This window comes from Astatotilapia calliptera, chromosome 7 (genome assembly GCF_900246225.1).
Source record: "Astatotilapia calliptera chromosome 7, fAstCal1.2, whole genome shotgun sequence".
Lineage (NCBI taxonomy): Eukaryota > Metazoa > Chordata > Actinopteri > Cichliformes > Cichlidae > Astatotilapia > Astatotilapia calliptera.
Window position 1 is genome coordinate 21,087,665 of NC_039308.1, and position 284,590 is coordinate 21,372,254.

Consider the following 284,590-nt stretch of genomic DNA (forward strand, 5'->3'; position numbering starts at 1 on the left):
TACACTTATTCAGAAATCCAGAAACACTGAAACATTGTGAACACTGTGAATCAGTTTCTAGGAATTATACATGACTATCCAATCTACTATGATCAGAGACATTCCCATGGAGATTAAAAGCTCATCAGGCAAAAAAAAAAAAGAAATGATAGAGTTTCTATTTTTCAGCAAAGCACAATGATGGATCAAATACCAAATTTGGTGTGCCAGACTACACACAGTACTGTGTTTTCTGCCACTCCTTTCTTAATGTTTTGTAAGGAAAATGAGATCTTGACTTAAAAGTCAACAACCTTCAGTATGAACACCTTTATTTTTTCACACAGTGCGAACTCTCACTTTTATGCAATGTCTTTAAGTAGTCTTCAGGAACAGTTCTCCAGGCTTCTTGAAGGACATTCAAAGCTCTTCTTTGGATGTCAGCTGCCTTTAGATCAGCAGTCCCCAACCCCCGGGCCTCGGACCAGTACCGGTCCGTGAGTCGTTTGGTACCGGGCCGCGAGAGTTGAGGCTCAGGTGTGAAATGTATGGTTTTCAGGGTTTTTATCGGTTTTCAGCGTTATTTTGTTAACGTTTTTAACGTTAACTCGGTTTTCCTGGGTCTTTTCATGTGTGTTATGAATAAATCTTCTTTTTTTCGGTACCGGTACTAGTTTTATTTTGTTGCATTTATCCGCGACACCTTAAAGGCCGGTCCGTGAAAATATTGTCGGGCATAAACTGGTCCGTGGCGCAAAAAAGGTTGGGGACCGCTGCTTTAGATGATCCCATTCTACTTTAATAATGTTGAGGTCCAGGCTCTGAGGGGGCTAATCCATGACTGATAGTATTATACTTAGTGCTTTTCTATACAGTTATGCTTTTATTGCACTGGCCATGAGATCATTATGATCACTTTTACATGTTCATAATTCATCAATCTTTACAAAATCCAATAAAAGCAAAAATGCACCCAAAAATGAAACAAAACTTTGGATTCACCACTCCATCAGACCTGTTGCCACTGATTTTCAGTCCAGTTCTTGTGTAATTTGGCACACCTCTGCTTTTTCTGTTTCTCTTCCTTAAGTACTGACTTCTTGACTTCCCTTCCACTGAGACCCTTTCTGATGTGGCTTCAACAAACAGTACATGGATCAGCTGAACAGCCAGGTCCTGTGTCAGGTCTTTGCTGTATTCTCTTCTGTTTCTTAAGGACAACACTTTCAAATGCTGTTCATATGCTACAGATCGTTGTTTAGGCCTGCCGTTTGTTCCTTTGAAATGAGGGCTTGCTCAAGACCTTTGCTCAGCACTGTAAATTCAGTGAACTTCAATTGAATATATTGCTGTGATACCTTTAAAGATCCGAAGAAATGCACTCTACCTTTTTCTTCATCACTGCTTTGGCTTTTTAGATATGCAATGAATGTACCCTTGGGTGGCAAAGATGCTCTGCTGTCCTGCGTATTGAAGGATTCAGAGCAGGAATTTAAAATGCCAGGCTTATTCAGGTGAAGGTTAGGGGAAAACAAGCTCTCTTTGTTATAGAGATGCCAACCTGACAAGCTTTACAGAAAGGGAAAAAATTCTTTAATTAAAATAATACAGCACAATAAAAGGTCTAGAATGAGGCTTTTTGTAGCGACAGTAAAAACTAATGAGTCTCCTTAACAATAAAAGTATTCAGCAGGTTGCAGCAGCAGAGACGGTTACACTAAAAGAAATTAGACAGGAAAGAATAAAACACAAAACCCTGAAAATATTTATTAAATTGACTACACAGAAGAAGACGTGTGCGCTAGTGCGTGTGCGTGCGTGCGTGCGTGCGTGCGTGCGTGTGTGTGTGTGTGTGTGTGTGTGTGTGTGCATGTACATCTGTGTATGTGTGATGTGTGTGAGACACAGCCACAGTGTTGTAAAAATCCAAACCATTACCAACTACTAGACTCTGTTCATTTAAATGGAAATTAACACATAACTTCACTTCAACCCTTATTTAACTTCAATTTTTGCTCCATTCGTTTTTACACTAGAGATGTACCAACACACTCATGTATTATCAATTCACAAACTGGCATCAACTTTGGGGAAAGGCAAACTTACAGCAAGTAAAAAAACCTACCTAAGGTTTTACACAGTGAGCAAAGATATGTTATGTAAACTATGGCAATACTCCATATTAAATATTAAGTAGTGTTCTGTTTTATTTGCATCAAGCTATTTCCCTGAATGTGTTTTGTATCTATTTCTTCAAGCTGCACAACAAGTTACATAAATAGTGAAATCAGCTTGTCAGTGTTTTCTGATGTCATTCATTTGAATATCATAACTCATACAGCAGTGGTAAAATACTACAAGACAAATGCAATTCGAGCAAAGACATTTAAGGAGAGAGGCAGAGAGTGACAGCTTTAAAAAAAGAGACAAGATGAGAGAAACTTATACTGATGTGCTAGCTGTAGAATATGAGTACAGCAAAGTCAGAATACAGATTTACTGAATTTAAATCCACCAAAACACTTTCTAAGCTACACTATCTGCAGTACATTTAGGATGTCTTACATGTGCTGCATAAATGGCCCTAACCATAAAGACTTGCTTCATGTTCAAATGAGGGGACAGAGACAGCATACGTTTGAGTGACATCTGCATAAAGAATTGGCTGTTAGTCAGCGCAGTCCATTCTTCTCCCTCTCTCTTTAGTTTCTGCACAACCTCAAAGTAATTTCTTTCTATTTTCCATCACTATGCTGAAAAGCTGGCAAGGTAATCTTTTCATGAAATTCTGCTCTTTTTGTCCTTTAGTCTTACTCGTGGTGATTGTGACCAGTAAACTGAATTTTAACTTTATCTTTTCTCAGAAGGGCAGCGGGCTTATCCGCGTGCTGCTTTGATAAGGTCACATGTATGGGCTCCTTCTGGCGACGCATCGTATTTGAGCATCAACACCACCACTTCTGTGTCAGGGAGACCACACTACTGTTGTGTACTGATACTTTTTTTTGCTTTTCTCTCCTGCAAACAAGCATTTTTATCTTGGTCCTCCAGATCTTTGCTTGACTTCCACAGTCACGCTTAAATGCCATTTCCTGATGAAACTTTGGACATGGGATTTTTCAAGGTTCTTTATATTTTTACGGACTGCTGCTGCTTTGAAGGAATCGATTAGCCTCATTTAAAGTTGCCTGCACGGCTTACGTAACTCCATGGCTGTTAAGTGCTGCTACATTCACATTTAATGAATATAAAAAGCAACAATATTTGATAAAGGCCATATTTTGATGCATGTTTGTTGTCCAATTTCAATTGAGTTCACTTAAAAATTTGAAAAATGTGAAATATGCTACTAACACTTTCTTTTTTATTATTTTTCTTAAAATGCCCTTGCTATTTTCCACTCACTCAATTTAGGAATGAGCAGAGAAAAGGCCTCATGGAAGGGTTATGCCTTGTATTTGTATGTGTGTGTGTTTGTGTATGTGTAGGTCCTTGTTACTTTTTAGCTCGCCCTTATTCCTGTTGCCTTAATAGGCTTTGCTGCTTATTTGTTACATTTACATATGAAAACCTGCACCCCGAGATCATCCGGTCAGGCCATGCCAAGAGACACTGACAGTTAAAGCTGCCATTATCAGCATTAAGGAGCAAGAGAACAGAACAGCGGTAATCCCTGTTCGGTAACATCTTCTGTGAGAAAAGGAACCATTTTGAAAAGTTTGGAAACTGCTGTGTATGGGATTTAAAGTTTTCATCTGGGGAGAGTGCCAAATCATCCCATTTGATCCAAGGGAGGAACAAAGAGCAGATTTGATGAGAGGTGTCCTCTCGTTTCTTCACTGAATTTCTTTTAACAGGCTTGTTATATAACATCCAAAAAGCTCTTCTTCTGGGTTAGTTGCCAAAATCTCTGAAATGGAGCTCCTGCTGCATTATCTAATCAGGGCTTTAGATCAATTTTATTGTGTCCATTGACTCTACGGAGAGAGGCACCATATAATGTGAATATCTCCTGAAAGACAGAACTGCATTCTTCACTAGGTCAACAGGTCTCCAGAAATTTAGCAACTGGAAGACAGAACATATCATATTTCTAACAGATCTTGTCACATATTTGACGCTCTGTGCACTTCATAACAAAGAAACTTCAATTTACTGGCTGTTCTGAGGAAGGGATAAGAGATAAACGCTGCACGGGGTGAGACCATTAAGGAACACCCAAGTGTGTGTGCAGGGGGAAAAGCTGCCAAATGGAAAGCTGTTGTAATTTAGGGAATAATCTTTGTTCAAGTGCATGAACACATAAGTATTTTCCAAGTATTCAGCTTAGTGCATCCTCAATTGTTGCACTTACGTTATTCTAGGTTTCTTGCTTTTTTTTGCTTAGCTAAAAACAGTAGAGATATGATAGACAGCTCCCAGAAATAACAGTTCCTACAAAAACATGGAAGTCAGAGTTAGAGTATCCACAGAGAGCATTTAATCACAACTAGCAAGCACCTGTAGGTGATACAACTTTAAGAAAAAGTTTGAAAAAAATTAGTGGTTGCCCAGTGACTGCAGAGAATTTTTCGCATTGCGCAACTGACTAGGTAGTTGCAGTGACTAACTCTCAAGCGATTGCAAGGTGATGGTCTGGATCGCTTGGTGGGAGGCAACCTGTCTCCAAACTGTCACAGGCTGACTCAAACTGACTGCAATCACACTCAAACATACTGGTAAAGTTTTGCAAATAAATGTCACCTAAATAAGTGCCTAAATAATAAATGCAGACAGACTGCCAGCACCTTGCTATCCATCTGAGTCATGACTATGACTGTGTCATTTTGTAGTTACTGCAGCATCTATTTGGGAATTTTTGAATTTCTGTTTCAAGTCTATGAGATTCTGAATGTAGTTAGTTAATGAGAATTTCCACTGTATCCAGACAGTAACAGATTTACAACAGATCTGAACAGATTTGTCCTTTATGCTGATTTATGACAGTTAATTCCTGTTTTTTCACTTACAGATTTCATATAATTTGCAAATTCAAATTACAAGCCCAGCTGGCAACTGACTGCCAGTCTGTACAGACCTGGTCTGTGTCTCTGAAGCAGGCATTTTAAAAGACATCAAGATTGCAGGTTCATTGCACATGATCGCATAAGTTCATGGCAAAGCCTGAAAATGGACATGGACACGAGTTGCCTAGTCTCTTTTGATAGACCTCACAGGAAGTGAAACTTCAACTTGAGTGTAAAAATGACCAAATAAAGTATAAATAGCTGGTCCAGTGTGAGATTCAAACTCTAGTCTCTAGTGAGAAAGAAGTGACTCATGGCTTTGCCACCACCCCCTGCCTCCTAAGATCCACTTCAATGCACTTTCAAAGTGATAGCACTACAATTTGTGTTACAAATAAATACTACCTTTAACTCAACCCTTAAAATGTTACCTCAAAATGGCCAGATTTGCCATGAAGCCTTTGTTATTTTCTGTCGGACCAGCACCTATACACGACGTTGCAAATCTGAGATGGTCTTTAAATAAAATTTATTTTAAAACACAGTTTATTTTAAATCCACATAAAACACTTCATTTGGATTTCTTCTATGCTTCGTTTGCTGTTCCTCTATTCTCTCCCTTTCCAAGTCAGTTACACATCAAAATCTTTAAAATTTCAGATTAGGCACCAAAAAACCCCTGAAAAAAACATTTGCATTGCAGCTGGCAATAGGTTGTGTAAAGTTGTTTCACTGGTTTGTTTTGTGTTCACGATCCCCCTGAACAGTCCTAAGGGGCAAGAATAATTGGCAAGGGAGTGGAAGTGGCCTCAGTCTGTTGCTGCAAAATGTCCAGCATTATCAGAGAAGGATATCATCGACTTCAATTTGGAAAGGAGAAAACTATACTGCAGATAGCAAACGCCCAAGGGGAAGAGAAAGCATTAGGTCCTCACATTGTCCGCAGATGAAGTTCAGTGGTTGGCAGCGAAAAATCTTTCTCTAAGGGGTCCACAGGCACACTCAAACAAACAATAGAAGCTTTCTGAAAGAACTCAAGCTCGTGGCCAAATTTGACCCACTTTTGAAAGGGCACATTGTCAGGATGAACTCAGTGAGAGCCCACATGAAAAGATCATGCATTCCATAACGCCAAACCACAAAAATCATAGTAATAATACTTTCTTTTAGTTAAAGTGTCTGATGTCGGGTGCACCAAGCATTTGGTTCATTTTTTGAAATCCTTCCAAGAACTAAATATCCCCTCTGAAGACTACACAGGTCAGGCATATGAGAGAGGGGGTATCCAACATAACTTGTACAGCAACAGACAGAAATAATGTAAAGTGTTAGTTCAAGGCATAATCAATTATAATATGTTACTGCAAGTGTAAGATATTAGATGGCTTATTCAGGTTATTCAGGCCTGAGAGGGAGAATTTTGATTGTTTTATATGTTCGAGACGGTCAAAATGTTTAATCGTGCAACAAGGTGGGATGATTTATGCATTTTCTTAAAAAGTAACTGAAGACAATTTTTAAGGACACGTGTCTCAAAGTACAAACAAAAGCCCAACTATGAACAAATGTCAGCAAAATGTTTACACTAGTATGACTATAAATGCTCATCACACCCTGATACAATTAAAAGTTGTATACAGACCATGCTTCTCTCCATCTAGAATACACAAATTATTTAAAGGCACTTCACCTATATATGTGATATGTTCAACAGATCAAGGAACCCTTACTCATCAGTTTATTCAGACTAACAGATTACTGACTTTTTGGGGTCCTCTATTTGACTTTTTCACTGCTGCTTTTAATAGGTAGCTCCCTTTTCCCTCTTTCACAGTGTTATTTTTGATGGTTGATTTGAGCAGATCATTATGAGGCTCAGTCCATTTCCTTATCAATGCTATTAGCAAGAAAAATTCTGCTGGAAGTCCAGACCGATTCAGCTTTATTTATACAACACTTTAAAACAACAGTAGGTGGCTGAGGACATTAGGAAGTGTGTTACACCTACAGAAAATTAGATACACTAAGTCAAACAAAGCAGATCTCTTTCAGGAAAAAAATGCTTTATAGTCCCAGGTCTGATTGAATAGTTTAATGAATCTTCATTGGGCTCATGGACAAACAATGCAGTATTGTACTATGAAAATTCAAAACATGTTTTGTTTGTTGTTCATTTTGTTTTGTATACCTGCAACTTCTAAGTCTTAAAAACTAATAATCAGAAAAAGTTACTTAAAAAAGTAATCCTGACTAAAAATAGAACTACAGCTTCTTATATTAATACTAACATCAGCAATATAAATTGGATATTTAAAAAAAAAAAAAAAGCACTGTAAGTGCCTATTTTTTAAAACTTGAGGGAATAAAAATCACTTTTAAGTTACCACTGTTGCAACGTTTTCAGCTATTTCATCTTGAGTTGGGCAAAACTGTTGGTGTCTGTTAGGCAGTTGTGCCTAAAGGGAGGGTGTTTGTTATAAAGAGACTCACTTTCTGTGATCAGCTGTTGGAGATAAGTGGGTGGATCAGTTTTATGTTTTATGATAAAACAGCATCCGATGACACTAATTTGTGAGATTAGCGTCCACCCAGATAATCCAGTCCTCCTCTACATTTTTTATCCAACTCAAATTCATGTTCAAACATGTAAACATGGCCCATAATTACCGGCTCACACACATCCTGCTAGGGTGTATTTGAGTGGCTGTCACTGTTTTAATTGGAGAACACTTAACACATATGAATTGATGAGCTGTCTGAGCTGTCAGACTGTCAGGTTCCTCTGGGTCAAGGCTGTTTGTTTGCTTTCAGAGTGGATGGATGACTGCTGAGAAGGAGAGCATCTAATAATTTATGTCTTATATTAATAAAACAGTTTTCACTTGTATTTTGGGGCATTTTTCAGCATTTTGTGTGAGAAAGTTGTAGCTATAGTGTCTAGTTTTAGAGACTGCTTATAATAAAGTTCATTTGTGAACTCTTTTTAGTCAAATACATTGGGAGGAAAGTAGAAAGAGTATAATCTTGGGTCTTTTTTTTCTTTGTCCACAAGTATTTCACTTTCTCTTTCTTATCAACAGGAAAACAGTTGTCACTGATTGGATTTTTTTAAAGCAGTGCAGTGTGTCCATTTTTTCATGCTTTCATAGTCCTGTTCATTAGGAATACCCTGCCTGCAATTATAAGTCCAAAGTACAGTCAACTAATTTTCACAAAGTGAAATGTTGAAAGGATCATATAATATACACTATATTGCCAAAAGTATTCACTCATCCATCAAAATCATTGAATTCAGATGTTTCAGTTATGGCCACAGGTAGAGTCAATTGATACAGGCCTACAAACCTCATGTGGCCTTCAGATCAGCTCAAGAACAGTAAGTAGAGAGCTTCGTGGAATGGATCTCCCTGGCTGAGCAGCTGCATCTAAGCCTTACATCACCAAATGCAAAGCGTCAGGTGCAGTGGAGTAAAGCGCACTGCCACTGGACTCCAGAGCAGAGCAGACGTGCTCTCTCAAATCACGCTTCTCTGTCTGGCAATCGGATGGACGAGTCTGTGTTTGGCAGTTGCCAGGAGAACTGTATTTTTCGGCCAAGTGTAAAGGTGGTGGTGGTGGTAGTTGGGGGGTGGGGTTGACATCTTAGACAATTTCGTGCTCCCAGCTTTGTGGGAACAGTTTTGGGATGATCTCTTTCTGTTTCTGTTTCAACATGGCTGCACACCAGTGCATAAAGCTAGGTCCATAAAGACATGGATGAGTGAGTTTGGTTAGAACTTGACCTAAACCCAGCAGTACACCTTTGGGATGAATTAGAGCAGAGACTGGGAGCTTTCTCGCTTAACATCAGTGTGTGAACTCACAAATTCACTTCTGGAAAAATTGGTAGAAAATTCCCATAAACACTCCTAAACCTGTAGAAAGCCTTCACAGAAGAGTTCAAGCTCTTATAGCTGCAAAGGCTGAGCTGACATCATATAAAGCCTCTGGATTAAGAATGGGGTGTTACTCAAGTTCATATGCATGTGAAGACAGATGAATTAATACTTTATATTATCTAACAGAGACACAATATAGTGTATCTCTGTTGTTAATTTCCACAAAGTTAATTTCCACAAAGTGAATGTTGAAATATGTTGTAAAAATATAGGTATAAAAGTTAAAAGTTATGAGCAGAAACTGGAGGGATTGTGGGATAAAATTAATTCATTAATGGTCCACATTAAACACTGAAGTCAATAATTGGCTTGCGTAATGATCCCTTCTCCAGAGTTAGCCTGGAACTCTCTCTTAAAAAGAAAATTGACAGACAGGCATAACCTGTTTTCCTCCTTTTATCTGAAATATCAGCAGTTCTCTGGTACAGTAAAGCAATTTTTATTTGTGCTGTAACTACATGGGAATTTCACAATAAAATATAAAATGCTTTGATGTTTCACTACAAAGATAGGTGCTAATCTTCTGCTTAGGTCTTTAAAGTCAGCCACAGTTGGAACTTGCCTCTGGCTTCCTGCTTGCACACCCACACATGCATCACAGGCATAAAATACAAAAGTCCCCCCCACAACTTTAACCACACCCCTGTAATACCTTATCCATATTAATTTACTCTATACTGACTGATAAATACTGGATAATGGATGAGGCTTTCGTCTCGGTAAACAGTGCAGGTCGACCTCCTCCAGTTTGGATAATACCCTCCATAAATGATTCAATGTGTCATCGGATAAAGAGGAGAAGCCTCATTACCAGACTAAAGGACATGTTACTACATCTGAGCCCACTTGTTGCTGGGAGTAATATGCTTGTCAACTTAGATGCACTGCTGGATTGAATGCCTCTGGTGTCACAAACAGTGACACACGTTTTTATAAAATTAACACAATCCTTTACCAATGTGCCAATGTGGTCAGTAAATAACAAATCCGGATAAGTGCCATTGCTAGCTCTTCTATACTCTCATAGTCATTGGTATTGGTGGGTTTATGCCAACCATATTTTACCAAAAATAGCACAGTGTCAGTCTAGCCCTACAGTATTCAGATGGTATTTCAAATAAAAGAAATTTACCTCACCATAGGTACTGACTAGGAAGGATGATGTCTCTGAGGGATTGGCAGGGGGTTTCCGCAAGAAAACTCTGAGACACGTCATCTTGGAGAGAGCATGCTAGCTGCTACTGCAGACAGGGTGGTTTCAGTAGCTAAAAAGAAGACAGAGAAACCTGATCCTGCTTTGTTCATGAGCGTGTGTGTGTGTGTGTGTGTGTGTGTGTGTGTGTGTGTGTGTGTGTGTGTGTGTGTGTGTGTGTGTGTGTGTGTGTGTGTGTGTGTGTGTGTGTGTGTGCAGGCAGTCAGACAGAATAACAAACATATCTGACCCAGACCCTTTTTTATATATTTTGCTCCCAAGGAGCCGGAAATTTTTGTAAGTTTTTACAATGGACTTGCTCTACAGCCCTCCGTGGTTTTTGAAGGTCTTTCACAGTTGTCTTTCAGACATTGGCTGCTTTTTCAGTCGTGACAGAGGAAGGTTTTTCTTTTTTGTTAAACCACGTAACACTGACTTATTTATCATTCACTAACAACTCAAACAACTGAAAAAGAGAAGCAATTTTAAATTTAGGCTCTTTCCAGGCTGTCACAAAAGCAGATAATTTGTTCCTAATCCTTTAGCTCAATCTGTGAAAAATGCCAGCAAGGTGATTCTCAAAGTGCTATTAGCTGAAAACCTGGCATATCTCAGCATGCCTTGCAGTGTATTCTTAAAAAATTAAGGAAACTGGCAAAAAGGGAGGGCAAAAGACGAGGTGGCAAACGTGAAAAACTGTCCATAGAAGAGCTTCAAGAGTCCTGGAGCTGTGTGTGAAAGCTGTGTAAGAGAGTTCCGGCTGTATTAAAGAATAAAGCAATGAGAAGAGAAGAAAATATTGACTTTCAAGCTCATTAGAGTTGTTCGTGCTCTGTTTCTGCCTTTTTTGCTGCATTTCCATTTACTTGAATTACATGCATTTCAATATATCTGTGCCCCTATTTCCAATTTTTATGGCAAAATTATACATTTTACATGCTCAATGTATTATGATTTGCCTTGTATGCCTTTAACAGCACATTTTTACTGATTAACCTGAATTTTATGATTGTGTACTTTACCTATTTCTTACTATTCCTAATGAGCTACCAAGTAGCAGCGACAGCTTTCCATATGAAGTTAAACAATACGACTGCTGCCTGATAGTGAAAAAGCATCCATTGGATGTATGAGCTGGTTGGTTTAGCACCATTTGCAGATTTGGAGACATATGGGTGACATTCACTGTATTAGACAGCTGTCAGATGGATTTGGCAAATGTTGACATACAAGAGTGTTATTGAAAAGTGAGAGCCAAGGTTAAGATATGAAAAGACTGCCCAGATTCGATCTCTTCATTCCCCGAGGTTAAAGTATTTTGCTTATATAGTTTTTAAAAGGTCAGAACTTATTTTTTTGACGTAAAATATATCTTTTCTTAAATATATTTTTCACACTAAGGTTAAAATTAACTACATGGCAGATTTATTTTGTTTCTTTGAGAAATGTGGTGATCAATTTGAGCTAACAGGAAACAGAACAGAAACGACAGCCGCCTCTAGAGCAAACAACAGAAAGACAAAAAACATGTTTTAATACCCTGATTGAATAATCACCAGGGGAGCACTGTCAAACAGATAAAACTAATCCAGTGTTGTGTTTGCATGTCAAAAATCCAGATTACTTTTGCAGCATGACTTAACACACCTTTGGGTGAAATGTGACACAAGAGCAATGGCTCTAGCACATTGTTTTGACGTCTTTCCCAGTGGCAGTGTACCAGTAACCGAGAGATGAACTTTCCAAATTAATCCCGATTACCAAGCAGACCACCCACCAAGAAGGCACCCAAATCGAGCTCTATTTAAAGCCGACGAAAAAACGGAATCTGGTTAATGGATTTCCCCTCGCCTAGAGCACAAATCAGCAAGTATTGTGCACACAGCATGCTCAGAAAGATAGCGTGCACTCAGAAGCTAATGTAGGCTGACAAAAATGATATCAGTTATCTCTTTCTCCTGCCTCTTGTCCCTTCCCCGGGACTTTAAAAAGTCACGATCATTTTCCCTTTCCTCTTATTCTGTCCACCCAGAAAAAGCCCCCTTTTTCCCTTTTTTTGGGTCCTTATCAGTTACAGTGAAAGGAAAACAAAGGACTTCTCTGAAACCCATACTGCGTTTCCCTGAAAGGAAAGATGGTCAGATAATGCTACTGTGGAATGGCCTGTTTAGGGGTGGGGGGAATGGGTATCCATATGTCAGTCTCTCACACCGAAAATATACACACTGTGTTTGCAGCTTTCAACAGAAATAATAGACTATTCAAACTCCCAAAAGTCCACTCTACCCTGCCTATGTTTAAACAGACAAGTTATACAAGTCCTCTCCGGTATATCCTGCTTTATTCCACAATATGTGCTCCAAAATAGCACACTGGAGAACAGTTGTACCAACGTGTCATATTTTATTGTCTCATAATTTTACTGCTTTTTCTCGCCCATTGCTGGGTTTGTTTGTTTTTTTTAGGATTTTACTTCCATCTAATACAGTCTAATTTGCACATTTTCACTGATGCACTTTGGTTTTGCACAAACTTTTGGATTTTAACTAGTTTTAAAGTTAAATATTAGTACTTTCCATGGGGTTTCAACTAGAGTAACCGAGAAATAATTTATATTTTTTACAGTCTGTCAAGCTAACATTGTGTGGCAAGCCCTAACGTACCATGACCTGAGTGCAGCAGTAGTTTTAGTCCCTAGATGGCCAATATCACATGCCTCAAGTTGTGTTCCAAAGCCACAGTGACCCAATGATTAGATCTAGCAAATAATCCTATGTCCCCATAGGGCTGACACTCAGGAAGTGCAGGAAGTGCAACAGAAAGCTACAAAGCAGAGAAATGTGAAGAAGAGGCAATATTAGGTACTAGTGGAAGAAGAAGGTAAAGGCGAGAGAGACTTAATTAAGATCGGAGTGATAAGCAGGCAAGAATGGGACAAGTTCCCTGAAGAGAAGAATTTTCAATTTGCCCTGGAAGACAGCAGATGACTGTGCAGTTTTTTGACTGCAGGTGAATTCTATCATTGTTGAATCATAAAGGGAGAAGACTACATCCTCAGATGGCCACAGGGACTGCTAAGCACCTGTTGGAGGCGGACTGAAGAGCATGTCTTCTAACTTGTTTCACTGAGTAACAGTCTATTAAGCCTATCAAAAAAACAAAAGCAATAATGACACAAAAGATCATCATGTGAAGCGAAAAAAGCCTTAATTACAGAAACATTAAAAAAAGAGTACAGACACAAACTTACCATTTATGTTAAAATGCACCCAGTGCAACCAATGCAATGTGTTAGTTAGCAAGGTGCATCCATAGCACACAGACACCAGCTAATTACAGCTTAGTAGGTACTTTCAATTGTTCCCTTATTTTCCATGGGGTCACCACAGCATATGGATCCATATGTCTGATTTGGTAAAGATTTTAAGCTGGATGCCTTTCCTGATCTAAGATTTTTGCTGGGTTTGGGACTGGCACAAGGTGTGTGTGTGTGTGTGTGTGTGTGTGTGTGTGTGTGTGTGTGTGTGTGTGTGTGTGTGTGTGTGTGTGTGTGTGTGTGTGTGTGTGTGTGTGTGTGTGTGTGTGTGTGTGTGCCATCCAAGACTGAGAGGACACACAGACACGCGCGCACACACACAAGTCCCTCCCACACCATGGACCACACTAGAGCACAGGTTAAACTCTTGAAAAAGCTACACCACACAGCGATCCATATTGTTATTCGGCACATAACTCCATTAAAGAAAAAGGCAATAATATGACGAACATGTTCAATAGGATCGGTTCAGTGATTTCACTGCAAAGGCTAAGCAGTGTCAATTCAAATATCAAGTTTGAAACCATTTGTAGTATAATCTAAATATTATTATGATGGAAATACTTTACTCATTCACTTATTTATGATTGAACAGGTATTCTGAAGATCAACACTGATCAAGACTGCTTGAAAAAACAAACTGTAGATAAGCATCAGCCAGCAGCAGTATCTGAACTGTGTTTGGATGATAGGTCTCACAGTACTACACACAGACTATACTCTGTTAACTGTAGTCTAGGTTCCTGTCTTGCATCTGGTCTTGTTTTTCCTAGAAACCCTGGGAACCCTTTTTTTCATTTCAGGTGCTTTTATGAGCTTGGTACTTATGGTATCTTGTGGTATGTTATGATTTTGTAGGTAGTTACCATTTTCTTGTACTTCTTCTGTCAAACTCTGCAGATTTCCACGTAACTTTTTACATTTCACTTTGCTACTTTACATGTTTTTACGCTGTCCGTCTCACAGACACATTACTGAACTGTATGGTGGACTAACATTAAACACGCAACACAGCAGTCTAACCTTGTGCCTGAATGGCTTTTTTTCCTACTTAATTATTAATAGGAAAGGCCAACAACAGAGACATGGCCTACACTCTTTTTAACTAGAGGCTCTTTGAGATTATGATTAATAACCAATAAAGTGGGCTTCAAAGAGTACACATAGTTCTGGGCTACAAACAAACCCAGAAGGACATATAATCAATCTCCCATTATGTCCCTAAACTTGAAAGAAGCAGTCCTTTTAAAAGATTTTCCTTCCTTTTTCAGTGAATTAAAAAAAGGCTACGCTGAATGACAATATCTGCTGTACCCTTTCTAAGTGTGGGATAAATGTTCAGAAAGGTTCGACTAATGTGTCTTTGTATAGGGCACACATATGTTTGAGGAGTTTTAGATGCCAAAGCTTTCAAGCGTTTGAGTCTCTACTTTTAGATTTTTGAATGTTCTTGCGTTCATACTTCTGCTCATTCATTCATTCATTCAGTTATTAAGGTAATAAGAAAGTATCAAGAGTGGACCTATTATCTTAACTTTTTCTCATGGCTTCTATTGTAACCGTAACACTACAAACTAAGTCAGGGCAAGTACAATAAAATTCACTCACATTGATTTTAACTGAAAGAAACCTCAATATAGGCATATGAAAATGATTTTAATACTTTTACTATATTTATCTTAATCTATTCTAAACTATTTAGAAATGTTGTCCAAAAGTATGTGTGTGGAATAACATGAATCTTTGTTGCTTTTTATGCTGTTCCCACTGAATTCATGGAACATTAGAGCAAACAAAATGCAATAGCACAACCTACTGAGCAAAATATGAAATGCACTGTGGATGTTTTGCTCTATATGAACATACTAGAAGAAACATCACTGATGGAAAAACAAGAAAAGAAAAAAAGAATAAGTTAAATATTACCATGCTGAAAATACACCCATTTTATCTTAATTGTTTGCTTAATTCAGATATGGTAATATAAATTCACTGGCCAGTTCATAAGGTACACCTTGCTAGTGTTGGGCTCAATTTGCCTTCAGAGCTACCTTAATTTTTTGTATCTCTTTCTGGATTGGTGACTGTGGAGGCCATTTGAGTACATCATTGTCATGATCAAGGAACCAATTAAATGATCTAAGCTCTGTGACACAGCATGTTAACCTCCTAGAAGCAGCCTTTGGTCATGAAGGGATGAACCTGGATGACAGCAATGGTATTTAAATAATGCTTGGTATATCCCCCAACACAATTGCAGCAGCCGGAACTGTTGATATAAGGCAGGATGGATCCATGCTTTCATGTTCTTTATGCCAAATTCTGACCTTAACATCTGAATGTTACAGTAGAAATCAAGACTCAGTGGATCATGCAATATTTATCTTCTATTGGTGGCCAAACATCCTGCATCCTGCAGCTTAAATTTAGGTTAAAATTGTGTGAAAGAGGTCAAATCAAATTCATTGCTGAAATTTCAAATTGTAGTTAAAACTGGTGCTCAAAATGAGAACCATAAAAAATAAACACTGGGACTTGTTACACATACACATCCACATTCACTCACATGCACACAGTCGTACCAAACTTGAGCATCGCCCATCTTTACCTTTTGATACTTTCTGATAAGTATGCCCAATAATAAGGCTCCAGGTCCAGACGGCTTCCCTGCAGAATTCTACAAAGAATTCTGGACAATTTTGGCACCAGTATTCCACAGCATGTTGCAGGAAATCGAGGAAAAGGGCAGACTACCACCAAATATGAATTCTGCCAACATTAGTCTCCTGCTAAAACCAGGCAAAGACCCTTTATTTCCCTCAAGCTATCGTCCAATTTCTCTTTTAAATGTAGACCTTAAAATAATCTGCAAAGCTCTCTCAAAGAGGTTAGAGAAAATGACCCCCCTCTTAATTCATCCTGACCAAACTGGTTTCATAAAAGGTCGGCACTCCTCAACAAACACTCGTAGATTACTTAATTTAATAGACTACTCATACGATAAAAACATCGAAACCATAATATTATCTCTAGATGCAGAAAAAGCCTTTGACAGAGTTAATTGGAAATTTTTATTCGCAACTTTACACAAATTTGGTTTTGGAAACTCTTTCATAAACTGGATAAGAATATTATACAATTCCCCAACGGCTCGTATCAGAACAAATGACCAGACATCCTCCAGCTTCTGTCTCCTGAGGGGCACCAGACAGGGATGCCCACTCTCCCCTTCACTTTTTGCAATTTTTATCGAACCTCTAGCAGCAGCATTTAGACAGGCTACAACAATTAAGGGCATAACATGTAAGAACATAGAACATAAAATCAGTCTCTATGCGGATGATGTGTTGCTTTTTCTGCAAAACACACAAACCAACCTCTCTGAGGTAATTACTTTAATAAACTGGTTTTCAAGAGTTTCAGATTATTCAATTAACTGGCCAAAATCTACAGTTCTCCCCATTAACTGCTCCTTCCATAATTCTTCCTCTGCCCCACTGCAATCCGGAAATATTAAATATTTAGGTATTAATGTCTCTCCTAAGCTTTCAGACTTAACTAAACTAAACCACATCCCACTTCTAAAGAAAGTAGAAGGCGATCTGACTAGATGGAAATCTTTACCCATATCACTCATGGGAAGGGTCGCCACTATAAAAATGATGATCTTGCCAAAAATAAATTACTTATTTTTGATGATCCCTAACAAACCATCACAAGATTGGTTCAGATCTCTGGATTCATATATTTCCAAATTCCTTTGGAAAGATAAACCCCCGCGTATTAGCTTAAAAACGCTACAAAGAACCAAGGATAGAGGAGGATTAGATCTGCCTAATTTTCACCAATACTTCTTAGCCAACAGGCTTCAGTTCATCTCAGAATGGTTAAAACATACCTTCTTAGTTGAGCCCTGGCTAGATGTTGAACAGGAACTATGCAAGGATCTAGAGATTTCAGACCTACCATTTATTAGCTCAAACATCAAAAGACATGAATGCTTTAAAAGTATCAACATCAGCTCTTCTCTGACAGCATGGTGGGAGTTTCTAAAAATAACGGAGTCTTCATTAATCCCATGCAAACGTACACCTATCTGGAATAACCCTGACATATTACAAAACAATAATATGATTAATTTCCCAGAATGGAGTTGTAAAGGAATTAAATACTTAGAACATATATTAGAGGGAACAGAATTTATTCCATTTGACAGACTAGTTGAACAATATGGGATCAACAAGACAAGGTTTTTAGAATATCAACAAATTAAATCCATAGTAAAAAAGAAATTTAACCTCAGTCAAGTTGAATTACAAACACCACTAAGTGTGGCACATTTTTTTACTCTTAAATCCCCCAAATTATTATCTAAAATATATAGAACACTTTCTAAATTAGATGAATCAATATCCCTTCCTACTGCAAAGTGGGAAGCAGATTTATCAGTCAACCTAGACCAAAACTTCTGGTCTCAGATTTGCTTAAAAACTTTCAAATTAATTAAAAATCCCAGTCTGCAATTAATACAATACAAAATACTTCATAGAGTGCACTATACAGGTCATCGGATGTTCAAGATGGGCTTTACATCTTCCAACAACTGCTCACACTGTCAAGGCAATACACCAGACAATTACATCCACGCTCTTTGGTTCTGTCCACCAGTGCAAAAGTTTTGGCGCGAGATATGTGAAGACTTATCAAAGTGTCTGAAATGTAACATTCCAACTTCCCCCTTAGTGTGTCTACTGGGCAGCTTAGATAATGTCACTTCAGAAAAGAATATAGCCCATATGATCTTCACTGCCCTATGCATAGCCAAGAAAACTGTCCTCATGAACTGGAAAAATAAAAATAATCTTAATTCTAACCAATATAGAAATTATCTATTAGATTACATTAGTCTTGACACAGCCTCTGCCACCACATTAGATCAATTGCTCTGGGCCCCTTTTATCAGCTCCATCACCTAGTGGGGGTGGGGGGGTCATAGTTTGGTCCCGCCTTCACTGTTGTGATTGGTGAGGGGGTAGGGACAGGCTTAGGGCGTCAGGGGGTTCCCCGGAGGCATCTTCCTTGGGGGGCTCAACCCGGGGTAGCGGTCACGTCCGGTTGGGGGCTCTGTTGGCTCTCAGGTGACTGTTTCCTCGCGGCTGCGTGCAGCGGGGCTAGGGGAGGGTCTGTGCTGACGGACGTGGGTTACTGACCTGGCAACCTGGCTGCCCCTGGGTGGGTCCGGGATGGGCGTGAGGTTCTGGGGGCGCTCCGTCTCTGGGCTGGGGCCCGGGCCGGACCTCGGGGGCTTGGGTCCTGGTTGGTGTGTTGCCGGGGTTGTGGGCGGGTGGGTGCATGGGGGCCCGGCCCTGGAGCAGGGTGCCGCCGGTGCGTCGAACCGCCTGGGGGGCTCTTCATCTGGTGGGGGGGATGGTCACATCTTGCAGGAGCTTTCTTCTCTTCAGGAACTCTCTGCGGGAGGGGGAGATACAGGAGAGGTGGAGGAAGATCTCAGCCTGGGCGTTTACCGTCTTATGTAGTCTGGAAGATGTGTGGATGGTGGGGTGGGTGCAGTTTTCTCTGTGGTGGGGTTGGGTGGACTGTCCAGGGCTCTGTGGAGCCGGAGGGCGCTACTGCACTGGGCCCCGGTCTGATGGGCCTGGGCCCCCCTTCCCTGGCGGGTCGCGGAGGGTGGGAGTGCCTACTGGGGTCAGCGGGGGAGCTGGCCCCAGGGAGGGGTTACCTGCCCCTCCCTTCCTTCCCTCCCCATCTCCAGCTGCCTCCCTCTTCCCGCTCCTCCACAACCACCCACACATGCAGGGCCTTGGAGTGGGGGTATGTCACCAGGGTGCAGAGGAGGCTACCCCCCCCTGTCCCCTTCTGGCTGCCTCTGCCTCAATTTTATCCCACAACTTAGACATTCACATTATTCACACTCTCATTACACATACATATAGGATCTTGGGGGTGGGCACAATCACGGAGTCCAATTTACCATCAGGGTGTATACCTCACCCCTGACGTCGTTGCCCACCTCTCAATTTTAAATACACTTAGTCATTGAGGGCTAGCAGGAGGGACTATGCGCTTACCTGCTGCTCCATGGCAGGTAGCTCCATGCCCTCCTGGGTTTTAATTGCACCTTAGAACACATATGCATCAACACTACAATGAGCATCGCCCATCTTTACCTTTTGATACTTTCTTTCAAACTCTTAAAAAAGCACATATGTCAGCTCATTAAAATTAAGAGAAAATTAATTATAGTGAAGACTTCAGACTGGTTTGTGAACTGCAGCATCATGCAGGAGAGCCAGAGTTATAATTTTAAGGTACCATCCCAACAAGAATTCTTTATTGAGGTTTTAAAATACCTGGTTGCTAAAACATAATTGCATTTTCTGTCTAGGTCCCATCAGGTGAACTGAAACAATTGAGAAGTGATCTTTGAACTGGCCTCAAAAGTCACTATCACATGCCTGTATGATTTGTCAAAAGAGTCATTTATTTTGAAGGACAGTGAAATCCTTTGCAAAACGTCAAACAGCTCTGACCGCTTCACCTCCTCCGTAACAATTTAAATACTGGAGATTTTCAGTGGAGTTGACACCGCAAGATAACACAATTCTCATTGTTTCCTGGTACACTTGTGGCTCTAACTGCTGAAATGTAACATCTCCAATATTGAATACAGACTTTAATTGGGTAGTTGTGCATGTGGGAGAGGTGATTGCAGGAGAATTGTGTTTCACTCCCCCAAAACCTCTTATATCTCAAGTTTCAAACACAGTAAAATCGGCAAATAAAAAAAAAGATCAATACCCCCAGGTATGAAGAAAAAACAGGCAGTGGCATCAGGAATCAAGAAGAGGTTTTCCTTCACGACTATTGCTTTGACTGACAGCATTTGTCAATTAATGCCAGTAAACAGAGTTGATCTTCTGATCCTTGTTCATACTCATGTCCAAATAACACTCAGCATTTCTGAAACAAGGTTGTGAGACAGGCACTACAGTGGTACAGTCTGGTCTCACTGGAGGAAGGGTGAGGGGCTGCTTTGCATCCTCAGGACTTCCTGTTTGGGGTGTGCTCCAGTTTGCACATTTCTGACTTATTGACTTTATTCTAAAGATCCATTCAACAGAACCACAATTCTGTCTTTCAGCAGCACATTTAGCAAGTGCTTTGCAGTAGATATAATCGCCCACCAGATGGCGACAAAATGTGACACACAGTGAGCTGAGGCGCGCGTGCACACACACAAGCACATACATGAACCCAGAGCACTCATTTTGTAACTTAAGATTATCCTTAATAATTAATGATTTACTGGATACCCGACACTCAGCAACATTGGACCTTTTAAACAGCGTAGTTTTGAGTGAAAAAATCGGATGATGTAGCAATTCCGTGTTCGTGAAGTTGATGTAAAACTAAACGTATAGGAGGAAATTATTTAATAATAATTAATAATAATTGTTAAAAAACGCTACTATGACTCCCAGTAACTCTATGCCTAGACTTTATAGAAAGTGAGATGGACCTTTTATGTTCCAGCCAGATAAGACATATTGGTATCCTGAGAATATTTGCACAGCCACATTACTATGTCAAATATACCATTAAACATTTTATGCTTTTACTTGTATTTAAGTTTGAAAATGCTCTTAGCCTGCCTACCTTATTTGCTTGAAGTGAGAAGTAGAACTCTTTGGGTTAAATAAATAAATAAATAAATAAATAAATAAATAAACAATTTGCAGTTTGTATTTAAAATCATTTTTCTACGTTAACCATGCCAGGAATTAACATTAATGTTTTAGGTATGATAAAATATGCACTTAGGAGTAGCTAATTGAGATTGGTAAACTGAGCATGCGCCTCGGCAATCCCATGGCAACCACGTTTGGAACGAAGGCATGACATAACGTAACCTACGTAAAACAAATGCGTACAGACTTCAACGTAGAGCCCCATTCTGGCTAGTAGTTAAGTATTTACGTTAACTAATTACGAGTTTTTTATTTAACTTTATTAACATAATTCACGTATGTGCACTACAAAGTGGGACCAAGGGGAAATTACTTCACGTAATATATACGGAAAGCCACGGTAGTCTCCTCTTTTCACCCGGAAGGACAGGTTAGCGGAGAGGAAGCTCTTCTCGTGCTCAAAATGCGGACTGGGGACGCTGATTGTGTTTCCAACTCAGTCGCTTACAAGAAGTTCTTCTCTAAGTGTTTAGAACAATAAAAAGGGACCTGTTTGGATTGCTTACATTGTGGATACATTTCGTAAGAAAATGTAGGTATGTATGCTTTTTCAGAGGCTCTCAAGTACAGTCAGTCAGTGTTAGTCATTATTTTAATCCCAGCTCGTAGTGTATTATTCGTATCTTATAACTTTGATTGTAGCATCATCACTGAGGATACAAAACACGAGGAAACAATCTTTATATTAATGTATCTCTGACAGACATGGAGTTTCTCCCAGTCCTTGATCCTCAACATAAACCCGAAGAAGGAATATGGTTAGTGAGTTGAAGTACTTTCAGTGCACTTGTGATTTTAAAAAGAGTATAACATTGGATGTAGCCTGTGGTTAAAATTTTTCTGTTGCTAATAGGTATTCTTTGAGACCCAGGGGAAGTGCTCCAGGTGTTAGTGTTGGTCACACCTGTATATTCACTCCATCTGAAGATGGAGGAAAAGGGAGACTCCTTATTATTGGAGGAGCCAATCCCAGTGGCAGTTTCTCAGATTCGCACATCATAAATCTAGGTAAAAATTATATATATATATATATATATATATATATATATATATATATATATATATATATATATATATATATATACACACACACTGTAAAAGCTGGCTCTGGATATATATATATATATATATTCAGAGCCAGCTTTTACAGTATTATGACCTCAGTATACCTCTGTATTTTATAATATAGTTATCAGGCTTGTGTTTTACAGGCTTTAATGGGACGTCTTTTTTAATTATGACAAGAAGCTAAAGTTATCATCAGCCATCAGACTGATATTATATAACTTTCTTTGCATTTTTGTTTTTGTATGGACCAGACAATCATGGCTGGGACATTGCTGAGTGGGAGGGTTTGGAGGCAAGGTATGAACACTGCACATTTGTAACAAAGAGCTGCCTCCAGAGCCTGTGGGTGTTTGGGGGTGCACAGCACACTGGAGATCGCACCTGTATCCAAAATGTACAGGTGGCAGGTAAATCCTATTTTAACCTAACCTAGTAATCTGATGGGTTTTCACAAATGAGCAAAGTTTCACTTAGATTTCTTGTTGCCCTGTGAAACCATGGCTGTGAAAACCTTGAAAACTTGTAGTCTGTAACCATACATGATCATATAAATAGATCACACGATATAATGAATATCCACAAATCTTTTCCATTATGTGTGTGTCTAGACAGTAACCCTCGCTGGAATACTGTAGTGACAAATGGGACACCCCCCAGTCCCAGGACATACCACACCACCTCAGCCTGCCTTGGGGACGGGCTTTTTGTGTTTTCTGGTGGGGAAATAGGATCTGCGCCTGTCTCAGACTCCAAACTTCATGACTTTGGTAAAGGTTTGTGTCAAATAAACCTGCTTCTTATTGCAGTGCTTTACATTAACATCACCTGACAGTATTTCAGAAGTTATCTGCTTCAGAGATGAAATTTTGTTATTTCTTCCGGGTTTTGATGTGAAAACTGAAATAGCTGATTGGGTGCCGTGTCTAAGATATTGATTGATCTATTTGTATTGGACATCTATGTAAATTGCTGAGTTGAATTTTCATCATAAATAGTAATCTTATGCTTTCTCAATCGTCAATGGTTGCTTTATATAATAATGTTTTAAAAATAAGGACAAAAAATCTATAAAGAGAGGATATTAGAAAACATATCAATTCACTGGGCTACATATCTATCTGTGGATGTCTCCACAATCAAACCTGTTAAATTATTTAACAGAGTAGGGCACCAATAAATGAAATGCAAAGGTTGTATTCATTTCACTGACAGCAGTTTAAAATAATGTGTAAAATAATTGATAGTGTAAAAGACAATGAAAAAATAAAGTGGGATTTTTTTTATCATATGCTTCAAAAATATGTACGTTTAATTTACAGCATTACAAAGTATTTGCTACTCTAGGAAGATCAGATGTGAAATCAGAGTAAAAGTCACGAGATCAAATAGAGATAATGTCATTAAATTTGAACTTTCATAGTTCATAGTTGAATTTCATATATTTTACATTTCTCATTCATGCGAGCGCAGTTTCGCCAGAATGGATTAAGAACGGTGGCCGTCTGAAAATAATTCCAGGGGTCAAAATGTATTTTAGTTATTTTCAGTAAAGACATTTTGATGCAGTAGAGGTTCATTAACACTAGAGCCAAGCAACAATTTTAAGCGTCAGCTTTTTAGATTCAGTGATTTGAAGTTTAGTAAATTTTGTTTCTTTATTTCTTTTGGGAGCATTTTGGCTGTAGACCTTTTTAATTAGCTGAAACTTAGCCTTGACTCCATATGGTCAAATAGCATTTCTATTCCACAGCTTAGAATGGCTTTTAGGTCAAATTTCATTTTTACTGAATCATGTGAGAAAATTATGGAAAACCTGGTACTGAATTGTTTTAAAAATGTCTTATTATTATAATTCTTTGGTTTTCATCACTTTTGGTGTCTTAGATGCTCTCATGACTAAACCTCTATATCAGGGGTCCCCAATCCCAGTCCACGAGGGCCGGTGTCCCTGCAGGTTTTAGATCTCACCCTGGGTCAACACACCTGAATCACATGATCAGTTCATTACCAGGCCTCTGGAGAACTTCAAGACATGTTGAGAAGGTCATTTATCCATTTAAATCAGCTGTGTTGGATCAAGGAAACATCTAAAACCTGCAGGGACACCGGCCCTCGTGGACTGGGATTGGGGACCCCCTGCTCTATATGTATATTATAAACAGTGTTGGGGAGTAACGGAATACATGTACCGGCGTTATGCATGTAAAATACAAAATATGAGTAATTGTATTCCATTACAGTTACCCTTTAAAAGGGTGGTATTCAGAATACAGTTACTTTGTTGAAACAAATGGATTACACGGTGGTCTTTTCCTGTTTCATATGTTAGGCTATGCCCTCTCTATTTTTGGTAATTCCACGCCAGTGGAAACCCAAACAAAACACGCATTAAGAGGCTCTAATGCCTGTGTGTCAATCTCGCGGACTATGTAACCCCTACTTGCGACCCGCATAATGACATGAAGAAATATTTTTAAAAATTGGTCAAGAAATTATTTAATATGAAGGCAATAGGCAGTGATAGAGGCATCGCCCTAAAGAATGTAGCCTCATGGGCAGTGTAGTCCGTGCTGCAGGGAGAATGGACTGCCATACCCGTTATGTGTCTGTGAGCGAGGGAGGGAGAAAAAGGAGAGTGGAAAAGTACGAGTTGTCCCTGAGCAGAAACTGGAGATGGAAGCATGTAAATATAGTATAGCTAGATTTCAGGCTACGAGCCCGACACAGAACCCGACGTATTAGCCAGAGTTCCCTTTACTATGGTTCGGAGCCGGGGACCTATTTTATATACACATGAAATAGTTTTCTATACGAGATCGCTGCAAAAACTGCAGCCTTACCTAATGTCCACCCTACTGTTACTCATTTTATATTAAGATTCTAAAATGTAGTTGGTATTGGTATGGCGAGTAGCCTTCAGTAATAAATCACACAGCAAGAGTACATTCATGTAGTTGTAAAAACCATAATAATATATTAAGTAATCCAAAGTATTCAAAAATATGTTACTCTCATTGAGTAACGTAATGGAATATGTTACAAAAATACATTTTGGGGCATGTACTCTGTAATCTGTAGTGGAATACATTTTAGAAGTAACCTTCCCAATGCTGATTATAAAAACAGAAAAAAAAAAAAAACACACATAACAGACATAATTGATATATGATGCAAACAATTAAGTGAATGTATGCACTCATTATTCATTCACTGGTAGGTACAGAAAGATCTAGTGCTGAGGAAATAACATATGTCACTGTTCGACATATTTCTCGTCTGTGATTGAGATTTTCAAAATGAAAATCCATATTCTTATGTTTCTTTCATGTTTCACTATTGACAATTGCTATGAAAAGCGTATATGCTTATATAAAAATAATCTTTTTTCCGTCCATCTCTTCTGTGTAAATCTGTTGCAGTTTCTTCTACTTGGTCCCAACCTGAAACACAAGGCAGGCACCCTCCAGCCAGACATGGTCACATCATTGTAGCGGTGGATTCAAAGATCTACATTCATGGGGGCATGGCTGGAGACAAATTCCACAACGATATGTATTCTCTTGATTCAAGTAAGACTGTCCACATCTGTGATTCACAAAGGAAGCACTTTGTATTTCAACACACATGCATCATACATATTCAGAGTATCACTGCATTGCACTGGGATGATATAAAAATATCTGTTAAATTATCTTTAAAGGGAACGTGAAGTGGGAGAAAGTGCAGGCCAAAGGAGATATTCCACCAGGAGTAGCTGCCCACTCAGCTGTTGTGCTGGGCAAAAATATCTACATCTTTGGAGGGATGACAGCAGATGGAGCAAGCAACTCCATGTACAGATTTAACACTGGTACACTGTCTTTAAGCCAATTTTTTTTTAACCCTATATAAATACGGTATTTTAGTTGTTTACAAACATCCAAGTATGATTGTTTTTATATTTTCTGCTTGCAGACAAATGTAGATGGCTCCTAATGAAATTCAAAGGAGCTCTGCCACCAAAACGTCTTGACCACTCCATGTGTATATTTCCCTGGACGGTGTGTGATGATGGGAATCCAGAGGAGGAAGCCAACGGACCAGCACCCCCTGAGCCAATAAACCTGTTATTTGTATTTGGAGGCATGAATACTCTGGGTACCATATATAATGACTGTATTGTGACTGTTGTCAAATAAAAAAAATAAAAAATAAAAAAAAACTAAAAAAAAAAAAAAGCTTGAAAGGAAAAAAAATGATATTGCAATAAAATATTTCGACATGAAATTAGTTTTGGAATTTGCAGTTTTACATCTGAACAAGTTTCAAATTAAAATTATATATATATATATGAGAAAACTATAAACTTTTGCACTACCTGTGAATTTAAAGAGCCCTTCATCCCACAGACACTATATTCAGTGTACCCTCAAAAACCCACCCAACTACATCCCTCCCCATCAGGACTGCCTGAGAACAGCAGCAACAAGCCTCATATCCAGGCTGACAAATATCTCCGCCTTCCAGCGAAGAGAACACGTCTCACACACTGAAACTTGTTTTAAAGTCTTTCAGGAAATTCAGTATGGTCACTTGTTATTGTCAGCCCCTTCCCGACCACTCCTCTCACAATTTGAGTCCCATCAGTCCAATATGTACACCAACATGCCAGAGGGCCAAGGAGCGACAAGACTTCAGACCTGCCTACAACTCATCCTTCTCATCTTGCTCACTGCCCTCTGGTGGTGGACCACCTGCACTACCGTAGAGCTTGGTGATAATGGGCTGAACCACCTCCTCAAGCTCCTTCTTCTTGGCCTGGAACTCATCCAGGTCAGCATCTTGGTGGGATTCCAACCATTCAATCTTCTCCTCCACTGCTTTCTCAATGGACTCCTTATCGTCATCTGACAGCTTGCCACCAAGCTTCTCCTTGTCACCGATCTGGTTCTTCAGGGAGTATGCGTAGCTCTCCAGCTCATTGCGAGCGTCGATCCTCTCCTTCAGCTTCTTATCTTCGTCAGCAAAGCGTTCTGCGTCGTTCACCATGCGCTCGATGTCCTCGGGCGTTAGCCGGTTCTGGTCATTTGTGATTGTGATCTTGTTCTTGTTGCCTGTGCCCTTGTCCTCAGCAGTGACACGCAGAATGCCGTTGACATCAATCTCAAAGGTGACTTCAATCTGCGGTACACCGCGAGGAGCAGGGGGGATGCCAGTCAGGTCAAAGGTACCCAGGAGATGGTTGTCTTTGGTCAAAGGACGCTCACCTAAGAGAAATAAAAAAAGTCAATTAGACTTGTGGAACTTATTTATTTCACTGTCACGGGTTTCTTGTCATTGGAGTCTGTATAAAAACACTATTTGGGAAATTTAAAGAATAATATCCAAACTCTTACCTTCATAGACTTTGATGGTGACAGTAGGCTGGTTATCAGAGGCTGTAGAAAAGATCTGAGCTTTTTTGGTGGGCACCACAGTGTTTCTGGGGATCAGCTTGGTCATTACTCCTCCAACAGTCTCAATACCAAGGGTCAGGGGGCACACATCCAGAAGAACCACATCACCTGCAAGTGAAGGAAAATGTTTAGTAAACAGGACCACATTTGAAAGCTCACCCCTGTTTCAAAGAATATCTCTAAAAGTGATGACTCACCAGTGTCCTCCTCTCCAGAAAGCACGCCAGCCTGCACAGCAGCTCCGTATGCCACAGCCTCATCAGGGTTAATGCCTCTAGATGGCTCTTTGCCATTGAAAAACTCCTTCACCAGCTGCTGGATTTTGGGGATACGGGTGGAGCCTCCAACCAGGACAATCTCATCAATGTCAGACTTCTTCAAGTCAGAATCTTCCAGCACCTTCTGTACAGGCTTCATGGTGGAACGGAACAGGTCCTGGGTTTTGAAGAACACACAGGTTAAAAAAGCTCGGTCAACAGTTTCTCCCATAATGTTTGATACGCAATATTTTCAGAACCAAATTAATATCTTACCATGTTCAGCTCCTCAAACTTGGCACGAGTCAGGGTCTCAGAGAAGTCCTCTCCCTCAAAGAAAGACTCGATCTCAATGCGGGCTTGGTGCTGGGCAGACAGCGCCCTCTTGGCCTTCTCGACCTCGCGACGCAGCTTCTGCACAGCACGGTTGTCTTTGCGCACATCTTTGCCAGTCTTTTTCTTGTACAGCTTGATGAAGTGCTCCATGACACGCTGGTCAAAGTCCTCTCCTCCCAGATGAGTGTCACCGTTGGTGGCCACCACTTCGAAAACACCGTTGTCAATGGTCAGAAGAGAGACATCAAAGGTGCCACCGCCCAGATCGAACACAAGAATGTTCTTCTCTCCGTCCTTCTTGTCCAGGCCATAAGCAATAGCAGCAGCAGTTCTAAAGAATACAATGAGAGTTTATTAGAAGGGAGTGCAGAGATATTCTTTGGAGTTTCAAATTGCAAATTCATTTTGACTGGATGCTTACGGCTCATTGATGATTCGCATAACATTCAGACCAGCAATGGTACCAGCATCCTTAGTGGCCTGGCGCTGGGCATCGTTGAAGTAGGCGGGGACAGTGACCACAGCATGTGTGACCTGAGGAAAAAGGATAAAGTTAGATTTGATGATACACCATTTAATTAAAATTTTCCCTGTTTTACAGTCTCTGACTTTTTGTACCTTCTTGCCCAGGTAAGCCTCAGCAGTCTCCTTCATCTTAGTCAGCACCATAGCAGAGACCTCCTCGGGAGCAAAGGTCTTCATCTGACCACCACCAATGTCAACCTGGATATGGGGCTTGCTCTTCTTCTCAGTAACCTTCAGAGGAAAACATATCAATATTAATTTAACAACAATTTAGCTCAAACATGACCCACAGAACAAGCAACTACAAGTTCTACTTTCAGTTTACAAGCTCACCTTGAAGGGGAAGTACTTGATGTCCTGCTGCACAGACGAGTCACCCCATGTGCGACCAATGAGCCTCTTGGCATCAAAGATGGTGTTCTCAGGGTTAGAGGTCAGCTGATTCTTGGCAGCATCACCGATCAGACGCTCACCTTCACTGGTGAAGGCCACGTAGGAGGGGGTAATTCGGTTTCCCTGGTCATTGGCAATAATCTCCACGCGTCCATTCTTGAACACTCCAACACTGCAAGAAAACAGTTTGAATTTAGTCTGAATGCCATTTTATTCCACTGTGGCATCATGTCACTATTTAAAGATTTTAACGTGACTTGTTACCATGAGTATGTGGTCCCCAGATCAATCCCAACCACAGTCCCCACGTTGTCCTTCTTATCATCATCGTCGGCGGCAAACACTGTGCCGACTAACAGCATCACAACCCACAACAGCTTCATCTTTGTTTGTTTGCTCTCCAATCTACAAGGAAAATGCAGAAAATAAATACAACGTAAATCAACGTGGCTTTGAAATCAATAAGTGGACTAAGCCTCCCGAGTTCATGAAGCTAGCAGCTAATGGTACTGATGTGATTTGCTGAGCTCCAGAACCATAGCAGATTTGAAGTTGGTCTTAGATAATAAATACTATAAACATTTTTGACTACGTTATTGTACCTAGAGTATAATAAGTCCAATCCGTTTTGGCAACTTAAAATATTTTGACAAAACTGTGATGTAACATTGGTTGCAATTCCTACCACCTTCTTGGCCAGCTCCTCTTAAAAAACAACAACAACCACATTTTATTCTTAGTGGCAATTTAAAAACAAAAAAATATTTTATTCTAAGTGGTAATTAAAAAATAATCAACAAATAAAACATATTTCAAAGTCACTCGGCATTTTTAAATATTATTCTTTCCTTTTTCTTAAACACTGACTACTTCGTGATAAAAAAAAAAAGTATTGTTGAAAATGTAAAAAATGATCATGCTGATGATAGACGTTTTAACCTTCATATATAAATCTGTGACGCACTTGCCCCTGTTGTCAGTTTAGCTCACTCCGTTTAGACGCACCAACATGAATCCCAGTTTGAAGCCGCCGGTTCGAGTCTTACCTTCGCCAATTTGTAGTTGAGGTCTTGATAGCGTCTTTTTTACAAAATAAAACAGTATAAGCAACGATAACCTCCAAAAGTTCCAATACTGTGAAGCAAACTGTGTCTATTTTGTCTATTTCACATAATTGCATCTGTGAAATCGTGTATATATAGAAGCCTTCATAAACAAGTCGTCACGCTTTCCCGGTTTTGAGGCTCGCTATTGGTTGAGCTGCTGTTTGGTGGAAGGCGCTGATTGGTTTCGTCTAGCGCGCTGGCTGCACCTGATTTGCACATATCAGGTTTAGGCGACGTCACCGTTTGTGCCGAAGTGTGAGTGTGTGAATGTAACGCCACAAGTATGTAAAAATAAGTGAATGTATGTATAAATGTATAATTACCTCCGCCAAGGCAGTTATATTTTTGTCAGTCTCCCACTTAAAACTTTTGATAGAAATCTGATAAACCTTCGTAGGAGTGTAGTGTGAGTTCATGTTAACAACACATTAAAATCGGCCTTGCATACACTCAGGTCTTCATTGTAAACTTAATGACCTATTGGTCTATTGGTGGAAAATTGCCAAAAGCCTTATAACTTAGACTCTAAAGATTTTAAATGTCATACCAAATTTAACCTTTGACCTCTCTTTCAAGTTCAAAAGATTAATCTGAAAGTCAGAGGTATAATGCTACATGGAGATATTTAAAATGATAATAGGTTTTCAGACTGCCAAGAACATGTTGAGGTGGGACACTTTTTGAGTATAACTGATTCATTTTATCGTGACTTTCTTAAGTATGTTACAGTAACAAATGATAATCGTTTAAATATATAGCAATAGGCATACATGTACAATGTTTCTAAATAACTATTATGTTTTTACAAAAACTAACTTTTTTCACTTGATAAATTATCGCTAAACATTTAAACCATTTTTTCTAAACATTTCAACAAATAGAATACAAAATACAATACTATTCCCTTAAAAGTAAATACTGCGCTTTCTATCTATCTATCTATCTATCTATCTATCTATCTATCTATCTATCTATCTGCCTGTCTGTCTGTCTGTCTGTTATGCCATACAACCATAAGATAATTCTATCTTTATGCTTTTTATTGCTGGCAGCCTGTTGCAGAAACACAATTTTTGTTCCAATTTTTTTCAGTTCCTACTACAACTACCATAAATGCCAAATATATCACAGTTTGACAGACAAAATTTGTATTTTTGCACCGACATTTTTGCACCCAAAGAGCTATTAGGTGAAAACTTGGCATATGTCTGCATGGTTTGTAGATTGTTTATAAAATATCAGAAGAAGATGAACAAGTGGAGGACCAAAATAAAAAAAAATTTCAGGCCTAAAAATCTACCGCAGGTGAATATTGCCTGAAAGTCATGACCTTAAGAAACAGGAAAAAATCCAGCAAACACCTGACACAGGACCTGAGAAATGCATCTAGCTTTTCAACTGATCCATCTGCTGTTTATTGAAGCCTCATCAGAAATGGTCTAAGTTGAGGGGTGGCTCTCAAGAAGCCATTCTTAAAGAAGGGAAGCAGGGAGAAAAGGCTGAGGTATACCAAATAACACAGGTACTGGATTGAAAATCAGTGGCAACAGGTCTGTTGGAGTGATTAATGAAAAAATGAAATCTTTGATGTAAATCCTCATCGATATGTACAGAGAAGGACAGGACAGAGCTACAACAGAGAGAACCCACAGCCACCTGTAATACACAGTGGAGACTATGTTATGTTTTCGAGGAGCATTTCAGACAGTGGCATTGAAGCTTCTTTTTTTTTTAACTGGTGGAATTCTGAACGCAGAAAGGTACAGTCAGATTTTGATCCACCTTGTTGAAAGCATCTAATTGGCAACGGCTTTATTTTCAGCATGACAGTGATCCCAGTATACCCCCAGTGCAGTAAAAGCAGACCTGGATTTAAAGCACACAAACAATGGAACACAACCAGTCATTGATTGGCTTCCCCAGTGCCTGGACCTCAACATTATTCAAGCAGTGTGGGATCATCTTGACAGAGAATGAAAACAGCCAACATCCAAACACAGCTTTAAATGTCTTTCAAGAAGTTTAAGTTTTCAAAATAAGATACCTGATTCTTTAATATTTTTATTAAGGGGGACAAAAAGCACACATTTTAAATATCAAGGGGCATGTATTCTCTGCATTGCCCCTGAAATTATGTTTTTTTGCTGCTGTAAATTATGCCTTTCTGGTTTCAGTTTGAACAAATGATATGAAAAATATATGTTTATATGACAGTAATTATTTTTTTCTCTGTCCATCACTTTCGTGTAAATCTGTTGCAGTGTCTTCTACTTGGTCCCAACCTGAAACACAAGACAGGCACCCTCCAGCCACACGTGATCACATCATTGTAGCGGTGGATTCAAAGATCTATATTCATTCACTATGTCAACACACATGCAGCATAATTGTTCAGAGTATCACTGCATTGCACTGGGATGATATAAAAATATCTGTTAAATTATCTTTAAAGGGAACGTGAAGTGGGAGAAAGTGCAGGCCAAAGGAGATATTCCACCAGGAGTAGCTGCCCACTCAGCTGTTGTGCTGGGCAAGAACATTTACATATTTGGAGGGATGACAGCAGATGGAGCAAGCAACTCCATGTACAGATTTAACACTGGTACACTGTCTTTAAGCCATTTTTTTTTTTAACCCTATATAAATACGGTATTTTAGTTGTTTACAAACATCCAAGTATGATTGTTTTTATATTTTCTGCTTGCAGACAAATGTAGATGGCTCCTAATGAAATTCAAAGGAGCTCTGCCACAAAAACATCTTGACCACTCCATGTGTATATTTCCCTGGACAGTGTGTGATGATGGGAATCCAGAGGAGGTGCAAGCCAACAGACCAGCACCCCCTGAGGCAATAAACATGTTATTTGTATTTGGAGGCATGAATACTCTGGGTACCATATATATTGAATTTTGTAAAATAAAAAAAATAAAAAAAGATGTAGGAATAAAATATTTGACATAATTACATTTAAAGCTACCATTAAATGCTGAAAGAAAAAAAAAAAAAAAAAAAAAAAAAAAAGGTTAAATGCTTCTCATTCATGTACAAAATTGAAATTTCATACACTGAAAGATGAAGTTTTCAGAGGGTTGACTTTACCAATGTGGAACCTGAAACTATAAAATAAGACCGGACAGAAAACAGTTTGTATCAAACATTTATTTCAATTGTCTTTCCAGAAGTACAATGACCAGATTCAATAAATAAACTTTTGCACTGCCTGTGAACATAAAGAGCCCTTCATCCCACAGACACCATATTCAGTGTACCCACAAAACCCACCCGCCCCACCCAACTACATCCCTCCCCATCAGGACTGCCTGAGAACAGCAGCAACAAGCCTCATATCCAGGCTGACAAATATCTCCGCCTTCCAGCGAAGAGAACACGTCTCACACACTGAAACTTGTTTTAAAGTCTTTCAGGAAATTCAGTATGGTCACTTGTTATTGTCAGCCCCTTCCCGACCACTCCTCTCACAATTTGAGTCCCATCAGTCCAATATGTACACCAACATGCCAGAGGGCCAAGGAGCGACAAGACTTCAGACCTGCCTACAACTCATCCTTCTCATCTTGCTCACTGCCCTCTGGTGGTGGACCACCTGCACTACCGTAGAGCTTGGTGATAATGGGCTGAACCACCTCCTCAAGCTCCTTCTTCTTGGCCTGGAACTCATCCAGGTCAGCATCTTGGTGGGATTCCAACCATTCAATCTTCTCCTCCACTGCTTTCTCAATGGACTCCTTATCGTCATCTGACAGCTTGCCACCAAGCTTCTCCTTGTCACCGATCTGGTTCTTCAGGGAGTATGCGTAGCTCTCCAGCTCATTGCGAGCGTCGATCCTCTCCTTCAGCTTCTTATCTTCGTCAGCAAAGCGTTCTGCGTCGTTCACCATGCGCTCGATGTCCTCGGGCGTTAGCCGGTTCTGGTCATTTGTGATTGTGATCTTGTTCTTGTTGCCTGTGCCCTTGTCCTCAGCAGTGACACGCAGAATGCCGTTGACATCAATCTCAAAGGTGACTTCAATCTGCGGTACACCGCGAGGAGCAGGGGGGATGCCAGTCAGGTCAAAGGTACCCAGGAGATGGTTGTCTTTGGTCAAAGGACGCTCACCTAAGAGAAATAAAAAAAGTCAATTAGACTTGTGGAACTTATTTATTTCACTGTCACGGGTTTCTTGTCATTGGAGTCTTTGTATAAAAACACTATTTGGGAAATTTAAAGAATAATATCCAAACTCTTACCTTCATAGACTTTGATGGTGACAGTAGGCTGGTTATCAGAGGCTGTAGAAAAGATCTGAGCTTTTTTGGTGGGCACCACAGTGTTTCTGGGGATCAGCTTGGTCATTACTCCTCCAACAGTCTCAATACCAAGGGTCAGGGGGCACACATCCAGAAGAACCACATCACCTGCAAGTGAAGGAAAATGTTTAGTAAACAGGACCACATTTGAAAGCTCACCCCTGTTTCAAAGAATATCTCTAAAAGTGATGACTCACCAGTGTCCTCCTCTCCAGAAAGCACGCCAGCCTGCACAGCAGCTCCGTATGCCACAGCCTCATCAGGGTTAATGCCTCTAGATGGCTCTTTGCCGTTGAAAAACTCCTTCACCAGCTGCTGGATTTTGGGGATACGGGTGGAGCCTCCAACCAGGACAATCTCATCAATGTCAGGCTTCTTCAAGTCAGAATCTTCCAGCACCTTCTGTACAGGCTTCATGGTGGAACGGAACAGGTCCTGGGTTTTGAAGAACACACAGGTTAAAAAAGCTCGGTCAACAGTTTCTCCCATAATGTTTGATACGCAATATTTTCAGAACCAAATTAATATCTTACCATGTTCAGCTCCTCAAACTTGGCACGAGTCAGGGTCTCAGAGAAGTCCTCTCCCTCAAAGAAAGACTCGATCTCAATGCGGGCTTGGTGCTGGGCAGACAGCGCCCTCTTGGCCTTCTCGACCTCGCGACGCAGCTTCTGCACAGCACGGTTGTCTTTGCGCACATCTTTTCCAGTCTTTTTCTTGTACAGCTTGATGAAGTGCTCCATGACACGCTGGTCAAAGTCCTCTCCTCCCAGATGAGTGTCACCGTTGGTGGCCACCACTTCGAAAACACCGTTGTCAATGGTCAGAAGAGAGACATCAAAGGTGCCACCGCCCAGATCGAACACAAGAATGTTCTTCTCTCCGTCCTTCTTGTCCAGGCCATAAGCAATAGCAGCAGCAGTTCTAAAGAATACAATGAGAGTTTATTAGAAGGGAGTGCAGAGATATTCTTTGGAGTTTCAAATTGCAAATTCATTTTGACTGGATGCTTACGGCTCATTGATGATTCGCATAACATTCAGACCAGCAATGGTACCAGCATCCTTAGTGGCCTGGCGCTGGGCATCGTTGAAGTAGGCGGGGACAGTGACCACAGCATGTGTGACCTGAGGAAAAAGGATAAAGTTAGATTTGATGATACACCATTTAATTAAAATTTTCCCTGTTTTACAGTCTCTGACTTTTTGTACCTTCTTGCCCAGGTAAGCCTCAGCAGTCTCCTTCATCTTAGTCAGCACCATAGCAGAGACCTCCTCGGGAGCAAAGGTCTTCATCTGACCACCACCAATGTCAACCTGGATATGGGGCTTGCTCTTCTTCTCAGTAACCTTCAGAGGAAAACATATCAATATTAATTTAACAACAATTTAGCTCAAACATGACCCACAGAACAAGCAACTACAAGTTCTACTTTCAGTTTACAAGCTCACCTTGAAGGGGAAGTACTTGATGTCCTGCTGCACAGACGAGTCACCCCATGTGCGACCAATGAGCCTCTTGGCATCAAAGATGGTGTTCTCAGGGTTAGAGGTCAGCTGATTCTTGGCAGCATCACCGATCAGACGCTCACCTTCACTGGTGAAGGCCACGTAGGAGGGGGTAATTCGGTTTCCCTGGTCATTGGCAATAATCTCCACACGTCCATTCTTGAACACTCCAACACTGCAAGAAAACAGTTTAAATTTAGTCTGAATGCCATTTTATTCCACTGTGGCATCATGTCACTATTTAAAGATTTTAACGTGACTTGTTACCATGAGTATGTGGTCCCCAGATCAATCCCAACCACAGTCCCCACGTTGTCCTTCTTATCATCATCGTCGGCGGCAAACACTGTGCCGACTAACAGCATCACAACCCACAACAGCTTCATCTTTGTTTGTTTGTACTTAAATCTACAAGCAGATCTGCAGAAAAGAAATACAACGTAAGATATTAGGTGGGTTCAGCCTCCCAAGTTCCATTAGCCAGAAACTAACGGTACTGCGTAATGTCACTTGCTGAGCTTGCAGACCCACGGCAGACTAAAAGTTGGTCTTGGCAAAAAAATATAACAGGAAAAATGAATTCTCGATAAAATAAGATGGATCACCAGTCAATCATTCCATCATTACCACCACCCCACTGCCAATTCCCCGGTATCTTGCTAACTACGCTACCATGCCTAGCAGACATGTAGGGGGAAACCACCATGCTAGAACATTCCAAACTACATCCTGTTTATTATATTTAGGTTACCGAGTATGTACAGTTCATTCAGAGGACAGTAGTGTAGTTACATTTCAGCTGGTTTATTTGTCAATATTTAGCTTAACCGGTTTTATCTTAATAAAACATTTTGCAGAAAATGGAAAATACAGCTATGCTTCATTATCATATTCATATTAACGCTTTAGACATACCTTAACAGAAGTACAACCAATGATTTAACGGCCTTTGCGTTTCCTCTACCGGTAAGAGTCGCTTAGAGCAAACTGTATCTCCTTCAAATCTTTACTTGTCTAGAATAATGCTGGACGAAATGTGGTCTCTCCATATATAAGCCGTCACTTCTTTCCCGTCGTGGAGGCTCGCGATTGGCTGAGCTGTTGCTCGTTGGAACACGCTGATTGGTTTCATTCAGCACGCTGGCCGCCGCTGATTTGCACACATCAGGTTGAAACGACGTCACCGTATGTGTCCACTGCGCCGACGCTGATTGGCTGTCTGTCAAGGGCAGTCCTGAACACAGTTGGTGCAGCTACATGCCACTCTCAAGGCCGGGGGGTGGGTGCATTTCTCGCACTTCAGACATTTACAAATTTTTGCTGCAATAATTTATTTTTTTTTGCAATGGCCCACCAAGTGTTAGATTTGTAATCTTAATTTTGCGGTTTTAAGGCGTGTCATTACGAGGAGATAGTGATGCAATTGTGATTAGTAATGACTAACTGCAATGAGTATGAAAATCCAAATCCTTTGTGTGATTGTGGTGAATCTGACAGGAAATCTTGTACCAGGTGAACTGGGTTGTCTGGGTGTTTCCTCAGTGAATGTACAAGTCTTAGCCAAAGACTTCAGATACATGTGATCACACTGATTTCAATTTGGTTGGAATCTTTTGCACACATAAGAAGGTAACATAAACTGGCGCATTCAGTTGGGTTTCAATTCAATCAACAAGACAAATATTTGATTAAAAGGTCAAGGAAGCTGACTGCCACTGTCAAGATATGATCCTTGGCAAGTGTCCCAATATATTTCAGCCAAAATATAAGGCTATGATTTGGATATTTTAAAAACACATCAACTAATTGCAAGAATTTTCTAGAATCCAAAATCATTACATGGATAGAATTGAACTGATCTGCTTTCTCCTACTGTGATTTATCCAAATTCTTCTATTGACACACTGATATATTTCCAGAAGGTTCCTGAACTAAACCGGTTGTACTGTCAGGAAGAATGTAGAAAAGTCATAAAATTATAAAATATCAGTGTAGCAGCTAAGTTTTGTCTATTTGTTTTATTTATTTATTTACAGTGTTTCCCATAAAAACCATAAACACTTCTGTGTTTAGATTTAAAACCTCTTACTTACTGGCCTCCAATTCTGATAATGTTTTATGGGAGAAAAACAACTGAACATCAGATTACAGTGTTTCATCTTTTTCTTTATTGTTTTAAGGTAATGCAACATGTTTTATTAGCCCTTTTCAGACTTTGCAGGGATTTCTACAGAACATTTTAATATTCTAATCAAAGGATACCCTCATTTTAAAGCTAATGCTGATGCACTGAAAGGCATATTGTTACAGAGAAGCCTTCAGTTCCTGTTAGTAGAATTCATTATATTTTATTCAAGAAAATCTAAAAGATGCATTTATATTCTTTATAAGGTCCTTATACTGTCAGGCAGCTTACTATTTGTGTCATTCATATCCACTTTCTTTGTGTTACAAACAAAAGCAAAACTGACCTGTAGACTTGAAAGACAATGATGACTCATTAAGACTTAAACTACACAGGGCAGTGAAACAAACCAGATGGAAAATTCTGAGTTAAATGTGTCATTTTCTTTGAATACAATTAAACTTTTTACTTGGACTGTTAAATCTGGTAAAAAATAAAAATAAAAAATAAAAAGAGAGAGAGAGAGAGAGAGTTGGATATCATAATTAACACTAGGAGGAGCCATGTTGCTAAATCAAGGAGGAAGTGATCAGTATAGCCCTTCATACAGGTTATTACAATATAACGACTACTGGCATTGTTTTCGCCTTGTGTTTGTTGTATGGAAACCCCTTTCTGATACGCTTTCTATTAATATGAATTAATAGATTGAGATTTTGTAGAGTTTTTTTCTCATATTTGTTTGTAAATAGTTTGAATGTCCCTTAAGGAGCCTGAAGAACTATTCTTTAAGACTATTTAAAGGAATGACAAGAAATCAGCCTAAGAGCGTTCTGACTGTGTGGAAGAATAAAGGTGGTCATTCCAAATAGAGACTTTCAAGCTTGTTTGTACAGAATTGTTAGAATTTTCCTTATATTCCATATTTTCTTTTATGTAAGGTAGGATCAAGACTTTTTCCACAGTACTACACTTCATTACACCCGTGGTAAATTTACATATAACAAAAAGAAATTGAAAGAAAAAAGTCATTTTTCAAAATATATAATAAGATACGGTACATTTCTCTTTTTGTAATGAATGTAACCTACAAAATAATAGACTATATTTATCTTAATTATAGAGAAACACAAATGTAAAGTAGCAACAACTACAGACAATGAGAGCAGCCGACAACCACATAACAAAAATGTTAATACATGTTGTCGTAAACTCTGTCGAAAATAATACTTTATATATTATATATAACAAAAGAAAAAAAAACATGTTTCAGGCTAATTTATGTGAGGTTGTAGGCTCACGGCCATAAACTGTATGAAGATGTTTTATGATATGATAAGGGCACAGCTTGAGCTCTGCGCCACCTACTGGCTGAGACGCGTATGAGCGCCAAGCTGATGACGTGGATCGCTCAGTTGACCACCAGAGCAGCAGGATGGCCGACCAGAGTAGGCAAATAAAACTCGCTGCAGCTAAGAAAAAGGTAAAGTATTTTACAATCAACGCAGTCACATATCGCGGAAAGTGTAGTTCCCACTTTGTGTACACAAGTCTGTGTTAACTCTGTTTTCTTGTCTTTTCGTTATGTATATTTTTACGGGGCAAGGGTGTTGTCATTACACGTCGCCCGAGTACTGCACTGTCGCTTGTCCGACATCCTCCGCTCCTCTCGCGGCTCTGTTGCGTAGGAGAGACCGATGTTTTATCGGGGCCTCTGGTGATAGCATTAACTTTCCCAGATTATGTAGACTATTTTTAGTTAGTAGAGACACGCATAGTATCCCACGCTGTTTATTTACTCGCAGATTAACTTGCACCACTTGCTTGGCCGCTTTACTTGACTTTCCATCTGACATTTAAATGTAGTTAAAGCCTAACGTGCTAACCCAGGTAAGTTAACGTTAGCAAGCTAGCTAACTAGCTGATGAATATATGGCTACGTGTGAGTCTAAGGAATGTCGCACAGCAGCCAGCCAGCTTTTTATGTTATCTGCAGGATTTAATTTCATAAGAAAATGTCTAACAAACGGTAGTTTTAAAACAAAGCACTCATCGAGCTTGTAAGCTACCCCTGCAGCACAGTTAGCTGGATGGACTGACGGGGGTGTTTTGACAGCTGACACCCCTCTTCCCTGTCCTGCTGTGTGCTTTGGCTTGGTGTCTTTTTCGGCTAGTCAGAAAGATGGCCTTATCAGATTCAAGAAGTCACTCCTCAGCATTTCTTGCTGGCCCACAAGCTTCACGAATAAGTGGCCATGGTGACATGTCATTTTGCTGCTATTTAGCTTTACTGTTAAAAAAAACAACAACCAGCAGTTCCCGTTACACAGCTGTTAGAGCCCGCATAGAGCTTTCTGGCATGCTTTAACCGTCATATGCATATCATACGCAGGTTATCATTGTTTAGCGCAACTTACTAACTTGATCCGTCTGAAGCCGGATCTTTCTGCTAGCTGGTGCATTGTTTTGGAATAGGAGCACTGAATTCGTATTTTATTGCCTCATTCATTCAGCTTGATACGACGCTCAAGGTGTTGAGTGTAATTTGTTTGAATTAATATGTATAGTTGGGGACAGTTGCAGAGTCCTGGTATTATCTGTGTAACACGTGACAAAATAAATATATATTAGTAGACATTGTTCATCTGCACACGTTTATGGGTTTCTTCTCCATTTCCTACTCAGCTGAAGGAATTTCAACAGAAGAGCTCCCCTGCTAGTGTAGGAGGAGAAAAAGGAGGTGGAGCCAAGAAGAAGAGAAAGGTGAAGGGATCCAGCCAACATGATGCTCCTTCACCAGACAGAAACTCTCCAGACAATGTAAGCATAACAGTTTGCTTTATTGTTGTTGTTGTCGTCAAATGTCGTACTCTTTTTGTGCTTGATAGATGGTCATATGATGATTAGCTCTTTGAAGCTGCAGGGTGTTGTATTTGTGTGTTTGGCTGAAGAGCATATATTGCTTTTTGCCAATTATCAGATCAGGTGGCTGATTTTCCATCTAGTTGGCATTTGCTTTACTTACACCTGTCAAATACACACACAGGGCCAGCAGAGTAGAACTATTTAGACCCCTTTGCAGCGCTGATGACAGACATGTTTACCTAAGAAGAGTGTTGCACATGAGACAGTGTTTTTTAAGCCCCTGACCACAACTTTGGCTTTTACATATTGCAATATGTAGCATAAGGTAAGAATTTCAAGAACTAATATATAATTTTATGAGAAAGTATAAAGTAGTCCTTGTTCTGCTGCACAGATGAGCAGCATTCCAGCTAGAACCTGGAGCAATCTGAGCATGATGAACTGGCTGACTACTATCACCAGCTGCAGTCCAAGCTGCTGGAGTTGTAGCCAGTTTGGCTAGATAGGCAGCTGAATATATTCTGTTATTTGTCTCAAAACACTTACTATTTCCAATATCTTCAATACCACAATGTATATGCTGATTTTTAATAACTTATCCAAAAAAGTACTGGTGTAGCAACTTGCGTGCATATCAGTAACTCACTGTCCTCTACCCCTGTCAGTTTACACTTTATGTCATCTGCTTGTTTCAGCATTCAGGTTCATCAGATTTTTGTTATAGAACATTTAATGGGAGTAATCATAAAATTACACTGATTAAAAAATGATAGGTTTTCAAGTCTCCTCTCCCGAGAATCCCTCTGTGAATATCAGCCAGTTCTCTACTCTATGCTGCTGCTTTAGGTTTATCCTGTGCTTTAGTAGCACTCTTTATACCTGATAAATAATAATTAATTCCTGATCTTCAAAGCGGTGACTCATTATTCAGCTGTTCATCCATCAGTTCATTTATTTCTTCTGTATATCTGTAGTTGAGCTGAGGTGGCTGCTGGGTATTCAAATTTCCTGTTTCCCTGGGATTTTCTTTTTCTGATTTTCATTACTCACTTGTTTTTCACCGTATTTGTACTTGTTTGAGTAAAAAACATAATTAATGTGCTAACAAGACCATTGCTTTGATATTTGTTCTGGTGATTTTTAAAAAGTACTGGCACAAATTGTGTTCAGCAAGTAACACAATCACATTCTTTGAGCTCACTTGACGGTCTACCAAGTTTTGGATTTTTTTAAGAACATTTATTTGGTATTTACCGGTAATGTCATTTTGATTATTAATGTGGAACACCATCTTCTGCTGTGGCCTGTTTTCAAAGCTCTCTAATCAAATTAAAAGTACCCATGAGAATATGTGTAGTGCTTTCAGACAGCAGTTGCGCATGTGGCGAGAGTCTGCTCGACGACATTTGACCTGCATTTGGATACATTCGTGAGACAGCTGTCACCCTGCTTCTCGCTATTAGCAGAAACTCCAGTCTGCAGCATGCTTTCATACACTTCACATATACAACTGAGAGTTGCACTCAATACATCCAGTTGTTACCAGACAAAAGTTGCGTTTTCCTTTTGCTTTTCTATCCTAAAGCATGTTTCCTGTCTTGACTGCCCTCACATGCAACTTTTCCGTCTCTGTTACACCCTCTCTTTTTTTCACCAGCCAGTCAGCTAAATCTTAAACTTTGAATTTTTAGTGCAGTTATTGCAGTCAGACTATTTTATGCTGCTACTACTACGTTTGAAAAAAAAAAATGCTGTGCTTTCCCCAAGCTGTTATTGTAATTGTTATTTAGTTTAAATTACTTTTTTCTCTTGTTAGTTGTTGTGGTTTTTAACAGAATAAAAGAGTCTGTACAAGTCCAGTCTACATTTACTGCCCTCTTGCATACTTCTAGACCTCCTGCTTGTAGAAATGGTTTCCCTGTGCTTGTTTGTTTACCACTCTGTCACTTTCTGAATTTTTCTCTCCCTTTTCCAATCTCTTTCTCCTCCTTTTCCTGTAGTTTGACAGTTTTCTAAAAGCACTTAGTCAAAGCAATGGAATAGTCCTCCCTCATTATGGCAACTGTCAGGTGAGCTTCTGTCCCTGGCTTTTCTTTCTTTGTTTCCTCCTGATTGTTTTTAATCGTTCTCTGCACCCCTCTGTTGTTGATGTTTGGTGTTTAATATTTTACCCTGCTTCTCTATTCTTACCTTCCTTCAACTGCAACGTTTTCTTTATGTCATGTTGAGCTGGAAGCATGAAAAAGAATTGTCTATAAATTCCTGCCTGTTATTGGTTTTAAATATATATCAGTTTATCGCAGCATTATTGGTGATCTTTAAATAATATTGCATTGCTTTGAATAAATAGTTTCCAGATTCTTGCTAGTTGCACGTTTCTGATGTCAATATCCGTGTGTGTGTGTGTGTGTGTGTGTGTGTGTGTGTCTCTTTATGTGGCAGATTATTGCTTGTACTGGATCAAAGCCACTGAAAACTGAAGCTTTATTTTGCCAAAACTGCATATAGCGTTAATATAGACTAGACATGCTGCAGATATTTCAGAGAGTCTACAATGGGTGGGATCAGTGGCAATGGGGCACCAGTACAGGAACTTCATTTTCAGTGGGACACCTTAATTACTGCTAGAAAGGTGTTTCTATTCATTTTTTACAGTCTAATTTCTTCTTATCAGCTTCTGTACTCATCTAGATGTAGAAATGATAAAGTTAACAGTAAAAGTTTGGATAGAACACTAGTCTGGTGATTTTTATGCGTGTGTTGTGGTCTCTTTGCAGCTCAAACTGCTACTTCTCTGTACGTTTAAACCCGTGTGTGCATTTCTGTGTATGTGTCGCCTCAGACCTTCGCTGACGTGGAGGCCGTGAGGTCTTCAGCTCAGCTGCTGGAGGAGTCAAACAGCGAGCCTGATTACATCTCACCTTTGTCTAACCCCGCTAGCGCTAACACTGCTACTAACTCTGAGTCTGTCGATCACAACACTGACCTCCAGGTGTGTCTCTCCTATGTTTCTCTTTCCTTCTCAGTCTTGAAAAATATATTTTGTCCTGTCATTGTTGCACCACACGGCCATAAAACTGCATTGTCATTCTAAGCATCAGTGTGAACAGTTCCTTTTTCATTTGCTGCATTTGTATTAATTTATACATGTTATAATAGGAACAACAGTTTCAGCACAGGCCATTTATGTGACTTTTATTATTATTATTTTTTCTATTACACATATTCCTCTCTTTATCAAATGTGCTGACTGTCTCCCTTTTATCTATATTTGTCGCTTATGCTCTCTGTTTTCTGCTTTCAATTTTTGTCTCCCTGCAGGATTACTCTGATACCAACGGCAACGAGAATTCAATGGAGGAAAATAGGTGGGTTCTGTCATAGAATCGTGATTATATATCTATGTATCGGTAATTAAAGAGAAGGGTATTGAAGGGGGACTGTTCTGAACTATGACATGTTTACAGTTTGGAGACAATAGATTATTTTCAAGGGCAGGCACTTGCTGTAACATCCATGTTCTGAAAACTTGGTAACCCACACATCATTACATAAAATATATGTGTGTTTTGAACTCATGGATTATTATAATATATGTATCTTATAGAATGAATACAGCAAGCAACACTTTTTCCAGTATACCTTTTTTTATGTAGCCGTATGCTAGCTTATAAAGTGAAATGGTTCATGTAAGCTACTGAGTGTTTGTTGATGTGTGTGTCCATGTCATCCTGCAGGCCGCTGTCTTCCACAGAGAGCCTGCGACAGCTCTCGCAGCAACTGAACGGCCTGGTCTCTGAGGTACGCACACTTCTTTCATACAGAGTTCGGCTTTTAACAATAACACACCACCACTACCACCACCGATGTGGCGTTTTAATCAGGAAGCGTTGCGTCTATTCTGGGTAGGAATGCACTGAAAGCATTTTCAGTTTCGCCAGTCATTCCCAGTGGTCTGAAGCACGCTGACAGCATCAACTGGTGCACTAAAATAGTTTGATAGATCTTCTTTTAACTTTAATTTTGTTAGGTCAAACCACAAACATTGCTTTTTCTCAGGTTTCTAAGACCGTTTCAGGTGAATTCTTGTCATGTTTTTACTAAAGTGCTGTTTCCCATTGTGGTGAAGTAGATGTCCTACTGTGGATGACGAATCAGTTTTTTATCTGCAGTTCATCCACTATATTAAACACGTTTAAAGTTTCTCCTATGAATGGCAACAGAAACGGTGCCACAGATTCCCTGACAATGCTTATTTACCTTAAAACATCTGATATTTTTCTGTGTGGGAAGCACATTAATGTCTGCCTGGATGTGTCTTTTAGTCATCTGCTGCATATGTGAATGGAGATGGCGCACCTCCTCTGAGTGAGCGAGAACTGGAGGTAAGAAGAAGAAACTTTTTTTTGTTGAGTTTTTGACATTCTAAAGCCTGAATTACAAGTCACTTAACTCATGCAGTAGTATCCAAAAGCCATGCAAGTGGAACAAATGAGTTTCCAAGATTAATGAAGGTATTCTAATATTACTCCCCCCATTGTTTATATAACTGGTAAGTCATCTTTATGGTGAGGAGTATAGTAGAAGTTCAGATATCCAGCAATATTGTTGCAGAGACTTTGTATGAAGGAGCAGGTCTTACAAGTGACACTTTAATAGGTTTGTATGAATGCTCCTCTCCTTCTCAACTGGCTCCATTTATCAGTTTAATAGCCATCACATGTTTTATTTAATTATTTGATCCACTTCTCATTATTAGTAGAACATATGCACTACTTGTCATGGTGCTATTTTTGCCTCCATGTTAATAATTCACATTTAAATTTTCTCCTCCTCCTCCCCCCATGTGTTCTTTGTTTGACTTTTGCCACTGCACTTTATTCCTCTCTTTTGTTTTCTTTTTTTTTTTTTTTTTCCTTTTCCCTTTCCTTACCCGGATGCATGCGTGCACGTGATAGAGTCGAAACCAGGAGCTGGCAGCCGCCCTGGAATCCAGCAACCTAACAAACTCTCAGCTCACTACCAAGCTAGACCAGCTGGTAAGAAGCTGTGTGTATGCATAATCATGTGCACATCTTTGTGTGATTGCAGTAACACTCGTCTCCCTCTGCCCCTAATCACTCTTATCAGTGCATGCATTTTAATGCATTCTTCATGTCATCTTGAGTAACCATAACCTTTAAAAAGAATTATGGTTGGCATGGTTTTAGTGGTATTTATTTATTTATTTATTTGTTTGTTTTTTTGTTAGCTTAACTAAAATTTCTTCAGAGAATTAACAACGGCAGCATGATTGATCCTTTCTGTGCACCTTGTGACCAGAGCAGTCATAACCTGATAGTAGATGTAGGATTGTATGGCATTTTGAGTTTAGCAATATAACCAGAGCTCCAAGCTTTAAAACCACATGAAAGATTAACAAAACATTAATAACAGAATAGGTTTACTATTTTAGTGCTCGGTGCTATTATTGTCCTGTCTGGCATGAACATGAGGTCTGTGCCAGAATTTTGGTTATGTTTTATAGGCTAACACTGTGTAGCACTGCTGTGATGATTAAAAGTGTGTATATACAAGACTTTTCCCCAACTTAAATATATATCCTGTTGGTCTGGCAGACACAGCAATCTCAGGAGCTTACAGATCAGCTACAAAAGGTATTTTTGTTCTCCTCTTTTTACCTTCTATTTGTATCTGTGTAATTCTTTATTTTCTTTGTTATTGTAATGTTTTGCTCTTTGTTATTAATCAACTTTATTTTTTTCTTTCTTCAGGAGCGAAAAGAATTTGAACAGAGATTTTCAAAAGAGCAGGGTGCCATGCGGGAGCAATTACAGGTACATTCACTTACCCAAATGCATAAATTTAATTTGTCCTATGGAGCAACTTTATTTGTCACTTAATAGTGTTGTTGTATTACAGTGTGATGTGGCAGTGCATAATGCCAGAGTGCACTGAGTTGCACTTGTATAAAATGTTATCCAACAACATACACTGCCCTTTTTAACACTTCCTATATTGTTAATTAACTCTAACAAGAATAAATAATCTACTGTGTGTAATTACTCTGAGAAATTAGAATTTTCTGTATGTTTCATTAATCAGGTCTTGTTAGTGAAGTCAGCTGACTTTATCTAGTCTTATATGAAGAATGGTGCTCTTTGTTCGTATGTCCTCTTCCAAGGTTCATATCCAGACCATTGGCATACTAGTAGCTGAGAAATCGGAGCTACAAACAGCACTACAATACACACAACAGGCTGCACGGCAGAAAACAGGTGTGTGTGTGTGTGTTTGGGGGGAGGGGATTTTATTTTTTTAAATAATAAACTTGGCAATGGTTTATCGCTGCAGCAGTTAACGGTGTGTATGTGTGTGCCTCTTTCTCCTTGTATGTGTGTGTGCATGCATGTTAAGCTGAGGCAGAGGAGCTGAATAACCGTCTGCAATCAACAAAGCAGAGAGTGTCAGAACTTGAAAGAACTCTCTCTTCTGTCTCATTGCAGCAGAAACAGTTTGAAAAGGTAACAGCCAATCCAGCAATCACTTGCATATGAGTAATGCAAATGCAAATAAATGAACTCGTAAGAAGGCAGTGTTACCTAATTTAACTGATCGCACGTATTGTCTGTGTGGTTGTTTTTAATAGGTTTCTATGATGTTTTTGTCTTGCTGAGTCTTTATTTTTTTATTTTTTGTCCTCAGCACAACAAAGAGCTTGAAAAGGAAAGAGACAATCTGAGATTGGAGGTGTTTAGACTAAAGTAAGTCATTTTATCCTGACTTGCCTGAGGAGATTTTTTTTTATATGGTCTTTGTATTTTGAATGCTTTGGTTCTTTGTAATGGAAGAGTTGGCTTGAACAGGTTTCCCAAGTCTTGTCTGGATATGGCGAGTTTAAAATAAACACTGAATTTGTTTGTTCACAGCAATTTGAGTGAGGAGTCGAAGCAGCAGAGCTCGGAGCTGTCAGAGCAGATAAAACTGAGTACACAAGAAAATGCCGCAATGAAGTTGGAGGTAGAAGATCTTCGCAAGAGGCTCGAGATAACTGACCTCATGTTACAGCAGGTCTGTTGAATTCCAGGAAAACACAGTTCATTCACGTATGAATTCATCTTTCTCCTACCACATGCTGGAAGTAGTGGAACAACTCCAGAGTCAATGTCTAGGAGGCCAGTGTTTGAATATTGTATGGCCGACAGTAATTCTAGTTTTCCTACTAATTTCTTCCAGTGCTCAAGTCAGTCAGATCCTACCAGTGCCAGCCAGCAGGTTCAGTTACTGCTGGAAGAGAAGCAGCAGCTGGAGGCGCACAATCACCAGGTTTACATGGACTTTTGTCTTATCATTGGCTTCTGTGTTTGACTGCTGTCTGTGTTAATATTCAATATATTTTGTACCTATTCCATTACTGATTAAGCAATATAGAAAAGTTAAAAAAGAAGACTTAATTATTATTTTTTTATTTACATTTGTGATGATGTAGCTTATGGAGTCCATTGCGCAGCTGAAGACCGAGAGGGATTGTTATGCAGTGCAGATCCAGGAAGAAGGTCGTGTGTGGAAGGACAAAACTGAACAACTGCTAACACAGGTACAGTAACATCAGCATGGCTTATGGTTTCACTATAGCTTTGAATAAAGAGCGAAAATGGTAGTGCTGCTTCTTTTGTGTGGGTTTTTATTATTTAAGCCTAATTAGTGTGTGTGTGTGTGTGTGTGTGTGTGTGTGTGTGTGTGTGTGTGTGTGTGTGTGTGTGTGTGTGTGTGTGTGTGTGTGTGTGTCTCAAGGTTTCTCTGGTGGCAGAAGAGAGGGATAGAAACATCAACCAGGTGCAAGAACTGGAGGCCAGCATTGCAGAGTTAAGAAATGCTGCAGGTGAGTAGTGCACACAACCCTCATCTAGTGCCTCTTCCTTTTCCTCATTAGTTTTCATGTCTTCTTAATGTGGCAAAGATCAAGAAACACAAAAGTCAGAAGGAGAGCAGATGGGGCTGCAGTAAGTGATCTGCAGTTTCGGGATTAACATTAGCCCCATTGTGTGTTTATTGTCAGGTCTTCCTGCTTATAACCTTGTAAAATATTATTTTAATGTTTAGTTTAGCATATATGTTAAAAACATATCAAATATAGCATTCAAAATACTGGCCATATGTGACACAGCTGCAGTATTTGTGTTTAGTAGAATTAGAAATCTTGATAATTGGTGTTTTTTCTCTTCTAGCGTTATTATCCCAGGAGAGAGAAGCTCAGCATGGCACAGAGCATCAGTCCTCAGGACCATCAGAAAATGAAGTGGCTTTGCAGGAGGCCCTTAATGCCCTACAACAAGAGAAAGATGCCATTACGTCACAGTATCAGGCACAGGTGTGCTTCACATTGTTTTCTCCAAACCCATTTTAATGGGTTAATGTGACTCATATATAGTTTCATATACACTTAAAAGGAGCACATATTGATTTTTCCCTTTCTGGATGTTTCAAAGAGAGTTGGTGCTTTCATTGCACCTCTTACATTTGAAGTGTGTTAATCATCCTCTGTAATACTTCCACAGCTGAGGGACAACGAGCAGCTGAGCCGTATGTGTGCAGAGCAGGAGTCGCGTCTGGGGGAGCTGGAGCGTCAGGTGGAGAGCCAAACCCAGGAGGCTGAGGACCGCCGACGCATGCTAGAGGATGTTCAGTCAGACAAGGCCACTATTAGCCGTGCTCTCACCCAGAACCGAACACTGAAGGACCAGCTGGCTGAGCTACAGAACGGTTTTGTCAAACTGGTGAGGCTGAAAATCTTACTATCTGTTTATTTTTAGAGGACACCCTTAGTTACCACTATAACTGCCTTATTTTTGCACCACAGTGCTCAGAATTCTACTTTTTCTGCTGGTCTTTAATTTCATAATTTCCTTTTTTCTCTTTGAATTTATGCTCTCATAATCTGTTTTGGGTTGTTTTTTTTTTGTTTGTTTGTTTGTTTGAAACCAGTGTTCGTCAAGTTACTTGAAAAAAGTAATCAGTAACTTTACTGATTACTTATTTTCAAAAGTAATTAATTACGTAGTTACTTAGTTACTTTTTAAAAACACGATTTACAACCTGAATAGGTGATAAAGCGATAGATCTTTCAGCCCAATTCTACTTTTTCTGCATAATCCATCATACAAAATGTAATCAAATGGAAAACTCTCTTTTTTTTTACTTGTTTTATCAGTTTTAATCTTTTAACTTTATGCATCAAGCAAAAATTTAATTATATGCAACATTCTCTGACTTGAATAAATTAGTTTAAGATTTAAACCTATTTTCTGCACATTCCAGCTCATAAAATAAAATATTTTTTGTGTTTACACTCACTCTTTCAAATAGATGCAAGTAAAACACAGCAGAAAATAAATAAAGTCAAAGACTCAGCGGTCCTGTTGCTCTATTTTCACCTGTAAAGCAGGAGTGGGGTAGGCGGAGGTTTACGCTGGTGCAGGTGTGCTGCGGTCAGTTGAAGAATCCGCGAGTTTCTCTGTGAATTTCCCATTACGTCGTTGCGCACTCAGTGCTTGCTTGGAAGTTTAGGGGTTTTTTTCGCTGTAAAGAGAAGTTTTCTTCCCACGCACGATGGACGCTAATGTTTTTGTCACTTTTTATGGAATCAAACTCAAAGTAAGGTCAGTACTTCCACGCTTTAAACGCTGCACGCTCATACTCTCTCCCACAATCGATATGTGATCCATTGTTGATCTGCACACAGCTGTTGTCACTAACGGCGCACTCACTTACATCACTGTCATGAGACATTCTCGCAAAAAATCACGGTTTTAGTAACGCAGTAACGCAGCGTTCCTGCGGGAAAGTAACGGTAATCTAATTACCGTTTTTGCAATAGTAATCCCTTACTTTACTCGTTACTTGAAAAAGTAATCAGATTACAGTAACGCGTTACTGCCCATCTCTGTTTGAAACAGAGCTGTGTTTTGTTAGTAAGTATCTGATTGACATCAGTGGTGCTTGACACGTCTGTCTTTAAACCGAAATTCCTGTTACTCCTTCAATCTAACAGACGAATGAGAACATGGAGTTGACTACAGCCATCCAATCAGAACAATATGTGAAAAAGGAGCTTGCACGCAGAATGGGTGAATTGCAAGAGGAGTTGCACAACGTCAAGGAGCAGGTGAGGTCACACACAGCACTCCCCTAAAGCAAACACAGATGAAAAGTCAGCTGAATATGCACTCACTTGCTGTTTGTCTTCATGCTTTGTCCTCTTCTATTTTCTTGCCTCCAGCTTGAGCTGAAATGTACAGAAGCTCAGGGTCTGATGGAGCAGAGGGATCAGGTAGCGGCACATCTCCAGCAGTACTGTGCTGGCTACCAGGCCCTGGTCTCAGAGAGGGAACAACTTCACCAACAGTATCTGCAGCAGAGTCAGCTAATGGACCGACTACAGCACGATGAAAGCAATGGCCGTGCACAGCTGGAGATGAGTCACAGTCAGCTTAAACAAGCCCATGTATGTATATAAGACCTTTTTAATATATACATCTGTGACCAGTCTGTGTAGATGGTGTTGTGATTCTAGAATTCAGTACAATAATACATTGCAATATAGAGCATAAAGTATGTTCATATTCATCCTGTCAGCTGAACTGCTGTGGTAAATCTGTCAGGCCTGATAGTTCTGAGGGGGATTAGTGCAGCTTTGAGCTGTACTAATGATTATTGGGACACTTTGCAGCAGTTCGCTTGGCCATCGTGTTTAATGCTTCAGGGTGTTGCTCCTTCTCGGGTTTCCTAACTTAATGGATTCAGCACTTAAGTTAGGCCCATTCTGTTGCCTCTGTACATGCCATTAGAGAGAAGGTGGAGTGGAAAGGCAGAGCTGGTATTAGTGTTTTTATACTGCAGAAAATACGTTTTGAAATGATTTCAGATTAAGGTATTTTTATGCATAGAAAAATTTATAATTTTGACATGACTGTTTTAATATGATCTAATCTATACTGGCCGTCTTCAAGGAAAACTGCAGTCTGTTTTTATTATTTATTTATGTTTTTCCTTAACACTCTCAAAAACACACTCTAATTGTTTTTCGTTACTGCCTCTTCCTGCAGGAGCATCTGGAACAATTAGTCAGAGACAATGAGCAGCTGAAAGCTGAGGTGAAAGAGCTGCTCAACAGCTCTGCTCTTATGACATCACCCAGAGACCAAGGTAATCTCTCTGTTACTGACATGTTTGCACTTTCTGCCTTGTTTTCCTTTGGTGAGAGATTTCCTGCAATTTAAAAATAATTATCTCTAAAGTTATAATAGTATAGTGGCTTTATCCTGTCTCTTTTTAAATAACAGTGTCACAATTTCTTAATTTGAAGCAGATAATATGTTGTTACAGCAGAAACTGCAGATTAAGGCTAATCTGTTCAAAATGAAGAAGTGCAGGTTTTTTTTGTGTACTAGCAACAAAAATGGAAAGCATTAAGTGCTGCTGCACCATGTGTTTCATTAGTGTGATAGGTTTTTAAGGAATTAAAAAACAGTTGTACATGTCATATCATTTTAGGAGATGGAGTGGAAAGCCAGTCCCTGCAAGAAAGTCCAACAAAGTCTTCCCCCATAGTTATTCCAGAGGATTTTGAGAGCCAGAAAGAGATGGTAAAGAGATGTTTCCAGCTCATGCAAATGTTCTGTTTTTCTTTCGTTCACAGTCTTTTTATTTTTTTAATATCACATCTTAGTCTAAAGTTCATATTTTTATGTCCAGTGCCATTCTATGGTGAATTATATGGTTTAATTTTATGGCATGAAACAAAAGTATGACCTTACCCTCATTTCTATTTCGTGTTGCCTTGCAGGAGGATTTTATTCGTGGAGCTCTGGCTCAACTGGAGGCAGAGAGGGACGAGGCCAGAAGGCAACTGGAGGAGGAGCGCAGGCTTCACATAGCAGCCCGGCACCAGGCCAGCGTCACCCTAAGTCTGGAGCAGCAGCGCCACAGCCAAACACCTGTTAATGACCACGAGCACGGTCACAGTCACGGTCAACACAGTCACTGTGAACACAGCCATGAGCATTCAGGTCAGAAGCATTTGTGTTTGTGCAATTTTGCAGATCTTTCTACAACTAAAAGACTTAAATTCTCTGGGGAGTAACAAGTGTGTGTGCCAGTTTACTCTTTTACTCTCGTGCCATGTAAACAGTTTTTCCCCCCTTTCCGTTATTGCTTGAACAGAAGGAGGAGTGCCGGTGGAAGTTCATCAGGCCCTGCAAGCTGCAATGGAGAAGCTGCAGCAGCGTTTCACATCCCTAATGCAAGAGAAAGCAGACCTGAAGGAGAGGGTGGAGGAACTGGAGCACCGCTGCATCCAGCTGTCTGGAGAGACTGACACTATAGGTGTGTGTTTTATAGGTTGTTCTTAGTCCTGTTTCATATGTAATCATTTGTTCCTCATATTCATTTCTGTTATGTATATTTTTGCAGGCGAGTATATTGCTCTGTACCAGAGTCAGCGGGCTATTATGAAACAGAAGCATCAAGAGAAAGAGCAATACATCAGCATGCTGGCCCAAGACAAAGAGGAGATGAAGGTACTGATGTCTTTTAATGCAGAAGGAATGTCACAGTAATATCTTTTATGCAATATTAATGAAAACAAAAGACATGACATGACAAAATATGCAGGTGCCTAAGATTTTGAAGATTGTTTGCACAGACAAAAGTCTTTCTTCCTAAGAACACTTTTCTCTCTCACATCTTAAAGTTTTACCTGGTCATCGCTAAAAAAGTGTGCCATACTTAACATGATTGTTGTCCTTTGTGTCCACTATTTATCCCTTCTGCCCAATAGGCAAAGCTGGCTGAGCTGCAGGATCTTGTGATGAGGCTGGTAGCTGAGAGGAATGACTGGTACAACCGCTACACTGGAGCTGTAGCCGGCATGGGCACAGTAAACCCTGACCTGCTTCCTGTTGGACAGGAACACACTCACCCAGACCACCAAGCACACACGCACACAGAGCTTGATGCGGCCACTGGAGCAGGTAAGCAAAACCAGTTATGCTAATCATGATTGTTTTACAGCAGGTGGATTTTAAAGACCAAATATAAACATACCCACACTTCCACACAACCCCACAGGTAGGTGAGTTTGATCCTGTCTATTTTGTTGGGATATTTGTGTGTACAGTGAAGCTTATTTTAAACTCATAGTCCTGGAAGACTTTATCCACTGATGTGTGAGTCTGAAAGGCAGAAAGAGTGGTCCTTTAGCGCTTCAACTGTTCTGCCTCTTTTTTCAAAATAGATTTTAATTCATATTTCCAATAACATCACTGTTCTGTACCTTTTTTTTTTCTCTGCTGCATAAGCTATGGAGGACATCCCTCTGTCAGAACCTGCCGCCGGTCTGGAAGCTTCCTCATCCCAGATGCTGTTGACTGGATCTGGCCAGACTGACTCCAAGCCCCTGGTGCCTAAAGAGGACGCCACAGCCCAGCAAATCATGCAGCTGCTTCAGGAGATCCAGAACCCTCAAGGAGCTCAAAGATCACCCCCTTTTCTGGGAGAAAACCCCTGCATCCCCTTCTTTTACCGGCCTGACGAACAGGACGAAGTAAAGATCCTGGTGGTGTGAGATGTGGGTGTGACTGCTTAGGTGTGTGTGTGTGTGTGTGTGTGTGTGTGTGTAAACATGAGAAATGTTGGACTTGTGTTGAAGTGTGGGAAATATTAAATCCTACAGTTTACCACGTCTGTAGCTTACTGATGATCTTCTCAAACACTTCATAATATTGGAAACCTTACGTGACTGGTCGAAGATGCACGAATGTCGTTGACCCAGTTACATTAAAACACCCGCCCCCGTTCCGCGTGTCAGCACTACTGTGTGTGAGGCTTAATTGAGAGGATTTTGTATTTGCTGTTTGTTTTTATGTTCTTGTTTGTCCCTGATGCTTTTCCCAGCGAGGAAGTGGTCAGTATTCCTAAATGCAATCTGATTTTTTTTTCCACCTCAGTTTTGAATTCCCATCTCACACATATGTGCAATAAATGGGGCCGTATATCCTGTCCCCTCACTGATAGAGTGCTGAAAGAGCTGTCAAGTATTAACAGCCTGTTTGTGTGCAACTTTATTCAAGTGCAAATGTCAGTTTAAATCCACTGTACACATGCCAAAAAACAAAACAAAAAGAGAGAGAGAGAGAGCATCACATGTGAATGTAATAACCTCAATATTAACCTGTATGTGTGTTTAATGTGAAGTGAGGAGAGGAGATGCAGAAAGAGCATATCAGGTTGGGTAACTAATGAGTGTGGAGTGAGATGTAAGGTGAAGTTAAGTGAGTGAAAGGGGTTTAGTGCACATAAAAGCTTTTAAACTGTAGGCGGTGTTCAGTTTTGAAGTCAAGAGCTCGCTACGTTACATAATTCAGGAAGATGGATGTTGCTGATTGGTACTGTTCTTTTTTCCTCCAGACACTGAAAATAAGTCATGTTTGTACATTGTAAAATGTTAGTATTTGTGATTTTTTTTTTTCTTTTTCTGTTTTGTCCTGTTAGACTGAAAAGGCATCACCTTTATAGGGTATAGGGCATAGATGGAGCTTAGAGACCCATGAAGTTAAGCAGTTACTCAGTTATAAAGGCAGTGAAGTCATCTTCTCCTAACAGTCGTGTGGATAAAGTAAATGTAAACATAAATATTAGTGGTTGGGGTGCTGTGCTGCTGCTGACTGCTTTTCACATTATTTCATCTTTGCAGTTATTGCAATTTTTGGGGAAGTTGCTTATAGTTTAATGTCTATACCTGCAGCTACACATCATCTTTTTTCCTCAAATCAGGTAATCTGGTGCTCTGGGGTATTTGGCTGACCTCATCACAGACTCGGTCACTCGTCTCATTTCATCTTATCCCTAACCACGCCTTTGCTGTCTCGGGGTCTTTAAGTTTCCAAACAAATCGACACTAAAAACACGAGCCTGTTCTTCTCTGTTACATTTACGTGTAGTTCTACATATCAATGACGAATTGATGCACATCTTTAACAACTGGACTGTGTGAGCATGCGTATGTGGAGGCTGTACGTGTGAAATCCAAACTGTTTTCCTCCTCAGCCAAAATTGCGTCCGTTGTGCTTTGTTTGGTTTGTTTTGGGGTTTTTTTGTGGGGGTTGTTTTCTTTTTGTTTGGGTTTTTCTTTTTTTCTTTTTCTTTTTTTTTGTAGAGTTCTATCAGATTATATAAGTATGATTGCACTAAAACTGTACATAGCTTCTCGTTTATCCCACCTCTGCTCTGGCTGCTGGTGGGACAGATGTGTTTCTAACATGGCTTCTTTGAAGAGAGAGGATCCTATGAAGCTTCATGCCGCATGCTGAGGATTCTGCTAAATTGAGTGTTGATGGAGGTGTGATGAGACACAGTCTAGCCAGATTAAACGAATGAGATGGTAAATTATTTCTACAGGTAAGGGACCATCTAGATTTTGAGAAAAGAAATTCCTCTTTTTAAAAATTAGGAATAAAGTAGGACTGATTTGTTATAGCTGGTAGTTGTATTGGCTACAAAACACTTGAATAAATCTCCTTTGGGCATTAAAAGTCAAGACATTGGGGAAAACTCCCAACATCAGGGCTGAAATTCAAGTTTCTCTGTCTAGCTTTAAGAGAGATTGGAGACTATATTGATTGAATTGTGAAATTGCATCCCTTTATAATTAATCATTCAAATTACCACAGCTGATTTTTTTTTTTTCCCCTTTCTTTCACTTAGACTAAATTTAGGCAACTTCTGTTTTTTGTGTGTCCTTTTTTACTTTTAATGCGCAAGATAAGGGGTCACTGCAAGGTCATATCCAAAAAATGAATTCATTGAGACTACTTTTGCAAAAGTTTTTACACATACATGTTTGTCTCTGAATTTTGAGATCTTCTTTCTTGTGCTTTAAAGGGCATGTTCATTAAATTATTAGTCGCGCACTTGATTTATTGGGCAAATTTATTGGGTAGAAAGCAGTTTGGTATTTTAGGTATATTATACAACGTCAGATGGGACTGTGTCGTAGTTGTATGTACTCAGTGTTGGTTTCTTTACAGAGAAAGTAAACAGCACCTTCCCTAAACCTCTGCACTTTGCCATAAAAAGGTGCTTTTGAATAAAATGACTCCCTCATTCTTCCCTGCTTCTTAGCAATCAGTCCCTTTTTTTTTTTTTTTTTTTTTGCTTTTAGCAAAGGGTAAGACCAAGAGATAAATCTACATCAGGTGTTTGGGGACTTTCTGGGGCTTGTAAAATAATAACAGCTGTGTGGATTTCTGAGGTTTTCTAATTCCCTTTCAAATGCGTCATTGAAACATGGCAATGAGGAAGTATTTCTTGTCTCTACTGTTTAAGAGGTGGTGTATATACTGTACCTGTGTAACATATTGTATATTCATTATGCCTGGTGTATGGGGGGGAAGCTGCTCTGCAGTATTTACTGGCAGCTTGTATTGTATGCGTGCTAGTCCAGAGTCGGGGGTTTGGGGGTCACTGACTGGCTGTGATTCAGTACAAAGATTGACAAAGAGAAAATATTTTATTTATTTGAAAAATAAGTTAGCATCTCAACTAATCAGTTTTAATGTAAATTCGAAGTGACCGTAGGATGAAAATGAAGGATCGTTGAGAGAACTGATTTGTATGAGTGCTGCTTCTGACAGAATCCTTCTGATTTTTTTTTCCCTTGAGTAATATTTCTCCCCTTCTCCTGAATAAAGCTGATTGAAAAACGGTTTGTCTTGATTTCTTTCTTTTTTTTTATTATTATTAAAGAAAACTCAACTTACAGAAACTACAACCTGCTGCCATCATAATAGGATAAGTATCATCATCACTAATAACAGCTACTGTTTCTCTGTGCTTTTATGATTCTGTTGAGCCTTCATCCACAATGCCAGGACCCTATCGGTGAAACCGCTAAATTGGCTTCTTATGGAAGTTTGTTTCTGCCACTGGAAAAAATGTCATATTTTGAAATTTCGACAGCATGAAAATCGATGTCAGACAAAGTTAATTGAATGTACTCGAGGCCGACACGTACATCTAGAAGCGTATATGATATCTCTAACCTATAATAAATGCTTTTAGTAATGAAGTAATGATTAATACGTGAATGTCTGCAGCCTGACTCAGTCTTAATGGATGTCTGAGCCTGGCTGGTGGAGGGTTCAGCTTCTATGGAAAGACTGCTGTTTAGATTAACAGAGCTACAGTAGGGTGGGAACTAAACACATGACTTTACACTTCATAAAAATATTCTCATTTGGATTCTTTCGATCTCTAAAAGGTTAGAAACGAAGAAGGAACTAATCTTATGTGAGGTTCTACATGGATTGTGTCTGGATGGAGGCTGCAGGCTGCACTATAGTGACGCCTGGTGGTGGTGCTTGAATTGGACATATAGACATACAATTAATAACATGCACTGAAAACAGCAGTCGCGACGGGTTGGGGAATATCCCCTGAGCAACTCTTGCTCATGTCTCCTTCCTCTGCTTCTTTTACTACAGTAGATGCTTGACTTCTGAGCATTCATTTATGAAATGTTGATCTGGTTTAACCAAAATAATAAACAACAACAAATGCACATCTTACTGGTGTTTTTCATCTAAAATATCATTTCACATGAAACTCACACTGATGTCATCAAGCTCATCCTGCGCTTTACAAAGAATCTGTCCCTCACTCGCTTTTATCTCCTCTCTTTCCCCTGATCTCCTGATGGGACAACGATCAGAGCAGATGGTTGTCCCTCCCTGCTGGAGGTTTCTTCCTGTCAAAAGGGAGTTCTTTCTTCCCGCTGTTGCCAAGTTCTCACTCATCAGGGACGATCTGATTCTCTCTACTACATAGGGCTATTATATAAAGCATCTTATAAGAACTGTGGCTGTGAACTGGCATTATACACATCCATCTGCTGGATCCTATCCTAGTTGATTTTATCGTTTCTTGAAATAAACACATTCTATAAAATAAATAAATAAATGCAAACTGATCAAAAGAATGTGATGATTTCAAACGGGTAAAAAGACCCAAATGCAGACTTCAGAATTGAAAGACATTTTATTAACCAGCCTTACAGTTTTGTACCAATTTAACTGCAAGGCTGGAGGAGTGGGTAGGCAGGTTACAAAGTTAAAAGTCCAAATCCCATTTGGTCCAAAAGAAGGGGTTCCAGACAGGTTACAGGCATCAAAATAGCACAACAAGAAATTTTCCTATTAAACTAAATAAACTTCTTAAACCTTAAACAAGGCTGTAAGGAGGCTGAATGGTGGTCTTTTTATTTGCTTCCACGGTTAGTGGTATCCCAGAGCCTCCTTTTCTTTTAGATGAATAAGGAAAATCCTTGAGAGTGAAGATGAGTATGAGAGACACACAAAGAAACTGAACCCTAATTTAAGGAGTAGAATGTCTTTAAGTACTGTGCTAGACGAGAAGGTGAAGACAAGTCCATGCAGCCCATGACCCATGATGGGAGGAACACCAGGCTGCAGACTGATGACAGAAGAGCATGACGGGTCCTTCACACATACCTCTATGTTTCTGTGTCACAGCAGGCTTTGATCAGGCCATTGCCCCTCAGTCTCCAGAGTTTGCGTCCTCCATATGCCTCTGGTTTGACCACATCTTCAGCATCCCTCTGTACGCAACCTTCACGCCCCCTTTAAATGGACTATATTTTATACGGCATCACTTGAAGCAGGAACCTTTCCACTTAACTGCAACCTATTTGTGAAAGCCCATATGTGACGATTGGTTTATGTGTGTGTGTGTTTTTATTTTATTTACAGTGTGTCTGAAATCTTTGTCATGCTGAAAAATGAAGCCTTTGCTAATCAGATGCTTTTCAGATGGCAATGCATGCTGGAGCAAAATCTGACAACACTTTTCCTTGTTAATTGTATACGTTTAGACTAGATTCACAACGCAGCTGGCTGAAATGCAGCCCCAAATCATGACAGAGCTTCCACCATGTTTTACAGATGACCATAGACACCCACTGTTGTACCCTTTTCCATATGTATTGATGATTTGAACCAAAAACTTCATATTTAGATTCATGACTCCATTAGACCTGTTAACCCTGATTTTCAGTCCATTTCTTGTGTAACTTGGAATCCCTCAGCTTTTTCTCCCAGCCTCCATCCTTAAGGATGGCTTCTAGACAGCCACCTTTCCACTGAGACCATTTCTGATGAGGCTTCAGTGAACAGAAATTGGTTTAACTGAAGGGCCATAGGCATCTCTCAGGTCTTTGCTAGATTTGTTTTCTGGTTTCTTAATGACATGAGTTTCAAATACTGTTCATCTTCTGTAGGTAGTTTGTAAACTTGCGACACTTTTTGTTTCATCTGTCCTGTTTCCTCAGATGAAATATGCCAAGTTTACAGCTAATACATGTAAAGATATTGTTTTATTGAACTGTTATCTTTGGAATTTTTTGTAGATTAACCTAAAGAAATTGGAACGAATTATGTGTTTTTGCAGAGGTGTGGACTCGAGTCACATGACTTGGACTCGAGTCAGACTCGAGTCATTAATTTTATGACTTTAGACTTGACTTGAAAAAATGTTCTAAGACTTGTGACTTGACTTGGACTTTTACACCAATGACTTGAGACTCGACTCTGACTTGCCTGACATTACTTGAGACTTGACTTGAGACTTGAGGATAAAGACTTGAGACTTACTTGAGACTTGCAAAACAATGACTTGGTCCCACCTCTGTGTTTTTGTGCCAAGTACCAAAAGATAGAAAAGAGGGGAAAATAAGAAATTATGAAAGACCTTTGGAACAGTCTGTAGAAGTGACACTTGGTTATTTTTTTTGAAAGGTCTGAAAAGGCTTTTGAAGATGTATATGTAAATGATGGGGTTGAGTAAGGGGTTGGAATAATCCAGCCAGGATTTTGAATATGCCTATAAGGATATTTTACTTTGTGTCCACATTCGTCTGGTGGTTTCATTATTAGCTGCTATCGAGTTCCCGTATAGTTGTGTTACCACCAGTATGTACCAGCATTTAAAAAAAAAAAAGGACACAAAGACATACTTCCCTGATTACACACTGAAGTTTTTAATGTCTTGACAGAGCACAGCAGTCCTGCACATCAGTCTAAACAAGACGCAGGACCTGATCGCTGCAGGACTTTCACACATTCAGCCCGCCCCTCGCTGCTATTCTACACACAGAAGGACAAGAAAAGCAAAAGCCCTCTGCTGCAAGCCAAAGTATTCAACAGCCTGCAGTTGCCCATATACATCATTGTATTATATATTTTTTGTAGTTTTTAAAACATTACTTCCTTATACATATACTCATTTTGTCATAATTTAAATATTCAGCGGTTTCATACACTAAATTCCCTAGATAGTGAAAGTTCAATAAGATGCATCACACATATACAGAATAACACAATAAGATATGTCCATAATAAACTATTTACCATTAAATAAGAAGAAAAATATGCTTAGTTGTGTTTACTTTGCAGTCGTGGAGTACCAGATGCACAAGGGATGAATAGCAGATTATTGTTTGTGGCTGGTGGGTTGTTTTTTGCTTGGGTTCAAAATACAATACACCACATCACGCTGACAGTGGAGGTCAGTGGTAGAAAAGGTGGTGGGTTCGCACGGGTCACAGGTTCTCACACGTGTAAAATGACAGGGTGAAAGAGAAGGAGCTTTTTCATTTAATGCCAGTTTTATGCATAGACTGTGGCTGTTTTTGAGTGTTCTCACTCACCCCCGTGACCACTGGAAAAAAGACAAAACCAAACAAAAAAAAGGGGGAAAAGGGGGGAAAAGAGAAGAAATGGCAAATCATCAACTGACTTAAAATTCTGAATGTTTTCACACGGCAAATATTCCTGTTTTCCCCGTCTGAATAAAAAGGATATGTAAAGAGCTATCTAGCTAACAGTCACAGAGCTTCAACCCAGGCCAAAGACTCCCTTCCTCTCAGGCTGGAGTCTCGCGTGTCCTGCAGTTGTCTGAAGCTGCACATTTGCTTAAAGATAATGCAGTAACAACATTTGTGTGAAGCAGAGAGCAAGAAAGAAACGGGAGAGGCATCTTTTTTTTTTTTTTCCTTTTACGTCAGTTGTTGCATAGGTCGTGTGGAAGCACAGACAACAGCAGTTTTAAATCGCAGGTGGATTTAACAGTGACACTGAGGGCCTTCCTGAGGCTACAACGGGCAGTTCCTCCCGTCCTGCAAGGCTGAAATGAAGAGGAGGAGGAAAAATGGACGAAGAGCAGCAGCGTCTATCTGAGGGTGAAGAATTTGCAGGCGATCCTTTACTTCTGTTATTCATTCAAGCCTTCCTCTCCTCGTGTGAGTGAGTGAGTGAGTGATGGGTGGATGGATAAATGCGAGATGAGCGTAAGAAGGAGAAGAGGTAACAGGGAGAATGTTTCCTTCTAAGAGTCGAATGGTGGCAGGGGGCTCTCGGGACGAGAGGGCCCGCCCTTGTTTGACCGGCTGTTTAGGTGATAGGAAAGAAGAGAGAAAATAAAAAGACGATCTTATTTGCCAGGATGAAGAGATTACAACAAGTAAGAGATTACAACTAAAATCGTAATGGTGAGGAGGCACCAGAGAAATGACGATGTTCACCTCCAGGGTGAGGGGGATATTATTGCTTTGCCACCAGTTAGTAATGTGTAGCCACGGGTTATTCCGGCATAGGAATTATGTAATTAAGATGTGGCCATGAGATATCATCTGGTAAGATTACATTTTTGAATGATGAATCGCCTGACAGCCAGATGAATATTAAAAATCATCAAGGAAATAAAATCCAGCTGTTCTTTTAAACTATGCATGATGGTTAACATACAACAGATTACCCACACCGAGGCCAAACATTAACAACTAGTGGCTGTTTAGTTAGCAATAATATTTTACAGCCACGTGAGAAACAGGTCAACTTTTACAACAATGCTAATGGTAATGAAAACCATGATTTGCAGGGTGTGAGACAGACCTCCTCTTTCACGGTTTGTTCTTTATAGTTTAGCTCACAAGCGGACTTGATTAAAGTCAGTCGCCTTCACACTCGAATATGGAAAACTGCCATAACACATTAACTCAAACTCTGAATAGTGCAGTGAGAAGACACCAGAGTTACAAAAAAGTCCAGCTTGCATCACCTCCCTTATGAAATACTTTATCCATCGTCACTTCTGCTGATTGAAACATTTTCTGCCTCTTACTTTAACTCCGAGGCTGAAATGCTGCAGAGGAACTAAAGCATTTACTCTCTGCACAACACCAGTATTTACAGAGTCAAAGTATCCATCAAATTACCATGAAGTATGTTGCAAGTTCTTGGTATTAGTGGATGTTTAAGTGAACTGAAGAATTTGTGCCATTTTATCTGAAACCGTTGTGAAAATCTGCCAGCGAAAAATTCTAAATTTCTGCTTTATCCCTAAAATTTCATCTTTTTTTAAGGGAAGGATTCCTTAAAAAAGGAAGAAAATAAATAAACATGAAATAAAAGAACAATTGATGAATGAGAGAATAATAAGAGAGAATACTTATTAGAAATACTCAGGCATAGCTTCATGCTAAATGTCTACCCTTTTAGTTTAAAAGCAGGAAAAATGTTTCCGTGTTTAAGTGTTTGCACATGTTTGCACATGTTTACTAGACTGTATACTGCGTGCGTGCACACGCTAACTGATTTGCTTCATCAGTCTTTACATAGATTGAGTTCTCAGGGTGCAGCATGTTTGTAAGTCATGCAAGTGTGATTCAAGTATTCTGCGTCACTGTATGAGGGAGAGAAGTGGAGGTGAGGAGGAGGGAAAGAAGAGGAAGCGAGGGAGAAGCAGGAGCTGGGAACCAGCTCAGGTCAGACGAGGCAGAAAACGACAGGAGGGTGGCGCTGTTGTCTGTGGCCTCTCATCCAGGGGAGAATTAAACGGAGGAGGAGGGGAAGGACGGAGGAGCCAGGGAGTCTAGTGGGTTGGAGATGGCGGGGGTCTCCGACTGCCGTGGACACACAAGCACAAAGGAGAGACTGGATTAGTGCCGTTGCTCCCTGTTGACAGGTTTACAGCCCCCATGTGTACATTCATGCACAAACACACAGAAATACTGTATCTTCAAGTAACACATGGAGGCATCCAAAAATACAACCAACGTGACAAAGATTTGAAGCTCAGTTAAGTGAAGGCAGTGTTCCTGCACATCCAGCTGCTGTTTATCTACAGTAACGTGCAGTTTGTTCAGTTGTAGTTCTGCTACAGGAGAGCAAATCCACTGATAGGCATTAAAGTTTTAAGCAGCAGTTGTTGCTGATTGAAGGGAAGATTAAACTGATTGTTAAACACAACAAAGAGAAGTTGACTTGTACAAATGCAAAGTGTTTGCTTGAAGGTAAACATGTAAGCAAATATGAATGTGTGACATTTTAGAGATGCAGATATACTCTCTTATTCCCAGTTAGGGCGAACCATCTTTTATTCACTCCATAATTTAGTCTAACATCTTTGCGCTCTGTACCATTGCACATATGATATACCTGTTGGTATTGCCTGTTTGTCGATTCTCTTACGTATGATGCTATGCCTGGTCAGTGAGTGTTACCAAAACATTCACAAGGTTTGCAGATTTTGCAAGACAATGGCAGATATGGCTCAAAAGAAATATATGCCCATTTACAGTTACATTCAAACTACAACTCAAAAACTGTTAACAGACAGTACAGCAGCCGAAACAACAGTAGCATAATGGAGAATATAGGCGTATATATTGTACTGTATAGCATCCATCGCCTGAGACCATGAGAACGAACTTTGGCTTCCTTTTATTCCTCTTTTCTTAGCGAGAAACTTGGAAACATTGTGTTCAAATACAATTTATCTGGCCACCTCCCAGCCCTGCATTATGACTGCATCCCACTTTGTCCCACACACAAACTCAGAGCTCAAATCATCTCAAACTGGTTTCCTAACGTGAGAATAGGAAACTACTGTACTCAAATAACCTCAACAGTCACAGTCTAGTGTCTGATCTTTTTGCAAAGCTAGCTGGGATTGCTGATGGCAGCTTATACAACTTATTCTCCAAAGAAAAATTTTATAATCTCATTATTATTTATAAATGAAGATATGGCTTGTACTTACCAAGTGCTCTTAAAGGGTAATACATTTGTTAGTTAAACTATAGAGTATTTACCTAAAAAATAAATCACCAGTAGGGCTACTCCACATTAACTAAATCCTGCAAAGAAAAGTGATTTTGGTAAACAGAGCACCGTGTCACTAAAAGAAAGCATCAGACACATCGATATAAGCAGGTATGGGAGGGATTTTGTGGCATACACACATATACAACACAGCACCAACATTAGTTAGGTCCCGGACATCTGTTGCGAGTCTTCTTGGCCTACACCGGGGGTGTCCAACTCCAGGCCTCAAGGTTTTAGATATCACCCTGGGTGAACACACTTAAATCAAATGATTCGTTCATTACCAGGCCTCTGGAGAACTTCAAGACATGCTGAGGAGGTAATCTAGCCATTTAAATCACCCGTGTTGGATAAAGAATACATCTAAAACCTGCAGGACACCGGCTCTCAAGGCCTGGCATTGGACACCCCTGGCCTACACTGACAAAATGTCCTCCTTTGGTGCTCTTTACAGACAAAATAACATCAGACTGAGCTTGAATTGAGCTCAAGCCACTGATGCAAACATGCAAACACACACTCTGCGCCGGGTGTGTGTTTGCTCATGCAGCCCTCTGAGAAAACAGTGGTGAGAAAAGGAAAAGGTCATGCAGTGAAAGGGATGGTTTCTGTGAGAAAGGGAAAGAAGGAAAGTCGTTGTGATGATGATGATCATGGTTGCAGACAGTACCCAACGTACCAGTAATGTTAGTCCTCACTGGTCAGTGATAGTGATTCTGTAGAAGGAACCATAGCAGTGTGTGGGACAGAGGTGTGGCAGGGGACGGAGGGGTGAAGAAGAGGAGACAGAAGAGAGAAAAGGAGCGCAAACAGTTACAGCGCAGGAAATGACCAACATCGCATGTGCGAAGCTCTCACTCATGGCAGCTCACAGTACAGAAAAACTGGATTGGAAGATGAAAAATGGGCACTTAAAACAGATTAGTTTTAGTGAAGATGTTAAAAAGCTGTCATTTTCCAGTGAGAGCTTCGCTCAGCCACGTTAGCGTCCTCTACAGTAAAACAGGTGAGCTACTGACAGTTAGCCCCAGGTTAAAGAGGTTAGCTAGCTCACAAACACAGGAAAGGGGGGGGGGATTTTAAATGCATACAATTAATGAATACCAGAAAGGAAGCCCCTCCACATTCCCATCTCCCCTTCATTCATCAGATCATGTTTTAATTCAAAGGAATCCAGACGACCTCGCTTTTAGCAACAGATTATTTAACAGGTGATGCCTGACAACGTGCTGAAAGTTTGGTGATGGCTGAAAGATACTAGCAAGGTGAAAGAAATTAGTGAGATGTTGTAGTTGTAGTGCCTATATGGGGATAACTAGCAATCTACCAGCCTATTAATCTATCCTCTATCAAAACCAGCGCTTTCTACTGTCCTTTACCTCCTTTATCCCCTCATCCGGGCGTCTTCACATCCCCCTTGTTAACAGAGAGTATCCACACTTCAGCTTTGGTGACGTCACATTATCTTAAATTGTAGTTTGGATGTCAGTGTCCTTGTAAAATCTACTGCGGCTTACTCTATGATGGAAGAGTTTCCACTCACCTAGGCACACTTGGGGGTGCGCGGTTAGGCCTGGAGGGCACGGTGGGTGGTGGCCCACTGTATGGGTCAGGAGAAGCTCCGGGGCGAGAAGGGACAGGGGGACCCCCTGCAGGAGGAGGCCCAGGTGGAGGACCACGAGAGCCTGGACGGGCCGGGGGTCCTGGTGGAGCCCTGCGGTTTGGAGTTGGACTGGTGGCCGGAGATCTTGATAAGAAAGTAGAAGTGAAGAGAGGAACATAAAAGGAGAAAAACATCAGGAAAGTGTCAATAAGTCAGATGCTGCGTCTTTTTAGAATATTCTTATTTACTTGACCATATGTCAGAATTAGACATGGGCTTTTAATATTTGTTCTCCCCAACCTGTTCCCACACGTACTCTCTCAGTCCCACAGTCTGATGTCTCATGTGCCTTACCGTCCTCCAGATCCGCTACGCTGCACCTGAAGCCAGGAATCGTCCACGGGTGGTGGCATGGCGGTGGTTACAGTAGATGTGCTGATGTCGCCGATGATGTTGAGAGCCTCCCGCAGAGCGTGGTACATCCGCAGCATCTCGTCACGGTGCTGGGCCTGCTCCTGAGACTCCTCCATCAAGCTGTTCTGGTCACCACATGAGTACAGCTGGGCCAACAGCTCAGCATTAATGAACTCTTTAGTCTGCACGCAGAGGGAGAGAAACACAGCACGCTGTCTGTCAAATCTCAAAGTCCTGTCGTCTCAGCGTGACATACGAGACAACAGCAGCAGACTCACATTGTTGATCATGAGATGCATGATGGTCTTCGGCATCAAGTCGCGGACGGTCTTGTTGACGATTGCCATGTAAGAGTCGACCAGGTTGCGGATGGTTTCCACTTGCCGCTCCAGCTGAGGGTCCATGCTGTGCATGAGGTTGTCAGAACCATTTTCATCACCACCATCACTCTGTGAGACAAATTAGGGTTTTGTTTTAAAATGTGTGTGTAGCAGAGTTACAGAGAGGGTGATAGCACTTCAGGAATGACAGGAAGGAAAAGGTTTTCTCCAGGAAATTATATTACCAGCTGAATGATGAACACACAATTCATCAGTGTAGTTAAATGTGGATGAAAATAATTAAATAAAAAGAATTTCTTTATATTTTGCTTCCAAGAACTCAGACTTTCTAGTAATTTTTAACATGGTCTTGAGCAATAATTCTTCAGGTTTTCTGAAGATCTTTCACACTTTCTATTGGACACGGCTTAGACATTTATTGGCTTTTCACTCATTTTCAGTCCAGTCCTCCTAACTGACCACTTTCACTGGATTATTTTTTCCTGTTTGTTAAGCCATAACAAGTTCACCTAACTCAAGGGATTAAGAAAAGATTATTTAGTCAAATTTACACAGTTTGATAGGCATAAAATGCTATCTTTGCACCAGCAAGGTGATTCCCTATCAGTGGTTCAAAAATCTACTCCTAATGATTACGCTAAACTATCCATTTACTGATCACTGTCAGCTACACAACTCAGGTACAGGTCCATTTAAGTAAAAGTACAGTTCATGCTTTACATAGAAAACACAGAAAAGTGATCTAGTACCCAGAATAACATACCTTTCCTTCCTTCTCCTACAACGCCAAATAGCAATGAGAGATAAAAGACATTGAAAAGGACAGATGGCAAATGAGAAACACAATAACATTAAAAGAGACTGCAGAAGGAAACATCACAGCAACCACCTGAGCTACTACTGGACACAAATAATATGAACTGGGAATAAATTCCACATTTGTGAGAGTGTTTGCGTCACAGTGTTGTCTGTGCACGTGTGCTTTAGATGAAATCTTACCGTGACCCTTTCAGGATAAACTCCGGCTCTGAGGAAGGAGGCTTTCCAGGCATCAACGTCTTCCTGACTCTCACACGCAAGCTCCAGCTGACGGTAGTCCTTATACACATTTCTGTGGAGACACAGTGTGAGCAGTGCACTCCAATAGTCCCGTCTCATCAGCTGTACGTCCTTCCACCAGTGAAGGTTAGTAACTAAATACAGTCACTTTAATGTAAAAACTTGGAACTTGTTCTTTCCTCCAGAATTTCTGTTTTCACTTTATATTATCTTACTTCATATTTTCTACTCCACTATACTACAAAAATAGCTTTTTTGTTACTTCACAACATTTACTTTATAATTCTGGTCATTTTTAATCTACTTTTTTTTGTTTTGGATACAAAACTCTTATCATTTTTTGGGATTAAAATGCCCCAAAGTATAATTTAGTGCTTCTTATCTACAACAGTAACAACAATAAAGTCTGGCTTACATGTAGATACTTAAAAATGTCATGCAACGCTGGAAAGGGCACTCTGCACAATTTAAAACCTTTACTTTCTTAATTTAAGTTCATTTTTATTATACTCTTGTCCTTTTACATTGGAATAATTTTTACTTAGGACTTTAAATTATCTGCAGACTTCCCCAATATCGGGATATTCTTTAAGCTTTACAACTACATCCTCACTGGCTGTCACACAGAAATCCCAAAACTCATTTAATGTAAACATAAAAGTGGGCGAAAGAGCAACTTTTAACGCTGTGGTGCATTTAAGTTGTTTCTGCGTTACAGTGTTAATGTGTGTGTCTAATAACACCTCTGTTCGGTGTTGAAGAGGGCAAAAATATGCTTGCTGGACATGAAGCCTTTCTCCACATCGCGCAGCTTCAGGTTGTCGACCTGCAGCATGTACTTCTTCTCCTTCTCCTGCAGGGGGTGAAAGAGACACAGCAGTGAGTAGAACGAGGAGGAAGACTTCCCTGATAAAGAGGAGAAAGGGTCATGCAGATACTCTCACTGTATAAAAAAAGAGTCGCTTTAAAGGAAAAACTAGTGCAGATGCTGCATTATGATCACTCTGGGCTGTGAAATTTAGAGCTACGCATACAATTGTATTATGTAACATATATAGTAAATGGTGAGTGTGTGAAAAAGTTTTTGAGTCATTAGTTTGCGCTGCTGATACAGACAAAAAGATAGCAGGCTAAAAGAGACAAGCGGATAAAAAAGGTCAGCGGAAATGAAGAGCAAAAGCTCGCACATTCAGTTCTACAGCAGACGAAAGAAAAGCAAAGGAGATGGATGGGAAAGTACAGTCTGTGGTTTTGATTACAGTTGTGCAGAGTCAAGGGGGGGGGGGGGGGGGGGGGGGGAGAGAGCAAGCAACAAATGAGAAACACACAGACAGAAAGAGAGAGGGAGAGCGTTCCAGGCTAGAAATCTCTTGTACTTGTAAATTTGCACACAACATATGATACACAGACGTCCAACTATTTATGAATCAGGGAACCTCAAAGTTTGTCAGCTCAGTCTGATCTCTATCTTTATCTCAAGCAAATAAACTCTCTCTCTCTCACACACACACACACACACACACACACACACACACACACACACACACACACACACACACACACACACACACACACACACACAGACACATGTATATATATATATATGCCGCGGTTGGACTTCTCAAAGTCTATTGATAGAAAATCCAGTTTCTTGAGTCACGGTGCATAATATGCTGTGTGTGTGTGTGTGTGTGTGTGTGTGTGTGTGTGTGTGTGTGTGTGTGTGTGTGTGTGTGTGAACGACAATAAAATGAGAATTAACAAAATGAGATTCCAAAAATAGCATGAGGTTGGTGAGTTTCTACAAACATTCTCTAAACACAGGCACAGAAATACACACACACACACACACACACACACACACACACACACACACGGGCATGCGCACACATACACACACCCTGCTTTGGTTCCAAACAGCACCTTTTGAGCGTAGTCTCTAACTAACCTTAAAACCATCTGGATGGCTAACCACGGACTTGCCCTGCCCAACTCAGCATGTGTTTGTGTGTATGTGTGTGTGTGTGTGTGTGTGTGTGTGTGTGTGTGTCACAGAGAGAGCAAGACAGACGGGGATTGAATGTGTGACAAACTCCTTCATCAAAGGATTTATGAGCTGTGCAGCCAAATGGTCATATCCCCTGAATGCATGTAAAACATCACAGAGACACACATAAAGACACAAACACATTTGGCAGCGCCCGTACGCCGAGGTGTCCGCTACCCAAAAAAAAGACGGCTACACAAGAAGTCACCCCAGGCCGCTGAAAGCTGACATCATTATTTTAGAAAACTGGTGAGTTCCCATCCCCCCATTTCTCTCTTTTTCTTCAATTTCACCATCATCTCTTTTCTTTCTTCACCCCCTCCCCTCCCTTGTTCCTCTCACTCTCTGGCTTTCCCTCTCCCTGGGAGTGAGCAACCTTGGATTGATTCATACATTTTCCTCTCCTCTGGCCAGTAAATCCAGTCAGGAAAAATGGAAACAGGGGAAGAGGAGGGGCAGCGAATGTGCACATGATGTGGGGAAGGTAAAGAGAAAATACGCCAACACGGAGAATAACTATGTTATACAAGAACAGCAACAGTAAGAGAGGAATACAAATGATTTCTTGAGTTTTCTTGAATATTAGTGGGGGGTGCAGATGATGCGAGAGTGGAAGATTTGAGTTTGAGGTTTGATCAGTCTGGCAACCACACATGCCAGAAAGTCAAACAACAAATTGATGAATACCAGATATCTGCTAAGACTGTCCATGTATTTGTCCTATTGCAACATCAAATAAGACCATTATCAGTCAGCCAGTTTCTTGTGTGTGCATGTGTTTCTTTTTTATGTGTGTGTACTAGGATTGGGGGGGAAGTAGGTGCTTGAGTGCTTTGCCATATGCTCCTATAAAATCCAGGCAGTGTGAGTGGGCAACGTTACAGATTTCAGATGTTAAGCACACTCGCAGGGACGCATGAGAAAACAAACCTGCAGATGCACACATGTGGTCTGAAATGCACACTTTCTCTGCACAGGACCAAGCTTCAAGTAGACACACACACACACACACACACACACACACACACATTCATCAACAGGTCATTTGGGCTCACTTGGACACGAAGCTCCTGATTCTGATAGCTGCTAAGCAGGATTTCAGCTCTAGATGAGCATCCGTGGTCTCATCTTTCATAGTGAACCATAAGTTATCCTCATGAAAGAGTGAAACTTCTAATAAGTCGTAGTAGTCGCTCTATTAAAAAAGCTGCGTTAAGCGCTAACTGGTACAGACTAATAATTTTTTGCATCATATAAAATAGGAAACGCCTTCTGTGCACAGGTTGTGCAAATTAACTTGAAGGACATGATTAGTTTGCTTTTTCATTGGGCACAATTGGGTAAATCCTTCTTTCATAATGGTTACATTGTTCATTTTTATCAGGTTATCCTATGTTAAAAGACAGATGGGCGTAAAATGTGTTCTGCTTATTATATGGGACGTTTTTTAGGCAGGTGCTTTGAGAAAATTAGTCACAGTGTTTGACTAAATCCATCTGTCATTACTTAATTAATATTCCACAGAGTTTCCATTACTCTTTAGATTGATTGTAATTGTATTGGCATCAATGCAGAAATAGCAGAGGCTGATTACCACCAGACTGAGCTGCAAAAATACACCTTTTTAGGTTTAGTTTGATATTTTCTTTAAACACGTTTACATTTTTTCACTTGTACACAAAACACAGGTGTGATCCTTGTTGGGGGGTTTTTATGGGTTTTTTTTTTTCCGTCTGAACACCCACACCACACACACACACACACACACTACAGGCGGGCACTTAGTAGTTGGTATTTGGAGCAGTGTGTGAACAAAGTGCTTTTCATGGTTTTGTTTTGCTAGTGTGTAAGAGCAGGCTCATTATAGAGAGTCAGGAGAAGTTCACTTCTGGATTCGTAAAGGAACTTCACCACTCCGTACGCCATCCCAAAAAATATCTAAAAGAGTCAAACACATAAAACGTTCGAATATGGGCATTTCTCACACACACTTGGAGGTGGTAAACACCAAAACACACACATACATGGGAACATTAACCAATTAACACTCTGAAACAAATCGGAGTAGTTTGGTTGGCGAAACCATGAAGATACTCGTTTATAGCATCCATGTTGTTTTAAGAGGCTGGATGTCTTCGTATGTGTGCGTGCACGTGTGTGCGGTGGTGCGTTACTGTGTATGTTGATGGGAGTCTGATAGAAAAATCCTGGTGACTTGGGCCATGCATCAAAGGCCTGCGGAGAAGCCGCACGGCATCTGGGAGCAATAACGTTGCTTCTAACCCTTCATTACCACAAAGACTGGGCCCTGGGTGGCAGCCAATGGTAATTTTCACAACCCTCCTCCTCACCTCCCTCTGCTTTTCTTTCCCTCCATTCTTCTGCCATTTTCCCCATTGACTTCTGTCTTTAAGAAGAAAAAAAATTAAACACAGAGGGGATTTCTTTTAAAAAAGGCGCACGGAGAAAGTAGTATAGAGTGAGGCTCAGTGGGTTTGATGCACTTGTTCAGACCAATTTCATCAATTTATAGATTTTTGTAGGAACCGATTTGTCACAACGTTCTTGTAGAAAAGATTTGTTTGCGAACATAAGCATCTTTTCGTTGTGTGTAACGAAAAAACCCACTGACGTACGCAAAAGCCATGTTTGGTCTGTGAGCAACATATGAGAAACAGAGACGGCATCTGAGGAAACCTAATTTGACTTAATGCTGTTTGGACTTTATTTAAAGTAAGGCCACATGTTGCCAATATTTAAATGAGGAACAGACAATGATTTAGCTAAGAGAATTACAACGCTGAAGAGCTGGAATGGAGCTATTCTGGGGCAGTGTGTAAAAACACACAGCTGTTCATGACTCATCTGGCTAAAGATTGCGCAATAATGCTCATAACAAATCACCTTGAGCAACGTGCCAGGGCCCACACTCTATAATCCTCCATTTATCATGCAAAAGTGCCTTTTTGATAACAGCATGTCAGGTGCACATGTTTCAGGAACTCGAATCGAATCTGAAACGTCCAATTTCGCAGTGATATGAACATTAATTCTCACATTTTCTTTTTTATGACAAGGTTTTGGCTCCTTCGATTATCTTTTTTCATTCCTTCTTACAGAAAAAAACCCCCAACAGCCTTTGAGCTTTGCTTTGAGATTTTCCTGTGGGAACTGCACAAATGTGAACAAATGTCTTTGTGGAGAGATGAAACATGCTGACTGCAGTTGAACGCAGCCTGGCAGGTTAGTGATACCTTCCTGTTTAGTGGTTAATTGCTAAACAGTCAATTATCTGCCCTGAATTTACTCCTGCAGAAGGTCAGTGTTACAACCTCGGGGCTATCAAGGACATGTGATCAATCACCGTTGACCACCAAAGCGTAAAAGAAAGGTTGGCCAGCAGACTAACTATATAAACACACGCTAAAATCCACACACGGCGGCAATCTTGTCTGGTGGAGGGCAAATGTTCAGCTGGTGTGTTTTGTGTCTCACAGCAAAACTCCCAGTACAAACCAATCACAGCTAAATGACATGAAACCCCAGTTCCCTCACAAGCAAATGAGGCACGCAAGCGTCTGCCAGTGTTCACGCATGTTTTTCATGTAAGGATTATGTACCTTAAGGTAAACACGTGATGTCAGAATACGGGGGAAACACTGTGAATGCTTTTATAGAAAATGTAAATGCTACACTTGGCACTGACCCACATACATTTGCAGTAAGTTCAGTCTCGTGAAACTTCATGAGCATTAAAGCTGTGTCAGGCTAAAAGTCAAAGAAATAAAAAAGCATGAAATAAAAAAACAAACAAAATATAATTATAAATACACCATTGGAGAAATGCACTTTATTTTATAATGTGTAAAACAGTCACAGAAATAGCAAAAATGTATGTTTTATACATTTTTAAACCTCAATAAAATTGCCACGCAGATACACATACACAGCTGTGTTTCCATCACATCAGCGGCCATTACCTCCAATTATATTAATTGCCTAGAAACTTCGCCTCACCCTGTACCTACTGACAGCCCAACCCCAACCTTGAACCTGAAGCTCACTTTAATTTAACTCTAAACAAACAAATTCATCGCTTAGTGAGTTATGTTGTGGTCACTTGGATCCTCGAGTCACCCGTATACTTTGTTTCATGTAGTCATTTTTGTTCTCACACTATGCTCCATGTTTCCAAAAGAGGAACATCATCAGCATTATCATATCATAAACTAAATATATGAACAGACCAGCCTGTGTCCCTCTCCCTTCATTTCTATAATCTCAAATCTTCTTTTCCATTCATGACAGATTTTATCATTCTTACAGCCTTTCTGACTTTCCCTGCTACATCATCCTGCGCTCACTTCCATTAACTTAAGTATGTTTAATATCTCAAACAGACATTTATCACCCCTTAATCATGTCACTACATTCTTTTTTTGTGTCTCTATCTCCCAGCCTCTGACGCTGGTGGCCTAGGCCTTTTTTGCATGGGTTCTCTCTGTCCAAAGAAATGCTTGTTCGGTTAACTGGTGCTTCTAAAATGTGTCCCTCTCTCTGTATTTTTTGACCCTGTGATGGACTGGTGGCCCGTTAAGGGTCCTCATGGCCTCACCCGCTGTCGGCGTGGTCAGGCTCCAGCAATCCTGAGCTGGATAAATGAGACGGATGAGGCTCCCAGTGTTTCCTGAGCCCTTTCCTCAAGCCACTGTCTTTTTAAAATATGCTCCTTTCAACAGATAAGTATCGCTGATACGATATCACATGAGAGAAAGGAAAAATAACCGAGCTATTATGCGGTTCACATTTTCTGTTACCCAAAGAATTATGGCTGTTTGTCTCTGGATAGAAAATGAGCTGCAAAGTTTCACAGAAACACGCACATTAAAACACATTCAGCCATTCAGATTTACAGGCTGCTTCCACAATTACGTACAGAGCGCTCTCTTAAATACATTTACAGAGCAACACCCGCAATCTTATCTTCCCCACACGCAACGCACGAAAGACACAGTTTCGCCCACGAACTGGCGGAGCTGCTGTCAAAGCAGGAAAAACAAAGTCAGAACCTTGAGGTTTTTCTGTGACAGTATTAAGCAGCTGTATTTCACGGCAAGACGGAATAACATGGGAGCGCAGATCACGCGTGTGTATGTGCATACTTTCTCAGCATTTCTGGCTTCCCTGACTAAGAGTCTGAAAAGTAAGCTGTCTGCCTGGTCATCCAAACAGTGGAAACAATGTTAGCGCGACCGCAGCATTTCCCCCACCTACCCATTAAAATTCACTCTTTCCAATCCTCCAAACCCTAAACTCGACTGCAACACTAATCCATTTTATGTCCTATGAGGATTGGTTTCTGTAATTCTCTTTTTCTGGCTTGCTAGGTTTTTTTTTTTTTCATTTTTTTGTTGGACCTCCTTGTTCATGGGGCATCGTTTCGCCCCCCATTTTGAAGTTCTTCCCCATTTTTCTAGCCGTCCAAGCGGTACTGCTGACTCGTCTCTCGTGGGATCGTGCCTGCTTTGATTTGGAGCTCAGGTCGGAGCTCAGAAACCGCAGCTAAAACAAACACATGGCCTTGGCCACCACTACACTGCACACGTACTACTACACACACACACACACACACACCTGGAAACACTAGCACTAATTACTCTTGTCTGCTAGAAGTAAGGACCAAACCTAACTGTGAGTGCGTGTGAAGCCCTAGAAAGTAAAGGAGGAACTTTTGACTGGTTGTGTCTCAACACTGCCTTTTCCCTCCTCTTTTGCACACACACACACACACACACACACACACACACACATGCACACATGTCTTTCGCCCTGGTTCTGATTTACCAGTCGTATGTCACCCTTCCAAGCAGCAACCAACCCACCCCCCTTGCCACCACTCTGTGTGTGTGTGTGTGTGTGTGTGTGTGTGTGTGTGTGTGTGTGTGTGTGTGTGTGTGTGTGTGTGTGTGTGTGTGTGTGTGCTGGGAAGGCTGCAGAGCTGCATAAAGGGCTCTTTATTCGAGTCGGACAGGGAGAGGAAATCAGCTTTAGAAATAAAAACAGAAGGAGCAAGAGAGAGATGGAGACCACAGGGCTGCACATCTGGAGTTATTACAAGGCTTCCTCCTGCTTGCCAAGAAAACGCCGACATTCCTGCCCCTTTCTACAAAGACCACGGAGCCTCTCCTCTCATCCAGGCTCACTCCTACATGCACAAATCCATCACTCATACTCATAATATATATATTTATATATGTATGCTCACATGTATCAAAAGCAGCGATGCACTGCATTGAGAACACGCAAATGCTTTGCGAAACACATAAATGCCTCCATGTGAGAGCGCAAACGCGTCCACATACGCTTCCACTAAAAGGCTCCCTCCCTCTGCAGCCAGTCCTTCACTCCCTTTCCAAACTTTTACAACACGCAGGCCAAATGAATGTGTCTCACTTCCTGTTCACCTCTGACCTTCCACTTTCTCCCTGCAAGCCAGAAGAGGGAGACTGGAAAAGGAGGGGTGAGCCAGACAGAGGGAGTGGAGAGAGAAAGAAGAGAGGAGAAAGGAAAAATAGGGGGCCGGCGAGCTCCTCCTCTTTCTCTCTCCATATCTCCTCTCTCTCTCTCTCACTCCTTTTCTCCTTCTGTCTCTCAAAGGGAGAACTTGGTGGCCAGTCCCTTGCCACGTCAAACCTCCAGCCAGTCCACCTTGCCTGCTACCGGAGATCCCCCTTTGTCTTTTTCTTTTCTTTCCTTTTTTGCTCTAGGAGCATTTGAACCCCGATCAGCCAAGGTTTCCCTCAGCAGTGTGGCAGCAGCGCTGAATGAAAGAACAGGCAAATTCAGCAAGGATTTGGGAAAGAAGAAGCATCACCTAACGCAGAAAGATGCAAAGAAGTGAAACGAGATCGCCAAGACGCAGGTATCCCCCGCTTTCTTTCTTTCCATTCGGCGTACGTCTAAGGAGACGAAAGGTTGCATACTCCGGCGTTTTAGAGGGACGTGTTGGGTTGGGAGGATTTCGGCTGACCACAAATATTATCTGATAAGATCTGTTCCAGGGAGATTAACAGCACTTGCACTTGCAGCTGTTTTTAACCATAAGTACTTGAAACTCTAATGACTTTTGTTCGGTTTGGCCTGAAATTTTAAGGGAACTAAATGGGGCTTAGGTTGCACTAATTTGGGCTAAATAGGTTGACCATTTTTGTGTGTTTTGGCATCTGTGCTGGGCTTTATTTTTTGCCTTTAATCTTTTCTAAATGCAGAATTCTTGCAAAGAAATACTACTTACTTTGTTACATTAATATTTAAGACCAAAACTCTCAGATTAAAAAGCATATAATTAGCCGATGAGTAATTAAAGCTCATTGGCTACATATAACAGATTTATGACTTCTAAATGTGTTATATTTGATATTAAACATTAATTAAACACTTTCTGTGTGTTTGTGTTTCCCCCGTAGAGCTCGGTGAGGAATGTTGCTTTTCACAGCGGGAAACAGGAAGGAATGTCACAGAATCTGCCAATCAGCACCTATCACCTCCGTCTAACCTCTCCCGCTCCTCCTCCTCCTCCACCACCTCCTCCTCCATCCCTTCCATCCCAGCTCACTCAATCATCCCCGATCGGCCCTTTGCGGCAGTCAGACTGCGAAGATAAGCCAGGCCCCGGAGCCTGGCTGCAATCACAGTGAGTACGATTAAGAGTGTGTGTGGTGATATATCTGATTCTGATTCTGAGCGCATGAGTAAAGAGTCCTCCACAGCGCTACCCTTCAGCCGCCCGGCCCGCCTGCCCAGTGTTCAGACTACCTGTTCAGGAAGTAGTGGTTGTACAGTAGTCTGCACATTGGTTAGGCTGGCCGGGGAAGCACAGGACGACTGCCTAAAAAAAGCAGGATGGGGGGGAGGGTAAAAAAAAAAGTGAGAGCCCTCCAAAGGGCATTCAGCAGGCACAAGCACATCAGGCTGTGGGAACACGCAGCTGCACCACCCCTCGTCCATCTGGACCAGCCCGGGCACGAGCCTAAATAAAGCACCCAAAGGCTCCACCGCAGAAGGCCTAGCCCTGGCCCAGGATGGATTTATGAGTGATGGAGAAGTCCTAAAATTTTGAAAACAGACCCATCAGGTTGTACTCTTATTAAGCTATATGATGTTTGTGTAACCAAGACCTCACTCTGCGACTCAGCTTGTGAAAAATATTTAAAAATCGTCACAATAAAGAGGCTTAAGTTTTCAATGTTGTTGTTTTTCTTTTTTTCTTGAGCAACTTATCACACATATACGGGCTCCACGAAAAGTAAATAAACACCACAGGCATATAGATATAAGTGATGGTTGCGAGACATTTTTAACATGTTGTTTATTTTCCTATGCAACCAAAAGCTGAAACCAGAAAAGTTCAGCCACACAGAAAAAAACCCAAAAAGATAACTAAAGCGCACAGTAAACCTCCAGCGTCACACTGCACTCATAATGAAAATGTACAATTATGCCTCTTGCTTTCCCTGCATCAGCTTGCGGCCGCTTTACCTCAAATGACCATGTAATGTGCAGAGAGGCAGGAAGCCACCAGACAGAAATGTTGAAAGAGCAGCCACTCTATCATTGTCTGTTCACCGTTTTGTTTTTGGGTTCGCTTTTTTTTTTTGTTGCTTTTTTTATATAGCTCTCCCGCCAAAAAAAGACAGAAAATTGTGGGTTTTAGTGTTTGTAGGTGATGTCATGTGAAAAGTTACAAGTTTAGCTACCCCCCTCCACTTGCGGCCCCTTGCTTCTACTTCTTCTCTGGGACCACAGTTTACCTTCGGGCCTGCCTGTCTTTGATAAAGCAAACCCGCAGTGTACCGTTTCGAATCCCCACTCCCTCGCAAACACGCCAAAGCAAAAGAAAAGTTCACACGGTGCCTCATCACAGAGCATCGTCTTCAGGAATGAACACCACAAAACCAACCTGTTTCCATTTACAGCCCTGCCACCAAACACACAAGTGTATATGCATTTATATATATATACACACATACACACACCCGTAACGCACAAAGCAAAAGTCCATGTGCATGCACACACACACACACACACGCTCACCATTAAAGCAGACATGTTACTATGAGTGTGCTGAAAGCAGCGGTCTGCTGTTTCCCCCCAGGATGTTTACAGCTGGGATCACCAGGAGAGTCTGGCTTTCTGGCAGCTTTACAGCACGAGCAGGGAAACCCGGGCAGACACACACATGCGCAGTGACTGAACACACACACACACATACACAAAAGAAAAAGGGCACCCAAAGTTAATACAGGCACTTAAAAAAATCAAATGAAATCAAGCCATTTGTGCCTTTGTACTATTGTCAATGTGAAACTGCGGTTGTCACATGCTTGTGTAAAAATATGGATTTGATTATACCAATGCACGGCTATCACAAGCGTTACAAGTCTATAAAATCCAGTGTTTTACATTCATATACACAATGTTTCTTTACAACCATTTTTTTTCTCAATTTGTGGCTCATCCCCCTCACTTTCACTCTGCTTTGGGAAGCTTTAAGCTTTAGAGCGGCCTAATTCAAAGAACTGGCATGTCCTGTGGTAATACAGACCAGAAGGCTTCTAAGAGCACACACACATGCATGCGTTCACACACGCACACACTAATCAAAACATCCTGGCACCACTACTTGGGTCGAAAGTTATTATTAGTGTCTGGAGGTGGAGTGTGTCCATGTGTGTATGCGTTTGCCAGACCATGGCGAGGGTTTTCCCCGTGACAAGCGGCACCACCAATAAAACAGTCGTGTGCTGATTTTGCAAGATGGTGCAAATAACATTTCAACGCATATACGTGGAAAAGGGTGCGCAAAAACGTGGAGTTTTCTGTATGCACTGATGCATTTTCCCCCCTGAAATTAAACAAAGCATCATATTTTGGCAGGTCTCCACCCAGGTGGTCAGCATAATTCCTTCGGAGTACTCTAGTGTGTGAGGGGCTTATGTAAAATGTCGGATATAAAACATCACGTAAACCTTTTTTAGGCTACAGCTACAGCAGCAGGCTGAGCTGAGCTGTAACATCAGCACGTGGTGTTGGTTCTAGGTCTCCATGCGTCCTCACAGCTCCATGTTCAAATAAATAGACATTATGAGAGAGAGGTAACAGATGGAGGGAGGAGACAGGAGTAAAAAAAATAGGAGACTGTGACAGGGAAAGACTGAGACAGAAAGCAAGAGGCGAGGAAAGGATGACAGACTGTTTCTTTTGTTTTTTGGGAAGAACATTTGAGGACGTCGCTGGGAAAGAAGGAGGGAGGGAGGATGTAATGTACCAAACCAGCCCTTCCTACCTCTTTGCCCCCCCCCATCTGTGCTACCTTTTCTCCCCACTTTCTCTCCTCACATGGTCCTTGTTACTCCTGCTGCTAACCAGCTAACGAGAGACACTCCTGCCTCCACCCCTGCGATCCAGTCCCCCTCTCACTTTGTGCCCCTTCTTTGAAATAAAGTAGGTTTATTAGAAACAGCTTGTGTGTGTGTGTGTGTGTGTGTGTGTGTGTGTGTGTGTGTGTGTGTGTGTGTGTGTGTAATTAGGAACAGGGCAATGCAAGGGCTCTGGTATGCACATATGTGTGCCAGCTTCAATGTCTGACATGCTGTGGGGTCCTGACTTTTTAGAAAGGTCTGCTCAGTCCTACACACACACACACACACACACACACACACACACACACACACACACACACAGCCTGATGTCAGCGCGCACAGAGGCTGTGGCTAAGGCATGGAGACAGCGAGACTGTGGCTAGCTCCTAATAGTTCTGCAAAGCATCATGGGATACCGCTTTGACCAGTAAGTCCAGTAACAAAGCATGTCAGGGAGAATCATATCAGTGTACAGAAGATAACACTGACCAGCAGTCATAGCTGCAGTGGAATGAATGTTGGACCAGGTCATGGAGAATAAACACTCGGATCCCAGGAAAATTGTGTCGGGTTGTGCGGTAAAGATGCAGAAAAACCGCCAGAGTAAAATGTAATTTCATAGTGTCATACAGTAGGAAGACTACATGCTTTATAATCAAATTATACTGTGAAGAAATGTCAATTTTGTCAAGTTTTGTTTTTCCCAAACAAGCTTTTTCCTAATTATATGAAACCACCAAACTCCAAAGTCCTGTCAAACTGAAGTACACCAAAAAACGGAGCGGCTGACTAGTCTGACGTTTACTAAACACAGAAAAATCTCTGTCAGCACATAAGTTGGAACACAAGAATCAAAAGACTGTTGATCTGTGGTCATTTGCACTGCACGGACATTATATTGTTTATCCATCAGGGGGCACTATCCAGTTTATTTTTCAACTCGTTAAATGACCCATTTTAAGTCCTTTTCTGGGTTTTTTATTTATATATTATGGTCAACACACACAAAAGCAAAAAACAACATGTCTCAGATCATCATCATAAGATTTTCAAATATTGATCTGAGCCTTCAAAACTGAGTTTCAGTCGGGTTTAACTTTGAATCAATTATCCTGCAAAGAACCCTTTGTTTCCCTTTCAAAACAAAACTCTGTTTCTATGCAGTAACAAGTACTTGTAGTGCAGTGTTGCATACTTTTATGAATCTCTTGCGCTGCATTTTTCTTTGGAAAACACTACAAAGCAGTTGGCTGATGCTTCGGGCAGATGATTCAGTCATCAGGTCTGCAGCTCAGACCGCAAACAGAACTCTAAACCAAGACTTTGAGTGTGCAGATACTGAAACATGCAAACACACACAAACACCCTGACCGTGTGACTCCGTGTGCACGAGTGACTTTACATGAACTCTGTCTCACCTCATCATCCTTGTACCAGGACAGACTCTCGGCGGTGAGTACAAACCAGTACTCCTTGGCGCCTCCCTTCATGATGCCGATGTTATTAATGGTCAGCCAGCCCTTCCTGATCACCTGAGAAACAGACAGATATAGCAGACACACAGAAAGGAAATGAGCTGAAACTCAACCAGCATTTGCACATTTCACAAAGTTAACATTAACATCCATCAACCTTTACATTTACAGACATTTACCACACACATATGTAGGCCTACCTTCACAGCAGAAGTGAATGAGCTAACAAAAACGCTCAGCTAACCACCAACACACTCCTCGCACTCGCTCTCTTTTTTCTCCTCAGCTCTCTTGTATTTCATTCCCTCCACTTTACAGTCACACATACAGTACGATGGTGTGCAGGTTATTTACCTTGAACCGATCGTTAACTCCTCTCTCCGGCTGAATGAGAATGTGGAGAGAATATTACAAAGCTATGCCAGCATAGGGCATTTAGTAAAAGGCCAAATACACACGACTGATCAACTGCCAGCACATTACAGCCGGCTGCTGGGATGGCAGCAAGGGGACAGCAAGCAGGGTGAGGGACAAGGCAGATAAGGAGGCTGCAGTGGCCCGTATCACCTTTTGAAGATCATGCAGTGAAATGCATGCGATCCTGTTTTATGCTACACTGTAGGTATGAGCTTTGCAAATGGAAGCAGCCGATTAATTATCTGAGCAAGAGCATTGAAATAACATACATTCAATTCAGCTGTTTCCCTTTAAAGTAGTTTAAAGCAGAATAAAATAATTTAAAGCCTGGCAATTACCTACCGACAATGTAAAGCCTTAAAAAAAGTCTGGATGGATTTATGAAGTCCATTAATTTGTGTTGTTTGGATCACTATTGAACAATTCAACTCACTTATGCTCTTCTGATGGTTTCTGGACAACAATAAGGGTCCACAGCACACACTTAAAGACATAATTCTTTGCCCTCATAAATATAAAGTAGTAATTTGGGGTTAAATGCAACTGAAAAATATATCATATATATAATAAACAAAGGAAAACATGCTTGGTGTAAACTGAATGTCCGCCAATCACATAAAATTAATTTGTCCAGAGTCAGTTAAATGTAACAGTTTACACTGTACTTATGTAACAAGATTACATTGGAAAATTTACAAGTAATCAGATTACTTAGAGTCAGTATTTTGGGATTTTTTTTTTTTAGAAAAGACAAATAATCTATAATCTGGCTATCAGCCTGTTCTTATAGAGTCAACGCCTTTAGGTCTTGTCACTGTTTTGCCTTATAAAAGGAGGTCTAATGAGACGTGTTTTAAGTTTTACATGAGGGACTTGCTCTACATTTAAATAATTAATAATTAATCTCTATAAAAAGTTTATACTTCTTGAACATTTAGATTAGGATCTATCATAAGGTGTGGTTAGCTTTAAGCATAACTTGGTGGCCTGTAAAGGATTTGTAATATTTGAAAGATTATCTAAGACACAGAGGTGTTTTCAGAAACATTTTTAATGTTGAGTTTCTACTTTCATGTTCTCCTAAATTTCCCTGCATGGAGGTCAGACCAGCAGTGAATGAGAAGAGCAGAAGCTTCAGGGTCTTTAAGGGCCAATGATATCCATCTATAAACAGGATGTTAAGTTCACCACTTTGCTTACAATGTGCCCCTAACCTTTGACCCTTCTCTGGGTGGTTGCAGTGACAACTACAGGGATGCCATATGTCTGCAGGTATTCATGTCCTCTGGCCTTCTGTGTTACTTTGAATTTAGAAGAGGCAGGGGAACGCTAAGACCCCTTTGATCAATATTTCGAGGGAAAATATTTATCAGAATTTTTTCAGACTCTCTTCTTTTCTGTCTTTTGTCTTTATTGCTTCTTTAGACGTGTGACTCCCTCTTCATGTAGTTCAAGCTACTGCTGGGGGGCATCTATTTACTGCCAAAGCAAATCAACTGCAGAGCCAAAGCCACACTGAACATCTCCAAACTGGGCCTTTCTGAAAGATGCATGTGGGGTTCACGCACACACACACACACAAAATAACATTATACAACAGAGAATCACACTTCTTTTTATGTGCACAAAAGCTTTTTATGGCATATTTACAACCCTGAAATGTAATTGTGTTTCTGTGGGGATGACATAGCTGAAAAAAAGGAGAACAAGGAAACAGCCAAGCATCTCTAACTACAGCCACCTGCCAATCTACTAGCACTTACTCTGAATGTTATTTCATACACACACACACACACACACACTCATGTATCCACTATTAATTACAGCCTAAAATACATAAAAGACATACAAGTTTAAACATTTATAAACACATAAATCCTGATATATGTAACGTGTATGGATATGAGCTCATACATACAAATGCTCACCTGCAGATATGCACAGAATCACAGCCCCACACTACTCACCATGATTTCATCCTGAAGTGCAAAAGCCACAGAGAGAAGGAGGAAGGGACGAAAGAGAGCAAAGAAGAAAACACTCAGAGGAAACTCAAGGCAACAAAATGACAGATACTAAAACATATAGAGCTGATAAGAAGAAGAAGAAGAAAAAGAGAGTAAAATAAAAATATGCTAAAAGTAGAAGAAGAATGCACAGGAAGCGCTTCAAAACACTTTAAAAAAGCAACGTCATCCAAAAGCTGTTACCGAACCATAAATATGTAGCCATTACACTTAAATATTCAGTTACTGTACTGTGTTGTTTTTTTTTATTAGAAGGCTTTCTATTGGGTGGAAAGGTAATAACTGTTGTTGTCTTTAAAGCTTTAAACCGCAGGAGCTATCATGGTTTTTCACCAAAAGGACAAGCTGTTTCATGACCACACAAGTGTTGTCCATTATTGTGTAACGTGTACAAGAGCAGCACAGGGTTGTGGCATTGTATAACTAATGGGCTGTTGCCCACTGTAACCATAGACCGTATAGCCGTGCAACATTTACCATGAGCGAAAACACAAGAGCTGAGTGCTAACAGAGCTAAGCCTTAGGGTAAAACTTTATAAAGTTCAGCTGGCACGTTGCTTGCCAACAGACAAAACATATTTGGAGGAGTGGAATCATCGTGTTACAGCAGCTGAAAGAGGCCTGGAGTGAACAGCACAGCTCTGCAAGAGTACAGACAGCGTGCCTGCCTGTTAGTGATCGGAGTACCTGATTGCCGGCTGCTTTCTTCTTGCTCATCTGGTTGATCCTCTGCTGGGCACTGCACAACAAAACATGCGATACTGTACTTTGACCTTAAGTAGTAAAGACTTTCCACTGTAGCGGCAGCAGATTTCTAAACTTACTTGGCAAATCCGATGAAGTCCTCATGGTTAGTGTTCATATAGGACAGCTCAATATCTATCAACAGCAACACCTGAACAGAGAGAGTAAAACAGTCAGTTTTATACTTATATATCATATTTTGGAGCCCTGGTCCCCAGCTTTCATTTTGTAATTCAGCCGCACTCAATGAATTAAATCTGAGGTACTTTCTATGTATCATTGAATCTGAATAATCTTTATTATCACTATACACACAGAGCAATGCAACATCACAAAACTGGTTTCTTGTAGTTTGTCTCTTTTAACTTCTTAAACTTCTTTCTCGTAACAGTGTGTGTGTGTGTGTGTGTGTGTGTGTGTGTGTGTGTGTGTGTGTGTGTGTGTGTGTGTGTGTGTGTGTGTGTGTGTGTGTGTGTGTGCATTTACACGGAAATGTTTGGAAAGGTCATAGTGTTCAGTGAAAATTATAGGGGAACGAGGCAGCACAGAGGTTACACTGTCACCTCACAGCATGAAGTTCCTGATTCAAAACCCAGATGGGAAGTTTCCATGTTCTTCCTGTTCCTACATGGGCTTCATTAGAGTGCTCTGGCTAGGTCAACTCACTCAAAAGCCACTGCATTAGGTACACCCTTTCATTTAATTCAGTCATGGTCAAGACCTATTCACGTTCAAAATGAGCATCAGAATAAGAAAGAAAGGTGATTGAAGTTATTCTGAATCTGGCATGGTTGTTGCCAGATGGGCCGGTCTGAGTATTTCAAAAACTGCTGATCTGCTGGGATTTTCCCACACAACCATCTCTAGGGTTTTATGGAGAATGGTTCAAAAAAAGAGAAAATGAGCAGCAGTTCTCTGGCTAAAAATGCCTTGCTGGTTCTCGAGGTCAGAGGATAATGGTCAAACTGCTTCAAGCTGATAGGAAAGCAACCGAGGTATGCAGAAGAGCATCTCTTAATGCACAACATATCAAACCTTGAAGCAGATGGGCTTCAGCAGTAGACCACATCGGCTGCCACTGATCATTATATATACATCATATATATATATATACAGGGGATTATGGATATGCAGCTGACAAACCTGCAGCATCTGTGTAATACTATCATATCAAAATGGACCAAAATCTCAGAAGAGTGTTTCCAGCATGTTAGTAAATCTCTGCTACACACAATAAAGGCAGTTCTGATGGAAAACTGGGTCTAGAACAGTACGAGCAAGGTGCAACTAATAAAGTGGCTGGTGGGTGTATATTGGGCGTATGTGACTTAGGTAAAGTGTTTAGATTAAAGCGCTGTATGAATTCATGGTTAAATGTGACTTGTAGTCTTAAGCACTGTGATTGGTCAATAAGTAAAATTAAACTGATATACTTTAAGAAAAACTATTTCAGCAGGAAGTGAGTAAGAACAAACTGTTAAAAGCCCCTGCTTCTTTGCAGAAATACTTTCTACATTACAAATTATTATATTCTCCATAAAAAATGAATATGAAATAAGATTAAAGCACTAAATAGGAGCAGCTTGTAACTGAAAATGGTTTGCAGACATGGAAATTTTGAGATAATGGACCACTAGTTGGAAACAGACCAGTAAAAAGATCTCACAGCTGCCTTCATGAAAGCAAAATATCACAACTTTAAGAGACAACAAAGCACTTTCCTTCCTAAGACATCATGATGCGGTTATTATATAGAACAATGACAAATTCCAGCACACACCAGGATGCACACTGATTTAAACCAGGACAAAACAATTCATTCATATCATTGTTTTACACAAACGTACCACACCATCACAACCCCCCCCCCCCCCCCCCCCCAAACACACACACACTTTACACCGCACACACTGTTTGTCTGCTTTACCTGTCCTTTAGTGCGGCTTTCTCTGTCTCTGATGTGCTGAGTGACAATTCTCTCCATCTCCTCCCTCAGCATGGGGTACTGAGCCAGCTGTGAGCACAGAAAACGGTAGGTAAGTAGCCCAAAAAAACAAACACAGATCCCAACACATGCACACACTGTCACACGTCAATGTACAAGATTCAGTAAACAAATTAAAAAAAAAAAAATCTCACAGAACCACAGCACACAGTTCCACAACACAACAAAATACAGAAACACAATTAAACACGGTATGTTTGAGGGGGTCTGGGTTTATCGCAGACTCAGCTCTAGTCACTGCTCACCCTGAGTGGGTGTTGACTTGTGTTAGATTAAATAATACGTGCCAAATGTGTATTCGTTCCCACCGTGTAACAAATGCAAGAGAATAGAGCAAAGTCTGTGATTTTTCTTCTTTTTCACCACAAACAGAATAAACAATGTTCCTGGCAGAAAAAGCTTTCTTTTTCCCAGCACACTGTGGGTCTTTTTCCATGAGCTCATTGCAAAACCCACGAACGCAGACGCTGGTGGGTCTCCAATGTGACACAAACACATTTGGAGAAGTGTGAGGAAAGAGAGAAAAGCAAAGAAAATCAAATAATCGCAGCACGAGAAAGAAAGGCTTTCGTGCAAGTTACAGTGCATCTTTGGGTTAGTGAGTAGGTACCGATTGGCCTCTTTCGTTGTTTGGGAGCTTATTTAGTGCCTTCCAGGTCTGATCCACTGACAGAGCAGATGACACCGATAAAGAAGAAACATTTTAAATAATTTCTGCCAGTATTTGAATTAAATAAGTGACTTTTTCAGGTCCTACTGCCAATAATAATGAGGCTTTTCAACATCACACAGCATACACTGCTGTTTTAGAGGACCGAGGGTGCATATCTGAAGCATATCTCCCAATCAGAATGTTGATTTTATTTAGAAGGCACACACAACTAACAACGGCATCACTGTGCCGTTACGAATGGAGACTGTCTTGACGAGAAGCATTTCATGCGAAAAGTTACGTGCGCCATATGGAAGCAGATAATTTATGCAGGTAGAAAGATGCAACGCAACTTGACGACAGATACGATCTGTCAAAATCTGCTGCTGCGGTCAGTGACTTCAGAACTGACACTGAAAAAAAAAACAGTGGAGAGAAGAGATTCAGGCTGGCATGCAATGCAAAGAAGCAGGGAAAGGGTGGAGGGTGGAGGGTGGGGGACGGGGAGGTGTGGGAAGACTTCAAACTGACCCCCTTTGTGGATTTTCCCAAACACTGGGTATTATGTTACAGTATCTTTTTGATACAGTGAAATAACTGCAAAAGCGTGACAGTGAAGAGAAATCCAAAGGAGGCGGCACTGCTACTCTGTGCTGGTCAGTCACTTAGCGAGGAAGCAGCCATTCAAAGGTTTGTGCAGGACGACGGGACGGAGAGGACGAAAGAGAAATGAAAGAAGAAATAAAGAGACGCTCGAATCACGTCAGTTAGTCAATGAGTGGAAGTACACAACCAGTCACTCCGGTATACTGAACCACACTGACAGAGACAGAAAAGGTGTGATTTTAATCCGGTTAAATCAAACGGTTTTTAGACATCATGAAATATACTGAGGAAAAAAACCAAAAAGTTGTCTAACATGCGGTGTGCTTGGTTGTCAATATAAGGCCGGTTATAACCGACAAAAAAACCAAATGATAACCATAGTTTAGTTACAATAAAGGTTACGTGGTTACATAAGGAGCAAGGATAGACTGATAAGTGCTGATTAAAGTTTAGTGTGTTTCAAAACTTACATTCATTCATTCATTCTTTATTTATTGTGGGTCGGTTTACAAATACTGCTCAACATTTTATGTCACTTAAAAATGTCCTAATTTGGGGGGTTTTGTGTCTTTTTTTAATTAAAAAATGCTTTTTTTAATCAAAGACGTTGTAATTGTTGATTATGTTTATCACAGCTGATTACGGTGTAGTCAGTGGAGTCTCTGGAGCATCAGACTTGTGCACTACTCTCTTTACAGAGCAGCACAATGTGGCTCATGTGGTACCATTTAATTATGCAGCCTTTTGACGTCATTAGTATTGTACGAGCTCTGCATTGCCACATATGTTTGTACATGTTTCAATAAATCGCTGCACCTTTTTCCCATATAAAGATATAAGACTTTAGCACAGCAACGTAGCTTTTTATGCATAGTCTTCATATAACATTATTTAACATGTATAAAATATAGCATTGGCGCTATTTTAGCCAGTCATTGCATTAAAAAATGATTTTCTTCCTTATAACCAATAAATATAATATACAAGGTGTTTTTTGGATACAAATACTGTTTGTCTCTCATATATCTCTTCATATAAAGTATGGGTAAAAAAAAAACTCCAGCTATCAGTCTACCCTTACCTGTAAGATTAACAGAGATAACGAAAGTGGCTTTGTTCTCTTTAACATTTTACCTTTTGGCTACACTTCTGTATGGTGAAGGTGAGTTCACTCACTACCATATCTATACACTTCAGTGTGGGCTCCTTCAGCTTTTGGATCTGCTTTTTCACTATGGCTTCAAAAGCCAGGTCGGGGGTGAATAGCCCCGTCCTGTAGAGATAGGTAGGCAGTACGAGAGAGAGAAAGGAGCAGGAAAGAAATAAAGACGAAAGAAATAGGTGGGGAAAGAGGAAAATTAAAAGCATCGAATGAAGAGTTGTAAGTGGAGGTAGAAAGGAAATACAGTAAAAAGATGAGACCAATTTAAAAGAAAGCCGTGAGAACAGATGGTGAGGGAGAGGGGCAGTAAACAGATGAGGCAGGTGAAAATTGGAGATGAAGCAGGAGAACAGATTGAAGATGACAAAGACAAGAGGGGGGGGGGGGGGGATAAACAGCACAGAAGGAAGAAAGTGCAAGTGAGACATTTGGTTTCCCCCTAAAGCCATCCTAAAACAGGACAGTGCTGGAGCCTCTCTCTATGAACAAAGAAGACGAGGAGGAGACTGAAAGAAATAGAAAGAGCTCCCAGCCTGCGTGACTCTGCCAGCCAAAAACTCCAAGCAACACACCACGAGACCGCAGCTGTGCACCCCAACCTCCAGCCAAAACAGCCTGATCTCCCCTGGTGTCGAACCCCTCTCCACCCAGCTCTCCTCTGACTTCCAGAGGGAGTCCGATCATGATATTTATCATCCCAGCGTTGTCGCGCTCTTGAACTTGCTTGGTTACAGCCGATCCGCGTGGATAAAGATTGCTGCTCTTTTCTTTGGCCCTGCTTTCTCTCATCTTTCGCTCAGAGTGCAGCCCCTGAGGCATGAAGTTAAGCAGTAATTGTCATGGCTCCCGTCAGCTGCAGGTGCACGGCTGCAATCTCACACACGAGAAAGTTCGGATACTGAGGTCATCCAATACGCCTGCCAGGTATTCGAAACGAAAGACAGGATTTTATGTGTATGTGTTTGTCTAGCTTGCACTAGAAAAGGTGGAAAGGGTGTTGCCCTCGTGATGTTACCCATCAGTTTACTCCGAGCATCACTGAATGCTCTGATAGCTTTCTAAGGCAGACGTATTCTGATGATCGCTCAGCGTCCCCACTCTGTTTCTTCAGCACAACCATCTACCACAGCCAGCCTGTCCAGCCAAACCCTCCACGGTACTACAGTAAGGTAGGGCAGGCAGGCGTACAGCAGCCCACCCTGCCGCTCCAGGCGTCCCCTCGCTGTCCAACAGCAGCGAGGGCTGGAGGGAGTCAGGTGGTTAGAGTGAAAGGGAGCGAACAGCAGAGGGACTGAAGAGGTGGAAAGCAAAGAAAAAAGTGCTAGCTTTTATTTTTTTTACCTTCTTGGTACACTGCCTAACTGTATTGACTAGCTCAGAAATGACCATGTCCACACATTTGGTGCAAGGCTCTTTAATCTTCCCAATCTGCCTTTTCACAATGGTCTCAAAGGCCATGTCCGGGGTGAAGAGGCCAGTTCTGCCCGACACAGAGAGAAGCAGCCACAGGGCCGAAAGACGAGAGGAAGAGGAGGAGTTGGTGGAAAGAAAGAAAAGAGAAGGAATAAAGAGGGTTGGGTAGAGAGGAGAGTGTTAATTATAAAGATTTACCCTCCACTTCTGGCAAAAATTCAGCAAAAGACAAGAAAAGGCAAGGAACCGGGATGTGATCCTACACAGCAAATATTCAGTTATTGTTTTATTGTTTTAGACCAAAGAGGCCGTCGTGTCACTCACATTAGTCATATACCTTTTATAATCAAGCATCACAGCAAGTATTTTACATACAGGGCTTAACAAATGTAATAAAGCACCTGTCATAAAAGCAAAGACTTTTTAAAAAATAGTTTCAAACTAAAAACAATTTAACTAAAAGAACTGTAACTTGTCATCTTGATAAAAATAATAATTTTCTTTACTATTTATTAGCTTTTTATAATAAAACAATCAATTTGAAAATTCAAGGATAACAACAATAATTTTACTATATAATTTCAATTAAAGAGCTTGTTTATATTGGTGGATTATACAGTAACCAGTACTGTTATTTAGGGCTGCTGTGGAATTAACCTTAAAGTTAGTGGTGGTTTAATAAAACTGTTAAGCAGTGTATGTGCAGTAATCCACATTTAAACAAATTGATTTTTTGTATTATCCTCTTTAGTCTACATGTTATCTTACTCTTTTTTTATAAGTGTTTGTTGCACATAATTGTTGTGTTTTGCTCAGCTCTCCTTATTTTAAAACATACTCAAACCAGAAGCGTGATTTTCTTACACCAAAATGTGAAGAGCAACTCTTTTTTATCTTGCTTTTACATCCTGGTAAACATCTATCTGGTATTTTAAAGACACATACATGAACGAAGTAGAAACCAGAAGGGATAGAAATCCGAAATATTTTGGCACTAATGGAAATATATTAAATATGATTTCTTTGCACAGCTCATTTATGTTTTATAAATATAAATATATATATATATATATAAACCCACAAGTTTTGCCATATACCGTAGTTTGATTTTGACAAACAAAACTCTAAATCAAAGCTTAGCCGAATTTTTGGGGTGAAATAAAATAGACAGTAAACATGCACATCATCAGGAAGAGGGAACAAGAACATCCCAGAAATAAGGTACAGAGATGAAAAGCCCTTTTATCAGCATGAATGTGCAACCACATAAAAAACGAGGGTACCCAGCAGTCAGCAGCTGCATCTGTTCCCAAACAACCCTGTGCTGAAGTATATTGTATAACCTTAGTGTGCAGCAGAGCCCTCAATTTGTGTTACTGCTGTCTTGGATTAGCAAGGAGGGTAGTTGCAGGTTAGATGTGACTGAGACAAAGAGATGGGAGGTGAAGCAGAGAAAGAAGAGAGGGAAGGGTGGAGGGTGAGCTGGAAGGCGGACGTGCCTGATGCCATGAATGTTCTTGATAGCGTAGCTGATTTCCTTGCGGAGTTCTTTCTCGTCAAACTCCATCTGAAAGGCAGACAGAGAAAGGAAGATGTTGTCAAACATGCACATGCAGACTTTGTATTCTCCCTAACTCAGCGCTCGCTTTCATGTCACTTTGTTGACTATTCCTGCAACATCTGTTTTTAATATATTTGTCCAAGTATCTCCATGATATTTACTGCGATGCCACATTCTCCCCTGCTTTTACTCAAAATTGAATATTTTCTCTGAAGCGTGCACCATAAGCAAATAAAACATAATGATGAATTGACTTCTAGCTACTCGCTGCGGCTTCTAATGTATCTGGCAGGCTTTGAGGGTTTTCTGTGTTTTGAGTAAGTTTTCTGGTTAGGAAGCAACCTGCTCTTTTTTTTTTTTACCTCAGGGGAAACCAACACTGCATTTTTATTTATTTTTTTGCAACTTGGTCACAGACAGTAAGTTTTATATCCTCAAAGGGAGGGCGAGAGAGGACAGGGAAGAAAAGCGGGGAAGAGAAAGGACGGGCATATTGTGAGAGAAAATGAACCAGACCAGAGGGAGCAAGCAAAGACCTCGAGGATTAATACAAGGTGGAAGGCGGACAGAGAAGGCAAGGGGAGGCTTTAAAAGTGGATGGAAATGGTGATGGGGTGAGAGAAACAGTGTGAGAGGTAAGGTGGGAGACGTCCGGGCAAAGAAGCTCAGGCACTTCCTTTTGGCGAGGAAAGCAGGACAATGAAGGGGAGAAATGTCATGATTTAAAGAGACTGAGAGAAACTTGACTTTAGGACCTTTTTTCTGTCGACAGTGTCTAAAATACAGACACAGAGTTATTACAAAGACAGTTCATCCAAAAACGAACTAGACTGTTTTGGAGTGAGCTGTCCATGTTTGGAGATCCAACTAAGAGCCACTTGCTTTTTGTTACATAGAGGGTTTTTTTTAGCAATGCATCTTTTGATAAATCATGACCCAGTGAGGAGACCTACTTTTCTTTCCCCCTAACAAACTTAATTTGCCGAACAAATGAAATATGCAGCTGACTAACATTACTGCTAATCCAAAGTTATTTATTTGATTTACAGACTTGAGCCACTCTTCATTTGTTTAGATTTAGCTTACAAGGAGATAGACTTTCTTGTATTTTTTTAAAGTAGTCTTGAGTTTTCCAGGCTTTCTGAAGGTCTTCCACAGTTTTTCTTTGGCTGCTTTTTCAGTCCAGTCCTGACCCAGTCCCAGGGCCATTTTCAGAAGAATGTTTTTTGTTTGTTGAGCTGCTTAACACTGACCTATTCAAGCACACATAATTAGTTCCCATGTCTAAAAACTTGTCATATCTCAGCATTGTGTGCAGTGTGGCTTAAAAAAATATGAGGGAACTGGACAAGTGGAGTCTATCAGCTGATGAACAGAATCTAAAAGTCACATCCTTAAGAAATAGGGGGGGAAAATCAAGTGAAGACATGACACAGGATGGCGAGGACCTACAGCCATCTCTAAAACACAGAAGAGACTCTGAACCTGCTGTAGTTGCATTTAAGCCATCAATTTGATTCTGGTCAAAACTGATCGAATTATAAATGCAGGAAAGTAAAGTCAGATTTTGATTGAGTGGCTAATTTTTCAGCATGACAATGATCCAAAACACACTGCCAATACAGTAAAAGCATACCTGGATAGAAAAACACACAATGAAACACTGTCAGCCATGGATTGGGCTCCCAGAGCCTGGACCATAACATTATTGAAGCAGTGTAGGATCAACATCCACAGAGCTTTTAATGTCCTTCAAGAAGCCTGAGTATGAATCCTGAATACTATAAGAAATTATAAGAACTCTTACCTTCATTTCCGATTGTTTTTAGATCATAAAGGTGATCATACCAAATATTGAATTTCTAATATGATCATTAGAATTGGAGAAATTCCCTTGTTTTGCCTTATATACTGTATTTCTATGTATGTTTGCCCATGTTTTAAAACAAAGCCCTGAACCTATTTCCCATTTTCCTAGCATCACACACACACAAAAAGAGGTGCGGCTCAAGACTTTTGAACAGCACTGGATTTACACTGTACAATAACAAGTACAATATAATCGAAAGGTTTCTAAGACACCAAACTGCCATATAAACCCTTCGCATAACTTCCTGACATCTCAAAACTGACACACACCTTGACCAGTTCAAAGGGGAAGCGTTCATGGAAGATGCGATTGATCCTGGCACCACCCGACAGCTCGGCCGTGTCGATCTGGTCCCCAGAGCCCTCTATGCATTTTTCAAAATCCACCGAGAACTGCTGCACCATCCTACAGGAAAAGGTGCAGATGTTAACATTTCTGTGTGTGTGTGTGTGTGTGTGTGTGTGTGTGTGTGTGTGTGTGTGTGTGTGTGTGTGTGTGTGTGTGTGTGTGTGTGTGTGCGCGCTTTGTCTCACTGCAGGAGAGCCTTGGTTTTGCGAGACGGATCATCAGGTCTGAAGTTCTTGTACTCCTCCACCTCCTTTTCGATGGACAGAAGCTGACTCTGCAGCTTGGCCCGCAGATTCGGCAGGGTGTCCCGGATGTGGTTGGTCAGTTGCTGTGCAGGTCAAAGGTCAGAATATCAGAATAAGGTCACTAGAAAACTGAAATAGTGTTTTGGGAATACATAGGAATGGGCTCACTACATTCACATGTTTACACACCTGATTGAGGACTTTCTGGAGGTAGGGAGTTCCCATGCGGTCAGCCAGGTGTCTGTATGCCGGGTGGGAGAGAAAGAACTTCCTCTCGGCAGCCATTGCAGCATTAATGTCCTTCTTTCCATCTATGTCCTTCTGGCTTCTATTCACCACACCAATGTAACCTGGACAAGCAGACAGAGAGCTCCACACTCACAGTAAACCCTAAAACACTGACAGATTTAGAGAAAACCATCCAACTCCTTTGATCGTTTCCTGACAGACTTGAAACGGGTATTGTAATTTGTCTGGAAGATAATACAGACTTGTGTTAGAGCAACACTGAACTTTTCTGGGTTTTTATTTTCTACCCATGTCCTCAGGTCTGAACAGCCCCTCCAAGGACCCAACTGTTTCACATGTGTTTAATAATGTTAAACCACATTTTAAGAGACCTCAGACCTCAACTTAAAAGAATATAGACAGGAGAAGAGAAAAGGGGGAAGAGGGATTTGCATAAAACCAGAAAGAGAGAAAGAATTCCTGGATGCGTTTCTTCTTTTAAGGCGTAGAGAGACAAAAAAAAAAAGAAGTGCGGCGAAATAACCAGGAGAGGTTAGGTCAAAAGGATCCTGTTTCACCTCCAGTTAAGCTTCCTCATGCATCACTCAGTTAAAAGCTGTTTCATGCTCTATAACTAAGGCAACTGGGAGCCAGCAGCCTTGTAAATGTGCATATCCACAGCGTTAGAGAGACGGGGAGAAAAAGAAGGGAGAGGGGGGAAAAGTATAGAAAAAACAAAGGAAATGGAAAATATTCCAAAGCACATGCCTGGGTTTTAACCAAGTGCAAATGGAAAAGAAAAGCACCACATCAGCACATTGCAATAAAGGGCAGCTCACAAATTACATGCGAGTTATTTTCCAAGACAGTGTTTTTGCTTTTTTCTCTTTGCCCCTTCCCCTGCTTTTCCTTCCAGCTCTTCCTCTCTTTCACCCCTTTGTCTGTCTTTTGATTTCTTACACGCTCTCCCACATCCTTTGGCCCTGTTTCTGTTCTTCGTTGCAGATGTTGGAAGCACTGAAAAGCTCTGAGTTACCACAAGGGGGAAACAGTGCGTCGTTGCGACCGACCTGAAGGAGACAGAAAAGGTGCTACTTTTTGTGTGAGCGTGCTGTCGAGGTATTACGCACCTCTCCTGAGTGGAAGCAGCTTATTCTCCAAGATGTCTTTAGCATCGGTCCCCTCATCCATCAGGTCCAGCTTGGTGATCACACCGATGGTCCTTAAACCTGACCCAGTCACGCAAATTTACCAACAGTATTTCATTATGTGCATCTGTATAAAAATAACTAGGATGATACAAAGAGCAATTATAAATGAAACATCATTTCAAAGACTTATAAAACTCCTATTAGCTTCTTTACATGTGTGTAAACTCACCCTGAGGGTCGACCTCTTTGGCAATCTTTAAAGCGTCGGAGTTGGCCAGGTCAGAGTTGGCCGGGGAGACGGCCAGCATCAGACAGTTCTCCTTGGTGACAAACTGCATTAACATGTCTCTTATCTGAAATTCAATGTCAGCAGGCTGGTCACCCACCGGCACCTTGGTCATCCCCGGCAGGTCCACAAGTGTCAGGTTCAGCACTGTGAGGGTAAAAAAGAAAAGAAAGAAGAGAAAACACAAAGCCAATTCAAAACTAAACTTATTGATGCTCTACACACAGATTAAATCTTCAGTGTGTGTGGAATAAAACTGCGTCAGCCTCACCGTGCGGAGAGTAAACACGCAGGTTGATGGGCACAGGGGAGATTCCCTTGTTGGCTCCAGTCGCGCGATCCGTCTCCGCCTCGATCTCCTGCCGGACCTCATCAAAATCTATAAACTTTTTACCCTTACAGTGCAGGAACTCGGCGAATTCTGGAAGAAACGGCAAAAAAGTGAGACACAAATGAAAGTAATGTGACAGAATATCAGAAGATCCGGTGAGGTGAACAGCAAAGACGGTAAACAGAGAGTTGAATCAAACCCTTTTAACATGATTTTTGTTCATGGGAAATTAAAGGTTTTGAATGTCGATCATAGTGAACGACGCTCAGCTGCAAAGTGATGTGTCCTTGGATGAGACTTAAGACAGATAAAAACTGTTAGATAACTCAGTTAGAGCTTGATTCATGAAGTAACGGTTGCTGCGACCACGTATTGATTTTAGATTAACGCAAAGTAATTTATGATTCGCACCATGACTACGCTGTGAGAAAACACTCTCTGCTAGATCCTGAATCAATGTAACAACGTGTAACTATGGTAATGGGAGGATGATGTCATCGCAAGTCTATAGAGAGAATGGCAAATGTGCACGGATGGTTTTCCTCTGAGGATAGGGGGACTTATTAGACTCCAGGAGGAGCCAGGGTTGGGTGGGTGATGGGAGAGTGGGTTAAAAGCTGTCTACTTTCCCAAGTGTTGTGTCTTTCCAGGAAGGCTCAGCAACAAATAATAAAATGACAGGGGATGTTATAACAGCTACATTTCAAACAAATAAAAATAAATAAATAAAGGCCAAGAACGTGATGAGAGGAGACGGAAGGTTTGGCCAAGAATGAAGCTCCTGTGTCTGAAGAGAATGAAGAGGGATGTGGATGTGGCAGCCTTTGGAATACACTGCAAAAACTCAAAATCTTACCAAGTATATTTGTCTTATTTCTAGTCAAAATTATCTCATTACACTTAAAATAAGACACAATCAGCTACAGGGCAACATTTCAGTAAGCTAAAGGAACTTGTTTCAAGACAGAGAATCTTGAAACTAGAGAAAAACTAGAGATTTTTCACTTGTTCCATTGGCAGATTTTTTCACTTAATACAAGATATTTTAGCTTAAAATAAGTGAAAAAATCTGCCAATGGAACAAGTGAAAAATCTCTAGTTTTTCTCTAGTTTCAAGATTCACTGTCTTGAAACAAGTTCCTTTAGCTTACTGAAATGTTGCCCTGTAGCTGATTGTGTCTTATTTTAAGTGTAATGAGATAATTTTGACTAGAAATAAGACAAATATACTTGGTAAGATTTTGAGTTTTTGCAGTGTAGAAGTAAAATATTAAAGGCAGCTGGACTCTCTGTTGACACAAAGATGTTAAATGTAAATCTGTGAAGTGAACTAAGATGCAGTTCATTCAACTACATGCTGACTTTAGGAAATCGAGACGCACTTAAAAGGACAGAAGTAAGTGAAAACCTTCCTTTTAGTCTTAAATGAAATAGACTGTGCCAGATGACAGACTTTGACACATTTGTAAAATACTTGTCTTTTCTTGTTTTTATGACAGGTCGTGTAATAAATTCATTAAACACTGTATTATGTTTATACCTTTTACTTATTTCAAAGCATTAGACACAAGAAAACTAGTGCAATCACCGTTACAGTAGCTCTCCGGCTTTTTCAGCGTCACTGGTTAATAAGAATAAACAGACTCAAATCAGCCATCTTTACCACATGTATTCAGAGTGATGCACAGTTCCCAATAAAATGTCAAGACAGATTTCAAGATGTCAAGATTTCTGTACAAATAGAACAGCTGTCTGATCAGCTGTAGATATCAAATATGATTAGCCAGTCAGTGAAGCAGTCAAGATAAACCATTATGCAATTTCAAAGGAATTTGGTGAGCTTTACCGGTGGGCGAGTTCATCAGCTGCAGGACCAGAGGACGGCGGGTCACAATGCCAGAGCCACGGGGAAGAAAATCCCTGCAACACAACAGATGGATGGCAGAGATGATGGTCAGTGAAAACAACCACAATGCTGCAGGGCTACAATAACAAAGTACAGTTACTGTGCCATCCTCATAATTTACTCCAAATATAAAAAGCAAACAAATCCATTCAGAAAAATGAAAGGTTGTGTCATCAATGATGTGACAGCAGCAGGAGAAAAGAACAGAGAAGAGTCAGTGAATGAAAATAACGAGGCCACCAGGCCACTTAGCTGTTTTCTACAGGGATCAGTTTTGGGAGTGCATTCAATACAGCAGGAAATAAGCAATAAAATAGCAACAAAATACAGGTCAAGCTTCAGTTGATCCATCACTGATACATGTTGAATTATGTCTCAAATTAAAAACTCTTTCATTACCAGTTAGACCCTGTTCTAACTTTTAAATTAGTCGTATGAAATAAACGAAAATAGATTCAAACTGACATCTTCATGTTCCTCGTTTTGCCCTTCAGCAGGTCACTAAACCTGAGAGACAGCAAATCGTCATGTTGAATAAAATGAAGTAATTTAAATTCAATTCAATTCATTCAGTTTACAGCTTGTAAGAACAGTCTTCGGAATGTGATGGCAATGAGCAGCGAGCAGGTATTAAGTGAAAATCGAGTCAAATCAAGTTTCTTTGCTTTTAATAAAACAGCTGCATAATGTGAGAAAGAATATGCTAACTGGAGTGTGCACGCGCTCATTAGCTGTGATTAGTGGCCCTTGTATAGTCCAAAGATGACTGCCTCGAGTGTGATGACCAAACCCTAAATAAGGAGCGAAGACGGCTGGTTCGTTTATGTTTATGCCATACTACAGCCACAGACAGAAAAATTGCTCATTGGCTAATGCCTTTTGATTGACTAGTTGTGAACAAGCAGACGTCCTGGTTTTTTTTTTTTTTACCACATGTGATCGTCCATTCTGAAACAAGGTATGATCAAGATTTACAAAACAGATTTAATGTTTTATTCAGTATGACCCCAAATGAGTGAGTGACTCCATAAAGTCTGCAGCAAGTTGTTTACAGAGGTTAAGACAGAGTCATTTTCCCATAGATCTCTATAGGATGGGAAGACTTTTTATTGCAACCACAGCTATTGCCATCTGGTGGCTTACAGACAGATTGCAGGTTTCCAAGAGTTGGATTACTATTCTGACCAATATTTAACAGTTGCCACTCACCACTTTATGATTCGTTGAATAGGCAGTGCCTTCATGGAACCGTTTAGAGTTTAGTTTTGTGTGTTTTGATGCTTTTAATTTTTTAAAGAATCAGTATATTTTAACCAAAAACCACCGAAACATGACTAATGAACATCACAGCTAAATCACGTGAAGGGTGACAAATTAAGAATGAAACAGGTGTTTGATATGCTTATTTCTGCTGCTTATTTCTGATTATTGAATTGAGGTATTAACTGTATGTGTCCATGCAAATGAATGTGTTCTGCATACAGCTACTGACACTGATTGTGTGTGTCTGAGCTGTAAAGCAGCTCATCCAGATGCCTGCCTGTCGGACAGCTATGCTTTCCATTGCACAATATCTCTTTTTTCCTGGAGCTATTCAGATGCAGCATCAGCGTCAGCTCACCTCTTACACCCTGTGCCCCTCAGCTGATGTGACACCAATTTCTCAGCGATGCGAGGTTTTCCAGTTTTCTCTCCAACAGTTTCAAGTGAACCTTACTTGCAGTCACCTCAGCTTAATGACACAAATGCAATCAAGCTACAAAACGTTTTCAATTTGCACAATGCAAAGACAAACTGTTCAGTATCTGATGAGAGAGCTCAACACTGGGAAACTGAATGTAACATTCATAAGAAATAGATGAGGTCTCTGTTTGAACCTGAGGCAAAGCCTGAGGCAACTCGGAGTCATGAGATGAGAGTTAATCAGGTCTGAGCTGTGTTCTCTGACGAATTCACCGATCTGATGTGAAAGTTGGTGAGCACAGTGGGAAGTCTGTCAAAAAGCACATAAGGATGTTACACTGAGATATCATTAGTCTGATCTGTCTGTGCTTAAACTGCTGTAAGTATCTGCCTACCAGCACCTTTAAGCTCAATAATGAACATTTCCCTGTTAATTGTTCTTCTTGTTCTCTTCTTATGATGTGGAACTGGCCAAGAAGCACAACAGCATAATACTATAAGAGAACAAGCAAGAAATTGGTAGTAAGATACTCTCAAATTCATCCAAAAACTAAAAAAACCCCAGATAATACAGGATTTCTAACTTGAAGAAAGTGTCCCTTTCTGAAAGACTGAACCGTGTGATATAATCTCATAAATCCTAAAACTGCAGGTTGCTGAGTTGTGCAGATATTAATCCAGCACATCTCTTAGACCACGATCAGCAAGCTTTGACTATCAACGACTATCAACAAAGACGTGTGAAATCTGTTTGCTAATTAGCAACAGCTGCTACTCTGAACCCAGCAGCAGCAGAGCGCTTTATTCTGAGCGCTGTTTCAGAGCCAGCGCTCTTCTGTTGGTGCCTGTAGAACAAAGCAAACCAGATCTCTCATCATCCACTGTTTGTGTGTCTGTCCTTTCTTCTACCTGCCCAGCAGACAGATGGTCTTGACTGCGGGTCTTCCTCTCGCTCCACTCCCAAACACCCATATTTCCTCTGCATTGCCAAGGAAACGGTCATATCCCTGAAAACACCATCAACATCCTCATTTCTTAATTGCTCATCACCTAATGTCTTCTTCAGACAGGATGCCAGCTCCACCCACCCCCAACCCTCCTCAGATACATCCCCCACAGTGAGGTGAGGGACTGGAAACAGTCATGGTTGTGTGAGTGCCAGATGTTCTGAAATAATCACCACAGCACACTTTTAAAAAAAAGAAAAATGAACAAACAAAGCTGACACGAGATGATTTGTTTTAACGACACAAAGAGACGTACAGAGAAACACGCTGTCTGTATTTAGGTACATTAAATATCTTCTGCAAGCACTCACGCACAGTGTAAGTGCACTGAGCACTTTGAGTCCTAACCATTGTATCTGGGAAATACATTATTGGTAATATTCTTCATTTGCATAGATTGATGAATGGACCTGTCGAACAATCCGTGTGAGCAGTAGGCAGCAGGAAGACATACACCCTTACAATCATGTAAAGAAAGAAAGTACACCCTCATTCGACTCTAAGGTTTCTTGTATCAGGACATAATAAGAAAATCACCCGGTCCTTAGCAGGTTCTGAGATTACTTCAATAGAACCTGAACTGAACAACAACATATGCAATAAAAACACTGTGTCATTATCTAGTTAACAGAATCCAAGCCAAAACAAAGAAGCATTCCTGTGAAAAACTACATAAACACAATGATTCAAAAGCTTGCAGAACCATCGTTTCTTTATCACTTTATCAATCTCTCACATTGTTGTGCAGGAAGTTTGGCCATTGCAAATACTTGATTCTTTTCTCTTTTTTTAGCCATTCTGTTGGAGATTTTCTTGCTTGCTTGGGATCATCGTCCAGTTTCATCACCCAAGTTCAGCGTAGCTTTAGCTCTCAGACAGACGGCCTCACATCTGACCCTAAAATACTTTTGTAAAGCCAGGAGTTCATGGTCAATCCAGTGACTGCAAGGTGACCGGGTCCTGTGATCATCATCATCATCATGTCTCCACTGTGTTTGACAGCTTGTACGAAGTGGTTGTGCTGATGTGCTGTGTTTGCTTTTTGCCAAACACAGTACTGTGCATTACAACTCCAAAGCTCTGCATTATGACCAAACATCTCCCCTCATAGGAGTCTTGTGGATTTTTCAGATGCAACGTTGCAAATCTAAGCTGTGCAGCCATGTTCTTCTTAAAGATAAGAGGATTTTTCCTTCCTTCCTTCCAAACAAAACTTGTTCACTTTTTTCTAATTGTACTTTTATGTACTTTAAGATTTAACATGCAAACTGAGGCCTGAAGATCCTGAGAAGTCGCTGTTAGGGAGTTTACAGTTTCACGCTGACCTTGGAGGACATCCACTCCTGGAAGGACTGACAGCTGTCTTGAATGTTTTCCATTTGAATAATCCTTCTTGCTGTAGAATGATGGACATAAATTTGTTTGGAAATAGCCTTTTAACCATTCCGAGACTGATGGGCAGCAACGGCTGCTAATCATGTACATTTAATTATCAGCACCTAGCTGCTGTTTACCTTTTTAAATGAACGAATAAACAAAGAATTAAATAATATGTCAGTATTTTTATTCATCAGATGGTTTTTATTATGACCAAAACATTGGACTTGAAAGAAGCCGTGCTTTCTTCTTAAATGACTGTATATGAAACTAATGTGTCGTGTTGGATGCATATGGCCATATGGCACTCACCCTTAATTGTTTCGTCAAGTGACTTTATGAAAAACACAAAATTAGCCCCCAGTATGTAGTGCTCTGCAGCAGTTCTAAATCTGCATTTCCCTCAGTCTCTATGTAGATATACTGTGTATATATCGCAGGATACCATAAAACCATCAAAACTAATCAGTTGTGAGCACAGTGAAAAGAGGAGGAAGGTGCTTGAGCATGTGTGAAGCATGTGTGTCTCCTGCAGCTGCAGCAACTCAAAGCAGATTAAACAAACTGATGTATTTTTAGGTTCAAAAACACTCAAAGAAAAGAACCTGATAGATTTGACTTTTGGAGGCACTCGGGCTAAGCCTCCATCACTTGATGTTGTGCACAAACACACAAAAACACGCCTACGCAGCTAGTAAGCGCCAGCTGCTGTGGAGTAGTGACTCACTGCTTTTTGTAATAAAGTCTACCCTCTCAGTGGTGTACAAATAAATGCCAGGACGAGTGCACACATGCACACAGACTGTCTTATTCCCTCGTGTAGACCTGACTGTTTTAATCAGTACAAAGAGCTCCACTTTAAAGAAATCTTACATAATAATTAAACAGTACGTCAACAACTACAGCCCCCAGGATGGAGTATTTGGTATTCACCCAGGATGGGTATGCCTTGTATATGTTTTAGATACTCTCTATAAGACACTGTAATATTCCCCACAACTCCAGCTCAGTATGCAGCTCTGTTGCTCTCAGCAAGTGCGTCACCTCACTTCCGATTCCCAGACACAGTCAGACACTGAGCCTCATCTAATCCCGTTCTAATGCGTGCAGCATTAGGAGTCCTGACAGCGGTGCACCAGCACAAACAGGCAATTTTCCCTCCCGGCAGCGTTTGTGTTTTGGCAGAAGGACACTGTTTTTACTGGTGAATAATGGACGCACACGTGCACACATATTCCCATAAACCACACTGGAAGGTGGAGCCAATGAAAGGGCGTTTGTTGGATATGTGGGCATCGAGATTAGACCGGAGCCAATGGGAGAATGTGTTGGAGGCGAGCTCCGGCCCAAACAGAGATTAGTGGTAATCCTCTGTAGCAGTATCAGAACGAATGATGTCCTCTCTTCTCTCTGTCTCTCTCCAACTGCTTCACCGCTCCTACTATGCCCACACTTTCTACTGTTTCTACACTTTAACTCGCTCTTTAAGGCATATTTAATTACTGCATTTAAGTCCCATAAATGCCTCATGATTTCCTTAGAAGTTTCCTTGAAACAACATTTTTTTATTTGGTACTAAATGGAGCTGAGGTATTGTTTCAGTTTGAATTTACTAAACACTATCTGTTTCCAGCTTCTCATCTGTGAGGATTTCCCACTTTTATTTGCTTTATCTGGAAGATTTATCAAACAAAATAAGACATTTTGACCAAACAATTAATCGGTTAATAAAAAACATGTCATGTAAAGTTGTAACTAATGAAAAAAATTATTCCGAAAGTCTTGTGTTGCTTCTTTATTTACCAATGTCTGAATAGAGTTTATTTTACCTAGCTAGTACTGTGCTGGACCCCAATTTTACTTCAGAACTGCCGTCATTCTTCATGGCAGAGATTCAGCGACTCTCTGGAAACATTCCTCAGAGATTTAGGTCCATATTGACATGATAGCATCTCACGGTTGCTGCAGATTTGTCAGCTGCACATCCATGATGTAAATCATGTCATGCACTACATTCATAAAGGACATGGTCAGCAATAATACTACCTGCAGGGTTAATATGATGCTCAATGGCTACTAAGAGCCCCAGGGTGTTCCTAGAAAATATCCCCTACACCATCACACCACCACCAGCATGAACCATTGATGAAGGGCAGGGTGGATCTATGCTACAACACCAAATTCTGACCCTACCATGTGAATGTTACAGCAGAAATCTGATTAGATCAGACAAACTTTTCCCCAGTCTTCTGATGTCCAAATTTGGTAAGCCTATATGAATCGTAGCCTCAATTTCATGTTTTTAGCTGACACCAAATCACCTTTCTTCCCCACTTTGATGCTCAGTTTAAACTTCAGCGGGTCATCTTAACCCTGTCTACACACCTAAATGCAATGTGATTGTCTGATTAGACCTTTGTGTTAAGAAGCTGTTGAACAGGTTTATCTAATAAAGTGTCCAGTGAGTGTAAATAGATGGAAAATTAGCAGATATCAATTTAAACCAAGAAGAAAGATCTTGCTTGTTATATTTGTTCAACCGTCAAATCCCTCAAGTCTCTGCTTTCTTTACTAGTCCATTTCACTCAGAATCATGCAAGACGTTAACACTACGGGGAAAGTAAAGTAAAATGTTACCACTTGATTAATTAGCGCTATTACGAACTCTACAAGTCTAACTTTGCTGATCACATCCAGTGGAATCAAAGAAAACGATTCACGTTTTAGGCATGAGACTCACTCACATTATTCTTCATAAGCAATTAATTAAGTTAGGCCTCTACATCCCCCCACCACCTCCCACTGGGCTTTGATTTGAACATAGTAAAGGCTTTAATCTAGTGACAGGATAATATCCTGCTGCTGCTCATCAGAACACTTTACACCCTTTCAGTGTTATGTAACATGTGGAAACAGGTATGTATCTTAAACCCTATGCTGGGGCTAACCCTCTCAGGCTCAAATTAACTCTTTTGTTGCTAATGCACAACCAAGTCCTGCAGTGGTACTTCTGAGTAAAACAAACTCATAAAACATGTATGTGGGGTAATCAGGTTGTTAGTTTTTAACTGTTGCAAATCGGCAACGCCTGCCTCGAGAGGGTTAAAACAGTGATGGCAGCAGGGAGAGAAAAAAAAAACATATGTTGGAGTTTTATGTTACTGGGCTATTCCAGTGCTCACAGCCTGCACTGATAACAAAACACCTGACACACCTCAGCATAAAACAATCTTTGGGCTTCGGTGCATGAAAGGCAAACATTCCTATTATCACCATTTTCTCACCACTCATATGACTCATTATTCCCTTAGGCAATCCTAAGAAAGACTGCGGGACATCTCCTGGCCTGTTTCGATACAAGCATGAATCCTCTGCTAAAAAAAAAGCTATTGTTTCTATAATCCACTGACTGGCCCCTTTTAATCTTCCATAATGACATGACTATAATACACGAAGAGCTGAAGAGCAACCCTCACTTCCAATGATAAAATCAGCATTTGGCTTTTTCCAGAGGAATCAGTCAAAGAGCTGTCCGTGGTGCTGAAACTGAGCAAACCTTGCAGCTAAGCCTTTGCAAACATCATTCACAGCGACTACCGAGCTCTCCTGATAAACTCAACATACTGATCTTGAACATCCTGGTTATTTTCTGTAATAGCTTTCTATGCCATCCTATGTGGATTTGTCCCATCAGCAGAGTCATCCGACTAACAATGAATTCAGTAAGAAAATTTCATTTTACTGAAAGATATCTGCAGCACACAGCTGCTGCTTTTCCATTTTAGTGACTGTTTTTTCTTTGACTTTCTAAATCACCTCATTCTGTTTTCCTCCAACGTTCAGTGTATGAACTGTTTTTCTTCCTTTAACATAAATGCTACGCTACACATGTAACAATACTGGATTTACCCCCACCCTCACGGTTACTGGGTACTAACAGGTCTCACTCAGCTGGCACTGCAAGTGTTTGGCAACGAAGACGAGTAGAGCTCTCTTGCTTTGTCTGAGATAATTAGACCTGTGGGAGCCTTAATTACTGACTGGGAAATGGCCACAAATGAGAAAGAGCGGATGAGCTCAAATTCATATGCATAATCATGTCTTGTTTACTGCCAGACAGGCAAGCCAACGATTCGGCCGGGTCAACATGGAGAGAAATAAATCTGCAGAAGGCCAGATAGCTCATTTATTGTCAATTAAAAGACAAACATTAAACAATTTTTTACTGCAGATCAAATACCCTCAGATGTCTGGCCTGGATGAAACTACAGTGGCATCTATCAGTTTCATCTGTTTCATCACTGTTTGTTGCCATAAAGAAATATCGAAATAAGTTTCCCATTTATTGGTTTAAAGAGGAAAAGTAAAAAGAAGCAGTTGCATCTACTTTAGTCGTGACAAGAAAATGGTTGGTGATGAAAGAAGCGATTAAAGAGAAATACTTCAAAGTACAAACGCATTGTGATGACTGTGCGTCTTGATTTGTGCTGGCACGGTGCGTTAGTGTGTTTGTTATGATCATGTTTTTAGTTTAACCTCACTGCCAAGTAGAACTTCAATTTAGAGATTCATGAGTTGGGGAATCAGAGTTTAAACTGAGAGGAGACACACTGAACTGTAAGAAGCACCGTGAGCAATAACAGTAAAGGACAGACGATAAAGACTAACAGGTACGTTTGATTACTGCTCCTGTGCTCTTGTGAGGTTAGGACAGAATATCTCAAATGGTTTTAACTGTCTTTGTCACACCTACCAGACACGTAGCATCACCAAATCAAAATCTAATCCACCAGTGAGGAAAACTGTCTCTCAAACCCTTTTTGAAAGCATTTCTTTAACTGTGTAGTTGTTAGTTTTAACCTAAATCCTTTAACAGCTACATAGAAAAAGCTGTTTGTTTACGATCACAAGGGTCGAATGAACCTGTTCACTTATCTATCTCTCATTCCTGTTCTCACTTTCCCCCTAAAATGACATCCAGTTCAGCTGAGCAACAGACAAGCTGTAAACAGCCATTAAACTGATGCAGCAGTTTTCTGTATGTTGTTATTGGCTGTCTGAGATAACCATAAAAGACACATTGAAGGTGGGGTTCGGCAGTTTGAACCAGGAATAAAATCAATAGCACCCTGTTTGTTTTTATTGACATAAGAATTATGAAATAGAAGCAGTTTAATGAAAGCTGGACTTTCTGCAAGGCACCAACACAATTCACTATTAGAGACGGGGAAATAGAAAAAAGAGAAGCTGTGGCACGTGTAAATGCAGCGTATTGAAAAAATGTGTTTAGTCAGAAAACACGATGGGTCAGTGGGGGAGGTGAAGCAGAGGACGATCAGGAGGATGGGAGAGCCTGAGCTACGTCACTGCAGCTGGACGAGGAAAGCTGGCAGCCCAAAAACGCAGCAGGCCACAAATTTTCACGAGACGCCAAAGACCGCAGTTCCTACAAATCACCCGCTTGGCATTGAAATCCACCACCTTTGTGTAATAAAGTTTAAAATCTCATCATTTTTCTAAACCATTGCTCCTTTGGGTAAAACAGCATAATAAGGCGCAAAGCTGTTTCTATGACAACAGATGCGTGAGTGCAGCACAGCGTGGCCCAATTGTGAGGGTGAAGAGATCAATTTAATAGCTATTACTGGGAATAAAAAGGCTCAAAAGCGAGGAGTTACATTAGTAATAAGATGCCAGTAGCAGATATGAATGTTTAGCTCACTTTAACTTAATGTGCTTTTCATTCCAGACTTTTATTCTGAATTTTGAGCTAAGTTTGCAGGTAGATTTGCCAGAAATAAAATGTTCATTCAAACAGTGCACTTACTATAATCTACAGCAGCGGTTTCTTGTTGTATTGCGTTGTGTAGAATAGCTGTCGATGCTTTGCAGTATACTAGTGTCAGCACCGGTTGCTTTTGTACTGTTAGTTTAGTGTTACAACTATAATCTCCATATATAACTGCAAGTTCTCACCTTTATTCAGAAACATCTGAACATTTTTGTAATGAATTCCTTTATTTTTACAGCAGGTACGGTGTAGAGTACACTTACAGGTAAACAGCAGGTCAGCCTCACCTACTACCATTTAAGATGGGGATTATAGAGCCCATGTGGTGAACTAGGTAGACCTACAGAGCTATGCCTAACAGATGGATCCTTTCCCTCTGTGTCCAGTGGGATAGATGGCATTTTGTCTTGGAATACCAAGGCCTTGTTGAATGTTGGGGTGAGCTGGCTCGGAGCCACAGTTTGCATACACTATGCCCTTGCTTAAGCAGGAAATACTGCTGAATCACACAGTGTATGTGTGTGTGTGGGGCGCATCTTTGAACCCATTAAAAAAAATCTTCAGATCCAGCGAAATACAAGAAAGCAGGAGCAGACTGACAGATAGAAGCACCATCAGTGCTGTCTGCATGCAGTAAGCTTCATTTACAGCATTATAAGCACGGGCAGACAGATGGATGAGCTGAGCTGGAAGGGCTCAAAGCTCAGGTGGACTCTCATTCTGTGTGTGTGTGTGTGTGTGTGTGTGTGTGTGTGTGTGTGTGTGTGTGTGTGTGTGTGTGTGTGTGTGTGTGTGTGTGCGTGCAAGGTCACACAGCAGCCTTGCATACTCCAGATTCTGTTCCCTTCCTGTGTTTTGTATCATCAGCACAGCAGTTGTGGCAGAATGAAAAAGCCTTGCATGTTTGCGAGGCTAAAGCCAAAGCCTCTTCACTGACACATACACACAGCGGGCATCATCCTGCACCCTTCCCTGCTCAGGATTAAATAGCCTTTGGGCAACAAAATGGGAGCCTTGCTACAGAAACAACACCTCCACCAAGCAAGCTGTGACAGTGCATGCTGCACAGGAAGTCAGCTTCCAAACTAACCCTGCCTTTGTCACAGATGTCAGTGGATTTACAATGAAAATTTTCCTTTAACCGAAGTCGTTCAACAACAAAGCGGGCACGTTTGAAAACTTATATCAAGCACGGGGATCATAACAAGATCATAATAAGTCATTGTAACTTGAATATGTGGTTCTTGAATGCATCACAAGGTAGTTAACAGATAAACTACTCTGGGGATTTATGAAGGCCTAACAAAATAATCTGCCTCACGGTGTGCTCGAGGCTTTGAAACGACAGAAAGTGCGTTGAATGCGCGTTTAATTTGAAGCTTTCGGGTCTAAGTGGAGGCTTTGTGTATTTAAACCTGGCCGGGGGGGATGGGGACTTAGATGTAAGAGCTCCTTCTTGCGCGGTGCACCAGAGGCGCGCCAGCATCCACTACAGCCTGGAAAAGCCTACTTACTTCCCGACGAAGTTCTCCAGCACCGAGCTCTTCCCGGCGCTCTGTCCTCCCACCACGGCGATCTGCGGCAGGTCCAGGTTTGCGTTTTGCCCAATGGCCGAGAAAGCATCCTGCATGCGGTTCACCAGAGGAATCAAATCCTCCATTCCCCGGTTCCCCATCTTTGCGAGAGGATGATGGGCTAGCTTCCTTGACAGAACAGGGACGGATATATGGCTTTATCTTCCTCTGCGCCCCTCCTCACCCCCCTCAGAGCGTTCAGAGGGCGTTCTAGTCTGCGCGCACTCACCGGCTCACTTCTCGCTCTGCTTCCTCATTTACGGTGCTCTTCGGTGTGTCAGATCATCTCAAGCCAGCACTCTCTCCAACACTCTCCTCTCCAAGCACCGCAGGGGGGGAGGAGGAGGATGAGCTCTTGTATTTTACCAGGAGATCCCTGCAGTACTCCACACCCACCGCTAGGTGGTGACACTGGTAGATTTCTCTCACATAAATAATTTGCAATTTGAAAACAAAAAAAAAAAACCAGAGTATTTTTCATATTAAAATAAATATTTTTTAACTCACCTGAGCGAATTTGAATGCCCTTTTATATTTATGTTGTGTTTAAATTTGTGATTTGCTCTCAGTTTCCATTATGAAAATGTACATTTTATTACCTTATTTTTTGATACTTTATTAAATATAACGATAATAATAATAACAACAACTTTATTTGTGCAGCTCTTTTTAACATACAGTTACAAAATGCTTCAGTGGTTGGTTAAAATCACACATTAAGTATATGTTTACACAATTAAACACACAAACACATGACTGCATAAACACATATTAGAAGAACAAGAGCCAAAAACAAAGAGTGAAAGACTAGGCGAACACTGTCCTATAGAAATTAATTTTCAGCGGTGGTTATTTGCAACATAGCTAGATTGAAAAACATAACGAGCTCAAGCTACAACCAACATGACAGTATACAGTAATGTAAACAGTGCCACAGGTGCTAAGTTGTATTCTGCTATTTAATGTTCACCTCTAAAAAGCTTTATTTTTATTAACTATGTCGCATTAGCTAATAGATAAAATAATAACTGTAGAGTATAAAACAAAACAACAACAACAACAACAACAACAACAACAACAACAAATAAATGTAATAAAAACGACATTTCGAAGCCTGGTCATTCTACGTCCATCATGCGTTTTCAGTTCTCCAGGCAGCCACTAGGGGGTGACACGGTCCACCGGTTTGATCAGAGGTTATGGCTTCAGTTTTTGTGCAAGTTGCACCGTTGCTGTAAAGAGCGAGTGTTTAACTCTTCGGTTTGGTTTTACGTTGACAATTAACACCCGGCGAGGTTTACGTCTCTGGGGGCAGCTGTAGGAGGCTAAATACGACAAAGCAGTCCCTACAGGAGAGGTTTGTCTTTGAGTTAGTTGAATGCTATGCTAAGCTAACTTGTTTGGTTCAGTGACTGAGCGGCTATGGCTAATGTAGCGTTAGCTTCGTTCATTTTATGGAAGATGTAGCTACACTTCAGTTATCAACATAGGCTCGATATTGTGGGCATATTTAGCGTACCATTCTGCTTTCTCTGACAGCGTAGCGGCTATCTGTATGAAGCGGAATGGTGGCGGAAATGAAAGTAAACTTAGCAAACCAAAAAGTTCATTATTGTTAGCTCCTATGCTAACGCTAGCTAGTTGTCATAATGAAATATGAGAGCGACCTGTTGTCTGACAGGAGGTGCGCACTGTCATTAAGTGTGCCTTAACAACAAATAGTTGGTCTGATAGCAGAGCAAGTAATCACGTTTTTCTTCCTCCCAACAAGAGATCCTCTGTCCTAAGAGGTGCCACACATTGACGGCTCTGACAACTCGTTGCAACGTAACGGATTAAATCAGAGCCCGTGATGTTCAATCCGCACATCCATCAGCAGCAACAGCAACAGTTTCACCAGCAACTGAGGCAACTACAGCAACTTTTCCAGCAGCAGCAGCCTCCGCCTCCCCCGCCGCAGCCGCCTCCCGGACACCATGTGGCCCATCACCACCAGACACCCCGGTAAGCCTGTTAACTCAAGACCGGGGATAATGTAAGGCCCTCTGGATGACCTGTATGCTAACTGCCCGTCCCAACACCTGTTACGGCTACATTTATCATTTCAGATATTTAATTAGTGGTCTGACAGTATTTGATGTTTATTTTGACTGCTGCCTTCCATTGTTATCTAGATTACTCAAAGGTTATGTGTTATTATCCCTCTTTTACGCGTTATATAAAACGTTTGCTGCAGGATTTCTGACCTCAGACCAATAACACAAAATCACATCACATTTGTTATGGCATCTTCCACAGTCAACCAGCCTATAATCTCATTACAGGTAACAGGTAATCTAATTACTTGTTCACTGTAACGCAGTGCACCGATTTGAAAGCCATATAAAGGCGATAAAGCTGTCTTATATAAATAAGCCTTTAAAATATATATACCGGTATATATCTGCTTAAATTTAACTTGATGTCAGTAATGTGTATAAAGAATTCGCCTCTGTGTGTCAATCTTAGCATCCAGACACTTCCTGCTAAACCTTGCTGCAGATTGTTTGGTATTGTTTGTCTCCTGTTAAGTCAGCTGGTGCTTAGAGAAGGCATTGATAATTTTGGATCTTTTTTCATAAATATATGTTGTTGTTGTTGTTGTTGTTTTGGGGTTTTTTTCCCTTTAAATTGTGAGGTTTTAAATTGCATTTGGTCAATTCAGCAGCAGATGTTTCTCATCGGCAGTGGTTTTCACAAGTGTTTGTGAGCTTAAGCAGTGATTCCACTACATAATCGCGTCTGTTTTGAGTCCAGACTCTGAAGATTGTGGCCGTTAATACTGGTTTTTAGCCTAGTCCGTTGCACATGGAAATTGTCTTTGATTCTCGGGTGCTGGAGAGAGCTGGAGCCTATCCTAGCTCTCATAGGGCGAGAGGAGGGGTACACCTTGGACAAGTCGCCACATGATTCAAAACCAGGACCTTCTTGCTGTGAGGCAACGGTGCTCCATCTTGCTTGGCTGATTCTCAGAATTTTTTAATGATATTGTTTACTGTAGATGAAAGACTGGTTAAGTTCTGGCATGTTATTTTTATATCCAGGCGTGTTGCTACTTAATGTAATTAATTATGAGATGTTCAAGCACTTTGCTTTTACACTACACATCAAACTAAGAGCACGTATTCTTCAAAAAACAACATAGTTTCTCATTTTCAACATTATTTATGTTGTCTTTCTGCAGTTATCCATAAGATGTGGGTTTTAAACAATAAGCAAATTATGTTCATATATATATATATATATATATATATATATATATATATATATATATATATATATATATATATATATATATATAATTTTTTTTTTTTTTTTTTTTTGGTCCCAACCTTTTTTAGAAGGAAGCTTTTTATTTCTCTGTTTTTAATCCTCACTTAAACTACAATATTTTATTCTCTTTCCTCATCTTTATTCTGAGAATAAGCGAAGGTGGCAGCAAAATCTGTCAAGCCAGCTTTAGTATGATGGATGCATGTAAAATAAATTCTCAGGTTGTTAAGAAGGCGGAAAACATTTCCATGGCTCTGATGGATTTGTCATTTACCCCAGACGCTCTGCCTTTAGCTGCAGATTTGAGTGAGGATGTGAATTTTTAAATAATAAGACATGTTACTTTCTTGTGTGTATTTCTTTCCTAGAACCATTCCTGTTGCCCCCCAGACAGCACCCCCTCCCCGGATGGTCAACCTGAGCCATGCCTCGCAGACAACCATCATCGCCCCCAATCCCATGCTGCAGGGTGCTTTACTGATGCAGCAGATGCAGGGTACGGTGTGAGTGAATAGCATAAAAATGGCAATACCTGGAAATCTCAAAGAGCAGAAGATGTCACGTGACATTTTCATGTATATTGTTTTTTATTTAAAGCAAGCCCTTATAATAATTTCCTTTCTTGTTGTACTTGTGTGCAGGTAACATGCGGGGCTTTGGGATGGGTGGGCAGCAGTTTCGGCAGTTCTTCACAGCAGGGAACAGGTCGTCCCTGCTCGGGCCGGTTCCCATGGGCATGGCTATCAAGTCTCCCATCATGGGTTTCCCAGCTACACGACCCTTCCACCCACATCCCCGCTACTTCAACAACAACAACAACACCACCACCTCCTCAGCATCCTCTGCCTCCTCTTCTTCGTCTTCCGCGGTATTTATAACAGCGCTATTGCAGTTACTTTGTCCATTGTGTGGGTTTTTGAGTGAGCTCAGATTACCATCCGAGTGATCAGGCTTGGACAGTACGGCATGTTTTTGATTATTTGTGTTAGTGTAATTATCTTTGTTGTAAGCAGTGTGAATGTATGACAAATGATAAGAATCAGGATTTTCATTTATTCTCAACAAATAAGTAGGTGCACTATAGAGTCAGTGCACAAATTTACATAATGTTTCAGGAATGTATCCCTCAAAAAAACTGCGTAGATAAAGTTTTTCGGCTACGATGGATCATTATTTTCTAGTTTTCATGTGATTTGTCTCTGTGAGTAGGATGCTGCAAATCGACAGCCAGATCGTAAGCGGGACAGTGAGCAGATGGCAGCAGGGAGCTCAGATGAGCAACCAGCAGCAGCTAGCAGTACCACTGGAGCTAATGGCAAGACTCAAGCAGGTAGAGCTGCAATTCACCCATATCAGAAACATAGTAATTAGTTAGGATGGAAGCTGAGTTATAGTGTTAGCTAAATGCCATGTGAATTTAAACTTTTTGTACAAAGTACTTGAAGAATATCAGAGTTAAATATTTTCTTTTTCCCTTTGGTTTTGTTTTTCACCCACAGATGGTGCTACGGGAGGACTGGATGGGCCAACACAACTATCTGAGGAGCAACTTGAAGAACCTGCAGTGAAGAAAAAGAGGACAGAATGGTGGGGAAAGCCTGTTTATTGCTGCTAGCTGTATTAGAAAACTGCACTCTCTATTTCTGGAAAATGTAATTTCTTGTATTTGACCAAAAAAAGGAAAGAAATGGGTTTTGGTTTTTTCCTCTCACCAGTTTTAAGAAGGCAAAAAACAAATTTATAAATGTGTTCTTTTTCTTACTCAGTTATTTGAAATTCATAGCATTAAAAAAATGGTGAAACTTTGCTAAACAGAAATGTTTTTTTCTTGTCTTTCAGGTTGGAGAAGCCCACAGAACAGGGAGCTGCCGAGGCCGTCACTACGGCAAACATAGATGCGGAAGCTCTTTCCTCGGAGTGTAGCAACAACACAGAGGATGTCCACCCTGAAGGTAAAAAGGAAATTACAAGAAAGCTGCCTAAGAGGGTTCAGGCTGTGTTCAAGAATAAAAGTTTTCAAACCAAATATTGACTTTCAGGCTCATTAGAGTTGTACAAACTCTGTTCTTGCCTTATATACTGCATTTTCATGTCTATATGTACACGTTTCAGTTAAAATACTGCACCCATTTCCTGACCAAAATATAAAGAAATGAGGGGTGATTCAAGACCTTTACACGGTACTCTGTGTTATTGTTGGGGTCTTTCGAGGTGAACTCTTATTGGGTGTCTCTTTATCACAAGAATGCATCGCTCTGGAAGAAAGTGGCTCCCGAACAGGATCAGACATTGTCGACGCACTCGAGGAGACCAAAGTTGGTGAGGTGAGAGGAGCCTTTTGTTTTTGATGTTCAGATCATAGAGAACATATTGTTTTTCATGTACCTAAAGAACTAAAGTCTTGTTGATTTTTATACATTTTTCATAAAAGTTCAACACTCGTGGTTCTTGTTTGTAGCTGCATAGCTGTTCGTCAGCCCCGTCCCCCTCTGGCAGGCCTAGTGAGGGTGACCGGCAGGCTAATTTACCAGCAGAGGAAACTTCACAGAGCAAAGATGCCCCAGTAGCTTTGCCTGAGAGCCAGGATGAAGAGGAGGAGGGTGTGGCAGAGGGCTCCAGCAAGTTCTACTGTTATCTTTGCAGCACCACCTGCCACAACCAGCAAGTAGGTTAATGGTGAGCATTAATAATAATATTTTAACTCCACTCTTTTGTCATTAATGTTCTTCCCTTTGTGTGCTAGAACTTCAGGAGTCATATGAACAGCATTTCCCACCAGCAGAGGATGATGGAGATCCAACACATGAGCAATGCCTGCCTCGTCACCCTGCTGCCTCGGGTGCAGGAGTCTCTACAGGGAGCAAACAAAGATGGGTCAGTTATTTGCAGATTTCTTTATGAAAAGCATAGCAGCTTTAAAAGGTGTGGCATATTTGCACGTTTTAATTAAACTCCTTCAGAGACCACCTCCTTCCTCCTGTGTGTCATATTAAGTTTGAACGTAGAGGGCGACCCTTACAAAGGATGTCCTGTGTTCATTGCAGGGAGAAGAAAGACTTGAAGCGTTGGTGTGCCACCTGTCTCACACACTTCACGAGTAGCATCGCCGACCACCGTCGCACAGAGGAACACAAGGTACATCAGTTTCTCACTACATAGCGCAAAAGTAAAGTTCAAGAAATATTAGAAAATATTTTGAGTAGTGTTGAAAATGCTCTGCTCCATGTCCTCAGCTTGCCAGTAAAACAGACATGTCCTCCTGTGCCATCTGCAAGAAACACTTCAAGAACTCCCAGATGTTTTTGGAGCACTTGCAGTCCCAGGAGCACAGACAGAAGGTGGGAAAGAAATCCTTTTGTTCTTTCTTTTACACATCAACAAATGTTTTCCCAGAGGAAAAGATGTTTCTTTATTTAGAAAATTTTGGCACACATGAGAGAGGTTTTGACCTCCCCAAAGGAAAATCACCAGTGTTCCAGTAAAGAAAAGCTTCTTTTGCCAAATACAATACAATACATTTATATTCACAACTATTTATATTCATAACTATATAGAGACTAATCGAGTTTGTATACATAGATGAGGTAAAATTCTCACTTCAGTTTTCTCGTTTCTAGCTCCAGGAAACGGATTGTGAGGCCTTCGCCAAACTTGCTTCATTGGGCACAGAAGGTTTTTCATTAGAAACAGAGGAGGGGACTGAGGAGGAGAAAGGATTGAGTAATCAAGGAGATGGAGAGGTGAGCTGCATATAAATTATTATTGGTGATTTCCTTCAGTGAGATGATTGGCAAATGTACAACCCTTGGTTCAGAACTGGTTTAAGAGAATCTCTGCAGTAACACATTTCACTGATGCAGGACGGCTGGTCCTCCCTTAAAGAAGCGACTGACGTGTCCAGTGATGAGCAGTATGACCCTGACACAGTCTATGGTGAGAGAGGCACTCCTGTGTTTTTTTTTTTTTCCACTCCTGCTTTCTCTTCTCTGATATTTAGTATCTTTGTGATGTTTAGTTTCTCATTTCCTTCGTCACAGGGTCCAGTTTTTTAGTTCCAGTCGCAGGTTTTATCTGCAAGCTTTGCAACAAGTTTTACAACTTTGAGTCTTCTGCCCTGCACGGCCACTGCAAATCATTGCAGCACTTTGAGAATCTTAAGGTTTGTCGGTTTAAGTTTTAAGCTTAAAGATAACAACATTACTATTTGCATTCAGTTGTTTTGAAATTTTTTTTATTGCATAACTGCAGCCTTAATCTAGGCATATGTGAGCTCTTAAAAGGCCAGTGTGTACATTAATCTCCCGGGGAAACAAGCTGCATGAGTGTATATCTAGAGGCATAATCCAGTATTTTTATGCTGGGTTTTTTCCCCCCACAGAGGTACAAAGCTTTGGTGAGTCGAAAAGGTGAAGATGCTGAAGATTCGAGAGAATCTGTCCAACCTGCTGACGGGCTCATGCACATAAATGAAACTGCCTCAGACTGTTCGGATAAAAATCTACTCTCTGATGACACAGATTTAGCGACGAACCTTAAATCCTTGCAGCCCGTTGTCACGCTCACCCAACTTAAAATGCAGATACAGGGCGAGGAAAAGGGAAAGCTGGCCGAACCTGAGGCAACCTCAGAGGACTTGTCTACCACCTCAGCAACCATCACTAGCAACATGGACACATCCCCTGCTGAGGTGCCCGCCAGCAGTAGTGTGGACATGGACTCTGAGCCATCAGCCTCTGCAGAGGATGCCACTGAAGAGTTGGAGGAGAGAGAAGCCCCTGCAACCCAGGGGAAAAAGATTGGGACGGGGAAAGCACCCAGACGCAGGTCGGGAAGGGCGGCAAACAGGCGATGAGGAAATGATGTGCACAGAAAAGAAACAGGTACAATCACAACCACTGACAGGATGTGACTAAAGAGGTGCTTCCATGGAACAGAGACCAAGGAGTTGGCGGTCGAGCTCCTCACCGCACTGGAAAGTTGGAATTAAATGCACAGAGAACAGGACTTCTCATGTGAATCGCTCTCCCAGGGTGAGAAATTAACACAATTGCGGGCGAAGCTCTTAATTTTGGCTTTCAGTTGGAAAATGTGGGCCAGCGTCAGCCATCACTATCAGATTACACATTATAAAGTCATCTAGTCAAAAATAAAAAGATGAAGTAGATATTGAACTTAAAGCATTTGTGTTTAGTATCAGTATAATCAGAACAACTAAATAGACCTTTTTTTTTTTTCCCTTTTTTTCCCCCTTTTTTTTTAACAACGAGAACATCCTTGTATTTGATGCCCTCTTTGAACTGATTCCCGTACTTTGGTCTCTGGAAAACTGCAACTAAGCAGATTGTGCTTATTTGTGTAGTCGCACTACGACAGAAATTCATAGAGGCTGTTGCTTCAACAGGTGACAGGAAAATAAATATATATAAAATGTATATATCTTTGGATATAATGGCCCATGGTCCCATTGAGGTTTAATTGGCTTTATTCTATCATTCCAAATCTGTGCTTTGGTTCAGACATTGTATTTTTTAAAACCTAATATTTGCTGTGCTGAATTAAAACTGCACATAGTGTTGTTTGCATACTAACTAAAAAAAACAAAGGGTATTGTGACTTTTACTGTATACATGAAGGATGTAGTTTGGAATTAGGAAATGCTGCTTGGTTGCAAAAAAAAAAAAAAAAAAAGAAAGCTAAATGCAAGTTTTAATATACAATCAAATTTGCAGATATAGACGAATCCATAGTTTTGTTTTGGTTTTTACTCTTTTCTTCCTAAGCTGAATTCCTCCAGTGACATTTAAAATTAAGACTGTTCGCCAAAGTGCTAATTTTCCACCCTGTTGTCCTCAAGAATCAGGAGTCTTAGATGGCTCATTACCAGCTTTTCTCTTTCTGTCTTTATTTTATTTATTTTTTTGCGCTAATTCTCTGGCTAGCTAGGTGACTGATGGTTAGTACAACCTACCAGTATAAAAGACTGGACTGATGGTAAAGTGGAGACACTGGCTAATCACACATAGCACATGGTGAAATGTAGAATGTAAGCACAATGCATACTTGAGCAGGTGTCAACATTTGTTTTAAAACAAACAGGTCTTAGTGGCACATGGACTGAGCGAACAAAAAAAGCTGAATCGTGGATCTGATCGCAGCCTGGTTCACAGCATTTTATCTTCTTTTTTTATGAATGGCTGGGATTTGGGGTTTAATTTGATGTTGCTGATTATGTTTTGGGCAACAAAAATAACAAGGCAGTCAGCAGTGGTTCCCTTGACACTGAAAGCACTGTCGTCAAAATATAGTCTGGTGAAGAGTATGTGTATTTTTAAAAGGCCGCCAGCAGCCAAAAATAAAGGGCTTCTCTTCTAGCAGTAAGGCACTTAATCTAAATGACGATTCTTCTCGTTTGCATAAGGCTGCATGCACTTTGTCTGCATCTTGTTTTTCAGTTTAAACGCTATGCTGTCGCTTCCAGGTCAGAATCGATGGCGCAGGCTACATTTAGATAAAAACAATTGTTTTCCACTCATCCTTTTTAAAAGCATTCACAGCCCAATGTCATTGTTTTAAGTTGCTGCTTATTTGACTCCAGTTTACCATCGTTTTATTTTAGTTGCTGTACCAAGAGTAGAAACACAGTTGGGCGATAGTACAAAACTATCAATTAAAATGTAGCAAAGAGTCCTGTAGATTATCCAGAGGTGTTACTCACAGGTGAGGGTGAAACAGGAAGCACCACTTCCTTCATCATAACCAGCGCTCTGCTCTGGAAACATTTCACCCTGTGTTTTAGAGAAACCTATTATCAACCACAGAGGACTGACTGACACACGTAGCAACCCTTGTAGTCACGTCAGCGACTGTCACATGATTAGTGTTGTATTCTCTCTGAATGAAGGAGACGTGATCTAATCTGTGCTTTTAAACTCCGAAACAGAACGGAGAGGCAAAAAAGGGCATGTAAAGGATGACTTCAAACAAAGCTGTACGTTTCTTATTGTATTTTTATTCAGCTACTGACAAATTGAGATGAACAAACTGGTGATGTTTTCTAACTGCTGGAAGTTTATTGTATTTTTGGATGTTTGTTTTCTGTTTGGGAGTCATCTTAATTTATATTAAAAATGTCTCATAATTCCAACGTTTCGTTTTTTTGATTTTACAGCAAACACTTAACAGACACTGAACACAGCACAGCGTTTACAGTTAGGATGCACAACAAGCATTATAATACATATGAGAGTCCAATGCTTCCTATTTACTTTTTGGGAAGGTATAAGAATTGCAAAGCTAATAATGCGATGAAACAATTGAGGAAGTGGAGTCTTTCTGTTTAACAAGGACTGACTCAAATGCTTGAGAAGTTGTTCATATGACATCTGTATCAAAACAATATTTAGGTACAGAATCTGGAAAGATTTAAGGTTGATCCTGTAGTTTGAACCTTGTTTATCAAAGACCATGTTTTAATACCAACTTTAAAAATATATATATTTAGTCGTTTTCTTGCTTTAGGACTTAGCATTGTGACCTCCCACATACGGTAATCCTGAGCCTTTTCTTCCCAATACAAAGCGGCACATCTGGCTTTAGATTTATAAAGTCTGCAGTGAAATTAAAGAAGTTGATGTAACATCCAGCTTGCATGAGAAGTTGTTTGAGGTTAGTTACATCGGCACATTGCCAAAGGAGAAACCGGAATGAGCTCTGCAAAAGAGGAGATGTAATCTATCGCACACGCCTACTGATGTGAGCATCGACTATGAAGATAAAGGGTCACTAGTCCAAATGACAGCTTTCAGGAGTTTAGTCAACTTTCATAATATTTCTATCCCGGCTTTTTCCTTAATTTAACCTCCTGATCTAAATATTCATGTCATTCATTTGCAAGCCTTCTTTATCCTCGTTTATGTCCTCCTTGCTGGTTGAGGAGGACTCCCCATCTGCTGTGGGACAGTGCTCCTCCACATCCTCCTCCTTTGGGGGGGCCAACAACTGGGCTCTGAATTCCAGTCGAGCTTGCCGATTTGACTCCATCAGTTCGTGCAGTTTGCCATTAAGAGCGTCGTTCCGCTCCTCCAGGTCATCGAGGTAAGAGTTGATCTGATCTAGCATGTTGTTGATGGCAGAATACTCTGTGGACGAGCAGCATAGGTTAGTTTGCTTTGTTTGGCAATTTAAAGAGCAACGACTGAATAAAGAGTTTAACGGTTTTTGATCATATAAATTAAATTTATATTGTTTTCAATGAAAGACAGGATAATGCTATGAAAGTTGACCGTTTTTGGCTTCAGTTACCTTTTGTTTGTTTCTTTTAAATAAAAAAATAACATACCAGCAATTTAACAGTCCAGTATTCATCACCAAGGTTATTACAGAAAACTGAAAATGAGGCAAATATGAAAACCACTTTAGTTATATTTATTTGACAACACAACCGCCATGAAGAGGCACTGGTGGGGGTGTTTAGTCAGGCAGGGATGTTTACATGAAGGTGAATGTTGAGTGTAGTTACTGTGACACCTTTTCTGAAAATTTTCTGACTCTGTGCAGGTCTGTGAAGCACTAAGCACAACCCATGATTCAACAGTTTTTAGAAACCTCTTAAGCAGAAGTCACTGTTTTCTGTATGACCTTCTCAGTGTCCTACATTGTTTTGGAGGAACTTTGGCCCATGAATCTTTACAGTTGCTTCATTTTATTGAACATGGCTGCTAATTACCCAATTGATTCATACAAAAGTTTTAAGGATGGACTTTTACATAAATCCAAATCACGCCCACAAATACCCGCATACGTAATTAAAATTAACCAAAAAGTAACTAGTGTACACTAGTTACTCTGGGCCACTCCAGTGATTGTTAGAACAAACGTTTGTTCTAACAATCACTGGAGTGGCCCAGCGGCTCTAATGATTGCTAACATCACTTACAATGAAAGCTTTTGTTGTTTTACCTTCTTCGCCGAAATCATCTTCGTCGTTTATAATACCATCGTCCGGAGAGATGTTTGGATCTCCATTTGGTCCAGACATTGTTATATATATATATTTATATTCACGTGTACTTAAACAGTAGGAACCTTAAATATCGTCAGTTATGCTATTAAGCTAGCCAGCTAGCTCAGTAGCATTACTAAACGTAATGTAATTGCAAGTAACACCAACAGCGCTGTCTGGGTTCTACTTTAGCTCTATCGTCAGATTTTAATTCACAGTATGCACGACACCTCAAACAGCTAGCTTCCGATATTTGTTTACGGAACCAGGGAATTGTGGGAGAAATGTGGGCGTGGTTTTGGTTCCAAAGCGAGATGACTCACTCTGTGCACAGTCTCTAATGACTAGTCGAGTAAAACAAATGTGCTAAACTAGCCATGCTAGGAAGATTTATAAAATAGTTTTATTTACTTTTACAGGTGTCTACTTTACTGGTTTATGAACTTTAATTCAAAGCTCACGCATGCGCTCATATGCCGGCTACTCTGTAGTTTTATGAAATCCAAGCAGAGTGGGCTGTCTGTCTTCCGTAATGCTCTCAGACCTGTCAGATGGTGGCAGTCAGCTGACTGGGCTCTGTTGTCACCTTACTTAAGCCGATTAAGGTTTAGTTTCTTAAAGGTAGCAAAAAAAGGGGAGGGGAGTATATCAAGGACCGTGGACATTATTTCTTGCAGACAATTGTCTGCTTTTGTTTAATCACACCGGTGGTTCGATAAAAGGATCGCCTGATGCCAAATGAGAGAGGTGAATGGCTAACTTCTTGTAAGATGGGTTTTACTTGATTTGATCGCTGGATGGCGCCAAGATCACACGACAGAGTCTGCGCAGTCAGCCCACGTGTTGGGAGCTTCCTTGTTGAAGCGTTGTCTTCGTCAACAAGCTGAACGAGCTGGTTTGAAGTGTTTCTAAACTATGGATGAGTTACCTGCGGACCTAAGAGAGTTCCTCCTGAATCACCCCTTTCTTCAGCTCACAGGCGGTAAAAAGGTTAGCGAGCAGATTTCTCCACGTCACACGTGCACTTCGTGTGAGCTGATGCTAACCTGCACGTTGATCTAGCACGAGCCAGGTGTTCAGATGTTGTGATTGCTAAAGAGTGCTCAACAGCGGTGTGCAATACTGCCATTTATTGTGTCGATCAGATAACAAGTTAATACAGAGCCAGTGTCGCTGATACTTGGAACTTATAAAGGCAGCTTATCCCAGCGTGTCGTGATTTATGATAAGAATTATCATCAATTTAACACAATGAGCTACATACTGATCTTAGAGGACAGAAAGAAAGTATCGATCATTTTGGACTCGTGTCAGTACCAGTGTTGGTATCAATGCTAGCGATATTTGGATTGATCCACCGACCTCTGCTGACCAAAACATTAAAGCCAATAAAAACAGCCTATTCATACCTTCGATTTTGTACTTTTTCAGATCAAATGTACTCTAAATGGCCACGAGATTCCCTGCAAATTGGCCGAGCTGCAGAAGTTCACTGAGGGGAAGAAATATGAGAAACTGAGTGCTGCAGCAGAGTTCAACTACAGCCAGTATGAGCCGCACATCGTGCCAAGCACAAAGCAACCGTAAGGACATGTTTGCTTGCCCAACAAGTGATTTTAGTAACTACAGCTGAGTAATTTTGTGATGCCATATAGATCAAAGTGGATCCTCTGATGTAATGTATGTATTTTGTTTGTGCTCTAGCAATCAGCTCTTCTGTAAGCTGACCCTTCGGCATCTCAACCGGCAGCCGCACCACGTCTTAAGGCACGTCAACGGAAAACGCTTCAAGAAAGCCCTCTCTAAATGTCAGTGCATCACTTATCTCTCCATGTGCACCTCTCCTGTAGTGTAAAGATTCAGGATGTTACTCATCTCAGCAGTCAGACTTCTTGTGTGATAGCCATCTCTCAGGAAGGAAAGCAAAGCTATCTGATGAGCTTATTCATTTGTTAGCACTTTTTTGCATATACCAATCGTGCTTAATTTGCTCAGACCAATGTAGTCTGACATATTTGGCAATTTCTTTAATTTATTTTTTGGTGAGCTTACAGTAGTAAGATTCGGCTAATTCTATTCTTCTGCAAAGAATCAAAGTTTAAATTGCATAACGGGAAGGAAACAATACCACAATCTGTCATTTGTTACATAAATAAATAATCAGAAGGTGAGAAAATGTCAGTAAATACAGACTTGATATATGAGTATGCATAAAACACTGAGGGTATGGGTTGTTGTATAGTTACACTGTGAATGTGATGGCTAACACAACTGCCTTATGCCTTCTCTAGATGAAGAATGTGTGAAGCAGGGGATTGAATTCATTCCAACCAGACTGACGCAGAAAAGGCCCAGAAACACTGAAGAGGAGGGCGGTCGAGGAAACCCTTCCAAGCATTCAAGCAGCACGTGGGAACCCTCATCCAGTGATGACAGTCATAGTGACTCTGAGGACAGCATGAGCGACCTCTACCCCCGTCAGTATCTCCCATCTACACACATTAGATTCATTTGACCACTGATTTCAGGAGAAGCACACTGTCCATCGGAAGAACCAATATTAGTCAGGATAATTGTCGAGTTTTACATGACTGGTTCTCCATTGAATCCACATATAATGGCACAGATTAGTGAAACTCTTGTAGCGGGCCTGTTTTACTGCTCTGTAACACCATGTATTTGTCCACAGCCTCCATATTCACTTTGAAAAACCAAGCAGAAGAAAGTATGGAGGACGGAAGGAAAGAGGAGGAAGATGACTTTCAGACAGATGAGGATGAAGAAATGGAGGTTGAAAAACAGGCGGTGCAGAAACGCAAAAAGGTCTGTGGAATAATATACATTCGCCTGACACTTTATTAGGTACACTTACCGAGCTTATTCCCCTTTTGCCTTTAGAACGGCCTTAATTGTTCATGGTATAGATTCTCAATGTGCCGGAAACCTTCCTCAGTGATTTTGGTCCATCTTGACATGATAGCATCACATAGTTGCTGCACATTTGTGATGTGAATGTTCTGGTCAACCAAGTTCCAAGGATGCTCTGTTGGGTTGAGATCTGGTGACTTTGGAGGCGGTTTGAGTACAGTGAACTCATTGTCATGTTCAGAAAACCAGTTTAAAATGATTTCAGCTTTGTGACGTGGTTTGTTATCCTGCTGAAATCAGCCATCAGAAGATGGGTACACTGTGGTCATAAAGGGGTGGACATGGTTAGCGTGGTACTTAATTTGTCCTATGGGGCCCATAGTGTGCATAGAAAATTTCCTACACCACTCACCAGCCTGAACTGTTGAGGGAGGATGGGTCTACTTTCATGCTGTTTATGCTATTTGTCTTTTTCTCTTTCAGGCTCAGGGTGGTGGATTTCACAAGAAACAAAGAAATAACAGCTGGAGATCAAGCAAAATGAAAAAGAAACACAGAAAAGCCCAAAATGGAAAGTAAAATCCAAACCCCCATATGAAGAGTATTTTTATATACCCTGCCACGACATCTAGTTTGGAGTGTTATTCCTGTGTCAGAATCAGCCTGTGACCCTTCAACATCTATTACGCGAGGATGTTTTTGGTTCCTGAGTTCCACTGGTCCAACAAAGGCTGATTTACATGATGCATAGAAAATGTGTTTAAAAGTTCCTTTGGACTGGATAAGGTGTGTTTTCTGGTTTGCATTCAACTGCACTAGTGTAAAATATAACTTGGTTTGAATTTGCAAGAACTGTCTGTCTTTTTTTTAAAAAACATTTACTCCAATTTTTAACCTAAAAAATGCTTCAAATTATTCTGTTAGGTTTCCAACTTGATATCATACGACAAACTTCAGCAACTACACACAACACATCTGCATCTTTTCCACGAGAACGGAGATTTATCTGACCATCGAGATCTGATTTTACTGGTTGTTGTGCACTGAGGATGCAAACTTTTCTTCAACACAGATTTGCAGCTAAAGATGGAAAATGAAACATTTCCGCTCACAGTTTTTTATATGACTTTTAAGGAAGCGAGAAGAGATCTTGTTCTAGTGCTGCAATAAGCTTCACCAATGATGGACTGTTGTTGCTCTATATGGAGCACCACAATAAGCTTTAATCCATCTCATTTAATGTACAGTTTAGTTTTAGAGTTTTTACAAAATTTAACAGCAAAGAATCAGGGGTCTTATTGTTAATTTCCCTCTGTACTGTGGTACTGAAGGTTGGGAATCTGGTTATCGATGAGCCACACAGGTGTATTATCACCAAGATGTTGAAAATTCATAATCGTAAGTCTCTTGCATATGATCTCATTCACCAGGACAGCTGCCTGTCAGCCATTGTCCGTACAGTAAAATTCAGAGAACTTGATTGAAACTGATTGTTTCTTTAAATGGTGCCTTTGTTCAGTGGCTGATACTATTGTGATTTGTCGAAGGCATGGCTGATCTGCTGTAATCTTAGTGTAAATAAAGTAATTTGAACCTTACATGTACATCTAAAGTCATGGTCTGAAGTTTACATATATTCATCGAGGACTTGAGTTGGGTAAACAAGTTCGAATTTGTTTTGGATTTTCTCTAATCCACATAGGGCTGTATACCACACAGGGGTATACATACAGGCTCAATTAGATACATAAAGTCAGTTGATAGTATTGAAATAAGTGGTACTAAAGGTTCATCTGTTTAGTGATCATGATGGACTAAAACTGGTAGTATCTGAATAAGGAGGATTTCTTTGACATTCACTGGATTTAACCAATACTCAGAACAATGGGACTGTCTAAGGTCTAAGAAGGATAGCTGTAGATTTACACAAGTTGGGACGGTCTCCTGAAGCCATTTTAAACAACTGCAGATTTGAGGATCATCAGTTCAGACAACTGTATGTTAATATAACTTATTCAAATGTGTCACTACTTTAACAAAAAAAACCTGCAAAGATTTGTTTTAGAGGGGTAAAGGTGAAGCTTCCAAAACTAAGAAGACTGTACCAGCTGTCAAGCATGTTGATAGTAGCACTGTGCTCTGGGGCTGTTTTGCGGCCAGTGGTACTGGTACATTGCACAAAGTGGATGGAATAATGAAGGACTACCTCCAAATAACTTCACTTCAAAACCAAACAGTTGAAATTTGGACAACGATCCCTAACACACATCAAAGCTGGTTTTTGAATGGATGAAGCAGGTTAACGTTAAAGTTCTGGATTTGCCTTGCTAAAGACTCAAACTCAAAAACATTTGTTCATTTGCCTGGAAACCAACCAATTTAAATGAAGTCTTAATAATTGTGTCTAATTGTGTCAGCAAAAGTGGTTAGAACCTGTTAATGGTTACCAGATAAGATAAAACTTGCTAAGGAACATTTAACCAAATATTATTTGGGGAGTACGTATTCTGCCTGTATATTTAGTAGAAAAAAATCCCAAATAAATTCAAACTTGTGCAGCCATTTCTTGTTTTTTTGTTTTGTTTTGTTTTGTTTAAAGAAAAATATTGAAGATGTATGCTGTACAAACATTAATTCCACTCTGGGTAAAGAATAGTTCAAAGAGATCAAAAACAAAACTTCCCATGACATTCATGCTCATCATGAGTGTATGTAAACCTCTGACCACAACTTTACCATACGTGACTGCTAATATCTCACAGGAGATGACGGCTCACTGTATGATCTCACTATTAAAATAATTAAATAGCCTTTAAAGCCACTAGATTATGCCTAAACTAAAATGGTCTTTTACAGACCTGTCAAATTTATATCCAGAACTGCATCAGTTTGTTCGGGTGCCACCGAAAATACGGCAGAACATCTGAAAACAAGATAAAACAAAAAATCCCAATATATATTACTATTTTTCTTTTAATTATCTACTAAACAAATTGGTTTAAATATAATTTCTCTGACGGTTACTTAAACTTTGCTTAGTGTTGAAATTAAGTGTAATAAAATTGTTTAACTCAGCTTACATTGTATAGATTAGTAGTATTTTAAATATGTTATCTTTTTACAGACCCTATTAGACAGTTTACATACAAACTATAACCATATCTCTAAAAGATTAATTATCAGAAAGAAATTTTAAAAGCACAGAGGTATGACTGTCTAAGGGAAACGGTCTAACTAACAGGTTATAGTGATATTAACATCAGGTGGGTTTGGGGCTGTAAAGCAGCGCTTGTTTACTTGTGTACAGCCGTAAACAATGCCCAGCGGCGAGCCGGAGGACCCCGTACGGATCGGTATACGTGGCACACCGCGGTTGCAGTGCCATGTAGGGGGGCTCGCTCCGTCTCGCTCGTCAAATCGCGGGGCATTGTGGGGCGGAGGCGGCCTTTCTCTGAGTCCAGGCAGTCGGGAAATCTTCAAGTAAATAACGTTAACAGTGGCAGGAACAGAGCGAACACAGCTTGCGGAAAAAAAAACCCAACGCACCGAAGCCGTGTTGCGCCGAGCCTTAAACATTACAGCTGGTAAAATTACACGAATATGGGGCAGGAGGATCTTATGAACACCGCTGAAGACGTGGCAGACCAGGTAACTTGATTTTTTCCCCGCACAGCAGCTCACACTGCTAACCGCTGCTAGCAGGTTAGCTGCTAACTAGTTTGTCCAGAATGAAGTTAACCGTTTCCTCTTGTCGTCTGTCGGCTACTCTTTCTGCGTTCCTGCCGACGGCTTCAACTCTTGTTTTAATTTGGGTGACAAATGCTGGAGATGCCTGTCATGTGTGTCGGGATGGGTTTGATAGCAATATTGAGTCACACCGACCAGATGAAACTGGTAGCTAAATTGACTAAGAAAGAGCTGGGTGACAGGAGCACATTTGGTTGTTCCTTCATTGTGTCAGTTATTCGGCTTGCTTCTAGCCACACGGGTTATTAACATTATTATGTTGCCAGACTGCTGTTGTGAAATCACTTATGATGGCTCCAAAGTTGTGGGCTAACCCTAACACGTTACTCAGTTAGCACTCTTAGTGCTTAGCACCGCTGATATTTTCTCTATTACACCGGCCGCATCTGTGCTTCTATACCTTGCTTTGGCTTTTCTGTTATTTATATTCATGTGATTACAACCAACTTGGCATGAGCTGACGCCAAGATAAGCGTTCAGGTAGCCTCCTGACCCTTGTTTTGTAACCACTGGGGACCATCCTCTCCACGTATGTGGTTTTATATCTTCCTTGTTCCTTCAAAACGTTGAGCTCTCTGTGCTGTAGGTTACTGGTCTCACGTTTTTGCAAAGCAGAGCACAGATAAAGAAGCTCAAAGTAATCAAATATCATGGAGCCAGTTCTGCATACGTTTACGACCCTTCGTGTTGACTGAACTCAGTCCAAATCCCAGAAAATGTTCCCTAATTTCATAACGCCTGATTGATTTATATTTGGCCATCACGAGTGCTGTGAAAGATTACATGGGAAAAGTACACACCATCTGATTTGTTTGCCTTGTAGGAGGCTCACTGAAGTTCAATGCAAGGGGCACATCCCTCACTAATGAGTACTGAGCTAGCATTTTACCCAGACTTAACACTTCGAAAGAGTGTATTTCTGTGCTGTTGCAGCAACCTTTGGGCTTGTTAGGATTGGCTCCAAGTTGGCCCATTCATGTCTCGCACAGCAGTCAGAGTGAGAGTTGGTGGATGCTGATAGGCTGCTGAGATCTGACTGTGCTGATGTGGACTGCTGGATAGGCGGGCCAGAGGGCAGGCCATTTCTGCTCTCCTGTGTGACTAGTGTCTGGGAAGTACATGAATTCTTCTTGAGAGAAGAGCCTCAGTTACTTAATTTGTGTTTTGTTTAAATGTTCATCACATTTTGTCTTTGAAGAAATACTTTTTAGTTGAACAAAGCTGTGCTGTGTTGAAATATCTATCAGTAATTCTGCTATTTGCATGTATGAGACTCTCACACCTTTGAAGTTAGTTTGATTAGCTTTGTTTTATTAGATGCTCAACCAGATTGATTAATGAGGCAAGAACATCATATAGAGCAGGGGTATCCCCACAGCTATAACATGTGCTCTTACCAGTAGCAGTTTATATAAAGAGATCAAATTAATATTGAACAAACTTGAGTTCAGCTTATTTGTGTGACGCTTCGAACCAGTCCCAGTTTCTCACATAGCCCCTTGAGATAATTGATTGCCCAACCCTGATATAGAGTGTAACATCTTCATCTTTTATTTAATGTTTTTTGGAGTGCTGATTATAGAAAAATATTGCTAGTGATTTTTGGCATACTATCACACTAATCTTTAAAAAAAAAAATTACAACCAGCCTTCCACAGTCTGGAGGGGACTAAATTTTGTGTGGCACAATAAATGTTTTGTCTTGATTATCTTATTATAATAACCATTCCCAGATGAAATTCAATTAGTTGCGCAGCTCTAATTAGACAGTGGCGTCTCCCGCACAGTGGTGTGTTTGACTGTTAGCAGGTAAGTATATATTTATTTAAAGAGCCTTTAGGGAACTTTTTAGTGGATTTTAAGGCTTGGTGACATTGAATTATATTTATACAATATAGCATAATCAAAATTACCTCTTTCCATCCCTCTTCAGACCTTGTCAGTCATTTTTCCTCTCTTTCCCAGTTCCTGCGGGTAACCAAACAGTACCTGCCCCACCTGGCTCGTCTGTGTCTCATCAGCACCTTCCTCGAAGATGGCATCCGCATGTGGTTCCAGTGGAATGAGCAGCGAGACTACATTGAGGCAACCTGGAACTGTGGCTACTTTCTCGCTACATGCTTTGTGCTGCTTAACCTCATCGGACAGCTCGGTGAGTAAACGGGAGCAGTCCTAATTAAAATTGCCAAACAAATCTAGGTGACATCTTTAATGTTAGCTCTTTGATGAGATAAATAAAAATAGTTTAGTTCATGTATTGAAACTACGAGTGAAGCAGGAAGCATCAGTACAGTATTTGTTCAGCATGAACTGTTACTTCCCAGTGTACACCATTCTAATTAGGCATAACTTCAATACCCCTGCAAAACATGTTCCTTCATGAACTCTATAATGTTCACTTTTGTGGTAGCTGTTGTAGAAAGGGTTTGATTTAAGCATCTGGTTACTCTAGAGTCTAGAGTAACCAGATGCTTAAATCAAACCCTCTAGAGTCTAGACCTTTGATACATATTGTGGACAAATTCAACGAGGACTGACTTAAAAACAGAAAAACACGTTTTTATGATGCAAAAAAGATCATGATAGAATTACTTCGATAGCATTAGTTTCAGGCATCAGTCAAGTAGACCTAGAGACCAGTCGCCAACACCCTGGCAATCGACCTGAATTCACAAAGCAAAGGCCAGCAACTACTTGCCAGCCAGAGAATATAGTTTTTCTCTAGAGTGTTTCTCAGTAATGGACTCGTTCTTGTATAGTGCTTTTTTTTTTTTTTACTCTACTACTCAAAGTGTTTGAATCATGTCTCATTCACCCATTCAGAGCCATTCATACAAACACTTTGTTTTTGTCTAAGTTCTTTATATCTAACAGTGACTCAGCAACTTGCAGTTCAATGTCTTTAAATTCTGATAATGGTTAAATCCAGCCAGGGATTGAACCACCAACCTTCCAATGAGTGGAAGGCCTGCTGTACCTCCTGAGCCTGGACCTCCATGACTACAGCTTTAGCATTTGATTTTAGGCAGCTTCCAACTAGGCATTATTTTCTTTTGCAGAGTACTATAGTAGGTTTGGATGCTTTCTGGTTCAGTATAAGTCTTATTTATTTAATACTGGGCTTTGGCGCAGCCACACAGGTCATTTCTTTCCACCTGCCTTTACGATAGTTTGTCCTTTTGATTGGCTGCACCTTCGCAAACAGAAGATCTGAGCAGCAGATGACTGGGGCTTCTGTGCTAACAGGCAGTGTACCTGCAGTGTTCAAATTAAGCATGTCTGTACTCTTTGACATCACACATGAAAATAAAAATTTTGCATAACTGAGCACTTGATAAGCCTGAGGCCTTGACTCACAGGGATTATTTGTAAATTGCACATGCACACACAACTCTTGCAGGAAGTCATAAACAGTGTGAGCAAAATGTATGTGTCCCACATTTTGTCTGTCTGCTGCTCATCTACCTCCACCTCACACTATCCCAAACATCCTTATCTATCACACTGACCCTCTACATCCATCCTGACCCTCCCTTGAGGATTTCATCTTTTCCTTTAACATCCTTTTTGTAATATATCCACTATCCCTCCACTGCACATGCCCAAGCCATCTAAGCCTCACCCTTCTAACAGCAAAGTTAATCTAACACAAATATGTAATATAATCCTATTGATAAAGCACTGCAAATTATGGTTTATGATTGCATTTTGCAACGTAAAGAGAAGAACGGACCATATGAGAAGCATTCAAGGCTTAACTCTTCTTATTGTCCCTGCCCAAACAGGTGGTTGTGTCCTCATCCTCAGTAGAAATTTTGTACAGTATGCCTGCTTTGGACTATTTGGGATCATAGCGCTACAGGTGAGAACAGTCGTATTATATTTCCTTTCTTTTTATGTCACTGTGTCTAATCTGAATGTTGTGGTTTTTTTCCCCACCAGACGGTTGCATACAGCATTTTATGGGACCTTAAATTTTTGATGAGGTAGGTGTCACTAGGTGCTGAACTGAAACACAACTTTAATATCATGCATGACAAAATCAAACTTCAAACAAAAGCAGCCATCACTTTTTACTGACATGTTGTTTCAATTCAAGTTTGCTCACGAGTGATGAAGCAGAAGCGGATGCTTTTTGTGGTGCCTTCTGATAACATTTTCATTTAACTTGAATTAGAACTAGTTTAATCAATAAGGGAAAAAAATATAGTGTAGGATTGCAGGAATAGAAAGTCTAATCTCCTCGTAGTGGCATTATATCAGAATACATCACCGTTTCCAAACAGACACCAACACTTAGGATTACCGTAATTACTGTGGAGAAGACCTGTGATTTAGATTTAAACACCATCAGGCTGGATGAATCATGGGTCTCTGGAGAAATCTGTTAAATATAGTGCCACGTTTGTCTGTTTATGCATTTTGTGGGCATTTAATTCATGTCAGGAGAGAGTTGTAGTATAATGTAGTAAATCAGCTCTATAATTAACAGAAAAATAGTCAAATTTGATAGCTGAAACATTCGTGTTATTCAGAATAAAATATAAAAACATTCTCGCCATACAAGTAGGCATAAGTTAATGGAGTAGTTCCCTTACCCTGCTAATTAAACAACAATCGGATTGTCACCATTTGACAAGTTAAGAGGGATGGCTTTTTTCTGCTCATTTGAGGACACTGTTCAAAAATAACTGTCCTCTCTCCTCTTCAAGAAACCTGGCCCTTGGAGGTGGTCTGCTGCTGCTACTGGCTGAATCTCGTTCAGAAGGAAAAAGCATGTTTGCTGGAGTCCCCTCCATGGGAGAGAGTTCACCGAAGCAGTACATGCAGCTGGGCGGTCGAGTACTCTTGGTGCTCATGTTCATGACCCTGTTACACTTCGACTCCAGCTTCTTCTCTGTGAGTTCAGACACAATCAAATACCCATACGTTCTCCAGCCGCTTCATACAGATGGTTTTCCTGTCATTAAAAATAGTTTTATTGCAATAGCCTTGAATTAACTATACATTAAGTCTCATGTCATACTACCACGACAGGTGATCAAGATGATACATATTATATTTATATGCATTTCTAAATAATGCAGGAACCATACTGACTGGTTTGCATCTAAACCATGTTTTAAACGTCACATCAGAAATCTTAAAATGACTGCTAGACAATGTTCCCTCTAATTTTTCATGTGTCCGAGCGAACACACAAACTCCCTGAGCGGTCCCTTGGACCACTGTGAGCAACAGCAGACGTGTGCACTGTGGTCACGCCAGCATCAAATCCATCCAAGTTACATGGTTTATTAAAATAATCAAATTACAGCATTTACATTTATGTTAGACTACTTTTAATTAACTGCTTTAGCCCACTTACAATGAAAAAAAAAAATCTTGTTCATGACCTGTGTAGAATGGTAACACTATTAGAAGTAAAAATAACTTCAACTCCAATTTTGAAAACACAATTTTCTATTTTTCTTTTATTTTTATTTTTTGTTATAAAGCTCCGACTTGTATTATGAGTCTGTGGTCTGGGAGAGAGTCCTGTAACTCTCTGTCTGCAAAACACAGTACATAATGACCAATGTTGGGCAATTCATTATATAGTTACTACTTCAAAAAAGTTACTGAGCTTTGCAAACAAAGTTTTTTGGGGGTTTTTTGCAGCTGTTTACCTAAAAATGCAGCCAAGGCGTTTTTGGTTTTTTTTGTTTGTTTGTTGTTGTTTTTTAAATAAACATTTCAAACTATTTACAGAACAATCAGCTGTTCTGCATCAAATTTGATGCCACACAAATGATTTGTGCCACTCCAAAAAATAATTTCTGTCCATTATGAGATAAAGGAGAACAACAGCCTGATGCCTGCAGGCCCGACAACAGGAGATGTATCACTCCTGTAACACCTGTAACATTCAGCAGTCGCCTCATTGTTCTGACACACACAACAAAACTATTGACTACACTACACACTAACTACACAAGATTTGCGCTAAACGTCTCAAAACACAGCCGTCACTCCTAAAACTTCCCCCTCCCTAAACATCTAAATGCCATGTTGCCATATCATTTTTTGATTGGTCGACATGGTACATTTTCCCACCAATAGGAGGGGGGGGGGGGGGTTTCTGGTTTTGGTTTTGCTCACAGGCGGAGAGTGCTTTCGAGCGTTTTCCTTATAAAATGCCATTTTTACCGTTTCTTCCCGCAGTAAATGTAAACAACGATAGTATTCAGGAAGAAAACCAAACATTGCATGTATTTTTTTCATAACTCTGGTTTTACGTGGCCTATCAACACAATTTAAAAACTGGTATAAAGTCCACACTTTTTCCATCAATTGTTCTGTCTGTCCTGCTCACATCTCCAATGGTTGTCCACGTTGTCATTAACGTGGCTTCACTCCCCATCAGCCACGCCGCTTTGCTAGCTAAAACACCGGTGTCGGCACATAAGGACGCTGTCATAGCCTGTCAACGACGTCGATTAGCTGCGTATATATGAGTGTGAATCACGTGATCAGCTAGACTATGGGATAAGGTGGCATCGTTCTATTCCTATACTGGAGCAGCCAGTCACTTACTGACTAACACTGCAAAACAGAGTTGTTAACGTATTTACTTTAATTTCAATTCAGGTTAGATTTTTTTTTTTTTTTTTTGTGTGTGTGCAAAGACCGTGCCAGCAGTGTGCAATTGCGCACGCGCGCAGCTTAGAGGGAACATTGCTGCTAGATATTTACTTAATCTTTACACGTTACTATTGATCAACTAAATACAAGTGGTAACATGTACGTTTCTGTAAATAATATGACCAAAGATTCACAATAAAATGTGTCCAAATAGTCAGATATTACACAGTAATGAACATTATATTCATTATGCACACAATTGTACGGTATTTTATTTACATTTGTGTCACATATCATTTTAGTTCATTATCCTCTATAGAGAATGGTATTTGTGGTGAACTCAGATTTGCTCAAAGGTCACACAGTCATCACAGTCAACACTCAGTCTCTGTTTGCTCAGCTTTTATTGTCATGATGCCATAAATGTGTAATCAACACGCTGCAAAAGAGGTCATGAAAGAGCGTGCATTTATACTCACTGTACTTTAATTTCACTTATTTTTTTCTGAGATTTAATGTTATCATTAACATTGCCTCAAATTGCAGATTTTCCTCATGTCTCACAGTCTAATTACGTGCTTCATGTGAATCAGGGGGTTCTCACCTGGATTTAAAGAAACGTTTTATTCTATTGTGCGATACTTTCAGCTTCTCCCTTAAGCTTTGACTGTACTTTATGAACCAGCAACAGTGATGTAAATTTTGTCATATGACCGTAATGGTAAATGGCCTGTATTTGTATAGCGCTTTACTTAGTCCCTATGGACCCCAAAGTGCTTTACACTACATACAGTCATCCACCCATTCACATACACATTCACACACTGGTGATGGCAAGCTACATTGTAGCCACAGCTGCCCTGGGGCGCACTGACAGAGGCAGTAAGGATGAAGGTCTGTGCGGGTGTCCAGCTGTCAGCCTGTCTTGTTTTGTTTTGTTGTACTCCTCCGCATCAAATTTACTTTAAAATGTCCCAACTATGCATGCACCCAGGCACTGGACTAAGTATAACAGAAAAGACTACTCAGCCATCATGTCTTCAGCTGTGTATGTCGATGCCCACAACAGAGTTTAATCAAGCCTTTATTTCTCAAGGGGCTGCCACAGCGGATGGATCCGCATATTTGATTTGGTCCAAATTTTATGCCAGATGCCCTTCCTAATGCAATCGTCCCATTTATCTGGGGGCTGACACTAAGACTACACTGCTTTGTAACTCCCCCCAAGGCAAGGGGTCTCAAACTGAGGCCAATGTGTTAACCACTGGCTGTGATTAAGTCTTAAATAACTAAAGCCCAAGGTGTACTTTAAAGTTTTAGGGTGGTATATATGATTTGCTCTAAGTAGATTAAAAGTGTCCTGTAGCCTTTTTTTGTTGTTCTTCAAACTCTGTCCTAGTAGTATAAATATTAATAAATCAGAAATATTAAGTAAATGCTTAATAACATGGGCTCATCCCTCAGATTTACACCACAGATTGCAATCCTCATGATTTTCATATGAACTCACCTTCTTCCACAGATACTGCAGAACATGGTGGGGACAGCTCTCATCATCCTGGTGGCCATTGGTTTCAAAACCAAGTTAGCAGCACTGACCCTCGTAGTGTGGCTTCTGGCTATCAACTTCTACTTCAACGCTTTCTGGACCATCCCCGCCTACAAGCCCATGCACGACTTCCTCAAGTATGACTTCTTCCAGACCACGTCAGTCATTGGAGGCCTGCTGCTGGTGGTGGCTCTTGGGCCTGGTGGAGTGTCCATGGATGAGAAAAAGAAAGAGTGGTAGGCATATGAAGCACAGCATCACTAACTTCCCCTGCCAGCTGGGACAAAAGACCCTCCCCCTCCAGTTCACCAGGGTACATAGTTGTTGTTTTTTTGTTTTTGTTTTTTTGTTTTTTAAAAATTTGTTTGCTAAATCCAGAGACGCCACCTCAGCCATCATCGGACTTTTTTTCTTTCCCCACCTGCTGATTTAGGTTTTTTTTTAATTTGTGTTTTTTTTGTTGTTGTTTTTTTAACTTCCTTTTCTCGTGACGGCAATGATAAACGCCCGTGTAGTTCAGAGTGCAAACAACCCCCAAAAACCAGTGAATAGCAAATGGAGGAAAAGATTTATCTATTCTGTGAAGAAGAAAAGGGTTTATTTTACAGGTGTTACATGTTTAGTTAGAACTGGTTAACTGCAGCAGTTTTGGGTTTCCAGTGGATGGCGACCTTTCCCGACCATTGCATCGTTGCCGCCTGGGAACTTGGTATTGATTGAAAACAATTTTGCTCTCCAGGTTTGTTTTTTCCCCCGTTAGCCACTCTTGTCTCTCTTCCATCCGCACCATCAGTCTCAATAGACTGATGACTCCTGTTCGTGGGGAGTCAAAACCGGGTGGGATGTTGCATATTGTATACTAAGTGTTGGATTGCAGTTGTGTTTTTTCAACACAGATATTAGCTCCAGGACTTGTTAATGGGCACTTTGTACTGTACGTCTTTGGCAAATGCCTAACTAGTGAACTGTTATACAATCGGAGATAAAAGCAGGGGGGGAGACTCATCGTTTGTGAAACACCATATTCTGCGACCTAGGAAAAGCAAAGAGGACTAAGCAGAGTCACTAGCCACCTGGACTTTGTCTTTGCTCAGTGTTTTTTGCCCTGTGTAAGGAAAATCTAAAAAAAAAAAAAAAAAAAAATCTGTGTATTAATTTTCAGAAGTTTATATTGTATTTTTGATCATCTTTTGTTTTGTTTTTTCTTTTGATTTTGAAATTTCATGGCGAAGAAATAAATATTCAAAAATATAAAGACACTGGCTCAGTCAGTTTTTAACAGTTATATTCTTATAAACTGGCAAATAAAGCCAAATGAATGTAAATCCTCCTTTAACAAAGTTGTGAAGTTTAAGCCTCTCCTCAGAAAACTGTAATAAGAAGTTGTTTGGACATAACCATAAAAGCATCAGTTGTTTTTGAAGTGATAAACTTTGAGTAAATACTGACCTCTGCTGGACTGTGGTGGTAAAAGTCATTCAAGACAGCGTTTGATCATTTGCAGCCATAGCGATAAAAACTTAAAACTACATATTATCAACTGGACGGGTATATTGCTGTCGTGAGTTTTAGCCACTGTTTAGGCGAGTTGGTAAACACCTCAACTCAGAAAATTAACTCTATAAAAGTTAAACTTAGATAAACTATACACAGAAATCTGATGTCAAATTAACACAGACCTCTTCAGATCTGGTGGAATTTTTAAAAAAGCATTTGCAGTCTTCTATAGCCGTATACACTTTAGAGTTCATTCTGCGGCTTTATCAGCAATCGCATCGTCAAACAGTATTGGCCTGGTGCCACTGGCAGCCGTAAATGTAGAGTGCCCTCCACTTTTTTGGATGTACAGACACATCTAATTGTAAGACGTCATGAGTTTGTTGTCCAACATGAGAATGAGGAGAATGTGGGAGGCAGGAACAAAACAAAACCTTTTTTTTTTTTTTTTTTTTACACAATGTTCCATTTTTAAGTTCATGATATAATTGATCATGATTATTTCTGCTTTCCTTGATGCTTTCCTTTGATTTTTGTTTTGTTTAAATATTTTATTGTGGAAAGCTCATTTTTAAACAAACAGCCATCAAACAAGGAAGTCTCCTGTATTAAGTTCAAGCTCTGTAACTTTTCCTCTCTTTCTCCTTTTACACTAAGTGGGAAAGTTTTCTAGTGATAGGAGCACTCTGTGAACTTCAAACATGTGTCACATTTTAAAGAAATGCAGCAAAATATATTTAACAAATACAACTTACATTTAACTTGACATGAAAACATATATTGTTATAGATCAGATGACATGATGACACAAATGTTGCGCTAAGGACAATTGATAGATTGAAAATCACATCACTCAGTCAGAAAAGCAAGAAATACAGTATTTGTTTTGTGTCTTAGTAAGGTACAGTCATTCATTCATCACTAGCAATACAGCAAAATTAGTCAGTGCTTTGTGTAGTGCAGAGTTGCACGGTGGCATGACAAACGAAATGTTCAGTATAAACTGCTGTTTACATTTACTAACACCATCTTGGGTTGTTAACTCAGCGTTTGTGTCATTGCTCTGACTTTCTGGGTTTGAAATCTAACTTGAGAGAGTTAAAAATCTGAGGTTGGGTGAACCTCCCCCACTGAGTCCCAGACTTGATCTGATGACAATGTGTAATCGAAAAAATTTTGGGGTTTTATGTGACGACACAAAAAATGTATAAGATCAATTTTCCTCTATGCGAGTGTTTTCAGGAAACAGGATATGCACTGGATCATGACCCCTAGTTACCCAGAAAGATGATAGAATTTAAAATGTCAAAGCGAGCGTGTGACGTCACAGCTCCCTGGTCGCCATGGCAAGCAGAGTGCGGTGACGTCGCAGTACTCGGGTTGCACCAGGCTACATCTCTGCGTGTTTGGGGTTTTTTGTTTACCGGTAACTTAAATCAAAGCTGCTGAGCTTATGCGGCTACTGGTTTATATAGAAAACAATAATGTGGGCGTTGGGTTTAAACTCCACTAATGCGTATTATTATTGCATGGACTATATCATGAGGTTTAGCCACAAAAAGCTCATAGACACAGATAAGACTATTTAATCCAACACTGCCCAAACACTCCACTGGCAAATGACTTTTTAAATCTGATAAACTCTTTTAATGTTGTTCAGTCAGTCAACTGCCCAACACATGAAGGGGTCATACTTTGGATTAGGTCTTATCTTGCAGCCTGTCACTTCTTGACAATGAAATCTAATAACATTATTAGATATGTCGAAAAGCGGAACGAAAGTGGGGAAAAGGACCGATTACAGGTATCGTTTGAGGCACTTAATCCTTGTCAACTAACCAGAAAGCCATTAAATCAGTAAAAACTATTTTAATACTAAGTATTTTTCTAAAATTGTGTCCAATAATCATCATAAACCTTGTATTTTATTTGGCATTATAAATTCAGTTCTTAATCCACCCCCTATTGATCCCCATACAGTAGTGAATATAATATGCGAAAATCTTCTGAAATTCTTCGTTAATAAATTGTAGACATCAGGTCCCACATTATTCTTATCTTTCTTGGTATTCTTCCTACTATTGACCCATTTATTCACTTTCCAACTTTTGCTGTTTTTGATCACTTCGAGCCAGTGTTACATTCACTACTTAATGAAATAGTTAATAACTTGAAACTTTCAAAATGTTCTTGGATGTCATTCCACCTAGATTGCTGAAAGATGTTTTTGACACTGTTGGTATATGTTTGCTCTTCATTGCAAATAGCAGTCTGCAGTCTGGGTCTGTTCCCCCTGACTTTAACCCTCGTGCTACCCTAGGGAAAAACGGGACCATTTTGGGTACGAAGGGCAACAGATGGGTGTAAATTTTAAGGGATGGTCAAGAGTTAAACATGCTGTGGTGGAACCTATCCTTAAAAAGCAGAACCTGGACTCAACAGTTCTATCAAATTATAAACCAATCTCCAAATTGCCCTTTCTGTGAAAAGCTCTGGAGAAAGTTGTCCTCCTCCAGCTCCAGACCTTTTTATATAATCACGGCATCGGTGAAGTATTCCAGTCTGGTTTTAAAACGCATCATAGCACTGAAACTGCTACCGACTCGGGAGATTCCGCTGTTTTAATATTACTAGATCTCAGTGCTGCTACTGAAACGGTGGATCATAGGATTCTTATCTCCCGGCTGGAACAATATGCCAGTATTAAATGGATTGCATTGGAATGGGTTAAATCTTACCTATCTAATCGATGCTTCTCTGTTAGATTCAGAGACACATCATCCTCAAGGACGTCGCTCTTTTGTGGGGTCCCTCTGGGATCCATTCTTGGCCCGGTTCTCTTCTTAATTTACATGCTTCCTATGGGCTCTATTTTAAAAAAAAAAATATATGGTGTCCCTTTTCACTGTTATGCTGTTGATTCACAGATCTACCTCCCACTGAAACGCAAATCTGTGAACCCTCTGAAGAGACTGTTCGATTGTCTGGAAGATTTTAAGGCATGGATGGTTTTAAATTTTCTCAATTTAAATGAACAGAAAATTGAGATCATTGTCTTCAGCCCTAGTGACCATTATGACCTTGGCCCCTTAGAAAATTATAAAAAATCATTTGTGAGAAATTTAGGTGTGATTTTTGATAGTAATTTAACATTCAATAAACAGATAAATAATGCCTTTATTTCATCTTGCCTCAACTTCTGCAACAGCCTCTACTCTGGTGTTACTGCGTCATCAACTGGCCGACTACAGCTGGTTCGAAATGCTGCGGCAAGGCTCCTGACTGGCACGCGCAAACGAGAGCACATATCCCCTATACTTACTACACCGGCTGCCAGTTAGTTTTCGAATTGATTTTAAGATCTTGATACTTGTTTTTAAAACATTGCATGGACTAGCTCCTATATATCTTTCAGATCTTCTAAATTGGTATATCTTTGAGGTCTGCGGACCAAATACGTACTTCTAGTTGACCCTAGGTCTAGATTAAAACACAGCCCGGAGACTGTGCAACAAGCAGTGATACCAATGCATGCATAAGTAGAGAAAAATACGTCAGGAGGGATAAAGAGAGAACGGTGGTCTGTGGCGACTATCTGCTAACCCATTTCCTTAGCGCCTGCACCCAAAAGAAAAGAGGGTGCAGTTAGCATGAACACCAAATGGGTCTCAAATAATCATAGTGTTACCTAAAAGTGCACAAATAATTAGTTGAATAATAGTTAAATATTGCTTTTATCTTGTGGACTTTTTAAGCTTTTTAATTCAGTAGTGACAATTACATTTATAAAGCACATTTCAGTAAACTCCATTTGCTACAGTGACATCTTCAGTCACTGAGACTAAAGGCATCAGTTGGATGCTGATGTAATGTTTCTCTGTCCAGATGAACAGAGTTATCTTTGCATTACTGTTGTAACAGTCTATAAAAATGTATATGTTGCTATTACTACAAAACATGTCAAACACTTAATTTTATAACTACAAAACTTTTTTCCAAATTCACCATCTTTTTCTTGACTCTTTCGTAAACCTCCATAATTTTGTGGGTCATGCAGGATAACTCTTTTACCTTAGCACATGCCTAATTGTAGATTTGATAACATATTAGGTGAAAAAAACAAAGGAAACATTTCTTTGAACAACTGCTGTATGATTATTTTTTTATTTCTGATGCAAATTGATAGTCCAAGTCAGTTACATTTTCTTTTGGAAATCTGAAACCTGCTGCCCAATCCAGTTTGATTTCCATTAATTAATGCTTATTAACAACAACAGGTTGCAATATAACTTCGGCTGCCTGGTGACCGGTTTCCTTTTTGAGGTATTTTCTCAGGGTAAGCACGCGCACGCTTTTCCTCTCCAATTGCAAAATTAAATTTGCTGACCTTGATGTTTTGCTCCCTTTTCTCCTTTGATTTTTCTTTTTCACTAAGGATGTATCCTGTATAACACTTCCTGTTATACTCATCCCACTTTTGTTCTCTCAGCTGTTCCTCTTGTCTTTTTTTCTCTTTTAGCCATATGGCATTTTTTCTGCCTTCATCAATAGCTTTTAGCATTTTTGCTCTCATTTTTTCTTCTTCGATGCATCGGGCTGTAAATTCTCTGGCCTTTTTTTCCGCATAAGCCTTTTCTAATTCTGCTTCTCTTAGAGCTTTTTTAACAGCCTGTGCTTTTTGCTTTGCTTCCAGTTTTTCTGAAGCGATGTCTGCTGTTAGCTGTCTTCTTCTGACCCTGGCCATGGTGTGAGCCATTGAGAGAGCCATGTTTTTATCAACTTCTCTTTGAACAAGTTTGTCATGTTCATAGCGCTCTTTCACTTTTTGAATTTCAAGGTAAGCACGCGCACGCTTCTCCTCTCCAATTGCAAAATTAAATTTGCTGACCTTGATGTTTTGCTCCCTTTTCTCCTTTGATTTTTCTTTTTCACTAAGGACATATTCTATATAACGCTTCCTGTTATACTCATCCCACTTTTGTTCTCTCAGCTGTTCCTGTTGTCTTTTTTTCTCTTTTAGCCTTATGGCATTTTTTCTGCCTTCATCAATAGCTTTTAGCATTTTTGCTCTCATTTTTTCTTCTTCGAGGCATCTGGCTTTAAATTCTCTGGCCTTTTTTTCCGCATAAGCCTTTTCTAATTCTGCTTCTCTTAAGGCTTTTTTAACAGCCTGTGCTTTTTGCTTTGCTTCCAGTTTTTCTGAAGCGATGTCTGCTGTTAGCTGTCTTCTTCTGACCCTGGCCATGGTGTGAGACATGGAGAGAGTCGTCTTTTTATCGACTTCTTTTTTAACAGTTATCTCACCTCCTTTCGCCATGAGGCATTTTTAAGTTTCTCTTCAATTGCCAGGTTTGGCGCCTGAAAAACCTCGATTTTTTTGTTTAATTCCGATTATTTGTGATGTTGTTCGTTGCGTTTATCTTAACCTTAAAACGTAAATATAGGTTAGTTTTAAGGTTACCTGCTAATCCTTTCGAAGAAATTTTTGATGTGTTCTTTTTGTTTTCGTTTCAGTTTTCTGTCAGCAACTGTTGCCTAGTGACAGAAAATAAAGGTAACTTGTTACGCTGGCGGGTGACGTGACGAATCCTACTTCCGGGCCTAAAGTAGTCTGCGTTTAATATGGCTTTTGTGTTGTTAACATGTTTAATGTTATGTCTTTTCTTCTATTTAATCTCAAAAAGCTCCCAAAACAGTCAGTGATCACTGTTGACCTCCCTCGGCTTTTATTACCGCTAATCATTTATTTAAACTCAGTTTTTAAAACCTTAGGATGCAACTACAGCCCAGCCCATGCAGCAGTATATGAATGACTAACCTCGTATTGTGGATGGATTATCTCAGTTGTTCTCCTGGCTGAAGTTTGGTCCTTTTACAGCATCCTGCCATGCGATTACATTTGTTCCTGACCACCGAGAACACTCACGTTAACTTTTATCGAGTGGGAAAAAAGTTAGCTTGTTTATATTATGCTAACATAGCTGTGTCGCTAGCGGTCACGTAGCACATCACCAGCTAGCCCAACTTCAGTAACCCTACAAACGTCACTGCTGTTTAGTTTTCTGTCTTCATTTATGTTGGAAGTGATAACAGAGCTGTACGTTTTAATTTATTTCCAAAACCCCGCAGTCAGGACATACTACATTGTATTTAGATAGAAGCTAGCGAGCTAACTCCCTGCTAACTTCTAACTACATAACGCACTTATTACTTTTTTTTAAAAAATATTAAACTTTATTAAGAAACAGTATATAGAACATGTATACATTCAGAACAAAATTAACATATGCCAGGGGGTGTAATACAATGAATTACAAACATTCAAATAATTTGTAATTACTACAAATAGTAATAGTTTTCATAGCCTTTTTGCTAAGTGATCCGGGGATCACCTGGACAGCGAGAAATGATCACAGGTCCGTGACGCTGTAAACACGTGCACCTGTGGCACGAGTGACCAGGGGGACGCTCTAAAACTCTCAGGAACCACAAGTAAAGTATATTAGGTTATTATATCCTAGACTTCACTGAGTAAAAAAGGATGAAGATCCATTGCAGCTGGTCTCAGGAGATGATGAAAGCCTGAACACTTTCTCTACAACAACAACAACAAGGTGAGTTTATTGTTGTGATTGATTTAGTTTTTGAAGATTTGTATGTTACTTTAATTATAAAATTCTTATATTGCAACTGAATGCTGTTATGTGTATGCAACTCTACATATATTATAGGAACATTAACAATGACAATCCACAGCAGATCTGATCAAAATTCTGTTCTTTCTTGCTGGATTTCAATGGTAACGTGTACAAATTCATTTTATTTTCAAGTCACTTCCCACCTCACTTTTCTCAATACTAAACTTTCTATTTTTAGTCCTTTTATTTTAGCTTGAATGCAAACGACATCAACAAAAAACAAACTTCTTAAAATTTCTTTTTGTTCCTCTTTTTTTCCTCAGAATAAATTGTGACCAGGCTCATTGGCTGAGATGGTGGAGCAAAACAGCAACGCATTAACTGTGACTGCTGAAGTTCCTGTATGAACCCAACAACTCTGAAAGTCCAAGGAAAAGGTGTGCATTTTCCCTAAAGCTCAGATGGAATTTGATGGTCTACCATGCTGCATTCAGGGCTCTCTCTCACTGGTATATGAAGAGTGCTACCAATAGAAAGTGTGCACACAATGTCTCACTTCATGCTTGCTCTTCACTAACCTCTGGTGTCGCTTTCTAGTCACTTGTGTTGTTATTGTCTCACAAGCAGAGGATTTTGATTGGGAAGTAACCATGACCTCTTTTCAGAGTCTTCTCTAACATTAAATGGTTGTGAAATATGTCTACTTTTCTCCTCTGCTTTAACTGCTAAGAGCATTTTGAACACAGTGGAGAAAAGGGGTTGCGCTGAGGATTCTGAACTGTGGTGTTTAAGTGTTGTCACTGCACAGATCCTTATTCACTTAGCTGCTGTTTAGTTTAAAAGTCTTCATCAGAACAAACACTTCTAATTGCACTTTGCTCCTCACTGTCTTTGAAAAGTAAGAGCTGATAAAAACAAATCCACTAAATGCACTTTTATCTTTAAGTTTGGTATAGTAATCTGTCGAACAGACAAGTAATCATGTCTGTTCTAATAAACCCAAATTTCAGCAACACCTTTGGATCTTTTCGGTTTTATTCATATAGCACCAGTTAACAAATCTTGTCTCAAGTCACTTTATATTGTAAGGTAAAGACCCTACAGTGTTAATCTAGGACAAATGTTCACTCTGATTCAGTGTTGAAGCGAATGACATCGGTAATCAAAGGTGAGTTTTTGGCCATAACTGACTACATATGTATAATATATCATGAGTGGACAGACATGGATGTATAGCACACCTTAACTGTTTGGCTGAGCTAAAACAACCACAGCAGGGATTCTAGCTTAAAGGTATTCTGGATATTGTTAAATGTGCAAATATTGGTATATTTTTTGTTTGTCAGCTGTCCTGTTTGAAGAAAACACTTTGACGCCACTTGAATGCATGAATTTATGAACACATTTTCATGATGTTAGGGACAAAGCAGTAAGGCATAGAGGACACAGGTTTTTAATTCAAAAATCAGAATCAGAATCGTGTTTATTGGCCAAGTATATGTGCAGACACATACAAGGAATTTGGTTCCGGTAGATGGTGGCTCTCAAGCACAGCAATGTAAAACACACACACACACACACACACACACACACACACACACACACACACACACACACACACACACACACACACACACGTCTATATATACATTGCACATACATACACAAAGCTGAGTAAACCAACTATAAATAACTAATCTAAACTTATATACATAAAATACAGAAATGGATGGGGTTTTATTGACCCAAAATATGATAAATAATTGACAAAGCTAAAACTTGAATAGGCAGACCAATAAAAGAGGTCAACTCAATAAACTAAACTCAAAATAACAACTAACAAAACCTCAAACAAACATAAGACAAACTGACCTCGTGAAGTGACTGTGACAAAGTGGCTAACTCAAACAAAGAAAGATGTATTGATATAACAAAACAAACATTTTACCTTCCAGTGTTAATATGTGTGCCCTCCATAAAAACATTGTAAGGTGTGGTGGAAAAAGTAAACTAAGTTAATAAAGAAACAATATATTTGACAAGTAGTAAAACATATTTAAAGTAGCAACTGTAAACTAAAATGATGCAACTGGTGGTGAGGTGTGGAGCTTACCATGTGTGGCTTGCCATCACACATGAGGAGAAACTGATTACAAGAAAAATGGAAAAAAGTTTGAGTTATGCTGTCATTAAATTTTAGCATAGTTTTTGAGTTGAGGACAATAAATGAATATTTAACATTAAATGTACCAATGTTGTTGTGTACTACTTGGGCAGAGATCATTTTAAGAAGTTTTAATTTACAAGCAAATGGTGTATAAGGTTGTAATTGAATGGAAATGTATTGTTAAGGATATAAAAAAAGTACATTTAATGGGTTAAAGTTAAAAGTAGTGACTGTAAATAGTAATAGAAATAAAATTTTTAGTTTTTCTATCAACAGAAAAAATCTGTTAATGATACAGAAAGTATACCATAAATAAATGGAATTTTTCATAGTTGAAGGAAATGTCCATAAATCTATTTGGAATGGTATAGAACTTTGCATTTTCTTAGAGACTGTGACACTTTGTGAAGGGTATGAATAATTTTGGACATGACATTTTATCTCAAATGTAAATAAAAGCTGAGAATTATTTTTTTCTATAACAATGCCTCTCATACGTTGTCTTATTATCTTTTGGGAGACACCTGTGTCATGTCCGATCCAAAAAACCTTGCTGGTTGAATAAAAGTAACTTTAAGTCAAAATTTGCCAGGGGTATGAATACTTATGGGCTTGACTGTATGTGATCATTACAGTCTGATGTACCAGACAGCTGACTGTGGCCACTCCTAAAGTTATTAGTTGCTCAATCATCATTCCTTCATTCAGCCTAATCACAGCCTCCTGCACTTGCATAAACATGTCTTTGGACCACATGTTGACACTTTCAGTGAGCAGCTATTTTGAGCCTCTGCAAATTGTATTACTGTTACTCCTTAACAGTTGATACATAATTTTGTTGTACATGTAAAATGACAAAGGGCTGTTCTATTATCTTTTCTTCTAATAAAGGTTATCTTATCTTATCTTATCTTCTATTCTATATTTTTGTTTAAAAAGATGAAAGTCTACACTTATATCACATCTTATTTGATTGATTTAAAATCTATTGTGGTGGTGTACAGAGGTAAAATTATGTCATGGTCCAACAATTTGTAGACCTGACTGTAAATTATGTTTTTTGCATGGACCAGAGACAGGATTCACTGAAGTAGGAATATATCAGTAATAGTGTTTTGAAAAAACACTTTGAGCAGAAAAGCCTTAAGCCTAATTTTAAGGATGGTAGGCTTATTTTTTTCACTTTAACTGAACCTGTGCTCCTCTGTGAAAAGAATTAGAACCAATGGTGAATATGCTAGTTCTATAGTTCTCTTACAAATACCAGTTGCATTTGCATGGAGCTGATCTGTGTGCACAGGTCCCACTAATGGTTGTTGGGGCTTTTTGCCACGTTTCTGACATGGCAAACAGCCATGGCTGGTCCTTGATGTCCTTCTGCTATGGTTAATGTCCTCTTCTGTGGCTTCTCGTCTACACTCTTGGCACTGCAGTGTGGTAGAGTGACAGTGGCTGTGGAGGTGCTGGATTGCTACCAGCAGTGACAAGGACGCCTGCAAAAATCAAAACTTGTGAGGAATCAGATGAGAACAATGATCTCTCTCAGTGGTATCAGGTAAGATGGAGATAAAATCTTTTGGTTGCCATTTGTACACATACACTAGGTCTGGGTACATGGGACATGTTGTGCAGAGCTTAAAGTCAAATAAACACAAATATATACAAACAAAGGACACACTTGATTATTAATTGACACTATGTCTAGTAATAAACAGGTATATAACAGCAAATCCTGTATTACACTTAAATGAAGATATATATTGCACAAAATAAATTTGTGTGTGCTTTAGTTTTGTTTTTTGCCATCAGTCTGACTGGTAGAAAAGAAGTTGTTGTGGAAGCATGTGGTGTGTGTAATCAGACTGTCCACTCTGCTGATATGTTCATTGTTTTGGTCAGAGGAGGGTGTGTCCCGAATGATGTCTCTGACGATGTGTTGTGTACTTCTTGTGGCGTTGTCTGCATATTGATGGAAGATCAGTCCTCATAATCCCCTTTGCAGCCTTTATTACTCTCTGGAGACTCTTCTCCTGTGCCTGTGTGTTTTTTTTCCATAGCAGACAGTGATGACAGTATTGAGGATGCTCTTGATCACTCCTCTGTAGGCTGGAGCCATAGGGTGCAGCTCAGTCCTGCCTCTCTGAGCAGAGTGATGAAATAAAGTCAATACCTGGGCATTTTTCACCGTAGCTGTGGTGTTCGTGGTCCAAACCCAGGGTCAATTTTATATTAAGGCCAAGGAACTTGTGGCTTTCAACACTCTTCACCTGAGTCCCATTGATGTCTAGAGGCAGAGACTGGGTGTCAAACATAAGGCCCATGAATGGGCCAAGCAAAAGACTGCAATCTGGCCCACTGGACGGTTTTGGTAAATATGAAGGAGGGCATAAATTTAGGACTTTTAACTATATTTTCACAGGTTTTACTACAGCTTTTCCTACTGATAAAGGCCTTCCCCACGACCATTCATACTACACCAGAGTAATGAAGTAATAGTTAAATAATTAAATGACAAAAAAGGTCCTTTTTTTTTTTAACACTATTGAAATGTCAGAGGTTTTTAAGAGTTGTTTCACAGTGAAAACTAAACAAGTAAAGTATGTGAATTAACAAAAACTCTCTGGCTTGTAATTACAGAAAAGTCTGTACAACGAGCTACCAGAACTTTTTCTGTCATTTTATACATCTGGGGTTTTTATTCTTCGTTTTTTTGTTTTTTTTTAACAATTTAAGGTCAAAGAGTGATGCTGTTTTCTTTCATAGACTACAGCAACATTTCTTCATTATAATATATTCTTCATTATGTATAAAAGTGAGACATACTGTTCCAATTTACAATGCGTTTCTTTTTCTTGTATTAACATATCCCAGGATTGTGTAGGAAATGTTTTTTTCACTGACAGAAAGGCGAGTTTCACTGCTCCAGACCCATGAACTCAAATTAAAATCGGATATGCTGTTGAAATCCAGTTTGATTCAGTTCAATTCAATGAACAAGCACTAAGCGACAGGGGAAATGGAAAACACTCTTTTAACAGGAAGAAACCTCAGGTGAAACCACACTCGGGAAGGGGCAGCCATTTGCACTGCCTGGTTGGGGGTAAGGGGAAGAAGACAGGACAAAAGACAGTCTGTGTAAGAGAGCCGGAGATTAATAACCAATTTAATCAATAATGATTAAATGCAGAGTGGTGTGGAGTATAAACACATGTCTGTGAAGGTTCACAGTCATCCAGGTCGTCGTAGTCTAAGGAGCTTGGATATACAGTATAAACACATGAGTGGGGAAAAAGCTGAGTGGAAACGAACAGAAACCAGCCCCCAGCAGCCTAGTCCTGTTGCTGAACTATCAGCTTTAGCAAAAAGGAATGTTTTGAGCCTAATGTTAAACGTAGAGATTAATAGTAGAGAAATTGCACTGCCTGTTCTTATTGTGATACTCTGGGCATCAAATGTGTATTTAAATTCATTTTCACTGACAAAACGGGGGTTTCACTGGTCCAACCCACATAAGATCAAAGTGGCCCACGATGTAATATGAGCTTCACATCCCTGGTCTGTGGCAAACACCTGCAAATTCCCTACTTGTATGTATTTTCGTTCCCTGCTTTGCACAAAATCTGGAGAAATGGATTCCTAATGAATTTCAGATTGATTACATTTAAATGCCAGTGTATCTACTGAGCAAGCTCTGGTGCTCCCATAAATTCTTAAATAAAACAAATGCTGCTGACACAGGGCGGTCAAAGCGACACGAACACGCTACGTGCCTGCTGTGGATGACGCAACGTGTCGCGAAGGGCAGCAAACCGTACAGCAGAGTCAGCGAACCGAGCACGCTGCTGCTTTCCTGCGCTCCTCACCGACAGACACACGCGTCTCTTCGGTTAGAAAGAAACCCTCTGCAAGTGTCTGTGAGTACAAACTATCTATACATGTACATGTGTTTATTTCTCTCTGTAAGGGTAGTTACGCAATCATAATGAGCGTTGTGAATTTAGCTGGAGGTTGCCGTCAGTCGCCGGTGACTTCAGTTGCTGTGGTAATTCTATGCGCCCCTTAAACCTTGTTGGCAACATCTCCCAGAAATACCTGTGTCGGTAATAAGTATGTATTCACGCCAGTAGGATGAAAACATTTTGTAGAGAGCTCTCTTGCGACTGTTAAACCTTTTCTTTAAATGTGTTTTTTAGCACCGGCGTATTTGAAAGAACAGTAATTATGTAGTGCAAGTTGTATCCCAAAACCACACCCTGTTTCCGAAATTTATTTACGTGGGGAAAAAATAGGACTCGTCTGACAAAAGGGAAGGACTTGCCTCTGCTTATGTAAAGTCATTTCTTCTTTACTTTCACATTCATGAGAATATTAGTGATGTGCGGATCGATACTGAAATATCGATTCCTCCGATACCAGTCATTTATGTTCTAGAATCGATACTCATATTAAAATATCGATATTTTAGTAATTTAGGGTAAATTTGTAGGTTATCATTAACAGGAACAGAGTGCAAATAAACTATATCATTTGGATTGTCTACATTGGAAGGAACTACTTAGTCTTCCGCCTGTCATAGTCGTGACATATGTTTGTATAAATGTGTCCAGCCCCTTGTTGTGCACACTCACAACAATGGCTGAGCATAAATGGAGTTATGTGCAGACGTATTTTACTTCCACAAACGGTTGAGACGTAGTTTGCAATACATGTGGCAAGAAAGGGAGGTGTTTTGGCAACACTACTAACCTCATCAAGCACAAGAATATGACGAGCTTATGTTGAGGTGAACTGAAGAGGAGGAGTGGACATGGACAGGTGCTGCAAGGGCGAGACGGACGTCTCTCACGGAGTCCTTTAGTGCTGCAGGCAGGCAACGTGTTCAAATAGCGCACAACTTCAGTTTTTTTTTTTATTTCTATATGATAACTGTGCATTATTAAGCGATAAGAACAAGTAATCCGATGTCCTGTAATCATTATGATGCTATAATTTGAGATACAATAACTGAAATACGTTTTTGTACAAAGTATCGGTATCGGATCAGTATCGTCGATACCACCCTGAATTTAACTTTGTATCGGATCGGAAAGGAAATCAGTGGTATCGCACATCACTAGAGAATATACCAATGCTAGCACGCTGTTATTATATGTACAAAACAAACATCACATTCACACAAGCACAATTCTGTGGTCCTCCTTAACTTGCCACATGTATGTCACGATCTACAATAAAATGCTATATATACTGCCAGCTAGACTTCAAAAGTTGCTTAAATTAATATTAACACTAATTAGGGCTGTTCATATAATGATATATATCGGATGACGATATAAAAATGTCTATCGTTTCATTTTACGCTATCGTTTGTTTCGTGGTGTCGCAAAATAAACTGTTTATGGCAATATTTTTTCATCGTGGCTATATTAATTTCGGAAAGTTCTCTTTCTCTTTATATAACCACACTATGGACGGACAAGCGCCTGTTTTTATGCGTTGTGAAGCAACAACGACGGTAACAGCATCGCGTGTCCGCTTGTTTATGTTCCACATAAACCTTTCACATTAAAGCTCAAGATCCTGTTGAGACTTTTCAAAATAAACGGAATCACGTGAAAGAGCAGATGAGAAGTAAAAAAGAGCCACCAGGTGCTAAAAAATAAACCGTAGACTCAAACGTTAGAACAGGCTTTTCCCCGCAGCACGCCGTGTAATAAATACTCACAAAGAAAACGGCGGCCCTTACAACTTATGTCTAAAAATGTATCGTTTCATGCATCGGTTAAAACACTCGACTCCAGCTACATGACGCACAGCTGGAAACACTTCCCGCAAGACAAGCTGCCCGAGATTCACAGAATTTACAGAAAATGTTACATTTTTGTGATTTACGATAGAATTCTTATATCGGGATATGAGATTTTGGTCATATCGCACAGCCCTAACACTAATGGTATTACGAGAATACTAATTCTAGTACTTGTTAAGTCTACAATGATTTCATTTTAAGAAGCACTGAGCCAGCAAAGAAATGCGTGCATAATAGAGCAGGGCGATATGGCCAAAAATATTTATCACGATATATATTTGAAAATTTGCGATAACGATATAACCGACGATATAATTGATGCGAGACAAAATACAACTCCACAACATTACTAGCGCAAAAAGACAACCTTCCATTTATTTTCACTTAAACAAGAACCTGGTTTTTATGTACATTAAAGCTTTATAAAAATGTAACAGTGCAAATGCAAATTCCTTGCTGAAAGTTTAACCAAAAGGCATTTCCAGTAGAAATGGGCTGACATATCCTGAGCATAACCATGTATAATATCCACTGAAGTTAAAAAGAGGTGCTTTGCAACATTAAACTGCAGTGTGCAGTATGTATTTTTCGGACCATAAGGTGCACGGGATTATAAGGCACATTAAGCGAAACAAAGCAGTCAGATAAATCCAACTTTATTAAACTCATTCTTCTTGCTTCCTCCACTTCTGTACCATTGATTCATTAATGTTGAATTCTCTGGCAGCTGCTCTATTCCCATGTTGTTGCAGTCTATTAATGACTAACCTCATATTGTGGATGGATTATCTCAGTTGTTCTCCTGACTGAAGTTTGGTCCGTTTACAACATCCTGCCATGCGATTGCATTTGTCTCTAACCATGAAGAACCTTCACGTTAACTTTTATAAGTGGAAAAGTGTTAGTGTTCGTCCTCCAGCTTCACTGTTTATGTTATGCTAACATAGCTGTGTCGCTAGCGATCACGTAGCACATCATTATATACCAGCTAGCCCAACTTCAGTAACCCTACAAACGTCACTGCTGTTTAGTTTCCTGTCTTCATTTATGTTGGAAGTGATAGCAGAGGTGTACGTTTGATTTTTTTCAGAAATCTCTCAGTCAGAACATGCTATATCATGCTTAGGTAACTAGCGAAACTAGCGAGCTAACTTCCGCTAGCTTCCTGCTAACGTCTAACTCCGTTAAATGTAATAACTTTAGTTTTCATGGATGCCTGGAAGTTAAACTTCATAGTTACACCTGGTAAAGCAGCAATGCTGGTCGTTTTATTAAAGATGAAAGAATTTAGACAGTTTTTAACTCTAAGTGATGCTCCAGTGTTGTTTGACCTGAAGAATACGGAGTTTAGGACCCAGATTACTCCCAGATTTAAGAGCATCTTAGTCCGACAAATATGACAATAACAACGGCCGCTTGCATGTTCTGCAAAAAAATGTGCTTTGTCGTGTATCTGACGGACAAACACCAAACCAGTTCCACATCACGGAAGTTGCACCATTTTTACAAACCAATTCTGGTTCATCTGTTTCACTCAACAATCGGCCATGTGCGTATGAAAACAAAGGCACTGCGCATGCGCGTTTTACTCCCATTCTATCGCAATATTTCATTTTCCTATCGTTGCCTAACATTATACCGGTATTACCGTGAACGGTATAATATGGCCCAGCCCTAGTGCATAAGATATTGTAACTCAGCTTTAAAAGTAATTGACTCCAGCAACTGCAAGTACACTATATTGCCAAAAGCATTCGCTCATCTGCCTTCACACGCATATGAACTTGAGTGATATTTCATGACCTTTGCTGCTGTAAAAGCTTCAATTCCTCTGTGAAGGCTTTCCGTGAGGTTTAGGAGTGTGTTTGTTGGGAATTTTTGACCATTCTTCAAGAAGCGCATCTGTGAGGTCAGACACTGATGTTAGACGAGGAGGCCCGCTCGTAGTCTTGGCTCTACTTCATCGCAAAGGTGTTCTGTTGGGTTGAGGTCAGGACTCTGTGCGGGCCAGTCAAGTTCTTCCACACAAACTCACTCATCCATGTCTTTTTGGACCTTGCTTTGTGAACTGATGCACAGTCATGTTGAAACAGAAAATGACAATCCCCAGACTGTTCCCACAAATTTGGGAGCATGAAATCTCTTGGTGTGCTGAAGCATTAAGAGATCCTTTCACTGGAACTAAGAGACCCAGCCCAACTCCTGAAAGACAAGCCCAAACCATAATCCCCCTCCACCAAACTTTACAGTTGGCACTACGTAGTGTTGAAATCTCCCAATTCTTTGAATCTTTGGGCTGAAGGAAGGACAATACTCGGTGTATTTATGCTCAATCAACAATACTTTATTTCCATACAATTCAACACTTAAGAGCATTAGGACCATCATGATAGGGAGACCTGCCTGCAGAGGGTCACAGCGAGTCTCGAAATGGTGACGTGTTACTCAGCTTCTTATAGCCGCTAGTGGCCCCCACCTAGTCGTAAAAGCCTAAATATTCACATTCTTTCTCTCTTATGGCGCCTAAGTTTTGACCTCGGCTCCCTGTCTTCCTACAAAGGTGGGGGTATGGACTGTAGAATGGATGTATCCATTCCATGAAGCTCTCTACGAACTGTTCTTGAGCTGATCTGAAGGCCACATGAAGTTTGGAGATCTGTAGGAGACTGACTCTGCAGAAAGAAAGAAATTACATGCTCACTGAGCTCTTGAGGTCAAAACATTTATTCCTTACAGCCTTATTAACTCAAGATCTGTTTCAATTGCCTGCGCAATAGCTGGTATTAAAGTTTGTGAGCAGAAAATGCTCATATTTGAGCATCTGACCTTATATTGGAAGTTTTCCAAGCTAACCTTGGAAACTTTACCAAATCAAGAATTGTCCACAACTTATCTGAACTAATGGTCTGTTGGGACCTGCTGTTAAGTCAAACAAGGACAGCGATCAGAATTTGGATTATTAATTGACATTTCGTCATTACGAGTTAATAGTTATGTAATCATTGAATTAATGTAATTGTTTCCCTGCCACTCGACAGCTTCTTTGGCTGCTTCAGCAAAAAGCACTCATCATGTCCAAAGGTAAGGTGGTTCTGGCTTACAGTGGTGGACTGGACACCTCCTGCATTCTGGTCTGGCTCAAGGAGCAGGGTTATGATGTCATCACCTACTTGGTAAGGTTTGAAGCCATGCACGCAACAGTTGGTTTAGTTTTATGCTGCCAGGCTTTTGCATGTTGTGTCCTTTTGGTTGTACAGTTGGCTTTATAAAGGGTTACAGGTGTTCACTGTGGTCTGTTATGAAAAAAATCTATAAAAACAACCCCAAGACCTACCGTTTTGGGTATCTCTGCATGGGTCAAAAGGTTTGGATTCATAATGACAGCTCAAATCTGCCTGGATTTGCGTTTTGCCCCACAGCCACTCAGAACTGCACAATAGGCAGATTTTCCGATTGTCTAACTTCATTTAGTGATTTTTTTTAGGTCAGTGGGGGTGGGTGTCAGCCAAAGGTTCATAGCTGTTGAACAGGATGTACACCTCAGCTCTAGCTCTTCAGTGGAGTAAAAGAAGGCACTCATCCAGTACATGATCCAGTGTAATGTTTCATGAAATTACAAAACCACGCACTTGCGTGAATTTGCTAAACAACAGTCACATAAACAAAAACCGAGAGGGTTTACTGTGCCACTGTGCAAGTATAATTCATGTATGATTACTGCAATATGCAGGTTCTTTTAGAGCAGCTACAATTCACTTTACTATGTGAGAAAAATAGTCCCTTGCTCAGTTCAGGAGATCAGTACAGCCTCTTCATGGCCTCGAGTGGCGTTCACGCTCAGTTGTTGCATCTCCTCAGCAGACGTGATCTGAACTGCAAGACGGTGGACTGTCAAAAATAACACTTTGGTAGGCACGTGCCTCTGTGTGTCGATGCATTTAATTTAGAGAAGAATTTAAACTAGAGAACCTGCATATTTATCTTCTTATTGTGTTCATCCTGTTTCCCCTGGAGATTTCAACATCAACGTTCACATTCAAAGCGCTTTTCTGTCTTTCTAGGCCAACATCGGGCAAGACGAAGACTTTGAAGCTGCCCGGAAAAAGGCGGAAAGCCTTGGTGCAAAGAAGGTAAGTGTCAGTGAAACAGGATGTTGTATTGATTAGGATTTGTTTGCAGCGTGAGCAACATCAGAGAATGTCAGCTACAATGCTTTTAATGCTTATGCACAGCCCGACTAATCCTGGATTTCTGGCACTGATCCCAATACTAATATTTTTTTCTAGATGTAGAAGTGTTGCAGTTATAGTAAAGGCGGAAAATTGTTTTTAATTTCATTAGGATTTTATTTCACGGACGAGTTAGCAAGGCAGTGCTTGATTCTGCACCTGTCAGGGGTAGACATTTGTTCAAAACACAAGTAAGAGAAATGAGACAACTGCAGACCGACTCAGAGTGTAATTAGAAAACGTGCGCACGGGTGAATGTCTCTCTGAGAAGACACACACTCCGAGCACAGGCTCGCTTGCTTTATTTATAAGGCAAAAATGGGTTACATAGTACTTCCTCTTTTAACAGATGTTGACGAGAGGTTAAACATTAAATCAACTTATCTGATCTTTCACACACTGGGATAAAAATACAGAAGTATATCATGCTTTATCTGACATCACAGACATTATAGGAAAGAATGCATCATTATATCATGCTGTCAAACATTTGTCAAACATTTCAGACACTTAAGTAAGGAATGCATCAGTTTTCCTTTAACAATAGACTTGGTTAGGTGATTCTTCAACAATAGGCCTGGTTATGTGAAAATATATGAACACCCAAAATATAAGGCATACTTGGTTAGAATATAAGGCTTACTTGATTATATTGTATTATAGAGATTTGGTTATAATGTATAATGTAGAAAATCTTCTAACAGCACCACAGTCAGAGTCACAGTCAGTCTTCTGGACAAATGACATGATGGAACCATTTTAACAAAGCCCTGTTCTGTGTCCTCGCCTCTGTGGCTGTGCAGGTTTTCATTGAAGACCTTCGTACAGAGTTTGTGGAGGACTTCATCTGGCCTGCAGTTCAGGCCAATGCTGTCTATGAAGACCGATACCTGCTGGGCACTGCGGTAGCACGGCCATGCATTGCCCGCCGTCAGGTGGAGATTGCACGCAGGGAGGGAGCCCAGTATGTCTCACACGGTGCCACTGGAAAGGTAAGTGAGACAATGGGCATGGAATTATGCCGTGTGGGGTAAGAATGTCCAAAATCTGCAAATGTGATTCCGGGAATAAGTTTAAATCTTTATTTTTTGAAGAGCAGGGACATAAAAGCAAATGCAGGGCTTGTGAAACAAGACTAAAGCATCAGCTTTCTTATTATAAATTAAGCCTCAGACATGGCAGTTAAAATTGAGGTGTTTTGATCCCAACCAATTTCAAAGTACAGACTTATTAGCTAGGTCTAGGTCTAGCTAGGTCTAGCTCTCTTTGCACAGTTGCTTATTAACCTAAATAAGACTACAAAGTTAAAATCTACCCTTCCTCTTCCTCAGAAACCCTTTCTATTTAGTCCTTTGAAAAGAAACAGGCATTACAGCTGAATAACAGCTGTCTTATTTCTAAAGTGAGCCTTTTTAATGGGAAAAAGCGTACAGCTCAAATGGTAAAATAGGAGCACAGAGTTTATTTGGTCAGAGTTGATAATTTAACAGATCAGGACAACTTTGAGTCATCTAAAGTTCAAGTGTCCTGACTGCAGCTCTACCAGATGAAGATGTTTTCAGGCTGCATGCCAAGAACTTTCTCAGCCTAGGTTGTGAAAGTGACAGTTTGTGATGTTCTCATTATTTAGACTTACTGCAGTTAGCCACACTTTCATGCTATTGTTTTCATATCCCGATTTGACCCGATGTATGTTCAGAGCACAAATTTAGCTGCGTTAGTAATAGTTCCTGTATATTTACACTGCAAATTTATGGAGATTTTTCTGGGATTCATAATATATTTTCAAATATATTTCTGGAAAATAAAAAAACCCTTTAAAAAACATGTTGTACTTTTTAAATACATTTTCGTTCTATTATTTTACGTCTTTTCTGAAATGCAGTGTCCACATGTTGCCTATAGATGGAGTCAAAAACCACATCATGGAGTTAAAGTACAGGTTTAAAACATTGTAACTTCTTATAGCTGTGTGAGAGGCCAGCGACCTGTCCAGGGTTTACCCTGCCTCGTGTGTCAAAGTGCAGCCCATTTATTCTTTTACTATTTGTGTTGATAATGAGGAAACTATGGAAGCTTGTTTAAGCCACAGAAAAATTGAGTTAGTAAGCCAAAAGTAACTATTTTTAAATTTTAGGATAATAATCCAAAACTCTAAATTGTAGATAACAAAAAATGTTTAGTAGGTGATTTTTTTGTTCTAGTGTCAGAAACAAGCTTCTATAGAAAGAGACAGTAGAGAAACAACTACTAACAACTAAGAAACAACTAAAATTTAATCAGTTCATCCATTAACACAAAAAGTAATCAACAATTCTAAAAAATTTGAGTCAGTGTGAAGTAAAATAGTTCATTTTAAGGGTTTTTTTTTTTTTTGCATAGTAACTGTGATTCATTTGGTTTTCTTTACTGTCTTTGATAGTACATGGAGGGCATTTTTGAGTTTAGGATGTAGTTTGGGGAAAACTAATTGTTTGAATATGTAAACTTGGGGTTTGGGGTCTTTTCTGGCCCTTAATAGATAAAAAAATAAAGCAGATTATTAGTGAAAATATGAATAAATGATTAAAAATGTTAGCAATGGCCCTGCTGTGCACTTTTAATCATCTGCGTTTATTGTAAACTGATACAACAAGTAACACAAGAAACATCGAGTTGAACTGTTGTTTGCACTTTTCAGGGAAATGACCAGATACGCTTTGAGCTAACATGCTATGCCCTCTACCCTGAGGTCAAGGTGAGTTTGTTTATTTATTGTGTGGATGTAATTTACTGACACTGTGGAGTAATGTCAGTATAGCTGGAAAGAGTTTCTCTGTTTGTGTTCTTTAGATCATCGCACCCTGGAGGATACCCGAGTTTTACAACCGCTTCCGGGGGAGGACGGACTTGATGGAGTATGCAAGGGTAACTCCGTCAGTGGCATAATGTCAGAAACACAATTATTTTACCACCTTTATTTTCATAGCAATGGGTCTGTTAACATTTTCAAGGTACAGATTCAGCCTTTGACTAAAAAAAATCCTAACAATTACCTGATCAAATCTCCAAGTCCTAAAAGTACCATCCACTTAATAGTGACATTAACATTGTCCTGAATTATTTTGAAAAAAACAATTATTAAGCATGCAGTGGACTACCAAAAAAGGAGAATAGAGGCTATATTATAACGAACATTTTGTATTGAAAGGTTTAATTATTTATTACCTCAGATTCTCAGATTAAATTACATGGACTACTTGTATTCTGGTGGACGTTTGTCGATGTAGTCGCATCCAAAAGAAAATGATGGGCCGACCAGTTTTTCCCACTAGAGGGTGGTCATGATGTTTAGCCAACACCTTTCAGGCAAGCCTGTGAGTTAATTGTGAAATGTACCTTGTCTTAAAGCGCAGATTTTTTTTTTTTTACTTTAAAAAAAATAAAATTAAATAAATATAAATAAATAAATAAATAAATAAATATATATATATATATATATATATATACATATATATATATATATATATATATATATATATATATATATATATATATATATATATATATATATACATACACACACACACACACACACACACACACACACACACACACACACACACACACACACACACACACACACACACACACAAAATGTCTTTGTCTGTAATCCTTCAGTCAGAACCTTCTCAGTGGAGACGTACCCTTTTGCAAGTCGCGCTCACAGGATGTAACTTAAAAGCTTCTTTTGCTGTTAAACTGTAGGAGCATGGCATCCCTGTGCCTGTGACCCCTCGGGCACCTTGGAGCATGGACGCCAACCTCATGCATATCAGGTGAGCAGGACTGGTGTGATGCATCTTCTTTAGCTCTTATTTCAGAATCTTTGATTTTATTTTATTTTTTCCAGTGAGAAACTTTAATTGTTCAAATTTCTTTACAGCTACGAGTCGGGCATCCTGGAGAATCCCAAGGTAAGCTCGCAATGTTTAATAAAAGGAAACATAATTCATCATTTTTTATATTTAATCCTGCAGGGACTTACTTGTGTTAATTTTGAATTTATATTAAAGCTGTTACAGTATAATACTTGTTAACTAAAGAAATGCCTTCTAATATGCTGTTCTGTAACTGTTCTAAGAAAATAGACCAAAAATTGTTTTGTGCAGACTGTCTGAGGCATTTTTTTCTAACCTTCCTCACTGACACCCCTGTTCAAGCTTGTAAAAACAAGAGCTGATCAGAAGAGTTTTGCACAGGTGCAAAAACAATTTAAGTGAACCTGAAAAGGTAAGGTAAGGTTTTGCCTAAACTTCTGAAGGATGACATCATCTTCAGATCAGTACCTGTTCTTGAAATTGATCGTGAGAAATAGAAAGAAACCTGCATAAGCCGCTTGACGTACATCTCATTTTTGACCATTGTGAGTCATCTCTTCAGCATCCATCTCATGCGCACACGCCGAACTAACAGACCTAATGCTGCGTTTTTGTGTGTACGTGTGGTTAAATGTGTCAGACACTCGGAGGGACACATCAGTAAACCTTCCCTTCAGTCGACTGACCAATGCCAGCCCTGCCAGAGACAAACATGACTCACTCTCCCACAGTGCCATGGGTGAGTCAAGGGTTTGATCTCTGCAAGGTTAAAGGTCAGTGTAGTACATACAGGTTGCCCCCAGTGACCCCCCCACGCCCCCCAGAGCTCCCATCCCTCGGTCGTTGTGTCTGTGCCTCTGTCTCTCCTCACCCCGGGTCCTCACCAGGCCCTGGGAAGAGCCTGGGACACACAGACACTGACTTGTCGTCAGCAACGCTTCTACTAATTCCCGATTTCATGGGAGCCTGGGAGGGGGAAGGGTTAGGGCGTTGCGCCCAGCTGGGGCCTCCTGAGTTCCAACCCCAACTCCTCGGGACCTCATTGTTCCACTAGTTGCGCCGCCGCAGGCTGCGACGTGGGAGGGGAGCCATTTCATCATGACACCGTGACACCAAAATGTCACCAGTAACAGTAAAGTACAAAGACAGTGCGCCAGACAGATGAGTCCCCAATGGACGGGGTGTCACAGGGAGGCGAGGGGTCCTGCGCTGCTGGAGCGGAGATGCAGGGGCAGGGCCACTGTAACTCACAGACCTCCATCTCTTGCTGTCTTTCTCTGTCCCTTTCCCACCCCTCCGCTGCCTCTTTAGTGGCCGTCCTGTGGAGAAATGTTTTGAAAAGAATGAGACGAACTAGCTCAATAGCATAGCGATGTATGATGATGGTATTGTGTGTGTGTGTGTGTGTGTGTGTGTGTGTGTGTGTGTGTGTGTGTGTGTGTGTGTGTGTGTGTTCATGTTCATTCGGGAGGGGTTTGTGCTGAACCTTTTCTCCGATATTGAATCGATTCATGGCCTTAAATACAATGAAATATTTATGGCACCGAGGTCTGAAGTGGTAAAAGGATTTGAATATATTACCCCAGAGCCTGAAATGTGGGACTAGGTAGAAATTTCTTTACAAAAAAGCAAAAAGTTTTCAAGTCTTTTTGTTAACATTTTAATTTAAAAAAAAAAAAAAAACACCAGTGCAATTTAAACTTGGGGGGTAAAAACAAAAAAGCCACTTCCCCCTCCAAATTCTTAAACCAGCAGGTCACATTCTGATCTACCTGAAGGTCATCTGATAGAGGTCACCTTGCTCTCTGTACCAGCCTGTCTCTCTGCTCCAGTTACAGCCCTGAAGGCTGAGGTCGGGCCGCGACTATTCAGACGATACAATAGTCCCCCCCTCTGTATCTGTGATACAATGGTCCCTCTCTGCTGAACACCGTCAGATTAGAAAATATCCAAATGGTCGCTCGTATGTTCGTCTGTAGATAAGCGTCAGCAGTTCAGGTTACTCTGTGATTAACACTGTATCCTTCCTGATAACCTCAAACCAGGTCACCTACACCACAATAGGCTGCAGGCTTTTGTTTACTCATCTCCATATGGCAACGTTAACCTATGTGAAGACATGCATTCATGCCAGCTTTAGCTAGCTGTTGCAGACTGTTGGCATGCATCTGATAAGTGCACTGATGTAGTGGTTGTTATAAAGTTATTAGATTCTGGTGTTGCTGGGAACATGAAGGTGTAGTCTGTTTTGTCTCCTGCTTATTCTTTACTAATTAAGAAGAGATATTAGAGACTGTAATGAATATGAATGTGCAGGGTTTTAATGCCTAGGATTTGCCTAATTACATTTCTGGAAACAAAATGCTAACTAGGAAGGCGATAAACAAATATTATGTGCTGTTATATGTTTTTTTTGACTTCATAGACCACCACCTGTTGGCAAAACAGCTGAGGTTTTAATTGTTGCTTAGCACCTCTTATGTTCTGTCATCCATCATGTGTGGTAAACAATCCGGCACTTGTGTTTGGATGTCTCCACATCCTCAAGCTTCCTCACTGTCCCCGCTCTCTTCGTTCCTCCGCACATGAGCAGTCAGAGTCTGCCCTGAGGCAGCTTGACACTCGTCCTGAGTCATTAAAACATCACCTCGGTCTTAATTATAGCCTCTGTCAGCGAGTTTCCCCGGGCCTGCTTCTTTTTTCCTTTTTTCTTTGATCCGGGAGCTGATGGCCCACTGCTCCCGTTGACCAGGAGTAAAGGAGCGAAACGCCGTGCCCCTGCCCACCTAGAGGAAATGAAAACTTGTTTGCTGCCGTTCACATTTGATCGCTGGAAAGATGGATGGTCGGAGGACTGCCTGTAGGGGTAGGAAGTGGGCTCGTAGGTGTATGTATACATGTCAGTGTGCGCTCTGAAGCAAAGAGGTCAGTATTTGTCATGCGCCTTCGCTGCTCTCAGGTCTCATTAGCCTGACCTGTGCTACTCGGCGAGTGCTCTCTGCGCCCATCTAAGCATCGTCATCATCGCAGCTTTGCCTTCATAGACAAGCGCCTGCTGTCCTCATTAAATTCAGCCCAGGATGTGACACTATCCAAGGGCGCTATGAATATAAATATCTCTACAGCACAACACGAGCATATTGTTTTATTCTTGTCTCAATTTGCCATGTTTGCATTTTAAGGAGAAGGACAGACTTGAAACGTGGTGATTTTAGGATCATTTCCAATCTGTTGCGCCAAACATGTTTTCCTTCTTTTTTCCCTCTTTTTTTTTTATTTTTTTATTTTTTTTTTTTTAAACCATCCTCTCCCGCTCTCTTCCCAAATCCTGCTTTCTCCTCCTGCCATTTCTGCTTCTTTTGGCCCCTTTTTGGCTTTGATTGAAAACCAATGAGGCGACTAATAAGTGGAAAGATAGAAATTTACTTGCTTTAAGTTCATGCGTCAGCCTTCTCCTTTTGCTGCCCGGGCCACGTTTAGCACAACAATATCGCAGAAGCAAAGACTGCCAAAGGAGCTGCTCTGTGCTACATGATGGTGCGCTTCACGCCCCATTTCCCACCAATACCCCGTCGCCCCCCCGCCTTCGCCATCTCTACCTTTTCCTCTCTTTCAGGGCCACGGCTTTGGGACAGGTCCACCTGCAGGGGGTTTGAATTGAAATGCATTGATCTCTCGCTCACTGGAAACAACCCTGTCCCTTTACATTTCCTTTTTTCCCCCCTTCTTTTTTGTATTCAGTAGTATGTAAGTTCAAGCTCTCAGCTTTGGCATCACATTACTGCTACTATACTTTTTAAATTAATGATTTTTTTTTTTAGCTGATCGTGTGAAAATACTTTAGTGGTTATTTTAAACTCGGACGTTCTTCAACAACAAAAGCAGGGAGCCTAAATGAACAACTTCTTGTTAATTAAATGATAATTAAAAGACCATAAATGGAAAAAACTATAAACAACAGGTTTCCTGTAGTGTAGCATCCCGCCACCTGCAAGTATTCTTCCAGCTGGTGCCTCTCATGTGCTGTGTTGCATTTGCAGGTTAGAAAAAGATTAATTCCCTCTTTCCCTCTTCCCTCTCCAAGAGTAAGCATCAAAAGGCTTTTTAGGGCAGTCATTTTGTCCCTCTCCCATTCGCTCTCATTTGGCATCTTTCAGGGCACTGAGGCAGAAAATGAAGGAGAGGGAGACAGCCGCCTTCCCAGTCAATTTCGGTGTTTAGTTAAAAGGAAGGAAAGTGATTGCGCTGCTCGTTTTCTCCTCACTGACAGGCGGCGAGCGGATGCCGATTAGTTATTGAATGATGATTTAGAGTCTGGTAAAGCTTTCCATTTAAATGCACCCAGTGGTTATTTTGCATAGTCCCCCTGCAATTTGCCTCAGCTCAGGAGACATTGGCCATCATCTTGTCCTAATGCCGTGTAATTGTTGGAGGGGTGCATCGCTGGGCAGGCACGTCAGACCACCACGCTCTTTTAGTTCCCAGCCGTGACTTTACTGAAATCGCTCCCGGCTCCCGCCAGCTGGAAAAAAGAAAAACGACAAATGTCTGTCAACGAGGACAACTTTAGTGGATTTTAGGGTGTAGACTTGAAGGTCTTATTGTGCGATGCCCATTTAGGGGAAGATTCTTCATTTGAAAATAAAGCAGAAGGGGAAACGTCACTCAGAAAATCACAAGTGGAAAACTGGAAGATTAGAGAAGAGTGAGAGAATGGCAGAAACACGATAGAGTCGGCAGATTCTCTCAGACGGGCAGAGCTGCTGCTCAGATCGGTGCTGTCGTAGCATCAGTGGGGTTTTATTGTTTTTTCACTTGTCAGGTATACACTGTTCTTTAGGATGTGAGTAATTTCATTCTCGTGCCCTTTCCCACTCTTTCTCGCTGTGTTCTGCTTTTCCTCGCCTTCCCCTGTGGTGCAGGGCCACATGGGGAAAATGAAACCAAATAGAGGAGAAAAATGGAACATTGATTTTTTCCCCCCTTTTTTTTGTCTTCACTAAAGTCCTGATGTCGTTTTCAGGTCTCTTCTTTTTCACGCATCATTCCCTCTGTTCTTCTGCCCGCCGTGTCCTCACACAACAGTCTCTTAATACTGTTTTTTTCTTCTTTTTTCTTTTTGATGAGGTCTCAAGAGGTCTGAGTTATTCCTCTCAGGGAGTGAAGTGTGTGAAATGGAGAGAGTGAGTGTGTGCCTTTGTGTGTTTTTCAGAGTCGTGCACCGGCTGACCTGTACCTGATGACCAAGAACCCAGAAGACTCTCCAAATGTCCAAGATGTGCTGGAGATAGAGTTCAAAAAAGGTTTGTGGGCTCGCCACATGTGTCACCTGTTGATCCCTCCATCAGTCTGCATCTGTCTTTTACCTGTTTTTGCAGTACTGTGCAAAAGTTTTAAGCCACCCATCGTTTCTTTTTGCTTTTATTCTGTTTCATTTTTGAAAGTTTTCAGTAATAGGTCTCCAGGTTTTTGTTTTTTTTTAAAGCTCTTTCAAAGTTTTTCTTTGACTGCTTTTTCACTCATTTTCAGCTCCGCCCTTGTATCTGCCCATTTTCAGAACACCGCTTTTTGTTAAGCCAATGATCAGTGAGTCATTCAAGCTTAAAAAAGACACCTGTATTGTCTACAATAACAGACAGCTTAGCAAAGAAACTGTTTTAAATGGTATATTTGGGTGCTTTGTTACTACCACGCGGTGGCAAAACACATAATTTGCTGTAATTTCTTTTGCTGAATCTTTGAAAAATGCCCAAAATAACAGTTTGACAGAGATGGCGTAGGATCAACACACAGAAGAGCTTTAAATGTCCTTAAAGAAGCCCAGAGAACTATTCCTGAAGACTATTTGAATACATTACAAGAAAGCTTGCCTAATAAGAAGTGTAGAAGAAGAAGAAGCATGTACTTTTTATACTGTTTCTGTTTGCACATCTTTTAAAGATACGTATACATGTTCCAAGATACAGACAAATAATTAAACATGGAGTCACATATTCATTCCAACATACACACAAACAGATGTAAACGATGGTCCAGAGTAAAGAGAAAAAGATTAAGGGAAAGATAACCTGTAAAAATTAGTTTTCAGCAGCCGTTTAAAGCAAATCACAGATTTGGCCGGGCCTGACAGGCTGAAGGAGGCTTTTCCAAAGTTTGAGCACCGCAGTCTCAAAAGCAGTCTCGCCTCTGACTCTAAAGTAAGAGGGTGGAACAGTTAGGAGACCTTGATTCAGCCATTTGAGAAGTCTGCTGAAGCGATGATGTCTCAGTAGCTCTAATAAAAGAAACAGGGGCCTGTCCATGTAGAGCTTCATATGTTAATAAATTTCACTGGGAACCAGTGAAGGGAAGAAAGAAGGTCTGTAATGTGTGAGAATATGCGTTCAGCACTAAACGGAGACTGGCTAAGGAGGACTGAGAGATGCACATCAAGAGCGAGTAAGAGTAATCGAGGGAGGAGAAGATTAAAGAGTGAACTAAAAGTTCAAGATGACTGAAGGACAGTGAAGGCTCGATTTTTGTGATACTTCGGAGGTGAAACCTTTATCATGCGAATTGAAAACAGACAATTCAATTGACCTGTTGCCATGTATTTGATGAATAATTGAAGAATGGATGTGGTGATGGAGGACCTGCACAGGGTTGGTGTGACGGATGAGCCACTGTGGTGACCTCTAAGAAGGAGGTGAATTATATGGAGGATAATCACGCAGTGTTTTTAGTGTCATTTCTTTGGCCTCTGCCTTACTTTGTGTTGCTCCATCAAACCTGGAGACATTCTGTTGCACGTCATGCATAAACATTCAAAAAATGTGTTAAATGTAAACATTTCGGAGCTTCTGTTAATCATCGTTAAGAGGTCGCGTCCACTATCGCTCACTGTCCACTGCAGGCCGTACCTCATCTTGTTACTTAACACTGATGGTTACAGCTGTAGGGCTACAGATCTGAGGCTGACTCAGCTGCACTTTATCACCATTTCTGACCACCCAGTCTTATCCCTAACCCCTCACAGCATTACTTGGTCCCAATCTGCCATGTTTGACCCGGGGGCACACACACAGGCCGGAAGCATTAACTCCAGCTAATACATTGAGCCCTGAGGGGCCAGGGGAACGCTCATTAGATATATTGCTACGAGGCTCAGGGTGAGTAGTAGAAAGTGTCACATGTTTGTGCAAAAAGAAAACTGCAAGACGCATCCAAGCCTGGGGCAAATGGCACAGATGTCCCTTCATCGTGGTTCCTCGGTGGAGGTTGAACTACGGCAACATCAATAGGCTGAGGAGACACTAGCGCCTCTGATTGAACAGACTTAGTGGGCAGCTTTACGAGCTATAAGCTATAAGGGTAATTTAAGGGAAGTTCAAAAGTTTAGCAGGAAATTTTAAAGAGCAAATGAAAATGCCTTTCAGTGGATCCGCAACGAAAATGGATACCCCGATCTCTCTTTACCAGTTTCCCCCAAAGAAATGTTTAACTCCGAAACAAGTTGCTCGGCGTCGGTTATCTGGAGATGCTTTTGTAAAACAGCGATGCTCTAGTAAAAGCCCGGTCTGGTTTCGCGGGCCCTTTGCATGCCTGTGCTCCATTTTCACACATATTCTCTGTGCCTTTTATTGAGCGCTCTATGACAAAAGCTGTTTTAGTTGTCCACACAAAGGCCCAAGCCTACTCCTCCCTCTGAGCACAAGATCAGCACAAGAATGTTTCATTTCATTCCCCCTCCCACCTTTTCATCCCTGCCTTTCTCACCAACGTTTTCTCACTGATTAAAAAAGAATATTTAACGACAGGAACCTTTCTACCCCCGTCAAACGCTCCGTTCCCCCAATCCTCTCCCCTTTTTTTAAGTGAAAAAAAAAATCATCCCTCCCTCCTTTCTTGCCAAAGAGGTAAGGAGGAAAAAGAGACACAGAGGAAAAATGTAAAGCAGTAATTTTTCCTACAACTGTGTCTGCGCTCCCATTGTCTGCACTGTTAGGCCACAAAAAAAGAAAAGAAACTGAAGAAAGGGGATCATGAGTGGAAAAATACCCCCTCGGTAAATGATAGAACCCAGAACAGCGCAAGGACGAAAAGAGCCGACCCCTGCACTCCCACGTTCAGACGCTCAGCTAATTTATTTAAACTTTTAATCTAATTATTAAATATCTAGGAGAGGTTTTTAAAAAACACACTGCCCTCTCCTGCTTTCACTCTTTTTTTCTTCTTCCCCTTCTTCTTCTTCTTCTTCGTCTTCCATGGGAGCCACCATGATTCCCGCGATATGAGAATGGGCTGTCAACAAAGCCCTTGTCTAAAAAAATTAGCCAAGTCCCTCACATGTCAGTCCCATTAGAGCTTAGCAAACGCTAGCTGAAAAGCAGAGAAGTGCTGCTCTTCTCTTCAAAGCTGTTTGACTGACAACTGCAAGCACGCTCAAGTGTGTGTAGGCCACGGGATGGACAGCGCAGCGGATTTCGTCCTGCTTCCTCCTTGCGTAGTCTTAAAAAGGATATATACCCCCCCTCCTTCCACCTCCACCTTTGGCCTGCGTTGCTTTATCAAAGGCCACGAATAAGCAGGTCTATGACAGTGATTGATGCGCACTTGGGTTAAGTGTGCGGAGAGATCGTGGGCGTCTAAAGAGCAATAGGAAGATGAGTGCAGGTGCTTTAGCTTCCAGCACATGCGCAAAACACACACAAGAAGTGAGAAGGAAAAAAACCTCTGAGCTGAAGAGAGTATGGGTAACAAAGCTGTGTGTGTAATTGAATTAGGTAAAGCCAGCCCACAATTTCACAGCTTTCATATGAGAAGGGCCTTTGAATTTATTAGCCCTTCTCTCCATCTCCTTTTGTAATGGCTTTCACTTTTAGCTGGAGACTATTTATTTGACTGGCTGAGATAATAAGCGCTTGTCAGCAGATTTGATAAACTCTCCTTTGTTTTTTTTTGTTTTTATATCTGTTCAGTGAAAATTAATAATTTGTTTTTTAAGCCATTTGTCCAAAACATTTTTTTTAAACTAGACTGTGAAAGTAAACTTTATAACTCTTTGATTCTTTGATGTGTTTCTTGTGTTTTTGAGCGTTACATTAATTTATCAGCTGCCTGCTTTGCTGTAGTTGTTCTTTGTTGTATCAGAAAAACAGAGAACTTGGATATCAGCCTATAGATACAATTTTGTTCTGTTTGAATCTCAGATGTAAGAAAGCATGATGTAGAGGATGGATAACGGCCTGCATCAAAGCTATTTTAGTTACTATTTATGATTCTGTTTCTATGTTGGTGTTAAAAAAAATCTTTTTTTCTAAATCAGTATTTTATTCCTGCAGGTGTTCCTGTCAAGGTGACCAATATGAACGATGGTATTTCCAAAAACACAGCACTGGATGTCTTCTCTTACCTCAATGAGATCGGGTAAGCATTTTTCTGTGGCTTCAAAACAACACGCACCTTCTGTGTACGCCTGTAAGTAAGCCTCTCTATCAGGATCGTGTCCCCAGAGGTGGAGCAGTGGTTAAGTTTACCACCTCTAGAATGATGTCTGTCGCTGCTGGCCCTGGGATCAACTTCCACCAGTTTTCCCTCCTGCGTTTCTCTTCCAGCCTTGTTTCCTCTCTCTGCTTTCCAACTGTCAGCGTAAATGAGAAATACTGAAGGTGAACCAGGCGACACCACAGAACAAACTGTTTTCCTCTGCTGCTTTTGGGTTTCAAGGTGTTTCCTGTGATTTTTATTTTACACACACTTTTTTTCTTTAATTCTTAACTTCAGACCTTCAGACTAATGCAGCACATTTCTATTGAGTTTAAGCACTCAGATTGTTTTCTTATTACAAAAGATTTTTAAGATGACACACACACACACACACACACACACACACACACACACACACACACACACACACACACACACACACACTGATTAATACATCAGGGGCAACTCTGGGGTTCAGCAAACCACGTCTCTGATCAGTGGAGGACATGCTCTACCAAGCAAATGCATCCTTGTGCGAACAGTGCCCCTAATCTGTAGCCAGATGCTACAGGTGTGTGCTTTTATTAAACTTGTGCAATGATGTTGATGATGCATTCCTATGATTGCATGATTGGTGTGTATCTACCCAAGATATTTTGGGTTTATTTGAATTCTTACTGCTCTTTGACACAAGCACCCCAAAACAATAGCTGTATGGGCCACATTCAGGTGTCATTTTCCTGTAGTTGCTGTAGAAGCTGTTCATTCAGTATTAAGTAGCTGCGAGCCAAAGGGTCTTCAAGAATCACTTGTAGTAATTTATCGATCTCTAAATAAAAGAGTTTAACTTCAGGTAAAATAAACATTTATGTGTTATTTAAATGTTTTATGCCTCCACATTTGTAGTATAATTCTGATAAAGTCACAGCAGGCGGACATTGTGCCAGACACAACCCTGGTTTCTGGAGCTCTATTAGCCCTCTGTCCTCTAATAGGATTCCACTGGAATGTCTGATAACAATTAAAAACACCTAAGTGTCAAGTGTTAATTTAAAGATCATGAGTAGGTCTTTTAAACTATGTATGACCATTTAATATTTCTACATTTCATTATCTGTTTCTTATTATCTCTTTCTCCGCCTCCTCTCTTTCATCTGCCTCAGTCATCATTGCTCTCTCTCCTCCCTCATTCTCTTTCTCATCACCTTCAGCCTCAGCCAAGACTCCTGAACTCAAGTCAGGGGTCTAACAACAGAAAATGTGGGTAAACCTGCTTATTTATTACTGGTACCGCCATAGTTAGTTTTTGCAGATCCGACATGCAACCCTCGGACTGGAGACTTCCAGGTAATGTTAGGCTCGAGTATTTTAAAAATCGCCCTTTCCTTCTGACAAATAGCTTGGTTGCATTCTCACATCATATCAGAGTTTGTTCACTAAGTGTGTGAGCCACTTCAAAGAAAGTTTCTCTAACAGCAGCTAATGGCAGCGCTCACTGATAGAAAAGTTCAGCATAACTTCAAAAACTCACCTCGGCATTGCTGTCATCAGAGAGAAGTGGGATTCACTGTTTTACAGCCTCATTCAGAGTAAACAGGCGTGGACACCTGGTACAATACAAGCTGAGGTGAACAAACGACAGGCTGTATTCACTACAGATGAACTCCAGCTAAAATGTATGAGGTGACTCGGGCAGGTAAAAATGTAAAATATTTCAAAATATTTCAAAATATTTTTATTTCTGATTTATTGCTAAGTGTTGATATTATTCAAACATGTTAAAATATATAGTTTGCACAAATATATTTGAGCTGGAGAAACATGCTGGCCGCCCGTGGCCATTGTTAAGGAATGCATAGCAGCTGGCTGAGCGTGTTATTCGTGGACTTTTATAGGCAAAAAAGTGTAACACACATTTTCAATCAACAATTTCCACCTGTTTTCTGCAGTGTGGCCCAAAATGTCACACAGATTGAATAGAAGGGAATTTCAAGGTCAACAAATTAGGGAATTGGCGGAGCACTTCTTCCTTTTTGATGATCTAAATAATTTAGGAGTTTATCCAACAGTCTTGTCTTTATCTCTTAGGGGAAAACACGGAGTGGGCCGGATAGACATTGTTGAGAACCGTTTCATCGGCATGAAGTCCCGAGGTAAGACTTAAAAATGTTTTGTTCTTCTTTGTCTCTTTTTTTGTGCCAGATTCACCATTCCTGACTTACTTGAGCAATAATATCCACTGTAAATGCAGTAAGGTGCATATATTTGCACTTACTCTGAACTGCCTCATAGTATTTTAATTTTACATGCACTGAAAGCCTTCCTTTCAACATCCAGAGCTTTCATCCAATTTGCAGTTATTTTACATGAATGCTTCAAGTGTCACCTCTGCTGTTCTACTTCCATAAAAGTGGGCCGGGTGGCGAGCACGCTTCTTAAGAGAAATGTTTTTCCTGTGGTTCACCTGGAATCATAGACTCCAAAGTTGCTTCCATTCACTTATGCATGCACACATACAGAAAACACACACCGTGAAGAGGAAAGGTGCACACGCTCCAGTGGATACACACAAATGCACAGTCGATCACGTATCTGCGCACACATCGCTCTAGGATGGTTTTTTTGTCTCTTTATCTTCGGCATCAGCAGGCAACTTGAAAAGCTTCTTTGTTAGGTCTCTACATGTATTACCACAGCAAATATACAGGGCCAGCGAGCAGCCCTGGCCTTGCGAGACACGCTTACACAAACTGTCCTCTTCCTCCCCGACACTATGTGCTATGATTGGCAAATTGACTGGCCAACAAACTGTGGCTGTGGCGCCACTTGGCAGGTAGAAATTGGAAAATGGGAAGCCCACTTTTCTCTCCCCTCGACTGAACAAAAGATCAAAGCTGTTTCCTACACTGAAGCAATAGGAAGAGGTGGAGCAAGAGGTGCCCGAGTGGTTGAATAACTACCATCAAGTGTTCACGTTGCTGTCCTCGGAAACGGCACTCGTGTTAGCACAATAGAAGATGGGAGGAATTGAACGGGGACATGTCATTTGTGTTGGGTCATATTTATTTGTGTGGGGTCAGGGAGGCGGCAAGGATTGAAATGGTTTGTCAAGAATCTTGTCACTGTGCTACAAAGCATTCAGCAGCCTGTGTGCCAGACTAACATTTCCCTCCTGTCAAAACACTGTCAGACCTCTGACCAGTGCACCCATGATGGCCTCAGCAAAAAGCAGTCGGAAATGGCCTCATCTTTTGATGAGCGGGCTGCCTCGTCAAAAACTGCTGTCAGACATCAAGATGCTGGCTCTAAAAATACTTATAAAAGTCTTTTTTTTTTAATGTCTTCATCTAAAGAGTCCCACCAATAATTAACCAGCTCATCTTGATCTAGAACAGGGGTGGACAACTCCAGGCCTCGAGGGCCGGTGTCCTGCAGGTTTTAGATATCACCCTGGGTCAACACACCTGAATCAAATGATTAGTTTGTTACCAAGCCTCTGGTGAACTTCAGGACATGTTGAGGAGGTCACCCCTGATCTAGAAGATATTTAGCTTTATTCGCTTGCTTGCGCTACCTGTTTATGCTCAGCTAACAGTTTGCCTGAAGGGTCAAAGAGGATCAGCTTAAAAAGAATAAATTCCTGTCCTGAACCCCTGCAGGCCTGCAGCCATGGTTAGCATACCTGCACTGACTGTATAAACCTCAAAGCCACTGGATTTTCTTTCTTTAAGCCTAACTAAACTGCCACTGTTGGGGCTTAACCAGATAGCGTTTCATTGTTTCCTACTCTCCGTGAAGCTAGTTCTGTTTTTGGAGCACTTAAGCCGAGTTTTGTTCGGGGGCAGTTTTAACTCATTTATCTGATCGAGCCTAGAATGGAAATGTCTTTACGTGCCCTCCGTGGCCCAGGATCTCCAAAAAGCCACAAGCCGCTCTTGCGGCAGCCTTTTTGAGGCTTTAGACAATTAGCGGCGTCACTAATGCTTTGTTTTTTTTACCTGCGAGCACAAAATAAATGCTTCTCAGATCAGCGGTCTTTAGGCTTGTACAGATTCGGATTTTACCTGACATTTAAGTGACAGCTTCATTTCTCCTGTCATCTACCTCATCTTTTCTCCCTCCCTGTCCAGAGGGGGTAAATTGCAGGGTAGTCAGAGCCGTGGTCCAGAATCCGGGCTGACAGGGGCCTCCTAACCTGTCACAGGCTGATCCATGTTTTGTGAGCACTGTGAAGGCCTGTCTGTCAGACGGCTGATGTAGTTGTTTGGCTGCAGTTAGTTCAAATGAACAGACCTTGTAGTTTATGTTGCTATGAATGGCCTGTGAAGATTATGCCTTGGAAGTAATTATGTGCACTATCCCAGTGCCTCTAAAAATATGATATTCATGAGCAGTCAGGCTTGTAAAGGTGCCAGCACTCTCATCTAAAACCCAGCTGAAGTCTTTTGTGCAAGTTTGACTTTGTTTTGTTGATTTTTGCTTTGGTTTGTTTAGGGATATATGAAACCCCAGGAGGTACAGTTCTGTTGAAGGCCCACTTAGACATTGAGACCTTTACCATGGACAAAGAGGTGCGGAGGATCAAACAGGGGCTTGGTATCAAGTTCTCTGAACTTGTGTACAATGGTGAGTGCCCAAAATATCTCATCTTAATTATGTTGTTTCCTCTTATTCTGTTTTTCTCCTGTGCAGTTCCTGCAAGAAAGAAGCAAACACGCTCAGTGCATCCGTACACTGCTGTGTGTTCAGTGTGTTTACACGTGTGTGTCGAGCTTTTCTCGGCTCAGGTGTCCTAATCCTCCCTTCTGCTCACTCTTCACCTTCATCCACATAATAGGATCAGTGCCATTACAGACTGACTACTAGGTTGCTTCAGTTATACCCTCCAGAGGCAGGAAACACACACACACACACACACACACACACACACACAAAGGTGATACTTTGAGGAGGAGGGCAGAGATTAAACCCATTGTGGGTTTAAATCATTAATAACTCTGCAGATAGCAGACGGCTGGTAGTGGGGCTTATGTTAACAATCCACCTGTTCAGCATCTGTTTTTTTGCAATATTTACCTAAACAGTGTTTTATAGGAGAAGACACATTTGACACTAAACGACTGATTAGCGGTCAAATAAATGCTTAGTTGATTAAAATGAATCTAAATCCGCTTGCAGAGGTTTAAAGAAAGCCCAAATCTTAAAGCATCACTTTCACATCACTTTTGAAAGCAAAAGACCAAAATGACGGATTTCTTTGATTGACGATTTACAATAATAATTCGTGTAATCTTCTCAAACAACCACTTAACAGAGCCATGCTGGCATCTAGAAGCAGCTAACACGAAGATCAAAAAAGAAAGGAATGATTGTCTTTGAACATGGCCAGATGATGAGGTGGAGGTCAGCCTCTGGTGAGAGAAGGACCCCTGCTGAGTGGGGTGTGACTGACCTCTGAACATATATAGACGTGTCCCTCGCCCATCTGTCTTAGTGACTGATGATCCAGCTCATCAAAATTGGAGAAAAGAAAGGGGGAAAGGATCTTTACCTGAGACAGAAACGAGACCAGAGCAGAGAAAGAATTGTATCTCATAAAAGAGCGAACAGTCAGATCTGTGTGGCCATCCGTACTTGTATTCAATAAATAAGGAAAATACAGTGGAAAGATTTTAAGCAGTTTAGATGTTAAATTGTTATTCATGTGCCCAAACGTATCCATTACAAGGTGTCCTGATTCCAGGTGTTTGGCTTTACATGAAAACAAAGACGCAACAGTGACGACTAAAGTCCCCAGAAAAACAACTTGTTTAGACCAACGTGCCTCCCAAGTGTCTTTGAAAAACCATTTGCAGGTGAACTGTGAAGATGGATTTTTAACACTGCATTAAAGTAAATAAGAAACACAAAGTCAAAAGCTTCCAGGTTTTATTATAGCACTTATGTAGATCTTGGGCTGTGTGAGCAATACAAAAGTCAGCAACACAAGCACTTTTCCACAGTCGTGTAAGCAACAGGTAAGATCTTAAGAGTACAATAGTTTCTTTTTCTATAGTGTCCACAAAACAGGTGGCCATGGCAACCATGATGATATTCAGTGGTTATTTTGGAACTAATATGAAGCCTTGAACTTCATTTATTATGGATGAAAAGCTAAATAACCAGCTAACGCTAACTAAGCTTAGTTTGCAAGGTGCATCCGTTCACTATGCGAGTGCCTCACATAAACCCTGATATCTTGTAGTTGGTTCCAATTAGCTTACAAATAAAGTTCACAAAGTTGAAAATCCTTCCATTAAAACACTTCAAAGATAATCTAAGGGTCCACTGACTCCAGTTAGCAGAGGTGAAGCTTAGCAGATGGTCTGCATCCACCTGTCATTCAAAGCATCCACATAGAAAGACACTAGAAGGAGAGGGAACCGTTAGTGATGTGAAGCAGGCGGGTCCTGATTAAACCTTTTCCCATTTTTGAAGGGACTGTTTAAAGTGATGACTGATAGAAGTGAAACGTACTGCTGACGTGCTAACTAAGCTACAGGGTGACCTTGAATAACCAATCATGACCAGCTGGCAGCTGTAAAGTGACAGCAATATATCACTGCTTTATATGTGGATGGGCATCTATAATGCATCATTTTAAGCCTTGTTACCATTAATACTGGCAAGTTATTAAAATATTATCTATGAACTACTTATAAATAGGCTGTACACATGTTTAATTATTCTCTAAATATGGGATCTTTGATGGGGATTGACTCATTTTTGTGTGGATGCCTCAAGTGGTCATTCGAGGAACTGCAGTTTTTTTTTTTTTTGTTTCTTGTTTTTCAGCCCTGGTTTTGTCTTATCTCTCCATCTGCCTGGACTATAATAAAAACAACTCCTAAACCAACCCTTGCATTACAGGTTTCTGGTACAGTCCAGAGTGTAATTTTGTGCGACACTGCATCGCCAAGTCCCAGGAGAACGTGGAGGGCAAAGTGCAGCTGTCTGTCTTGAAGGGTCAGGTCTACATCCTGGGACGAGAGTCACCCAAGTCCCTGTACAACGAGGAGCTAGTCAGGTAAGCAGAGGATGAAATACAAAAAAGTGCATATGTGTGTGTGGTTGTAAGACAGAAGTGACAGCTGCGTGTGGTGCTGCTCTGGTGCATCCACATGTTCACCAGTCGGCCTGTTATTAGGTCACTTTGACAAAGCTCTCTGATGATCTCCACATCAGCATACTTAACTGACCCTGCCTCACAAAGACATCAGAGAAGTGTCAGACTCAGTTCCTGCAGGGCAGACCTCAACACCCCCCCTCCGCCCCGGCCTCTTAGCTGTGGTAACAGTGGGTTTGTTCAGGAGGGTGACCCCTAATGCCCTCTGGGCAGGCTCAGCACTGACCAAAGTGAAAACCTCCTCCATATGTCTCTCCATCTCCACGTCAGTCACACACACACCAGTTGTACCCTAAAGTCAGAGAGCTAATGGTGTTTTCAGCCAGACGAGAGAGGTGATTTCACTCGGCTTTTAAGAGGAAAGCACCAGCATGTCATGCTAGTTAAGCAGGTCAGAAAGAGAGACACTAAAAACATGCCTCACACAGTCAGCCATTCAGTTCCTTAGACTGGTTTGGCAAGCGAAACAGCCAGTTTAAAAAAAGGAGAAAAAATCAATACGGTGAGTGTACATTTTGTCCTGTGAGAGAGGGGGAGATAAACAGAGATTATACTGTACTCAGACCAGGCACGCAGCCAGCTTTAGTAACCCATACTGGCTTGTTTCAGTTTAGTTTTTTTTTTACTAATATTCAGTTTTTGCTAAACTTTCAACTCGTTTTAGATAAATTATAACTCCTCATTCCTTTAAACAGACAATTTGCTGTATGGTTTTAGTTGATGAACGCTTGTGTTTTGATACGAGGCTTCATTTTATAAAGTCACATTTCTCAGCAGGGATGATACGTCTGTGTGACTCAGTGTTGTGTTGCACCATCGCAAAGTCCTCGGGGCCACTGACAGATGGGCCAGTGGTTCCACATAAAGGGGCTCTTTAGAAACATCAGCCCCCCAAAAAACTCTCACATTAGTCTCAAATTTAGTCACTCACACTGACACACGGCTTTATTTCTTACCCACGGAGAGCAGGTTTTTCTTGATAAGGTGTTGTCTTTTCAGGAAAACACACGCCTGTGACTACAGACCTGTCGCCCTACATGCTAAACCTGAGAATAAATGCTTGAATTTACGAGACCAAGCCGACTCTCAGGTGCCTTTCAGCAGTTAAAAGCAAAAAGATATTCAGTTTCATATATACTTTTCTTTGTTGATCGTATACAACAAAGAAAAGTATGAAATTCTTTATATGTGGCAACGTGAAACCAACAAATGTTTGGGTTCTTACTAAAGTCTTAAGTAAGATGATGAAGTTATAAAGAAAATAGTTGTAATAGTTACAAAATTGATTTTGTTCATCTTCTGGCCTCTTCTATTTGTGCCGCACCAGTGCTCAGTTTCTGAAACTAGTGTTAGCATTAACATTTAACAACAATGAGGAAAACATGTCATACATTGCAATTTTTTAAAGATCATAGATCTCACTGCATTTTATAAGATCTGTGTTTGAGATACAGAATGTGCATATATAGAATAAAGACACTATTTTATTTCAGAGGTGCTCCTGGTGAGCTTTTGCTTTCGGTATGTAATTTTGCCTCAAAGTAAGAAAATAAAAACTCAGTGATACACCTGAAACAGGAATACGCTTTTATTTTTTCTGTAGTTATCGATAGCTTTCTCCAGGTAGCTGAGATGGTGGGACACCAGTATAACCAGAGTAGCTGTGAAAGCTACCCAATAAAAGAAAAGGAGCAAAAAGGGATAGTGACAGAAGCTAAAACCAAGAGTGAAACTTAGAAGGGGATTTGCTCAATGAAAAGAGCTCCAGGACTTGGGAAGGTTCAGAAGTTTCAGCTGGAATTATATCTACTAAATCAGTTAGCAACAAAGCCTAACAGCCTAATACAAAAGGGGCTTTAAAATGGAGGCAGCGGGTTAGGGTGCAGGGGGGAAGTTGTCTATTGGCACTTTAGAAGAAACTTTATTGGATTATTCTTTAATTGAGAACAATGGATAAAACAAACTGAATGAAAACTTGATCTATTTCGAGAAAATGCAGTGAACCAGAACTTAAGTGCTTTCTATTGTACAATAAAATGCATAAAATCCCCTAAAAATAAGTGTTAATACACACTCATTGGCTACTTTAGTAAGTATTGCAGCATTGGGTTGGACCCCCTTTGCCTTAATCTTTTATGGCACAGATTCAGCAAGGTGCTGAAAACATACTCCTCAGAGGTTTTGGTCCGAATCGACATGACAGCTTCACACAGTCGATGCAGATTTGTCAGCTTTACATCCATGATGAGATGATATCCTGTTCCAGCACATCCAAAAAGTGCTCTACTGGATTGTGCAGACCATTTGAGTACAGTGAACTCATTGTCATGTTCAAGAAACCATCCTGCTGGAAGGAGCGATCAAAGGACAGGCACACAGTGGTCCTAAAGGGATGGACGTGGTCAGAAACAATAGTCAGGCAGGCCCCAAAGTGTGCTAAGAAAATATCAAACACACCAACAGGCTGAACTATTGATACAAGGCAGGATGGATCCATGCTTTCATGTTATTTACGTGAAATTCAGACCATGCCATCTGAATGCTACAACACAAATCGAGACTCGTCAGATCAGGCAATGTTTTTCCAGTCTTCTCCTGTCCAATTTTGATGCCTTGACCATGTCTACATGCCTAATCGCGTTGACTTGCTGTCATAATATTGGCTGATTAGATTTTGCTTTAAAAGCAATTAACCGAGCGTTCCTAACAAAGTGGCCATGCCAGACTTGTTGGAATGTTTTCCAGTTTCTACAAAACATGTAAAACTACTTAACAACACATTTTTATAGATGTAATATGTCATTGATATACAAACGAGTACTTACTTATGTATTAGATGACAAGCTTATTGTGAATTACTTCTTCGTTGCCACTGACAGATGGACGTACCTGACAGCGATACACCTGGAAGCAGCAATCTCATACACACACACTCTCACTTATTTGCCACTACATGAAAACCTGTCAAAATCACACACACACACACACACATAGAGACCAGATTAGGCATGAAACCCCCGCTGACATCCTGTTGGCTCTCCACAGGCAACAGTAAACGGCGTCATTAACACAGTGGTAATACAGCCCTTCGCCGCACCCATCTGAGACAGAAATGTCACCCTCCTCGCTCTCAGCAGTCTCCGCTCTCAATTAGACTGCAGGGTTTCTTAAAGGAATACACAATCACATGCTTGCAGACACACAGGCACAAAGTGCTGTATTCTTTGTGGCCACTCACTCATAATGGTGTTCAGGTGCTGGGCAGGGAGCCTTGTATTGAGAGTTGATGATTTAGTTGTCGGCCTTTCTTTTTATAGTGTTTATCCTATCATTTGTTGGCAATTTCCTCTTTTGCTAAGTGCTTTTGAAGAATGAGTGCAAGCTGTACACCGGGAGTTGGGGGTGTCATAGAAGGAGAGGACTCAGTAAGGGAGTGTATTAAACACTGCAGGTAGAAACTGCTGTAATTACACAGCACACGGGCACTCTTTGTGAGACACAGTAAGAAGAGATGACTACACAACAAGCAGCCTCGACAACATGGGACAACGCACCGCCGCAAGTTATAGATTTACTACTTTTTCACAAGAAGTGGATAAACTGGAAGACAGACAGCAGATTACAAAATCATCTCAACACTTAGCTCACAGTTGATATGATGGGATTGTTTGTAAATGGGTTATGTGCGTCTTTTGTGTTCTTGTATGCGTGAGCGTGTTTTCATTCTGCTGTGTTGATGCGCAAGCAACTAAAGAAGAGCATTCAGAGGAAAATCAATTGGGACACTGTTTCAAAAGATTATCAATGATCCAGTTATCCCAGCGGTTGATGAGGCTCTGTCTCTCTTTATGTTCACGCCAGTGACGGCAAACACTTCAATCAGTTTGTTACCCCACTGTCCTCTAACGTTTGCCTTCAGTGTTTGGTCCCTCCTTAACTGATCCCAGATTTGAAGATTGCTCCCTGTTGGCTCACCTGCTTCTTTTCTGACTTCTTTTTGTTTCAGCATGGACGTGCAGGGAGACTACGACCCGTGTGATGCCTCTGGATTCATCAGGATTAATGCCGTCAGGTTAGCGTTCGCCTTAAAACCAAAGAGTGACTGTTTATTAAAGCCAGCTCACACCTATGCTTCATCCTTCTTTGTATATTTTTCTGCCACAGGTTAAGGGAACACCACCGCTTGCAGGGTTTGTCCAGCACCAAGCAGTAGTTGGTGTCAGTTGTGGAACAACACCTTCTTTTCTTGTTTTCTCTCTCCATGACATATTACAAACCAACAAATTTTAGTCTTTGTGCCTCTAGTATCTACCTTATGCCTTATTATGTAGTGTTGGTTGTATTAGCACAATAGGAAGCACATCATTTTCATAGTTGAAAGCACGTAACAGCAGGATTGGCTCACTCCAAAATATGAACTGTGGATAAACTCTTGATATGTATTTCTTAGTATTTGGTTCCCTGGAATTTTCTATTCTTGGCATCATTATTTTAATACCATGAACTGTTTGTATTCAAATAAAAAGGGGTGAAATTTCCTTTTTCTTTGTTTCTCTTCCACTTTTTGGTGTTTCATTATAAAAAGCACAAGTCATTTATGTCTTTGGCAGACTGTGTATTTGTTTTTTAGTTTTAATGCATGCCTGTTTAAGTCTTGGGGCCACACTCGGTGCCCCGAGGAAGCCGTGTCATATTTTACAATATGCAGATGTAAGGGGAGCGCTGCAGAAGTGAGCATAATGGTTCAGTGATAGACACTGAAGTGGAAGCAATGAGGTCATTTCTGAGCTCAAATGGCACAAGTCAGATGGAAGGAAAACCAATTGGACGCGATACATATGTATATTCGCCAAGCATGGCGTCCCCACGCTTACACGACAGAGGCAGGAGGGGGTATTGTAAGGTTCACTTACAGCTTTTTTTCTTTTCTTTTTTTTAAATTGGAAGGTGGTACATTGGTTAGCACTGTTGCCTAATAGAAAGAAGCTCCTGAGATCAAATCTAATCTGGGGCCTTACTACGTGGAGTTTGCAGGTTCCCCTTGTGCATGTGTGGGTTCTCTGCAGCTAACATGCATGTGGTTAGGTTAATTGGTGATTCTAAATTGACTGTAGGTGTGAATGGAAACGGTTGTCTGGCTCTGTGTGTTATCCCTGCGACAGATTGCCGACCTGTCCAGGGTGTACCCTGCCTCTCGCCATGTGATAGCTGGGACAGGCTCCCCTGCAACCTTCAACTGGATAAAAAGGAGAAAATGGATGAAAAATGGGTACGCTCTTTTGGATGACTATTTAAAGATCTGTGAATAGGTGAACGTGGTGCAGTGTCGCTCAACAGGAAGACTTGAACGGGAATTAACAAGATTAGGAAGGAAATCTATAAAATTAGCTTTAATGTGGAGATTAAGGCATTAGGGAACAAAACTACAACTGTACTGCTGAAAACACGAGTAAAATATGTGTATGCTAATGTGGCGGGTTATTGTTACAGCGGCTTTTCTGAATCAACTGAAATGTGGCAGCAGATACTAAGTGCTTAAGATGTCGATGTTGTATTGTGACAACATTTTGGAGGTCGACAAATTAAAGGAAATACTGACTTGTTGACCTCATTCCTTTGCCCCCTCGCAGCCTGGATACTCTGAAGGAAAAGGTCCTCTACACTACATTCCATTAAACCAAGGTTCATGTTATACCATGACAAAGCAGTGAAGAGCATTTCTCTTCAGTTTAAACTTTCTCGTTCACTTTTTTAACCTGGATAACTGCAGCCTGTTCAAACACCATTACTGGTATAAACCACTGGGGTCTAAACAGGCGCAAAACAAACACTGTCTAAGCCGTTTTAAGAGATGCACTGCAGCCCTGAACATTTCTATTAATCACACAGCAGAAGTGCATGTGAGAATGCAAATGTTAGCTGGTCTTCAGCCTACCGGCTTCTCATTATAAAGTCTATGTCATGTGGGATTGCACTGATGTGTGAATACATCTGAAATGGACCATTTGTGGTTCCTACATGTGGAACAGCTGTGGAAAACAAAACTGCAAAATTCATGTTAAAAAAAAAAACAGGTTAAAAGTCTTTGATGTGCAGTCCTTAAGCATATGCTTGCCCCCCTGGATTGGCTTTGAAAACCCTTAAAGGAAGATGTTACTACACTGAGCGATGACCTCTGCCCTGTGAAGAATCATTTCTATTCTGATGGGAGTTGTCTCTTCTTCCATAGAGCATCAGGCCTTCAAAGTAAATACAGTGGACACACTGTGATTGGAAAGCACTCTCCCTCATCATAATAGAGGCTTCTCTTTCTACGTTTTAGGTGTTTGCAATTTCCTTTTATGGTTAGATGTAAAAATAATTCTATGCTGTAGCTGTTTCTCTTCTTCTTCCCTAGTTCCCACCACTGAGAGATGTCAGTCCTGTATCGAAGTGCTGGGTACGCTGTGGGCCTCATATTAGGGTCCACAGGCACAGGAGACCCCCCGCCAGGTCTAATGGGCAAAGAGGAATTCTCGGACCCTTTCAGTCCTGCAGCAGCCACTCAGCCACTGCACAATTACACGGCAGGCGTCTCAGTCTTTGCCTGGTCAATTACCAGCCAGTCCCTGCATTTACTGTTGTGCGCACACAGGTTGTAAGATAATCAGTGTCCAAAATTGCCCGGTTAGAATGAAGGGATGGAAGGAGAGTTATTCAGATTAGTCAGTCAAGCTGAAGGGGTGGCAGGAGGGATGGGGACAGCTATCAATCTCAATCTGGCTTCAGTGGTTGGAGAGGGGGGAGGATTGTGGTGACCTTTCTGTTTTGTTTCTAGAAAGATATGATCCTGTGGAATTTTTTTACTGATATAATAGCTTGCATGCATTTCTTTTCAGAATTACAAGGTTGCGTATTGAAGTTTTACTTAGGTGAATACTGCTCTATCAACAACTCTGCACGTGTGTGTGTGTGTGTGTGTGTGTGTGTGTGTGTGTGTGTGTGTGTGTGTGTGTGTGTGTGTCTACTTACCATATCACATGTCATATCCCATCCGCCACCCCCTCCCTTCTACCTGCCTGTCCGGCCAAGCAGGTATGAAAACTGTCCCACACCTGACCAAGGGAATTAATCATCCTTGACCCTGGACCAATTACCCCTCATTACCCACTATGTCTTCCTCTCAGGGGAGAGTTGTGTGACAATAGAGTGACATGAAAGTCAGCGGTAGCACAGGACCGATGGACACTCCTAATGGACACTTCTGTGCGACTGTGTCTTCTCAGGAGGCCAGGTTGACTAGCCTTCCACTCCCTGTCACTCTTCCGCAGCACATGTACAAAGGAGGCTATTGTCCCGGATCACAGTCCGCGACCTCTTGAGCTGAAGTGCAGAGGGCCGCCGGCAACAAAAGCTGGAAAAGAAATACTCAAAGGTGGTGATGATAAGAAGGTTTAGTTTAACTTTATTTAACCATTTGGTACAGCTTTCTAAGATGACAGCACTTTTAAATGGATTCTAAGTTACTAATAATTTATAGACCAGTTATGCAAAATACTAAAATCTCTTTGGATGAAAGTCCAAACTTCACTTCCATCTAGTATTAATTCAGCTGCAAATGTTTGAAATGTACAGTGATTAAGTGCAAGAGAAGGGATGGGTGGTGTTGCTAATGCATGATCTCTCCAAAGTGTACCCTACCTCTCGCCCTATGTCAGCTGGGATAGGCTCCAGGCCCCCTCTGCATGCCTGAATTGGACGTGCAGTTAAGAATGGATGGATGTATGTTTGTTACCTGCTTCAAACCACTGCTTTAGCAAACTGCTCTCAGGACTTAATATTTCCCCATCGCTATCTCTAAGTTGTCATGTTGCAGTTTGCTTCTTGAATTTGCAGGAAGCTAAGTTAATCGTCAGGTTTTTACCCATCTATTGTGATATTAATTTGTTGAGGAATTAACAGAACAAAGCGCACGAGAATGTCTGCTGCCCCCCCCCCCCCCCCCCCTTCAATCTGCGCTCCTCATCTGCCTGTCAGTGTGGAGAGAGAGCGATCCTTTTTTTCACTGATCTGTCCGCTTCAGCACAGTAAGACAGGAACAATGACCAAAGACCGTTAATTACCACCAATTACAGGCCAAAGAAGCTCTTGTTCACTATGGTTTGTGTGTAACCCAAGCCCAGGAAGCCGCATGACGGCTGTCCCGCTGTGTCTGTTCCTTCACCTGCCTCCAGAGCACCACATACACGCACTGTTCTTACCACCATCACGTCATATTTTATACCTACCTGGATTAATAAACACCCGCTTGTATCTGAATAAACTGGCAGCTGCTTTTTGTGCTCTACCATTTCACTTAATACTGCTTTACTTAGCAGGTAAAGGGTTAATGGACTGGTCCCCTGAGGTTAGTGTAGAAAGCTTATGGGCTTGGCAAAGATGATGAGGTCATTCCCAGCTAAGAAACAATAAGTGATTTGCAGCACACAGTAAACATTCTGCTGGGCTACTATGAATACATTATTTATATTAATATTTTCTGTGTTCACTGGAAGATCCAAATTGAACAGGACAGTATTAATAGCACATATATGAGGATAACCGCCTCATTGTTTTCTATACAGATGTGAAGTATCTGTTTTAACCACGGGCCATTAAATTGAATACTTTGAATAAACTGAGATGGGAGTGAAAGTTTCTGACACCTGTTGTATTAATTATCTAAATTATCTAATTCTGTGGTTCACGTACTGGGTATAAGTGCCACTTATGCAGGCTAGTCTGAAAGCACTGATGTGTCTTTATGGGTCAGATGTGCGCTTCATTCATACTCCTGAAACTTGATCTCCTGCTGCAACATCAAGGCGACCATCTGTGAGGAACCATCAAAATAAAACCTTCCAGGCTAGCTAACATCCACGGTTCCTGTGTGTGTGTGTGTGTGTGTGTGTGTGTGTGTGTGTGTGTGTGTGTGTGCGTGCGTGCGTGCGTGCGTGCGTGCGTGCGTGCGTGCGTGCGTGCGTGCGTGTGTGTTTTTACCTTGATGTCAAAGCCTATTTTCTGGTGTCAAAGGACACCCATACATGATGTCCTGAAGATCTATAGACAGATGGGACCATTACGGTCAAAGCCCCTGGCTTTGTTTGTCCTAAGTCGGTGATGAAATATTGATGGAAAAATAGAAATATTTTGCCCGCTGCTCAATGTTGCTCATCTAAAAGGGTTAATGAGTGTGAGGACTTCCCTGTCTCCTCTTACAACCAAATGTAGCTCAACTACTCACTAACATTGACCGGAGTCTGCAGGCTCTGTGGGCCTAACAAGAATCGATAACCTTTTTCAATACCGGATTAAGTCCGGGTATAATTGCTCAAGTAGCCGAATCCTGACTGATGAGTGCGCTGGCCTGCATTTTACAAACTTTGGATATTGTCCGTCTTTGAAAAGATCAGAATAGTAGGACATTAAAAAGATTTTTGCCTATTTTCCTTCTTGCTGAGAGTGAGACTCACTTCTGTCTGGTAAATATAAAGCCACAACCATCTGCCAGTTAGCTAAGCCTGGCTCTGTCCAGACGTAACAAAATCCACCCTAGCCTGAGGTTTTTGCACTTTTATCTTTGCACAGATTAAGCAAACAAACTGTAACATGTTTGTTGCCTTTTGTGGTGGATTTTGTTCCAGCTGAACTGAGCCAACCTCTCTTGCTTCCCCTTCTTATGATAAGCTGGACTAACTCCCAGTCATGTAGGGTCATGTTTAATATAACAGTGATAGAAACACTGATCATTCACTGTCAATTTAAGTCAACGTATGCTTCTTAATCTGTAATTAAGGGTAGAAATATACATCACATCATATATTACCTACAGGTTTCTTAAGTATTTGACTAATTTGTGGATTTTTTCCGCAAACTTGCACAAATTGCTTCTTTTTAGCACACTAATCGCACAGATCAATACTGAGATGAGCGTACTGACTGTGATTCTCTTTACTTGGAGCTTCAGTACACTTTTATTGGCTACATTATAGCTTAAAGTAACATCTTTGCTTTGACAATGAGTTTTTTCCGACTTCATTTAAAACCTTTAAACTCCTGTGTTTGGATAATTCTTTGAAACTGGTTTGAAACTTCTGCCGTACTTTCACTGAATCCAAACCTATCAAAGTTATGACAAACACAAGCGCACACACACACACCATTACAATGCCCTCAATTTTGCAGGTCCCTCTGGGAAGCGCCAATGCAGCATGTTGATCTCAAATCAATAGATTTATCTCCCTGTGTTGCTTCCCTTCCCCTCCTCTCCCTGGGGGTCTGCTGGCGAGGTTTGTTTGCTGGCACACGCTCTTTATGTTCTTCGATCTGTTACTCTGTGAGGAGGTGACTGGATGAGGGGTTCAAGGTGGATGCTGGTAGCCTCATTCTCAGTGAATCCCCTGGATGATGTAAATGTTTAATGGCGCTGGTTATTCGGTTGTTATGGCGTGTGTTATGATGGATGGTAATGCAATGTTTTCTGATGGTGCCTGAATTACACCGCAGGGTATGCAGGCTATTTGGGCTGGGTGTTTAACTGGCTTTCATTACTGAACTTTGCAAATATGCTCTGAAATTATAGTTCAAGCTGCTGCAGTATTTTCTGCTTCAGTAGTCATTTTAAGTCATTTTTGCACAGCGTCTTGACTACTAAACATGGTAACTTCACTCTAGCTTTCTTGTTATTGCTTTGATACTAAATGCACTGAGTGACCACATCTTTCTCATCCCATATAAATGTCTTCCAATTCACCTAGCTTAAACGTTTTGTGTGCCTTGTATTCTCCATGTTTACATGTAGATTTTAAAGCTGACACATTTACATTTGAAACCTAATTTGACAGAAAATTATTGTAATTTTACAACATTGTGCTAAATCTTGAAAATGGATCATAAATCCTGAAGCTATCATCTACATCAGGGGTGTCAAACTCAAATACACAGTGGGCCAAAATTCAAAACTGGAACAAAGTCGCGGGCTAACGTTAATATTTATTGAAATATATTTATTCATCCAGATATAAGAATGAATCTTTTCTTATGGACTCAAACACGTTTTGCTGAAAAACTGAATATGGAACAAGCAAAGCTTAACACTAAACAATATATATATTAGCTGTATAATACCAGTAGGCCAGCTCTGATAGTAATTTGGTATGGCTTCGCGGGCCAAATGTAATTAGGCTGCGGGCCAAATTTGGCCCGCGGGCCAGAGTTTGACACCTATGATCTACATGTAAATAATGCACTACATTACACAACACAGTTACAAATTGCATTTCATTTATGCAAATTAAATTTTGTACAGTATGACTGATTTAGTGGAGGAGTGCAATTTTCTATTGGAAAAACAACTAGTTCAAAGAGAATATTGTTGATTTGTAAAGATAGTTATCAGGTCACTAACAAAGTTTAGGTTGATGATGAACAAATTTTGCTGGATGGATCCATCCTTTCATGTTGTTTACACCAAATTCTGGTCCTACTGTGCGAATGTTGCAGCAGAAATTGAGACTCTGGCAACATTTTTGCAATATTCTATTGCCCAAACTGAGGCAAACAGTTTCCTGTTCTTCATAACTGACTGCCTGTGAGGCAAAGATACTACAATATTAGAAAGAGATCCCAACAACCAAACAACCCATTATGAACAAGCAACTGGTGACGGTAGGAAGGAAAAAACACCCTTTCTACAGGAAGAAAACTGTAGAAAGTGGGTTTGCAATACTCATCACACAGGTCTTGTACCCTAAGTATAAACTTTATCAAAAAACACCCATTTTGAGCCTAATCTTAAAGGTCATTTTGAAAACTCTGAGAAGCACAAGTAAGCCAGCGGTCTGAGACTGAATTGCTCTAGTAGAATAAGATGGTACTATGAGGTCTTTAAAATATGATGGGACCTGATAATTCTAGATTTTGTGTGTAAGGATAAGAATTTTGAATTTAATCTGAATTTAATAGGGAGCCTTTCTCACCTTCCTCCTCGATTCTGATGCTCGGGTTGAACTTCACCAGGCTGTGTTGACCATGTATACATGGCTAAATGCATTGAGCCTCCACGTGACCAGCTGATTGGATGCTATGCGTTAATGAGACTTTGAACAGGTATACCTTATAAAGTGGCCACAAAGTGTACACATAGTGTTTTAGCTTTGGTGTGAGACTAACAGGGCTGCTAAGCTGTACAAAAGACTCATGTGACGTGTTTTGCAAACCATAAAGAAAGGCATGCAACCAGTTGTGAAAAATAGGTTTGAAAAGTTGTGAGATGGTGATAAATTATGCATGCTAAGTTGGGTTTTTTTCCTTTTTTGGACAGCCCTGGAAGATCTATGCGCCTTTGTATGCATGAAATGAGGAACACTTGTTTTGCTGTGCAGTATTCAGGGATGTGCTGCCACCTCAAAGCTGATCCAGCTGTATGCCTTGGCTGAGCATTATGTGATACTTTGCACCTCAGTGAGTATGAGCAACACAGCAGTAGGTGAGGGTTTTATCTCGAAAGTAGATTCAACACCAGCCGAGGACATCAACGGTCGGTTCCGCTTTTAAAATGCCTCGGGGCCCCATAAGCTGTGGGTTTAAAGTGCCGAAAAGAATTGCAACCCTGCTTTGCTTTGGGTGAATAAAAAAAACATTCAGTCCATTTCTGCAGCTCTGCCTGCTGATATGCTTTTATTTCTGTCATGCCTGGTGTTTGGCTTTGAACGGCGCCTCGTGTCATCCTTATGAAACTCTTTTCACCGGCTTGTTTTGTGGTGACAGCAGAAGAATTACCTGCAAAACACTCTTTGTCAGCTCAGTGTGCAGAGAGCTCACAAACAAGACCATTTAGCTATTATTTCCTCTCAGTATCCGTTAGACACAGCAAAACGGATGTTTATCAAGAAAAATGGGCGACTGTGGGAGAGGAGGAAAATAGGACAGGTGAAGAGAGAGGCCAGGAGAGAGGGATGGAGAAAAGACGAGAAGGGGTGAGGATGGGGGGGAGGGTTATTGGAGTTGAGGAGGGGTCATGGTGTCCCAGTGGAGAGAAATAGTGGAAACATCCGTAATTTTCACTGCGGGATCCCGTGTAATTGAGTCATTTAAAATACAGATACAGAGCTGAATCAAAGCAAAGTGGCTCTTGGCGGGAGGAGGGGGCTGCAAAGTAAAATGGAAAAGAGGTAAAAACAAGGAGGTAAAAAGTGTGTTTCTCCTATTAGTGGGAGAAGCTGGTCTGTTTATCCTATTCATCTGTCAATCTTCTCTTTCAAGACACCGTGTTACCTGCCACAGATTTTCTTTTGTTTGTCCTCATATACTCTTTCAGTCAGCATTATGCTCCTGTTTTATGTTTTTTTTTAATTCATTTGTGGCACTGACTTAGCTTTTTGTCTCTGACTAGGTTCGTTTAGTCTTTGTGATGGATCTCCTATAATTTGACTGTTATGTTGCACTTTTTTTATATCTCATTTATTTTAGTCAACAATCAATGTTGAATTGACTTAGCAAATTCTTTATATATAGCTTCTTCAGTTTCTATCATTTCTGATCACACATTTCCAGATAAATAAACACGACTTATAAATTGAGGAGTTTTTGGATTTTACGTTGTTTTTCATAAATAGAGAAAATGCTGATTTGATTTAGTAGCTTCGATTTTGTGAAGACATTTTTTAATTCTCGTTTTTAAATTTTAAAACGAGAGATAAACCTGTGGCGTGAGCAAATTTTGTTTAGACTGCAACAGAACAGCAAAAAAAGCAAGCAGCAGCACCTATGGAGAATAAGAAATGCAATAAAGAGTTAGCACAGCCTTCGTTTTAAAATGAACTTATGTGATCATGTAAATGAGTGTTAGAATGTAGAAAATATACATTTTACTAGCAGTGAAGTATTTCTGTGGGATTCTAGGATGAAAGTAACTTCAAGCACATAGTTTGCAAAGCAGGAAAACTTAACTGTCAAACTACTGTACAGAAAAAAATCACCAAGCATATATGGCATATTGTTTTCACTGAATTGTTGAGCACACCCAGGTGCAGACACACCTTACAGTTTGTGTCGCATGTGTGTGTTGCAGGTGTAAAGAAGTGTCATTATTCAGTAGTACTGTGTGAGAAGCACTGAGCATCTTTATAATGGCCATAATAAATAAAACCAATGCTTTCTGTTATGACAGGTGAACCAGTACTGCAAATACTGCAAACAGACATATTGTTGAACACCAAAAAAGTAAGAGCAATTTTTTCCAGCAACTCTACACCTCATCCCAAACCATAAGCAACACACACATGCTTAAAAAACATAGTTTAAGTACACCTACACTGGCTTATACAGGAAAAAGATAATAATATTACATAGTAAGTAAATCATTAATCATTAATATTTAATATGAAGGTTTAAGTCCTGGGACAACTGCTCAAGGTTTAAAGGCTAAGATAAGATCTGTGATTAGAAAACTAGTTCCCATACTTGCAGCTGCATGTTTCTACACGCTGTTTAAAGGTGAGCTCAACATTTTTCACAGGTCATTTAATATATGGAATATTTGTTAAAAAATAGTTATGTAAATTCTTTTGTGCCTCCATCTGAAGGCACATGAATCAGCATTGTTTGGATGTGCAGACTTTAGGTTTAAAAGAATTAAAAAATAATGAGCCCCATATGCTTCGTACAGACAAAAACTTGCACCCATCTGGTAGGTGGTTAAGTTGCACTGTGAGTAATTCTGGCCCCTGATTTTAAAACTGCACAACCGGGGTGTCGAACATGCAGCCCCGGGGGACCATATTCAACCCAATGGCTTTGCATGGTGAGAAAATTGCAATGAAGTCATTCACTACACTTTTCTTTTTTATCATAAGATGCAATCCCATTACTGCTGTGGTAATGTGATGTTAGTATTACTACACAGAAGAAGTATTTTTAGATGTAGACATTTTGTTTCAGTAGGATTGATGTTTAGATTCAAAGGCTATGCATGATCAGTAAATGTAACATGTCTGTGAAAAGCACTCCGTAATTAAACTTTACATAATTACTCCTTCCTCTCCTTCACTTATTAAAGTAAGAATAAATTAAGGGTTTTATTTAAGGGGTTTTTTTGCCTATGAAACACACTCTATAAATAGTTACTATAGTTACTTTCTTACTTATTTACTCACACTACTTGTTATTTATGCAACTAACTGTGAATTGATGAATTTATGTTACTCTCTTTTTATTCTTATGCAATGTTCATATATGGACAATACACTAGAGTGAAACAACAGAAAGAATGTGTTTAGGGTCATAGTGTTTGTTGCAAACTTCTTACAGAGAAGGAAGAAATGAAAGAAACTAGTTATGCAACATACAAAATTTACAAAATTGCCAAAATTCGAGTGAATGCATGATATGGATAATACAAAAAACCCAACATATTTATTACGTTTGAAATTTAAGAACAGCTATTTTGGAAATTGGTTGTGGAAATAATTCACAAGCTGTGGCCCTCATTTTTTTTTTCAGATATGAAAATCATTAACGCTTCAGAGCCAAGGTTTATTTACTGCTTCCTGCTGCATGAACAATGTCTTCCTGAATGAAAGCCATGCTGGGATACCTCTGAGACCTCTGGATGAAACTCTAAACTATGTCTTGCATCCAGCCTTTAGAAATTTATGCCCATAGCAGAACTATGGCAATTATAAAGCAATTACAGTCTCATATTGCCTGTTCTTTTGAGATTGGAGAGAAAAGAGGAGGAGGTAAAAGCTCGGTAGTCAAAAAGAGTAAGTGTGCCAATATTGATGCTCCTTTTTCCTAACTGCTCAGTTGTCCACCTCTGCATGTGTTCCACTTGCCTGACCGCAGAAAACATCAAATTTTGACTTCACTGAAATGAGCATGAAAAGGACAAAAAGAAAAAAGATCAGCTACTCAGCTTCAACTGATGATACTTTTTTTTTTTTTTTTTAAAAACAACCTTTTATTCTTGAGAGACCAAAAGCTTGGCTGAGTTTGTGCTCAAATGCACTTCGCTGGCGAGTGGCCCAACAGTTTTACCACAGTGAACCCTGGGAACAAGCATCTATTCTCTGCCAGACAATGACAGGGAGGAAGCTGTGTCTGTGTGTGACACTTGATCAGCCTGCTACGGTAACCACAGCTCCACACACATAAACACACACTTGGTCAGTTCCCGCTGCTTGATTGGCAGCACTCCAGAGACCCACACCTGCCTTAACTGCCTTTGCTTACTACTAGGCCATTTAACCAGATGGCGGGCTGATTTTATACAAATTGTATGTGTGTGCTTGAGTCCATTCTCATGAATGCATCGTCTGGCTGTATATGAAGAAAACCACCTGACTGTGTCTTTGATTTCCCAGCCACCTCCGGGTTTGAATACATTGGCAGCACAGCACATGGTTGCAATATGTTAGTCGCCCAGATCAGACTTCAGTCCTGCTAGATTGGAGGTCTTCATTTAGAGGTGCTGGTCTGGGAACAGCGCTCAGTTGCCATTTAATTTCTCTGCTTCTTTTCTGGGAGTGATAACATGCCCGGGGGCCGACGAGGAAAGGAAACTGATATATGTAGTTACGTCTGTAAGACACGGCATGCCAGTCTCCATGTCTCAAATTAGAGCAGCTGCATGAACTTGCTACATATAAGAGGAAAACATATTTAAGTGTTTAAGAAGCAGCATCTTAACAGACTTATGAGGATCAGTTGTGGGCAACAGAAACTTCCACACAAACGACCAGACAGATTAGACTTGAAGAAAACTTGAAGAATGAAGAAAATCCTCATCAAGACGACTCCAAAAAAATCTCCAGAAACTCTTAACTGCATCTGCTCTGCTGGACCACATATTAATATCAGTCCTCAGTGGTCAACTTGTCTGAGGTTTGGATACAATTTATGGAGAACGAACTGTTTTGCATAAACATTTTGGAAATTTGCAGCAATTTTACTCTTCTGTATTGCTGCTGGCATTTTCCAGATGTGCAATGATATAGATGTTTCCACATGTGCAGGTTTTCATTTTGTTGCATGAGATGGGATTTTTTTTTCATCCTGTCAGACAGTGAAATGTGACTATAAATAGTAAAAAAAAAAAAAAAAGATTGAAACATATGTGGCTCGAGGAATCCGCAAACTGTATGTTAAGGCTTTGCATTTTCAGCTCAAACACGTAATGTGTGGACCATCATTAAATCCAAAAATAAAGTTCATTATGTATAATTATGTGTAATTAAAAGTTGATGTTTTACTTAGACTTGTTTTGTTTTCAAAAAGGTATTTTTTGCTTTTAAAGGTATGCTTTTATTTTGCCTTTCTTAGTCTATTGGCATAAGAATAAGCTGCCAACAATTGACATATATGTTTATCCATATATGTGTATATGTACATTCATATATGTTTATGTTTATCCTTTTAGTAAGTAAGAAAGTGTCCAAATTTTCCCTGACATGAAAAATGTCTCTCTTTCTCTGATTTGTATACGTATAATATGAATAGATTTGTGTTTGAAGCCGATAAGCAGTGAAAGACCAAAACTCTCAGAGTACCACAGACAAATAAAGACATAAACATAGAGAGCGATAGCGTCTCAATAAATACCATTAAATGCACAGATTATCATTTGTCATATCCTATTTTTAATTACATTTTTCTCATTAATTAATTAAATTACTGGTATACTATTTTCCTTTGCTGTTCGTTTTTTCCTAATTTCATTTATTTATTTATTTTGGATTTTCACAGTTTTGGTCTTTGATATTAGCCAACCAAATTTACAATATCCGTTTTAAGTTTGTTTCCACCACTGAAAAATAAGCAGCCAAATCTCAAAATAAGTCAGAAATTCTTGAAAGTTTGACTTATGAATATTTATTTTTGTTTAATTTAGTGGCAGAAAAAAGCTGCCACAGATATAGCACTGACCTCTGAGTGATAAATATATATATATATATATATATATATATATATATATATATATATATATATTTTTTTAAATATATATATATGTGTGTGTGTGTGTGTGTGTGTGTAGAGAAAGAGGGGGAGAGAGAGAGAGAGAGAGAGAGAGAGAGAATTCGACTGAATAAAGAAATACACAAAATAATTTTTTTGACTAAGTACATATGATCTTTCAAATATATAATATCATTAATGTGTGCAGTACAATTCTCCTCTATAGTTGTAATGACTGTGTTTTTCTTACCTATGTCCTACATGCCATGTGTTCTACGGTCAACTCGCGAGATCATCTGGCTCGCGGTGCTTTGGTTTGGCACGTGTGCTTTTTTTTTTAAGTGCGGCTCTCAGCTGCCGAGGCGGATGATGATGATGGCGGAGCTGGTTCAGGGACAGGCCTCGGTGGCTCAGCCCGGAACGAAAGATGACTTCGCAGACACGATACGCCGGGTCCGACAGGTAAAATGCTCTTCAGCGAACACGGGAGAGACGCTTTCGCACCGCAGACAACGTGTTTGCGGGCGGAGCAGACCGAGACTTTGGTTGGGGCATCCCAGATCCTAAACTATAAACACCCCTTTTGCACACTGCGAGCTGGCAAGCTAACATTAAATAGCCGAGACGGCATAGCTGAGCGGACAGATTAGAGTTTATAGAGAGCAGAAAACGCTTTTATTCAGCGTCAACGCGGTGAAAACGACCCATAAAGACACGTTTGTCACAAGACACGACGGCTTATTGAGGTGTCGAAGTTTGTGCTACTTTAGGAAGTTAAGTGAGTCCACTGCAACCTGTTGTCAACTCTCAGAAGTTGCAGTTAGCTTGGCTTGCTAGCTGACTAACACAAGTTGAATACCCTGCAGCTCGACACCACGTGACTGAAGCTAACATTTAGTCAAGACTTGAAGCCCAATACGGCTAAACTCTCTCTACGGGCTAACTTGTTAGATTACAATGTTAAGTTAGCTTCAGTGAGACAGCTGTAAAGAGGCATCATCAAAGATTAGTGAGTAACTGAATGCATCACCAACGATTAAACTACCTCGTTTGTTACGCTTGTAATTTATTAACTCTTCCTTGTGAAACGTGTGGCGTGTGTTGGACATAAAAACACAAGCGAGCAAGTTACTACAGCTCGTGTTAGCTAGCTAGCGTTTGTGGTAGTGTGTCCTCGCACGCAGCGTTGGAGTTAGGCCATGTAACGTAACGTCATCAGTTGAAATAAGCCCCCCTCCACTACTCCTGTTATGTACACTGGATTTTTCCACTGCTCCTTGAAAAATAATAATTAAAATAAAATGCAGTTTCGTCAGAGATGCTGTCCGGTGTCTTTTTGTGACCGTTGCAGACATGGTCACTGGAGCAAGCTATCAATAAGTTGATCACATGGAGCTCGCTCTTTGCTGCAGGCTTAACTAAAAACACTTATATTGTGCAAACTGGACTTTACTCTATAGCTACTACTGTGCCCCCCTCCAACCCCCGTGAATTATAAACCCCACCTGAATATCTTACCCACTAAAGTTGTGTACTCAAATACTTCCACAGCAGCCCAATGCATTTTTTTTCTCAAAATATACTAATATAGGTCAATTTAATCTAGTTTGGAGCTGACATGAGCAAAAACATACTGAATGTATTTCACTGTCTCAGAGTATGATTGTTTTCACATTATAACAAGTTCTTTTGGGGGGGGGGGGGCTATGCACACACAATTTAAGGTATACAAACTTTGTTGGCTTTCCTATCAGAATTTTGTATTATCCTTTACATTTATAAAAAAATTTTAAAAGTACTTTAAGCTTGAGTACATGTAGACACCACATACAACACAGATCAGATGAACCTGGATTACCCCTTTTTAAAGCTGCATAGACACCGAAAGCTATTCACTCATCGCACATTGCTTTGAAGCTGATGGCTGGTCAGTTGTAGACATTCCAGGCTCTGGTGCCTAGGTGACCCACTACCAAGTCATACATCAGTCGGTTGCTTCAGTTACTCATCTGGAAGTTGAGAACTGTTGATCTCAGGTCGCGCCCATTCCCCCCTTGCCCGCAGTTATTTTGCCCCTAGTTGCTTCATCAAATCAAAAATGTCATTCACATTCTATAGTCTCTGGTCACCACATCACTGCAAATCGCTTCCAGTGTGTACATAACTAAAGTTTGACTAGAAGTTGACTAGAGCACTACAAAGTGCTTTTGGGGAGACGTTAATGTGACGGAACAGCAGCAGAAACGAAAACAAACTAAATACACTTAAAGAAACAGGATTTATTGGTGTTGTGGGAAAAAAGATGCAAAGTAATGTGCATTTTGATTGCATGATTTTTATAATGCTGTTAGTACGACTCTGCTGTAGGGCTGCACGATATTAGGAAAACCTGCGATGTGCGATTGTCTCCCCCGAAAAAATTTCCGTTGTGAAGGTTTTCCTTGTATTTCCATTGTTTATTCAACTTTTGTTGCCTGTGGACTTGGGCTTGCATGTGGCCAGTCAACCAGGGTCGTTGCGTAGTCAACATTAACAATACTACTTGGTTAAATGTACTATTGTTACTCGTACACCTTTGAGTGGCTTTGTAGCGTAGTGGTCTGAACAGTCATCTCACAAGTGAGAAATCCTTGTGCTGATCCCAAGGTTTTGTCTCTGGAAGGGCAATATAAAAACAAAGAGAAAATCTGACAGATGAAACGTATGGAGCTACCCACCGTGGAGCCCTCTTGTAAAAAGCAAGTAGCTAAAAGTAGCTTTTAGTATGTCCACATGCTGGTATATTGCTTTGCCAATTCATTCTGTTGGCTGTGAAAATACAATTAAAATGCTTCTATAAGGTGTTATATATGCATGCATACAAGTAATGGGCCATTTTAGACCTTTGCTAAGTGGGTTATCAGCAACAGGGCAATGTTATATCATGTATAATTTAGCTTTTGTGGATAGAAAAGAAATGTTGTCCTGAAACTAAAACAATAGGATCATTTCCTTAAGGTGGTGTAGATGCATAAAGGATTAAAAAATGGGTATTTTTTTTTTATCCGGTTGCTACATCGTTGCTCGGCAACTTTATGGCATCTTAAGCCTAGATTATACTCTGTTGCAGACATGGACAGCTAGGGACCCGATGGCAGAATAATCATTCCCGTTATACTTTGACATACACTTAAACTCCGCCACCTGGGGAGCCTGCGTAGTTGGTGCATTGTAATGTAAATTCTCTGCGTGCGAGTTCACACGGGCAAAAGAAACCGGCTGGCACACGGACATCTACAGGGGCCCTCGCGCTAACAGTACATTGATGAAATTTACATCACTAGTTGACTTGCGGACATGTAAAGTATAATTCCTGCTAGGGCTGTTCAATATAATGATAAATATTGGATGACGATATGAAAACGTCTATCGTTTCATTTTACGCTATCGTTTGTTTCGTGGTGTCGCAAAATATTTTTTCATCGTTTTGATGGTCACTGTAGAATTTCTTAAAGTTCTCTCTTTATCTTATATTTAATATAACAAAGTGTTTACGGATGAGCAGCTAAAAAGAGCCGTCAAGTGCTAAAAAATAGACCTTAGAACACGGCATGTAATAAATACTCACAAGGAAAATTGCGGCCGTTTTTACTTATGTAACACTCAACTCCAGGTTCACGACGCCCATGCACACATTAACACTTCACTCAAGTCGAGTTGCCCAAGATTCACAGAATTTACAGAAAATGTAAAATTTTTGTGATATATATCGTTGTCAGGACTAGAGCAGGGTGATATGACCAAAAATATCTATCACGATATACATTTGAAAATTTGCGATAACAATATAACTGACGATATAATTAACACTAGACAAAATACTTTACAACTCCTCAACTTTATTAGTGCAAAAAAAACCCCATCAATGTATTTTGCTCTTACACAAGCAGCTTTTTAAGTGCATTAAAATTTTATAAAAAATTTGCACTGCAAATGCAAATCCTTGCTGATAGTTTAACCAAAAGGCATTTCCAGTGGAAATTGGCCGACATATCCTCAGCATAACCATGTATAATATCCACAAAACTTAAAAAGAAGTTATATACACACAATACGGTAATATTATGTTGAAGCAGAGTACGTATCACTCCGCGAAGCTCCTGACTACGGTAGCTATAATGCTCCGACACTCCATCAAGCGGTGCAGCTTCGTAGCTTAGCAAAGTCGTACTAAAACATTTGACAGATTTTCGAGCGCCGTGTAGCACATAAAATCGTTTCGAGGTCAGTAAACACAACCAGAACTCATACATAAGGCACACAGGATTATAAGGGGCACTGTCGATTTTCAGAAAAATCAAAGGATTGATTTCAAGTGTGCTGTATTTACCAAAAAACACTGTAATAACGACGGCCCGCTAGCATGCTCTACCAAAAATAGTGCTTTGTTGTGTATCTGATGGACGAAAGCTAAACCAGTTCCACACCACTGACGCTCCAGCATTTTTACAATCCAATTCTGGTTCATCCGTTTCATTTAACGATCCACTTTCGCTCTTCTCATTCTGCGTCGCAGCCATGTGCGTATGTAAACAAAGGCACTGCGCATGCGCGTTTTACACATATTCTATCGCGATATTTCATTTTCTTATCGTTGCCCAACATTACACCGGTATTACCGTGAACGGTATGATATGGCCCAGCCCTAGTCAGAACGATAAATGTCTTATATCGGGAGATGAGATTTTGGTCATATCACACAGCCCTAATTCCTGCTTTCGTATATTATTCATAATTGAATTTTTGTGAATATGAAAATGTTCATAAAATGTCATAAAAGAAATTATGTAATTTTATTTATTTTAAATTAAAGGTGTTACAGGTATATGAATGGAAAAACATAGGCCATTTTAGTTTATTGCCAGGTGGTTGCTAGGATAAGATAATCTGTAAATAAAAACCTTCAGCTTAAGACATACCTGTATCAAGCGTAGTTGCTCAACACCAAGCTTGGCACAGTTAGTCACTGGCACACAAAGAAACAGAGATTTCTTGTACCATAGTAAGATTCCTTTAATGTACAACAAGAGTTACCGGTTTGAAAATGTTACAACACCACCAGCAATGCAGCCAATGTCCCTCTAGGTTTCTGTGAACGAAAGTTGCAAATAACCCAGTGGAACTGAGTAAAATGTTGAAAACTGTGCGTAACTGCACCAGTTAGCACTATTTTGATGTTTTGGTGTTTGTTTTAAAGGTGGATGTATGGCACCAGTTTCTCAATATACTGGAATATAACCAAGCAACTAAGGCCATGTGCTGAGCTACACTAATCTGATCCTCTGTTTGCTACAATGTACATGGCACAAAGTAAACTATATTTCAGGCACATTTAAAACACTTAAGTTTCACACAGCTCCTCAAAAATACAGGGAATATTTAACTATTAGCATAGGACCACTATTTTGAAACCACAGACTAAATTATTGCCATCTTTCTGTTAGAATCCAGAAGTAGACAGTGTACATGTAGCTTAACAGATATGAAAGAAAAGATTTGACTGTGTGATTAATTGCAGAGAGCCATAAACAGTTGAATGAAGCACCAATAATCTGTTCGTCTCTGCCACATTTTGTTTGTGGCTGGTCCTAAATTGCAGATTTGACTCGCTACACTAGTTCCCTTAAGGGGCACCACATACTCGACAGAAAAGAGAAGTCATCCCATCGTTTTCTGTTTTGTTTTGTTTTTTTGTGCATCATGTGACATTGATGTGGCATTAGTGTTGTACGGTTTGTTTTGTTTTTTTGTGTCGTTTAAGTTCCCTCTGATGCAGCTAAAGCTAGTACCTGTTTGTCCCTGCTTGGGAGCAGCTGCTGAAAGTGACTGACATTTAAATCTTGGAGCTGAAATGGCTCAGCCGTACATTTCCTACTTTCTGCTTTTATTAAATGGTCTTGAGCCATAACAACAACAAGTCACATTAAATTGCTAGTCTAATTCACCTCTGCAATAAGCCCCCTATTTCCCATTATCTCAGTGTTGTTAAGCCATTTTAATCCCTAAATAAGTATTTGACATTTAACACATTTGTTTTTTATTAAAGTATGAGACCTGACTGACAGTAGCAGTTTTTCTTGTTTTGCATAGCTGCTCTGCAAAGGTTGCATTCAAGAAGTGAAACCCGGAGGACAGGCCAGGCTGCAGTGCTGTTTGCCTTATGGCCTCACTGGACACAGAAGGCTTTCTGCTGATGAATATGAAGTGTGTACCCTTCAGTGAGCCACCATCCATGAGATGGCATGCCTGTCAACCTTATGCATCATAGATGTAGATTTCTACATTTGTTCAATGTCAGGAGTCCAAAAGTCAGAAAGGGGGGGGCAAATGATAAATTAATCTACACCTCTGCCCACAGTTAAATCTTTTTCCCCCTAACATTATTTAACTTGCACTAGTTTGCTCTCCTGACCCACAGCTGCAGGTTAACGGGTGGTGGTGGTGGGGGGTCAGGCAGTACAGAGCAGCAGGGGAACAGTAGCTTAACTGAGAGTATCCGCAGTGTTGAGAACAAATTCATATAGACGGATGTGGTAAAGGTGATAAACTTGAAGCTTTTCTACTTTTACAATAAGGTTTGAGTCAGCTCCTGTATAAATGCAGCATGTAGCAATTGCTGGTGTTTAAATTGCCTTAATTTTTGCTGGATAAATATAAAATGTTTTGAATTATGTAGTTATTTAGCAGTCTGCTAGTACCGCTATGATGATGGCACAAGGACTGGGCGATATATCGAGTTTTTAAATATATCGATATATTTTTATACGAGATGAGAGATGTGACTATATCGTTTATATCGATATAGTCTATGTTACATTATAATTATACTTGTGGAGCCGCATGTTTGCCTCTTTTGTCTCTACGCTGCGTCACTCTGCCTCGCCTCTCTCCTTCACTGAGCACAACTCCCCCTCCCCCATCGCTTCACCTGCAGGTAACGACAAGATGGACACGGCAGCTATCAAAGAGGAGCTGGTCGGTAAAAAAACATTTGGAGATTACTATTTTAGTGCTGCAGCGTTAACGTTATTAAAATGAAGTTAATGCCATAACTGTATTAACACGGCAAATCTCCGTTAACGAGTTGCCGCGGATCGCCCCGTGTGCGGGGCTGCATGGCGTCAACGTGTTAGCGTTACGGTTAGCGGTTACCTCGTTAACGTGTTGACGCCGTGCAGCTAGCACTACTAGTATTTTCACCATTTACAGCGCCATAAAGTGAAAAATGAAGAGTGTGTGAAACTGCGTGCTGTATCTCCTGCCCTGAAACAAACTACCTTACAAAACTCGTATACCGTATTTTTCGGACTATAACCTTACACTAAAATCCTTTCATTTTCTCAAAAATCGACAGTGTGCCTTATGTGTGAGTTTAGGGCTGTGCGATATGACCAAAATCTCATATCCCGATATAAGAATTCTATCGTCCCGATAACGATATAAATCACAAAAATGTAACTTTTTCTGTAAATTCTGTGAATCTCGGGCAGCTCGACTTGCGGGAAGTGTTTCCAGCTGCGCGTCATGTAGCTGGAGTCAGTGTTTTAACCGATGCATGAAACTATACATTTTTAGACATAAGTTGTAAAGGCCGCCGTTTTCTTTGTGAGTATTTATTACACAGCGTGTAAGCCTGTTCATCACCCCGTTCTACGTGAGCAAAAAGTGAGTGTTGAGTGCCTGATTGGGAAATTGTAGTTCAATGGTGGAGGTCTGTGGACAGCTTCAGACTGCTCATCAACCTGCAGAGAGCGTCTGATGTCAGAAAGGGGCAGTGTCAAAAATATGTGGTACGACCGATGTGTGGTACACTCTTGGTTATAGGTTTTGCATGGCTCCTGTTCCTGGTAACTCCGCTGTCACTCCCTTCCCTATTTTGGCCCACTTATCAACCAGTTAGCAGTCTTCCACATGGGACATCATTGCAGCTGGGATGCTTCTAGGGCTGAACGATATATCGCATTTGCGATAATATCGCGACATGATCAAGTGCAATTTTCTAACCGCAAAGGCTGCGATTATACTCTGGACATGTCCAAATTCATGGGCTGCATCCTCCTGAGGCCGCATTTGTAGACCGATTACGTCACAGCGACGCGCCGAAGGCTGTCCAAATTCGTAGACTCCTCCGAATGTAGCCGACAAATGCGTCCTCCTTTTCCCCGAATTTGAAGGATGGGTCAGGTGTGTCCTTCGTGGCCTACCATATCCCAGAATTCATAGCGCGGCCCAGCCAAACTCCAGTTTCCAGCAATGGCGGCCGCTACTAAGTTTTAAAATTACTCATACTAATCTTTCTGGGTCACAAAATAAACTTTTAACATATTTTCAGGCGAGAAAGTAGTTGTGTAAACATCAAATATCTGCTCGGTTTATCAAGATATCGCATATTTGCAAAAGTGACGTTTTCGGAGGCGTCTGCTACCCACCAGCTCGACAGCTAGCCGGGAGCTCGAGGGTTACTGATGCGGCCGAGAACGGCACAACTCCCGGCACATCATTTTCAGATCACTGCGGAGTTTCGCTGCTCGGGTTAAAAGTAATATATAAGTCACTTAGACAACCTAAAAATGTTATTGTTGCGCTTTTTTCAGTGTTTTGTTTGTTCGTGAGTAAATCGGGTTTGGCTGAGATTAAAGTTATTAGATTAGATAAAATAAAACTTTATTAATCCCCCGGGTGGGTTCCTCCTTGGTTTTCACACAGCTGACTAAACGTCAAACAGAAAACTTATTAAACAGAAGTATGAGACAGTCGAGAATTTACACCAGTGTCTGGTTATATTTTAGATAGCAAGAAGCAGACGGCCGAGTTTATTAAACTCGACCGAGACAGCGGTGACGCTAATCAGAACTAGACCGTCCAATTTCAGGCCTTTAAATTTTAAAGGCGTGTTTGTGTGTGTGTTTATACAATTGCTATTATGTTTGCACTTTATGTGTAATGTTACTGACTGCAGAGATCAGTAAGATGTGTGCATTTTTTATTTATTAGTTTTATTTATTTAATATTATTTTTTAATTGAATGACTGTCTAGTAGTTCACAGATGTCGAAAAACTGAGTGTGGTAAAGCCACTGATTTTGTTTATGTATATTTCTGCAATCTGCACATTGTACTGACTTTCATTTTAATGTTTACACCAGGGTTCCTTGTCAGCACTTTATGCTCAGATGTTTGTAAGCTAAAAATAAACTATTGTGTATGTTCAAATATACTGTTGTGATTGAAGAAGTTAAATAAAAATGTCAGTCATCAATTCATGCATCACCTCATGTCATCATAACAGAGGTCTGTCTTCCAGGAAAGAACAGTTTAAAATTAATGTAATATAGTATTGGCCATACTATATGATGTATTGCTTGTCTTTGTTTAATAATACAGAAGACAAAGACCTTAAAAAATAATCGCATATCGCATCGCAATCGCAATATTGGGGCAAAAAATCGCAATTAGATTATTTTCCATAATCGTTCAGCCCTAGATGCTTCTACACAAGGGAAGAATTTCTGCTTTTATTTGAAACTACATTTAGGTTAATGAAGATCTCTGCTTTGTCTCGTTTACTTTTAAAATGATTTCTCACAGTGAAAGTTACTAAAATACAAAGTTAGGACTTTGTAGAGATGGTTTTCGAAAAGCTCAGCCTCTCTCCATGCGGGAAAAAAAATCAGCTGAGATGAAAAGATGTGCATTTCACATTTCTTCTTAATACAGAAATGTGTTTTTGTGTTGTTACACATGTACTTAAATGCTACATCACCATGGAAAAAAACAACCCCACACCTGCTTCCCTTTATGCCTCCTTATTTCCATTGCAGGCCTCTCACTTCATGAAGTGGATAATTGTCCCTGAAGGTGATGGGAAACTCTAATTTCCATCACTATATTTTCATATCGGGGAAGAAATTCCAGTCAGGCGCATATGGCAATTCAGTGTAATTTCCTGTAATCCAATACTTTTGTATGGAAGGAGAGGTTGCAGATATAATGGGGGAATGGAAGATGCAGCCGGTGCTCACAAGAAGATTTAAATGTCGATCATTGCAAGCATCTAATTTAGGCAAGTGGCTGATTTGGAAATGGCTTTAAATCAGTTTTTAGTTGAGTTTTAAAGCAAATAGCTGCACTCTACTTGTACTTTAAAGATGGGCTCGAACACTTTCCATCACTACAAGAAAACTGGGTAGTGAAACAAATGTTGTGTTGCTAACGTGGAGTGCTGAGCCTTACAGCTTGTTTGGTAATTTAAAAACAAGTGCTGGTCAAAGCTGAGCGTATTGTTTCGTTATGTTTTTTTGGGGGGGGGTTTAGATATTCTGTGCTATATTTATTTGCCAGATTTCCCTGAATTATATTATAATTTAAAGAAACTGAAAAAATAAAGAAAAGTTGAATGTGCAACTGTTTGGTGCAAGTTGCATGATTTGTGTGTGGGGGATATTGTGGTGTCAACAGTTTTCCCCAACAGCCTTTCAATTTTGGAGATCAGTAGCAAACTAAAGTCCTGTGCACAACCAATGACGGCTTTGTACTTTCTTCTATCTGTTGTAGCTGTTTACTGTCACCAGGAGGCAGTGTCACAAACACCTGGTCAATGGCTTGTCAATGCTGTATCATTTTTGATCTTTGGGTTTTTTGGAAGTGCATCTGGACCAGCAGCTGACCAAAAATTGCCTGACATTTATGCTGGCTGTCAGGCCGCTGGTTAAGCAGAACCCTGCGTTGTATATAATTGCAGTGAAATTGTGTTGCTGTTTGCTTTTTGGTTTAGTCACTGTGTGTTATACATTAGGTCCTTTAATTAATTGCTAGCCGGCCCTTTGAAAGAGATTCAGTTTTCGCTCCAAGGACCTGGGAGTCTTTGTCGGTGTTTTAGGTAGCTGTTGTGACATATCTTGTCAGTTGTGATATTGCAATGTACTCTGATCTTTATGATTTATTGATGAAAGCTTGAAAACTTGAGCCAGTGAGAACCAGAATGTGACAGATGTTTCCAGGAAAGCATCACCATCGATCAGTCGTTTGAATATATATACTGTCACAGATTGCAGCTGTCAAATAGATAACACCCTAGAGAGACCAAACTTTGCTCCAGAGCTGATGCTTTAAATCAAGCAAGAAGGAAAGACGAGGTGTCACACTTATAAAAGGTTGCCCAAGATTATGTGTTGGAAAGGAAGTGTATGTTGAAAGGGTATCATCATGTATCTGCTGTTTTGTCCGCAGATGACAGCCAAGATGGGAGGAGACCAGATGCCCAATATGAACAGTTCATCTCCAGTCTTGGACCCCTCCATGTATGGCTTTGGAGGCCAGAAACGTTCACTAGACAATGGAGGTGAGTCTTCAGGATATATACGCGCACACGCCGCATATTTTATAACATACGTGCTCACTGGCCCCTTTGTTAGGTACACTTTGGAACCACTTTTGACTTCAGAACTGCCACAATCCATCATGGCGGAGATTCAACGTTACTGAAAACATTCCTCAGAGATTTTGATACTGACATGATGGCCACTCACAGCTGCTGCAGATTTGTCATCTGCACATCCATGAACTAACACCACATCTAAAAGGTGCTCTGCAATCTGGTAGCTGAAGAAGTAGTGAACTGAAGAAACAACCACTTTATTTGGAGAAAAATAAAACAAAAAAAAATGCAAGAATAGCCCAGACGTCCCAGTTTTACACTAGCACATGAACGCAGCTTACATTTGTGGATCTATGCAACGCTGGAAGTGTAAAATTACTTTTAAAAACCCCACATGGGCATATGACATCTGTGTCTATCAGGCAATTCATGCGCACACATTTAAGGTTTTGTAAGTGAGGGAGTGTATTTTTAAACATTTGTATTCAGACAAAGCTTTTTAAAAGGAGAATTTGTCTAATTTGTGAAGCCGAACTTTATAAATTGTGCGTAATGATCAGTATTTATTCCGGTGTGGATTGAAGCATGTGCTTGCGAGTCCTCAAAAGTTGACGCATCACTGCACACATTAGTAAATCTTAATTTATGCCTTCCTTTGGAGGCCCATTTGCATCTAGGTGCATTTGAACATGTGTACCTACCAAAATGGCCAGCGAGTGTATAGTTCATATGTTGGCAGCATAAAATTCACAGATATGTTTTCTGGTTCTGCAGCTTCTCTTGCATAATGTTTACACGGGCATTCTGCTGCATGAAAACAAGACGCGTTTATCACTATTGGAGAGCGATTTTCAAAATCTGGGATATAGAGCCGCAGCAGGCGTGTGGTTGATAACCAAAGGAAAGCATGCAGTGAAATTAAACTGATGTAGGGAAGTTTGTTTTGGGTGTTGTCCCTTTTCCTCACTGAACTTGATCTTTGTTTTATTTGCTCTGTTTTATTATTAATGATTAATAAAAAATGGGTGACATGACGCATGGCTCTTTGCCTTTTTAGCTTGCAAGGGTTTGTGCAACTCTGTTTCATACTGGGCTCCACAGAGTTTAGCCAACAAACACCATTATCCAATCCGAAGGAGAAAATGAGGCATCGCCTTTTGGCGTTACTTTTCAACAAAAAGCTGTGGCAGCAGTTGCTAGAAGCAGTTAATCGCTGCTTATAACAGTTCAAGTGCACTGGTGGCCAAATGTTTGCAGCACATGCCATGCCTTGTGCTTGTGATTATTATTTGTTTCCATCTCTTGCTTAAGATGGAGGGAAAACAACATTTCTTGAGTTATTTGGTGATTGGATAACTTGTACAATTTGCATCAGTAATCGTGATCCTTTTTCAGGGTTTGGCACAGAAGAAATACATTTTTGTTTTTACTCTTGCCTCTAGAGCTCTGGCTAATTGACAGTTTTTCCGCAAAATGTACAGTGAAAGCATCATGAAACCTGCTCTGTTATAAATAAACAGACGTGTGGACAGCAAATTGGAGATCTCAAACCAGACTACGCTAAAGCTTTGAGACATTTTCATGTAAAAGCAGCTGAATTTGGTCATATTAAATAAGGAGTTATTAATTTGAATTGTAATAAATGGCTTTTCTTTCTAAACTCTTTCTGAGTGACTCTCATTCAGTCACTTTTCAGTATTCACGGTTCTGTGTAGAAGTTGCCAAACTGCCTGTGTACATTTCATCTGTGTAGGAGGAACTGTTGTAATCTGAAGTGTTTTCGTGTCTGCTTGGACCTGACACTGCAGTGTCGTGATTTTATTTTATTTATTTTTAACTACAACAACAAAACATTGCATTTTTCTATGCTTTGCACACAAAACAAAGATTTGATGTCTTTCATATCCCCGAAGTGGAAACGCGAGACATTTATCCTGTCGTCTTATCTCCTCACAGTTGTTTGTATGATATTTCCACCCTGAATGAACGGATAAGAAAATTGTATGCAATTCTAGTTGAGGTTTATTTGCTACTGTCATTGTTTGGATCGCTGTGTGCTCAGCTTTTTCTCAGTCAAGGTTTTTCTTGCAGTCTGGAGGGGAAATGACAGAAATTGTATCTGTGTATCACTGCAGTTAATTATCAAACAAGTACACAGGCACTTGAGGCATTCAGACTTGATCATCCAGTCTTGTCCTCGTACGAGTGAGACACACACCTTCCTCGTTTATATTCATAGCGGTCCCATTCTTAAGCGTTAACCCCAGTGCTTTTCCAGAAGAAGTGAAATCAGTGCAAACAGCCATAAAATTGATTGAACCCACGAGATATCAACTCAGGTGTTCACGTCCATGGCAGCACATCCTCCAGTGACCCTGCAGGACCCTTGCTTGGTGCTACCTGTCAAAATTCAATTCAGGACCAGCAGTCGCTGACCCGGCTGCTGCCTCTCTCTTTCTGAGCGGCTCTGATTGAAACACTCACTCATACACTTGCAGGCCCGATTTCCATGCTGGTGAAAGCCCCCTGCTGCAGGTCAGCCACAAACATGAAGGATTGGCAGAGCCATCCCCTCCACCACTGACTCGTTCTTTCTCATTTTGCTGCTTCGCTGGCGATCACTTGGGCAGATATTTGTGGTGCATCTGCTGTATTTTAAACCATGATCTCAGATTATTTGTCACATGTTAATTGGTGTGCTTTCCCCTCTTTTTCTCTCAGTGGGGAACCATCTCAGTGCAATGGTACATCAAAGGTAAGCAGAAAACACCTGAATAAGTCCTGTGTTCATAGAAGTGCACTCAGTTTATCAGCGTATTTTCTCATACAAGCACATGCATGTCTGTGGTTAACAGTATGTTGTTGTGCCGTCAAAGATGAATATGAACCCAGTTTTACATGGTTATCATAAAGTTGTTGCTGCTTTTGCTTTTAAGTACTTTTGCTATAGTTTAACAGTAAATTAAATTAGAAAAACGTAAAGCACCTTTAACGTGGACTTGTGATTATCTCATCATACAAATATTAATATAGTGGTGATCACATTAAATGGGGTCAAAGTTTAAAGTGATGTGGTAAATTTTTCTCAGTGAGTCAAAAGCTCAGGCTTATTAGCTTTTCTTTCCTACTCTTGGCTCTGTATGTAATCAGTGTGAGCAGATATTCCCTAGCATGGTCATCTCAGCCCCCTGCTGATTTGGCTGCAACCACAGAAGCTCCACACACCTGCTGTTCAAACCCTCTGTTTATGAGCGACAGCCATTCACAATAAAGTTAGCCAAAATTTGTTTCTGACTGTGGGTGGACACCAAGCCTTGGTAATAATATTTTAAACTGTTAGTCATGCAAAGCTATTAATGTCCAAGAATAAAACGAATATGGTACTCAAATTGATCCTCATAGGTCAAAGCAAACCTTTTGGTTCAAATTGTAACTTCCTCACAATCTTATAGCCTCAAACAAAATAAAATGAAGTAAATTATGTGCCCTGTGATGGACTCGCAGGGTGTGCCCCAAATTTCAGAAGTTATTCTGTTGATTGTATAGAAAACGGTCATTAGTTGTAGTCCCAATAATTTCAGCATTATTTCTTTTGATGTGTACAAGATGTCTCTGGCAGAAGGGCAGAATATTGATCATGTACCAATTTCTCTCAGGGCTTTTACAACAGAAGACTTCAAAGTGCCTGATAAGATGGTGGGATTCAGTAAGTAGCCTAACATTTGACCTGTAATCATCAGTATTGACATTCTGCTCAGTTTTTGGGTCAAAGCACTGGGCCTCAATCTAAATTGTGGGGCGGGGGGGAAAAGTTAAATGCTGAAATTTCTCTCTTTTTGCTCAGTCATTGGAAAAGGAGGCGAGCAGATCTCAAGAATTCAGCAGGAATCAGGTTGTAAGATCCAGATTGCTTCAGGTAAGTCCAGTTTAATCATAAACATAATATAAAAACATGGTGGCAGTGAGGTCTTTCAAGGTGGCAAAACAAATGTAATAACACATAACATGGTCACTTTTCATTTTGTATATAAATACTGCGCCGTGTGCGTTACTCGCTTTTATTGTGTGCAGCAATAAAAGATGATGGTGAATGTTGTTTCCTCTGAGGGTCAAACTGTGGCTGGAAAGAAGTTTGACATAAATTAAATGTTGACGAGGTGAAAAATCATCAAAAAAGCCCCAGATGAAAATTTAATTTATTGTATATGTATGATGTACAATATAATATATTTCAAACTCTCATCTTCTGTTTTATTTGGTCTTGTTTTGGTGACACATTGGGTTTCTCCAAAGCTTCAGCCTTCCATTAATATCTTTTTTTCTTTTAAGTCTGAGCAAACTTGCTAATTTTTCATGATTGTATTTTAAAGATACAATTTATGCTAGCAGAAGCCTCGTGTCTCTGCCAGAGGCCGTTCTGCATTTGCAGCATACCTGCAGATTAAGAAAATATTGAATTCAGGATTTTGTATAGAATATTTACCTGAACTTTTTGTTTTTATCAAGCTTTAAGTTTGCATGAGCAAGCCTGTACTTTTGTGGACTTAAAGTATGATGTGATAAGATCAATTACTAAGTTTTCTGCTAAGGCTAGCAAACTTGGTTGGTAAGCGGCATTCACAAACTATAGCTGAAGCTCACATGCCTGCTAATTAGTGCAAAGTCAAGGACTAATAAAATATTAGAAACACTCAAATCCTGGGGCGCAGACTTCCTGGATGTCTGTTCCACACTTTAGGCTAAATTTCACTGTCAGATTCCAGATAGTGAAAGTTGGACTTTAACATGTGTTGCTAACTTTTACCATTTAGGGAAGGGGAAGAAAGTCTAAATGCAGGGTTTTGTTTTTTTTTGGGTTTTTTTGTTTGTTTGTTTTAAACCAGGTTGTAACCTATTGCATAACATAAGAGCCAGTCGCAAGTGGACTTTACACTTTAGAGGACCTGCAGTTTGTGGCACTTGGCATTTTTATTTTCCAGCCTCTCTGTGGCTCTCGTCTTTGTTCTGCCATTCATTTATTCTTTGTCTTTGAGCCTAGTACAGAGGGTTTGGGAGTTTTGTTTCGTTTTTTTCCTCCCCACTCAAGCTAAATTAACAAAACAGAGGATTGTCTTCACATAGTTTGTCCAACATTGGTTCCAGTGTTACTCGCACAACTATCAGCACTGTTTGTGGGACATGCAGTGTTCGCCACATCTCAGGCTGTGGTTTGTTATCATGTTAAGTTGCAAGTTTGTGAAATATGTTGCTGAAAAATGAAACTCACCTTTTCTAACATGCAGTGCATTCATTTTTTTTATTGCATGAAACTAAAACTTAACCAAAACTACTTGTAAATGCAAAGATTTATTTTTTAGTGATGAGTTTCTTTAATTGTCTGTTTTCTTGCAGACAGTGGAGGCATGCTGGACAGACCCTGCACGCTGACTGGCAGTCCAGAGAACATAGAGTAAGTCTCACATTAACTTTGACAGATTAACTGGAACTCCACATGTCATTAGGAAAGTGTGCCCTTTTGTCATTCAGGGCTTGAACTCCAGTCTCTTTTCACTTGAAGTGCTGATCAGTGAATGAATCACCTGAGCTCATCTTTCACAACTGCAAAGCGTTTTCTTTGGGGGTGGTTGTGCAGGTTGTAGTGACAAATCCCTTGTCTTGCTCTTGGCTCCATCCCTTCAGGCAGGCAAAGAGGCTTCTGTGCGAGATTATCGAGCAGTGTAGGTATGGTCCAGGCTTCCACAATGAGATGGACGGGAACAGTTCCATTCAGCAGATCCTGATCCCTGCAAACAAAGTCGGCCTGGTGATTGGAAAAGGAGGAGAGACCATTAAACAACTGCAGGTCCGCGAGTAGATGCACTGCACTGATAACACAACACATGCACTACAGTAAAAACGAACCATGGTGATGACCTGATTTTTGAACTTCGTATTATTATTGCAACATTTTGCATACAGATTGTAGGACTATAAAGATTGCAAATGGAGAGAATGGGTTTGGTGTTTAACAACTGTTGGAAGTTTCGGGGGACACGTCACAGCCCTGTTGCACAGGGTTAAACTTTTTTTTATTTTTTAGAAGGTGGTTTCGTGTTAGTCTGTTTGAATCACGTGACTGTAATTAAAAATATGCCTTGAAGTGGTAACTGTCTGCTTTATCTGAGAGTTCTGCAAAAAGGACACTAAAAGCACAAAGCCATCCTCTAAAAGAGGTCTGAGGAAGAAGGAAGCAGCTCTAGTTCTAAATTATCCACTGACTTACAAACTGCATCTTTAGAACAGATCAAATTAAGGTGGTCAAGTTGAAATTGATTTCTTTAGACTGGTTCTTTTGGGACAAACTTAAGGTTTGTGTGATTCTTCATCGAGCATTTAGGAATGAGTAAAGTGTTTGACCTGTCCAGTAGAAACTGACCCAAACTGAAATCAGCTGGGCTCTGTTTTAAGCATTAATCACTGGAGTAGGAACAATCGGAGGGCCCTTTTCAAACATTTTTCAAGGGACCTGTTTCAGTACCAGTGTGTGTTTTGAGCCTTGTTGTCAAATGCAGTGGTCTGATTGGTCAGATATCTTTATTCACATGTAAACAAACAAACAAAAACAAGCTTAATTCAAAGCTAAATGCCACAAATTTATCCTGCAAAAGTACATGGTTTGTGTGAACGGCTGCATTCAGAATAGTTTTGTTTTAGTTTTTTAACAACAAAAAATACATCCTGTTCTTTGAGATGTGCTAGAATCTCCTCCTTTTTGGAGCGAGTAGTATTTTGTTCCCCAGGTAACTCTTTGGTGGTTGTTTCTTCTTCTGTCTGATTGTACCCCTGCAGGAGAGAACAGGAGTGCAGATGATAATGATTCAGGATGACCCCATGCCCACTGGAGCAGACAAGCCCCTGAGAATCACTGGGGATCCCCACAAAGTGCAGGTCAGCCTCAGAAGTGCTCAGTGTGTGCCACTATCTGTCCTGTTTTACACTCAATTTTACACATTTTATGCCTTCAGCCTTCGACTCAAACATTTTATTTTGAAACTTTTTATTTTTTTGAGGAGCGGGTCAGTCCGACTTGGCTGTGTTTCACATGCAGGATCGTTTACCCAGTATTTGAATTTTCTTCTTAGCAAGCCCGTGAACTTGTGGTGAAGCTCATCCGGGACAAAGACCAGGGGGACTACAGAGCTGGCAGGGCAGATTTTGGCTCCAAAATGGGTGGAAGCAGTCTGGACGTGAGAGCCTTTTTCTCTGCTTTTCAGCTTCGGGACAGCCAGCTAAATTTGCTCAGAGTACATTTAAGCGTTCTTCATTTTCCTTTCTTTCTGTCAACATAGGTGGTTGTGCCTAGATTTGCTGTTGGCATCATCATTGGCAGGAATGGCGAGATGATCAAGAAGATTCAGAATGACGCTGGGGTCAGGATCCAGTTCAAGCAAGGTAAAGAGGATTGAACAAGGCCTCATTTTGGCCATTTCTGCCTAATACGATTGGGTCTAGATTAATTAAATCACATACAAGGGAGTAGCTGATGTGCATCTCTGGTATTTTAATTAAGCTGTCGTAAAATAAGCTGTCATCATTTGTAGTTAATGTAAACTGTAGAGTAAGAGGTCAAGAAAGCCCTTAAAATCTGACATGAACGACACACAAAATATGGATTTAGTACAACCATGGGCTCTTGAGTGTCTTTGCAAGTGCTTGAAATCAAATTTTTGTACTTTATTATAATAATTTTACATTTGTAAAGTGTTAAGCTTGTACATTTTGGTCCTTATCAGCCTACCTGCATGTAAAAGATGACAAAATTATAGTTGTAGTGGTGATGTACTTTACAATCAGTCACAGAAAAGCTTTTTCTGAATTAGCCCAGCTGTCAGTAGCTGTTCATTCAGAAGTTACGGTTTTGTTTGACATCTGTCTCCTGGAGTGCATGCGTAGTTGGTGCATTTTCATGTAAATTCTCTGGAGACGTGTCCATGCAGTCACGGGGGGAAAAAACAGGCAGCCACTAAAGTTAGAAACATATCACCTATATTTTCTTAATTTAAATTCAGAAAAGTATATAAAGTCTTCATGCGGTTTAAGCTTCTCTAAAATAACTTTTCCTCCCTTGAATGTGGTTGTTCAGATGACGGTATCAGCCCCGACCGTGTAGCTCAGGTGATGGGACAGCCCGACCACTGTCATCATGCGGTCCACCTCATCAATGAACTCGTTCAGACAGCTCAGGTATGTGCTTCTTAGTCCCCGTGTATTTGCATCTGTTCATGCAAAGTTGGCTTTAAATATTTAATTAGACAATTTGTTTATGAATAAATTTTTTTATTTTTATTTTAAATGTCCATCAGAGCAGTCGCTCATATGCAGGGATTTTTTTCCTGACCTCCAACAATCTGTCAAGTTCTTTTGTGTCTTTATTATAATGACCTTTCTCCTGTCTCCTCCTGACAGGAGCGAGATGGATTTGGCGGCGTAATAGGACGTCGAGGGCGAGGTGACTGTAACATGGGAGGGCCTGGAGGTCTGCAAGAGATGACATATGCAGTACCAGCTGATAAGTGTGGCCTGGTGATTGGCAAAGGTAAGGAAAATGTTCTGGAGATATTTAAACACAGATACAGTTTTTTCTTTTAAATATCACTAACGCTTAAGCACAAGATGCTGTTTTTTGTATTTGTTTGAGCTGATGTTGCATAAGCCTGATTAAAATGAGCAGACTTGATAAGAGTATCCAGCTCAGCAGATTGCAGTTTCCATTTTAATAACTGCCGTTTGGTGTCCTGCCTCTGAGAGAGACTGATGAGGAGAGGAGGGGGTGAGTGACCACCCTCCTATTATCCCTCCAGGGCTCATGTATACAGCACAAGTGGCATTCATTGGCTTCACTAAGGGCTTAATGACGGGGATAATGCGTGTAATGTGACATTAATTGTTAAAGGTGCATAATAACAGCCCTCAATCATGTGGAAGGCTGCCTGGCATCTAATGAGGGTCTTTCAGCCCAATAGAGTGCAGCGAGGGAATGAATAGGAGGAATTAGCTTATTGGCTATTCATGCCCACTCTATTGCCAGCTATTTAAAAGTCATTGACCATTGCATTGGAAGGAGCTGTGTGTGTGTTGTATGCTAGGATGGATGCTGCCTTAGTGTGTGTGTGTCTGTGTGGGGAAGGGCAGGTCAAAGGGGGCCTCTTTACCTAAGATAAAAACATGGCAATAGAAATGTCAAGTGGCTTTTGTGCATGTAGTGGGGCGAGGGAAACAAATAAACCTGGGCGTTGCGTCCCCCTCTCTGTGCATTAGCATATGAAGTGGGCCAATATGGTGGAGATGGCGGTGGGTCTGGGTGCTGTCAGGCATCCCTTAAAGGGTGCAGTGATTAATATCTTTACGATGCCATATGCAGCTCATTGCCCCTCTGTTCTGACCTCATACACACCGCCACACCGAGCTTGACGAATCAAGCCACCCACCAACCTACTCAGACTTTACCAGAGACGTGACGTTAGTGCAAAACACATAACCAACATCACAAAGTATATATCAGTATATCCGTACATTTGCCGTAGTACATCTGTATATTTGCTTAACTTATCTGTATATAATTGCTCTTATTGCACTTCTGATTAGATGCAAACTGTATTTCGTTACCCTGTATTTATACGTGTGTAATGACAATAAAGTTGAATCCTGATCCGAAAGTTACACCGCACAAGTTTTAACCTGAAACATCTAAACCCACAGTGGGCTGCTACCTTTGCTACTGGCTAAAATTACCATTTGTGTAGGAACTTTTGTTATTCATCATAATTTCAACCACTTGTTGTTTTGTTTTTGTTTTTTTAATGATTTAAGCTTTTAATGATGTGATTTTGATATGGGGTTGTTTTGCTAATTTAAGCTGAGTGAGTAAATATTTAAAAGGGGCCTGTGACTTTTTCAGCTCTTCTTGTCAAAGAGACAAAAATAAACTACCAATAAGTACGTCTGAGACGTAATAAAAGGTTTAGTTTTTTGGCTTTTTGGGGAGGTATTTGGGTTTAAACTGTTTATATACTGAATTGTTTGCACTTTTAGTCCTTTTTTTTAAATTTATTTAATTTTAAATCTCATTAGTGACAGACTGCTGAGAGCACGAAGGCACGTTTTTATCTACTCCGTTGTTTTCTATTTCATTTTTTAAAATTTATTTTATAACTTCTATTTTAAGTTTTTAAACTAACCAATGAGATGTTAAAATAAGATGTGATCTCTAATTGTTTATTTCTTTGGTAGATTCCTAATCTTAAAAAAAAAGCCCAACCCTTCATTTGACTTCTGTAAAAGGTGTTAAAAATATATATAAACAGTCTTCCCTTGGAGATTAATGTATTTGAATGGGGCTACAGGTTTGTCTGTTTCCCTGCTCTCCCAGTGGAGCAGAGACTTTCACTGTTTAAAAGTAAATAAATAAAATTTTTACCTCAGCTGCATTTAGTTTGTTATTAGGCTGGGGTTTCAGTCTCAGCAGTATTTCATTTTATTTGGCCTTCTTGGACAACAAGTCAAATGGTGCATTGGTGTTTATCCCATAACACGAGTCAATACCCATCCTTATTTTTTTAAAGTGGGAAAATACTTGCATGCAGTTCAGCGAATATACATTTCTGTTCGTGTTTTAGAAGTTTTATTTATTCCACTGTTTCAGCTATAACACCCCACTGTAATGTCATATAAAGCTGAATACAACGACATTAGAAACATCGCTGCCCGTTCTGCTAATTCTACTTTCCCTTAATGCCACTAGAAGTTTTATTTTCCCCACCAGCAGCTAACCAGTCCCTTGGCTTCGCCCTGAATGCCGTCACCAGTTGCACTTTTGTCTCCCTCCTTTTCTCCACCTCGCTAAACCAGTCTCATTAATAAAGCCTGTATTATCTGTCCTCACTACAGCCCAGTCCATGAAATGAATAGTCGGGGTCTTCATTGCTCTCTGCTGTCTGACTAGAAGAGCTCATAATGGCTTCATTAAGGCAGAAGTTTCATTTGGTTGACAATGGGTTAATGGCCCATGTGCAGTCTTTTGGCAGCATGGAATAAGGCTACCGGAGGAGGAGAGATTTTTGATGAGCGCTTTCATTCGGAGGTCAGCCAGGGTCATCAGAGTGTCAGCCACAAGTGAACAAATATGTAATTGATGTTGGGACAGCCCCGGTGTCCCCCCGGGAAGCACCCTCGGAGACACCCCCCCCCCCCCCCCCCTCCTCTCATCACAGAGGACAACACCGAGTCAAGAATGAAAGGGGGTAAAAGAGACAAACGATATCCCAGAAGGAGGATACGCTTCAATTTTGGCCCCCTTTCTCCTGCCAGCTATGTTTCATTTCTCCCTGCTGGTGTAATTGCTCTCCCCACACGTCGGGAAGCTGGCATCCGATGCAGAGGAGGGGCTGTCGTGCAGGAGATGTCTTCCTTTGTTTCCTGATTTGCATGGATGTTACAAGAGAATGGTAGATAAGTGGTGAGACACATGCCGTATTTTTCTTAAGGTAGCACTCTTAGATTTGGTCAGAAGAGAAAGTTGGCCCAGTGCTCGCTCCATGTGTTGTGGAGCAAAGCACCGAGTCGGACCTCAGAAGAGAGGTTACGATGACTTTGGTCTTCATGCAAACCCTGTAAGACAAACTTGACGGTCTCGTATTGAATGACCAGAAAGTGTAGTGAGCGACAACTGTTTTCTTCTCTCATTGCTTTAGTTTTGATGAAGTCACACACAGATATCATTTCCTTCACTTATCAGGTAATAACCTAATTTAAAGTAAAGACCTTTACACGCCGGCTGCGTGAAATCTGTGCAAATAGTTCATGCGTTCGAAATATTTTTCAGACTCTCCTTTATTTATTTTGTTGTTTTTTGATACAGCCGTGCACACGGATTTTTATTTTTTTAATTTATTTTTTATTTTTTCTTCCCATATCTGAATAAACCGATCTGGCCAATCAGATCATTACACTAAAATAATACAGCTTTACATGTACAAAAGCCGTCGTGATACAGCTCCAACTCTGATGAAACCACAGAAACAACAGGACCAGCTCATCATCGCTTGGTCTCATCTTGTTTTTAACTGCTTTTTATTGTAATTTCTTTTAGTTTTTTAAGGGCAAATTTCTCACAAAAAGTGTGTGTGTGTGTGTGTGTGTGTGTGTGTGTGTGTGTGTGTGTGTGTGTGTGTGTGTGTGTGTGTGTGTGTGTGTGTGTGTGTGTGTGTGTGTGTGTGTGTGTGTGTGTGTGTGTGTGTGTGTGTGTGTGTGTGTGTGTGTGTGTGTGTGTGTGTGTGTGTGTGTGTGTGTGTGTGTGTGTGTGTGTGTGTGTGTGTGTGTGTGTGTGTGTGTGTGTGTGTGTGTCATAGCCAGTTTGACTCTGAAAATTCTGAATTTCGTGAGTTGGGTGTGTAACGGCTTTTAGCCTCTTGGCCTTAGAAAGATGGCACGATGCATAGATGGAGTCATAAATAGAAAGAAGAGGGGAAGCTGTTATTTATGGTTTTTACAAATTCAGTCATGCAGATAATTGGGAACTAGCGGTATATGAAAGCCAATCGTTAGGAAGGGCTGTGGACATCAGTGATAGCAGTAGCATGGAGAGGACAGTGGTAATGAAATCTAAAGTGGATTACAGCTCCTGTAAATATTAGTCGGGTGCATTCATAGTCAACAATTAATAAAACTGAGACGTTACTAAAATAGTTTCCTTGTCTGGAGCTTCTTTCAGCTGCTCCCGTATTCACAAAGGGTTGTCACAGCGGAGGATGAAGGCTCTTCTTGACATAACCCTCTCAAGGATTTGTTCCTCCTCTTGGTCTAGAGCGAGGGCTCTTTTAACATGTTAGGCGAATGTGTTAACCACTGTGCTAAACACATAACCTTGTTCCCAATTAGCTGTAAGCTTTTCACTGCTTTATTATGATAAACTCTGACCAGTACTGATAGTTGAGCACTTCAGATCTTGGAGTTTACTTGGAGATTAGATCTGGAGTCTTCCAAACCCACCTCAGCCCACAAGTGTTTGGCGTTAGTGCTAAATGCACTGTTGTTTGAAAAATGTGTGCAAGCTGCATATGAAAATTGAGTGCGTTTTTGTTTTGTTTTTTCAGGTGGAGAAACCATCAAGAACATCAAAGAGCAGTCTCGTGCCCACGTGGAGCTGCAGAGAAACCCGCCGCCCAACACCGACCCCAACGTGCGCATCTTCTCCATCCGAGGCACCCCTCAGCAGATGGAAAAGGCCCGCCAGCTGATCAATGAGAGAATTGGGGTAGGTGGTCTAGCTCCAGCCCCCCACGATACTCCCTCCCCAAAATGTCCATTGTCTGGTCTGATATTCATGAGCGCACATGTCAAAGCGGGGAGCTTCTCGGTTGAGCTAGGCTGCTCTGGTCCTGGTGGCCAGCAGGATGTCACCAGAGGTTAAACATGAAGAATCCATCAAATGGACTTAATGGAGTGCATCAGCGCTCGGCCCTGCCCTCTGACCTTGCCTGTTGGCTCCTTTTAAACACAAGTGTGGTCTCCTCTCTTTATCTTGTCCAGGGCCCAGGAATCGGGGGGAACAGCACCTTCGGTATGAATCCCTACAACCAAGGACCAACCACTCCCCCGCAACAGTAAGGGTCCATTTCTCTCCTCCTCACAGTGCATTTTAACACACACCTATGTGAATAAAGATGTTCAGCAGATGCCGTTTAAACTCACGATTGCAATCTCCTGTTTGAAGTGGGCCTCAGACGTTCATGACTGGAGGATGGGGGACAACTTTTCAGATATGGCAACCCCAAGGACAACAGGATAACGGTGAGTAATTTCACCAAGAATGTGCTTCTTTATCTAGACGAATACTGTGATGCATTTTAAGAAGTTTTATTAGCTATAAATTTGAAAACTGCGACCAAAAGCTCGGCAGCAGAGCACGACTAGCTCTGTTCTCAGTCTTTGGCAGCTTTCCCGGAGGTTATCCACGTGTTTCTTGCACCGACGTGTTTTCCATTTGCTGTCGGTGGAAATCATCAGAAAGCAGCATTGCAGATGGAAAAGCGGAAAAGTAAAATCTAGCCTCAGTAACTCTGGCGGCATTATCTGTGTCTGGTTTCAGGTCACAATGGATCCCAGACGGGCCAGATGGACTGGGAGCAGTATTACAAAAAGTTAGGCAAGTGTCACTCAGGAACAAAAGGACATTAATCCCTCAGCTCTTTGTTTTACTCTTTCAAGACTGAAGTTGAATCTCATCTGTGCACATTCATTTTTATTCACACAAGCCTGTTTTTAAAAAGAAAAAAAAGAAAAAAAAAAAGAGAAAGTCAGTGGAGTAGAAAATAAAAATTCTGCTCGTTATAGGTCAGCAAACCCAGGCCCAGAGTACTGTTCCTGAATACAACAAAGGATGGGGTATGTAGTTTTACCGTGTTGTTTTAGGAGTGCAGTAGATACGGATTTAAGCATATGCTCAATTCCTGCATTTGTTTCTTCTTCACCTAATTTGTTTTTCCCCTCCTTCTGTTCAGGCCAGGCGGCTAGTCCTGGATCTCAGCAGACCTCCAATCCTGACTACAGCACCTGGGTTGACGTCTACAGACAGCCGATGGCCTTCTTCAGCCAGGGCGCTCAGACGCAAGCCCCGGGTCTTCAGGTGAGGTCGGACTCAAATGTACAGATGTTGAAGGATCAGCCCGTCTCATACGGCATGCATTCAGTTTTATACTCCTGGAGTAAATATTAAAGTTAGGAGGATTTTTTTTTTTTTTTTTGTATTGCTGCTGATTGTGGTTTACATTTAAGAAATCATAGTAGTGATATTTTACTTTAGCCAGGTGTAGTAAAAATATGTACTGTTTTTGTTTGGTTTTTTTGTTGGGATTTTTTTTTCTTGATAAATAAAATTACATTTGTTAAAAAAAGTAAAATATTTATATAATATATATTATCACTTTTTTTTTCCAGCTTAAATTGGTGTATTTAATACTAAGCTCTTGGAAAATAGGAAGAAAAAGCAGCTTTACTCCCATTAAGACTGTAAATATTTTATCCATTAACTGACTGTTAATTAGAAATGGTTCACACTCAAAATTAAAACTGTTTTTAGAAAGCTCGCAGTATGCTGCTGCACCGAACACTGTGACGATGCAGCGTTTTTGCAGTGCTGTCAGTAGTCGCACGTTTTAATGGAAGTGCCTGACAAATGTCGATGTGCTAAACGCTGTCATGTTTTAACTTTACAGGATCATTAGAGAAGGCGCCCAGGTTAAAGACTTGAATCACTGAGGATGAAAACAACCCTTCTTCTTCTTCTTTCTTTTTTTTTTTTTTTTTAAACTGGGGGGGGGGGTGGGGGGGGGTCTAGATTTCCAGCGCCTTGAAGACTTTTTTTTTTTCTTTTCTTAGTGAGAAACACTAGCTGTAGAGTGACTTATATAATAAAGTAATATTTCTAAAATCAGGAACATTTATTTGTTACTAAATGCTTATGTACACTGTTATTTTGGATAGACAGTATATGGGATCCCTTTGTTCTTTGGACTTGAGAGAGCTGTTCTGTTATATTTTTTTCTTCCTATATTTTCCTGTCTTTGCTCAGTTTGCGCGCCAAAATGAACCCAAGAGTTGTAACATTTCAAAAGGCAATATGATCTATTTTTTTCTAGCTCTGTCGAAATGAAACCATGATTGTGTGCTTAGCAGTCTTGAATACAGTGTTTTGTTGTCACATGTCGTAAGATGTTTAAAACGTTTGTTTAAAATGTCTTTTCTCTCCTTTTACATAATTCAATAAAATGAAACTGTGATGTTTTTTGTTACAGGTTTTTTTTTTTTTTTTTTTTTAAAGGTTAAAAGGTTTAAGGTGGGTTAATGTCAGCCAGTGGCAATAGTTCTAATTTAATTCCTGTTGTGCATTGTTATGCTGTTTCATTGTCATTTTTATTGTACTCTGGTTTAAAGAAAGGTGCAATATCTTATTTCACTTTTGAAACAAAGATGGGTTCTCTAATATTTTGACAGACTTTTTAACTTGTAGTTTTAAGATGATTTTTTTTTTTCCAAATGCAAATGTCATGGATAATTTATTACACTGATCTGATTTAGGGGGATGTTGCAAATAGCTTTTTTGACTTTGCTACCTTGTACAACTATGTATATATATGCTCATATATTTGACTGTTTAATTTAAACATCTGTTTCATATATATAGATATATAAATACTTTTTTTCCTGCGATCAGAGTTGCAGGAAAATTGTCCCTCTTTTTCTGTTCTGTTTTCATACTGAAAATGTTCAGATTGTGAATGTGCGATTTGAAATTTGATGTTGCATCTTGTTATGAAGCAAAACAAGACGTGGTGGATTTTGTTTTTATTTTATTTTTCTCTCCTCTCCTGGGTGTGTGTTCTGTACCTGAACTATTCAAGACTGCTAAGCCCCTGTAATTCGTACCTGTGTAATAATTAATGTAGTATTTTATGTTTTAAGTATTATGATCAAAACCTGTCTTATTTGGTACCTCCCAGTTCGCCGGCGCCCCCTCTGAGCCCTTGCTGTGGACTCAGCGGGGCGTTGGACTCAGTCCAATGCTAATACCTTTTTTAATTTTTTTTTTTTTTTAATTTTCTTGTGTGATCTAATATAAATGATGCGTCATTATAGCAAGTGATTCTGGTTATTAACGTCATTTCTTAATGAAAAGGGATATAAATTCAAAATGTCTAATTATGGTGTTTATTTTGTTTGGTTCTTTTTCCTCCTCTTGTGTACAGTTAACCATGTATTGAAAACATCTGGACTACCTTTATTGTGTACTGTTGAGCTGAATTTTTATTTTATTTTCTTTTTTCTGTTTGAATATTGTAATCATTTGGATGTCTTTGGTTGTATTCTGATACTAAAGTGTTAAATTTCACATCTGAAACTTTCTGAGAGCTCTATTGTGTTCGTGTGTGTATATATATACTAACAGATGATACATAGAGGATATATAGGCCAAATGTATGTTTTCATGTTTTATAAGCAGAATATCTATTTTCTATAGTCCATTGCCAGTTCTCAAATTCAAATAAATTTTCCGCAAGCCTCTCTTGTGGGTGATTTATGCTATTACACGTTCATAATGGTAACTTTCCTGCACTGCCGAGCTGCTGCATGCTGTAATACTTCCACTGCGTTACGTCCACAGACAAAAAAAATACCTGCGTGTTTAAGAGTCTGTTGCATGACTTTTCATTGAAACTGATTTTTGATTTATTATTAAAATAAGCCACTGCCTTAAGTTTCTGGATGAGGACTTCAGTTGGAGTTGTACTATAGCAGACTTCACCTTCAGAGCCTGTCAGGAAATCTAAAGTTGGCCTTCCTTTTATCTTTTTTTTTTTTTTTTTTTTTTTTTTTTTTTTTTTTTTTTTTTGGTTGTTGCTCCAAATGCTGCACTACTTGGCCACATTTCCTCTACAGCCATTCCTCATTGCACTTGAAACAATTCTTGCACTTTTTCCTTCCTCATCCTTCTCGCACATTAAATGCTTAAAGCCAGCATCAGCTCATTCCACTGTCCTGTCCCACCCCTCCTCCTCTCCTGCAGCTCTTTCCAGCTTTGTCACTGCACATCTTTGCCCTCAGCAGGGAGGCTCTTGCCACAGTGGATCCTGCGTGGCCCCGTAGCGGCCCCTGCTTTGATGCCGTGCAGCTGTTTCCAAATCCAGCCCTTGATTTTGATCCTCTTCGTCTTTAACGTGCCATCCCTGTGGACGTTTTGGACCTGCTGGGTCCTTTGTGGCCATCTAATAATTTTTTCTTTTTAAGCAGAGTGAGAGGGGCACTTCATTATCTGTAGACACACCGAAGCATTTTCCTGCTTATCCAAACTGACAGTATGATGGGGAATTTATGCTGAATATGCCGATCTGTTGCACAGGCAGGTGCCCCTGTATTGAAACGTTGATTTAAAAATGATCCTGCTTGTACAATAGTACTGTGGCCTTTTTAAAAGCGACTGCTTTCAGTCTGAAAAATGAGAAGAGCAGAGCATTTAAAGTAAACCACATTTTTTTTGATGTATTTATGTGCAAGTAAAATATGCCTCAAATTATTTTAATGACTTTATGCAGGTTTTGCAAATGTTGTGCCAAATCAATGTAGTTCTAGGGACCTTTACTTCATTTTGAGGCCTCTATTGTTCCACCTCACTTAGCTTGTAAACAGCAAAATGATCTATAATTTCATAAACACTCTGCAGAGTGTCTAAAATTAGATGCGTCATTCTGCATTTATCTTACATCACCTGAGCCCGAATCACTCTTAAATTCCTAGATTTTTTTTTTTTTCCTCCCCAATCATAGCTGAACATTTTCATTATAATTCAATTTTATTTTGACTATATTTGAGGTAAAATGGCAATGTAATGTTGGGAATATCGTTCCAGAATAACATTTTTAATATAAGGTAATTATAGTCTACTCGGCATGAAAAAGCCTTCGCAGTTCAGAATTATTGGATATTTTTAACACTGTTAGATGGGGGGAATGGCAGCAGTGGTTGTTTTATCCTCTTCCCCCTGCTCTGTGTCCAGGTCTTGTTTGTATAAAAGAGCATTACTGATTGGAAAGGCCAACTTCGACTCAGCTGACTGTACGACTTGTTTTTATTACGTCTGCATGCAATTTGGTGCAGTTTCATTAGAAAATATTTTAGAAAACGATCAATTTGTCTCAGACTCATTATTTTTAAAAGGTAAAAGTACAGTTGTCAGTATTTGTTTATTTTCAAATCGCACTCCAAACTAATGATGAGAGAAACTGGATTTGTGGGACTTTTATCCACAGCTTAGCAGTTTTGCGGCTGCTACTAAATTTGGGTACATTTTCTCTTTAGAAGTGTGAAGTAGATTTAAGGGGATAAATCAAGTCGTGACATTTTAATTATTACTGCAGTTTCTGCTGATTGATCGAAAAAGGAGACTGATATAACTTCGCAGCTTCACGTCGCAGCCAGTGTTGGGCAGGACGAACCAAACCATGTTTCAATTAGTTTCCATGCTTTAAGTAAAGGTGGGCCTCCACACACACACACACACACACACACACACACACACACACACACACACACACAACACCTCCACATCCAGCAGGTGGCCTGTCCTGTCCCGCAACCGAGGGAGAGAGGGGTGAAGAAAAAGAGGCTCTTAGGGGTGTGGGTGGGGTGGGGGCTGCACCTCTCTCACCTTTGCAGCAGATGAGCCGGCCTCCAGGATCCGGCGCACTGTGGCAGCTACCTTAATCTGTTTTTAATGACACTGCGGAGGATCCCGCGGGAGGCTCTGCGCTCCTTTCTCCCTGCTGGTTGGACAGCGTGTGTGTGTGTGTGTCTCGCTGAAGCGGGCCTCAGTTAAATTCATGCGGATGTTTGGGTAAAGTGTCAGTGATTTACGTTCTTATTTCTAACTAGCAACAAAAACGGGGAAAAAAAATTCCAAGCAAATTCTTGAAAGCATCTTTTAATATTGAGTAATTTTCAGTTTATTCTCTGACATTTTAATGTGTAAAGCCAATCATGTGTTTTCTCCTGTTTTTCTTCAGGGGTGCATCTCTCCATTCTCACCCCCTCCGATTCGCGTAAAATTCCGCTATTTACCCACAAACAAACGCTCGCCTTTGATAGGTTTCCCAGCAGCTCTTTGAAATCCATCAATTACCACATTCTTTGTGCAATAATTGTCAATCATCCACATTAAATTGATAAGCTTTAAATGGACAGAATAATGGCTTAAATTGTTTTACAATGGAACGGCTAAGCGGGATGATTTGCCATTGCTGACATGCCCGCGGCTTTACCAGCTCCGCATAATGCCACAGGTTAATGCATAAATAAGCAAATCAAATCCATGCGTTACCCCAATTCAATTCATTTAATTCCTCTTTAATAAAGAAGCGGCCCACCCCCCCCGTCCCCGCCATTTACCTCGGATTTGTGCGATGAATGCTATAAATGTAAATCAATCTAGATGAGAAAGAATCCCATTGAAAGAGCAGAGAAATTTCATCTGGGAAAAAGGAGACAAACGTGGGAGGGGCCCGCTCATAAAAAGCAGCTGTACACGGTAATCTTTTTTCGTGCCCTGTCACTCACCTTGCCTTTTCACTATCTCTGCAGCTCAACAAAACTCTCCGCTATTGTATTTACTTGCCATATCTTCTGTGCCATTACATCGCCATAGTCCATATTCGTCCAGAGAGAAAGAGGGAGAGAGAGAGCTCAACGTTGCCCACTTTTTTTTTTCGGACAATCCCCTTGTAGTTGTTGGACTGAAAAGAGGAGTGCATGGATGTCAAATTGCCCTCAAAACACCATGAAAGATTGATTTGCAGCACTTTTCAGGGCCCTGACATTACTGGGAGGGGAGCTGAATAGGAAACCTGTGAGCCAGGGATGGAATAAAGATGTCCTCTCTGCTGGAAAAGAAGGAAAAACTGCCCATTTAGCCCCAGTCCATCAAGCCCGAAAAATAGGCAGGAGAGGAAAAAACACAGAGGACTGCGACTATATGGAGAAGAAAAGGGCCCATATATACTCATCTAAACGTCGCCACAATACCGAGTGGGGGTGGAGGGGATCCGAACATCCATGAATATTAAACCGCTTACCTCAACAAGGGCTTGAAAAAGTGAACCACGTCAAAGCAGCTTTGCATTTCTTTTGCATGCGAACAAAGCTGTAAAAGAAAGAAAGAAAGAAAGAAAGAAAACCCTAAAGTTGAGCTTGTTTCCATTCTTGTTATTCCCGCGCTAACTCTTCACAAAAAAATTAATATTACCACCACATGAATACGAAATGCATGAGAAAAAAATGGGCGAGCAACTCCCAGACGCAATGACCCACTTCTGTACGCATGAGGGGAAACTTCTCGTTCTTCTTCATCATCATTTTAACACCACCTTCTCCTTCTTTATTCTTATTTATCAAACATACATCATTAAGAAAGTCCCAACAAATCCACGGAAGCACCCCCCCCCCCCCTTCCCCGGCAGCACAGGTGTGCATTTAAAGCGGTTTTTTTATTTTTATTTGTGTGCCTTTTTCGATCTCACAAGCATGACTACAATGGCTTTGCGCATGTGTGTTAATTTAATATGCAGCTTTATGTGCGGATAATTACCAAAGTAAAGTTTGCCCCTCCGCTGACCCACCCTCCCTGCCTCCCCTCACTCTCCCCTCCTGTCTCCGTTGGTTTTAATGTCTCTGCTGGTTTGTTGCCGTGCAGCAGGCAGGTCCACGCGGTGAGGGGTGTGTCATTAATAAGTAATTAGACAGGGGTCACACTAGCCACTTATATAAAGAGACCCCCACAACCAGGCAGGGCAGCTTTACTGCGCACAGTTTGGAGCAGAGAGAGGGGCGGACTGAAGAGCAGCTCCCTGTGTGTCCACTTCTTCTTCTCCTTCTTCTCCTCCGCTCGCTGCAGCTTCACTTATCATCATTTCTGGGTTGATTTTTCCCCTCCTCGCTCTTTGTGTTTTTTTTTTTTTACTCGTCTTACAACATGGGCTCCGTGCTACCCGCCGACGCTTTGGCTCTAAAATCTGGATTTAAGTGTCCCAGTCGCTCGCTGTCGGACGTGATCACATCGGACATCCTGCACAGTTTCCTGTACGGCAGGTGGAGGAACGTGCTGGGCGAACACCTGGCGGAGGAGCGGCAGGGCAGCACCGGCAGCAGCCCCAAGACCGCCTTTACCGCCGAAGTCTTGGCTCAGTCCTTCGCTGGAGGTAGGCTGAGCTGCTGATGCTCTACTATTTCATTCAAATGTTTACCCACACTTCAGTGCGGGTTTGTGGTTTTTTAATGCCGATTTTGGTTTGTTTTCGTTACACCAGGTTGTGCGTAAAAGGTCCCCTTGATTTGCGCTTTATGGCTGTAGGACACATTTTTGGAAGTATTTGATCAAATCATCTTTCTTCGTTAATCAAAGCCGACAATAAAACTTTGTATTTTTTCCCCCATAGATTTTCTCTCTCTCAAAATTCTCATTTATTTTCATCGCTATAAACACGGACCTGTTACTGGCCTTCTACAGCGCTTACGTCCTAAACTTTCCCTGACTCCTCGCTGCTTTCCACGTTTTCTCCCAATTTTTTTCTGCTTTTATTTCGACCCATTTAACGCGTTAACCCTTCCCCAGCTCCGAGACCTCGCGCTGGAGGCTTGTTAGGCGTGTAACTGAAAGACGCGGAGCATTAAATTCATTTGGTTAACTTTGTGCTTGACCTGGGAAAGTTTCCACTTAAACCTCGCGGAGTGAAAGGTTTCCTTTCTTTAAGATGTCCCCGGGTTTTTCTTTTTCTTTTTTTTCTTTTTTTTTTATCCTGCATTCATCAATCTCCGGACAGTCTCTTTTCCTCTCTTGGCAGCTATGGGGCTCCGGAGCCTTTCTCTTTCTCTCTCCTTAAAAGATTTGCTGTTCCTCACATAATGCACCGTGAAGGCTAAATCTAATGCTATTCATTGCATGTCAACCATCTAATCGCCTTTCCATTTTTTTGTTGCAGAAATTTCTGAGGCTTTTAACAAGTCCGCGTTTCATTCAGTGCAAATTTATTGCTACAAAGTTCTTAAAAGGATAATGAATTTGGAATTAGCCGTTTCTTTTCCAGTAAACTTTAATGAATATCACATCTGAAGCATGACAAATTGTTGGACCCTGCGCAATAGAGGACCATTTAACCCCTATTCGGACGGGATTTTTTTTTTTTTTTTTTTGGCAGCCGAAGTAATAAAAAAAAATCTTTGATTTTGACATTAAAGAAGCACGATTTTCTTTTTTTCCTCCCTCCTTTCTGTTGCGGATGAAAATGCTTTCCGAGAGGCTTTTGCACAACAAAAAGTTTCAATTCAGCCAGATAATCGAATTAAACGGAGGATGAGGTGTAGCTTAATATTTCGTGACTAAAATAAGATCCAGTTCATTTGCTGCTTTAAGGACTTTTTTCCAGCAAAGCTTTGGTGCTGAACGTCTCCCGACCACAGTGATCTGGCTCCCATGCCCTTTAACTGACACAAAGATTCATAGTACGCGGTATCATCTAAACTGACCAGCTGCTCTCAGTATTTTAACTTCCTTATAAAAAAAAAACACAACAAAACAAACAAACAAAACAAAAAACATTCTCACGTTTCTTCCTCTTTATATTCGTAGAGGTGCAGAAGCTGTCCAGCCTGGTGCTGCCCAGTGAGGTGATCATCGCCCAGAGCTCGATCCCCGGTGAGGGTCTGGGCATCTTCTCGAAGACCTGGATCAAAGCCGGCACCGAGATGGGCCCCTTCACAGGGAGGCTCCTGTCCCCTGAACACGTGGACCTATTCAAAAACAACAATCTCATGTGGGAGGTGAGCTTCTAACTTCATTTGTTCATCCCGCAGCCTGATGAGGCCCGTGTTATCCAAATTCCTTAGTCGGACTCTTTATAAATTTCTCCCACTTTTTATTGCCTTGTGCGCTCAGGTGTTCAACGAAGACGGCACAGTGCGTTATTTCATCGACGCCAGTCAGGAGGATCAGCGCAGCTGGATGACTTACATCAAGTGTGCCCGGAATGAGCAGGAGCAAAACCTGGAGGTGGTGCAGATCGGCAGCAGCATCTTCTACAAGGCCGTGGAGGTGAGGACGCACTTAGGTTCAGTCCAGATAGCAGCTGTAACATGCCCATGGCATTAAAATACCTCTAAGCGTGTAAAATGCAGGTGCCACCTGCTGGCTAGAATAAGAACTTAACCCGTGATTTCTTTCTTTATCATTTGCATCATTCACAGAGCAACTAATCGAAATTTCACGATGTCTAACTGATTTTTTTTTTTTATCTCGCCTTTTCCCTCTCAGACCATCCCGCCAGACCAAGAGCTGCTTGTCTGGTATGGAAACACTCAGAACACGTTCCTGGGAATCCCTGGAGTTCCCGGAACCGAAGAAGAACACCAGAAGAAAGGCAGAAATGGTGAGAAGCAGGTTTTATTTCACTGTGAATGAAAAAGGAGCTACTTAAAAAAAATCACGGTAACCACGTGAAACTCGAGCTGAAAAGGTTTTCAAACATCTCCTGCTCTTTTTTTCTCCCCAGATGACTCCCACCCCTGTGACGGCCCTTCCTCGTGCTCCCCCTCCTCCTCCTCCGCCACCCCCTCTTCATCCACGAGTCGGATGCGCTGCGTCATCTGCCACCGCGGCTTCAACTCCCGCAGCAACCTGCGCTCGCACATGCGCATTCACACTCTGGACAAGCCCTTCGTCTGTCGCTTCTGCAACCGGCGCTTCAGCCAGTCGTCCACTCTGCGCAACCACGTGCGCCTGCACACCGGCGAGCGGCCCTACAAGTGCCACGTGTGTCAGAGCGCGTACTCCCAGCTGGCGGGCCTCCGGGCGCACCAGAAGAGCGCACGGCACAAACCAGTGGCTGCCGGAGCCGATGCGTCCTCCCAGGTGTCCCCTCCTCCCCCACAAATGACAGCCGTACCCCACCAGATGCCCCTGGTGCACCACATCCCAACCATGGTGCTATGATGACGGAAACACTGGAAGGACTGCCAGGCAGGACGACGTTGCACTTTAGATTAGAGCCGATTAGAGCAAAGGGTGCTCAGTGAAAGGAAAACACGAGTCGAGGTGACGGTGAAAGCATTTCTCGCCTAATTTGTTTTTGCGTGTTTCTTTTTGTCAGAAATCATGCTTTAATTTTTGTGTTTTGGGAGATGAAAGAAAGAGAGAAAAGACAACCCATATTTCGTTTTTATATCATTTGTTATCAGTGATTCTGTGCGTAATCCTTAAATCTAATTGATATGTTTGCATCAAATCCTCACCAGCTCAGGTGTAAAGTACCATCACAGATGTGTACAGTCATGTGAAACTAAGGGAGTACATGGTTTCCGCTGCATTGTTCCACACTGTAAACTAAAATAGTCACTTTAACGTTGTACAGACTGGGTACTTTGGAGAGTTAGGTAATTATATAAAAAATGGAATTGTATGCTACTGTACATGTGAATGTAAATACATTTGTGCTTTCTTCTATTCTAAATAAATGATATGATATTACATGTGGTGGTGTTTCAGTTATTTTCATACATTAGTTCATCATTAACCATATGCCCACGTTTTATTATCATATGTAAAAGCATCATGTTTCCTTGGACAGTTAGATTCTTTCTTTACTTTCCACAACAGCTCCAAATATTTAAAGGAAAGTCAACATATAAAATAGAAACATAGAATAAATGATATTGGTTTGAGTCCTCTCCCTATCGTCAGCATGCAGGAGAAGAATTTAGTGAATTAAATCAGTGAAGTTGTTCTTCTGAAATGGTGCGTGTGCCTCAGGATTAAGCTTTTTTGGCTGTGTCTGTGTCTCTGGGTTTCGGAGTGTTTGTTGCCCATGTGTTTTTTTTTTTTAAAAATACATATAAATGGAGGCAAAAAGGGATGAAACATAATGTTCAAAAACGTAGATACTTCTCTAGCTCATTGGCTCATCATTTTTGGCCTGGACTTGTAATAATCTTTGCATCATAACCATTATTATAAGTAGTTAGATGGGCATCTAAGGAGCGACTGGAGTTCTTCCAGTTTCTTGAAGACGTTTCACCTCTCAGCCAAGAAGCTTTTTCAATTCTAAAACCAAATGGTGGAGAGCCCCTGGTGTTTAATCCCCAGTGGAAGTTGTCCCTTAAGAGTGTCGATAACCCACTATTGATCATTTGCCTCATCATGGTCAGTTATCAGAAGATGAGGTGCTGAATTTTAACAATAAAAAGTTAATATGCAGTGTACAGTATTAAAGTACTGACTGGCATGGATACTTTAACATATTTGGTGTAATCCCATTAACAAGTAGTTGGCGTGTTTTTATGATTAGTGCATATTTCCTGTGTTGCCATGGTGTTTTCATAAACCTTGGAAATATTTTTATAATCCTGCACGCTCAGCAGACTGATCCCCAACAAGTCCTACAGCCTGAAACAGTAGTTTCTTCCACAGGATGGCGCCAGAGACACTAGAGAGAAGAGATGGTTTCACAAAAAGGTCATTTTGTGTGTTTTTATGTGCTATCTTTGCTCATATTGGTAAATAGACTGTAGGGGTTATATGATTCTCTGTTACTGTAACTCCTGTGTGCTCTCTATTATAACCAGTCCAGTTCTTTTTGGCCACTTCAGATATTTTTATACGACTGTTATTTTATATTTGTTGCATTTTCTGCCCCACTCTTGGCCAGATCTCTCTAGAAAAAGACAATTTTTATGTCAGTGACACTTTTTAGCTCGATAAATAAAAGTCACTTTACTGAAAACTGATTGCAGCCTCACTTTGTACGAGCAATCGTCTTTCTTCTTTTCTTTTCTTTTCTTTTCGTTTTTTTTTTTTTGACAAATACTAGAAATCACTACTTTACTGGAAACACACCAGGAAATACAAAATGAAACATCCTGCACAACTCTTTATTGGTTAAAGTCATGATGTGACATGATGACCTGACTGATGCTGCTGTATTTGTCAGCTGTCAGACATTATCCAGCTTCCCAAACAGGAGTTTTTAGATAAGTCATCATTATAACAAGCACAGAGCAACACAAAGTCAGACCAGAGCGGAGATTAAACACTTTGCAGGGTGTCCGGGTGGAGAAAATGTGGCTGTCGTTCCTCTCCGCACCGCTGAGAGGAATTAGGAAGGCTTTTGACTGGATGTCGCTGCATCATCAGACACTGTCCACACTTGCTTTCCTGGAGAACGAGGTAAGTAACAGCATGTTTAGGACAACTCTGCAAATTATTGTTCTGAAATGATACCATGTTACCCAATGATGAACACCTTTACACTTGTATGCCTCTCCTGATGATGTCCCGTCCTTTGCTGAGGAGCAACACCAAGACACGACCCAGGCAGCCACATTGTGCAGCGCTAAATAAAGACAGAAACTTTATCTGTCTGTTATCTGTTGCAGCATTAGCCTAGCCTCTTCTACTGAGATAATGGTGCAGCAGGTAAACTGATCCCTATCAGGTGTAACATATGCCATTAACAGCAATATGTCTGTGAAGGTTCTCAGTCATCCAGGTCATCGTAGTCAAAGGAGTTTGCAAAGAAAAGCGTCTGGACTTCTTTAAGTTGCTTGAAGAAAAAGATAAAGGTCACTCTTTCGAGGATGCCAATGTTCACATTTTGGACAGAGAGGACAGATGGTTTGAAAGAGGAGTGAAAGAAGCCATCTATGTCCACTGTGAGCGACCATCTTTGAACAGAGGTGGGGGTTTACGACACCAACTCTCTGCCATCTATAATCCAGTTTTGAGATCCCTCCCCAGACGCCTTAACGCCCACTCACATCCTGGGCCATCTGATCTCAGGAATTCGCATAAGGTGGGGCCAGGTTTCACAATGAACACACCCGAAACTCTGGCTGATTGGGACCCACACCCAGTTTCACACATAAAGTTACCATTGACCACTGACCATTGGCTCAGGCGATTAGAGGATCATCAGGGGGTCCTTTTGTCCCTCTGTGGGGGGTCACTCCCACTAGGTTTATATCTGGGACTCTCCACCATTTGACCTTAGAACTGAAGAAGCTTCTCGGATGAGAGGTGAAACGTCTTCAAGCAACTTAAAGAAGTCCAGACGCTTTCCTTTGCAAGCTCCATTGACATATGCCATTAACACATTCACCCAGGATGCATGTCTATGTTTTACATCTTTATTTCATTAAAAAAATAAAACATAAAAAAAAGCGGTGAAAATGTTGCTTATCTAAACAAAAATAAATGCATTACTCACATTATTTAATTAATAAATATATTCATTAATAAATCTTTATGTTTAAAACTTTAGGAAAAAATCTAGGGAAATTTAAAATCTTACCAGAACATATCAGTCACAGCATGGCTCCACGTCAGTGTTTTCTTCACCGGTCAGTCTTGGGGTGTCAGATCTTGTGTAGCTGGTCAGTAGTCAGTGTTATATGTGCAGCGACAGTGCCAACCTAATGACTCAGCTATTTTTCAGTCACACAGGCTTCAGTACACAACTGGGGTGTCAGTTTACCACGAGCCACCACTCCTGTTACTGCCCTTCATTTCTCCATTGTCTGCTTACTTCATGGGCAAGAAAAGAAAATGAGATAATTTACTGATGCTAATAAAATGGCTTTTTATAGGGGTGGTGTATATTTTTACACACATATGAAAAAAGTTTTCCATCAGCTTTTTCTTAATTTTCCATCCAACGTCACCATGTCAACATAAATCTTAGAGCTGAAACAATGTTGGAGAAATAAAGTGAACAGTTTCTTTTATGAGTTTTCTTTTTGCATTTCTCTTTTTGCATTCATCAAAACAATCACATTATTTGTGTATGTCTGTTTGTGTGTGTTGCATCACTTTACATAAAAAAAAACATAAACAAGAGTAAAAAACTACCCAAAAAAAGTGTTATGTCTATTGGCAGAAACTGAGTTTTCTTCTCTGTCTCTCATCTAACTAAACATATCAAATTCAGAGTTGGAGATGATGATGATGATGATATGAGTCATAAAATATCCTAAGTGTAAATGCTGAACAGGCCGAGTTAACTTTGTTGAAGTTACTTTTATGTCTTAAGGAAGGAGACAAAAGATTTTGCATCGATTGGTTAGACAGAGGGATCGAGCTGGAAAGGATTAGCAGCAGCTTTGCGTGATTAAAGAAAGAAAGAGAGAAAAGTGTGTGTCAGGAAGGTGGAAGGAGGACTTTGAGGAGTTGATGAACGGTCACAGCAGATGGAAGAGAGCATGGAAAGGTGAAGGTGTCCTCTGGAGAGAAGAGGAATAAAAGTCAGTCGAAGCAAAACCGAATACATGTGTGCGAATGAGCAGGAGACAGTGGTGAAGACAAAAGGTGGAGGTGGGTGGAGACGAGTGTCAGGGTTGACTTGTGACTGATAGATAGCAGCAAGCAAAGGCTTACAAGATGACAGTGAGACCTGAGATGTTAAGATTAGAGGAGTATCTCAGCGGGTTGGGGGGTTTGGAGACACAATTAGAAAGACAAGGCTGACATGTGCAGAGGATGTTAATGATGAAGCTGCCAAACAAAAGAGGACGACCACAGAAGGAGAACATACAGAGGTTTGGTGTGACATAACAGGATACTAGAGTGATGCAGATGATCAGCTGTGGCGACCCCTAAAGGGAGAAGCTGAAAGAAGAAGAAAACGATTATGCAGTTAAATAAAATAGAGTTGCTTTAGTAATCTCAATATGACACAACATTTATTCTTTATCTTTACTTTTGACTTTTAAATCAATTTTTCCGAACTCTTCTGTCGGACTGCATACGTTAAAGTTCCTCTGTGTGTGTGTATCGATTATTCTGCCATCTATTAGTAGCGTCTGTCCGTCTCGTAGCTGCTGCAGGATTGTTGTCATTTTCTGTGGCTAGCGTTTAGCGCTGGCTAGCCGTTGGATTTTTCTCTCCAACATACTCTGATCCAGCAGGTGGGTTGTGTCATTAAACCTGTATGAAGCGAGGCTCTTTAAATTAGTCAACGAAAGCTTTTAGTTGTAAAATTAGCAGCTAGCAGTCAATATTGAGTGTTGCCGGGCGCAGCTAAAAGTTGAAAACAAATGTCAGCTAACAGCTAGCTGCATTCTTAATAAGTTAGCTCGCTTAAAGCTAGCTACATAGTCTTCTGCAGTAGCTGAAAACGAAACTCTTTTCCAATTTAGACTGGCAAACAAATACAAACGTTTATTACTTACAACGTATTTCTACAGATGTCCGGTTTGTGAGGAGGAAGGCTAGACTGGTTTGATTTCACTGTAAACATAGTACCCGACATAAAATGTCCATGTTAGGTCATCGTTTCACGACGGTCCCTCACGGAAGAGCTGGGGACGTTTACTCCAAAGTTGGAGAGGGTGTCGATCACATTTTTAAAAACTCAGTTCACGTAAAATTTTCCGTTTTGCACTTTTGTGATGTAAGGAAATGCCACGCTAACATGGCCCTGTTCCAGCTGCTGTGAAGAGGACTCGACATGTCAGCTCCCCCTTCCTTTCAAAATTCTGCAAATAAAGCAGGTTTTAAGGAAGAGGGCAGGTCGTAGGTTCACTGACATCACGATGATGTCTTTAATGGGCCGCTGTCTTTGCGCTGCAACAGCTGTCAACAGCTGTCTGGCTTCAGATAATCTCATTAATGGTGGAGCCACAAAAATATGCAGCACCCTGACTGGTTATTTTATTTTAAAAGTGTAGCTGAAATTTTCATTATAATTGAGCTGAAATGAACAGAAAACGCTAATGCTAGAAGCTGGATCTGTATTTGTTCTTTATAGCTCGTGCAATAAATAATAAAAATAGAATTTCAGTCATATCTCAACTGACTGGAGTCAGAATAGGAGTTAATCTCATGGAGCCTGAGTGATGTCTTTATTTTACATTGTGTGTTTTATAAAGCAGTGAATGAGGTTTTTTATCCTTGGTTGAATCTCAACCAAAATGCAGCAAATAGAATATAAAATGCAATATACTCACATGGATAACATAAAAAGGATTATAAATGTGCAGTCATAAAAATATTTGTTTGGACAGCTTTAATTTGGAGTTGAAAGAAGCTCACAGAAACTGTCCAGTTTCCTTCCTGGCTTAAAATGGGCTTTTGGAGTTAGACCACATAGATAAGCGTGATTGGTCAAGATAAAGTTGCAATTCTGTACATTTTCCTGCCATTTCTGACCATTTAATGATCAAAAATATATTTTAAGTTTACTTTACGGACGTGTAGACTGTTGAGGGTGTACCCCCATCTCTTACCTCTTGGGAAATACTCCACAAACCTCATTTAAAGTGCTTAAAAATTTATTTTTTTAATCATTGTCCTTGTGGTTTTTCTCTGGCCAAAACCTCTTTGCTATTAGTCAGAGAATGGCTTATATTCAGATGAAACCCTGAGATATAATATTGCTGCTAATTTTTCTAACAACAACAGGGACTAATTAATCATCATCACCTAATATGTAGCAGTCCGGGAATCCATCAGCTAATTTTTCCCTCTGGAGACAATGGTCAATATTTCCGGGCCAGAGATATCTGAGACAAGACTTCCTGTTTTGATGATTTCAAGATGCACATCGACAAATGAGTTCCCTATTTTGGTATCCTAGCAGATTTTTTTTTTTTTTTTAACCTGAATGCAGACACAGACTGCTCAAACACAAAACCAAAAAGCTTCATAAAAAGTTGGCTCTTTTATACTTTGTGCCTGAAACCTTTGCACAGCACTATACTATACCCGTGTGTGCGTGTTACTCAGGATGTTAGGATGGAGTGTGGCCCAGTTCTGCCGGACAGCCTGGTGTTGGAGATCTTTCTGCGTCTGCCCCATGATGCTGTGCTGAGAGCTGGTCTGACCTGCCGACAGTGGCTGGCTGTCTCCAGAGATGAGTTCCTGTGGAGGGAGCTGTTCTACAGCTACTACCGCATTCCCCGCTTGGTACCCCGGCACCCTGGTAAATATCTTTATTATTTATTTGTTTCTGAGAGGAATTTAGTTACTGCTGAAATGTTCTCTCATTAATTCCAAAACCTGCCTGTGTGCAGCGGCTGTATCGTGGTACAGGGAGTTCAAGCGTCTGTTTGACTGCATCCCCTGTGTGGAGGTTCAAACTCTGAGAGAGCACACCGACCAAGTCCTTCACCTGGCTTTCTCTCATCGGGGTCACCGCTTCTCCTCCTGCTCAAAAGACTGTACTGTTAAGGTAAGATATGCTGCTGAGGTTTCTTATTGTCTATGGAGGACAAGGGGACACTTTTACTCAATTTTAGGTATTTTACTCATCTGGGGGGGTTGTTGCAGAAGATCAGTGGCAACTTGCACAAACAGTGCAAACAGAGTAAGGGAAAAATGTCTGACTACCTGTGCAGCAATGTCTTGCTGTCCAAATACATAGTGAGTATTACTCCAGGCCATAAAGTGCAAAGTATGCAGCAGTGCTCGCGGAAATTAGTGGACAACCAATGGCACAACTGAAGTACTCAATACCATCACGCAAAGAAAAAAATACAGTGTTGAGAGGACGAATAGAAGTGTAGTGGAGAGTTAGTCATGATTCCTGCTCAATCATCCAGCGCTTCCCACTGAAAACGCTTCATCCAGATGAACAGAGTCAACTTTCTGGGACAAAATATTTCTATTTTTTGGTTAAATACTGTTCGTAGAGTCGTGATTAATTAGAAAAAAAATTATGTTGGTTTTTATTTATTTGTCTAACAGTGATCAGTCTCATCTGTGACTGCAGTGGTTCAAGGAAAATGATGAGTAGTGTCAAAAAGTTTCGTGCTCTAAGAAGTTTTTATAGAAATGGTGATGCTGAAAGCTTGCATAGGCCATTTTTTATTTCTCACAGAATATTACCAAGAATAGACGAGGGACTTGCTAAATATTCAGCCCTGTGAGCAAAACCGATAGTGGCAAGGCAAGGCAAGTTTATTTGTATAGCACAATTCAACAACAAGGTGATTCAAAGTGCTTTACAGAGACATTAGAAACAAGAACAAATAAAAAGCATGATTTAAAATTGATTAAAACAAGCAAATTAACTAACTAATTAACAAACAAACAACAGTATATAAAATCAGAACAGTAGATAAAATCAGTAGTTAAATGTAAGTTTTGAAATTTAAGCTTAAAGTGTGGATTTGGTGCTTTATTCAAATGCAGCTGAGAACAGGTGAGTCTTCAACCTGGATTTAAATAAACTGAGTGTTTCAGCTGATCTGAGGCTTTCTGGGAGTTTGTTCCAGATATAAGGAGCATAAAAGCTGAATGCAGCTTCTCCGTGTCTGGTTCTGACTCTGGGAACTGATAAAAGACCGGATCCAGATGACCTGAGGGATCTGGATGGTTCATACTGGGTCAGGAGGTCATTGATGTATTTTGGTCCTAAACCATTCAGAGCTTTATAGGCCAGCATCAGAACTTTAAAGTCTATCCTCTGACGGACAGGCAGCCAGTGTAAGGACCTCAGAGCTGGACTGATGTGGTCCACTTTTTTGGTCTTAGTGAGGACTCGAGCAGCAAAGTTCTGAATGAGCTGTAGTTGTCTGACTGATTTTTTAGGTAGACCTGTAAAGATGCTGTTACAGTAATCAAGCCTACTAAAGATGAATGCATGGACTAGTTTTTCCAGGTCCTGTTGAGACATCAGATCTTTTATCCTTGATATATTCTTGAGGTGATAGTAAGCTGACTTTGTTATTGTCTTAATGTGTTTTTCTAAGTTTAGGTCTGCATCCATCACTACACCCAAATTTCTCGCCTGGTTTGTGGTTTTTAGATGTATAGATTGAAGTTCTCTGGTGACCTGTAATCGTTTTTCTTTGGCGCCAAAGACTATTACCTCAGTTTTGTTTTTGTTTAGCTGGAGAAAATTGTGGCACAACCAGTCATTGATTTCCTCAATGCATTTACCAAGAGCCTGTACAGGGCCTCGGTCTCCTGGTGACATTGTGATATATATTTGTGTGTCATCTGCATAGCTGTGATAGTTTATTTTGTTGTTGTTTATAATCTGTGCCAGTGGGAGCATGTAGATGTTAAACAGAAGGGGTCCCAAGATGGAACCTTGGGGAACTCCACATGTGATACTTGTCTGCTCAGATGTGAAGTTACCTATTGATACAAAGCATTTCCTGTTTTCTAAGTATGTTTTGAACCAGTTTAGTACAGTTCCTGAAAGACCTGTCCAGTTCTCCAGTCGTTTGAGTAATATGTTGTGGTCAACTGTATCAAATGCTGCACTGAGATCCAGTAAAACTAAGACTGACATTTTTCCACTGTCTGTATTCAGACATATGTCACTAAACACTTTGGTCAGAGCGGTTTCAGTGCTGTGGTTCTGTCTAAAACCTGACTGGAAGGCATCGTAGCAATTATTCTGTTTTAAGAAGTAACTGAGCTGTTGAGAAACTGCTTTTTCAATGATCTTACTTAAAAACGGGAGATTTGAGATCGGCCTGTAGTTGTTCATTTGTGTCTTGTCAAGATTGTCCTTTTTCAGTATAGGTTTGATTACAGCAGTTTTTAGTGATTCTGGAAACACACCTGATAATAAAGAAAAGTTGACGATCTGTAACAGGTCTGACTCCAAAGTCTTTGAGACCTTTTTGAAAAAACTTGTTGGCAGAACATCTAAACAGCAGGAGGAGGAGTTCAGTTGACCTAAGATGTCCTCCAGGTCTTTGCTGTTAATAGGTTGAAACTGTTTCATGGTGTTTAAACAGTTTTTTGGTGGACACAGTACATATCCTGGATCTGCTGTTGATGTACCAATTGCTTGTCTAATTTTTTGGATTTTTTCAGTGAAGAACTTGGCAAAGTCATTGCAGGCCATGGTCGAATGAAGTTCAGCTGCCACTGACACAGGAGGGTTTGTTAGCCTGTCAACTGTAGAAAATAAGACCCGAGCATTATGGCTGTTTTTAGTGATGATGTCAGAGAAGTAGGACCTCCTTGCATTCCTCAGTTGTAAATTATAATTGTGAAGTTTCTCTTTATAAATGTCATAATGAACCTGGAGGTTTGTTTTTCTCCATCTGCGCTCAGCTTTCCTACACTCTCTTTTTTCATTTTTCACCAGTGTGGAGTTTCTCCATGGAGACTTTTTCCTTCCAGAGATAACCTTCACCTTAATGGGAGCAATAGTGTCCATTACATTTAACATGTTAGCATTGAAGCTATTGACGAGTTCATTGACTGACCCTCTGGACAGGTCAGGTGTTAATGGGAAGACCTGGTTAAAAATTGCACTACTGTGTTCAGTTATACACCGTTTTGTGATCACTGTTGTTGATATATTTGTGTGGGCTGAGATTTTACTTTCAAAGAAAACACAGTAATGATCAGACAGGCCCACATCAGACACAGTAACCTTCGAAATGCTCAGGCCTTTGGAGATCAGTAGGTCAAGAGTGTGTCCTCTATTATGTGTGGCCTCTGTTACATGCTGAGTCAGCCCAAAGTTGCCCAGAGTGTTACTCAGGTCTTTAGTCCCTTTGTCCTGAGGGTTGTCCACATGAATGTTAAAATCCCCAGCAATAATTACACAGTCAAAATCAACACAGATCACAGACAGCAGTTCACTGAGGTCATTAAAAAAGTCTGTGCAGTATTTGGGAGGCCTGTAAACATTAAGAAACACAACTTTGGATGGGGCCTTCAGCTGTAAAGCCACATATTCAAAAGACTGAAAACTTCCAGGAGATAGCTGCTTACATTGAAATGATTCATTAAATAAGACAGCAACCCCTCCTCCTCTCCTGCTCGCCCTGACCTCACTGATAAAACTGTAGTTAGGAGGGGTTGTCTCGATGAGAACAGCTCCACTGTTACTTTGGTCCAACCAAGTTTCAGTTAAAAACATAAAATCAAGGCTGTGCTCAGTGATTAAATCATTAATTAAAAATGTTTTCCCAGCTAGAGATCTAATGTTTAATAAAGCCAACTTAAGTGTTTTAGAGGTATTACTTGTCCCCTCGTGTTTGGGAGCAGTCTGTGGCACACAAGGTATGTTTACTATGTTTAAAGATCTTTTAGAGTGCAGCTCTCTGTGTTTTGACCAGGCCACATGTCTCCTGTCACCTAAAAGTACAGAAATTTTAAAACCTTCTAGTAAACAGGGTCCCAGCTTCTCCTGGGAAAAGTCATCACTGCCATAATCCTCACAGCCCGGACCCTTCACACATCACGCATCAGACTGCGGAGACAGGGCATGAAGAGGAACTAAGGGGGGCGAGGCTGGGCAATGTGACTTCGATTGCTCTGTTGAGGGTGGGGCTCGATGGCGAACCTTTGGCCGCTCTGGTGGGGGGTTTATGGGGGACAAAAAGGGATTGGGACGGGGGGGTAGATCTGAGCCCAGCATTGACCCGCTCCATCATCTCCTCAGTGAATTTCAGGTGTGGGGAGGAGGGAGAAAGGGAGGGGGAGGAGGGTGATGGCCTGTCAGGGGTTTGGGGGACTGGGGAAGGTCGTGGTCCCTGGTCCTGGTCGTTGGTGTTGTTGAGAGAGTTGGAGGCAAATAGGGACCCCTCTTCTTGCCTTAGATGTCTCTCCTTTCTGAGGCTCTTCCTCAGATGCCATGGATGTGGCGTTGGTTTCTCTAAAGTCTTATCAATATCCATCCTGCACATTCTCTCACATCTTCTCTCTTCCTGTGTGCAGCTATGGGACACTGAGCGGCCAGATGGTAATATCTCCTTGGTGCACAGCTCCAGCATGCGGCAGTTTAACTGGGGCTACACCCAGTTCTCCCAGTTCAACGCTGATGACAGCCTGCTGCTCGTCTCGGGTGTCTACCTGGGACCACACCACTCGTCATCAGGAGAAATCGCTGTCATCAGTCTAGGTAGGAACCATGAAATACTCCAAATTGCTTTTGAAACCTCATGAACATCATTAAATAGCTTGATTTGATTTACATAGTTCAGGCTCAAAGAAGGAAAAAATACTTTTTTTTTAAATTTTGCGATTAATGATTACATTTCTGAATGAACTTCCATGTTAAATGCCATTTTTGGTCACATTTTATGGTGTAAGAGCTTTCACCCAACTTCATTATCCAACTCTCCAACTATGAGGTTATGCTCAGGGTTACTCATTTAAAACGTCACGTGCTAGTCTAAGCTGCATTTGTTCATTAATGTGTTCTCTGTGACGCTCTCCCCATTCGATGCGTTGCTACAGAAAATTACACGCTGTTGTCGCGGGTCAGGAACAAGCCCTATGATGTCTTTGGCTGCTGGCTGAATGAGACCCACCTGATATCTGGAAACCTGCACTGGATAGGCAACATGACATCCTGCTCTGTGCTCTGGCTCAATAAAGCCTTCCAGGTGAGACCATAGACTGTAGCCTTGATATTATTATTATAAAATCTGCCATGCAGTTATCATAAAGGAGGAAATGAGCAATATGTGTAGTCGAGTGGAAAATGTGTGTTTCCCCTGATTTAACCTATTTTCACTGTCAACATGTGAGTCTAACTAGAGTGTGTTTGCACAGGTAGAAAGCAACTAATTGTAAGATGCGTTTGAGATCATGAAAAGCCCTCAAAGACAGCTTACATTAGTCTATGAAATTAAAAACATATACACGCTTAAATGATAATAAAACACATAAAACCACTAAACTGTAAAAACTGATCAATAGATTGTAGACTAAGGCCATGTCATAATGAACGGTTCTGAATACATGGTACCGGAGATCCGGTGTAGGCATATCCCAAAGTTTTGGGGCAGAGAAACTAAAGGCTCAGGTTATGAAAGTGAGGAGGAGGATCTAGAAAACAGGATCTTGTGTGTTATCAAGTAGGTGCTTACATGACCGTGAGCGGAAAAACCTCCCAACAGCTGAGAAAACAAAGATTGCATCCACACATTAGTAGAAAGGTGGTGTTATTTTTCTTTTTCAGTATCAAAGACTGTTGGTGAGGTATTAATCCATTTGGTTTCTTTCAATAACTCTGAGAAATTTGGTTTGTTTTCTTTTTTTCAAAGCAGCAGACTGTAAACATATTTGTTTCTATTTAATTTTAATATGGCAGTGCTCTGTGGGTTTGCTCTTGTTTTGGAGCACAGACTCACACATCTCTAAAATCTTGCGTATATTCAGCAAATTCAATAAAATCGAGGAGCTCGTGGTTATGAATATATGTGAGCATGTGCAGCGGTGGGTTTCCAGGGGAAAAACAAAAAATAAACGTTCCTTTCCTGCAACAGGATATCGAATCGGAGAACGTCAACGTGGTCAAGTGCCTTTTCAAGATCCAGAACATCAACGCCAGCACCATTCGCACGGTGATGGTGGCCCACTGTCGGCGGCACGATAACCCGGACTTGCTGTTGGACTATGAAGCTCAGTCTCAGGCCCGAAGGCAGAAGGGGCAGCACCACCACCAGCCTCTCCTCTTTGACTTGGCAACGTCCGGTAGCGAGGAAGAAGAGGAGCAAGAAGAGGAGGAAGAGTGCCAGAGGGGAGCGAGAAGTCACGGCCTCCCCAGTCCTCGTCTCCCTCAGCCGACCATGTCGGGACTGGAGCACGTTATACATGTAAAGAATCTGTTTGGCTTTTGTTTTGTTTTTTTAGCTTTTTCATTTTTTAAATTCAATTTCTTTTGTTGCACTTTCCTTCTTCCTCCCAGAGCCGAAAAAACGTGGGGCAGAAGGAGCTGGAGATTGAGACCCAGGTGGCTCAGTTGATGGGCAGAGCCTACACGAAGCCCCCTGACCCCAGCCTCACTGAGCCGTCCGAGTCTGGGGAGGAAGACAAAACGTACTTACTCTTCACCACCGGCAGCCTTACATACTCCCCTCACCAGATAGGTAACAAAGTTATTCAGCAACGCTGCGATATTTTCTCAAAATTGTGCCAACCCTCTCTCACCTGGAAGCTCCTTTTTCACTTTCCAGGCATTAAGCGAATCAGGCCTGAACAGATGACCACTTCGGGTCCTGTTCTCGGCGAAGAGCGAAGTTCAGACGAGTTTTTTGATTCCCTGGATCATGTTATTGATATCCACGGTCACATCATTGGCATGGGCCTTTCTCCAGACCACAGGTAATTAAATGAGAAACATTTGAGCTTATTTGATCCTGTATCAGCTTTTTAGTTTAACATCGCTTCTCCTCTGTCATTGGTCAGATACCTGTATGTTAATAGCCGGGCTTGGCCAGCTGGATGTGTGATCTCAGACCCCATGTCTCCGCCCCCCATCGCCGAGGAGATCGACCTGCACGTGATTGACCTGAAGAGTTTGAGAGAGGAGAGAAGAAGCCTGCGCGCTCATCGAGCTTTCACACCCAACGATGAGTGCTTCTTCATCTTCCTGGACGTCAGCAGAGACTTTGTTGCCAGGTGTGTTTGTTATTTTATTCCTCAGACACAGAAGTTTTTCACACTTGAGCCACTCTCCACTGGGCAACAGAAAAGGAAGCGATACTGCAGTGTTGGGTAAACGTGCTCACCATTTCACTGCTCAGGATGTAAGAAATTCCCTTTTTTTCGTTTTGGCACAGTGCGTCACAGTGTGTCAGTTGTACATGACATTATTTCTAGTAACAGGGGTGTGTCAGAATTTAAAACAGTAATCAGACAGCTCGTTTGAATGAAGACGCTGCTTTCGGATGTTAAGGTTTACACTCAGGACGTGTCAGTCGTGAGTTTGAGCAAAAAGAAAATAATGAAGCAGAAACAAAATCTTCCCTCGAAACCGAGAAGAATCTGTTCAGTATGATGGGTGCTGTCATGAAGAGATTTTCCACTTACTGTCCATATTATTCCCCCACTACTTATATAAAAACAAATATTTCCCATGGCATGTGAAGATTTTTGTTGAGAGTGACAAGGATAGAGGGACAGCTCGGATTGAGCTGGTTTGGATATGTACGGAGGAGAGATGGTGGGCATAACGGACAGTAGATGTTGAAGAGTTGCCAGGCAGGAAGAAAAGAGGTAGACCAAAGGTTCATAGATGCAGTGAAGTGACACCCATTATCACTATAAGACAAAATGTAGATCCACAGCCGATATATCAGCAAGTTTGATTTGCTTCAGATTTCTCACAAGATAGAAACCCACAACTGAGACTCGGTTGGTGTCTCCTCCTAGTCCCAAACTGGTGATCTTTTGCATTTTAGGGAAATACGATACCGCATACTGTACCATACTACACGATACTATAGCAGGTTTATTTGTAAAGCACTTGAAACCAACCACATGGACCAAAGTGGTGTACAGAAGAATAAATAAAAGACAAAAAAAAACCTAGTAGATAAACACAAATGAAATAAATGAAATAAAATGTGTTCATAGATAAATATTAATAATCATATGCTGTTGTTTTAAGGGGTTTGTGGGCTGTGATTGTATGTTTATGTCTGAATAACTCAAATTCTGAACTCTGTGGTTTAATAGAAATATGTATAACACAGTTTTGTTAAACTCACTATTCACGATTTATTTGATTGAAACATTGATGAGGTAAAAGCGCTGCGTAACCACACACAGCTCCAGCTTCACAGGGGACTACCTTGATCTATTTCAAAGTAAAGTAAACGTATTCATGTGTTTGTCAGTTTTAATTGATATTCACTGCAAATGTTTACACACTAAATCAAACGCTCGGTAACCGCTCTGACTTACCCTCCAATCTCCCACCTGTAGTGGAGCCGAGGACAAGCACGGCTACATCTGGGACCGTCACTACAACATCTGTCTGGCGCGTCTGGCACACGACGATGTGGTGAACTCGGTGGCGTTCAGCCCCGCCGACCAGGAGCTGCTGCTGTCCGCCAGCGACGACTCCACCATCAAGGTGTGGCGTTCGCCGCGAATGATCCGCCTCGCACAGGCCTCCGCCCGGCCGCCCAGACCACGCAGCCTCCTGCCGTCCTGGCTGAGCCGCAGCAAGAACTCCTGCATCAACGGAAAACCATGAGTCAGGCTGGAAAACACTTGAAGCGGGAGGGGGAAGCATGGTGAGGAAAGTCTGATCTTTTCCCTTTGTGGTATGAATATATACACACCCCATGTATGTGTACAGCGTGGGCACAGTCTGTTGTTTTCGCTTGAGCTCACGGTGTCGTGACCTAAAGCAGTGACTGATTCAGCTGACAGGAAACGATAGCGGCTCAGACACAAGGGGGCGCTGTTGTGCCAGCAGAACTGACTGCAGACAGAAATGATACGCAACGTTAACACAGGTAGAGATGTAGAGAGTGTAGAGCTGACGCCTAAACACAGATGCCCAAAAACTGCTCCCCTGAAAGATGGTTGTTCTCCTTTTTTTTTTTTTTTTGTCTTTAAAAAAAAAATCAGTAAAGTTGCGTCCGAACAGTTTGGACTCCTGGATGTGACGTACACATGTATACAAAGGTCCTGCTCCTTTAGGGCAAAGTGCAACTGAGAATAAGCTGAGAAATGTTCGTTTTCCTATCAGCGGCTGTATCCAATTGACGTCTCGAGTTAAAAGTTCCTCATAAACGCTTTTCTCAAAGATTTTATAAAAGAGTATAAAACGAAAAGGGAAAAGGAGTTTGAGCTGCATTTAATGCGGTCTGCTTTTTTTGTTTGTTTGTTTTGTTTGTTTGTTTGTTTTTTGTCTGTGCCCGGGAAATGATTCATCACTATTCTATTAAATGTAGAATTACTGAGCAGTTTAATATAAGAGGAACCGCTGGCTGTGAAGAAGAGTTGTTTGTGTAGCTGAGTGTTTATTGGATCTGTATAATATAAAAATGTATTTAAACCCTTTTCATTCATTAGCATCACAACGCTGCACCCTTTATTTTGCAGAATTTTGTTAATTAATTTTGCTTTCCTTATTTAGCAACATATTGTGTCCCCCCTCTGGAGAAAGAAACTTTACAAGTAGAGCCTTTTTAGGCAATTACCTAAATCGGGGATGTCAAATTCATTTTATGCTGCGGGCCACTTTGATCTGAAGAGAACCAGACCAGTAAAAACATTTAAGTAAACATTTAATCCCTGACATTCAACACTACATGATCGTTTTTCTACATGATAAATGTGTAAAATTGCAGAAAAAGTGGTAGCACGTTGCCCAGACTGTCCTGTATTTATAAAACGTAAAGGTTTTGTTAATTACTCTTTTGTTAAACTGTGGACCCACGTTTTTTTTTTGTTTTTTTTGGTTGATAGTGTAAAAACAGGAATCTGTTACTTAACTGCTTTGGTGTAGTATGAATGGGGGAGGTCTGTGTGAGTCAAAAAAGCTGCAAAACTTATGAAAATACAGTAAAAATTTCCAAATCTATGCAATCTTTTCCAAAGCCGTCCATTGAAGTCTTTGCCGGGCCCATTATGGTCCTCAGGCCTTATGTTTGACACCCCGACCTCGAGCTCCAATTGGTCCTGTGGATTTTAAATGAAAGCCGCCGTTCTCCAGTTTGTCCACAGACTGCTGAACAGTGCTGTAGTGTATAAATAACTAATGTATCTCCTTAAGGATTAGAAGGCAGTGTTAATCTTTATTTTAATGTGGCACACATGTAACTTTTAATATCACTCTTTTTTTCTTTTTTTTTAAACATTAATATGCTGTAATAAAGATATTCAGTGGATTTCATGTTGTAACTTACGTTGCGTACCAGTGCCACAGACTTTTACCCAAAGCAAAGCAATAATGAGTTTCATGGACCTTTCAGGTTGCACAAGTGGCGCCTATTACTTGAAATTAAATTCAGTTTAGAAATGCTTAAAAATATTTTGACTAATTTTATTAGTCTTTTTTTGGTAAGTTGACAAGAAACAACAGATTAAAAACACTTCCACAGAAACAGACAGAAAGTATAAAGGACTGAAGACAAATTGTGTTGAAATGTCTGTTGGTATTTACATCATACTTTAAGTCCCCTTTGAGGTGCTTTTGCTGGTAAACACAAAGCAAAACAAAAAGTAACGCATGGTTACAGCTACAGTTCAACCAGCACAAAGGTACTTTACTGGCTTCTTATTTACATTTCCACGCAGATTAAAGAGGACGTGACTGATTTTAAAACATGGCTTTAATTATGATTGGGCGACTGTTTCACTTGTTGACTTTTCAGAATCCCCTGTGAATCCGACACTTGAACAAGCAGGTTTCATTCAACTGAACAGTGTTTTGTTTTTTTCCCCCCATGTTTTTAAATTTGTTTAAAAAGTCACAAACTTTCTCCTTTTTTTCCCCCCGAGCTCCCCTTTCACTTCCTCCTCATCACACTGTCATGTTTTGCCAATGTTTGCTTCCTCATGATCATTTTTTTCCAGCTTGTGTTCTATTCAAAATCTCCACGTTAATAAAGCGCATGCCCTGCAAATCCAGAAAACTGAACATGTGTCAGACTGATATTCTTTTCTGCCAATAAAATGTTGCTTTCTTGTGCAGTTTTTGATTAAAGGTTTTGAAAAGAGAGCTCAATGCATGCTTAGCCTTATTGTTATTGCCTGTTTGCAAGTATTTGTCAGTTAATGAAGTTTAGAAATCGACCCTAAGCGCTCTATTGGTGCAGTTTGAGTTTTCTCCAGTATCAGAGTCAAATCTAAAAATAGACACATACTACACAGGCATATTTTTAGCTTCTGTGTGAATTAAATTTTCCATCAAAGTGTCAATGCCGCTTACTAATAGTCATGTAGGGGGGGAAAAAGTACATCCCTGGTAACTGTTGTCTCTATTTTTGACATTTTTAGACATTTTATTTTTGATACAGCACCTACAGCACAGATAAAGATGATATATGTGAACCATACAGCAGGGAAATTTAGTTGTTTTTTTTTTGTTTTTGTTTTTTAAGTAATTCATGAAATAATTTTATCCTGTGCATCTGAACTTGTATTGCCCACCTTTTCAGACAGCACTGGGCTTCTTGCACATTACCTACAGGAGCTGCGTCATGCCCTGAAGCCCCCGGCGCACAACTCTTCTGCTGATGCCGCAGGAGGTTTGGAGCTCTGCAGTTAGTGAGTCAGCAGAGAGTTGGTGACTTTTCTGTGATTTTTGCACCTCAGTCCTCAGCAGACCCGTGCTCTTTGACTTTGCGTGGTCTGCCACTTCATGGTTGAGTTGCTGTGGTTCCTAAATGCTTCCACTTTTCAGTAACACGACTTATAGTCAATTGCAGAGTATCTAGGAGGGGAGAAATTGCACCGACTTGTTGCCTTAGAGCATCACCCTTGAATTCAGTATGATCTTTAGAAAGACTCATTCATTTTTGACAGATGTTTGTAAAGGCAGACTGATCAGCTGGGTTTTTGATTTTCTTTATCTGAGGTGATGGGACTGAAAAGAGCAGAATTAAAATAGCACAGTCTTTAAATATTTCATCACCTATCTATAATATCATCTAAAAACTGGAGAAATCTTTTATGCATAAAGGGTCCTGCATGATTTGGAGCAACACCAGTTTTTACACAACTAGGATCCTACGTATATCAGACAAGAACCAGAAAGAGCCCAGTAGCTGGTCTGCTCGCTTCCAGATGTTGACAGAAGAGGGGATGTTGTTGCCATCAAATTCAAAATGAGCTCATGTTTTTCATGCAACAATAAAATGTCTGTTTAAACATTTAATATTTTTTATGCTCTATGATAAATTAAAAAAAATGAGTTAATGAGATTTACAAAGTCACCGCATTCTGTATTTATTTAAATTTCACACAGTGTTGCAGATTTTTTAGAATTCACTTTGTATATTTAGATATTTGACAGCAAAGTGTCGCAACTTTACTTTAGACTACATCTCTAAAACATTTCAACTAGAACAGTTTCTAGTTCCGTGGATTTGTGATAAGTAAGGGGCTTTACTTTTGTACGGTTTCAGTTTTGTGTCATTTGTTTAGCACTCACTCTTGGTCACCATCTAAGAAACGATACACGATAACTCTGGGTGAGAACAGAAGCATCAACCAAAGTGTATCAGTTATAGCTGTGTGTAGGTTAGTGGATCAACAGTTACCGGCAATAACTAATTTCAGTTATAAGGGGGCTCGAAAAAAATAAAAATAGGTCAAAAACATGGCACAGCTGCACTTGTTGTGATATCATCTGGTGACCTCACAGCCTCTGACTTTGAAGATTAGATTAGAAAGTGCGTCACCATCTAAATACTTGAGAATCTAACCCAGGGGCTTTCAGAAGAAAGATTTTCATTCCTCACGTAGTCATCGATCACACGTGCGCCGTCCCTCTGGCAGGTTCTTTCCAACCACATTTATCTCAACCATGATGAGGCATTTCCACAGCCTCAGTGAAGACCATCACTGGCATGTATAATGAGTCATTTTGTGTTCTTCTATCATGCTAGTGGGGTTTCATTTTTGGTGAACATGCTTTGTGTGGTGAAGCTGATGTGACTGACATGAAACCTAAAAAGTGGCTGAAACATGGTTTAAATGGACTGGTTAAAGTAAAGGGGTTGCAGTTCTGGTTTTATTTGTAATTCAGCACACTGACATGCTACACATTAACACAGTCAACATTTTCAGTTTTCACCTATGTTAGCCTGAGGTACAAAGGCATTGCTGAGGCTGCTGGGAAGCAGAGTGGTCTTAAATTTCATAATCCAAGTGAAACATTTCACTCGTTCTTAGGAATTTGTTCAGTGAGCTCAGTACCTTCAGATCTACAAGGTCTGAGTGGAAGAGGTTGTTATTAAACTGTCATACACTTACATTGGAAACTCTTTGGACCTCTATTAGAGCCTCACAGAAGTCAAAGGTGCAACAACAGGACAGCTGTGCACACTGCTTCTGCTGATTTGGGCATTCACCAAAGCAGGCTTTGTGTTTCTTTGCAAGGCAGGAAGGCCGGCATATGTTTTGCTAAACAGGCTACTTAAACTTGGTTTTATGTTCACACTCTGCCCTAAAACGAATAAAAGTTCACACATTTCCCATCATTTAAAGCGCCTCCTTGACGACAGAATGGGCTGACGAGCACTTTGGATATCAAACCTTTTATATGTGAAATAGCTGGAGTTCCCCTAGAACAACATGAAGCAAGGAAAAACAGGTACACCACATCTATATTCACAACAAACACAGCTCAACAAACACAGCTATGTTCCTTTGCTTTCGACACTGCAGCGTGGTGCTTGGGTTTTTTTTCTTCTCTTTAGCGCCCTTGCTAGTTTGCATCATCCGTTTGTTTTAGGAGAAGGCATCAGAGTTTTACATAAAAGGAATCACCTGTAGTGTTATGTGTGTGTGTGTGTGTGTGGGGGGGGGGATTTTCACATTCACACGTGGTTATTTTAGGAAAAAAAAAAAAAAAAAGACAAATATAAGAAAACATGTGGTTAAAAAAAAACCCCTTTTTTTTGTTTACAAGATATGTTTGACTTAAATTATTTGTGGTGCTTACACCCTTGTGCCTACATTTCACGTTGCTACATCCAACAATTATTAATTTTTAATAATGAATTAATCATGTTTAGGTATAAACAGGATTAAAAAACAAGTCATAAACAAGAAGACAAAAATAAAACAAGGAAATAGTATTGTTATGCTTTAAATGAACTTTTAATTAAAATCAAATAGAATTTTGTGAAATTTTATCTTAAATGAAACACACAAAAAATGGTTAAATTAATAATGTACCTATGGTCAAATGGTACTTTAGCATCCCTTAAAACACTTTATAAATAATCACCAGTCATCAGAGTCGTGAAAGATTCAAAACTAACTTTATATGATTGAGTACAGTATGAGTACAACTGATCAGGCATTATAGTTAGCAGTAGCACTGACATAATACAATAAAGTGTGTACATGTATATATTTATTTATATATTTGCTACTCTGTGTAACAGTAGATGCTTCAGGATTATTTAGTAATACAGTATTAAGGGATTATTTGAAACAGGCTACATATTTTATCATCGTTTTATCCCCTTTAGATTCATTTAAAATTTGATATAAAATGTTTACCAGATCGAGCCGTTTAAGTGACAAGTGCACGCACCACGACCTCATCAACACGAGAGCTTTGATAATCTAGTATTTTTGATTCCTTTCCATCAGTGCTTGTTTGGTTGTCATTGGTCGTTGTTTTCCTATACTGCATGAGAGCTAACACAGGCTAAAACTAAACACATCTCCCATTTGCCTGTAAAAACTAAAACATTTTATTAGAACTAGTTAACTTTAATTATCTCGAGCCATAAATAAATAGTAACTGGAGATAATCTCACAGTGGTGGGAAAAACAAAACACACACATACACACTCCCACAAAGCTAAATAAGGTGTATTATATCTATTATGATATTAGGCTGCTTATAATATAAGAGATAAATTATCGTCTACAAGATGCAATACAGATATAAGGAGGGTAACATCAGGATAACAGATGACTTCAGACCCTTTTTTCCTCAGAGAGCTTTTCTCAGCTCTCACCGCTGATTCACTGATTCACTGCAGATGGATCCTCGGAATGAGTGCAGATGTCACATCGCACGCCCTCAAGGTGTAATGACATCCTAATGATGCTTTTAATGTGATAATATATAAATATAGTAACCTATATGATAATAACATTGTATTTTTGTCATATATATATATATATAATTATTATTATTATTATTATTACTGTTATTATTAATATTACTATTAAAATGATTCATTATTTGGTTTAGATTTTTGTTTCTGTGTTTTTGTATTTTAAAAAAACAAAACAAAGCAAAACAAAACAAAGAGTTTTTTGGTGTTACTTCCACAGTACACCCTTATAAGCCTGTCAGGTCTACAATGGCTTTAATGAAAATTGTATCATCTCTGAGGTAAGGGCTCTTTCCGGCCAGTTTGGCCAGCGGGCAGAAGAGTGGGCAGCCGCTGGCGATGTTCATCTCACTGATCGGCCGCTGGAAGGACGAGGAGCTGACGTCTGGTCGGAAAGCATCGATGATGTGCTCCCTGTTGTTCTGATCCAAGAGCATCAGAGTCACCTGGCGGGGAAGAAGAAGAGAAGAGGAGTTGGTTTCGTGCCGCTCATTGAGAGTTTCGTGCGTAAACGTATTAAAATGGTTCCCCACCTTCTGACTGAACGGCCACTTGAGCAGGGCGTCGCACTTTCCCCTCATGACGACGAAAAACAGCGAAAGGTGCGTTCCCCGGCCCGTCCCGTCACCATTCAAATACAACCTTAGACACATTTTGTAGCCATATTTGCTGGAGTAAAAAGCTGCGTGGAAAAAACAAAAAAAAGAAGGGTCAGAAATGGAAACAGAGCCTAAAACAGCATCATGTGAAATCAGCAGAGCCATGCACGCTCCCTGAAGAACAACAAGGGTGTAGCGGCGTGGAATTCCCCTCCGTCTACACGCCAGAAGATAATGTCATGTGAACTGTATGACCTCAAAACAAAACAGAAAAATCCCTCTCACCTAAAAGCATACCACACGTGATGTTTTTCCATCCTACCTGGTGAGAACATTGCAGGCGCTCGACCAGCCACGGCATCCTGCCTTCGGCGCGAGAAGTCGGAGATTTTCCAGACGAATACTCCGTCGTAGGTGCAGAACTGGAGTTCGCGCATCAGCTGTTCGGTCTCAGACAGCTGCAAGTCTCTCATGGTCAGCGTCCTCTCCAGCTGTCGGACTTTGTTAGACAGATTTTCAATCTTCTCTTGGTCTAAGCGGTGTTGGTGTGCGAATGCTTCCATTGTAACAGAACTGCGCTCCACCTCGCGGTTCAGGACGCACACGATGTTTTCTAAAGCGTTCACCTGTTGGTGAAAGAAAAAAAAAAAGAAGAAGCAACAAATGATTACTTTCCCATTTCACCAAATGAACAGAGTGGTTACAAGCGACATCAAACCTGCTGAGACTCACTTTTTTTTCCAGGTCAACAGACTGCACCGAGGTCATGGGCCCGGCTCCCTCATTAGGATCCCTGTACAGGCCCACTCCGGAGTCCTCCTGCCACTCCCCGGCACCAGAGCCCTCTGAGCGAGCCCGAGTCGCTGACAGCACCAGAGGCAGCAGCAGACGCAAGTGCTCCATAGTACTGTTGAACTCGTGGTCACAGAGCTTCCCGTTCTCTACCTGACACAGAAACACGGGAGAGCTCGTCTAAGTTTTATTGAGACAAAGGTCAAACCAGTTAGTTTTGAGCTGTGGTGTCCAGTTTGTGCCTTCAGTAGGACAAATTTAGCTCTAGGTGTGGTGACTACCAAACTAGGCGAGTGGCTCCAGCAGTTCCCAGGAACAACATCGGAGATCTCTGTCCACAGAGTGCAGTCCTAGGAACAGTTAAGATACTGCACAGGACCCTCAAGCTCCCAGGCCTCCGGTAGAGGACCCAAGCTTGAAGGATAGACCGGATAGCGGGGGCAAGCGGGGAATGTTTTATATATTTTTAAACAGGTTTCACTTGAGTATTTACATGCAGCTTCTTTTGTTCTGTTGGCTCAATGAAAGTAAACCCAATTTAGATAAAGCTTAAAATAGCTCTAAGTATGTGTCTGGAGGCCTTTTAAGATGTCTGCTGAGTAGTGCTGATTGCTTCTAGAAGAACTGAAAAAACAGCCTTATCTAACCTTTTAGACGGCTTCCTGGCAGCATGAGCAAACACCTCCTTAACTGCCACGATAGTTTGATTCAAAGGTGCCTAAGCTCTCATTGGTGCTTGGGTATAATATCATATCACATCACATTTGCCAAACTGAGCTCAGCCAACTTTAAACTACTGACGAAAGCACAGAGCGCGAAATATCTCATGTGAAAGGGTCACGTGACTAACCTCAGGGAACACATTAGGAAGAAGGAGATGAGAAAATGCATTTAATAGCATTAAGTCTGCTCTGCAATGACACCAATTTATCCAATGACCCCCGCCGAAATCTTTTCTGTGTGCAACATATTCTAGCTTTCACGAGATAACTCACATCTATCTGTGCTCCAAATACAAAGCAGCTGGTGGGAGATGATTAGCCTTGTTTAGTTGGAAACTCCCTGGCTCTTTTGGAAGTTAAACCTCTAACAGTGGTTTTAGACTTCTGTGTTAAATCTACGCTCCTGAAACCCTATAATCAGTATAACTACACAGTCTGCACAGGTATAAATACTGGAAACAGCGTGTGCCGCTTACGTAGGCTACATCATACGCTCTACACAGATTCACGGCATACATCAGGCACAAAGCAGCCACTCATATCTTATGTTGATGTAAAACAGAACAGTAAAAACACCAAACAGTGATGCTGTGACTTTAGCCAGGCCAGCTCCTTCATCTGATTTCAACTTCATAATTTACTTACAACAGGAAAAGTATAAGCCACATTACTACCTTACTGTACAGGACATACATTTAGACTCCTTATTAAACCACAAATAAGCATCGAAATGAGAAAAATGAGTTCGATCACACTGGTCAACCCTCTACGATAAAACATAAGACAGGAGTTTTGGTGATTATGTAACTGCACCTACCATAGACTTGCAGCCCACTTCACTGAATGGACACGTGCTCTTTGACTTGGCGCAAGACTTCACATGATCATTGAACTGAAATGCAGAATGAACAAAGATAAAAGACCATTTATAAACAGTGCATCAACAGGAAAGTGGAAGTGAAGGACTCCTAGTCAAAAAGAAACTAAGTATCATAAGGAGACTGCCCTAAACCACTTAGATTACATTGAAGGTAACGGCGCTAACCTTTTCTCTTGGTATCTTCTTTTTTCCACAGTCCTTGCATTGCATGGGAAACTTCAGACAGATCTCATCATGGGCCTGAAATGCATCGTATAGCAGAACGTCACTTTGTGTCCATTAATGCCAACAAAGAAGAAGAAAAACAAAAAACAGTGTATTTTAGTGTAGTCTCTTTATGTCCCACCTTTATCTCTTTGAAGTTGAAGGTCATTTTGCAGTACTTGCAGTTGAGAGTTCTTGCCTCGCATTCTCTCTCATTGTGTCTGTCCTTCTCCGTGAGAAGGATAAGGGTTTGGCAGCCCTCGCACAGGATCCGCTCGAATTCACAGCGACCTTCGTGCTGAGCCTGAAAATAACAGACATTTTTTATTTGTTATTATTTTCGAACTGCCTGTTTGTTACTTGTAAAGCAGGTTTTCAGCATTGTGAAAGAGCAAACTGACAGTTGGGTCAAACCTTTCCCAATCACTGATAAATAACCGCTTTTCAGGAAGTGTTTAAATGCAGGTGTAGCTGCTCTGGTACAGGGTGTATCCTTAGCTTCTATGTGGAAAAACAAGTGTTTTTTGTTTTGTTTTGTTCTTTAAAAACAAAACAAAAAAAACCAAAAAACCTCCAACTGACAGAAAAAGTGAAAGTAAAAGCACAATACACTGATTTGAGTATGAAAGAGATAACTACGGTTCTATGATTGCGCACACGATTGTGATCAAGATTATTTTGATATTTACTTGTTTTTCATTGCAACCCCCATTATATACACTTTTCTTACTTTCGAATGACATGCTAAGCAAACGAAATTTAAACAAAAAGCGAGCTCCACAAACATCTGATAGGAAAAAAAAGGGATGAAAATGTACCATAGAAATAGAATTATAATGAAGAGAAGATAAAAGGGGAAGTAGAATAATTAAAGAAATATATTTAAAGCTGTGTATTCGCCATTTAAAAATACCGGGAATCACGCAGACGGGGTGGAGCTTAAGGTGGGGTTAATCAACAGGGAAGTTGCAGTCTTTCAGAATGACTACCAAAGGCATGCTGCAGACCCAGAAGCAGAAGCTCAGGTACGTTAGCCGGTTTTTCGCTTTGACTGCTGACTTTCCAGACTTGCTACGCTCAAAAATCTTGAACCGGATCGCGTCAATAAAAATGACTCACATTTAGAAGATTCCTAATCTCATCCCTGTCCTCGGCACAACACTCCAACGCCTTGATGTGACTATTTTTTCCCCAGCTTCAGAAGGCCTCGCTATGGGTGTGTGCGACTAGCAATTTGTAGCTTTTCCCACACAGTGACAGTGACTAAGATACCAGGCCAAAAATATATGCAAAGTGGGTGTATCACACAGCATAATAGTTTGCGAAGCAACAATAAGAGGTTGGCATGTTTTGATCTTTTGGTGTCTTCTTTTTTATTGTTTTTTTAATAAGAGGAAGATTCATCTGCGTGCTAGTGCTTGGGATTCCATTTCCAATCCGTGCAAATCCCACACATTCGCCTAGCGTTTTCATTTAAACAGCATATCATTTTAACATTTCCCAGGTGAAAAACACACACACGCGCACATACATGCACACTCACAAAGTGATGTAGATTAGGTCACACTGGTACGCTTAGTTAAAACCACAAACAGACAAGAATTGTTGTAAACATCCTTTTCACAGTGTAAGCATCATGGTGCCATCTGCTTACTACACAAACTACGTAGCTCATCTAAAACTGATGCTTACAGTAGAAACACAGCTGCAGACAGACACACACACACAAGGCTCAGTCGCACACACACTAACCAGCTTTATTTACTTCACGTGTCTTTCATGCATTTTTACAAACTCCAGTCTGTGTTCAATGAAATCTGGGTTTCTGCTAAACTGAATGAATACAAGCAGTTTCCTTAACAGCTCTATAGTTTAATGGTCAGTAACCCAGTCACGCTAAGCTCAACAGGGTTGTTCCATTCTGGTACTTTCCACTGAGCTTTTGTTGATAAATGAGGAGAGGCTGGGACTTTCCAGCCGCCTGTTAAGTTTCACTTCCTGTTTGCAGCAACACAGCACATAGTACAGAGCGTGCTATGAAAGCTGAGCTTTTTTCAGGGAACACAGTGACCCGGGAACGCAGATTATAGGTCAGATTACCCTCTCACGTAGATTAATAAATACTGACAAGGCTCTTTTTTGGTAGTGTAAACCTACACCCAGGTAAAAGGCAGCAATGCCCATGCCACAGGAAAAGACAGATTTCATACTTTACCTCATACTCTTTAATAGATCCAGTCCAGTTACAGCCCTGGTTCAAACACCTGGCTGGCAGGCTTGCTATTTCTCGGCCTGCTGCATTGTCTGGGAAAGCCTGTGAGGTGTGGGGGGGAGAGAGGGCAAAAACAAAGAGATCAGTGAACTCATAAAGCCTTCAATGCTCTTAAAAGAAAGCAGACAAGAGTAGGATGCATTGATGCATTGTGTGGTTAGGGAAACCCCCGCCAGATTGCAGTCATATTTTTTCCTCTAAAGGGCAGTAATCACATGCTGACTACTCCTAGCATAACAAAGACAGTGGGTTTGAAACCTGAATACATATAAAGGCTTACCTCACTGCTGTTTAGAATGGAAATGGGTTCCTCGTATATCTCCTCTTGACGGCAGGCTTCACATGGCTTTGGGCCAGAACTACCAAACAAGACAGGTTTGTGACTTTACTGTAAAAGCAGCGGCTCGACACCAACAGTCAGCAACAATTTCCTGCTGATCCAAAACTGCAGCAACTGCTGACCAGTGTGGATCACAGCTCGAGCAGAGGAACGTTTAATCAATACAAGGGAAATGAAAAGAAGCTTGTAAGCATCATATCAGTGGGACAAGAAGAAAAAAAAAAGAACTAAAAACAAAAAAAGTTGCTTTAGCAAGTTTGAAGGCGATTAAATGAATAACCAAAACACACACACAAGCATAAACAAAGGGCACGTGTGGGTGCGACACATCACATGGTGAATTTATAACGTACATGATCTGGTTATTTTGAAACAAATAAAAGCACTCGGACAAATCACATGCGAAATCCACACATTTCACAATCACTTGTGTTACTGTTGTTTAAATGTTTGGGGAATTAACAAAGAGTCTGCCGGTTTAAAAAAAAAAAAAAAGGTAAAATTCCACATTTTCTGTCACATTTTGTTTAATTATACTTTCATTAAACATTAGATAACACATAACTGAAACGGACATCAACTAGAAATGAATTAGTGTATCCATGTATGTATCTGTAACGAATACACATCACAAATACTCGTTACAAATACGTTGGTGTGACACCTCTTTGTACTTGTAGTGAATATTCAATACAAATCCAGCGTTTTTCCTCATGTATTAGTTTTTGTTAATATTCTTTACGATTACTCTGTAATGAATTTGAATACATAAGGCAATGAAAACACTGGATTGGGTATTCATTACAAATACACCTCATGCATTAACAATCCACAAGTGTGTGAATGACTCAGAAAGAAGGTTTTAGAAAGAAGACCTTTAGAATGAATCAGCAACACCACATCCTTGTGATTCACAAACATCAGTATGACAGGTCCATCATGTGGGGCATGAGTCTGCATTAATAACTGATCTTGTCTGGACAAAACTCCCAGAGTTGAGGAAAGATGAGGAAAGGGTGTGCTGAAGCATGTCCAGTAAGACAGGAAACATTAGGTGCGGGGTAAGCAGTTTGGTCTAAGGACCTCCGGTCTACCTGGTGAGCTGCTTGAAGCAGTGTACACAGAAGCGGTGGCCGCACTGAGCCTGGACAGGCTTCCTCAGGACCTGGAGACATTGCTGACATTTATATTTATTTTCCATGGGCACTGACAGGACACTGAGGGGAATCCCTGGTAAAGAGTTGGGACAGTCCAAAGAAATACGGGCCATTCTTCTCCATCAATCTGGTGCTATATCCTGTTAATGAGAACACAGAGAAACAGCTGTCAACAACCAGGCAGGAACTAACTGCAAAGATGGAATATAAACTCAAACTAGCAGTGAATTACCCGCTGGCAAGCTTAACTATTTAAAAGATCACCATGAGAATCTGTGTGACCCTCGAGGAAATATTTGTCCACGCTACTGTGTAAGTCTTGGCACAGCCAGCAATGCCACACAAAAAAAGAAAAGCATGGTAATAATATTCAAAAATATGGAAAACCCTGCTTAACACTGCAACGGCTGAAACAAGATCAGCAAGTCAAATGACTTGAAGACATAGGTACTTTTTCTTTTTGAGTTATCAGAAAAAGTCTTGTGATTGGTGGGATAAACATAGCTGTGAGAGAAGCAGCATCAGGATATACAACCTAATCTATTTAAACACGTATCTAAACCCGTTTAAAAAAAATCCCCTGCTTACAAAGAGCTGAGTAACTTTAAACTGTAGAACTTGGTTTTGTTGTACAGCATTTCCAGATAATAATCAGATAAGCATATTTCTACTGAGAAATACTAGTGAAATATTTCTCACTTTAATGCGGTGTGAAATGCAAACACAGCATTTACACGAGCTTTGCTGACATCTTTTGTACTTCACAGAAACGATGATGATGATGCCAGGCATCAGACAGCATAGCACATGTATTTTGGGTCTTTCCTTTAAATACTTTTCCTGCAATGCTGTCAACATTTCTCACCCTCCACAAATAGTTTCTGTTACCTTTGTTTCAGTTTCAAGCTCGCTTTAAAGCGTTAACACTAAAAGATCACTTAAGTCACGGTTTCTTACAGGAATGGCACTTATAGGGGTGCTGGCCACAGCTCCACCATGTGCTCAATTTGAGTAAGTTTAACTAAGTAATAGCGGGTACTGAAGGTACAGTGAAACACAGTGGCATAAATTAAAGGACGAGAAAGACGCAGACCCTTTTAAAAATCGTTTTAACATTAGCTACTTAAGTCAAAGTTACCATTAACCGTGTTAAAAGACTAAGACCCAATTACACTGCTGCCTGTTTTCCCAATTACCCCAATTAGATGTTTGATGCTTCACCAGATTACACAATTTGTGTCTTGACTTTTTCAAACCATGTTGCTGGCATCAAATTCACAATCAGCTCAACTTTAAAACAAAACTAAATTCTGTTCAACATGTAATATCTTTGCATTTTAAAATATAATGTCCAGCAAAAATGTCCAATCAATATCTGGGCTTTACATGAATTCAATTTTTAAATGCATTAACTTGAAGCTCCTTTTTGAATATATATTCTACAAGTGGAAAAGGTTTGCCAGCACCCTCTCTCCACACACACACACACACACACACACACACACACACACACACACACACACACACACACACACACACACACACACACACACACATATATATATATATACTTTATATTATTTTATACCTGGTTAAATTAAGGCACCAAATTTAGGAAACCCTCATGGTCTTTGGTTAAAATACCTCCTTTAACTGTGTTCAGTATGTCTTAGAAATTATCAAGAGTTATATTCTGGCAATCAGAAGATGGTAAACATATTTTTTACATTTACATTTAAACAATATCTTCCCTCACTAATTCTAACTGTTTAAAATCATTCTTCCATTAAAGTACTTTATGGTAGGAAATCATTTTAGACTGAAATCTGTGAAGAAAAAAGTGAATAAAGAAAATGCCCAACTGGCAGAAAACTCACCCCACCTGGTTCACAGACACCAGAATATTATGCACTGTCTGCTTCCTAATCACTTATCACTGCCAGTAATAATCTGGCACAGTTCACCTCACGCTTCCTACATTTGTCTACCTCAGACTAAAATCACAGCATATAGTGGCAGCTATTTCACCCACTGCATAAAGAACAGCACCAGGGCTTATTTTGTCTTTGCAAATATCCCTTCTGTCACAAATTTCTGTAAATGTTTATTCTGTCGGTATTATGCAATTTTTTTTATTTATATATATATATATATATATAAAAATTCCCTTGTGAAAAAATGTGTGGGGAATGTCTAGTGTTTGTTTTTCCCATAACCAGCAGATGACAACTCTTACTGATATATTTCCTTACTGATATATTTCATATATTTCCACTGCATGTGTAAGTGGGTTTTACAGGTGTATAAATTATATATAATACACGCCTGCATGTCAAAGAAAACTGCAAGGAATGTGGACAAAGTGCACCTTTGCATGTCACAAACTTGAAAATATGGTTGTTTAAGTTTGTGGTGTTTGTAGGCTTAAGGTAATATGTGGCAAAAGCCACACAGCTTAACAGTGCTGTCTCACCATTCAACCATTTATGTTCTTAAGTCAAAGCAGGTGCTAAGGTGAACAGAACAACACCCATAAAGTAAATGTTAATGTTTAACTAAATGTGAATGGTGTATGCAATTCCAACAAAACAGCTCAGGTTTTTCCCCACAAAGAAATAAAGTGGTAAATTCCAAATTGTGTCTACAAAACAGCACCACTCCTGATGGTCACGAGTTTTCAATAAACTTTTTGCAGACGTGGTCTCCAAGCAGAACATATCTGAATCGTGTTTTCAGTGGATTTTTCCTTAGACCAATTTAGATCCTTTTCAAACAAAGCAACTAACTTTCATGGGGGGAAGTAAGACCACACAGAAAGTGGATGTTGAATCAAAAGATAGATGCAAGGAAAACCCCTATGTTTTAATTTCAGTGGGAGTATTAACACTGAAACTGGAAATAGTTAATCCAACTCCAATACATCACTCAATAAATAAATAAACATAATATATGTAAATCCAAATACCCATAGCTAAAAAAAATAAGAAGCTTTGTGTCCTTCCTACAAACTCATCTACAAGAATTTTTTTTAGATGAATCACATTACAGCCAAGATCAGCTTACTGTCTAAAGATCCAGCTTTTAGAGTTTCATTTCATTTTTATTTATAACTGTGCTTCACATAAATTTAACCTCTTAACTGTTACTTAAATCTTAGAAATTTCTAACAAAATGAAATACTTTGGCATCTTGTTTGTATATGTTTGTTTTAAATCTAGATTTCTGTTGAACCTTTATTTTTAGAGTTTTACTTATCTCACCCTGAATTAGAACATATAGTAATATATGATTTGAATACACTGTTAATAATTTCATATTAAGGCAGGAAACGCTGCTTTTCTTTGGAAGCTCTTTCTTCCCGCGTGTATTTATTTGAACGCAATTCAATTCTGCCACTCACCCCATTCACATTAAATCATGAGTAACTTTTCTGTTACTGGTATTGCGTAAGAAGTTCAAGCCTAACTTCATTCTTACAAAACTTAACTGAAAAGCTGCGGCAACCTGCTGTGAGCGAAAAGGCGTGCAAGCTCGTGTTTGGATAATGTTGTAATTACAACATCAATTCAGCGCGATCACTGGATCGCGTGGAAACTAGTCATAATTGTCAGAGAAACACACAATGAAACACTGTGCATTGAAATATCAGAAACAAGAATTTAAGTTATATAAAAGGTAACACACACGAGGCCTACGTACAGCTAAACCTTGAAAAGTGACCTTTGTCATGTACAGCAGCATAAACTTTTCTGTGAAACGAACAACACAGCCAGCAACAACGAAATAAAGCAACAACAACAACAACAACAACAACAAAAAGAATACAAAATTTCAGTCTCAACATTTCAGCTTCTGTCTCAGACAAATAACCACAGCTGCTCTTTAAAGCTACACCCAGCGTTGCTCAAAGCCTAAAAAACATCCTCTTCCTGGGGAGACTCGTCCTCTCAGCTCGCCATGTTGCCCTGCGTGTTAACGCTGAACTTCTGCGAGTTCAGTGTGAAAATGCAGAGTGCTTCAGACCCTTTCTCATACAAAAGCCCAAACCTGAATGTTTACTCACCGAGTTCGCAAAGACTGTCAGTGGATCTTACAGTCGTCACCACCACGGACACTATTTCACCTCGTAACTTAGCTACACCCTTAACACGTAAGCATCGGAAACTACGGTATATAAACCCGGCCAGCGCGTTCAGTAGCAGAGAGCTTACAGAGAGCTTAGCCACTGTGATGTAGGCTGTTTAGCATCTATTTTACTAGATTAGCTCCTGTAATATTTTAAATATTATTTTAGAGTTTGGGCTATTGCTTTTATTAAGCAATTGTGTACTTTGGCACGTAAAAAACACTTTAATTATTTTAATGAGCACCTGCGAACTTCAAACAGCTAACATTAAAGTGTGTTTGCTTTTACGACTTATACGTTTACCTACTCAGACAGCTAATTGCTAGTGAGTTATAGGAAGGGATTCACAGCATGCAAACTGACTAACCTTGGAGTCTGGCCTGTGTTTCTCAACGAGGGGAAAACGCAACTCAACTTAGAACTCGCTCTTTATCATAATTCACGGACGGGTGTGTCACTAAGTGCACTTAGTTTTAAGCTGCTGTTAGCGAGGGCGCAGTAACGGCTGGGTTTTTATATGAAAGCCCAAAGCCACCCCTCTCAACGTAGTTTGGGCTGCTCCGAAGCCGAAAACAAGTGCTCCACTCACGCATGCGTACTACCGCAAAAGAATGTGGCCGCTGATACCCTTCCGATGGATCAACCGGCGGCGACACTGTTTTACAGTTTCTAAAGGTACGAGTTTAAGCAGGTGTCCTCTGTGTTACAGCTTAGTGTTCTTAAAAATAAACCTGGTGGTAAGTTGATAAAGGAAAGAAGTAGTGTGGGAGCCTTGCTGTCAGCATACACCAGGCACAGGGCTACGCGTTACTTAGCAGTATGTCAACCAACTGTTAGCTTAACGTCAGGGAAATGTTCATCATTGTTTACCGAATCACTCTTAAAGAAAACGTTGTAGCAGGCGAACAACACATACACTACACTGGGATGATCTTTTGACACGTCATCAAACAGTGCTGAATGTCAGTGATTTATAATTCATATAAATCAAAGTGTTCTCCAGCTTTGTGTCCCATGTGTTTATGGAGCTATCTGTGCTCTTGTAGCTCATGCAGATCATTCATGGCGTGTACAGACTCAAAATGTGACGTAAATTAAGCACACGTTTCTGCCAAAACACATACACAAGACAGGACTGTGGCTTTCTTCTCTCAGAAGGAGCCAACATTGTTGTCATTATTGTTTTGTGTTTTAGTTTTTGATTTTATCACTTACGTCAATCAGTTTTTCACTTTAAGTTCAGGTAGGTTTTATTGCTTGAAAATACTTAATTTTACAGGTTTCAGTGTTACTTTTAGTCCCTATAATCTTTGTTACATTGAGGCCACACATTAGAGGAAAGCTTTAGGAAAATCAGTGCAGGTATTACAATAAAAACTCGTCTGATGGCTGAAACACAACCCTCCATCATATCATATGTGGTTGCAGTTAGAATTTGGGAACTCTAACTAATGGAACATATCTCGAAAAGACTTGTTTATGAGGAGACGGAGACCTATTTTTGCATTATTTGAACAATGAAGGGAGAGAAACACATTAGCTTCATCTATCTATTTATAATTTTCATTTTTAGATTTATTTATATTTAAGCATTATTATTATTATTATAGAAAAGTAATTTTGTGAATGCTATATTCTGCCGCCATAACTGTAAATGTGACAACTGTAATATAACAATGAATGACTAATTTTTTAAGTGTTAATAAAAATTAAGTAAAAAAAAAACATCTTTTGAAAGCAGTTGATTCACATTGTTCAAGACATCCAGAGTCTCAATACACATATCCATCAATGCCTCATCAGCCAAGCTATTATAAAATATTTGCCATACTAACAGATAGTTACTGAGGATATTTCCTCTGTATTTATTTAAATGTAATTTTAGTCAGTTTTCCAGGTTCAAAAAAGTCATTTAATTTAGTTTTAATCTGTTTCAAAAGTCTAGTTTTTATTTTAAATTTAATTAATTAAAACTTTTTTCTTTTTTCCCCTCTAGTTTTAGTTAACTCTAATAACTTTGATGTGCAGTGCAGTCTGTTACTACAAATAAATGATCTGAATGGTTTATCCTGCCATAAAGGTTTTGGTATTTGGACACTCCACTATCAGTAATCGGTTTAGTTGTTTTTTGTTATAACAGCAATAGAATAAATATGTCTCTATAGAATAGTGCAGCATTTAATACCACTCCATCTTTTCCGTAGTAGTTTGTGTTCAGCAGCTGCACAGCAGCAGCACTGAGTTTGCAAACATCCACTACGATGGACTGTACCCTGGACATATTCCCACCACCACCGTTCAAAAAGCTCTCTTGTCCATTGGGTCAGGTGTGGCGGCACTGCAAAACCCCTACAGACATGGTGAGACACTCACGTGAGCATTTCCGTGTGCACTGATTTTCTTTCTGTGTGTTAGGGACTATAAATCGGTTAAGATGAGGATGTTTAATCAAAGTGCTGTTTACAAGGTCAGTTATAAACCTTAAAGCACAGCTGTTTTTGGGTTGAGGGGCTTTGGAGTTAACTGTATAAAATTTAGTGCCAAAATTTACATTTGAACTTTTTTGCCTTTGTGTCTGAATCACAGAGATCGGAGCCTAACCTTAATTTACATGTATTTTTTGAGCCAGTGTTTTCACTGTACAAACTGTCTTCTCGATCTCCAAAAAAGAACAAAGTAGCACAAAATATGTAAGAATAAAAAAAGCTGTGTATTTTTGGTATTTTGCTACTTTGAGGAATTCAGGCTTCTTGGTAAAACTGATGTCAGCCAGTCTCCAACTGATAGGGATGTGAACAAGTCTGACCTTGATGTGGCTTCAGATTGTGGGATTGTTTTCCATTTTTCAGAAATGATACCACTGATTAGTTTCTTTTCCCATGTACTGATAAAGCGTTTTGTATTCATCCTCAAGGGCTTATTCTCTGGAGACCTTTAGTACGTGACTTAAAATGTCTTGGAAACAAAAATGAGACTAAATACAAATTACAGCCACATATTAGTTACCCTGAAACTCCAATGAAGGAACAGAGTCATAACACCTGTCAGCTGACATTTAGTGAGGTTTCTCATGACATCCACTGCTTAGTATCGATTCATGTCCAAAAATAAATTGATAAATAAATGGATTTTTTTTAAAAAATGCATTTTTCACAGGCACAGAGGTCTTTCCCAGCTCCGTCTTTAAAGCAGACTGATTAAAAGTTTGTGAAGTTTCTGAGTATTGCTTCCATGATGAGTAAACAGTAGTGACCTGTTTAGAATTAACACATGGTTTCTTTACTGTAAATAAAAATATCGTCAACTTTTCACTGTACTGTCATGATGTTGAACTCGGTGCCCTTGGATTTCATGAAACTCTGGGTACTTTACAGACATGGTTGCAGTCCTGGGGGAGACAACGGGACACCTAGCACTCATAAAGCTCAGGGACAGGATGAGAAATGACCCTGAAGGCTACGCTGTCCTAACGTGAGTCAGTGTGGCAGAACGTCATAGTGCTTTCTGCTTCGGGCACATTAAAAATATGTGTCCTGTCTTCGAAGGACGCTGTTTAAAATGTAAAAAAAAACAAAACACCACAATGGTGTGATGTGCAAATCTGATAAACCCGTAGTTTATTCACAATAGAACATAGACAACAAATTAAATGTTTAAACAGAGAAAATGTATCATTTTTATAATTTGATGGCAGGAACCTGACTGGGTATAAAAAGAGCATCTTTAAGAAGCAGCATTCCTCAGAAGTAAAGATGGTCAGAGGTTCATCAGTCTGCAGAAAACTGCATCTACAAGTCATTGAACAGTTTCAGAATTAATGTTCCTCAGTGTAAAATTGTGAAAACTTTGAGTTGCTCATCATCAACAGTTTAGTTGGAGAATCTGGAGAAATCTCTGTGCACATAGGCAAGGCCAAAATTAGTACTACATTTCTGGTGTTTTTGGACCCTGGCAGGAACCCTGCTGTCTTCTCTAAGCTATCCATTTAAAGTGGATCGAGGCAAAGACAAAGACAGTTCTGTAGTCAGAAAAATCCAAATTTAGAATCTTTGGGGCGAAAACATGGATGCTGCAAGACTAAAGAGGAGAGCGACTATTCAATTTGTTATCAGCGCCTGCATCTCTCTCTAATGGTATGGGAGTGCAACAGTGCACATCTGGAGAGGTAACATCAAGCAACTGAAAGGTATATACAGATTTTAGAGCAATATACGCTCCCATCCAGATGATGTCTTTTTCAGGGAAGGCCTGAAAGCAAGACGATGCTAAAGTGAAAATATGACAAAGAAGACCCAGGACTGCTGAGCAGCTGGAATCCAAAAGTCCAGCAGCTGGTTTCAGTTTTTCACAGTTTAAACATTCTATATGGTTAAGCTTGCATTGCATTAGTTTTTATTTATATTTTACACAGCATCACAGCTTTTTTGGAATTAGTGTTGCGCTTTATTCTTATTTGATTTGATCTTGCAGAGAAAGGCCGAGGATCCGGCTGTCTACGCTCGATCTGACAAAGATGGCTTCGCTGCCTGACGGCTCCTTTGGGAGGGAATACCTCAGATTTCTGGAGGACAATGTGAGTATTTGCTGATGTGATGTGCATATATACTTGTTTTTTTGTGCATTTGTAAACACTTATTGTTTGGTATAAACACGCTTCCTTCCTTCTTCCGTTTTTTAATTTTTCCCTCAGGATGTGACTCCTGACTCAAGAGCAGACGTGAAGTTCGTGGACAACGAGGAGCTAGCTTATGTCATGCAGAGATACAGAGAGGTCCACGACTTGCTGCACACCTTACTGGGCATGCCCACTAACATGCTGGGTGAGTCGAGTTCTGTGTAATCTGAAAATGCTATTTTCTGACATTTACTTTTATCAAAGTAAAGGTTTATTTATAGAAACTTCACAGCCAAGCCACGCATTGTCTTTATATAGTGCATACCTAATTGTATGTCAGTGAGAGTTATTCTGTGCATGCCTGAACAAATGTTTCCAGTTTTACAGCAAAAAGATTTGAACTTCATTTCTTCGCTCCCAAGTTTTCTCATCCAGTTGTCTCTACAAACCTACAAATCTCTAAACATACATTTTAAGTCCATTTGATATAAAGTGTTGACCTGAGTTTTCAGTTTTGCAGGCATCTCCTATTTGACCAATTCTATATCAGAATAAACCTGCCAAAAACTCTGAGAAATAGGGTTCACACAGAAGTTATTTTAATACACTGTTGGCTGACAACTTCTCCTTTTCTTTCTCCTAATTTAATCTTTAATTTGCATGTTTGTGTCCTTTTCTGTGTCTTCCGTTCAGGTGAAGTCGCTGTGAAATGGTTTGAAGCTACTCAGACCGGGCTTCCCATGTGTGCTCTTGGAGCTGTGCTAGGGCCACTACGGCTAAATGCAAGGTATAGTTGGGATAACAGGAGAGTTACAGTTTGACTGACTTGCTGAAATTTCTGTAAGTGCTGGGTTGAGTCTGATTACAGGCTGACGTCTGTTTCAAAAAGCAGCAATAATGTTGAGTTTAGAACTAAACTCCTTATATGATTACATTTTTGTGCAGCTTATGAAAAAATGTGACATCATCAGTGGAGCTCTGATGCCAGGATTCTCCATTTTAATGCAGTATTTCGATTCAATTCAGTTTCATTTATAAAGCGCCAAATCAGAACAACAGTCACCTCAGTGTGCTTTATGTTTTAAGGTAAAGACCCTACAATAACACAGAGAAAAAAACAACAAGATTTCCCACCAATGACTAACAGGATGAAAGAAAAACTCCCTTTTAACAGAAGTAAACCTCCAGGAGAACCAGGCATCTGCTGCTTTCAGTTAGGAATGACACACCGAAGAAAGCCAGAGATTAATAATAACTAATGATACAAATATAAAGCTGTGCTCTACATCCATTACTATTTAATAACAAATCGGTCACATTAAAGGCTAAAGAATTTATATTTAACTGGAACTTCAACATGAACATCGATGCGCTCTGTGGATGGCTTTCATATTAAAGGAAATGAAATCAGAGCTGCCTCAGCAAGAGGGGAAGAGTCAGAGAGAAACTTAGGGCTCAGTGAAAAACCCCACCAGAGCATCTGTTACCTTGGTAACTAACCCAGACTTTAAGTCAGCTCTCTTCCTGCAACAGAAATCTAGCTAAAAAAAAAAAGAGAGAGAGAAAGAAATCCAGCTATTAAAGATCAGATAAATATTGTTCTAAAAGGGGAACAGCAAGCTCAACAGGAAGGAATTCAATGTTGTAATCAGTTGTTCTCGTGAAATATGAGAATAAAAAGGGAGCCAGAGGGAGAAGTGAAAACCCGGACCACTCTCCAAGTGGAGATGGAAGTGAATGTTAGATTGTAGACAAAAGTGTTCACTCCCAAATCCAAATCATTTTCAGGTGTTCTGATCACTTCCATGGCAGCAGGTGAATAAAATCAAGTACCTAAGCATGCACTCTGCTGTTATAGGTGCAAAGGGTGGGCCAATATGTTAAACCCCATGGATTAAGAATGGGATGTTACTCAAGTTCATATGCTTGTGAAAGTAGACGAGTGAATACTTTTGGCAATGTAGTGTATGTAAATCCATTTAAGTCCATTTCTGGAGTATTTGACGTGTCATTGTTTCTTGAAATAAAAAGCAATAAACCATCTCAGTTACCCAGAAGCCAAACTTGAATTTACTGTCATCACCGAATGACCGCCTCGTCTTTATAACAGTTCTTCACTTTCAGTTCAGCACAATGGAGAAACTAATCGAGATGATCAGAAGTCCTTTTGTACTCAGATTTAGTGGATACAGTGTAAAAAGTCCAAAATAAAACATCTGGAAGCAGTAAAATCCTGTAAGTGACTAAATTGTGCGTGGGTGTGGGATGATGAAATGTATGTGGGCTGTTTTCCTGCAAATCATAAAGTCTTCCTCATTTAATACCTGTGAACTTCCTCAGTATCAGGGGACTTTGTTGTTTATTGGCCAGGTTTCCTCATTATTGTTATATGACGCTCTCATCTTCCTTCTTCCTCCTTCTCCCAGTCGTTTACAGTCACTCTTTACATCTTTGGGCCCGTGGGCTCTCCAGAACGGACGGTGTGCTCGCTGCGTCCTCAGCATCTTCTACGAGAGGCGCTGGGAGCAGAGCCTCGAGGACCTCCGGCGAGAGCTCAACATCGAGCCACCTCCTGTCATACCAAAGGCTAAGAAGAAGAAGACCTGAAGAGGGAAAACATAATGAATGTTCTGGAAATTGCTCTACAAGAGACTAAACCAGAAATATGTAAAAGATTCTGTGGAAATTTGTAATGCTGGGGGGAAGGGAGAATTTCCCTCTCTGCAAAGATTTGAAAAATCTCCTTTCCTGTTTTTCTGGTTTTAACGGAAGATGATCTCAGCTGATGAGACGCTTTTATTTGTGTCTGATTCTGCCATGTAACTAGAATTATTAAAGTTGTTGTAGTTATTAAAACAGGCTTATTTTTTGACACTAATATTACTTTTTGCTCAGAAGTTGTAACCTCAGCCACTGTGTTTTCTATTGTGTGCATGTGGCAGAGTTCATTGGATACAGTGAAATACATCACAGTGTTTAAGTTGGATTTGTGGTACTTTTACAGAAAGATGTATTTACACAAAATATCTGCACTTGTTCATCTGTCATTGCTCATTAACTGAAACTTGAAATGTGCTCTCAGGGGTATTCTGACTTTTTGTTTTATCGCCTGGTACTTTTCACTTTCTGTGTTCTACAGGGTGGGCCATTTATACGGATACACTGTAATAACATGGGAATGGTTGGTGATATCAAAGTCCTGTTTGTGGCACATTAGTATATGTGAGGGGGCAAACTCCTCAAGATGGGTGGTGACCATGGTGGCCATTTAGAAGTCAGCCATCTTGGATACAACTTTTGTTTTTTCAATAGGAAGAGGACCATGTGACACATCAAACTTATGGTGTGCTTGGTTTCAACGTAACTTTATTCTTTCATGAGTTATTTACAAGTTTCTCTTTGTTCACAGCCATTGACATGTCAAAGAGGTTAACACGTGAGGAGCGGATCGAAATTGTGTTGATATCTGGTAAACGCAGTAACCGGGTCATTGCAGCAGATTTCAATGCAAAACACCCTACGAGACCACCCATCTCCCATGCTACAGTCAGCAAACTGCTTGCTAAGTTTCGTGAAACTGGTTCAGTGTTGGATTTGCCAAAATGTGGACGCAAGAAAACTTTCACTAATGAAGAAACATCAGTGGCTGTCCTAGCTTCATTCAGCCAGAGCCCACAGCGTAGCACTCGCCGCATGTCACTGGAGAGTGGCATTAATCAAACATCCCTTCGGCGGATATTAGCTACTCACAAATGGCACCCTTACAAACTCCAGCTACTGCAGCATCTCAACGAGGATGACCCAGATCGGTGCACAGAATTTGCAGAATGGGCAAAACAAAAATTGGAACAGGACCCTCAGTTCACTCAGAAGATTTTGTTCAGTGATGAGGTAACCTTTTATGTGAATGGTGAAGTTAACAAACAAAACCACCGCTATTGGCCTGACACTAACCCACATTGGATGGATCCCTCCAAGACTGTTGGAACAACAAAAGTGATGGTTTGGTGTGGTATATGGGGTACAACGATAGTGGGTCCATTCTTCATCAATGGAAACCTCAAGGCCACTGGATATGTGAAATTGCTACATGATGATGTGTTTCCCTCTTTATGCACTGAAGCCTGCATGTTCCCTGAGTTTTTCCAGCAAGATGGTGCACCACCACATTATGGGTGCCAGGTCCGAGCATTTCTAGATGAACAGTTTCCTGGAAAGTGGATTGGTCGTCGTGGGCCAGTTGAATGGCCCCCAAGGTCCCCCGATCTGACCCCCTTAGACTTTTATCTTTGGAGTCATCTGAAGGCAATTGTCTATGGTGTGAAGATACGAGATGTGCAGCACCTGAAACTACGGATACTGGATGCCTGTGCTGGCATTTCTCCTGCGGTGTTGCTATCAGTGTGTGAAGAGTGGGAGAAGAGGGTTGCATTGACAATCCAACGCAATCGGCAGCACATTGAACACATATGTGTTATAAAATATTTTATAAGTGGTGAGAAACTTGTAAATAACTCATGAAAGAATAAAGTTACGTTGAAACCAAGCCCACCATTGTTTTTCTTGTGACATTACCAATAAGTTTGATGTGTCACATGGTCCTCTTCCTATTGAAAAAACAAAAGTTGTATCCAAGATGGCCGACTTCTAAATGGCCACCATGGTCACCACCCATCTTGAGGAGTTTGCCCCCTCACATATACTAATGTGCCACAAACAGGACTTTAATATCACCAACCATTCCCATGTTATTACAGTGTATCCATATAAATGGCCCACCCTGTACAACAAAAAAACTAAACAGGATTATAAAACGAGATTGCAGGTTAGCAAAATCATAGTATGATCCAACTCTGGGAGTCGTGAGGGGGGAGCGAAACACCTCCACTGGGGCGGAGCCAACCTTTCCTAAATCTCGTGCTCAGGTCTCTCATACATTGTAGTATAACTACAACGTTTTAGTTTTTTTATGTTTTGTTATTATATTGGTCTAAAAATCCCCAAAGGACACAAATTGAAATTGAATTTACAAAACAAAAATAATCTAAAATGCTGATCCGATTGAGCAATACTTTGTAAGGTTATAATACATTAGTGGCCACTTTATTAGGTGCATTTTGCTAGTAGCAGGTTGGCTTTTTTTTTTTTTTGCTTTCAAAGCTACCTTTATACTTCATGCTGCTGGAAACGGTCATCAGACAATCAACAACACCTGAGTTATTGAGTGTCATGTAGGCTGTAGGGTTTAACAGATCCTCGGTACTACGGGTCTGCAAAATGAACCAATGTATTTATACAATGCAGGATGGATCCCTGACTTCTTGTAGTTCACACCATGTAGTTTTCTGACCCAACCATCTGAATGTTGCAGCACAAATCGAGACTCATCAGAGCAGGCAATGTTTTCTAACCTTCTGTTATCCAATTTTGGTGAGCCTGCATGATCATAGCCTCAGGATTTGGTTCTTCAATAACAGGAGTGACAACTGGTGCAGTCTTCTGCTCGGCAAGTGGTTGTTTGAATTACTGTTTCCTTCCAATCAGTGTCACTCAGAGAACTCCCACACACTCTTTTTCAGATCATTCTCTGTAAACCGTAGGGATGGCTGTGCAGGAAATCCCAGTAGATCTGTAGTTCCTGCAATACTCATACTGTCTGGCAATAACAAACATGCTAGATTCAAAGTAGCTTAAATCCCCCTTCTGATGTTCGGTTTGATAATCAAAAGGTAGTTTTTAGTTGTAAGTAAAACACTGTACATAATAAAGTGGCCATTTAATGTGTAAATATTGCCAATTGTTTAGGGTTTATATAAATGCTAATATTGATCTGATATCCATGCAGTGAGTAATTGCAAAACTGAATGCAGTTGTCAAATGACTGAGGAACAAAAGCACCTGATGATTCATGAACTCTGATGGGGAAAGGAGTGTGTGATAGGGCAGCTGTATTCCTTGACCTTTTGACTGTCTTATTGCAAACTTTACTCTCCTTTTTACAGTAATAACGACACGAGGAGGAAGTACAATTCTGTACACCTGTCGAGCTGTAACGGCCGAACAGAAGCAGCTTTCCTGGTAAAAACATACATGTCAGTGAGGTCACAAGAGATGTTTTTAAATTGTCCCTAATTCACTGCTCAAAAATATAAGAACAGAAAATCTTTGTTTAACTTTTCCAATGTAGTATTTCAGATACAAAATATAATTTTCTTTGGGCAAATGCCTGATTTTGTCTCAGATGTTAAAGTGCGCTCGTTATAAATGAAATTATCCGTTGCAGAAGACACTTTTGTATGCAGAGTCTACGGTCTTATAGTGATTGCTACATGCTGGAAAATTTACTGTGTAAGATTGAAATAACCGTTTGTTTCACATCCTAATGACGAAGCATGATTTGTATGATCAACGGTCTTTGATCAGTCATTGCACAAATATACTGTTGATAAGGTTGCAGCTGCAATCAGCTGAGACTGAAGAAGTCACTTGGATGAGTGACGAAACGTTTCTCCCACTGAAAACGCTACGTCCAGATGAACAGAGTCAACCTTTAGGGATCGCTTTTTGGAGGTTTACATGTTTCCTCTCTGGTGCTCGTGAATGTACAATCTACTTTCCAATTTAGGGTTATGAGGGGGCTGGAGCTAACTCCAGCTGTCACAGAGACAGACACACCCATGACCCATTTGGAATTACCATTTAACCTCAAACATGCATGTCTTTGGATGTCAGGAGACACCCGGGAACATAGAAATTCAGCCAAAGCCTGATGGATTCAAATCCAGGAACTTGTTCTGTGAGGCATCAGTGCCAATCACTGCACCACCAGCCACTTGTCTTGGGCAGCCATGTCAGTTTCATTTATCTTAAAATTTGGGGAAGTTGTTTCACAGACTCTCATTGACAGTATGTACCCAGTTTGGGAATATCCTGTATTTTTGCATGACTGACTCTATCCGTGATCCTCACTGTTCTGAGAGGAAACTTGGAGATCACAACCAACATCAAGCTTATGATGTCGGTTTCTAAGGTCGGACAGTGGTGCCCTCTAGTGGTTAAAAAGTAGATGGCGCTTCAGTGAGTGGGAAAACACTCCCTGGCCACTCTGTCAGTCACACCCTGTTAAGCTGCGCGCAAATTCAAATATCCGGTCGGTCAATCACATGCCACCAATGCATTAAGATGATAGCCAGTCATGATAGACAGCACACACATTTAAATCTTCATTAAAAACACATTTATTTTCACATTTATTCTCCTTGGAATTCGGCACCAGTTGACATCCTCATCCTTTGTTGTCTGATTTTATTTGTATTTACGTTTTTATTTCAGTTTTTTAATCTTATTTTATTTTAATGTTAAGTATTATATTAAAATTTCCTAATGTTTTAGTGTAATTTTTCTTGTAGCCATATACTTTTAATGCACTTTTACACAGCTGACTTTATTGTTTTAAATGTGCTATGTAAATAAACATGACCTTGACATGATAGGAAGGCAACAGCAATTTAAATAACTACTTGTTATATTTAAAGTATGCAGAAGAGATGTACGCCTCGAAGCAGAAGACCACACCGTGATTTCTGCTGCAACATTCAGATAGGAGTGTCAGAATCTGGTGTAAAGTATATGAAAGCATGGGTCAGGCTGCTGGAGGTGTAATGGTGTGGGGGATAATTTCTTGGTTTATTGTGTTTCCCTTAGTTAAACCCACAGCCTATCTGAGGGTTATTGTTGTGGGAGATCGTCATCACAGTTGAGCAGCCGACAAATCAGCAGTAACTGTGATGTCATCATATTAATATGGGGGGAAAAGTCTGAGGAATGGTTGCAGCATCGTTGAATCCCACGAAGAACCAAAAACGAGAGCCAACCATGTACTAGCAAGATGCACCTGATAAAGTGTTAATTGAATGTATTATAACGTTCAGTGATAGACAAAGTTCCAGCTTCTAAATGTTCAACTGTTTTTCAGCAGTTTGAGTGTCTTTTTCTGCCTTAAAGGTAATAATTGATCACTTAAGAATTTCTAATTTCCCACATAACACTCTTCCCTCTCGCATTTTCAAGGAAGCTTTGGAGACTATTGGGCCCTGTATTTTACTTTTTTTGAGTGCATCACTGACATTAGGTTGTGTACCAACTGCCTTCAAACATGCTGTTGTGCAAACCTTCACCCTAATGCTCTCTCTAATTACAGGCTGATCTCCAAATTCCCTTTTATGTCCAAAATCCTGAAAAACATAGTTCTTAAGCAACTTCAGGCCTTTTTAGATGTTAATGATATTGGTGAAAACTTCTAGTCTGGTTTCAAACCCCGCCACAGTACTGAGACAGCTTTATTAAGAGTTTTTAATGATCTTCTTTTAACCGCTTATTCGGGTTGCTCTGTGGTTTTAGTTTTACTAGATTGGACTTTGCTTTTCATGCGGTTGGTCATAACATTCTTTTATCAAGGCTAGAGGTCGTTCTCCGTTGCTATGGTGCAATTCTCCTCCTCTTCTTTCCGTATTTACTGTGGTGTCCCACAGGGGTCTGTTTTGGGTCCAACTCTTCTCCTTGTACATGCTGCACTTGGGATCCATTTTCAAAAAATACAATATCTCCTTCCACTGCCATGCCGATGACATCTAAATTTACTTTCCCCTGAACTTGGATGTCTCTACCACACTGCAACCACTGTTTAACTGTCTTCACGATGTCAAAGTCTGGTCATCAAATAATTTTCTCTCCCTGAATGAAAATACAACCAAAGTTATTATTTTTGATAATCATAGCCCTTTGGGCCAGCAAACTGATACTCTTGGTCCTCTTGCTAGCCATCTCTCCCACACTGTAAGAAACCTCGGAGTATTTTTGGATAGCTCTTTCAAATTACAGAATTTTACCAGTTACGTTAGATTTCCAAAGCGAAGCCCTATCTTCCTCTGAAATACCTTGAAAAACTTATTCATGCATTTATCACCGCTAGACTGGACTGCAACTCTCTCTACTTGGGCCTCCACGACTCTTCTCTCCATCGTTTGCAGTTAGGTCAAAATGCTGCTGCACGCCTTTAAACTGGTACTAGAATGTATGATCACATCACTCCAGTTTTAGCTAACTTACACTGGCTCCCTGTCAAATATCACATTGATTTTAAAATTATCTTGCTTACTTTTAAAATTTTAAACAACTTGGCACCTAGCTATCTAACTAAAGTCCTCTACTTGTATAACCCCAAAAGAGCACCAAGATCTTCTTGTCAGATGCTCTTAGTACAACCAAGGTCTCGGCTGAAGTCCAGAGGTGATCGTGCCTTTGCAACTGCAGCACCTAGACTCTGGAATAACCTTCCTGTTGATATTCATACATCTTAAAACTCACTTTTTTACTTTGGCTTTTGAATCAAACTAGGGATAGCTCAGTAGGTAGAGTGGTTGCCCCATGATCGGAAGGTCGGGGGTTCGATTCCCCTTAACAGCTACCCTGAGGTACCCCTGAGCAAGGTACCGTCCCTACACACTGCTCCCCGGGCGCCCAATGGCTGCCCACTGCTTCACTGAGTGAATGGGTTAAATGCAGAGAGCAATTTCCCCACGGGGCTCAATAAAGTACAACAATGTACACACTTTCTTCTTCATCCAGCTTGTTTTTTAATGTTTGTCACCTGTGTTGTTTGTTGGTCTGTTTTCTTTCTTAATGCTTCATTTTTTAATTTTTCCATTCTCTTTGAACCTTCACAAATGCCCCTTTTTATGTAAGATTTATCAAGAAGTATCATTCTCATATATTTACATGTGGAAAATGACCAGTAGCTGGATTATTTGCGCCAGCTTCCTCCTGATTGCCTTTCCCGCTGCCCGAAAGTACCAAAAATCCAACTTAAACACTACGCTGTGCTTCACTGTATCCCAGTGGACATGCCACACATACACAACATCGAACACTGCTGCGGCTCAAAGAAATAACAGGGTAATATCAGACTCAAGTAATAAAAGAGTCAAGTTTAGTAACTCCTTTACTCACCACATAACATCTAAAATTTTGACAATACAAAACAGTTTCAGATTATTGTTAAAGGGAGTTTCTTTTCCACATTTAAAATAGTCCTGGATCAACCAGAATAAGCAATGTTTTCTTTGTGGATACTTCTTAGCAACATGTAATCATACTAAAAACACAAATATTCTTTATTTAAAAAAAAATGTTATTACTATAACAACACTACTTTATAATGGGATCAGCTCACAAATACGTTTAAGCCTAAAATAATAAGAAACAGTAAAAAATAAAGGTGTCTACAGCAGGACTGAATAAATAGAAACTGAGTGTCTGGAGTTCTCATTACTGCTCACACAGCGAAGCTGCTAATTAAATCTACATTAGAGGACGTTGTTTCTCTTTGTGGTTTCTTCACATCATTAATGCTCATTTAGCAATTTTGGCACTATATAACTGTGTGTGTGTGTGTGTGTGTGTGTGTGTGGGGGGGGGGGTGGGGGGGGTGGGGGTGGGGGTGGGGGGGTGTGTGTCCATCAGTGCAGTATGGTGATACTGCGGTCAGTCACGGCAAAGGCCGGCAGCAGCGGGGCACTGAAGTTCTGTGAGACTGAGTACAGCACAGCGCAGGAGTGTGGCTCGTAAAACAGCAGCGTCTGACTTTGCCAGTCCAGCAGCAGGCCCACCCTCTCTGGCCTCCTCGCCACTTGTAGCGGCACCTTCTTCCCTGCGTGGCAGAAGGAGTAGTCTCCGTCGTAGTGAGACAGCACCCAGGACTGACTGTTGTGGCCCAGTCGAGCTTCGTTCCCAGAACCTTTGCGCTCCAGGGAGGCGTAGCAGACCCCGACTTTAAAGGCGCCGCTCTGGCCCACGTCTACCACCCAACTGTGGGTGCCAGAGGACATAGACACCGAGCCTAAGGCGTTGGGCCAAGAGTCAAATCGTGCTGGGTCGTAGGGTGGAGACTGGCGCGGTTTTTTGTGGAGGAAAGTTAAAGTGCAGAAGTCCTCAGACAGAGAGAGAAGAGGGCTGACTGTGCGCTCATCGAACTTTAAACATGATGATCCAGAAGCTGTGAGAAGAAAGGAAAAGGGTGGATTACTATCATGTTTTTGTTTTTATATTGTTTCGTTATTAAACATGAGAATATGCATGAATACAGAGAATATAAACAGGACATCAAGCAAATTCCGAGCGCTGCCAAACAGATGGCACATGGCCTCTTCTCCAAACACAGAATACCTGGAATTACTTTACAGTACTGCCCCGTTCATCTTCCAGATCTTCCTGATATACCAGTAACTCCTGAATTTCTAAGTTGCACAAGTATAATGTGTTTCAGTTTACCCTACATTCAGATGTCCAGGCACAACAAACACACACGCATTAGGAAATCAGATCATCTTTGGAGATAAATGGGTGATTACATGCTTAAATTTGTGTCGCTAAAAAATAAATGTAAGTACTGTATGTGCTTTATGTTCAATTTGCTACAGTTAGCAGGGATATTTTGTAGGGTGTCAGTCTGTGTCTGTATGACAACGAGAGTGACGATGTCATCATCTTATTATGAAACCTCTGTCTTTCTGCATACTCACCCTACACAGCAGGAGTAGCACACATGTGTATCTTAGGTGTCTGAAGGTTGTTATCTATATCACGCATTATGATGTCATCATGTTGTTTAGCAACCACCTACCAACGACCTAAAATGATCCACTTGTAGAATTTGTGCATCAGTAACACCTTTTGTTTTGATTTCACCACAGTAACACCTGACTGAAGATATTCTATCCGTTTTTTAGGAGAGGGACCACACCCCAAAAACTCCTTACACACATACATTTATAAACTTGCCTAACAACCACCTTACAATGGACTACAATAACATTTATATAGTAGAGCAGGACGTGAGCACTGCAGGGGACCCACAAATAAGGACTCTAAGGATTCTTCCTGCCCAGAATTGATTCATCTTCAATTTATTTATATAAACAAGCTCTAACATCCCTGCTTTTAAAACTTTTATTACAAATTTAGTAGACCAACACATATAACATTTATGCAACAGCTGCAAATGAAGAGTAATGATATTTACCAACATTTTTTAATAAAATTATATTTTTAATGTTAGTATAATTGTTGTAAATGTAATTATACAATTTAAAATTCACTACTTTACAAAAAAAAAAAAAAAAAAAGCAGGGGAAAAAAAAATGAAGCACATTTATTTTTAGATTAAGATGCCAAATTATTTAGTTGGATTCCTGAATAGAAAAATGAGTTTTAGTAGCTGAATGTTGTTCTTCATGAACTCCTGACCTCTCAGACACAAGTGCTAGATCAAATTTGGGTATAAAAACATGAACTCAGTTTGTTATTTCTCTAATAAATAACACAACTTTTTTAAAATCAATTAATTCAGAAAATATTGTGCTAAACTAAACTTAAAATGGTAATTATTTTTATGCCTCATTTCAAGGCATAATTTTACTAACCGTCACATTTTAAAGAGTATTTTAGAATAATCATTGAGTTTCAGTTAGGTTTGACTCTGCCATTTCACTGCGGCGGTACAATAACTACTTTCCTTTTATGTGAGAAACAAAAAAACATAATTGGTTTTAACTAGGGCTGGGTATCGTCACTGATTTCTAGAACCGATTTGATTCTGATTCACAAGGTCCCGAATCGATTCGATCCACGATTTGATTCAATTTGAATCTGGGAAATTTTGCCTTAGACAGTCAGGAATATTATAATTCAGATCAGTACATTTACATATTTTTGTATCTATAAAAAGAAAGCTGACACTCGCAAGACTTTAGCAAAGGTGTGAGCATCACAGCAGATGCCTTTGTGTCAAAGTAGCTGAAGATAAAACACAGAAAAACATGAAGGTGATTTTCCTGGCCTGGGATTTTATAAAAATATTCTGCAGTACATCAAAAACGAAAGAAAACCATTGATGAACATTACCTCTGAAGTTACAGCGGTTTTATTAGAGACACGGCTAAGCGTTTTGCAAAATTTTAAAAAGTTTAAATTTGTTCAGAAGCCTACTGAACGGCAGAAATTAGGTTTTCTTTTTGGAAGTAAGCAAAAGGGGAAAAAACAGCGACAGTGCTGTAAACAACGGCAGACTTGTGCGTAACAAGCAAGGGAATAATGAAGAAAACATCAGAATCAGCGAGCTGTCGGCTTTCAGCCCCGACCGTGTCCGTGCCGTCGAGTGAGAAAGGCGACATCTCACCGATTCTGATGCGTCGGCGGTCTTTGTGCAGAATCCGTGCACCTGCTCTCATTTACTGTTTTAGCTGTTTGGTGGTTGTCGAAACTGAGATTCTGGCATTTCAGGCAAAATAAATTTATATTAAAAAAAA

General features: G+C 40.4%; 17 protein-coding genes and 2 long non-coding RNA genes across 45 annotated transcripts in view; 11 read left to right on the forward strand and 8 right to left on the reverse strand.

Moving 5' to 3' along the window:
• rgs3a (regulator of G protein signaling 3a) overlaps positions 1-10,147 on the reverse strand; it is a 156,984-nt gene extending 146,837 nt beyond the window's left edge. The window contains exon 1 of the mRNA XM_026173696.1: positions 10,061-10,147. Coding sequence (XP_026029481.1) covers positions 10,061-10,139 — 79 coding nt within the window. The 5' untranslated portion in view covers positions 10,140-10,147. The remainder of the gene's footprint in view (positions 1-10,060) is intronic.
• An 11,197-nt stretch (positions 10,148-21,344) lies between these two features.
• Positions 21,345-26,600, forward strand: rabepk (Rab9 effector protein with kelch motifs). The gene is made up of 8 exons (XM_026173708.1): positions 21,345-21,736; positions 21,904-21,958; positions 22,054-22,208; positions 22,520-22,675; positions 22,877-23,041; positions 25,688-25,837; positions 25,969-26,118; positions 26,223-26,600. Exons 2-8 carry the CDS (start codon positions 21,906-21,908, stop codon positions 26,444-26,446), a joined length of 1,053 nt encoding a protein of 350 aa, XP_026029493.1. The 5' UTR covers positions 21,345-21,736; positions 21,904-21,905; the 3' UTR covers positions 26,447-26,600.
• A 76-nt stretch (positions 26,601-26,676) lies between these two features.
• On the reverse strand, positions 26,677-30,364 carry LOC113025679 (endoplasmic reticulum chaperone BiP). The gene is made up of 9 exons (XM_026173707.1): positions 30,261-30,364; positions 29,479-29,619; positions 29,155-29,386; positions 28,915-29,052; positions 28,718-28,830; positions 28,237-28,627; positions 27,901-28,138; positions 27,644-27,811; positions 26,677-27,514 (listed from the first exon to the last, which is right to left on the reverse strand). Exons 2-9 carry the CDS (start codon positions 29,595-29,597, stop codon positions 26,952-26,954), a joined length of 1,962 nt encoding a protein of 653 aa, XP_026029492.1. The 5' UTR covers positions 29,598-29,619; positions 30,261-30,364; the 3' UTR covers positions 26,677-26,951.
• A 3,100-nt stretch (positions 30,365-33,464) lies between these two features.
• Positions 33,465-37,227, reverse strand: LOC113025681 (endoplasmic reticulum chaperone BiP-like). Its single transcript, XM_026173709.1, has 9 exons — positions 37,055-37,227; positions 36,407-36,559; positions 36,083-36,314; positions 35,843-35,980; positions 35,646-35,758; positions 35,165-35,555; positions 34,829-35,066; positions 34,572-34,739; positions 33,465-34,440 (listed from the first exon to the last, which is right to left on the reverse strand). The coding sequence occupies exons 2-9, from the start codon at positions 36,523-36,525 to the stop codon at positions 33,878-33,880; spliced, it is 1,962 nt and encodes a 653-aa protein (XP_026029494.1). The 5' UTR covers positions 36,526-36,559; positions 37,055-37,227; the 3' UTR covers positions 33,465-33,877.
• A 2,418-nt stretch (positions 37,228-39,645) lies between these two features.
• golga2 (golgin A2) lies at positions 39,646-57,891 on the forward strand. Of its 5 annotated transcripts, XM_026173710.1 has the most exons (28): positions 39,646-39,747; positions 40,950-41,084; positions 43,130-43,198; positions 43,972-44,121; positions 44,451-44,497; positions 44,867-44,930; positions 45,455-45,514; positions 46,088-46,168; positions 46,748-46,786; positions 46,904-46,966; positions 47,314-47,407; positions 47,547-47,653; positions 47,835-47,893; positions 48,059-48,200; positions 48,366-48,455; positions 48,619-48,726; positions 48,924-49,011; positions 49,358-49,500; positions 49,688-49,906; positions 51,181-51,294; positions 51,409-51,633; positions 52,235-52,334; positions 52,683-52,774; positions 52,975-53,197; positions 53,352-53,513; positions 53,601-53,707; positions 53,968-54,160; positions 54,488-57,891. In XM_026173710.1, the coding sequence occupies exons 1-28, from the start codon at positions 39,700-39,702 to the stop codon at positions 54,751-54,753; spliced, it is 3,288 nt and encodes a 1,095-aa protein (XP_026029495.1). In that variant the 5' UTR covers positions 39,646-39,699; the 3' UTR covers positions 54,754-57,891. The 5 variants fall into 5 exon arrangements, with proteins under 5 accessions (XP_026029495.1, XP_026029497.1, XP_026029498.1 ...); XM_026173712.1 differs by lacking the exon at positions 46,088-46,168; XM_026173713.1 differs by lacking the exon at positions 43,972-44,121.
• Positions 57,892-61,215: 3,324 nt separating this feature from the next.
• On the reverse strand, positions 61,216-111,473 carry dnm1a (dynamin 1a). 17 transcript variants are annotated; one of them, XM_026173725.1, is made up of 24 exons: positions 111,050-111,470; positions 99,618-99,691; positions 97,712-97,861; positions 97,384-97,587; positions 97,134-97,232; positions 95,965-96,125; positions 95,716-95,858; positions 95,452-95,587; positions 93,251-93,318; positions 91,680-91,818; positions 87,841-87,927; positions 85,994-86,064; positions 85,857-85,908; positions 85,110-85,121; positions 83,080-83,109; positions 82,669-82,782; positions 69,526-69,635; positions 68,723-68,834; positions 68,487-68,501; positions 67,661-67,831; positions 67,323-67,564; positions 66,909-67,112; positions 66,045-66,081; positions 61,216-61,919 (listed from the first exon to the last, which is right to left on the reverse strand). In XM_026173725.1, exons 1-23 carry the CDS (start codon positions 111,208-111,210, stop codon positions 66,060-66,062), a joined length of 2,577 nt encoding a protein of 858 aa, XP_026029510.1. In that variant the 5' UTR covers positions 111,211-111,470; the 3' UTR covers positions 61,216-61,919; positions 66,045-66,059. The 17 variants fall into 17 exon arrangements, with proteins under 17 accessions (XP_026029510.1, XP_026029514.1, XP_026029502.1 ...); XM_026173729.1 differs by lacking the exon at positions 66,045-66,081 and adding an exon at positions 66,745-66,781; XM_026173724.1 differs by lacking the exon at positions 61,216-61,919 and adding an exon at positions 62,584-62,646.
• Positions 77,397-79,071, forward strand: LOC113025684 (uncharacterized). The gene is made up of 2 exons (XR_003272824.1): positions 77,397-77,751; positions 78,296-79,071. It is a non-coding gene; the product is annotated as an uncharacterized LOC113025684 (long non-coding RNA).
• Positions 111,474-112,247: 774 nt separating the features above from the next.
• On the forward strand, positions 112,248-120,109 carry ciz1a (cdkn1a interacting zinc finger protein 1a). Its single transcript, XM_026173735.1, has 16 exons — positions 112,248-112,466; positions 112,881-113,113; positions 114,790-114,917; positions 115,063-115,289; positions 115,631-115,751; positions 115,921-116,008; positions 116,261-116,373; positions 116,666-116,745; positions 116,880-117,086; positions 117,165-117,295; positions 117,466-117,556; positions 117,655-117,759; positions 118,039-118,161; positions 118,282-118,354; positions 118,459-118,580; positions 118,800-120,109. The coding sequence occupies exons 2-16, from the start codon at positions 112,962-112,964 to the stop codon at positions 119,271-119,273; spliced, it is 2,235 nt and encodes a 744-aa protein (XP_026029520.1). The 5' UTR covers positions 112,248-112,466; positions 112,881-112,961; the 3' UTR covers positions 119,274-120,109.
• A 1,301-nt stretch (positions 120,110-121,410) lies between these two features.
• On the reverse strand, positions 121,411-123,696 carry bbln (bublin coiled coil protein). Its single transcript, XM_026173739.1, has 2 exons — positions 123,380-123,696; positions 121,411-122,559 (listed from the first exon to the last, which is right to left on the reverse strand). The coding sequence occupies exons 1-2, from the start codon at positions 123,456-123,458 to the stop codon at positions 122,288-122,290; spliced, it is 351 nt and encodes a 116-aa protein (XP_026029524.1). The 5' UTR covers positions 123,459-123,696; the 3' UTR covers positions 121,411-122,287.
• Positions 123,697-123,956: 260 nt separating this feature from the next.
• Positions 123,957-127,139, forward strand: surf2 (surfeit 2). Of its 2 annotated transcripts, none has more exons than XM_026173737.1 (6): positions 123,957-124,412; positions 124,854-125,005; positions 125,127-125,230; positions 125,714-125,899; positions 126,112-126,245; positions 126,774-127,139. In XM_026173737.1, exons 1-6 carry the CDS (start codon positions 124,338-124,340, stop codon positions 126,867-126,869), a joined length of 747 nt encoding a protein of 248 aa, XP_026029522.1. In that variant the 5' UTR covers positions 123,957-124,337; the 3' UTR covers positions 126,870-127,139. The 2 variants fall into 2 exon arrangements, with proteins under 2 accessions (XP_026029522.1, XP_026029523.1); XM_026173738.1 differs by having other exon boundaries at positions 126,112-126,284; positions 126,774-126,835.
• Positions 127,140-129,568: 2,429 nt separating this feature from the next.
• Positions 129,569-139,353, forward strand: surf4 (surfeit 4). Its single transcript, XM_026173740.1, has 6 exons — positions 129,569-129,938; positions 132,003-132,189; positions 133,823-133,899; positions 133,980-134,023; positions 134,750-134,936; positions 138,184-139,353. Exons 1-6 carry the CDS (start codon positions 129,891-129,893, stop codon positions 138,448-138,450), a joined length of 810 nt encoding a protein of 269 aa, XP_026029525.1. The 5' UTR covers positions 129,569-129,890; the 3' UTR covers positions 138,451-139,353.
• A 12,921-nt stretch (positions 139,354-152,274) lies between these two features.
• On the forward strand, positions 152,275-183,578 carry ass1 (argininosuccinate synthase 1). Of its 3 annotated transcripts, none has more exons than XM_026173741.1 (15): positions 152,275-152,426; positions 157,360-157,494; positions 158,383-158,451; positions 159,354-159,542; positions 161,231-161,287; positions 161,383-161,457; positions 162,298-162,368; positions 162,476-162,506; positions 167,623-167,713; positions 171,731-171,815; positions 173,964-174,028; positions 176,370-176,501; positions 178,785-178,941; positions 183,047-183,112; positions 183,205-183,578. In XM_026173741.1, exons 1-15 carry the CDS (start codon positions 152,292-152,294, stop codon positions 183,251-183,253), a joined length of 1,407 nt encoding a protein of 468 aa, XP_026029526.1. In that variant the 5' UTR covers positions 152,275-152,291; the 3' UTR covers positions 183,254-183,578. The 3 variants fall into 3 exon arrangements, with proteins under 3 accessions (XP_026029526.1, XP_026029527.1, XP_026029528.1); XM_026173743.1 differs by lacking the exon at positions 152,275-152,426 and adding an exon at positions 156,964-157,034; XM_026173742.1 differs by lacking the exon at positions 157,360-157,494 and having other exon boundaries at positions 152,276-152,426.
• Positions 183,579-197,306: 13,728 nt separating this feature from the next.
• On the forward strand, positions 197,307-223,759 carry fubp3 (far upstream element (FUSE) binding protein 3). The gene is made up of 19 exons (XM_026173745.1): positions 197,307-197,475; positions 208,281-208,392; positions 211,150-211,183; positions 212,085-212,134; positions 212,273-212,344; positions 213,820-213,877; positions 214,108-214,270; positions 215,257-215,355; positions 215,550-215,654; positions 215,757-215,859; positions 216,551-216,651; positions 216,874-217,003; positions 221,559-221,719; positions 221,995-222,068; positions 222,179-222,255; positions 222,554-222,610; positions 222,799-222,849; positions 222,966-223,090; positions 223,680-223,759. Exons 1-19 carry the CDS (start codon positions 197,380-197,382, stop codon positions 223,686-223,688), a joined length of 1,677 nt encoding a protein of 558 aa, XP_026029530.1. The 5' UTR covers positions 197,307-197,379; the 3' UTR covers positions 223,689-223,759.
• A 6,058-nt stretch (positions 223,760-229,817) lies between these two features.
• prdm12a (PR domain containing 12a) lies at positions 229,818-233,527 on the forward strand. Its single transcript, XM_026176916.1, has 5 exons — positions 229,818-230,207; positions 231,635-231,825; positions 231,941-232,096; positions 232,316-232,430; positions 232,554-233,527. The coding sequence occupies exons 1-5, from the start codon at positions 229,982-229,984 to the stop codon at positions 232,991-232,993; spliced, it is 1,128 nt and encodes a 375-aa protein (XP_026032701.1). The 5' UTR covers positions 229,818-229,981; the 3' UTR covers positions 232,994-233,527.
• Positions 233,528-234,901: 1,374 nt separating this feature from the next.
• On the reverse strand, positions 234,902-238,733 carry LOC113025692 (uncharacterized). 3 transcript variants are annotated; one of them, XR_003272826.1, is made up of 6 exons: positions 238,222-238,733; positions 237,585-237,658; positions 236,664-236,737; positions 236,346-236,578; positions 235,299-235,388; positions 234,902-235,210 (listed from the first exon to the last, which is right to left on the reverse strand). It is a non-coding gene; the product is annotated as an uncharacterized LOC113025692 (long non-coding RNA). The 3 variants fall into 3 exon arrangements; XR_003272825.1 differs by lacking the exon at positions 236,664-236,737 and having other exon boundaries at positions 238,222-238,723; XR_003272827.1 differs by lacking the exons at positions 236,664-236,737; positions 237,585-237,658 and having other exon boundaries at positions 238,222-238,718.
• Positions 237,685-251,433, forward strand: fbxw5 (F-box and WD repeat domain containing 5). Its single transcript, XM_026173746.1, has 10 exons — positions 237,685-237,957; positions 239,777-239,972; positions 240,064-240,221; positions 244,685-244,868; positions 245,207-245,355; positions 246,241-246,570; positions 246,663-246,843; positions 246,931-247,078; positions 247,163-247,375; positions 248,684-251,433. Exons 2-10 carry the CDS (start codon positions 239,786-239,788, stop codon positions 248,955-248,957), a joined length of 1,824 nt encoding a protein of 607 aa, XP_026029531.1. The 5' UTR covers positions 237,685-237,957; positions 239,777-239,785; the 3' UTR covers positions 248,958-251,433.
• A 4,235-nt stretch (positions 251,434-255,668) lies between these two features.
• On the reverse strand, positions 255,669-267,112 carry traf2b (Tnf receptor-associated factor 2b). The gene is made up of 11 exons (XM_026173747.1): positions 266,979-267,112; positions 262,423-262,625; positions 261,269-261,347; positions 260,932-261,030; positions 258,859-259,020; positions 258,678-258,752; positions 258,450-258,524; positions 256,851-257,063; positions 256,441-256,744; positions 256,053-256,201; positions 255,669-255,965 (listed from the first exon to the last, which is right to left on the reverse strand). Exons 2-11 carry the CDS (start codon positions 262,596-262,598, stop codon positions 255,747-255,749), a joined length of 1,551 nt encoding a protein of 516 aa, XP_026029532.1. The 5' UTR covers positions 262,599-262,625; positions 266,979-267,112; the 3' UTR covers positions 255,669-255,746.
• Positions 267,113-267,151: 39 nt separating this feature from the next.
• coq4 (coenzyme Q4 homolog (S. cerevisiae)) lies at positions 267,152-274,210 on the forward strand. Of its 2 annotated transcripts, none has more exons than XM_026173748.1 (7): positions 267,152-267,286; positions 268,816-268,971; positions 269,986-270,082; positions 271,082-271,184; positions 271,302-271,431; positions 271,920-272,013; positions 273,653-274,210. In XM_026173748.1, exons 1-7 carry the CDS (start codon positions 267,223-267,225, stop codon positions 273,831-273,833), a joined length of 825 nt encoding a protein of 274 aa, XP_026029533.1. In that variant the 5' UTR covers positions 267,152-267,222; the 3' UTR covers positions 273,834-274,210. The 2 variants fall into 2 exon arrangements, with proteins under 2 accessions (XP_026029533.1, XP_026029534.1); XM_026173749.1 differs by having other exon boundaries at positions 268,819-268,971.
• A 6,998-nt stretch (positions 274,211-281,208) lies between these two features.
• The window catches only part of bspry (B-box and SPRY domain containing), a 9,208-nt gene continuing 5,826 nt past the window's right edge, over positions 281,209-284,590 (reverse strand). The window contains exon 6 of the mRNA XM_026173750.1: positions 281,209-282,279. Within this exon, the coding sequence (XP_026029535.1) occupies positions 281,744-282,279 (536 nt within the window). The 3' untranslated portion in view covers positions 281,209-281,743. The remainder of the gene's footprint in view (positions 282,280-284,590) is intronic.

Bases quoted from the DNA above. Each gene is read 5' to 3' on its own strand.
- rabepk (XM_026173708.1), top strand. From the start codon at position 21,906: ATGGAGTTTCTCCCAGTCCTTGATCCTCAACATAAACCCGAAGAAGGA. The intron at 21,959-22,053 runs GTTAGTGAGTTG...TGTTGCTAATAG, and splicing joins AAACCCGAAGAAGGAATATG to GTATTCTTTGAGACCCAGGG. The intron at 25,838-25,968 runs GTAAGACTGTCC...TTATCTTTAAAG, and splicing joins TATGTATTCTCTTGATTCAA to GGAACGTGAAGTGGGAGAAA.
- LOC113025679 (XM_026173707.1), bottom strand. From the start codon at position 29,597: ATGAAGCTGTTGTGGGTTGTGATGCTGTTAGTCGGCACAGTGTTTGCC. The intron at 28,628-28,717 runs GTAAGCATCCAG...TGTATTCTTTAG, and splicing joins ATGCGAATCATCAATGAGCC to AACTGCTGCTGCTATTGCTT. The intron at 27,515-27,643 runs GTAAGAGTTTGG...TATTTCTCTTAG, and splicing joins CACCATCAAAGTCTATGAAG to GTGAGCGTCCTTTGACCAAA.
- LOC113025681 (XM_026173709.1), bottom strand. From the start codon at position 36,525: ATGAAGCTGTTGTGGGTTGTGATGCTGTTAGTCGGCACAGTGTTTGCC. The intron at 35,759-35,842 runs GTACAAAAAGTC...CTTTTTCCTCAG, and splicing joins AGGCTTACCTGGGCAAGAAG to GTCACACATGCTGTGGTCAC. The intron at 35,067-35,164 runs GTAAGATATTAA...TTCAAAACCCAG, and splicing joins AGTTTGAGGAGCTGAACATG to GACCTGTTCCGTTCCACCAT.
- golga2 (XM_026173710.1), top strand. From the start codon at position 39,700: ATGGCCGACCAGAGTAGGCAAATAAAACTCGCTGCAGCTAAGAAAAAG. The intron at 41,085-43,129 runs GTAAGCATAACA...CTTTTCCTGTAG, and splicing joins ACAGAAACTCTCCAGACAAT to TTTGACAGTTTTCTAAAAGC. The intron at 51,634-52,234 runs GTATGTATATAA...CTCTTCCTGCAG, and splicing joins GTCAGCTTAAACAAGCCCAT to GAGCATCTGGAACAATTAGT.
- dnm1a (XM_026173717.1), bottom strand. From the start codon at position 111,210: ATGGGGAACCGGGGAATGGAGGATTTGATTCCTCTGGTGAACCGCATG. The intron at 96,126-97,133 runs GTGCGTAATACC...CTGCTTGTCCAG, and splicing joins GCTGCTTCCACTCAGGAGAG to GTTACATTGGTGTGGTGAAT. The intron at 69,636-82,668 runs GTGAGACAGAGT...CACCCCCTGCAG, and splicing joins CCTGGTACAAGGATGATGAG to GAGAAGGAGAAGAAGTACAT.
- ciz1a (XM_026173735.1), top strand. From the start codon at position 112,962: ATGTTCAATCCGCACATCCATCAGCAGCAACAGCAACAGTTTCACCAG. The intron at 115,752-115,920 runs GTAGAGCTGCAA...TTTCACCCACAG, and splicing joins TAATGGCAAGACTCAAGCAG to ATGGTGCTACGGGAGGACTG. The intron at 116,374-116,665 runs GTAAAAAGGAAA...CTTTATCACAAG, and splicing joins AGAGGATGTCCACCCTGAAG to AATGCATCGCTCTGGAAGAA.
- bbln (XM_026173739.1), bottom strand. From the start codon at position 123,458: ATGTCTGGACCAAATGGAGATCCAAACATCTCTCCGGACGATGGTATT. The intron at 122,560-123,379 runs GTAAAACAACAA...GCTCGTCCACAG, and splicing joins AGATGATTTCGGCGAAGAAG to AGTATTCTGCCATCAACAAC.
- surf2 (XM_026173737.1), top strand. From the start codon at position 124,338: ATGGATGAGTTACCTGCGGACCTAAGAGAGTTCCTCCTGAATCACCCC. The intron at 124,413-124,853 runs GTTAGCGAGCAG...GTACTTTTTCAG, and splicing joins AGCTCACAGGCGGTAAAAAG to ATCAAATGTACTCTAAATGG. The intron at 125,900-126,111 runs GTCAGTATCTCC...ATTTGTCCACAG, and splicing joins CATGAGCGACCTCTACCCCC to CCTCCATATTCACTTTGAAA.
- surf4 (XM_026173740.1), top strand. From the start codon at position 129,891: ATGGGGCAGGAGGATCTTATGAACACCGCTGAAGACGTGGCAGACCAG. The intron at 134,024-134,749 runs GTAGGTGTCACT...CTCCTCTTCAAG, and splicing joins GACCTTAAATTTTTGATGAG to AAACCTGGCCCTTGGAGGTG. The intron at 134,937-138,183 runs GTGAGTTCAGAC...CTTCTTCCACAG, and splicing joins TCGACTCCAGCTTCTTCTCT to ATACTGCAGAACATGGTGGG.
- ass1 (XM_026173741.1), top strand. From the start codon at position 152,292: ATGACGCAACGTGTCGCGAAGGGCAGCAAACCGTACAGCAGAGTCAGC. The intron at 157,495-158,382 runs GTAAGGTTTGAA...CTGTCTTTCTAG, and splicing joins ATGATGTCATCACCTACTTG to GCCAACATCGGGCAAGACGA. The intron at 171,816-173,963 runs GTAAGCATTTTT...TTTATCTCTTAG, and splicing joins TCTTACCTCAATGAGATCGG to GGGAAAACACGGAGTGGGCC.
- fubp3 (XM_026173745.1), top strand. From the start codon at position 197,380: ATGATGATGATGGCGGAGCTGGTTCAGGGACAGGCCTCGGTGGCTCAG. The intron at 212,135-212,272 runs GTAAGTAGCCTA...CTTTTTGCTCAG, and splicing joins TGATAAGATGGTGGGATTCA to TCATTGGAAAAGGAGGCGAG. The intron at 217,004-221,558 runs GTAAGGAAAATG...TTGTTTTTTCAG, and splicing joins TGGCCTGGTGATTGGCAAAG to GTGGAGAAACCATCAAGAAC.
- prdm12a (XM_026176916.1), top strand. From the start codon at position 229,982: ATGGGCTCCGTGCTACCCGCCGACGCTTTGGCTCTAAAATCTGGATTT. The intron at 230,208-231,634 runs GTAGGCTGAGCT...TTATATTCGTAG, and splicing joins GGCTCAGTCCTTCGCTGGAG to AGGTGCAGAAGCTGTCCAGC. The intron at 231,826-231,940 runs GTGAGCTTCTAA...TTGTGCGCTCAG, and splicing joins ACAACAATCTCATGTGGGAG to GTGTTCAACGAAGACGGCAC.
- fbxw5 (XM_026173746.1), top strand. From the start codon at position 239,786: ATGGAGTGTGGCCCAGTTCTGCCGGACAGCCTGGTGTTGGAGATCTTT. The intron at 246,571-246,662 runs GTAAAGAATCTG...TCTTCCTCCCAG, and splicing joins GACTGGAGCACGTTATACAT to AGCCGAAAAAACGTGGGGCA. The intron at 246,844-246,930 runs GTAACAAAGTTA...TTCACTTTCCAG, and splicing joins ATACTCCCCTCACCAGATAG to GCATTAAGCGAATCAGGCCT.
- traf2b (XM_026173747.1), bottom strand. From the start codon at position 262,598: ATGGCCCGTATTTCTTTGGACTGTCCCAACTCTTTACCAGGGATTCCC. The intron at 261,348-262,422 runs GTAGACCGGAGG...CTTGTTTGGTAG, and splicing joins TGCTTCAAGCAGCTCACCAG to TTCTGGCCCAAAGCCATGTG. The intron at 258,525-258,677 runs GTTAGCGCCGTT...TCTGCATTTCAG, and splicing joins AGAAGATACCAAGAGAAAAG to TTCAATGATCATGTGAAGTC.
- coq4 (XM_026173748.1), top strand. From the start codon at position 267,223: ATGTGGCCGCTGATACCCTTCCGATGGATCAACCGGCGGCGACACTGT. The intron at 267,287-268,815 runs GTACGAGTTTAA...TCTTTTCCGTAG, and splicing joins CTGTTTTACAGTTTCTAAAG to TAGTTTGTGTTCAGCAGCTG. The intron at 268,972-269,985 runs GTGAGACACTCA...GGTACTTTACAG, and splicing joins GCAAAACCCCTACAGACATG to ACATGGTTGCAGTCCTGGGG.